We start from the raw sequence: 252,356 nt of genomic DNA on the forward strand, positions 1-252,356 counted from the left end.
CATTTTGAGCAAGTTGAAAAAACTGAAAAAAACGACATACTAACCCCTTAAGTTTTTTTTCAAAAATTGACGCCCTAAAATTTGGGCATTTTATGCCATTTCTGGATGCTCCTGGGGCCCCTGTTGAGTGTGTGTGAGGTTTCCCGTGTTTATTTTAACAGAAAAGTGCATTTTGAGCAAGTTGAAAAAACTGAAAAAAACGACATACTAACCCCTTACGTTTTTTTCAAAAATTGACGCCCTAAAATTTGGGCATTTTATGCCATTTTTGGATGCTCCTGGGGCCCCTGTTGAGTGTGTGTGAGGTTTCCCGTGTTTATTTTAACAGAAAAGTGCATTTTGAGCAAGTTGAAAAAACTGAAAAAAACGACATACTAACCCCTTACGTTTTTTTTCAAAAATTGACGCCCTAAAATTTGGGCATTTTATGCCATTTCTGGATGCTCCTGGGGCCCCTGTTGAGTGTGTGTGAGGTTTCCCGTGTTTATTTTAACAGAAAAGTGCATTTTGAGCAAGTTGAAAAAACTGAAAAAAACGACATACTAACCCCTTACGTTTTTTTTCAAAAATTGACGCCCTAAAATTTGGGCATTTTATGCCATTTCTGGATGCTCCTGGGGCCCCTGTTGAGTGTGTGTGAGGTTTCCCGTGTTTATTTTAACAGAAAAGTGCATTTTGAGCAAGTTGAAAAAACTGAAAAAAAGGACATACTAACCCCTTACGTTTTTTTCAAAAATTGACGCCCTAAAATTTGGGCATTTTATGCCATTTCTGGATGCTCCTGGGGCCCCTGTTGAGTGTGTGTGAGGTTGCCCGTGTTTATTTTAACAGAAAAGTGCATTTTGAGCAAGTTGAAAAAACTGAAAAATTTTGACATTTTATGCCATTTTTGGATGCTCCTGGGGCCCCTGTTGAGTGTGTGTGAGGTTTCCCGTGTTTATTTTAACAGAAAAGTGCATTTTGAGCAAGTTGAAAAAACTGAAAAAAAAAAACGACATACTAACCCCTTACGTTTTTTTTCAAAAATTGACGCCCTAAAATTTGGGCATTTTATGCCATTTCTGGATGCTCCTGGGGCCCCTGTTGAGTGTGTGTGAGGTTTCCCGTGTTTATTTTAACAGAAAAGTGCATTTTGAGCAAGTTGAAAAAACTGAAAAAAACGACATACTAACCCCTTACGTTTTTTTTCAAAAATTGACGCCCTAAAATTTGGGCATTTTATGCCATTTCTGGATGCTCCTGGGGACCCTGTTGAGTGTGTGTGAGGTTTCCCGTGTTTATTTTAACAGAAAAGTGCATTTTGAGCAAGTTGAAAAAACTGAAAAAAAACGACATACTAACCCCTTACGTTTTTTTTCAAAAATTGACGCCCTAAAATTTGGGCATTTTATGCCATTTCTGGATGCTCCTGGGGCCCCTGTTGAGTGTGTGTGAGGTTTCCCGTGTTTATTTTAACAGAAAAGTGCATTTTGAGCAAGTTGAAAAAACTGAAAAAAACGACATACTAAACCCTTATGTTTTTTTTCAAAAATTGCCGCCCTAAAATTTGGGCATTTTATGCCATTTCTGGATGCTCCTGGGGCCCCTGTTGAGTGTGTGTGAGGTTTCCCGTGTTTATTTTAACAGAAAAGTGCATTTTGAGCAAGTTGAAAAAACTGAAAAAAAACGACATACTAACCCCTTACGTTTTTTTTCAAAAATTGACGCCCTAAAATTTGGGCATTTTATGCCATTTCTGGATGCTCCTGGGGCCCCTGTTGAGTGTGTGTGAGGTTTCCCGTGTTTATTTTAACAGAAAAGTGCATTTTGAGCAAGTTGAAAAAACTGAAAAAAACGACATACTAACCCCTTACGTTTTTTTTCAAAAATTGACGCCCTAAAATTTGGGCATTTTATGCCATTTCTGGATGCTCCTGGGGCCCCTGTTGAGTGTGTGTGAGGTTTCCCGTTGTTTATTTTAACAGAAAAGTGCATTTTGAGCAAGTTGAAAAAACGGAAATAAACGACATACTAACCCCTTACGTTTTTTTTCAAAAATTGACGCCCTAAAATTTGGGCATTTTATGCCATTTCTGGATGCTCCTGGGGCCCCTGTTGAGTGTGTGTGAGGTTTCCCGTGTTTATTTTAACAGAAAAGTGCATTTTGAGCAAGTTGAAAAAACTGAAAAAAACGACATACTAACCCCTTACGTTTTTTTTCAAAAATTGACGCCCTAAAATTTGGGCATTTTATGCCGTTTCTGGATGCTCCTGGGGCCCCTGTTGAGTGTGTGTGAGGTTTCCCGTGTTTATTTTAACAGAAAAGTGCATTTTGAGAAAGTTGAAAAAACTGAAAAAAACGACATACTAACCCCTTACGTTTTTTTTCAAAAATTGACGCCCTAAAATTTGGGCATTTTATGCCATTTCTGGATGCTCCTGGGGCCCCTGTTGAGTGTGTGTGAGGTTTCCCGTGTTTATTTTAACAGAAAAGTGCATTTTGAGCAAGTTGAAAAAACTGAAAAAAACGACATACTAACCCCTTACGTTTTTTTTCAAAAATTGACGCCCTAAAATTTGGGCATTTTATGCCTTTTTTGGATGCTTCTGGGGCCCCTGTTGAGTGTGTGTGAGGTTTCCCGTGTTTATTTTAACAGAAAAGTGCATTTTGAGCAAGTTGAAAAAACTGAAAAAAACGACATACTAACCCCTTACGTTTTTTTTCAAAAATTGACGCCCTAAAATTTGGGCATTTTATGCCATTTTTGGATGCTCCTGGGGCCCCTGTTGAGTGTGTGTGAGGTTTCCCGTGTTTATTTTAACAGAAAAGTGCATTTTGAGCAAGTTGAAAAAACTGAAAAAAACGACATACTAACCCCTTACGTTTTTTTTCAAAAATTGACGCCCTAAAATTTGGGCATTTTATGCCTTTTTTGGATGCTTCTGGGGCCCCTGTTGAGTGTGTGTGAGGTTTCCCGTGTTTATTTTAACAGAAAAGTGCATTTTGAGCAAGTTGAAAAAACTGAAAAAAACGACATACTAACCCCTTACGTTTTTTTTCAAAAATTGACGCCCTAAAATTTGGGCATTTTATGCCATTTCTGGATGCTCCTGGGGCCCCTGTTGAGTGTGTGTGAGGTTTCCCGTGTTTATTTTAACAGAAAAGTGCATTTTGAGCAAGTTGAAAAAACTGAAAAAAACGACATACTAACCCCTTACGTTTTTTTTCAAAAATTGACGCCCTAAAATTTGGGCATTTTATGCCATTTCTGGATGCTCCTGGGGCCCCTGTTGAGTGTGTGTGAGGTTTCCCGTGTTTATTTTAACAGAAAAGTGCATTTTGAGCAAGTAGAAAAAACTGAAAAAAACGACATACTAACCCCTTACGTTTTTTTTCAAAAATTGACGCCCTAAAATTTGGGCATTTTATGCCATTTCTGGATGCTCCTGGGGCCCCTGTTGAGTGTGTGTGAGGTTTCCCGTGTTTATTTTAACAGAAAAGTGCATTTTGAGCAAGTTGAAAAAACGGAAAAAAACGACATACTAACCCCTTACGTTTTTTTTCAAAAATTGACGCCCTAAAATTTGGGCATTTTATGCCATTTCTGGATGCTCCTGGGGCCCCTGTTGAGTGTGTGTGAGGTTTCCCGTGTTTATTTTAACAGAAAAGTGCATTTTGAGCAAGTTGAAAAAACTGAAAAAAACGACATACTAACCCCTTACGTTTTTTTTCAAAAATTGACGCCCTAAAATTTGGGCATTTTATGCCATTTCTGGATGCTCCTGGGGCCCCTGTTGAGTGTGTGTGAGGTTTCCCGTGTTTATTTTAACAGAAAAGTGCATTTTGAGCAAGTTGAAAAAACTGAAAAAAACGACATACTAACCCCTTACGTTTTTTTTCAAAAATTGACGCCCTAAAATATGGGCATTTTATGCCATTTTTGGATGCTCCTGGGGCCCCTGTTGAGTGTGTGTGAGGTTTCCCGTGTTTATTTTAACAGAAAAGTGCATTTTGAGCAAGTTGAAAAAACTGAAAAAAACGACATACTAACCCCTTACGTTTTTTTTTCAAAAATTGACGCATTTTATGCCATTTCTGGATGCTCCTGGGGCCCCTGTTGAGTGTGTGTGAGGTTTCCCGTGTTTATTTTAACAGAAAAGTGCATTTTGAGCAAGTTGAAAAAACAGAAAAAAACGACATACTAACCCCTTACGTTTTTTTTCAAAAATTGACGCCCTAATATTTGGGCATTGTATGCCATTTTTGGATGCTCCTGGTGCCCCTGTTGAGTGTGTGAGGTTTCCCGTGTTTATTTTAACATAAAAGTGCATTTTGAGCAAGTTGAAAAAACTGAAAAAAACGACATACTAACCCCTTACGTTTTTTTTCAAAAATTGACGCCCTAAAATTTGGGCATTTTATGCCATTTCTGGATGCTCCTGGGGCCCCTGTTGAGTGTGTGTGAGGTTTCCCGTGTTTATTTTAACAGAAAAGTGCATTTTGAGCAAGTTGAAAAAACTGAAAAAAACGACATACTAACCCCTTACGTTTTTTTTCAAAAATTGACGCCGTAAAATTTGGGCATTTTATGCCATTTCTGGATGCTCCTGGGGCCCCTGTTGAGTGTGTGTGAGGTTTCCGGTGTTTATTTTAACAGAAAAGTGCATTTTGAGCAAGTTGAAAGAACTGAAAAAAACGACATACTAACCCCTTACGTTTTTTTTCAAAAATTGACGCCCTAAAATATGGGCATTTTATGCCATTTTTGGATGCTCCTGGGGCCCCTGTTGAGTGTGTGTGAGGTTTCCCGTGTTTATTTTAACAGAAAAGTGCATTTTGAGCAAGTTGAAAAAACTGAAAAAAACGACATACTAACCCCTTACGTTTTTTTTCAAAAATTGACGCATTTTATGCCATTTCTGGATGCTCCTGGGGCCCCTGTTGAGTGTGTGTGAGGTTTCCCGTGTTTATTTTAACAGAAAAGTGCATTTTGAGCAAGTTGAAAAAACTGAAAAAACGACATACTAACCCCTTACGTATTTTTTTTCAAAAATTGACGCCCTAATATTTGGGCATTTTATGCCATTTCTGGATGCTCCTGGGGCCCCTGTTGAGTGTGTGTGAGGTTTCCCGTGTTTATTTTAACAGAAAAGTGCATTTTGAGCAAGTTGAAAAAACTGAAAAAAACGACATACTAACCCCTTACGTTTTTTTTCAAAAATTGACGCCCTAAAATTTGGGCATTTTATGCCATTTCTGGATGCTCCTGGGGCCCCTGTTGAGTGTGTGTGAGGTTTCCCATGTTTATTTTAACAGAAAAGTGCATTTTGAGCAAGTTGAAAAAACTGAAAAAAACGACATACTAACCCCTTACGTTTTTTTTCAAAAATTGACGCCCTAAAATTTGGGCATTTTATGCCATTTCTGGATGCTCCTGGGGCCCCTGTTGAGTGTGTGTGAGGTTTCCCGTGTTTATTTTAACAGAAAAGTGCATTTTGAGCAAGTTGAAAAAACTGAAAAAAACGACATACTAACCCCTTACGTTTTTTTCAAAAATTGACGCCCTAAAATTTGGGCATTTTATGCCATTTTTGGATGCTCCTGGGGCCCCTGTTGAGTGTGTGTGAGGTTTCCCGTGTTTATTTTAACAGAAAAGTGCATTTTGAGCAAGTTGAAAAAACTGAAAAAAACGACATACTAACCCCTTACGTTTTTTTTCAAAAATTGACGCCCTAAAATTTGGGCATTTTATGCCATTTCTGGATGCTCCTGGGGCCCCTGTTGAGTGTGTGTGAGGTTTCCCGTGTTTATTTTAACAGAAAAGTGCATTTTGAGCAAGTTGAAAAAACTGAAAAAAACGACATACTAACCCCTTACGTTTTTTTTCAAAAATTGACGCCCTAAAATTTGGGCATTTTATGGCATTTCTGGATGCTCCTGGGGCCCCTGTTGAGTGTGTGTGAGGTTTTCCGTGTTTATTTTAACAGAAAAGTGCATTTTGAGCAAGTTGAAAAAACTGAAAAAAAACGACATACTAACCCCTTACGTTTTTTTTCAAAAATTGACGCCCTAAAATTTGGGCATTTTATGCCATTTCTGGATGCTCCTGGGGCCCCTGTTGAGTGTGTGTGAGGTTTCCCGTGTTTATTTTAACAGAAAAGTGCATTTTGAGCAAGTTGAAAAACCTGAAAAAAACGACATACTAACCCCTTACGTTTTTTTTCAAAAATTGACGCCCTAAAATTTGGGCATTTTATGCCATTTCTGGATGCTCCTGGGGCCCCTGTTGAGTGTGTGTGAGGTTTCCCGTGTTTATTTTAACAGAAAAGTGCATTTTGAGAAAGTTGAAAAAACGGAAAAAAACGACATACTAACCCCTTACGTTTTTTTTCAAAAATTGACGCCCTAAAATTTGGGCATTTTATGCCATTTCTGGATGCTCCTGGGGCCCCTGTTGAGTGTGTGTGAGGTTTCCCGTTTTTATTTTAACAGAAAAGTGCATTTTGAGCAAGTTGAAAAAACTGAAAAAAACGACATACTAACCCCTTACGTTTTTTTTCAAAAATTGACGCCCTAAAATTTGGGCATTTTATGCCATTTCTGGATGCTCCTGGGGCCCCTGTTGAGTGTGTGTGAGGTTTCCCGTGTTTATTTTAACAGAAAAGTGCATTTTGAGCAAGTTGAAAAAACTGAAAAAAACGACATACTAACCCCTTACGTTTTTTTTCAAAAATTGACGCCCTAAAATTTGGGCATTTTATGCCATTTCTGGATGCTCCTGGGGCCCCTGTTGAGTGTGTGTGAGGTTTCCCGTGTTTATTTTAACAGAAAAGTGCATTTTGAGCAAGTTGAAAAAACTGAAAAAAACGACATACTAACCCCTTACGTATTTTTTTTCAAAAATTGACGCCCTAATATTTGGGCATTTTATGCCATTTCTGGATGCTCCTGGGGCCCCTGTTGAGTGTGTGTGAGGTTTCCCGTGTTTATTTTAACAGAAAAGTGCATTTTGAGCAAGTTGAAAAAACTGAAAAAAACGACATACTAACCCCTTACGTTTTTTTTCAAAAATTGACGCCCTAAAATTTGGGCATTTTATGCCATTTCTGGATGCTCCTGGGGCCCCTGTTGAGTGTGTGTGAGGTTTCCCGTGTTTATTTTAACAGAAAAGTGCATTTTGAGCAAGTTGAAAAAACTGAAAAATTTTGACATTTTATGCCATTTTTGGATGCTCCTGGGGCCCCTGTTGAGTGTGTGTGAGGTTTCCCGTGTTTATTTTAACAGAAAAGTGCATTTTGAGCAAGTTGAAAAAACTGAAAAATTTTGACATTTTATGCCATTTTTGGATGCTCCTGGGGCCCTTGTTGAGTGTGTGTGAGGTTTCCCGTGTTTATTTTAACAGAAAAGTGCATTTTGAGCAAGTTGAAAAAACTGAAAAATTTTGACATTTTATGCCATTTTTGGATGCTCCTGGTGCCCCTGTTGAGTGTGTGTGAGGTTTCCCGTGTTTATTTTAACAGAAAAGTGCATTTTGAGCAAGTTGAAAAAACTGAAAAATTTTGACATTTTATGCCATTTTTGGATGCTACTGGGGCCCCTGTTGAGTGTGTGTGAGGTTTCCCGTGTTTATTTTAACAGAAAAGTGCATTTTGAGCAAGTTGAAAAAACTGAAAAATTTTGACATTTTTTGCCATTTTTGGATGCTCCTGGTGCCCCTGTTGAGTGTGTGTGAGGTTTCCCGTGTTTATTTTAACAGAAAAGTGCATTTTGAGCAAGTTGAAAAAACTGAAAAATTTTGACATTTTATGCCATTTTTGGATGCTCGTGGTGCCCCTGTTGAGTGTGTCTGAGGTTTCCCGTGATTATTTTAACAGAAAAGTGCATTTTGAGCAAGTTGAAAAAACTGAAAAATTTTGACATTTTATGCCATTTTTGGATGCTACTGGGGCCCCTGTTGAGTGTGTGTGAGGTTTCCCGTGTTTATTTTAACAGAAAAGTGTATTTTGAGCAAGTTGAAAAAACTGAAAAAAAAACCGACATACTAACCCCTTACGTTTTTTTTCAAAAATTGACGCCCTAAAATTTGGGCATTTTATGCCATTTCTGGATGCTCCTGGGGCCCCTGTTGAGTGTGTGTGAGGTTTCCCGTGTTTATTTTAACAGAAAAGTGCATTTTGAGCAAGTTGAAAAAACTGAAAAATTTTGACATTTTATGCCATTTTTGGATGCTCCTGGGGCCCCTGTTGAGTGTGTGTGAGGTTTCCCGTGTTTATTTTAACAGAAAAGTGCATTTTGAGCAAGTTGAAAAAACTGAAAAATTTTGACATTTTATGCCATTTTTGGATGCTCCTGGTGCCCCTGTTGAGTGTGTGTGAGGTTTCCCGTGTTTATTTTAACAGAAAAGTGCATTTTGAGCAAGTTGAAAAAACTGAAAAATTTTGACATTGTATGCCATTTTTGGATGCTCCTGGGGCCCCTGTTGAGTGTGTGTGAGGTTTCCCGTGTTTATTTTAGCAGAAAAGTGCATTTTGACCAAGTTGAAAAAACTGAAAAAAACGACATACTAACCCCTTAGGTTTTTTTTCAAAAATTGACGCCCTAAAATTTGGGCATTTTATGCCATTTCTGGATGCTCCTGGGGCCCCTGTTGAGTGGTTGTGAGGTTTCCCGTGTTCATTTTAACAGAAAAGTGCATTTTGAGCAAGTTGAAAAAACTGAAAAAAAACGACATACTAACCCCTTACTTTTTTTGTCAAAAATCACCAAATTCAAAATCTGGCATTTTATGCCAATTTTGGATGCTTCTGGGTCCCCTGTTGAGTGTGTGTGAGGTTTCCACTTTTATTTTTGACAGAAAAGTGCTTTAAAAGCAAGTTGGAAAAATGAAAAAAACGACATACTAACCCCTTACGTTTTTTGTCAAAAATCACCAAATTCGAAATCTGACATTTTGTGCCATTTTTGGATGCTTCTGGGTCCCCTGTTGAGTGTGTGTGAGGTTTCCACTTTTATTTTTGACAGAAAAGTGCTTTAAAAGCAAGTACAAAAAAATGAAAAAAAAAACGACATACTAACCCCTTACGTTTTTTGTGAAAAATCACCAAATTCAAAATCTGGCATTTTATGCCATTTTTGGATGCTTCTGGGTCCCCTGTTGAGTGTGTGTGAGGTTTCCACTTTTATTTTTGACAGCAAAGTGCTTTAAAAGCAAGTTGGAAAAATGAAAAAAACGACATACTAACCCCTTACGTTTTTTGTCAAAAATCACCAAATTCAAAATCTGACATTTTGTGCCATTTTTGGATGCTTCTGGGTCCCCTGTTGAGTGTGTGTGAGGTTTCCACTTTTATTTTTGACAGAAAAGTGCTTTAAAAGCAAGTACAAAAAAATGAAAAAAAACGACATACTAACCCCTTACGTTTTTTGTGAAAAATCACCAAATTCAAAATCTGGCATTTTATGCCATTTTTGGATGCTTCTGGGTCCCCTGTTGAGTGTGTGTGAGGTTTCCACTTTTATTTTTGACAGCAAAGTGCTTTAAAAGCAAGTTGGAAAAATGAAAAAAACGACATACTAACCCCTTACGTTTTTTGTCAAAAATCACCAAATTCAAAATCTGGCATTTTATGCCATTTTTGGATGCTTCTGTGTCCCCAGTTGAGTGTGTGTGAGGTTTCCACTTTTATTTTTGACAGAAAAGTGCTTTAAAAGCAAGTTGAAAATAATGAAAAAAACGACATACTAACCCCTTACGTTTTTTGTCAAAAATCACCAAATTCAAAATCTGGCATTTTATGCCATTTTTGGATGCTTCTGTGTCCCCTGTTGAGTGTGTGTGAGGTTTCCACTTTTATTTTTGACAGAAAAGTGCTTTAAAAGCAAGTTAGAAAAATGAAAAAAACAACATACTAACCCCTTACGTTTTTTGTCAAAAATCACCAAATTCAAAATCTGGCATTTTATGCCATTTTTGGATGCTTCTGGGTCCCCTGTTGAGTGTGTGTGAGGTTTCCACTTTTATTTTTGACAGAAAAGTGCTTTAAAAGCAAGTTGGAAAAATGAAAAAAACGACATATTAACCCCTTACGTTTTATGTGAAAAATCACCAAATTCAAAATCTGGCATTTTATGCCATTTTTGGATGCTTCTGGGTCCCCTGTTGAGTGTGTGTGAGGTTTCCACTTTTATTTTTGACAGAAAAGTGCTTTGAAAGCAAGTACAAAAAAATGAAAAAAACGACATACTAACCCCTTACGTTTTATGTGAAAAATCACCAAATTCAAAATCTGGCATTTTATGCCATTTTTTGATGCTTCTGGGTCCCCTGTTGAGTGTGTGTGAGGTTTCCACTTTTATTTTTGACAGAAAAGTGCTTTAAAAGCAAGTACAACAAATGAAAAAAACGACATACTAACCCCTTACGTTTTTTGTCAAAAATCACCAAATTCAAAATCTGGCATTTTATGCCATTTTTGGATGCTTCTGGGTCTCCTGCTGAGTGTGTGTGAGGTTTCCACTTTTATTTTTGACAGAAAAGTGCTTTAAAAGCAAGTACAAAAAAATGAAAAAAACGACATACTAACCCCTGACGTTTTTTGTCAAAAATCACCAAATTCAAAATCTGGCATTTTATGCCTTTTTTGGATGCTTCTGGGTCCCCTGTTGAGTGTGTGTGAGGTTTCCACTTTTATTTTTGACAGAAAAGTGCTTTAAAAGCAAGTTGAAAAAAATGAAAAAAAAAACGACATACTAACCCCTAACGTTTTTTGTCAAAAATCACCAAATTCAAAATCTGGCATTTTATGCCATTTTTTGATGCTTCTGGGTCCCCTGTTGAGTGTGTGTGAGGTTTCCACTTTTATTTTTCACAGAAAAGTGCTTTAAAAGCAAGTTGGAAAAATGAAAAAAACGACATACTAACCCCTTACGTTTTTTGTCAAAAATCACCAAATTCAAAATCTGGCATTTTATGCCATTTTTGGATGCTTCTGGGTCCCCTGTTGAGTGTGTGTGAGGTTTCCACTTGTATTTTTGACAGAAAAGTGCTTTGAAAGCAAGTACAAAAAAATGAAAAAAACGACATACTAACCCCTTACGTTTTATGTGAAAAATCACCAAATTCAAAATCTGGCATTTTATGCCATTTTTGGATGCTTCTGGGTCCCCTGTTGAGTGTGTGTGAGGTTGCCACTTTTATTTTTGACAGAAAAGTGCTTTAAAAGCAAGTACAAAAAAAGAGAAAGAAACGACATATTAAACCTTTACGTTTTTTGTCAAAAATCACCAAATTCAAAATCTGGCATTTTATGCCATTTTTTGATGCTTCTGTGTCCCCTGTTGAGTGTGTGTGAGGTTTCCACTTTTATTTTTGACAGAGAAGTGCTTTAAAAGCAAGTTAGAAAAATGAAAAAAACGACATACTAACCCCTTACGTTTTTTGTCAAAAATCACCAAATTCAAAATCTGGCATTTTATGCCATTTTTGGATGCTTCTGGGTCCCCTGTTGAGTGTGTGTGAGGTTTCCGCTTTTATTTTTGACAGAAAAGTGCTTTAAAAGCAAGTTGAAAAAACTGAAAAAAAGGACATATTAACCCTTTACGTTTTTTGTCAAAAATCACCAAATTCAAAATCTGGCATTTTATGCCATTTTTGGATGCTTCTGGGTCCCCTGTTGAGTGTGTGTGAGGTTTCCACTTTTATTTTTACAGAAAAGTGCTTTAAAAGCAAGTTGAAAATAATGAAAAAAACGACATACTAACCCCTTACGTTTTATGTGAAAAATCACCAAATTCAAAATCTGGCATTTTATGCCATTTTTGGATGCTTCTGGGTCCCCTGTTGAGTGTGTGTGAGGTTTCCACTTTTATTTTTGACAGAAAAGTGCTTTAAAAGCAAGTTGGAAAAATGAAAAAAAAAAACCCGACATACTAACCCCTTACGTTTTTTGTGAAAAATCACCAAATTCAAAATCTGGCATTTTGTGCCATTTTTGGATGCTTCTGGGTCCCCTGTTGAGTGTGTGTGAGGTTTCCACTTTTATTTTTGACAGAAAAGTGCTTGAAAAGAGAGTTGGAAAAATGAAAAAAACGACATACTAACCCCTTACGTTTTTTGTCAAAAATCACCAAATTCAAAATCTGGCATTTTATGCCATTTTTGGATGCTTCTGGGTCCCCTGTTGAGTGTGTGTGAGGTTTCCACTTTTATTTTTGACACTTAGAGGTACTTACGTTTTTTGTCAAAAATCACCGACCACAAACACTGGCATTTTATGCCGTTCTTGGGTGCTTCTGGGCCTCTGATGAGTGTGTGTGAGGTTTCCACTTTTATTTTTGACAGAAAAGTGCATTAAAGCAAGTTGAAAATTTTTTAAAAAACAACATATGTTTTTTGTCAAAAATCACCAAATTCAAACATTGGCATTTTATGCCCTTTTTGGGTGCTTCTGGGGCCCCTGATGAGTGTGTGTGAGGTTTCCACTTTTATTTTTGACAGAAAAGTGCATTAAAAGCAAGTTGAAAAAACAGTGCTGAACATTCATAAGGAGAAACACTTGTTGCCGGGGAAGATCCACTTGTTCTGACCTGATCTGCTTGGTTTTCCCCCATTTCCGACGAGGAAGGAGACAGGGAGCCGGGGAGGTGGCTGTAGACTTGTCGATGTGTTCTTCCCTTTTTAAGGCGGTCTGCATGTTTGTCGTGCTGCGGTTGTCTGTGCCTCTCCACACTCAGCCATCTCTGTATGGAGTTCGCATGTTCTCCCCGTGCATGCGTGGGTTTTCTCCGGGTACTCCGGTTTCCTCCCACATTCCAAAAACATGCTAGGTTAATTGACGACTCCATATTGTCCATAGGTATGAATGTGAGTGTGAATGGTTGTTTGTCTATATGTGCCCTGTCATTGGTTGGCCACCAGTCCAGGGTGTACCCCGCCTCTCCCCCAATGACAGCTGGGATAGGCTCCAGCAACCCTCGCCACACTCATGAGGATAAACGGTAGAAAATGAATGAATGAATGTATGTGCCTCACGGCTTCGGTCCGTATTCAACACAAGACTCAAATGATGGTGCATTCAAAGCGCCTGGGGAACAGCATATGTTGCGAGGTTTAACATTCATAAAACGGCGCTTGCATCGGATTTTACCGATACCCACAAACGCATCGAGATCAATCTATATTTCACCCGTCAATTGCATCCATACCCAGTGAATGAGCCGATGCACTTGCATTGCGCACATGCGCATCAATGCATCGATTAATCACGATTATTTTTCCACACCCTTAGTACAAATGTGTGTGTGTGTGTGTACGTGTGTGTGCTTGGTGGCACTTACTGCATGGCTCATCGCTGCTGCCATTCACTTTCATGTAACAGCATCACTGCAAAAAATATCATAGATAGTACATCATTAAAAAAATCAAATTAAACATAGGCTGAATTTTGTTTTGCATTTTTATGACCTTTTCTGTTAAAAACCTGACTTTTTTCATTTAAAATACATACAACAAATATATCCTCTCATGAATATTTTTTCCATTATAATTAAAATTTTTATTTTAAATAGTTTTTAAAAATTTTTCTAATATTTTTTTAAAAATGTGATTAAATTTTTTTTTTTTCATAAAATATACATTTTTGGTCGGGAAAAAAAACTTTTTCTGCATTCTTCATTTTTGTGTCATAGTTTTTGTAAAATATGTATTCTGGTAATACTATTACTTTTCTTTCATGATTCAAATTGAATAAATATTGTTTTCTTATGTGTGGCCATAACACTCCAACAGAAGTTACATATTTGCCTCACATGACATTTACGGCTGCATTTAAACGTCATAGTCATATTAAGTATAATATCTAAAAAACTGATCTCCACAGACACAAAAAACATCTGTGTTGTTTGTGTTACTTATCTTATTGCATGAAATGTAGTGTATATGGTAATGGTTTGGTTTAATCCTTGCTGACCCAAAGTGCCACTAACTACCCTGACCTGCGCACCCCCCCCCCCCTTAATGGCCCCCCCAAAAGCCCTTAAAGCTAGACTCCTTGTCACCATGGTGATTGGTAGACTAAACAGCCAGCAATATTCACCAGAAGCACATCCCATTGGATGATGACAAACATGAAGAACATCCAAAAGCAAAATTCAGGACTTCACCTCCACCCCATGGGGCGGGCCCCCCCTTCAGCCCTTTGCCACTTTGGGTGCGCCAACACGCACATTGGCTGAAGACGATATTCTTCACATTCTTCAGGACGTAAACAAAACGGGTCAGAGAGATGCATCACCCCCCCGCCCTCCGCCACCCGCCCAGCAGATTCAGAAGGATGGGAATGTTTACACGGTCCTGTCGCCCTTTGGGGCCTCATCCATACACGAGACAAACGTTCTCCGTGTTCGGCATCTCAAGTCAAGAGAACTGATGGAGCTTCCGATAAAACTGCCCCTTTAACTGTTCATCTTAGTGTGTACTTTTTTTACCACTAGTTAAATTTGAATAAAAAAACTATTTGGATTATTTGGGAGTTACCAGAATTCAAACTTTTAGAGACATTTTAGCAATTTCATCTTTTAGCATTTTAAGCTAACAGTGTATTAGCGTTATTGTTGACCAATGTTGGGCAGCTTACTTTGAAAATATAATATACAATGTTGCAATTGTAATATTACTATGAATTTTAATATTTATGCATTACTTTTGCTTAAGAGACAACTCTTGGATTCTAAAGTACAACATTTTACTTTAATACACAAATGATGCTAATCTTAACAGCCATACTTTTTCCACTTTGAACTTTTTCACAAAAATTGATATGATTTTGTTTATCCCTTAGATGCATAAGTGGGTCAAAAATGACCCGGTCAGGTTGTTTTCTTGAAATATCTTTGTAATGAACATTTTTTATCATTTCATATTCCAGGTATTCCACAAAAAACAAGTTTTTGATATCATGCCATTCACATTTTTAACATACCTTTTGTACATTTTTAAGAAATTTTTGTTTTTGTGTTAATACCCCAAACTTCCATAAGTGGGTCAAAAATTACCCGGTCAGGTTGTTTTCTTGAATTATCTTTGTAATTAAAAATTGTTATCATTTCATATTCCAGGTATTCCTCTAAAAACATATTTTTGCCATTCACATTTTTAACTTACCTTTATGCAACACACAATGGATCCTCACATTTTCTATTGTTGTACGGGGTCATTTTCTTTTTCAAAGATGGAAAAAAAGTGAAAAATTAAGATGTTTCTAACATGAAATCATTCTTGTGTGGTGCTAAATATAATACTAAATATCATACAAGTGATTATTCCTAACCAAAATGGCAAAATTGGCATAAAAACACATTGATTCTAGTATAACAGAAGGGTTAATATAACAGAAACCCAAGTCAAAGTGAGAGGAGTAATATATGTAATATAATATATATTTTTTTTTAACTTCCTGACGTTATCACTGGTAAATGAACGCAGCTTTTGAGGGCGCCAGTTTGATCCGACTTTATTTAAACACAACATGGACACATTGTTGAAGGAATTAGGCAAACAGGAAGTTGCAAAATTTCCAGAACTTGGAGCCAAATGACATTTTTTTATTATTATTCTTATGATAACGGTTAAACAAATGCTTGTCAAGGAGAGGAAGTCCATTAAAAGAAGCACCACTTGTTTCTGTTTATTTCTTTTCCTCTCTTGTTTGGCAAAGATCGACGCGCTCATTTTCGTTTTCTTCCTTCTGCTCCTTTCTAAAACATGGGACACCCGAATGATTTATCAGAATTTAGTAGTAAAGGGCTGGTATGTTGCCAGAGGGGGACTCTCTGTGGCCCCCCTCGCTGGCCATTAGGGCTCCCCCCATGGAGAGCAGTAAGATAAGGATGGAATAGAAAATGTAGAGGAAAGAAGAGAAAGACTACGCTATCTTTCTTTCTTTTTTGGGGGCTCCTTTGAGCTTGATTAGCCGGCAAGCTTTAAGAGGCTTGTTATCAAGCACAGAGACGATGGAAGTTCATCGGCCGCACAACTTGACTGATGGCGTCTTTTTTGTGTGTGTGTGTAGGAAATGGCGTATATCTTTTTGACTGATGTAGAGTCACGTTAGAATGCGGTCAGAACATTCGCATCGGCGGACCACAGGGACTCCAACATGTCTGTCGGCTGCTTCTCGTGACTTATTCTCATGTCCACTAATGTGGCGCATGCACACCGACATTTTGGAACCCCAAAATTCCCAAAGAATTTTTGTCACAGGAGGTGGAGGCACCCGCAAACATTAGCTTTAGCCGTTAGCTCACATTCAAAATGGCCTCCCTCAAATTTGCAATTTCCGTAAACATCCTTTAGCTTAAATGTTAATGAACAACTCCAAAATGATCAATAACATATTGTTTGATTACCCAAATTATCTCGTTTTAAAACAAGAAATAAGGATTAGCTTCAATGCTACACGCACACTGAAAATTTCACAAATAAACACTGTTTTTGCAATATGCAAAGTAAATTATAGAAGAAAAATTCCATATTTATTTTGTCTCAACAAGTCATTAAAAATCAGGACCAATTGTCAACAACAATAACATTCTCCTCCTACCAAAAGCTAAGACAGGTTTAACTTAATGAATTCACAAACAAGGATCTAATTAAATAAGGCTGTCAACGGTACAATTTGGAAAGCTGCACATTAGTATGCGGAACACACATCCGTATCAAAACAAAGTAAAAGTAAAAAAGTCTGAAACACTGGACTAAAAGAATGAGTGAAATAATAAACTAGGCTCAGTCAGCACGTCTCAATGATCATTTGCGTTGGTTGTGTGAGCGATTCGTCCCGAGGTGTTACGTTTTTTACAGTTTTTGCAATATGTATATTAACAATCGGAACTCGGAAATCGGAACAATAGAAACTTAATCTAAGACCACTGACATACATGCATGACATCACCTCATGTGCGCGATATCATTTTCATTATTTCACTAAAACGATACCACTAGGGGAATATCGGTTGTCCGATATCATCAGCCATTCAAAGGAATTACCTCAAAATCAAAATTTTGGGAATACCCACCATAAAAAGTATGAAATACACAATTGGATGAAAGCATAAACATTACCTTACATTAAAACTGTGAACCGTCCCTCAGAATCGCAATTTATATGAAGCGATAGCAGGTGAAATTTTTTAACAGTGGCAAAACATGTTTTCCTAATCTCTTCCAAGAAGTCAAAGTCATCACATCCTTAAATTATAGCATTGTTGCATCATAGTGTTGGTAAAAGGTCACAACAAGGTCACCTGTAGAGGATGTAAAGCTCACCTCATCACTCTCGCTCATCTTTTTTCCCACGACTTTACTGCCTCTTGCTCTCTAACGCACTTGTCATCTCTCCGTCGCCAATCACCTCCTCCAGCGCTCGTCTCATTCGACTCCAGATATGTTTCCTACATCCAGTTGGGACAAAAATAAGGAAAATGCCACCTTTACCTCGCTTTATCGCTGGAAATGTGTATATTGAGCCTAGTTGTTTTTCATCGGTTATGAATTGTCGTAGCACTAAACCACAGTTTTTCAGTTATGTGCTACAAAGATTTGAAAGTTAAGGGTTAAACTGCCGAGCAATGTGATACAGAAGCATTATTATTTTCATTATTTTAAATGTATGTTGCATTAAAAATCTGATACATATTATTAAGTTTTTTATTTTAAATGATTGTATTCAATTGTTATGTTATTATATTTATCTAAAAATAGTTTGTATTTTTGAGTGAAATTTGCCTGTATAAATATAAATATTTAAAAAATGAATAAATTAATGAATAAAGTGGTGTCTTGGTTTTTGTACACTCATCTGATTTGTTTTTCGACATAAATTATTTCCAAAAATATGTCTTGGTTTTCCAGACACTGCCTTGGTTATCATACGGTCAAAAATTGCGGCTAACAAATTCGTCAGTTTACACTATTACACTATTTTTGTTACAGTATTTGTATTACATACATAATATTGGGATTAGTTTTGATAATTTGACTGCAAAGGGTCAAAGTTGCAAGGACAAATACAAGTGCTGAACAGCCCAAGTGTGTGGTGTGGTCTTACCCGTTCGCTGCCAAGGCTTCCTTTGCTTGGGGTAGGACCAAAGCCGTCTAAAAAAAAACCTGACCTGCAACAAGTCAGTCAACTTTACCAAATTTACCGGTAAACATTCTAATTACTCATACTTCCAATTCAAGATGGCCATCCTTCATAATCTCAGAAAAAGTTCACTCGTGGCATTCATGCCACTTTACTGGCGAGCAATGAGTTTAGCAGTTGAAATGTACACATACACATGTAGCGGCCGTGGCCGGTGAAATGGAAAAGGATTACCGCAAAGTTGCTTTCTGTAGGTATTGATATCAAAAAGAGGGTTGTGAGCATGCCGATTGTTGACCAGCCACAGCAGGAGCCGCTGATTACCTGCACCTGCTGGCCCTTTCGTGCTGCCTTGCAGCACAGACAGCGAATCAAGAGTGGACCTCACGTCAGCTGACCCTGCTTGTTAGGGTGGTGGCATGACATGGGTTACACACACATACGCACACACACTTTTCGAGATCGCTAAAGTCACTCCTGAGATCTGTCTGTCATGTCTTCCACTCCTCAAAACACACATTAGTTGTCAGATTGTAATCGCATCACTTGTACCAATATGGCTGAAAACGGTGCATAGTTGTTCTTCCACAAAGACTGTAATCTTTATTAGTATATAATTAGTTTATAATCTTCATTAATCCGATTACTGTAATAGTCGGTCCAGCTCGCAAGCTAAAGCCGATTTGAAAACATGTTGAGTTTTAACCTTTTCTTATAGAGGTGGACCTCAGGGCGCCTTTCTAAGTCCACTACTGTTGTCCACTTGTTGTTCGCATTTAGAGCTAATTTTGTTCGCAACTGTTTGCTGTACAAGAAGTACAAAAGTTTGGGTTCTGGTAAATTGCAAACATTTAAATCTAAACAAGATAAAATAGCTGAAATGAACAATTAACAAGATATATTTATATAGATCAATTATATACTGTACATATAGATCAATTGGCTTATGTAAAGTTGTATGTACTCCAATCAGATATACTGTATGCTTCATAAGAATAAAAGTAAAATAAACATCCAACATAAAAAAAATATTTCAAATATTTTTTAATTTATAAACTGATAATACGTCATCCAATCGGAGAGTTTTGACCTTCGTCCAGCTGTTTTACAGTAAAAGATTATTATTGGCCATTAACCAAGAGGAGTTGGATCAAAACAGTGAGTTGCAGCAGGACACGCCTCATAAGTAGCCGATGATCCCTTTCGGGTGCTGTCTCCTGCCGCTGTCCTTGTAAAAGCAGTTTGAAACCCTAATTCTCATTTGAAACCTTATTTTGAAAACCTAACCCGAGGCGATGTCGTCAAGTCCTCCAGGGTGTTTTTCGCAGAGCGCAGAGACATTTTTCTTCTCGCCTTCACCTTGCGCGCAAAAGTAAATGTTTAAGCGAGCTGCGATAAACAGTCCTAAATCACCAGTCGTGAGCTCGCACCTTATGGGGAAGCAGAGGAATTCTGGGAAATAAAAGTTGTTCCTTAAAGCGTGACTTTTCAAATCATATTGTTTGACAATCTTTGAAGTCACGATAATGGATCTCACCAGATTGTACAGGTGAACCTAATGAAGTGGATTGTGGAGTGTCCACAATTTTCAATCAAACTCCATGTGTGGGAAACGGTATCTTGTCAGAAGCATAATGAAAACAAATTCTTTGACAAGGGGATCCAAACAGAGAGTGTGCTTATTATTCATCAAAAACTTCCCTCCTCTTGTCTTCTGGAAAGGCAAACAAATCATTAATGCAATGACTTCCCAGCAGCCTCTGTAACCTCATTGAGGTCTTATTTTGTTTCCACTAACAAGTCAGCTAATGATCATTTTTTAAATAACCAAGATGCTGTTTAATGATTCTATAATTACATGACAGAGTAGAGTAAGGTTTAGGGGTGAGGGTACCGTTTGAGTTGGGTTAAGGTTGGCGTTAGTGTCAGGGTATGAGAGTGGGGTAGGCTTAGGATTGGAGTTAGGGTTAGTGGGGAAAGGTTTGACTTAGTGTTCGGAGTTTCACTTAGAGTTTGGATTTTAGTTAGGTTTTAGTACTTAATGTTTGACTTAAATTGGGGATTTGGGTTAGGGTGTGATTTAGGGCTTGGGTTTGATTTAGGGCGAGGATCTAAGGGCATGTCCACATGGGAACGTTTTCATGGGAATGTTTTATCATTTCAACCTTTCATCAACACGGCAATCTTCAGTCTCCAGTGAAGTCTCAAGTGTAGACGTGGAAGTCTCAAGTCGGGGACAAGACAGGTTGAGTCAAAGGCTTTTAAGTCGTAATCACTGTTTCGTGTTTTCTAATTTTAACAATGTAATGCATTTTGAATTGATTTTAGGGATGTCCGATGCATCCATGAGACTGATTCAATTGCTGAAAATTACAAAATAACAATGTCGTTTGTTGAATCCTTTGAATGGGGAGACATTGTACTCAACACATTCACTGAAAATCTCTGGTTGTTTAATTCATTCATTCGGGCGAGAGGCGGGGTACACCCTGGACTGGTCGCCAGCCAATCACAGGGCACATATAGACAAACAACCATTCACACTCACATTCATACCTATGGACAATTTGGAGTCGCTAATTAACCTAGCATGTTTTTGGAATGTGGGAGGAAACCGGAGTACCCGGAGAAAACCCACGCATGCACGGGGAGAACATGCAAACTCCACACAGAGATGACCGAGGGTGGGATTGAACTCGGTCGGGTCTCCTAGCTGTGAGGTCTGCGCGCTAACCACTCATCCGCCGTGCAGCACTCTAGTAGTTTCAAGTCATTAATATCAAAGTCCAAGTCAAACCTGAGTCATTGGAATAAAAGTCCAAGTTGAGTTAAAATTCTTTGATGATATTGTCAGGTCGAGTCCAAAATCATCAAAATTTTGACTCATGTCGCATGACTACAGTCCACACCTTTGGCGTTCAAGTTAGGGGTAACGGTTGTAATAAAATATAACAATAAAGTGTACCAGGTTTAAACAGACTGATATTCAAAAATGTCTCAAACCCATAGGTGTTTTTTCCCCATTAAAATCTCATATTCACCCGAAGGACAGGCTGCTTGGTATGGAAGGTGGAGTTTCTTCCGGCCAGCATTCTAATGGTAGTGATAACAGAATGATAACGGTCATTTAATGCACTGATAGCAGCAGCGGGTGATGAAAAAAGCATCCTCCACTAAGGCTGGAAGTAGAACACAACATAACAAAACTCTCAAGCAGCAGTTCAGTCGACTTCATCAAGAAGCCGAGCATAAAAAAATATTAGTATTATATTATGTATAATATTTTATGTGTAATAGTAATGTCATTTGCAAAGTCAGCAAACCTGACAAAAACTCAGTTTGGCTTTTTCTTGAGCTTTTTGGGGTGCTTTCCCACAACTACAATAGGAGAACTGGTGAACATGCTAAAGAGTAAAAATAACACAATAGAGACCATAGTACACTGTGAGAACTCAGTGTTCAAAATATATACATACATATACAAAACATACCAAAATACCAACATCCAGAACTCAGTTGGTATTTTGATTGATGGAATACTTTTCAACAAAATACATCCAGTAGGATCTTGCAGTTCTGCAGTGGTTCTTGCAGAACTAAAAAAAAAAATGGGAGTGACTTGGCACTAAATGGTAAAGCACTACCTGGGTTTCCTAACATGGCTGTTCAGTACAACATAGCTACGTCTGCAATATTGAAATACCGAAATAAAGAGACAACATCAACGTTCACATCACATTGGGATCAACAAGAAGGGCTAACTTCTTTTTACACTTGCATGACAGTTAAGGCGGTTCATATGTGGCTTAAAACATTGACTGTGCGGTTAATAAAGGTTTGTTGCTGGAACAGATTATTTATAGTTCTGGGGGAAAAAAATTGCAACATTCTAATTGCGCACAAATTGATTTATTCAACTTTCAAGTTTCCAGTGTTTAAATTCATGCCTCTTTGATTTCATTCCTTTTTGTTTTGTTTTGCAAAATCCAACTAAAAAAATCAAAATTAAAGTCCCATGTGGCAACAAGTGAACTAATGCGCACTTTCATTTTATTTGGCAGTGTTATTAAACCCCCCCTCCCCACGGCCCCACTCCCAACCCTGGCAGTCAGCAGTATCTCTTAGCTCCTAGGAAGCTGCCGGGCTTGGCTGGAGCCAGAGTTCTGCCCCATCCATCATCCTTATCAAGGGAGGGTGGGGGGAGCTGGGGGTCTGGCTGGATGGATGGATGGAGAGGATGAAAAAACGGGGGAAAGTTTGAGAATCGGACTAAGAAAGAGGGTGGAAAATTGCAACAAAAAAAAAAAACAGGATGGATAAACTCCCAAATAAATGTCATGATGTTGGGATGGAAATGTACGATATGGTAGAGGAGGGCGCGGTAGGATTCACAGGGGTGAGGTCAAGCAGTGATAAGCTCTGATACAAACAATAACAACAGGCTCTGAGCAGCCACATCAAAGACCCCCATTTAGATTTGGACTTCAGGTGGGGAGGGTCTAAGTCTGAGTCCAGACCAGTTTGGAACATCTTTTACAACACTTTCAAATAAACAAAACACTGCAGCTTCACAAGACAAGGGAGGAATGTCCCAAGTATTCATGGCTGCTGCTGCTGCTCTTGATGATAATATACGAAGACTTGATGGTCCATCTTGGTTTATGTTTGGAAGCTGCTCAGATGTCCCAGGGAATGTTCATGGGCACTTTCACTTATCACAACATATCAACATAATGCTGTGTCTTTTATTTAAATGAAGCTTTAATTGCCAGAAGGTGCTAATGAGGGCACAGCTTGTCATTATTGTATAGAAATGACAATATTTCATAAATATAAACCTTGTGAACTTTTTAATACTGTATTTTAAGGAAATGTGTTCACAGTCCAAACAATGAAATGATATAGCATAAGATAAAATAATGTAGAAATAAAAAAACAAACATATAAACAACAAAAACATTTATAATACAGAAATAGAATCAATAATATTAGTCGGGAATCATTTATACAATTTATTGGGCGGGTTTGGGGTAACCAACAATACTCAATTTCAATTATACAGTCATCCCTCATGACAGGTTGTCATGTGACTTTTCACACTGCATGGAGCTTGGCTACTGAGCCAACATGCTATAGCTGAGATCTACCGGAAAAAACGTTCTCCTCGCAATTCGTGTGGAAGTGGTAAGTTTGTGGCTTCTTACTCTGCCCTTCCATGCTCCGTTTGTAACAGTTTCTTAAGTTTAGCATAAATAAACTGGAGAGGACAACTAGTTACCTTGGTAGCTTGCTATGCTAGTGTCACCAGTCTCTTATGTCTAAGGAACATACCTTAGCCTGCCAAATGTGACGTAAACAAATAGTGTAAAGTAAGTGTAAAAGTGACAAATGGGGTGTTATTTCATGTCTACAGGCCTCTAATAATGTTAAAACCGGTATTTAGAAAGTCATAAACAGGTTTTCTATGCTCCAAATATGAAAATATTTTGTTTATTAATATTGAATCCTACTTTGAAACCTCCGAGCCTTACCACAACACTGCCAGAAACGTAGCAAAACGTTGTTTTTAATTGTACTTTTTACATATCTGTTATGACGTCATTCCTACAAATAATAATTGATTGTTTTGATCTTACAGAAAACCGCTATTCACACTACAAGAAACTTTGACGCACATTAAAACTGCTCCCGATAACACAACTCTCAAGCAGCTGATTTAGTGTGCCTTGGCAACAACAGACACTTGTCTTCTGACTACAACCCTGCAAATGATTTTGTCTGAGGGTAAAAGCTAATCTAAGATAAATCTTGATTAATCAACCTGTTTATTCACTTTAATATGTGTTTCCTGTGGTTGACAAGCGACCACTTTGAGGAACAAAACCCTCGGGCAAAGCAGACATCATCATGGCCAGACTCCATATTGATGATCATAAAAGACACATAAAAAAAAGTCAAATGCGATGCATCCATCAAGCTGGAGATGAATGAGCCTAAAACGTAATAACAGCGGCCCTCTAATGGCGTGTAGTTGTATTAGGGCTCACTGTGCAGCACTGTGATAACATTACAGGAAAGCTTCCTTTTGTGTGATGGCCGTCTGCTCTACACCACCATAACTGATCTTGGCGGGACACGCACGGCTCACAATAAGTCAAATTTGACAGGGAGATGTTTGTTAGAAAATATATATTTTAATGTTACTGCATGTAAGCAGCCGGGAAAGAACGGAAGAGAGGACTCAGGTATTGATGGTAAGCACTAAAATAAAGTAAAATAATAACTGAAAACCAAATTTGTAGAACTATGTTTAATTTATTACAATTTATTACTATAATATTAAAACAATACGTAGACTTGCACCAAAATGTGATGGGAGAAATACTGATTAAAAAAATAAAGTTTACATTTTCAAGAAAAATATACATGACATAAAAACAATGATTTATTTTGAGTTAGATAAATATGTGAGCTTGCACCAAAATGTAAAGATTAGGATTTAAAAATATGTAATGAACCTTATTGTAAACATATTTTTCATACGTAAATATATTTGTAAAAATATATACAAAAAGATATCAAATTATTTCTAAAAATATTTTAGTATGTACAGTATATATTTAAATAAGTGTAATAAAAATATATTTTTTTTAATGACAAGAAAATGAAAGTAAATAAAACTCTAGATACGTTATATATACACTCCTGATCAAAACATTAGACTGTTGGATCTTAATAAGGTTTTAAAAAGAACTAAAAAAAAAACGCATGCAATTTATTGCAAACAACCACTAACTGAAATAGGCTGTTCATCAGCAGATCAAAAGCTTAAGCCCACAGACTTTAAAAGCCAAAATCTTGAGGATTCAATGTCATTTTCTGCGTAGGTTGGATGCTGTAAAACAATCATTTGAAACTTCTTATTTAGGGTTATTGAACAATAAAGTCAAGTGATAGGCCCAGACAAATGTCACCAGATTGCATCGGGCAATATCTGCCAGAGGATGGTTTTAGGAACAGAAAACATCTTCAAAGGCTTTGTCTAATTTAACACCATAAAATTAGCCGTTCGGACTTTGCAGCAGAACACCAAAATGGGACATTGAAAGGTGGACGTTGGAGGGACAATGGAACAATGGAGCTTCCGTTTGTACAGGGGCGCCAAATTGTTGATGGACTCTCTTATGTGTATTAATGGCAATGCTGCAGTAAGAATTTTTTTCAAAGAAATGCATCATAATGTTATAATAATACTGTAATGCTCTAATACTTTAACTTATCAAGACACTAGCAATGTCGTCTATTATTCATTTAACTTCTTTACCGTATATTGTTTAGACGTCCCAACTATTCTGCACATATCCTGCGTAAGAACCGTAAGTGTGACTTGTCACCTCTTCCATTGTCCAATGACACAAAAACAAATAGCCGTTTGGCCGATTTGGACTCGTACAGTAATTGGAAGCGTCTGGCCTCGCATGTCGGTCGGTGCGTGGCCTCGCTATAGCTCCTGTCTGCACAGAGATGTACAGATTCCAACCTGAATGCACACTTAAAGTAGAGGCGCGGTATATATCACCACCCCCGCGTTGCAGGTTTGCTTTTACACTGATCTATTGGCTGTGAGAGAGCGTGGGAGAAGGGAGGAGATGTTTGTCTGACGAGACAAACTACGACTTCTGGCAAAGAAATAGTGTTAGTGTACTAAGATCAAGTTGCTGTTAACCATATTTTATCACTGAAATCAGGCACTAGTAGGTACTACTACCAGTACCTGGTCAGCCGGGGGTTCCAAGCGTGGTTTTGATTGGTGAAACATTTTTGTTTGAGCTCTCGAGACTGTGGTATTATATAACGGAAATGCTTGGTCACAATGAGGGCTAGGACCCTGAGAGTTACATTATATGTTCAGTTCAGCATAGCTCGCCTTGCCTTGGTTTGGTGCTGGTCAGTGAAATCAGTCAAAAAGGTATATAGAGGAGAATCAAGAATGAGGGTTTCCTGTATTTACATCTTTGCAAATCATTTTATCCAAAAGGAGAATGGGGGCAGCAAGAAAATGGAACATAAGTCGGAACGAGAAAAGCCAATAAACAACAACAATGGAGGAGAACTTAACAGTCTCCTGGATGTACTTCCAGCTGATTAATTCGATCAAAGATGAGAATGAGGGCTGTGAGAAAATAAACCATTAGTCAGAAGGAGACATGCTGAGACACAACAGTAATGGAGGAGAATGAGAATGAGGTTCTCCTTTATGATACATTTTAAGGTCAGCAAGAAAACGGACCATCTGTCGGATTGAGGCATGCTAACATAACAATGGAGGGGACGAGGGTCTCCAGTATTCACTTTTTGGGAATCAATTTGATCCAGGAGGAGAATGAGGGCAGCAAGAAAATGGACACTAGCAAACAACAATAATGGAGGAGAACAATGCATTGATACATTTTAAGGTTAGCAAGAAAATGGACCATCTGTCGGAATGAGGCATGCTAACATAACAATGGAGGGGACGAGGGTCTCCAGTATTCACTTTTTGGCAATGAATTTGATCCAGAAGGAAAATGAGGGCAGCAAGAAAATGGACACTAGCAAACAATAATGGAGGAGAACAATACATTGATACATGATACATTATGATATATTTTAAGGTCAGCAAGAAAATGGACCATCTGTCGGAATGAGGCATGCTAACATAACAACGGAGGGGACGAGGGTCGATACGAGGGTCTCCCGTATTCACTTTTTGGCAATGAATTTGTTCCAGGAGGAGAATGAGGGCAGCAAGAAAATGGACACTAGCGAACAACAATAATGGAGGAGAACAACGGTTTCATGGAAACTGGACCACCAATCAAACATGAAGTGGAGCAACGGTCTCCTGTGTTTACTTTTTATTTAAGGAAGCAAGAAAAATGGAGCGCAGTAGCAAAATGGAGACTGTGAGTATAAGAGTTAAAAGGGCAAACTAACAATAGCATGTGTGTTTATAGTTTGTCATTTCTAGCCATCCTCGAGTGATCTTAGTGAGTTTGGTGTGGAAGAACTTGACAAAGAGCCTTACCCCTTAAGCCCCCATCAGCAAATTTCACATGAGTATCCCAATACCGGGAGTATTAGGCCTTGGCGGCGATCCCAAACATGAGACGTGGTAGTGGTGGTACCGGCGTGAGCTCGCTGATGTGACATGAGTGGAATGGACCATAAATCCCTGGCGGGGGTCGTCCAGAAAGAGAAGGAGAAGAAGAAGAGGAGGAGGAAGGAGCGAGCAATGAGTGGCTGCAGCGAGCGTCCAGATGTGGAGCGGTGCTGCTGAGGAGGGAGACAGATTTATGGCCTTCTCTTTAATGAGCTAACATCCTTTTCACTCATAAGAAGCCTTTTTTTGTTACAACTTTGTTTCTTCCACATGTAACAAAAAGCTACTCCTTGGCAATGTTTCCAAGGGAGGAAATCTGATGTAAAATTGGACTCCTTTTTTGTTGTTTTTTTTTTTTTCAAGGGGAGCAGCTGGTGCTGAAAAAGAGTTTCAGGCGGGAGAGGGAGGAGGAGAAAATAGCCGAATGGCAACATAAACAGCACAAAATGATCTACGATACCTTACTCGCTTAAGACAGCGCAGTGATTTGCAGTTTTAGTCGATGCAATTGGTGGGAAAAATGCTGAATAAAGGTTGCTGTTGGAAAGGAAGAGGTGGCTAAAATGCTATTTTTGTTCATGTTTAGCTTCCTACTAGCTAACTTTCTGTTTCTCGCAAATATGCTGGAAGGCGACCGGGTCGTACCAACTTTTTTTTGTGCTGTCCTCTAGCAAAAGTGGGGAAAAAATGTGAAGCGTTGTACTTTATGTAGTTTTTTTCCATTAGTTAGCAGGTACTGGTACAATTGTACTGGTTCAAGGGGAATAACGTAAAGACGATGACATTGTTACCAGTAGGGCTCGATATGATACAATTTGCGATACAATGTTCACAATTACGGAACCTTAGTTAATGTCCACTCCGGTTAACGTGTTTTTTGATTAACGTCGAAAATTTATGCCACAATTTTGCATGCATTCTATGGTTAGCCTACAATATTTTCGTGTTATTAATACACTGTGTGAGTACAACTGTGTTCATGGTTTTTTTTAATCACAAAACCTCCTTGGAGTAGACTTCAGACTTTAGGAAAAGATGGACAGGATTCTACTATTGTGTAATCCTGCCAGCTAGCATACCAAACAGGGATCAAAACAAGCCTAGCTGAGGTAATGATACATATTATATTTATCCACACTGCTAATCCAGATGGGTTATCCCTTTAAATCCTTCAGTATTAAAACAATCCGCTGGGCCCCGTCATATAAAAGCAACTTTTTTGAGCGGGGCGAAGCAGTGGGCGGCCATTTATGAGCTGTTAACATGAATGAAAGAAGGTTTTAAAAGCAGAGTAGGTAACAGAGGATTTGTGTCGAGGGCCACAAGCCACAGATTGTGCCGGATTCCCCCCTGAAGGGCGGCGGCAGTGGGGTCGCCCCCATTCCAACCACTACTTCGACAACCCTCCCACTCTACTTGTTAGAGGCCGCTTTTGCACCTCCAGGACCCTGTGAGGATGGGAAAATTTCATGAATGGGTACCAGGAGTAGGGGCGGTTGCAGCGGTTGGGGGTACCTTGAGGGGGTGCCTGAGAGCGACAGGAGTTGAAATTGAATTTCCGCAGCGGTGATGTAATCCGCCTGTCAGGGTCAAGCCCAAATGTTATTATCTTAATTTGGGCTTCATTTATCGCAGGTAAAGGGCAGCCTGATGACAAGGTTCCCACCTTATCCCAGCTGCTCCGAGCTGCCAGCTGATTTAGGACGGCTCCCCGCCTCGGTATGTAAACCATGTGCAGCAGGAATGCATAAGCAAAGCCGTAAAAATAGGATTGGGCCCGAGACGTGCAAGACAGATTATGCCGTAAAATAACGCACCCCATTCCCTGTCTCCGAGGTTATTTTGGGGAGGAGGGAGGGGGAGCGCTGCTTCTATTGGTTCTCACAAAGAGAGGGAAGCCCCGTGTTTTGGTTTGTTGATGTGATGTCAAGTAGCCCCCCCCTGCTAACCCCCCTTTTGGGGCAGGTGTGTGTTTAAAAACATGAGAATGGATTACACGCGTAGGAACAGTGCGATCCTCCTCACAAATAAACGATGATAATGTACGGCTCTCACGAGGGAGCTCCGTGTCAGCAGTCTCACGCTCGTGTTCATGCGAACTCACGCAACATTTCTCAAACAGCAGTGCAGGCGAAGACACCCCCCCCCCCCCCACACACACACACGCACACACTTACACTTTGCTTGTAATGTAATGTATGGGTTTTAATGCAGAGTGTATTTATATGAGCTTTGGCTAGCCTGAATACTGCATATGTAAATATAACAACATTTTTTTTTGTTAATACACTACCTTTTTTTGTTATTCGCTTTTCCGACTCTATATTATTTATTGTGCTTTCATATCTATTGATTTGATATTTGATTTCACATTATTATTAAATGTATTGTAAAAATACAATTAAAGGCTCTTTAATTGATTACCTCTACGTATGTCCCTGTATTGAAAATAATAAATCTTAATGTTTTTTTGTTGATTAATTTAAAAAGTTAATATTTTTATTTATTTGTTAATTTTAATGAATTAATTTTCTATTTACAATTTTTTTTTTTTTTACATATTTTAGATTACGCGATTTAGATTAGATTTCTATTCCTTAACACGATGTTACAACTCCCCAACAGGAAAATAAACCGTGGTATATCAAGTCCAGGTTGACATATGAGCAATCATGATGTGGTGGATGTGGTTTTTCGTCGTTATGTCATTTTATGAAAGCAAGGAAGTGGATTTGTTTCATTGTCAGTATAAAAAAAAAATACATATTTATTGCGGTTATAGAACTTGATGGTTTTGGTTGCATTAAATATGATTATCAGTCAAATGTAAAAAAGACCTTTGGTCTTATTCCAAGGTGATTGTGATGAAAAGAGATATTCAGGGTGGTGAAGGGGAGGGAGACTACTTGGCTAGACCCTTTAAAAGCTGGAGAGGGAAAAAGCCACATCCTCCCAAAATTTGTTAAAAATGAACAAACTAATCGCTGTTTGTAAGGAGTGAGACTCAACACGGAAAGAAAGCTGACAAAAACGTATTTTTGGCAGACAGAGTGAGGGAAACAAAGGACTGGACTGGATGTGGTGCAAACATGCCAGGAAACGGTGACTTAATCCTACGGCAAACAAAAAGATAAACCACAATATGTTTTTAAATGCTTCCATGGGGAAATATTTATATTTTACATTTGACGCTGACATGGGCGGTCCCATGTGGGCGACATAGACGGAGGATGTGTAGTAAACGACATCAAGTTGATGTTGTGATGATGTCATACGGAAATGATAGAAAATGATCAGAGTGTTCTTGGAATAATCGCATCAAGATGGAAAACATTGTTAGATGTAAGCCTTTAATCTCCTATTTTATCATTTCAAGCAGGGTTCACCAGTCTGAGGCTTGGGGATCAAAATGCGCAATTTCGTTATTGTCCCAGGGTAAGATTTAGCGGTTTTATGTACTTTTATTTGGACAGTTATTTTTCATTTTGACATAGTGTATTAACACACAGGGCCTAAAATCACCCCAAAAACGTTAAATCAGAGAAGGGAAAATTACATTTTTATCACTGTAAAATGTCTAACCATGACGTTGATCGCAAAGGTCCATCCATCCATCTATTGTCTATTCCGTTTATCCTCATTAGGGCTGCGGGGGGGTGCTGGAGCCTATCCTCGCTGACTTCGGTCGACAGGCCGTGTACACTGGTCGCCAGCCATCCATCCATTTTCTGTACCATGCCCTGGTACAGCTGTCATTGGGCGAGAGGCGGGGTAAACCAGAAAATTAAATGCACGTCATGTGACAGCATGCCGTCAGTTGTTCAAGGTCGATATGATAGCATGTATTATATAAGCATAATGTATACTATTTATATGCATAATTTAGCATCAAAAAATGTATTCAGTAAAAAAATATTTTTTTAATTTATTTCATGTATTTAAATGTTTTTATAAAAGTAAGTTGGCATCACATAAAAACTGAGTTCATACATAAAACTGTCTACACTGTATGTATAGTTTAATATGTAAAATGTGTAAGTAAAACATCAGAAAATATAAAATGTTTATTAAAATGCTGTTATTTAAGTTAAATTCATAAACTTAAAAAAACTATGTAAACATTTATAAAATGTAGTTGAATATGTATATGTACAATTAATAAAAAGTAATACATTTGCATTAATGCATTGATGAATGTGTATTTTATATGTACAAATGTATATTGATGAATACATTTTAAAATGTGCATCACACTGTATATGCAGTACGTAAAATGTATTTTGATATTTTGTGATGCAAAAAAAAAGAGCGAAAAGTAATGTATTTGTATGCAATCAATCTTCAAAACGGTATTCATATAATAATAACATTGGCGTTCACCTTGTAAATAATGCATTCACGTTAAGTGGAAACAATGTTCCATGAAAACAATGATGTCATTCACCTGCACGTCATTCCTCAAAGGAATGTCAGATTCCCTCACCTCCCAGCTTTTGGCCTCGGTTATTTCAAGTCAGAATAAAAGAGCCGGCTTGTAATTCACTCATCTTGGCGGCAGGAAGCACGACTCCTTCTCATGCAAATGAGGCAAAAACCAAATTACGGCTTGTCATGCTGTATAAAGTGACGCCCGACTGGACGCTCCACAGCGGTGTGTGTCCAGACGAGATGAAAGGACAAGATGATGGCGGTCGGGGAATAAATCCGAAATTATTTATGTATTGTTGCCGAGGTAGCGAGTTGGACGCACCTTGCAGAAAGATTTTATGACAAAAAGTCACATCTCACACATGCTGTTTTATTTTGGACGTGTACATGGCGTCTAATGCATGGCAGAGGTCATGTGTTAGAAGCCCTGCCATAAAAAAAAGGCCTGCAGGGCAAAGAGGGGAGGAAAGAGAAGAAAGAAGGTGGAGGAGGGCGGCAACAGAGGAGGCGTCTGTTTCTCCTCAGCGGCCGAAACTGCAAAGCGAAGCCGACACGCGAAAGCCGGGGGAATGAGAAAATGGCGCGGAGGGTAGCGGGCTCGCGCCTCGGGTCCCCGGCTCCCAGAAAAGACGCTGCAGCCAGCAGTGGTTTTTGGGTTGCTCGCATCAGCTGATCAGCTGGATCAGACATGCTTGGTTCGAGTGTAGCACCGTCTTCCAGGAAAATCAAGACCAAGAATGGTCTTTCCGTCATTCACGGTCGATTTTGGAGCTTTAAGATTAAGATTAAGATATGCCTTTATTCGTCCCTCAGTGGGGAACTTTGTAGGGGAAATTGGGTTCGGTTAGAGGCAACAAATCAACGTAATACTTTTCTAATTGAAAAAAAATGTACCATTCTATTGTACATGTTAAGTAAAGTCATAGCCACAAATCTTGTATTTGCTGCTTCATTTTTAATGTTGCAAATTCCATATGATCAGTATTTTGCATTGACAATATTGGCTTGGGCTTTCAAACATCTCCAGTGTATAATAACAACGATTAAAGTAAAATGACTGTAAATAAAATATCATAATGAAGACAACTCTTTTTCATGAACTGAGATGCTTTAAATAAGACTTATAATAATAATAATAAGACTAAATAAGACTTAATAGCCAAAATGCACGTCAAAAAAGTTTAAATGGTGTGTTCAACACAGTGAATAAATATGTATTTTTTAAATATATGATTTTATGGTGTAACTTAAATTTGACCAGGTTCCAAATCTTTTACAGTAGCTCCTTTTGCTAATACTAACAATCCATTTATTTCAGCGATATTCATCAGCATACCTGACGGCCTGAAACGATCATCAAGTCGTCCTGGTTGACAGGCTGTGATGTCATCTCTGTCGGAGGGGTCCCGGCAGAGGGGGGGAAAAACCGGGGAGTCCACTGGCACCAGCGGGGCTTAGCCCAGATTGACCCCCAGCCTCTCATCTCTCTTTTCCCACATGAAGAAGTGACCTGGGCAACCACAAACCACTCACAATCAGATTTATGTCTGCAGAATTACGCCCGGCTTTTGTACAGCCGACCAAATCTCAGGTGTAATTTAAAGGAGTCGCTCTTATCTTTACAAGTATTTTAACCTAGAAATCCACGCTAATTTATATCCAACATTATCAGTGTGGCGCACATGCTAGGCTAGGTTTCTTCCCATGATGAAAATTGTTGACTTTCCCTGTGAAATCATTTTTGATGGGAATAAGTGCAGAAAGGAGATCTGCATACTTTTTGTAATGATAAAAATGCATATCGTAGCCTACGCAACTGAGTTTAGTCATTGAGTATGTGATCCAAATATAAAATAGTTTTTTAATATAAAAAATGCTCCTACTAGAAGCTTTCAAATAATAAGTCAAGAGAACTATAATAATCATAACTTGCCTTAAACTATTTATTTGTAATGTATTGGCCTCTATCTATACAAATGTTTATATCTATTATATCTATCTATACAAAAGCTTTTACATTTAGGTTTTTTTTTTTTCAGAATGGAGTTAAAGATAACTCTTAACGCAAATCTGATGAAAATGAAAGTTACCAGAGAGATAATGCTCAACAATAACACGTTAATGGCAGCAACTCATTTATTAAATGACTTTAATAACCTCTCGACAACAGTCGCATGTTCCTGACGTCATCCATGCGCCCACTCTCCAGGCATGACCAATCAATTTACACCAAATTAAACTGTTACACTAGCATCATGGCCAGCCACAACTCTCGGTTATGACGGCATACGGAGGCACAATAACGTCCCCACACAGTTACGCAGACTCTGACACTATTTTAGAACGTTATTCTCACCTGAACATATCAACAGCAGCGCAATCCCAACACCATTTACGTATCTCCAACAAACACGTCTCTCCTCTGACACTTCCTCCTTGGAAGGAGAACTTGATGCATTCAGGGACACTACGATCACAGCAACCTTTAATATTATGTGTGTATGCGTGCTTTAAATTAACAGGAAGACAAATAAAAACGGTTAGTGGATATTCTCATCACTCATTAACGTAACTGCGTTTAAGTAGAAAAAGCAGAAAATACATCTAAATACATATACTTTCAAAACATGTGAATTCAGCTTGAAAGACGTGAGGTCTTTGAACGCAACCCCCTAGGGATAATAATAACGCAGTTGAGTGTGATTCAAATATGACGCTGCTAGTTAAAAGACTAGCGAGATACATACATTTTCAGACGTGTGGTATCTTTTAGCTTGATTTAAATTATTTTCAGTTCATTTGGTAGTGGTGTGCGATACCGCTACATTTAAATACAGGGCCAGTATCGCCGATATCGACACCGATATCGATACCGATAGCGATACCAATAGAGATACTTGATTAATTAATTATGAAATTAGCATCCTCTTTAATTACGTATTAATTTATTACAATTTATATATACATTTTTAACTATTCAACGGTTCAACAGTACAGTTTTCATCCGTATCTGCATCTCAGAACAAAAGACAAAAACAGCTAAGGTGTTACAAGACTGCTATACCCGCTAGTCCTGGGTTTCACACGCTGTAATGACATCCTGCGCCTGATATTAGCGTAAAGGTCATCAGCCAACAATGGGGTCTACAGCTACCAAGCATCCAATCAGCGCTCGTGTTTTCCGTGATAAGCATCCAATCTGAGTCGGAAAGCTTGTCACAGCATTCCATCCAGCCAACACCGGGCTTCTGCGACGAGGCTATTTATGGAAAACCTTTCAAGATAAAAGTGAAACTGGAACACAGACAGGCATTTGACGTTGTTGCCCTTAAAACAAATGTTAGCCATCTTTGATTTGAAGGTAATGAATTATCAAATATCTTAGGGTAGTTTTCAATTTTGATGTATATAAGTTATTACATAGTAAGTACAAGTGATAAAATTGGGACAGCCACTTATATAGAAGAAAAATATCAAGAAAAAGGTCTTTGCAGGGGCACAGGCTGGACTTACAGTAACAACTTATGGGCCCATAACTCGTTGACAATTTGGCTAACGATTATAAAACAAGCATATCTGTATTATGTGTATGTTAGCATGTGTTCCTTACTGCAATGCTAATAACTAATAATCTATGTAATCCAATCTAATAACATCTAACTATCTATGCTGCTACACACTATATACAGTATGTTCCCAGCCTAGCCGAAAATGGCAATAAAATTGATTCTGGTGTAATTAACCACAATTTTCTAAGAATAAACAACTACTGAAAGGAATAACAATGCTACACAGCCGAGAGCCTTCCATTACAACAAATGTCGACACTGTTTATCCCAGGGTGGCCACGGTGGCCAGACAAGCTCCTCAAACTGGTGTTTTGCTATACCCCAAAACAGCGTCCAGGTAGAACTAATGGCCGCCTGACTGCACATCTGTGACCCATTCGCCGCCTTAATGAGCGGGGCAAAGCGACATGTAGAAAGAGTATGAATGAACAAGCCAGGGACTTTAACTAGCTGCCTCCGCCATTAGGGGCCATTATGCTCGCAAGCACAATGACCTCAAGAGTGTTACTGCACGAGAGGCGTCTCACGGCTCCGGCATTTCTTCCTGATTGGATAAATAACATTGCGGAAAAGCAGCATCCGACTTCTAAACATCTGCACAGGCAATGACCTCTTTTTTTTTATCAATTGATGTAGAAGTCAGTAACACAGACCATATGTCATTATTTTATACGACATAAAAACTTTAATTTACTCCATACAATAGCTACAAAAAATATGACGATAAAACTGTAGACTATGAAAAAAGTTGCATAGTTTTAAATAGTGTTTTTGTATGCCTCTGCAAATTGCAACATGTTACTAAATACAAAGTGAAAAAGCTAAAAGTGTATCATCATGTAAGTAATTAATTGTACCAAAATTGCATCTTTTCATAGACAAAAAAATGTTTATTTATTCAAAAATGTAAATACTAAATGCTATGTATTTTGTCGGCTTGTGCGGACAGCCCACCTCCGTGAATGCCTATTGTTCCGATTTTGGATCAACATTTGCAATATAAATTGCCGTTTTAACCCATCAAATAGTTCCAGTTGCAAGAGCACTCCCTTTCTCTCTTTAATTACTAGGGATGTCCGATATTGGCTTTTTTTTTTTTTTTTACCGGAAACCGGTATGCTGATATTGTCCAACTCTCAATTTTCGATGCCGATATCAGCCAATACTGATACCGATATGTGTAACGTGACATATCTCCTGCGGTGGAATGAACATATCGGTTTTCATGATTGGGAAAAAATCTGATACTGATATCAGCCGATTATTGGACCAATTATCAGACATCCCGTCCGTGACGACGGAAGCTAACATGCTACTTATCGAGAGTTACAGATGCTCGCAGTGTTTATGCCATGTCTCGAGAGAGCTATAAAAGCAGGGGTGTCCAAATTGTGGCACAGGGGCCACATTATAGAAAGAAAATTAAACAAAAAGTACATTAATAAGACCAAAATGCACAATGTCAAAATCTTTGTGTAGGTATTTTTACAATTTGAAAAAATATATAAAAATTATGAAATAAATTTAATTGAATTTTATGTTTTTATTTATTATTATTTATTTAATTATATTCTTATTTATTTATGTCAAAATCCATCCATCGATTTTCTATGCCGCTTATCTTCACTAGGGTCAGGGGTATGTTGGAACCTATCCCAGCTGTCTTTCGGCGAGAGGCGGGGTACCGCCTGGACTGGTGTGTCAATATGTTGATTGCATTTTTTCCTGCTTAAACGATTGTAAGCCATCTTCCAGCAATACATCGCATACGGTTAACCGTCAGGTCAAGAAATAAAAGAAATACAAAGTGAGCATATAAATAATTACAGTTTTATAGTTTGTTTGTCTGAAAGGTCGCCGTCCACCTGACAACTGGAGCTCTTGCAGAGTGTCCAAGCCTTCTTCAGCGCTAAAAATGCTTTTAGGGACGTTAGGGGGTCCCTGAACCGTCTCCACCTGGAGGTTTTGTCAGGGTCAAGCCTTTATGCCGGTGTTTTGACTGTCAGCCTCTCCACAATCCTCAGGGGTCGTCTGACACAGAGCAGCCACCCTCTGTTAAATCTACTGCTGTGAAATCATTAGAGAGACCGACCCGCCGGTGGTCCACAGGCCGTGGGCATGGACGACGTGGACGTGTATGTGCTACAAAACTGTAGACTGTGGAGTACAGCTTGTCACTTTTATTGTAACTCAAACATTATACGTGTTTTTAGTGCGTGTTTATAACTTTCTACTTTAAACTTGTGTAAATATGTCCTTTCTTATTTATTTATCATTTGAAACATTAAATAAATCCTTACACAATGTATGCTTAGAGGCACAAATAATCCGACAAAGGCCACTGCATCGCACTCACAGCTTGTAAGTCTATGATACACTGATGAGTACTAAATTATTATACATTATTATTCAATTAGATTTTCTAACTGTAACCTTCAGGTGTTTTTTTCAGGTTGTTTTCAAGTTTTTTATTTTAGTATTTCACATGTTTTTACTCCAAACTTGTGATTAATTGTGAGCAAATTACAAAATGCAATAAAAATGTTACAGAATGTTATTATGGCTAATATACAACAACAAAGTAATAATTTATGCAACTTTAAAGACAAAAACTTCATATGTCATATAATGTGCATGTATTATGGATGGGCACATGTTTAAGTTATTAAGAATTATTGAGGCCAAATGGGGTTGCACTACTTGACTGCGACCAGCAGAGGCGCTGTTGATTCAGTTTCAATGACTTTGCTATTCAAAGACAAAATAAAAACAGCTAAGAGCCACATTAACAAAGAAGTCTAAACAACAACAATTAGTGTTTCCCATGATGTCTGCTGTATATTTTAAGTGAAATCTACCAAATCAGTTAAAAAAAAGTCATAAAATTAAACACCGAGTAGCGTTTTTACATGCTTGCTAATGATGACAAACAAACATAAAATGCTTTGAGGCAGCGGTTACGGAGCGCGTTGCATTTTATGTGTCTTTTTACATTCCTCCATCTCCTCACTGTCACCTTCCTGCAGTGCATTCCAGCCGTCCGTCTCTTATCTTTATTGGCTGCGGACGGGCAGAATTACAGCAGCCAGAGGACAGTTTCTTGGAGGATCAGAGAGACCAGAAGACGCAAAGCCCTTATCAATGGCCCAAAGAATGAAATATATATAACGGAGAGATGATCTGCTGGACGACATCGTTGATAGCGAGAGTGGCCTCGAAGGTGAGAGATAGCTGAGAGTGGAGTGGAGTGGCTGCAGTAAAACTAAATGGTCTGGTAAAGCCGCCAGATGAGTAACAGTCGAGCCTTTAAGTTTCTCTGGAGAGGAATCAATCTTGTGTGGCTGACAGTACGTTTGCTTAGAAACTTATCCAAAATGCAAAAAAGGTCCTAAAATATTGATCTGAGAATTGACTAAGATGTTGTATTTCATAATTATAACTTGACAATGTTTTGGCATATGACAGAAAGCTGTGGAAAAACTGCAGACAAAAATGTTATATTTTGCCTTAGTTGTGAGGTTTCAAGGGTCGGCAAAAAAACGAAAGAGCTAGCATTATTAAACCTGACTTGTGTGCATTCACGCACAGCATTAACATTTGTAAAAAAAAAAAGGTGAAAGGACGTATAGAAAACACATATCTGCCTGTGCAGCGTCAGAGAAAGTCATGCACGTAAGTCTCGATCTGCATCACACAGCATGTACCAGGACCGTCGACCAAAGTGGACGCCACACCCAAAGAAGACACATTATTCATGAAAGCATAAATAAACTTACACAGGCTAAAATACAAATAGCTGTTGTACTTGTATTGTATATTTCTTAGCTAGCCTTGAGTGTTAAGTTTCTGTGCGATGATTTTACTAGTTTGTCTACACAATGTGATGTAAACAAAGAATAATAGGAGTGTAAAAGTGACTATAGGGTGGCACAGCGGTCGAGTGGTTAGCGCGCAAACCTCACAGCTAGGAGACCAGGGTTCAATCCCACCCTCGGCCATTTCTGTGTGGAGTTTACATGTTCTCCCTGTGCATGCGTGGGTTTTCTCCAGGTACTCCGGTTTCCTCCCACATTCCAAAAACATGCTAGGTTAATTACCGACTCCAAATTGTCCATAGGTATGAATGTGAGTGGGAATGGTTGTTTGTCTATATGTGCCCTGTGATTGGCTGGCGGCCAGTCCAGGGGCCCAAAGACAGCTGGGATAGGCTCCAGCACCCCTTGCGACCCTCGTGAGGAAAAGCGGTAGAAAATGAATGAATGAATGAAAGTGACTATAGGGGTGTTATTTCATGTCTACAGGGCTCTAACTGTAAATGAGGTACAAATATATGAAGAAAAGCCAACCAATCACAGGTCTACGTTCTGCTTCTAGGTTGATGTGAAGTTTGTATTTTTTTTTGGAGGTGCACATCAAGCTAGCACCGGGATGTTAGCGCATAATTCAGTCCACACAAAATATAATAATTACATTTTGAAAAAGTACAATAACATTTGATTGATAAACTGTATGTTATTTTCAATATTTTTTAGCTTTTTTTTTGGTTTGCCGCGCTCCTAAATGTTTTATAGCTTTATGTCTGGTTGTTCCTGCGTAGCCTCTGACAACGGCGCCACCGATAATCTCGATGAACCCGTCCCACATCCCTTCAAGTTTGCGACATTTGTAAATGAAACGTTTTCCTCCCATCTGGTCCCGTGGACCTCCGAGGGAGCACCAGACCGCCGCCATGATGACATGACCCACTTTTCCCAGAACGAAGAGGTAGTAGCCGCCTCTGCCGCCATGTCTAATTGGACGTATTGAATTGAATTAGCCTTTTGCGTGGCATGGTGGCGACATACTGTAAGACTCCCTAACTCGCACGATAAACACTCGGGGCTTGAGCGCCTTTGAATCAAGGCCCCAAATATTTGTTTGGAAAGTGGAGGGTAAGCACTCTGAAAAAAAAAGGGGGGGGGGGGGGGGCAACGCCTATTGAAAAATGGACACAATGACACAAGCAATTATGATGGGAATTCATAACAGTGCCAAGATGGCTCCTCTTGGCCTGTTTTGGTGAGCGGAGTGGAGTGATGGGGGGGGGGGTGCACTCTTCTGGGGTTGGAAGTCTTTCAGCACCTCTACTGACCGATATCAAACCCAAAAGATCAAGAGTGGTCCTGGTTTAAGAATTTTTTTTGGTTGTTGTTGCTGGAGAAAGTGATGTAATGGGACAAAGACTAAAAAGATGGGAAGAGTTTTTCGAGTAAAGGGGGGAGGGTAGTGTTGTCGAGGGTATGACCAGTGTTGTATTTCATCTCTGCGTAGTGGACGTCTTAATCAACAGTGTCAGGTTTGCTTTCTGGACGGGCCTCATGGAGTTCCTCAGTGCTTTGACGAGGACGAGAACACGCTGTATAGCAACAAGGAGTCGGTCTTTCGCTCCAAAGAAAGCTTTAAAAACGTGTCGAATTTGACGGGGAAGTGTGTTAGCATTGGTGGGTAACCTGCAAATTTACCTCACGTGGTTGATTCTGCTGACGTTTTAACAGTCATAGCAACAAGTAGAACATGTCATGTGGAGCTACAAGGCTTCCACTAACTTCATTAGGAGGTGATTATGAGGGGAATTGTGGATATAAAGAAAGCCACCGGGGCAGATGGTGGAAAATAAAACACATTAAAGCACCACAGAGTGATTTATGTACTTTTCTGCAGGCTTATTTAATTTAGAAGCTGAAGTTCACATTTTGGATGCAATTTTCGACCCTGCATGCTGCCACGCATGCAGCTAAGAGAGGCTTACAGTAATTATAGCTGAGTTTATAATATTAAAAAAAAAGCAGCAAGGTGCTCATTATGAAGAACGGCTTTGGCCTTCACTGTGTTAAATTAATGGTGCATTAAAGTGAAAGCAGCACTCTGGGAGCTTGTTAGTACAGTGGAGTCAAACACAGCTGTGCGTTTTATGGAGGGGGCGCTTTTATCGGAATATTCACACTTTGAAAAAGAAAGAAAAAAAAGATTTTAATGAAGATTTAATTAAAAAAGTAGCAAAACTTGATTGTATATATTGAATATTTATACTCAATATTATTATTTTTATGTATTTGTTTTTAATTGTATGGCTTTATTGGAAAGTCTGGATTTTTAAGAAAATATATACTATTTTTAGAAGATATTTCAGAGTCTTTAAAACATTTGAACATTTTTGACATGTGTCCTGCATTATTTATTTTAAAAAAACGCGTCAGACATACAGTATAAAAATAAGTTCCTTAGTTGTTGCCCAAACTACAAATACATTATAAAAACAGTGACACATGATTATTTAAAGGATGAAAAAAAAAACGTGTCTGGGACGCGCCGATCCGCAGCAAAGTGGCGCATGTGTAAACACAGTAAAGCGTCTGCAGTTAAGGAGAGCTGCTTTTATGGAATATACATGTATAACCCCCGCTGGAGGTGATTTATGGTTGTATTTAGATAAGGCTCGGCCCCTAAATGGTTTCAAAATAGCGTCAAGGTCACGCAATGTAATGGGATAATGTTTTTTAGGTGGATGGAGATAAGATGGGGGGGCTGGAATTAATGCTTTATGTGCTGATAATGTTGCTGCTGGACGCATGGATTGTCTCTGTCGGTGAGTTTGTATACATAAAAATGCAACATAAGTTCATATTAATATGCAAGTGGACTTAAATAGCCTGACAATACATTATAATAACGTAACATATTGCATATGTAATGTATAACATACAGTATACCCTATATACGTAAACAATATAGCAAAACACAAAATGTGTGATATGATAGTATTTCAAAAGATACTTCTAAAAGGTCATTTTTTTAATATGAAAAAAATAGTCTGGTGTTATTGTTTTTTAATCAAAGGAAAACACGTCCATTTGATGATTGTAACTTGTAATTATTAATATTTCACATTAAAAATTGCTATTATTGCTATTTTGGTTATTGTGAGATTAATGACCCATTGGTTAATGGTTGGAATATTCTGAAAACTGAATGAATCTATTATGAATAAAATTTATTATTAGACATTACACGATGAACTATTGGTTGAAAAAGTTTGTAAATTAGATTTTCATCAATTAAAATGACTATTTTTGATGAAAATATCACAGTTAATTCCAACCTTGCCAATAAAAATAATGATGCTTTTTCTTTAGAGTTCAATAAGTTCGTTTAACCGTTGTCCAGTGCGTAAAACCAGTGCGTAAAAGCCAGAGTGGACATCCACACGCCTGGCCTTCGCCCAGCGTGCCGCAGCCTAGTCCCAATAAGCAACTCCTCCCATCCAAACACTCACTATCCTCCCTATTGGTTCCCTCCCCTCCAGGCGGACGCGCACATGATATAAACCTGGGGGTCTCGCACCTTCAACGGGGTCAAATTTCTCGGGCCAATTGCCGGGGGAATCAGCACCGAGGATCACCAAGAAAAACTGCAGCTCAAGTGGAGATTTTTGGATTAATGAAGTCCAGGTTTGAGGGTTTTAAAATCAGAGATGTAAAGGGCAAGTTGGATAAATACCTGACTTCTGCTGGGCGTCCGTCCTCCACCGAAGAGCGCTTTGCAGCGAGCCAGCGACACCGACGGAGAGCAGCAACAACATCAGCCGGGCCACCATGAACCTCATCGGGGGCTACCAGCACCACCACCACCTCATGCATGAACCTTTCCCCTTCGTGCAGCGCTGCCACCAGGACGCCCCTTACTTCCAGAGCTGGGTGCTCAACCACGGCGAGGTTCCACCGGACTTCCAGATCCAGGCTCCGTACCCGGCTGCGGAGCTAGCCCCCGCTGCTGCGCACGACGCACGCTTAGAGGGCCTCCAGGTCGGGATGGCGAAACGGCGAGCGTCGGGGCCCAAGAAGGAGCGCCGGAGGACGGAGAGCATCAACACGGCGTTCGCCGAACTGCGGGAGTGCATCCCGAACGTACCGGCAGACACCAAATTGTCCAAAATAAAAACTTTACGCTTGGCCACAAGTTACATCGCCTACCTGATGGACGTCCTGGCTAAGGACTCTGGGGAGACCGAAGGCTTTAAGGCCGAAATTAAGAAATTTGAAAACCGGGATCTGAAAAGGAAAAGGGAGATGGTAAGTTTAGAACACAATGTTGAGTCAATTAAACTCTTTAAATTAGCAGCTATTCAGTTGCGTTCACGTGTTAAAAACTGAAATAGAAAAATGTCTTTTTTATTATTAATTAATTTATTTTACCTTCAAAATCTGAATTTTAAATGCTATGCATTAATAATAACCTGTAACATTTGCTTAGTTTGTTACTTTTCATTTCATATTGTACATGTACAGTAATTATATATTATAATACACGGCAGTTAAACTATTAAAATGCATTTTAGGATTCATAAAACTATGCACTGATTACTTCCACTATAAAGAAAGGGATCATGCACATTATTTAGTGATTGTTCTACAATAATATAGTACATAAAATGTACTTTTTATCAACACTGATGGTAAGGTTACTCATTAAAATATTACAAATATGATGGTATGTTTTGTTGTATATATTTATAAAACTAGAACTAACTATTTGTGGTTGTGGTCTTCTCCACAGAATGAAGGCCCCCAGGACTCCTTTGCGACGGAGAAGAAGGTAAAGGGCAGGACCGGATGGCCACAGCAGGTTTGGGCTTTGGAGCTCAACCAGTGACACAAAACCTAAAAACAAACAAACCAAAAAAAAAAAATTACAGACGAACCAGATAAACCACTTGACTGTACCTGAACGCATCATCTGTTGGATCCCAATGACGAAAAAGGAGAGAATTGTTGGGGGAGGAAAAAAAGGACAAAATAATTATTTTCTCCTTTTGCTTTTTGTGTTTATTAAATTTATAATATTTATCCCTTCATTCTTGTCGTCTTGGTGTCGCAAACATTCAATGAAAAACTATCTAGACACTAAAGTTAAATTAATTCTATGAAATAAAGTGGCGTGTAAGTGCATTAATATGTGTTGTAAAATGAACAATTTAAATTATTCTTTTTTCCTAGATGCAGATTTAAAAAATGTTTTATTGCATTTTTGTTGATGCTGCATCGCATTTCACTGTATTTTATTTTATTTTTGCAATTTAATTTTAACGCTTTAGTGCATTTCTAATTTAGCTCCGACCGTTAAGGGATTTTTCGTTCCTATCGGAACACATTTTATTTCTCAATACGGCTTCATTGAGTTGACTGTTAAAAATTCATCAAAAAACGGAATTCACCATAAATAATAAACATTTTTACAAGACGTGTGATGCCATACTCAGGCAAAAAATAATAACCTAGGGGCTGAACCAATGTTAAGTATGTGTAATGTTTTCTTTGTGTTGTTGTTGACTGAATCTACCTCAGAGTTTATATGTCCCCTTGAATAGACACATGAGAATGTCCCACTTAACGCACAGCAGCTTTACACTCCAAAGGAAAAAAAAATAAAAATAAAAAACGAAAAAAAATGGAATTGAAATGGTTTATTATTGTGCCAAATGTGGATGGAAATGTACTAAGTGTGAAGTTATGATATAGAAGTCCGTTAATAAATGAATTATTTTATGACGCCAAGGTTGTGTTAATTGTGTTGTTGTTGTTAAATTGCATCTCCTAGCATTTCAGTAGTCAGTATTTGGTGGACAAAATACTGATATAACATTGCCGAATTATAGTCTGAGATTATGGGATATGAATTTCTTTGTGATTCACACAATTGATGTCGTTTTCTTTCAAAAATAAGATGCAAGTCAATGGGGTTCTTCATAGCATGCAGCTACTGGATTTGAAAGTGCTATGTATTTTAAATGAATATTAAGTTTTAGATGTATCGTTGCCAGGTAAATGTGCTGCCCTCTAGTGGCTAGTAGCTGTTAGTCCTGTGTACCGTTTTTAAAAACACGAGTTGAACAAAATCCAGGTTAATAATGTCTAAGGGAAATGACACCAGCAGTCATTTTGAATAGAGTCCATCTGACACTGCATTGTTGTAGCACCCTCTGCTGGACAAAGCAGGAGCTAACATTTGCCCATATGAACTATCCAGTGTTGTAAAGCTAGAGTAACAACAAAAGAGTACATTACAGGCTTGAAAAGTACATTTAAAAAGTACAGAGACAACATGTTTAGACTGTACATTTATTATTATTAATATTAGGAGCAATAAGCAGCCATATTTAAATATATGTCATTTCTAATACAACCGTTAGATCTACATGTGAATAAAAGATGGGTGTTATCTATTGCGACACTAAGAAACCTACGAGCCATAACTGAACAGAGGACAAAAAAAAAAAAAACACAATCAGCGAGGGGGTAAAGGGTGAATTTAAATATAAAACTATGCACAATAAGAGAAATGCCAAATACAACCCTTATATAAAGTGTGTACATACCATGCAGTCACCACCATCAAAACACACAAGTGAGGAGTTGTAACTTTCGACGTGTAGCTGAAATTTTAAATACTTACATGTGGGATGTCAAGATAAACGGGTGTCCTCTGCTAATCGCTGTTTAAAAAAAAACAAAACTTGTTAACTAAAGCAAAAGGGGGTGGGGGTTATTAAAGGAGAAATAAAATAAAAGCAGCTCCCAACCCTTGGGAAGAGTCTGTTGTGTAAAAGTAGGATGCTCATCATCAGACAAAGGACGCTGAAGATGGCAACTATATAGCTTAGTGGCGCCCTCTGTTGACATAAAATGTTCATTACAGGTTTCGGTTGATTTCCTGACATGGTGGCATTGTTTCAATGGATAGTCCTTTGATGAAAAAAACTCGAATCTGCGTTACAGACGTTTTTTAGCGTACGTGACGTACTTTTGGTATCTGGTCCTTGGGTGCTACATGTAGGTAGGTAAGACATTGATCTTGATCTGATCCACCAGACGTTCTTTGCGGGAGGTCTTCCATCAAAGGTTGAGAACCCTAAACGAGTTAACTCTTAAGGCAGCGCTTCTATCGAACAGTGTGATCAAGTCCTTGTGGCGACTGAGACAAAGAGTCCTGGTGCTCGGTCGCAAAGACAAGGATGTCCATGGATCATTTGTGACTATCTAGTGAAAGTCCTCCAAGGATACCAAATAGGTTTTGGTTTGCTTGGAGATGGTGGCTGATGAGGGCTGTGGGAGGTTGAAAACGTTAGCGCTTTTTTTTATTTAGTCCAGCGGTTTGCTGCTGTCCCCTTTCTGGTCCAAGCGGCTCTTGCTGCTCTTTACCATGTAAATAAAGTAGGTCAGCGTTTCCTTCTCGTTCACCGGAATATTCCTGAAGTGGCGACTCACGGTCTGCAGATAGAGGAGACAGGGAAGAATGTAAAACGGAAGCGCCGGTTGTCAAGCCTAGTTTAGCTCAAGACGCGGGTACACGGTCTTGTGGACACACATTTCAACTCATTCTATTGAAATAAATCACTTAGATGGGTGTTTGTTTAGTTTATTGGCTATTTGTAAGCTGCAATTTCAGAAGGTGTTTCGAAGATTTTCTCGACAGCGTGCAAGGAACCGCCCAAGCTGAGCAGACAAAGCTTAGCTTTAAATGAAAAAAAAAAAAGTGTTTTAAAGTAAACACTCTACGCTAGTAAGCACCCTGTGCTTCCTGAATGGGACAGGGACACTGGGACAGCTGTGACTGGTTGTCGGCTGTTGACTGCCACGTTATTAATGATGTGAGGGCCTCGTTAAGACGTAGAGAGTCTGGGGAAACGTTCAACTTGCGGGCCCCGGGTTTCATTCATCCACTGCTCACATCCGATGCCTCCGCCCCTATTCTACCACCACCCAAGGCCCACGTCGCATACAGGAGGTTTTCATGAGAATGTCTGGGGCCAGCTGTATAAGGTCCACCTGTCGATTTGGCAAATTAGTCTAACAATCTCTCAGTGAGCAATTACAGCCGAGTAGGAGCTGCAACACCGCGTATGTCAAAGTAAATGAGGACTGCAGGGCCGCAGTTGACAGTTGCGGAACACCTATAATGAGGTCAATGTCAACATGGCTGAAGGTCCGTTAATATCACGGTGGTGCAAAGATTCAAAAGTACCCCCCTCTTTTTTTGGTTCTTTCAACCACAAACATTTTATATCATTTATTAATTAGTGAAAAACCACAATATAGTGAGGGATGACTGTATTTGTAAAAACTGAAACTAAAGTAGCCTCAAAAGTCCAAACATAGACTTCAGCTTACTCAGCAGCTAAAGTTTTTGTTTTTGTGATGACAGGACATGTGTGATGATAACCATAGAACCAGAAACTGTACTTACTGCAAAACAGGAAAGCATCTGGCTAGCTAAATCTACTAGGTGACAATATACATTCTGGCTCTTTCTTCATTACATGTCTGTAAGGAACCTTCAAACATCTTAACTTCATACCATTTCAAGCCTCACATCAAACTGTAGACAAGTGATGACAAATGTGTGGTCCATAAAAAGTTCCCTTGATGGTTTCTGGACCATCGAGAAAGTAGAATTGAAATTCTTACTATCTCACTACATTTTATCAAGTTGTTGAAGCTGCACCCTTCAGTTGTCAACAAAGCAAAAGTGTAGTGATTGTGGAAGTGGTGCCCTCATTACCTCAGCCAGCTGGGCCTTGTTGAGGCCGGGCCTGGTCTGCAGCTTGTAGTGTCGCTTGTAGCGCCGCAACGTGTTCACCTGGAGCTGGAACAGGTCCACCTGGAGGCAGAGGAGGAGATTCGCTCTGTTAGTGCCCAACATTCTGTACCACTTCTTTGGACCGTTCTGTTGGTAGAACCACTCTCATACTACAGTGAATCCCTAGCCAACAAAGGGTGCTGAAAACTGGACGTCCAGTTTGTATATTTTGTTGCCGTGGAAACGTCGTCCAAGCTACCACATCAATCACTGGAAGGACACATTGTTTAAGCTACTAAGTTACAAAATTTGCATAGCTACCACAATCCTGCACATAAGGGTTTATTGTCCTGAATAGAAAAGTGGCTGAAAACAATATTAGATTTGTTACCTCTGGCACCTCTACGTCATGATCTGGGGACTCCCCGCCATCATCACTCGTCTTCCTCTTCCTTTTATTGCGCACACTCTGGATGAAGTTCTTGTGGAAGTCGCAGATGTACAAGTGACGCACCTACAAAAATAGAAAGGTATAAATCAGTTAAAGTGCAGTTCACACAGACATAACTAGCTTTTTAGCCATGCACACTTAAAAGCAGTAATTGAAGTTTAGTGGATCTAGTCAACAAGTAACAAGGTAGCAATTGTGGCTGAATGTGTATATATGTGCTCAAGCTAAACGCCTGCTGGAATGTTCCTTTAGCGATGTCCTCCTGCGACCTTTTGTGTGCATGTTATTCCTCCGACATGGCTTGCGTGATGAAGCATATGTGCTTAAAAGTTTGCAGGTCTGGAAAGCATCTGGTCTGCAGAGAGGTTCTCGGTTCAGTTTTTCCACGTGAACGCCGCAGTTTAGGAAAAGAAGCACAAATGTGACCCTGAACTGCAGAGCACATACGCGCACTTGACTCCCAAAACACTCCATGTTGTGTTCAGATCACATTACAAACCTTCACTCTGTATGTTTACAGCGGTGCTTGTCAAATAGCGGTGAGGTGTCGTAGGAGGCCGTGAGTAAACTTAATGTGGAAATTGTTTTAAGTTGTTGCAGATGGTCGGCCAAGTCATGAATCTATTTTGATAATCAGATGAATGTCTGCAGAATGCTGGTGCCAGCAACTCATACAGTGGTTTCTATGGGTAAATATATAACTATATGTAAGGTTCTTAACAGTATTTCAATTAAGCAGGGTGGGGGACGGACAAAAACTGAGACCACTGGTTAACAGTCCTTCTAAAAAGGGTTTCACATACCGAGGTCAATTTTTCATATCAAAACAATCCCTGGTAACACTGACCTACAACAAAAAAGGACTGGAAACATAATATGCATGCCTGACCTATGGTTGGCGATGTCTTTGTGTAGACTGCCAACAATTCACTTGACAATGTACTGGTGTCACAAAAGTACACATTCATGAAGAAAAATTGATCCAATCGGTTTCAGGGTTTTGGTGAAAAAGTGAACGCTAACATTTGAGGAGTTTTTTTTTTCTGTGATTGTCATAGTAAGGCCATGCAAAACACCCAGGGTGTTCCCTTTGGATTTTATGGAGCTGTGGTGGTAGGCTAACCCAACTAGTTTCAATTCATGCTCATTCAGAGAGGAGTTGAAGCCATTTCAACATACAGTTGTTGGGGGGGGGTGTCAATTTCCACAAGATTCCATGTTTTACACGCACTGTGTCCCTTACTACCCGACTCTCATTTCGTCTGTTGTCTGGCGGCAGCAAGCTATACTTATAAAAACACCGATAGCTAACCTCACCTTTGTTTTTGTTAAAGTAGTTTTAATAGTATCATAAGCCAGCACATTTAATGTATACTTTAATACCCATCAGCAGGACAGATTTCTACGTTTGTTCACAGGACTAGATTTCAATATATATTATTGAGCAATTACTTTCTCATGTATAAGTGTTAGTCTAAAACAGGCATCAAATTAAATTCACACAATGGCAAAATCTTCCCCCAAAACAAGCGTGTTGGTATTGCATCAACTGTAGTTGGTTATGTCACCGGTTTATTTTATAAAGTTTTGTTGCTGCCAAACTTATGATCTATAATTCAGTCCAGTAGTTGACAACGCAAATGAGCTAGTTTGTCAATCCACTTTAACTCCTAAAAAGAAAGAAAATAGACAAAGAGGGCGATACTTACGATAATGGTAATTATCAGTTATATAGTGAAAGTGAGAGGAAATGTGAATATTTACTTTGTAAGGCGATTTCGGTGTGTGCCTCTACATTTTCTGTTTGCACTCCTGAAATGTTCAGTTGGGGGCATTGTGCTCCTAGTAAAAAAAAGTTACTTTGTGTAAGAAATTCTGCCGGGTGTCCTGCTGCCAACTCCCCCAAACTTGAATGACGGTGGGTTGTCCCATGCGAGGGCTAATGCGGCTAACGCTAGCACAGCTCCTCAAACTCTTTCATTCGGTTAAGATTAGAGCTTAAATGTCGAAAAAAACACCACAAATAAAAATATTTATGGGACTATAAACACATATACATAGATATCAAAACGTAACACGACGCAAAAAGTTGTGACTCTTCACCGCATCCATGCTAGTTTAGCATTAGCTGTCAGCCGGAGAGTGAAGTAGCTAACACCCAGTTTCAAAGTGAGAAAGTTCGAGTATCAAAAAGTCACGTACGCTCTTATCGATGTCTAGCTTGAGCTTCTTCTGGGAAATGCTCTTCTGGATCCTCTTACTGAAGGAGGCGTTTCCAGCTGATCGGCCGCAGCGTTCGCCGTCCTCGATCAGGCAGCAGCTCTGGCCGTAAAACGGAGGGGCTGGCGGACCGTCATGGCTGTCCTCCTCGGTGCTGAAGCCATTCATCCTTGGGAGAGACTCCGCGAGGATTAGCCCAGGTAGTAAAAACAATCAGTTGACTTAATAAAAAAGACTTCTCCTTTGAATGTTTATAGACCTCTAGATGTTTAATCCTGACTTCTTCCAAACGTAGCCAATGTTAAAAACATGATTCTGCTGTTGCCCATTAGATTTGAAGGCTAGCTAACGTGTGCTAACTCCGGGTGCTCGCGAGCTAGCCTACACGCAAGGTGGATGCGCCAGAATACCAACAATCCCTTGTTGATGAACAGCTTTGTTGCATATGGCAGCGACGCCGAACGGCTCCGGACTAGAGGCAAAACTCCACAAAACAACTTTTGTCAAACAAATGTGGAGTTTCACAGATTAAATCCAAGCTTTCGCTGAAGCGTCCGTACAATGGCCGGTGCTTTGAGTGTCAGGGACGGAAGTTTCCCTCCTTGACTACGATTGGCCAGTTCTAAAATAAGACGGGGTTAGTGAGAGACTTCTGTTATTTGATTGGCTGTAAGAAACGCCGGTCTTTTAGTGGGGTTGCAGTGTTTTCCACAAAGATGTAAAAGATGTCGTCGTTGTTATATAGAGGGACATTTAATTGTACTATTCCAATTTATGTCCCTTTTCAGCAATTAGAGTCCTCCGCATATTCGCTAAATTTATACAGAGCATGCATATATGATCGTTAAAACATTAAACAGCCTGTTAATCAATGCAATGTTTACATTTTTAGCCATGCTAGTAATCACCTCGTCTTGATTTGTCTAATCCCCTATTAATCAAACACGCATTCTTGAAAATACAACTGAAGAAACGTTTAAAAATACTACCAGAACTACATGTATCCCATACACACATGCTTTGCTGTTGACATACGTCATGATGTAATTATATATTTCACCACACGGGGCGACAGAATCCAACACTTTGACTTGTGATACTCCATTTTGAATCAGCGAAAAAAAAAGAGTAATGTTAAAGGTAATTTAATGCTAGTTTTGCCAGTTGTCACAAATGAGACCCAAATAGCGAAACAGTAGCTTGATGATAAAGCGCAATGCTAGATTATTAAGGATTTTACATTATAATGCTCCAAATGAAAATTGATAGAACGCTCACAACAAACATCACTGAATGTCACGATGTAATGCTATCTTTGACCACACAGGGGTGCCACAATCCAACATTTTGACTAGTGATGCTACATTTTGGCCCACAAGTATGCATAAGGCGTCTTACAAGAGTTAATGATGCTCCTTTTGTTTGTTGTCATTTATCTGCTGTAACATTTGGGCTGTGAATGCAAACTCTCTGCCTCATCACGGTCTCATAATAGCTCACAACACAAATGAGGAGGATGAAAAGATGCAGAAGGAGGGTGCAAAGAGAGGACACCATAAAAAAGTACCATTGGAGAAAAGTAAATTGCATTATTTTCTTCTTGGTAATGTTCCTGGCTTCCAATAAAGTACTGTAATGGGTCTTTTAGGATATAAGACTGCAATAAAAATGATGTTGTGAAGAATGATAGAATGAATGGTAAAATGAAGGAGAAAATATAATTAAATTCAAATGAGATGCTAAGTTGACATGCTAAGATACAACAAGAGGGCACACTTAGTACAAAAAGTGTGTAGCTTGAACATTCAGGATTTTACTGATGCTGTTGGTATGCTAATATTGAGGAAGTATAGTAGAGAAAGTGTCCTGGTAGAATGTGAATAAAATTGTTAAGGAATATTCCCCATATCCAAATGATAATGTTCAAAATACTAACATACTAACAGTTGCCATGCTAACGTTGGTATGCTAATATTGAGGAAGTATTGTAGAGAAAGTGTCCTGGTAGAATGTGAATAAAATTGTTAAGGAACATTCCCCATATCCAAATTATAATGTTCAAAATGCTAACGTACTAACAGTTGGCATGCTAACATTGGTATGCTAATATTGAGGAAGTATTGTAGATAAAGTGTCCTGGTAGAATGTGAATAAAATTGTTAAGGAACATTCCCCATATCCACATGATAATGTTCAAAATGCTAACATACTAACAGTTACCATGCTAACAGGGGTATGCTAATATTGAAGAAGTATTGTAGAGAAAGTGTCCTGGTAGAATGTGAATAAAATTGTTAAGGAACATTCCCCATATCCAAATGATGATGTTCAAAATGCTAACATACTAACAGTTGCCATGCTAACATTGGTATGCTAATATTGAGGAAGTATTGTAGAGAAAGTGTCCTGGTAGAATGTGAATAAAATTGTTAAGGAACATTCCCCATATCCAAATGATAATGTTCAAAATGCTAACATACTAACAGTTGCCATGCTAACATATAGCGATAGCAAAGTGAGAAAATAAATCCCCCAAGTCCCTCAGTCACAATTTTACATTATATGTTGGTAGAAATAAGTAGGCTATATTAACAGCCTAATTTGACACATGCTAACAGTTGGCATGCTAACACATAGCAAAATACTGAACAGAAAGCGCCTACCCCGATGATCAAGGATTCGACATCTGTCGCCAGATAGTGTTTCCAATGACAAAAGATAAAATGCTAACATGCTAACGGTTGGCATGGCAATTTTCTGTGACATTTCTTCATGTACTACTGCAGCTAGCAAGTGTTCTCTGGGTTTGACCCAGTTTCTCTCTGAAAATTAAGTACTTAAATACTTTAACTTTTGAGTCCAAAAGTCTTTAAGAAAGTAGAATCATTTTACCCAGAGCCTTGAACCTCGCGGCTCGCTTCCTCGTAGATATTATAAACAGGAAAGGTTCATCTCGAGGTCTTCCAAAATCTTGTTTAGCCCGGTTGATGTCAGTGTGAAAGAGCAGGGATAATGGCCCACGCTTTGTGACTGTCATAGTGCCGAGCGGGGATAAATATTTAGAAAAGGTGGAATTTATTAACCAGTGACATTACACCCCGACTTCCTGCTTTCATATTAAATTTCTGCAGGATGTTGAAAATATACTTTTGGTAATGAATAGCCGTTTTTTATTTAAGAGCCCGTCTGAGCCCCCCCTCCGCCCCTCAAGTACACACAACCTGGGGACAGCAGGGTCATGCTTTGTACCAGGCAGCAGAATAAAAAAAAATATTCAGGGAGAAGCTCAGCAGAACACGATGTGTCTGCCTGAATGCTAAATTAGATTTTCTGGAGGTTAAATGATGAAAGTGTGGGAGTCAGTTGCGATAAAATACCCAGTTAGTCATTCAGGAGGCTAAAAAAAAAATAGCATTTTATCCCCACAGAGAGAAGAAAACGTATGAATCACACTTTTGCTGGAGCCCAAATGTGGAATATATAAAATGTTTTATCCATTATCTTCACAATGGCAATTTATGTAGCATTTTCACACACTTATTTGTTTGTACGTGGTTTATGGTAACAAAATGTTCCAATTATAAGAAGTAGTAGCAGTATTTGTAGTTGTGGTCTCAAATTAAAACAAATAAAAAATATATACATACAATTGTATATAAAAATATATACAAAAATGCACTGCTTGAACGCTGACCCCAGATACAGTAACATTAATAACATTTTGAAAACAAAACCTGTATTTTATCAACATCTAGTGGTCAAAGTAGAGCACTGCAAGACCTCAACTAAGTGTGTGAAAATAAAAAGATCACAAAGAGGCAGATGTGATGTAACACGATGAAGACGGATGGCGCTTCAGACGGTTGAAATCATTTAATACATGAAAGGTGTCTTTATTCTCTGTCTCCATCAGTCAGTCGGAAAGATAAAATAGGAATTGATTTGTCCATTCTGTGATAGCACTTAGTTATTGGTGATCAATGACCCGCTGTGAACACGAGGTTAAAGTCTCCACTCATGCTCATCATTTTTCAGCATGTTTAATGGAATGGAAGTAAAGTCTTCAAAGGTTTCTACTTGTCGATGTGGACAATGAAGAGAAATGCAGGATAAGGTTGTCGGCCCCTTTAAATACGTACCATCACCCTCTTTAAAAAAAAAAAAAAAAAATCGGTAACCTAACGGATAACCCGCAGACAAAAAGGAATCGTTAAAACATCAGTCCTTGTTAATGCGTTCACCCGAGTGAAATATCTACAGAGGCCAAAGATGGAGCTAATAAATCTGAAGACACAACATCTGGACGTTGGTCGCTGCAGTGTCAGGCATAGCAAATTTGTCCACTGTGTTCTTTCGGCCTTCTGATCGATTTCCTCCTTTGCAATAGCAAGGTGGTCCTCCACACCTCTCCACACTCCATGACCTGCTGCATCGGTCATGGAAGTAAGAGACGGCGTATGACCATGATAGAATGGTACCACTGTGTTGATTGGAACACTTTGACCCTCTGCAGTCCTGGTCAGGACTTCAAAAAAGAAATTAAAGGTCAACCCGGGCAACAAATTTGAGGGGGTGTGCAATTTTCTAAAAAAGTACAGCAATATTAAGAGAAAAAACAAAAAATACAATGTAGCAATAAGGTTCCAGAAAAAAAAAATGGATGTAAGATTCAGAAGAGTTGTAAAGGTCTAGGTTTAAGGGGGTGGCTGCCCAGGGTGCAAAATTTTGGGGATGGTGCATCATTTCGAAGGAAGAAAAAATAAATAGTGGTAGAAGTTGAAGTCATCATGGTCAGAACTGAAAAAAAAAATCACATTTCAGGGTTTTTTTCAAGTTTTTTTTTTAAGTTATAAGAACTAAAATTGTTAAGGAACATTCCCCATATCCAAATGATAATGTTCAAAATGCTAACATACTAACAGTTGCCATGCTAACATTGGTATGCTAATATTGAGGAAGTATTGTAGAGAAAGTGTCCTGGTAGAATGTGAATAAAATTGTTAAGGAACATTCCCTATATACAAATGATAATGTTCAAAATGCTAACATACTAACAGTTGCCATGCTAACATATAGCGATAGCAAAGTGAGAAAATAAATCCCCCAAGTTCCTCAGTCACAATTTTACATTATATGTTGGTAGAAATAAGTAGGCTATTTTAACAGCCTAATTTGACCATGCATGCTAACAGTTGGCATGCTAAAACAACTTAAAAATTTGGGGTGGCGCAAAATTAGGGGGAACAAATAGGAATTATTTCTAGAAGTCATGGTTTGAACTTAGATGAAATAAAAAAAAAAAAATTGTGGGGGGGCACCTTTTCAAAGAAAGTTATACAAATGTTCGGAGAAAACAGTTGTGGGCATAAAAGATCTCAATTTCAAAGTCGAAATAGACGTCAAAACACTGGACTGGGGGCCCCCAAGGGGCGCACTACAGGTCTACATGCCGACTCGGTGTGGGCATTTGCAACCCACGCTCGGCCAGTGCCACGTAATTTCATCCATTGGATAGCTTTAAAACCACATGGGGATTTGAGGAAACATCCCATGTTCAGTGGAGCATTTAGAATCCATATAGCATTAGCATAACTCCCTCTCAGAGGACACCTTGGATGGGGGCTAGTGGGCTGTCAGTCTCCCGCTCTCCTGACCTTGGCCATCACTTTTCCTCCCACGCTTCCTAACATTAGCACTCGGAATCCCTGTAAGCCCCCCCACCCCTCTCTCGCCTTTGACGTTCCTCGCCACCTACGAGCATTTAAATTTAAAAGGGACCCAAAGGAATCCAGACCTGGCTGAGCAGGTGCCCCGACCTGCCCAGTATATGACTCCTTTTTTTTATATATCCTGATAGCGTCTAATGAAACGTAGCACCTTTCTTCCTTCCCTGCCTTCGTTTCGAATTCCTTCATTTATTTCAATTTATTCCTGTCTCATTGTCTTTGTCTCTCTCTCTCGGGGGGGCATCTGTGGATGGTAATTATCTCTCTCAGGCCTGTCTATCTAACACACATACACACACACTCTGCTCCATCATTTTATCTCATCACAAGATGACAGTGGGTGAGTCGGCGCTACCCGTCAAGGTAGCTGACGTGACACGGTCAACACCCGCCTGTCAGAATACACGTCACTTAGCAACCAGATGGAGCGCCGTCTCCCCATCACCCCGTCCAACCCTATACCAGGTTTCCCGTCTCCTCAGTGGGGAGTTGGCTCTTCGCAGTGGACAAGTTTGCACCCTCAGGTCAGACATAGTTTTAGATTATGTGTGATTTTTTTTGGTCCACTATATCATCTTTGGTATTTTTCTCTTTTCAAATTTTAGGGTGGTTACCATTAAAGGGGACCTGGTATGCTTTTTCCACTTTTCTGACCTATAAATGTAGTTAGAATGTTGTATTCTCGTGTTAAACGATGCCGAAGTATCAGATAATAAGGTTTCGGGATTTAGAAGTGAGTCCTGAAAGAAGTTCAGGATGGCTCAAAACGCTCAGTTTCAAGAGGCGTAGTAAAACTGCTCCTTTGTGATGTCACAGAGAGGTGGAATTCCTTATATGGGCTTTGCTGTAAGCCACATAAGCTCTCTGTTTATGTTCCTAGCAATGGCTTGTGCGGTAAAGCCATATTTGTTTACGATTCCTAAAGACGACACCATCGCGGGAACCACGAAATCTAAGGAAAAGCAGCTGAATAGGTGCAGATTCTGGAAGAACTAGAAAGCTTTGTGTGCTGGTTATCGTGTATAGCTGCTCTGCAGGAGTCCACAAATGATAAGCATAATAGAGTAGGTCTCCTTTAATGTATCTGCGACGTCAATCAACTCCTTCACTCTAAAATCAGTATTTTTTCATAATCATCAGTTCCATCTTGGTTCATGGTCATGGTTAGCTAGTAGCACCTGTTGAGCTGCTATTTTGCAGCCGTGGTGGCCGATGTTGTTCCATGTGGTGATGTTATCAATCCATTTGTACTTGCTTCTTGGTTGACTTTTTTTCTCCTATTTTTCCTCCTAGGAGTTGATCATGAAAGAGTCTGTGTCTCATTGTGTGGCCAAAGAACATGTTTTTTCTTTCCGTAATATCCACCGACAGCTTTCTCTGTTGATTTGCCATTGTTAGTAATTCTTTGTTGGTTTTTCTTTTTTCTTCCAGGATACCTTTATTATTTTAGGTACACACCACATTTCAAAAGATTCCAATCTTTTTGCAATTGATTTAGTTATTGTTCAAGTTTCATATAAGTCATATAATAAAGCAGAGGTTATATAGCATTGAAGTATTCTATAGCTTGATGTTAGCACTGAGTACATATTATAATATTTTATAAAAATCAATCTGTGCTTCTGAAATACTGGAATTTTTGTAAAAAAAAATGGCAACAAACAATCATGAATTTACAGCCAATCAGCCGTCACCAATCTAATACTGCTCACATCCACTACAGAGCATATAGCCAACATTATATTTATGACCTGTCTAATATAATCAAACATATATGCCCAGTTTTACTGCATTAATTAATTAATCAATCAATTAATTAATTAATTCATTCATTCATTTTCTGCCGCTTTTCCTCACAAGGGTCGCAGAGGGTGCTGGAGCCCATCCCAGCTGTCCCCGGACGAGAAGCAGGGTACACCCTGGACTGGTCGGCAGCCAATCACAGGGCACATATAGACAAACAACCATTCACACTCACATTCATTCATTCATTTTCTACCACTTTTCCTCACGAGGGTCACGGAGGGTGCTGGAGCCCATCCCAGCTGTCCCCGGACGAGAGACGGGGTACACCCTATCACAGGGCACATATAGACAAACAACAATTCACACTCACATTCATACCTATGGACTATTTGGAGTCCCTAGCATGTTTTTGGAATGCACGGGGAGAACATGTAAACCTCACACAGAGATGGCCGAGGGTTGGATTGAACCCTGGTCTCCTAGCTGTGAGGTCTGCGTGTTAACCACTCGACCGCCGTGCAGCCCAGTTTTGCTGCAATAATCCTCAAAGATGTTTCATACCGTTGGAACTTTTACCTTAAAGTTGATAAATGCTTGTCTCACTTCTGGTTATTTTCCAAGAGCAACCAAACATGATGTGGTGCATCCTCTTTTAAAGGCACAACCTCGACCTCTCTGTCCTGACGAATTACAGAAATAAACTCCCATTCTTGTCAAACATTTCTGAAAAAGTGCCAAGCTGGAACCTAATCTGAATTAATAAAATTGTTCATGATTTACTTTTTAATAGAAGACTCTGGTGACTCAAGAAGCTGACCACTTCTGTCCCGCCTAGAGGACTTCTTAAAGGCACCGTTCTCCATTGTTTCTCAAGAACACTGGAAGCCGCTAATGAGCCAATACCTCATCAGAGACTAAATAAAATACAGTTGAGGAGAATTTAATTAGTTCCAAATGAGACAGCAAAACAAAGGTTGGCAAAATTAGATTACAGCTTTAAAAAAAAAACCTTCTATTTCCAATCTTCCCCTCAATAAAAACACTGCATTCCCCCTCACAGCATCTCTACTTTAGAATGAATCATGCATACAGTACATATCTCTTGGTGCAACGCCTTTTTTCAGAGTGGAAATAGCATTCGGAAAATTTATCTGAATTGGATTATCGGAGCGGGTACTATAAAAGTCGGAATTGTGTGTGACAAAAGATGTCTGCAGGGCTGCCCGTGCGGGAAAGTGAATAATTGTTTGTGACGCTGTCCTCATCATTTACATCTCACGTCATGTCTGTCTGCGCGTACCTATTTGTTGTTGTTGTTTTTTTTTTAACCTGAAATAGTATCATGACTGGAATTGTGATGAATAGTAAACAAAGAATGCAATTTACAATAAAACTTCACAAATTATATTTTTGCAGGCAAGAAAAATGAAAAGAAGGATTATTTGTTTGGGTATTTGTTGCTAGGCAAAATTCACTGGGAATAATCCTTTTTCCAGGTGCCAATTTACTGTATTAAAAGTAGCTCAATTAAAAAAATAAATATTGCCATACTGAATTATGTCATTAGTTCGGTTTAAGCCTGTATTCGCTACACCTGAAAATACACATTAGCAAGTGCAATCATGCAGAGATAAATGAATTTCCACCATATAGGATTCAATGTTAATCACTTCAATATTTTCGTAGTTATAGTATTGAAAATCTGTTTATGACTTTGTAAATACGTTGTTTATTTTTATTATAGCCACGTAGACATGTAATAACACGCCTCTAGTCACCTTTACACTCCTGTTATTCATTGTTTACATCAAATTGCACAAGTCTTATGCTGCAGGGACTCAAGACAGCCGCTAGCTAGCGAGCTAACAAGCTAACAAGCTAGCCGCACATCAATTCCTTCTAAACTTAAGAACCCCAAAACGGACCACTTCCATATAGAATGAGAAAATAACATTTTTTCCCACTCTGGAATGGAATGGCCTTTATTGTCATTATACAAGATGTACAACATGTCGGACATGCAATGGCTGGCTTCATGACTTCATGCAGTGTTAAGGTAATGTAATGTAAGGTAATTTCTCATCAATGTTTGGTGTCATTATTTCAACAAAGTAAATTTAGCTGTGATTTACAGTCAGATGAGATGCATATATCAAAATATAGAGAGTATATGTATAATTTAACTAATTTAACATGTGCTAATTTCCTATAATAGGGCAAAAAGAGATTAATAAGAAAGCCAATAAGCAGGCAAATACTAGCCTACTACTACTGCAAGTAGTATGATGATAGTAATAATAATAGACTAATTAATAATATAATAATGATTATTATATCATAAATCTGTCCAAAAGTGGGAAAGTTATATCCCGTTTTTTTTTCGTTTTTTTTTTTTGAATGTCTACTACATTCATTCATATCCTGTGCATCTCTAGGGGTGCTAAGCCTCCCCCCTGTACTCAGAAATAACTTATAATAAAAAAAACTTGAAATAAAAGTGACGCCCCTGCTTACACCTATAGAACTGGCTCATAATGGCTATATCTCTAATAGCTAAATGAAGGAATAGCTATAGCTCTTCATGATGCATTTTTTGGCTGATGCGACTCCGTGTCGGGAAAATATAATACATCAACACACAGGAGGGGTCGGAGTGGTAAAATCTGAGGGGAGTGCAAAATTCCAAATGATAGAAGCAGCGAAGGGATGAAGGTTTATAGCTGTAAAACAAAGAAACCATGCACAGGATGTTCCTGCGAGGCCCATTTGGAATCCTCTCAGTCTCCTGTTGGGCCGTGTGATTTAAAGGCAGCATGCATAGAAATGCCATTTAAAAAAAAAAAAAAAAGGGATGATGACAAACGGATCTTAGAAGGGCTCGCCTTGGTCTTATTCTCTCGCTCCACGGCGGTCGCTTTCACCCTGCGGGGATTTACAGTACTTCATCCAGCTGGTAGTGAGAGTAAATAGTTACCGAGGCAGCAATAAAATAAATTAGGGATCTGCTCGGGGCTTTTTGAAGCCTCACTGCGGAATAGCAGAGAGCAAAGCAGCATTAGATGTGCGGGCTGAAGGAAAAAAAGGACTAAAGCTGGAGGATGGAGGATGAGGAGGTTGGATTGTTTGCAGGGTGTTGGAGTACCAGACGCTCATCACGTTTCTGAGCACGCTCTGGCTAAGTCATGTTCATGTAGGAGAATCATGCCGGAGGGGGAATAATGTGTTGGCCTGTTGGCCTGTTGCAATACACAGGGGTCAACAAAGGTCGAAGAAGTAGAAGATACAGTCAGTTATTTCTGAACAACTCAATGTTCATTTGGGGAACTGTCACGCATAAATCAGTTTCACTCCCAATAGATCCAACACCAAGTTAATTTCGGGCCAGGAACGCCAATACCGATTTTTTTCAAAATCACTTGAATGAGTTTGCGATTTTTTTCCCATACATACAACAAGCTAACAATATTTAATACAGCATAAGATAATGTAACAATATCAACAAAGTAATACAATTATTTCCTTTTATTACGTGCAATTGGAATATACAAGATAGTAATGCTAGCAAAGCAGCCTGGGTAGACGGAATAAACACACTTTGCTTTACTTCTTCCTGCTCCTTTTCAGACATGTGTAGTAATGAGGTGTTGTGTATGTATGTGTGTATATATGTATATGTATATGTATATATGAATATGTGTATGTATGCTGCATATATATGTATATGTGTGTGTGTGTGTATTTAAGTATATAGTATATATAGTATATATATATAGTATATATAAATAGATATTGTAAGTGTATTGTATTTTAAGTGTATATGTGAGATACATATCATTGTACATTGTATCATTATATAACATTAATGTTATATATATGTTACATATAATGTTATATACATTAATGTAACATAGTATTCTAGTATTCTTAATAAATTAAGAAGAAAATACACAGTTAAAAAAGTATCCAAAGCAAAAGTGCAATTGTTGCATACTGTCCAGTTAAAAAATATACTTATTTGTGATGATATGTTTCCCAAATCAGCAATTTTTTGTAGTGTTAAAGTAGCAAATAAAACCTTGCACTCACTAAAATATGTGCCAGTGATAACAATTGTGATGTTTGGACACCACGTGCAAATCAGAAAGCGTTCAATAAGCTTCCCGACGGAGGCGGACACAAAAGGTAACGATTGTTTCCAGATTGTTTCCAAATAATTTTACAGGATGCTGTTACTGTTATAAAATAATCCTGTCCAGGATGAAATCGTACTTCATTATTCATTTTTTCATCATGATACTTCAATAATGTAACAATTCTATCCATTTCCATTTTACTTTTGGCTAACAATGTCAAAATATTCTGTGCATATTGTCATAAACATGAAGCACAAACGATTAGTGTATGCTTAATGTTCTGTTATTAACATTTAAGTCATTTTCAACTAATGAAGTAGTAGTAAATTTTTTTTAGAGGACCAACACTGTTCTGCTGTTTGATATCGAACATCCTTAAAACCACAATCTAAATATCCTGAGAACTCTGAATAATTGCGAGAAGAAGAAGAAGTAGGAGAGACGTTGCAGCCTTGGACATGATCCATCGTCCATCGTGGTTACCATTAAAGATTTTTCCACTTTTCTGACCTATAAATGTAGTTAGAATGTTGTATTCTCGTGTTAAACAATGCCAAAGTATCAGATAATAAGGTTTCAGCATTTGGAAGTGAGCCCTGAAAGAAGTTCAGGATGGGTCAAAACGCTCAGTTTCAAGAGGCGTGGTAAAACTGTTCCTTTGTGATGTCACAGAGAGGTGGACTTCCTTATATGGGCGTTGCTGTATGCCACATAAGCTCTCTGTTTATGTTGCTATAGCAATGGCTTGTGCTGGAAAGCCACATTTGTTTACGATTCCTAAAGACAACACCATCGCGAGCAGCTGAATAAACACGAGGCAAAAACGATTAGTGGATGCTTAATGTTCTGTTATTAACATTTAAGTCATTTTTGACAAATGAAGTAGTCGGGAAAAAAAAATTTAGATGACCAACGCTGTTCTGCTGTTTGATATCAAACATCCTAAAACCACAATCTAAATATCCTGAGAACTCTGAATAATTGCGAGAAGAAGAAGAAGTAGGAGAGACATTGCGGCCTTGGACACGATCCATCGTCCTCGCTCACATCCAGTCCAGATAACAAATAGCCCGTTGAATAATTCATCCGGCAGCACAAAAACATAAGCTAATATGCTTTTCTAAGTATGATGGATGGTGTGAGTGCTCCACGCCGCCGTGGATATTTAGTCTAAACGACTGGAACACGAGGCAGGAATGGGTTGTGACGCTGTGGCTGATGTGGGGAGGGAACGTTCCTGTTAGCTTAAACTGGATCGATAGTGACAAGTTTGATTTAAAAAACAAAAATCTAATTTGCTTCAAGAGCACAGACTTGAATGTTAGCATAAGTAGTTTTACTAGTTTTGGCATAGGCAGGACGCTAGTTGGAATAATAATGTGAGTTTTGAACACTTCACTAGTAATAGTGATAAGTAATAAACAGTGAATGGAATATATAAATAATACAAAACCATAAGATACACTTGTTTTACTGTTAGTCACTCCTTTGCATGGACGCTTGTTGCTAGGCGGAATTCGTGGGTCACAATATTGGTGCCGAGAGGTCAACTTCTCATGAAGTCGTAGACGTGCAGTTCACACATACTGTACCAGAAAATAAAAAAAATGTAATGTATATTTCATGCTGTGTCGGGCCTGCTTGTGCGCACGCCACTACCTCAGCCAAGCCGCCATGAAACATTAATGGCGCGTAGCGAGATACATTTGCATATCAAGCGACTCTCTGCGAGCTAAATTTGGTCGGAGGAATTACCTCGTCTGTTTTGCGAGCGCTTACGAGAGGCAAAGAATATGCCAGCAAATACAAAGTACACACACATACGTAACATGGTATGGCACTATGTACAGGTGTACTGCGCACATCCTCAAGGGGGCATATTTGCATTTTTATATGGTAGAGTTGCGTTTTTTTTTCGTATTAACCAGCTTTTTAATATGGAATTCATGTTTGTTTACGCAATTTCTATTGTATTTGCAAGATATACATTGTAATTAGTGATGTCCGATAATTATCGGCCAGATACTAGCATAAAAATGTAATATCAGTTAATATCGGTATCTGATTTTTTTTCCCCCGATCATGAAAACCGGTATACAACATATGTGTTCATTCCACCGCAGGAGATATGTCATGTTAATCATATCGGTATCGGCTGATATCGGTATCGGAAATTGAGAGTAGGACAATATTGGCAGATCGGTTTTTGGCAAAAAAAAAAAACAACAACATTTTATCATAATTGTTCCAGCACTTAAACCTCAGCCATGAATAACATTTAATATGAGAATAAAAATTCAATTTATTGCGCTTTTCAAGACACTGAGTGGTTAAAAAAAAATGCTGCCTGTTGAGAAGTCGCAAAGTCATAATTAAAAAAAAAGCGTTGAAATGATGATTAAATGTGATGTTTTGACATTACGTTCTAATTTAGGGCATGGTTACAAAATAGACTTGTTGAAAACTCCCAATACATATTTGATGTTTATGTTACGGTTTTGCCGTTATGGTCCGCCTATTTGGTCCACTGTAACTACAAAGACATTTATTTGTTCAGTTTCTACTGCTTATCCCGATGAGGGTCGTGGTGGGGGGAGCTGGAGCCTATCCCAACTGTCTTCGGACGAGAGGCGGGGTAGACCTTGGACTGGTGGCCAGCCAATCACAGGGCACATATAGACAAACAACCATTCACACTCACATTCATACCTATGGACAATTTGGAGTCGCTAATTAACCTAGCATGTTTTTGGAATGTGGGTGAAAACCCACGCATGCACAGGGAGAACATGCAAACTCCACACATTAGATGGTGGAATTGAACTCGGGTCTCCTAGCTGTGAGGCCTCTGTGCTAACCACTCGTCACCATGCCGGCATGTTTTTTGAAATTATTAAAATGCCTAAGGACATTTGGAATGAATACATGTTTTTATTGATTTCCATTACATCAGGAACGAGTATGTCGAGTGTAGATATGTGACTTTTGCAACCAAAATGTAGTAACGATTCCTACATGGGAGACCCACCACATTTTTATTTTTATTCATCATCCACGCTGGCTCCACCGATATCCCCATACATACCTTGCATGTGTGTGTGTGTGTGTGTTTGACTTGATGCCTTTCCACCTGAGAGGCTTGCGATGGATGGCTTTCACATTGCTGGGATGTAAATCTCTCATGTGTGAAATTGTCTGTGCTTAAAGAAGCTGTCTGCGTCCATGTCGTTATTGCTGACAGCCCTGCGGTGAATGCGACGCTTTTAAGTTTTTTTTTTATGTTTTTTTTTTTTTTTTTAACCACTGAAGCATCCCGGCGGAAATATACAGATAGCGTAATGTGACATTGTCAGTCAAAATACGTGTTAGCACTTTGTGGCGTCTTTTCTGTGAGGGAGGGGTCCATCAATTATTTAACAAGAATACTGTCACTAATAAGAACGGGATGTCCCCGATCAGTCATGATGTACCGATATGACCGTTCATATCTGATATGGCAATCATCCTGGCATTCCCCTACACAAAAAAAAAGTTTTGCATGTTTAACGGTCTTTGAACGCAACATTGTATGTGTGCTATTTTCTTCTATGCTGTTTCTTTGACTTCATATTTGGTCCCAAATACTGTGTTGGAATGCATAAGGTTAAGGTTTGATGACCTGATTTAGTGCTAGGGACGTGTGCATCCATTTTATTCTAGTCTCGCCGATCCCATCCCGTACTGATCAATCAATCAATCAATGTCGTGGGAGAATTTTATCCAACCTTTAAATCCTGAAGATCGGATCGGGACATCCCTGTTCACAACCTCAACCAAGTTCATGTTATTGCTAATCCATCCCTCATTACACCGTTTCAGGTACAATTTTTTTTTTTCTGGGCTGCACGGTGGACGAATGGTTAGCGCGCAGACCTCACAGCTAGGAGACCCGAGTTCAATCCCACCCTCGGCCATCTCTGTGTGGAGTTTGCATGTTCTATGTTTTATTTAGGTCTTAAATGTCTTATTTTCTCTTATTATGTCTACTGTGGGGCTGCACGGTGAACAAGTGGTTAGCACGCAGGCCTCACAGCTAGGAGACCCGAGTTTGATTCTCTCGGCCATCTCTGTGTGGAGTTTGCATGTTCTCCCCGTGCATGCGTCAGTTTTCTCCGGGTACTCCGGTTTCCTCCCACATTCCAAAAACATGCTAGGTTAATTGGCGACTCCAAATTGTCCATAGGTATGAATGTGAGTGTGAATGGTTGTTTGTCTAGTATATGTGTCCTGTGATTGGCTGGCCACCAGTCCAGGGTGTAGGGTCCAGGACAAGCGGTAGAAAATGAATGAATGAATGAATTTTTTTTCTAAGAAACACAACCCTTTGTGGTTTAAAATAACATCTCTGATTGGTTGACTGGTCCACAGCTCCTGTGTGGACATCAAATCCCATTCAGAATGGACAAGGTTCATAGGAAAGGGCTTTTGAAGACCGGGAACATTCCCTGGACGCCAAACACTATCCAAAATCAACAAGGTTCTTGTGCCATCAAATATCAGGTGATATTTCTTCCTGGTAACCTGGTGATAGGAATCATTAGCCATATTTTGCTGACTTTCTACGGGAAAATAGTCTGATTTTGTTGTCGAACTGCTGCAGAACTTGCTTTGAAACTTTCCAGAAGCAGCATGAAGATGGCGTTATGCTGTTATCGCCACCAGCTGCTTATTCAACTGCCTGACTGACATTTAACTCAATAATTAATAAGTCCTCCAGAAGCAGATGTTCTCCAGATGCTGCCTCCTTTGCCTCCCATATTGCTGTATTTACACTCACACGTCATAAACAACCTTCCATGTGTCACTGCGGCGCCATTTAGATGCTAACTGTTCCTGCTCCTTATAGCGCGTATTGACCTCGCCGAAATAGAAATTGCCCAAAGCGTCATCGACATTTTTCCATTACATTTGTGTCGTTCCAATGAAGCCTATTTTTGTTCTTATATGGATGACATTTCAAGTGAAAGGATAAAGCTGAGCGTTTCCAAATCACAGTACGAATCACCGCGGCAGTGCTCAACTTTGACAGTTTTATTACGGTAATTTTAAGAGAAAAAACATGTAATGTTCAGTTATTGTTCCGTGACATGCCTCTCAACCTGTCAGCTGTCATTGTTGGGGCGTTTGGGTTTTGTTGCAAGCGGACTGCAGGCACCTAAAACAAAATCATTAAAAATAATCCAAATATGAATAAATATATGAATAAATTTCTCCCTAAAACATGCTAGGTTAATTGGCGACGCCAAATTGTCTATCGGTATGAATGTGAGTGTGAATGGTTGTTTGTCTATACCAGGGGTCGGCAACCTTTACTATGAAAAGAGCCATTTCACCCACTTGCCCACTAAAGAAAAATAGCCTGGAGCCGCAAAACGTTGTATGTTTAAAACAACATTGGAGGGGAAAAAAAAGACGAGTTGGAGTACTCTTGCTAGTACTGGAGATAAACTTTTGTTTTTAAATGAGCTCTAATTTATTTTTTAGAATCGTCAAATAACTCATTAATAATAATTAATAACTCAAATAACTCAAAGTATTACTCATTTCCCTTTATGTTAACCTGTCAGAGAGAACTGGATAGCATCCTGTCTGCTCATTCAGTCACCAGTCAGAACTCAGTCAGGATGCATTCATGGTCTCACACAAAGTTGGATTTTTGTAAACTCATAACAAAGACGTGCATTTTCACCACACGGGTGCTAAAAAATATTCAAGCATTGCAAAGGGAGCCGCAACAAAGAGGCTGGAGAGCCACATGCGGCTCTGGAGCCGCGGGTTGCTGACCCCTGGTCTATACAGTATGTGTGAGTTCATAATATGTTTTATTTAGGTCTTAAATGTCTTATTTTCTCTTATTATGTCTACTGTGGGGGGCGGCACGGCGGTCGAGTGGTTAGCGCGCAGACCTCACAGCTAGGAGACCAGGGTTCAATTCCACCCTTGCATCTCCGTGCGTGGGTTTTCTCTGGGTACTCCGGTTTCCTCCCACATTCCAAAAACATGCTAGGTTAATTAGCGACTCCAAATTGTCCATAGGTATGAATGTGAGTGTGAATGGTTGTTTGTCTATATGTGCCCTGTGATTGGCTGGTGACCAGTCCAGGGTGTACCCCGCCTCTCGCCCGAAGACAGCTGGGATAGGCTCCAGCACCCCCGGGACCCTCGTGAGGAAAAAGCGGTAGAAAATGAATGAATGAATGTCTACTGTGGGGCTGCACGGTGAACAAGTGGTTAGCACACAGGCCTCACAGCTAGGAGACCCGACTTTGATTCCCTTGGCCATCTCTGTGTGTTCTCCTCGTGCATTTTCTCCGGGTACTCCGGTTTCCTCCCACATTCCAAAAACATGCTAGGTTAATTAGCGACTCCAAATTGTGAGTGTGAATGGTTGTTTGTCTATATGTGCCTTCTGATTGGCTGGCCACCAGTCCACGGTTTGAGGACCATTTTCGGACTTGGCCTTGCAGGGACACATTTGCTAAGGAGGACATTTCTGAGACATAAAATGCCTACAGGACATTCCGAGGTATCGATCTGATCCTGAGGTTAGGATGTAAGCTGACAAGTTTCCTGGGGAACACATTTGTAGTGACACCGAGGTCACTCAAGTTGATAAAATGTCACTGGAGTAGCCTGCCAAAGGGAATATCTGGCATCCTTTTTTACAGGCATCCGCCCGGATTGCCTCCATTCATACGTACGGTTGAATAATTACCGCTAACCTGCTTCTCCACGGGGGCCCGGACACTATAAACGGCTGCCTTATTGCACACTAATGGAAAGTCACGGCTGCGGTTGTGTCGCAGCATCAGACTTGGCCCACCGGGGACCTACTGGAGGGACAAACTGGGTCAAATCTTTCAGTTTTTTTCCTGCAGAAAGGTTGATTGTTCACATTAACACCTGCCTCTGTCGTTATGAAGGTGGTTAACAACTCTATTCAGTCGTTAGGAGCCCAGATTGAGGAAATATTCGCCATATATTACAAAAGTGTATGTTGCTTTTTTTTTTTCATTAATTACTCCCACCAAAAAATGAAACGTACAAAAGCCAAAACAATTTTTCCCACAAGAATTGTAGTTTTATATACAGAAAACAATGCATCGTAATTATAAATGACAAATAATATGGACATTCAAACATTCATACCATATTACCTTACATTACTTTACCTTAAAAGTGTATGATGTCATAAAGTCGGCCATGGCATGTGCAACAATAGAGTTATCCTCCAATTCTCAAGTTTCAAATAAATAAATTCGAGACTAGTTAGCTTGAAAGCCCACTAGCTAGCGGCCGTCTGGAGTCCCTGCAACATAAGAGTTGTAAACAATGAATATTAAGAATATAAGGATGACTATAGGGATGTTATTTCATGTCTACAGGGCTCTGCTTATGTTAAAAACATATTTAGAAAGTGATCAACTCTCACACTCTTCCTGAAAAGGGAGCAGCTGTACCATTACACTACCAGGAAGTGACTGGTTTTATTATGCTCACGGCAGTGATGTACTTCTGAGATCGTGGGGGGGGGCCTTAAGTACCCTGCCTCTCACCTGGGATATCTCAGCTGGGATAGGCTCCAGCATACCCAAGGAGTGAGGATAAGCGGCACAGAAGATGCTTCCAAAATGTTCCAGAGTTCAAAGGTTCTAAAGTTCTAAAGGTGATCCATACTAATATCCATCACTAATCTCTACATTAAGAGCCTTCAACATCTTCTAAGCTGGACCTCCACGTCTGAGTCACATTGCCGCCAGTCTGAGAGCCTTAGTTTGTTTACGGCTGTAAAGTAATCTCCTGGTCAGATGACAGCTCCCAGCACTGAAACACAGTGTCAACATATCAAAATGTATTATACCTTTTACATAAGCTGCATGTTTACACTAGTCAAGTATACAAACACAAATAGTTCCTCCACTTCCAAGATGGGAGCTCTTGTTTGAAGTGCACACAAGCGGACTCCTGCATCATCACAAGCAGGTGATGGAGATGCTTTGATGGAGTCCAGATGGGCTGCCCTTCCATGAGGTCATTCCGGGCGACCTGTGCTCCATCACTGCTTTTTCTGCCTCATTAGGAACCTTGGAGAGCTCCCGCACAGGCTGCTTGACAGCTGGCAGCCATTGCTCATCCAGTACCTATGACTATGCCTATAGCATGTTTACTGTCTTTTAACCACAAACTACTGTACATATCGTATATACAAAAAATGTAAATATTTAAAGTAAAATACTTTTTTTGGAGAATTACAAGTGTGGGGTCGAGTGGTTAGCGCGCAGACCTCACAGCTAGGAGACCAGGGTTCAATTCCACCCTCGGCCATCTCTGTGTGGAGTTTGCATGTTCTCCCCGTGGGTTTTCTCCGAGTACTCCGGTTTCCTCCCACATTCCAAAAACATGCTAGGTTAATTAGCGACTCCAAATTGTCCATAGGTATGAATGTGAGTGTGAATGGTTGTTTGTCTATATGTGCCCTGTGATTGGTTGGCCAACAGTCCAGGGTGTACCCCGCCTCTCGCCCGAAGACAGCTGGGATAGGCTCCAGCACCCCCGCGACCCTCGTGAGGAAGTGGGAAAAATTGAATGAATGAATGAATTATAAGTGTAAAAATACATTAACCAATTAATAGATGAAAAGATCGGCAGAAACGGTGATTTTGTGTGAAAAAGTCACAGAAAGTGACAAGAAAAGCCAAACACATACACACACACACTAACCAATATCATCCGTAATTTTAACATTGGCAAGACCGAGCATCGGTTTATTTGCGAGTGGAAAGCACGCAGGCCTCACAGCTAGGAGACCCGAGTTCAATTCCACCCTCACCATCTCTGTGTGAGGTTTGCATGCGTGAGTTTTCTCTGAGTTTCCTCCCACATTCCAAAAACATGCTAGGTTAATTAGCGACTCCAAATTGTCCATAGGTATGAATGTGAGTGTGAATGGTTGTTTGTCAATATGTGCCCTGTGATTGGCTGGGGACCAGTCCAGGGTGTACCCCGCCTCTCGGCACCTCACGCGATCCTCGTGAGGATAAGCGGTAGAAAATGAATGAATGAAAGGACTTAAACCCTTTCAATAGTAAACTAAAAAGTGTAAAAATGTCCTATTAACAAGTACAACACGAGTACTGGGACACAACAATACTTTCAGTTCCGCAGGATCAATGTTGCTTCCTTCCTCAGCTTCTGTGCGGCACCTTAGCGCTGCCCTACAAGGCGCCATGCTGGGCCTGGCAATAAAACATGTCAGCCTCTATTAGTTCAGCCGCGCCACCAGCGGAGGACACCTTCTTTCATGTGGACCACCCTCCTATTCAGCTAATCAATTCTCCCGTTCCTTCATCACGGCACCTTGTGACGCCTATTAACCCCGATGGATCGTCTTCGGAACGGATCCCCTGGCCGGGCGTGTCGGTATAGTATAGTATAGTATAGTATAGTATAGTATAGTATAGTATAGTATAATATAGTATAGTATAGTATAGTATAGTATAGTATAGTATAGTATAGTATAGTATAGTATAGTATAGTATAGTATAGTATAGTATAGTATAGTATAGTATAGGAATGACTCGGCCTCATTCAGAACGCGGAACATCACAAATGCCACATTAGCCTCACTGAGAAGTGTTTGCAAGGAAAGCTCTTATCAATATGTGACGGCCTTGGCGAAGGAATACGTTAGTCAGGCGGCAAATTTAGCTCTGCGGGAAAAATCCCTGGAAGGAGGAAGCGCAACATTAGCGCTGTGGAACATGGGCTAACATCTCATGCTAATTCACATTGCTGCCAGGGCTAAAAAAGGGAGAGCAGTGGTGCATGCATCGATGTAGCATCATATACAGTATACTCACAGTACATCAAATACATGCAATCACCACAGCTAATCTTGTTGGGCCGTGTGTAGTAAAAGAAGCTTGTTTTGCTATGTACAGCCTGAGGTTCTCTGGCTGATCAAATTATTACGTCCTTGCTGAAATAACTAGAAAATAACCTCAGCCAACCCCCCCCCCCCGAGTGCTGAGAAGCTTAGCGCTTGATTGGGCCTTCTTTCATTGTAGTTGTCGGAAATTATTTGGTTTTGTTGGTCAGTGCCCTCCATGTTTGTTTGTTGACGACACGCTCCAATGAAGCCGAATGGATCAACAGCCGGCACACCAATTTCTTTAAAAGGTCCCATATACTGCATTTCAGCAGTACTATATTTAGAGGAAAAACACATTTATACATATGTAAGCCGACCACATTATAAAATGGCATATTGTGGCACGAATGAGTCTGTGAGGACCAGGCAGCTCTTTATTTTAGAGGGGCCAATCATGAGCGATGAAAAAACACCATGCGAGCTTGACAACACAATGGAAGTTGCAGGAGGGAATTACTCAATAGGCTCAGACTGTAATCTTACAAAGAACGCTAAACTCACCACGCAGCGACTTAACACTGAAAAGGTCACTTGGAAATATACAAGTAACAATACAAGGTTAAAATACAAAAACAAAACAAAACACCCGAACAATTATTTTAACGTTTTTCCATAATGCATTTCATCAATGGCTGGATGGCGCTGCAATGCTGCCTCTGTCCACCAGAGGAGCCCAGAGGATTGCTCACATCATTACTAAAAGTTAAACACATGTCTATACTTGTATTGTATATTTCTTAGCTACCTTTGAGTGTTAAGTTCCTGTGTGATAACTTGAGTGTTCTTTGCAATACTGACTGTTATATTGACCTCTGGGTTGATGTTTTGGTATATGATGGCAATGTTTGATGCTATTTTTTCCTGCAGCTATACTTCTATTGTATATTTCTTAGCTACCTTTGAGTGTTAAGTTCCTGTGTGATGACTTGAGTGTTCTTTGTAAGACTGATTGTTATATCGACCTCTGGGTTGACAAAGTCGTCCTGAGTTTACTGATAGCTTGTAGTTGGTTCCAGCCCCCCCAAAAAAAGAGCTACCGTTTGCTCACGGAGTCGCGAGCGACACGTCACTTGTTGGTAGTTAAGAAGTAGAAAGGTCACAGTGAATGATCATTTTGGAAGTCTTTTGTAGCGTTTCCTTTGTGCCTGCTACACGCAGCTTGTGTGCCGTGTCATCTCAAACCACTGAACATCCTTCTAAAGAAATCCGATTAATATCCATTAAAGTTTTCCAAGGTCACTTCCCTTTGAGGCCGAGTCTGTTATGCTCTGCTTTTGTCATCTGGTCTTGTTTGGCTTTCTGCTCTCGTGTTGCTATCCGTATATTGTGGTTTCGGAGTTTTCTTATTCCGTGTACGTCTGACTTATACGACCCTGAGTGGGGGCACGGGGCGGCGCCAGGTGGCACACCTGCAGAGGATTGGTAATTAGGACTTCAGTTGCTGCATGAGGAGGACACAGATTGGTTTTCTCAGCATATGGCTAAAATGATTTTGGCTTGCATTCGAGCAGGGGTGGTTGCATGGGGGTGGGGGGTGGGGGGGGGGGGGGGGGGGGGTCAAATCCCAGCATTTCAACATTGCTCATCTATCCTCAGTGCTTTGTCCTTTGTGTGACACTTTGTGTTGGAGTTATTTTTTTTCCCCGTCTTCCCGCTGTCGTGTGGATTACAGTAAAGATATTTTTTTTTTCTTCACATCTCGGGTTTCAAACTACAGCTAGCGTAACAGAGACAGATCGAAGATGAACCAAAAGAAATGAAAGCGGTAGAAGCAGAGGTGGTAGATTGAAAAGCAGACCAGCGGCAGCTCGGGGCGTCTCACAGCAAGCACAACAATGATGAACTGCAGAAGCTGTTTGAACTCGTGACCTGCGATAATCGCTTTAGACGCATGACTGGATGACGCTTCTTCTTAACAGATCTCATATCAGCGTGCATATCGCTGGATGATCAGAAAATATATATCTCCAGGGCCCAGAACTTCAACGGTAACGATTCCCCACTGATGTTTTTTTTTTTTCATCCCACTTGTCTGCTTTGAAAGGCAACATTGTTATTAGCGCTGTTGCTGCTACATGCCATGCATCTGCTCTAATTGAGGCCTTGATCATCCCACATTGGATGACGCGCTCCGGGAAGACACAGCGCCAAAGACGAGGTCCAATTAGCATCACGGCTAAAACCTCAGAGAGTGCCAGGTGCTGCTTGGCAATCACATTGTAATGAAAATAAACTCTGAAGTTTTTCAGCTGGATGGGAGAATGCTTCCTGCTCGTTATTGTGCCGAATGGATGGAGCTGCCAATCATTCCTCTTGTTAGGAATGAGGGAGTGTTCAGTGTAGTTAAGATAAGTAGTTTTCCTCGATTTGCAGTTTTTAATCAGATTAATCAGTCTATAAAAAAATCATGATTAATCACCATTGCTGGAGCCTATCACAGCTGTCTTCGGGCGAGAGGCAGGGGGGTACACCCTGGACTGGTGGCCAGCCAATCACAGGGCACATATAGACAAACAACCATTCACACTCACATTCATACCTATGGACAATTTGGAGTCGCTAATTAACCTAGCATGTTTTTGGAATGGGGGAGGAAACCGGAGTACCCGGAGAAAACCCACGCATGCACAGGGAGAACATGCAAACTCCACACAGAGATGGCCGAGGGTGGGATTGAACTCAGGTCTCCTAGCTGTGAGGCCTGCATGCTAACCACTCGTCGCCGTGCAGACTCTGTCAAAACTTAAATTATTCATTCATTTTTTACCGCTTTACTGCAACTGTCTTCAGGCGAGAGGCGGGGTACACCCTGGACTGGTGGCCAGCCAATCACAGGGCACATATAGACAAACAACCATTCACACTCACATTCATACCTATGGACAATTTGGAGTCGCCAATTAACCTAGCATGTTTTTGGAATGTGGGAGGAAACCGGAGTCCACACATGTAAACTCCACACAGAGATGGCCGAGGGTGGAATTGAACTCAGGTCTCCTAGCTGTGAGGCCTGCGTGCTAACCACTCGACCGCCGTGCAGCCCCACACCACACTTTTAAACTGGGCCATCTTAGCCATTGCTATTTTTAAAAATAGAATACTGCCGACTTATACCGGTGTTGATGTTCGCAATTCAGAGTGTCTGTGAATGCACCTTGAATTGGTAGGAATCTGGTAGGAAGTGTTATTTCGAAAAATGAGTTGCAGATACATACAATATATGGTGTTGGAATTTAGCACTGCTGTGGATGTGTTAAGGTAGGGTAGGGAAGCTCCACTTAGCTTCGTCCGCCATCATAACAGAGAAGTACTCGTGTTAATTATAGGGCTGTTAGTTTTGACAGGCTCTATAAAAACCCTTCTAAGTTACAGTCGTTTCTTTGTTGACATCTTGTTTCTTCAAACATATTTTAGTAGTGTCGGACAGGCGCCAAAGGACACACAAACACACTTCGCCCGCTGAGAGTAAAGCACAGGAACACCGGCGTGCTTTAGATACGTGACCCAGTTGATGAAAGCACCTGGAGGGCGAGTGGTCCCTCAACGCATCGTAACATGTGGCAGGATGCTTGTCGAGCTGACTGCTTGTTCAAAGCGACACACTCATGTAAGAGATACCATCTCGTGTGACCTTGCAGTGTATGCCGTGTAAAACTCATTCCCTGACACCTTAAGAGCTGCACCGGACATAGAGTTGGCGGCCCAAGGCTTTTTTTTTTACTCGCTTGGTAACGCTAAAAATTGATGGATGTTTTTGTATGTGATGACAATGTTTGATGCAATTTTTTCCTGCAGCTATACTTGTATTGTATATTTCTTGGCTACCTTTGAGTGTTAAGTTCCTGTGTGATGACTTGAGTGTTCTTTGTAAGACTGACTGTTATATTGACCTCTGGGTTGATGTTTTGATAAATGATGGCAATGTTTGATGTTATTTTTTCCTGCAGCTATTCTTGTATTGTATATTTCTTGGCTACCTTTGAGTGTTAAGTTCCTGTGTGATGACTTGAGTGTTCTTTCTAAGACTGACAGTTATATTGACCTCTGGGTTGACAAAGTCGTCCTGAGTTCACTACGTGGGTGAATGTAGAAAAATTGATGGATGTTTTGGTATATGATGGCAAGGTTGGATGTTATTTTTTCCTGCAGCTATACTTGTATTGTATATTTCTTGGCTACCTTTGAGTGTTAAGTTCCTGTGTGATGAATTGAGTGTTCTTTCTAAGACTGACTGTTATATTGACCTCTGGGTTGATGTTTTGGTATATGATGACAATGTTTGATGCTATTTTTTTCCTGCAGCTATACTTGTATTGTATATTTCTTGGCTACCTTTGAGTGTTAAGTTCCTGTGTGATGACTTGAGTGTCCTTTGTAAGACTGACTGTTATATTGACCTCTGCGTTGACAAAGTCGTCCTGAGTTCACTGCGTGGGTGAATGTAGAAAAAATTATGGCTGTTTTGGTATATGATGGCAATGTTTGATGCTATTTTTTCCTGCAGCTATACTTGTATTGTATATTTCTTGGCTACCTTTGAGTGTTAAGTTCCTGTGTGATGACTTGAGTTTTCTTTGTAAGACTGACTGTTATATCGACCTCTGGGTTGATGTTTTGGTATATGATGACAATGTTTGATGCTATTTTTTCCTGCAGCTATACTTCTATTGTATATTTCTTGGCTACCTTTGAGTGTTAAGTTCCTGTGTGATGACTTGAGTGTTCTTTCTAAGACTGACAGTTATATTGACCTCTGGATTGACAAAGTACCCCTGAGTTCACTGCGTGGGTGAATGTAGAAAAATTGATGGATGTTTTGGTATATGATGGCAATGTTTGATGCTATTTTTTCCTGCAGCTGTCAGACTCCACAACCGTGCAATAACTGTGCAATAAATCTGTGGCTTAATCAAAATGTGCACAAATGTGCGCTTGTACTTTTGCTGCTGCTGATAAAATAAGGCATCTCTTATAAAAACTAATATTTAAAAACTAGTACGAGTTTGAGCTGACAAAAGTAATCGCTCACCTGTCCTTTTAATCCATCACCATGGCAACAAGCAGAGCGCTCCTCAGTACGAGCCTGTGTACCATCATAGCTGCTGTTTTCAGTAAAAAGTCTTTCATATAGCTTTAAGAAATAACAATGATTAAGCACTCAAGTAACCCGAGTCTCACCCTTACCAAAAAAAACTGCATTATTGCCTCCTTTGTCTCCCTAAAAATGCTGATCAACGTCCCCTCGCTGCAATACAATCCAGATGTGGCTCGTTATTTTTTTGTAGCAGAAGAAGAAAAACACAATTCCAACGTGTCTTCGGGCTGAATTATTTCAGCAACTTAAAAAGTTATAGCTGTTACTCTTCATCTCTTTATCGCCGCTGTCCTCCCGTCGTCAGATTTACGAGCACATTACAGTGGCGCTTAGGCTACCTATTAGCTGTAATTCATCACACCTTCGCAGCGAGTGGAAAAAAAAACGAGAGATGCTTTCTTGTATTCATTCGATGGTGCAGGTGTACTTCATGATAAGCGCCCAAAGCGCAGAATTGGGAATAATGAACATCTCTGTCCTGCACAGCAGCTTATCCATCAGTTTGGGAAGCAGCTGGCAGCAATGGCCACCCTAACAGACCTTTTTGACACCAGAGTTCTTAAATGATGGCGCCGCCTCAGCTGCCAGGATTAGACGTTCCATCACCGGAGAGGTCTGGTGATGAAAATAGACTTTTATTTTTGTGCTTTTCACACTGCAGGTCGTTTTTTTTCCACCTCTGGGAATGTTTATTGCTGTTTTGACTCCACACCAGCAGGAGGCAGCAAAAGAACCTACACTGAGTCACTATTGCCCCCAGAGGCGAAACGCAGCATTACAAGCACAAATTCTTATTAAATAGCACAAGGTTTTCCATTGTTTTACTTATTCTGACTTTGTGAACAATGGGCTGTTTTCTTCAAAAATAAAGATCCATAAGTAACCTTTGTGTTTTTAATGCATGGGTAACAAGGAATCTACTGGCGAGTCACGAGCCAACGGAAAAAAAAGACAAAATAAAGACATTAAAAGACAACAAAACCCCCCCAAAATACTTTGTAAAGCAATAATATGATCATACAACTGTAAAAATAAGTTAACTACCACAAATCTGATTTGCATTGTTGTTTCACTTCATGTTTTTTTTCACTTTTTGTGTGAAAAAAATCAATAAACGCTACTGAAAAACGTAAAAAGATCTGACATAGATGCTTTGATATTTAGCCAAGTTTGGTGCAACTTTAGAGACTTTAGTTTGACTTTATGTAGGGATGTCCCATATTGTTTTTTTTTTTTTTTTTTGCAGAAAACCGATATTGTATAACTCTCAATTTCTGACATGACATACTGTATCTACTGTGGTGGAATGAACACATATGTGTTGTATACAACATTTAAAAAATATTGGTTTTCATGATCAGGAAAAAAAAAATCGCATTTTTATGCTGATATCAGGGCGATAATTTTTATCGTTTTGCCTTGGTCAAAAGTCTGAAACATGCTGCAATAGAAGTGCTGTGATCATAAGAATTGTGTCAGACAGGATAAAAAAAAACATTTGAACAGACATTTAAAAATGTAACAAAATTAACCATTATGTCAGACATTTTCCACGGATAATGTTTGGTACCAGGCTGCCTCCGTTTTTCAACCATCTGTTAATTCTACAGCTCTGAAAGTTGACGACGAAACAGTGAGATGTGTGAATAATTAGCCATGTGTGATCAAACAAATCATTTGATTCCCGTGCTTAGAAGTGTTGATGTAAAGACAAAGGCCGAAATCATCGTTATTCTGATTTATCTCATAAGAGTGACGTTTCAATAATAAGGCAGCAACTTTGAAGTGTTTGTGAACTTCCTCGCAAGTTCACGTGGAGGCCTGCATCACGTGACTAGTATGAATAAAATATGGCGGTACCGATACAAAAGACAAAAAAAAAACACTATGTGTTGGCACTTGGGTAACCTCCTCAGTCCTCCCACGGTGTACCTCTGACTGTGACAAGTCTATCAATCAGACTTGAGACGTTCACCTTTTTCTTTTTTCTTTTTGTCTTTATCCCCCCGCTTTCCTGACAGATGGATCTAAGAGAGTATGGAGTATGGTGCTGAAAGCTCATTGCTTCACTGCATGGGAAATTGAACCCTTTATTGGGCCATGAATGGCTGAATGGCAACCCATTGTACAAACAAACACCCGAACCAGCCATACAACAAGACAATCTACGAACTATCCAACACATTTGTCAACAAATGTTCCAACCGGAAAGTAAATCCACCAACAAACTCATTCATTCATTTTCTACCGCTTATCCTCATGAGGGTTGCGGGTATGCTGGAGCCTATCCCAGTTGTCTTAGGTCCAGGTACACCCTGGACTGGTCGCCAGCCAGCCAATCACAGGGCACATATAGACAAACAACCATTCACACTCACATTCATACCTATGGACAATTTGGAGTCGCCAATTAACCTAGCATGTTTTTGGAATGTGGGAGGAAAGCAGAGTACCCGGAGAAAACCCATGATGGCCAGGGGTGGAATTGAACTCGGGAACTAACCAATCAACTCTCCATCTATCTTCGACCGCACAGATTTATCTATCCTAGCTACGTCGTCCAGCTCCTCTCACCAAATATTCATATAATGAAAATTAGCTTCAAGCTATCTCTGAGCAACATATTGTAAATAAAGACAACCAACCAATAAACGATCCAACCAACCAACGAACCAATTAACCAATAAATCTAATGAACCAAACTAGCAAATCAAATAAATAGAAACAAACCAATAAACTAAAAAAAACAACCAAACAACACACATCGGACGAACTGATTAAACTAACAAATGAACGAGCGAACCTACCTTACAACGACCTACCTTACAACACACAAACCAACCAAATTATGAATGAAAGACCAAAAAAAGCATCAAAACGAACAAACAAACCAACCGAGCAACATATTGTAAATAAAGACAACCAACCAATAAACGATCCAACCAACCAACTAACCAATTAACCAATAAATCTAATGAACCAAACCAGCCAATCAAAGAAATAAAAAAACAAATCAATGAACGAACCGCAGAACGGCGAACAAACCGTCCGTCCGAGGCTGCTGCTTCTTAATACGATTGCCGTCTTCCTGTATTATCCTGAGTCCAGCCAGCATGAGGTCATCAGTTTTTTCTCCTATGGCCCAATTAGATGAGACAGAACGCTAGCCTTCGTGTGAGCAAAAAAAAAAAAAAAAAAAAACAGACTGATATGATTGGAGTGTCTTTAGACAGCTAAGCGTTTGTAGTATTGATTGACGGCTAAACAAACAGCTTTCCGTGAACTCATCACTATAATTCAAACCAAAGTTCAACAGTGCGTTCCATGTCGGATAACTGAACTAGAAAATTAATGGTTGATTGAACAAAAATATGTTAGCATATGATAACAACTAAATAAATAAAAACTAAGATATGTAAAATCCTGACACATGCAAGCTTAAAATAAACTGGAGTGTTTGTAGTTTCTATGGTTACAAAGTTAACATAAGTGACTTGCTATCTGTGACGATCATGTATGCAAACATTGATCCCCGTCTGACCCCTGGTGACCTTTCGTGGGAGGACGTAAATGTCTCCCGGTGTCCGTCTGATAAAAGGTCGGGTGATTCATTTCCAGAAGCTTTCCCGCTCTGTGAAATACTGATGGCAAATAGATTTCTTGTGTCGTTTCCTGACTGATGAATGGGGCCCATTGTGATGCTGGGGACACCAGCAAATGAGGATGAGTCTCCAGCGATTTCGCATTGATTCCTCTTGTTCGGCCCCCGGGGGGGGCCGTGCGGAGACATGACAACAGCATTCATCATCGTCCCGGTTGGTTAAAACAGTAGTCGGGATAAAGTTTTAGCCGTTAGCGGGTGGACACCGCGGACTAAGGGGTGGATGTCTGCATGCGAACGAGGGATATGCCCGGCCTAGGCTAGAAACCAGCAACAGGAAGTAGTTTGTGTGTTACGCATATTCATTCATTCATTCATTTTCTACCGCTTTTTCCTCACGAGGGTCGCGGGGGGTCTTTGGGTGAGAGGCGGGGTACACCCTGGACTGGACATTCCAAAAACATGCTAGGTTAATTGGCGACTCCAAATTGTCCATAGGTATGAATGTGAGTGTGAATGGTTGTTTGTCTATATGTGCCCTGTGATTGGCTGGCGACCAGTCCAGGGTGTACCCCGCCTCTCGCCCGAAGACAGCTGGGATGGGCTCCAGCACCCCCGCGACCCTTGTGAGGAAAAAGCGGTAGAAAATGAATGAATGAATGAAGTTGACATGAAACTTTGATGAAAAAATCGGTCGGAATTTGATCAAAAGTGAAAAAAAAAGCACACAAAATATTTTTTTTCAGCTGAATCCGATCGAGTAAGATATCTTCGTTCAGCTAACCTGATGCTCCTGGACGAGGTTGCAGCTAACCTCGGAAAGTTCGCTCTTCGTTTTTTTTTTTTTTTCCGACAGACTTAATACCAGATGGAAAGAAAATGAGGGGATATTTGAGACATTTGGAATCCCTCTTTAAAAGCCATATCACTTCAGCCACTCGTATAGCGGCAACACCCAAAGCACTATCACCTCACACCTTTGGAAGAAGCAGCTTTTATTCGGCGAAGGAAGCGATTAGGGGATTTAACGCTTTGGAGGTAAAAAAGTGTGTTTGTGCGCCACTGGGGATTAAAGTCATAGCAAACTGGTAATAAGAACTGACAAGAGGGGGAAATTAGAAAGCTGCACGCCGCCAATTGCCACCGCCACCGCCACCGCCACGCCGTGCAATGCGCCGTTTCGCTAGTGTGCCGTCATCACCGTCTGCAAGGAATAAATTCGGAAAAAATACGAATATTTAAGTCAAATTAATGAGACTTGGGCTTGTGGACTTTCTTTGTTCGGAGGTATCATTTGCTAACATGATTACCTAATATGACCATACAATGGCGGTGAAAAAAAAAATACAATATTCATCTGTAACGGTTGAACTGAATATTGCCATTAAGCACGATCTTGAAAGTAATCAGTAAAGTTCAAATCAGAAAAATATTATTGATTACGATGTTTTGTTAACAAAAATCCGACAATGCTGAAGAATTTTTTTGCAGGAGGTCGTTACTCAGTATAACAGTCTGACTCACGGTCATCACTGTCATCTTGAAAAGAGTGCTAAAATCATCACACTGCAGCTTAACACTCAAAAGGTAGCAAATAAATATCGGATACTATTTTAACGGCGTTTCATTACGACCAGAGGAACCCAAAGGGAGGCTCATCTGGCTACTAAATTACCCAATTTTAATCTACATTTATTTAAAATAAAAAAAAAGCACATTCGTACGATTTTCATCCAAATATAAAAACCTTTTATTTAGTTCCTTTTTTTTTTTTTTTTTTTACAATTTTCAGCAAAAATATCATACAATTCCAGCTTCATTGTATACTTTGTTAAATATCTAAATAAACTTTTGCACTCGCAACGTCAGTAGAAAATGACAAAGATTTTTTTTCACTTCTGGCCGTACAAAAAAACAAAACGTACACTTGGCTACATGTGGATTGGTCACATGATGACACAAAAAATAAGGATTCATTCTTATTTTTCATAGCTTTGCTTTATCATTAAGGGGGAATTTAGTTAAAATAATTAGAAAGAAGAATGACATGTGTCGTCTAACCCTCTCTAGAATTAGCACCGGTTGAACAATATGCAACATGTTGTGGCTAATTTGGACTTAATAAGACCTCTTTTTGAGTTTCCACCAGGGATTTTTCCCTGGAAGTGATGAAAAGGGCCCAAAAGTGCATATTACGCTCCCAAATCCCCGCTACCCCCGTAAAACCCATTCACATTTAAGGATCACAAGAAGAACCACAGAACCAAAACAAAAAGAGAGAACAGCAAATACAAATAAAGAAAAAAAAATCCCTTTCCTATAAATATATTTTGGACTGAACAGGTAGGGAAGATAAATCAACGACAACATCCCTCGGAAAAGGTCAAAAGGCTGTGGTTTGTGATGAAGCAAACTACTTTTACTCACTCATTTCAGTCTTGGAGTTGAGTGGTGCCTTCAGGGTCCTTCGCAAAGTCACTAGAGGCATCTCCTGTGTTCTGGGTATTCTTCCAACACAAACACACATGTACACACATATCTAAAATGTTCAACAAGGCACTAAGACTTCATTCAAGTTTATCACAAGTGCATAAAAGTTGCCACAGGACGCCAACCGGCCCCCGGGGGGAGCTACATGGGCGGCATGTCTCGTTTTTTGATAATGAGCCCCTGCTTGCACTCTATGCTAAGAGTGATGTCAGTTTTGAGGGCACAGGCTAGCCTCACGCCAAATGGAGCTGGGGTTGGGACCGCCGCCCATTTTTCGAGCCCCCGCGTTTGTCCCCCCTTTCAGCAAACAGGGGAGCAGCAAAATATATTCTATATAAGTGGTGATAGCAGCTTGAAAAAGTACTTTTTCTGAAAAATGAAAGTAAAAAAAAATAGAAAAGCGGAGAGGAAAGTGACGGACAGCAGATTAGATCAAGTAGGGGGCAAAGGTCGGTGGGGGCGCATCAATCCACCTGGTAATTTTCAGAGTGGTTCTGCCTGGCTTCACCCAGGTGTCACAACCATTTTGGCTCAGCGACAAAGAACAGGCGACACCACCCGATCTCCCGTTACGCCACCCGCCCCCAAGCCACCGGAGGGGGTTGGTTGTCGGGGGTGGTGAGACATGAGAGGATTTGAGAGGTGGAAGACATGGAGATAAACTGGAGGTGTTCAAATAAGGAACTTGGCGGTGAAGAAAGGCTGCAAATAAGGCGAGAGGGGAAACAGTCAGGGAAATCGGAGTGAGGAATGTCGGGTACATTCAGGGAATAAATCCCATCCATCAAACTTCCCACTCGTGGGAACCAGACGAGGAAGCAGCTCAGTCGGCACCCTGGTGGTTGAAGCTCTCCAGCACGGTGCTGTTGGTTTTGTCGAAGAGCCACCGCTGGCTGGGGGAGGCGGGGTCACATGTGTTCATGAAGATGCGGCGCTCGCTAGCGTTGCTGTCGATGCAGCTGTTGCTAACGGGATGATACAAGCTCTTATCCTAGCGGATGGAAACAGGAAGAAAGGACAGGATGCGGTTATAGTGTAGTACAGTAATCCCTCATTTATCACTTTTAATTAGTTCAGTAATCCCTCATTTATCACTTTTAATCCAGTGATAAGTGAATTTCAGTGAAGTAGGATTCCTTATTTATTTTAGAAGTTAAACCAAAACCTTGATAGCAGGGGCCACATTGGGTTAAAGTATTTGGGGGTGTGGGGGTGTCTATATATCGGTGGCATACAAGTAGACCGACATACTTGCTCACGGTGCAACGAAAACAAAAACACAACACATCCATCACAATTTAACGCATCACATAAATCACATAAATCATAAATCACATAAATAACTGTTAAAAACAGTTATTTCAAAATGCCCGCAAGGCATGCTGGGTAGTCCAGCTGCTGCAGCAATTTGAATTATGAAAAATGAAACATCGGCGATCAAGAGTATGTTTAAGTCCTCCTTGTTTACTTATCTCACGACTTCTTCCACCGAATTGGCAATCTGACAAAATTGTGACAAACACCACAAAATGTTGAAGTACCACATGTTACCCAGCATGCCTTGCTGCGAGAATATATGGGTGTTTTGTTGGCATAGGTATTGCAGGTACATATTTGTTATCGTGTGTGCTGACGTTTTGTGTTGTTTGGAATCCTAACATATTGTTTCTGTTGCTGCTGTATTGTCCAAAATACTTTTTAATTTCTCATAAACGCGACACTTCCTGTCACTGTACAATGGACAAATATTGCTTACTTTCCGGTAGCGCCACAGCTGGTTGCCCTTCATGCCGTGACAGTCGTACAACGTGACGGGGCTGTTGTGGGAGATGGCGTCAAAGCAAACCTTCTTTGTGTGCATGGGGTCGCCCACGCGGATGTCCTCCCTCCAGCCGAACGTGAACACCTGCAAGTGTGTTTAACGTTATATCAGTTATATAGTTATATAGTTATATAGTTATATAGTTATATAGTTATATAGTTATATAGTTATATAGTTATATAGTTATATAGTTATATAGTTCTTATGAAATATTATGATTAAATTATTCTTCCATTTACAAGTAATTAAAAAGAGAGCGTCACAGTTCCTTTAATTAAATGACTGATTGGAGTAGATTTTTTTTGGAATGGGAAAAACAATATGAATATGTATCAAAATATATTGATATATGTGCCATTCTCTTAAATAAGGGGTGTTCAAGATGCAACCCGAGGACCATTTGCGGCCCGCAGATGTTTTGTTGGGCTGCAGCACATACTAAAAATATGATTTAACAAGAAAACAAAAGACAAAATATTGTGAGAATTTTTTTTTTTGAAGAATAATGTAATAGGATTGGGAAAAATTACGTAATTTTAGTAGCATAATGTTAAAGTGTATTACAGGAAAAAATATTTTGGGACTAAAGCCATAATTATGAGAAAAAAAATTAACTAGTAAAACAATTAATAATAATAATAAAAAACAACAGGAGAAAAAATACTGTAATTTTACCAGAATAAAGTAAAAAAAAAAATCTAAACGGAGAGAGGTAGCAATTTTATAAGAATAAAGTTGTAATGTTATGAGGAAAAATTCAATTTATTAGCATAGAGCTGAAATATAAAAAATATATATTTATTGTTTTAAGTCCTAATATTATTAAATATATATTTATTATATATATTTATTAAATATCTATTTATATATAAGATAATATTATTATTATATATATATTATTCATATAATATTAAAATAAAGTTGTACTTTTTGAAAAATAGGTTGACGGAAAATTCCCAAAATCCTATTTTGGGAATAAAATCAAAATATTATCACAACAAATTCATACTATTAAGAGAAGAATATTTATGAAGATTATTGAAGAATAAAGTTGAAATATTTGGGGAAAAAAAGAGCAGCAAAAATGTGGAAAAAAAGAGTGAAATCCACAGCAATAAAAGTCCATTTCACTTCTATCACAAAGCTGATATGCTTATTACTTCCTACAAAACATCAAAGTGGCCCTTGCATCCATTCATTCATCATGTCTCCCTCGCTGGAAAAAGTTGAGACACTTCTGTCTCAAAGCTTTCCCTGAGCGACCTTCTCCAATTTTTAAACAAACAAAAAAAAACACCAACAAAAAACACAACAAGGACGGCTGCCAGACGGCCCTCCTGTGATTTGCGGCCAATCCATTCCTCGGTGGCGCAATAACAAAAGATGACGACTGTGACATAGATTAAATAACAATGCATCTGCAGTTTAAAGCAATTAAAGTGTCAGAGCTGCCGGTTGCGGCGTTTGAGGAGTGGAGACAGAAAGTGACGTAAAATCCATTAGGGCTGTATTCTAAACTGGTGATAACACATCTCGGCCGTGACGTGCGGGCAACAAATACACTCCTTGAGGACTCTGTAAAGTTAATAAAGTGTGTGTTTAGCGCTAGGAACACAATTACCTGAGGGGTAATTTACTGCATCAACAACAGAACAATGGATCAACAATGCCTTTGGAACACACCTTGGGAAAGTCCACCACAATCACGAACAAAACACACATTATTGAAGCTATTTCACTTCTTTTCCTATTATTTCTCTCCTCATCTATTTAATAGTACATTTTTGAATTTTTCATTTTTTTGTATTTGTGGTGAATGAATCGCAACAAACAAAAAAATATTACACAACTTTTGGAACTTGGGTTGGTATGGCATGAAAATAATAAGAAAGTAAAAAGGTTACTGCCTACTGTAGAAATGTAAATAAATAACTAGTTACGTGTAATTAACAGGAATTCCTAACTTTCCCTGTTCTTACGTATAACAAATGAGGAATTTATTTGCGTACTCACCTGTCCGTTGCTCCACCTCACCTCCCCCCGTGCCTTGACGCAATTTTCCAGACGTACGGGATTGCCCGACACAAAATGTTTCGTCTCCATGCACATGCCGCTGCCCTCGTTCCGTATCTACCACACAAAACACGCATAGAAGTTATACATCAGGAAGTGGATCATTTCCTGTTCATTCAGCTTACTTACCTCCCCCCATGCAGCGGCGGGAGGCTCCACAGGTGGGTAGTGTTTGGGCAGATCCCAGGCCACCTCATTCATGAACCACTTGAAGCTCTTGCAGTTCAGGCTGCTCCTCAGCTCCTTCTGCGCCGTCATGTCACCTGCAGACAGGTGGCGGTACTCGGGGCGCCGCTGGTAGATGTATTCGGCGTACTCGTCCATCCATACCTCCGCCACTCGCTTCAGGTTCTGGAATCAGAAAAAAATGAGACTTTTTAGTTTTTGGTTGAGCGAAATTTGGGTGTCATCAAAAAATCGATGAAAGTGCTAACTTTGTTAGCCTGGGGAACCTCACTCCAATTTCCACCAGTTCATTTTCATTCATTCATTCATTTTCTACCGCTTTTTCCTCACGAGGGTGCTGGAGCCTATCCCAGCTGTCTTCGGGCGAGAGGCGGGGTACACCCTGGACCGGTCGCCAGCCAATCACAGGGCACATATAGACACATATAGCCATTCACACTCACATTCATACCTATGGACAATTTGGAGTCGGCAATTAACCGAGCATGTTTTTGGAATGTGGGAGGAAACCGGAGTCCACACATGTAAACTCCACACAGAGATGGCCGAGGGTGGAATTGAACTCAGGTCCCCTAGCTGTGAGGCCTGCGTGCTAACCACTCTACCGCCGTGCAGCCCCACACCACACTTTTATCCTGCACAGTTAAACTGGGCCATCTTAGCCATTGCTATTTTTTAAAATAGAATACTGCCGACTTCCAGTGGTGTTGATGTTCGCAATTCAGAGTGTCTGTGAATGCACCTTGAATTAGTATGGTAGGAAGTGTTATTTCGAAAAATGAGTTGCAGATACATACAATATATGGTGTAGGAATTTAGCACTGCTATTGAACGCTGGTCTCCTAGCTGTGAGGTCTGCGCGCTAACCACTAGACCACCGTGCCGCCCCCCCCAGTTCATTTTGTTATACTTAAACTTTTTTTCCCCAATTAGACACAAAAACTACACTTCAAATGTTTTGGTAACATTTGCTCTAAGTGAAAGGAATGGGGCAAAAAAATACTCGCAGGTGGATACACAAGCACCAAATGACTCCTACAGCAAACTTTTTTTTCAGTTCTGACAATTGCAAGCATCAAAGACCCACGCAAGAGCAATAGCAATAGTAAAGCATTCATCCAGTCAGGGTAGTCGAATCAAAATAAAGAAAGAAGAAAAGTCAGCCTTGGAGCCTGGGGATAGTGATGAGAACACAGGTTGAGTGAGTGAGTGAGCGAGTCTCGCATGGAAGAATACAAATCCTCTGGCCTTGGAAGGTACAGATGTGAAAAAGGGGTAAAAAAAAAAAAAAAACTCCCGTCATTCACACACACACTTCAGCATGGTTCACTGCCTGCAGCTCAACTGGCGGCGAAGTCTCCCCATTCAGCGCTGCCATCACTCTCCGTCACTGATTACATTCCAGAAGGTGGCAAGGTGGATCTCTTGACCCGCACAAACGCTGGATTATCTGTCTGGAGGGTCTTGGCTTCTATAACTACAGTATGTGCCGTGTGGAAGAACTTGGCCTGCTGCCTTTGATGACCTCTCAAATGATGGACACCAGTGGATGTGTCGACATTTTCAAGCAAAACAATGCATGTTGTTGTTGTCTTTTTAGGTTTTAGAGCTTGAATGTCAACAAGACAAGAACAGCGTTATGTTTGGCGTGGGAAGATTTTCAGCAAGAGACTCACCCTGGCCAAGCTGACCCCTCCGGGAACTTTGTAAGGGACGTACTTCCTGTAGATGTGTCCCACTCTGGAGCAGGGGATGTCCTCCATACGACCCCCACACATCCACACCTGCACGAAGAAACATACTTTTAAACATTAAATACTGGATATATAAATAATAAAAATAGAAATCATATTTTTATTTTGCTTGTTAATATTTATTTGATTTAAATTATTATAAATAATAATAATAATAATAATACATTTTATTTCAAAGCGCCTTTCAGGACACCCAAAGTCACGGGACAGAAGATATAAAAAACACCAATATAAAATACAAGATAAAAGAGAATATATATATATATATAATTTATTTATATATATATATAAAATTATCTTAAATAAATAATATATATAATATAAATAATATTATAAATAACATTCAGTTATATTAGAATAATGTACCATAATATTATAATAATAAAATATAATCAAAAATATATTAAATCGGCCGCACAACTAGGAGAACCGAGTTCGATTCCACCCTCGGCCATCTCTGTGTGGAGTTTGCATGTTTCCGGTTTCCTCCCACATTCCAAAAACATGCTAGGTTAATTAGCGACTCCAAATTGTCCATAGGTATGAATGTGAGTGTGAATGGTTGTTTGACTATATGTGCCCTGTGATTGGCTGGCGACCAGTCCAGGATGTACCCTGCCTCTCGCCCTAAGACAGCTGGGGTAGGCTCCAGCACCCTTGTGCCCCTTGTAAGGATAAGCGGTACAAAAATGAATGAATGAATGTTAATATTTCTTTTATTTAAATTATTATGAATAATATTATAAATAAAATTCAGTAATATTAGAATAATGTACCATAATATTATAATATAAAAAATATATATCACAGATAAAATTATTCAAACTTTTTTCTTCAAAATGTACAGAGATTTAAATGTAATTAATAACCTTTGAAAACGACACTATATACACGTCCTATATTTGGGTTCCTGTCCACATGTACACCATTCGCCATAAAGACATCCTGTAAGTTCATATAAACAGCCAGCAGAGAGTGGAGCAAATTTGACAACGGGGACATTCAATTTCTATTCCCAACAAACAAACGTCCAGCAGGGGACAAACAACATTTGCTTTTTTTTGCGCCGCAGCATCCGTCCCATCACATCAGACTCCCCAAGGGTGGCCTTTGTGCTTGATTAAGTGAGATGACACAAGCTCTGCTCTTTCAAAGCACAATTCAATTACTGTGACAGGACACTCAGCTCACAGAGGATGATGAGGGGGGGCGAGGAGGGGAGGGGCTTCTTAGCATGCTGACCAAGTGGCCGTTGCTTAAAGAATAATTCATGTTGAAAACACCAAACAAAAGCACAAATCTAATAAGTCGTTTTTGAGCATGATTGATGCGGAGTCTCCTGTGCAACTCGGTTTGTTTGGCTTTGACGTCAACGAGAGCCGAAACATTCATGGGGAATATCTTACAGTCACAATCTTGGGGGACCATGACTGGGTTTCTTTCTAGGGAGGTACCCATAAAATGCTTACATATGCTTTTAGATGGATAAGAAGGGTGGAGCCGCTGACAGATGTCAATAGAAATATATATTATTCATATTTATGTTGTTTGCTGCACAGTTAAGACAGTTAAGACTCCAGTATACAGTATTGGATTTTTCCTGTATTTTTTTAAATCTTCTCTCTAAAAACAAACTCCAGGCTGGTACTGGTGGATGGTGGTTCTATATTCATTTTGGGCTTTTAATTCGGTGTTGGGACGGCACGGCGGTCGAGTGGTTAGCGCGCAGACCTCACAGCTAGGAGACCAGGGTTCAATTCCACCCTCGGCCATCTCTGTGTGGAGTTTGCATGTTCTCCCCGTGCATGCGTGGGTTTTCTCCGGGTATTCCGGTTTCCTCCCACATTCCAAAAACATGCTAGGTTAATTGGCGACTCCAAATTGTCCATAGGTATGAATGTGAGTGTGAATGGTTGTTTGTCTATATGTGCCCTGTGATTGACTGGCGACCAGTCCAGGGTGTACCCCGCCTCTCGCCCAAAGACAGCTGTGATAGGCTCCAGCACCCCCACGACCCTCGTGGGGAAAAAGTGGTAGAAAATGAATGAAAGAATGAATGAATGAATTTGGTGTTGTTACTTTCTTAGTTTTACCAAATTTACCAAAGACTTTCGCCGACAGCGAGGCTCTTGCGTTTAAGAGACGGACTGTCAAGTGGTTGCTAGTCTTGTCTCTACAATCGATCTAAGGATTTATGGCTGATTCTTATCGATCCAGGATGCAGCTTCATCTCTCGTTTGTCAAACTGGATCTATAAACTCTGTTCATTTTTCCATTACATAATTTTATCCTTTATTTTTAAACCCCATCTCCACCCTAAACACATGTATATGTATGTCCCCGATGGGTGCAGGCAACCAATGCGGGGACTTAGGGGGCGACCTGTTTTGATGAGTATCACCTGTCGAAGGGCAATAACATTAATTTAACAGGTGTACAGATTTTAACATAATATGAAAAACATTTTTCTATACATAATTTCATTCAAACACAACACATAAACACATGTACAAATAGGCAACCATGCCAATGATTTAAAAAACAGTTTTATGACATTTTTTTTTTAAATATGTATAAAAAAATCAGTAAATCCTCAACATCTTTTATAGAAAGAGGAGGTTGGGAGGAAAAAAAACCCAAGCTGAAACTGAGCTGAGGGCGGAAATGGGATCTAATATGTCTGATGAAGTTCAAACGGACCGAAACGTTACCTAAATAAACTAATAATTTTATTTTTCCCCCATTAGAAAATAAATTCAACACACAAAGTGAACACACCATGAGTAATTGTCAATGTAACGTAACAGAACCGATCACCATTATTTCTTTACCTTGAAGGATATCTCATACTGTTCTCCTCCCCAGATCTCCAGACCCGTATCATACCCGCCAAGCTCCCAGAACCACTTCCTGTCTGTAGCGAACAGCCCTCCTGCCATCACCGGAGACCTGCAAGATGGTAAACATTTGCTGACACTCTTAAACCACTGTGCCACGGTCGTCTTAAGTGACAGGATGTCCGCCTAAAGCAAACAGCTTAAAATAACTGAAACTAGGAAGCGACTACATCCAACTTCTGGGACTACATTTGACTGATATTGTGGTTTATTGTGGTTTATTGTGGTTAATCGGTTCCAGACCCGACAGTGATAAGTGACTTTGTTATATTTTTCTTAGCAATTACAGCATACAAAACCTATTTATGACCTGCTAAATATTATTTTTTACATTATTAGAGCCCTCTCAACATGAACTAACAACCCTACAGTCACTTTTACACTCATATAACCCAATACGGTACTTTGTTATATATTTTCTTTTAGCAATTACAGCATACAAAACCTGTTTATGACCTGCTAAATATTTTTTTTACATTATTATAGCCCTCTCAACATGAACTAACACCCCTACAGTCACTTTTACACTCATATAACCCAATATGGTACCATAATAAGAATAAATAAGCCATTTAATAACATGGATAAGACTCATGCTTGTGTGTGCTGCTACAAATGTGTTCCCTCAGGGAGATGAGTGGAAGTGGTTTTCATGATCGGGATATGAACTGATATTTTTATGCTGAATGATCGCTAGTTGCAGTTTAGTTATTCACTTCCTGTATTCCATAAGATTTTTTAATACATAATACATTTATACGGTAATATGACAATATGGTGATGTAGCTATTAAGATTTTTTTCATCGTCTTCATAAATATAATAATCAGTTTAGTTATAATAATAAACAGAGATAAACATAACAAAATAAGTTCAAGACTCTTTTGTTAGGAAGTATTTTGTTTGAGGGATCATCGCCTCATGGGGCGCTAAGACAAAACAAAACACATCTATCAGGCTTTAACCGGAATCCTGTTTGTGAAGCACATCGTTTTAAAAATAGCTGAAATGAAACCATTACTACACTCAGCATGCGGTCACATTTGAGGAAAATTTTAAGCGATTAATTGGACGACATTCCTCACTGGGATAATAGTAGGTATCGTGGCCTCGTGGTACTGGAAGATAAGAAAAACGAAGGGATACATATAAAAAAAAAAGAAAAAGGAGCTGCATAATGGTCGGAATCAATCCTCATTTTTTGAATTAGTCTTCTCTTCTTGCCCGACGAGATGACCTTCATCAGTTCAAATCCAATTTGAGTCGCAAAGATTTTCATTTTCATTCTGATTGACATTGACGCTGTAGGAAAAAAAAAAAATCCATTCGTGTATATACATATACACACTGTATATGTATATACTGTATGTGTGTGTTTTATTTCTCATGTTACTGTCTCTACACTTCTTTCTCTATCATTTCCACCTTACAGCATTCACAGACTGAATCACAGAATGGGCCAATAAAACCAAATCTACTCTTAAACGCACAAAATTCCATCACTGTGAGAAAAAGGAATGTTCGATTGTGGCACAATCTCCCAAACCAGGGGTCTCAAACACGCGGCCCGCGGGCCAAGACACTACTTTGAGGCCCCCGCCTTTATATGAAAGTTTAATGTTAGTGCGGCCCGCGCAATTTTGATATGGATGCTGTATGGTATCATGTACCCAGAAAAAATTATTACGTTTGATTCATGTTCATGTTAAAGGTTAAATAACTGTTAATAGTTATCCTCCCTATCCGTGTGGAAGTGGTAAGTTTTTTGCTATTTAAGTTTAAAGGAAATAACTTGAAGGCTACCGTTTAGGTCGCTAGCTCTCTAGTTTGCGAGTTGGCATGTGTCTCAAGACCCTGCAGTTGCACAATATGTTGTAAATAAAAAGAGTATAAATGTGACTATAGTCGTGTTTTGTCATGTCTACAGGGCTCTAATAATGCTTTGTTCATTTGAATCTGAAAAAAATAATTTGTCTACCCACCAACTATATGTGGTTTCTTAATTTTTAATTATTTGCCGTTTTATTATTATTATTATATTTATTTATTACTGATTGATTGATTTTCTTTATTATTGATCTTATTTTGTGTAGAAAAATAAAAAGTAAGATATTTGAGAACAGTGGAATGTTTTATCAGAGCTTTTCTTGTAGAAAATCAGAACCAAAGCAATGTTTATTAATTTTTCTGTTTTTAATAAATGCGTTTTTTTTTGGAAAACGCAGCCTCGCCCAGACCCTAGCTCCAGTGGCCCCCAGGTAAATAAATTGAGTTTGAGACCCCTGTCCCAAACTAAACATGTCCAAACGGCCACCTGAAACAGATGACGTAAAAACTTAACAAGTCTTATGAAGCGTGAATGGGAAGCTTAGTTTAGCAGAGCATGCTAGTGCGGCTCAGGCTGTATGAGTGTGTTTACACCTTGTTGTGTTTTAATGCTTGTTAATGCAAACAAGTATTTTACCATGCCAAGTTCTGATTGAAATAAGAACATTCTTGCTCTTGATCTTCCGTTAATACCGAAGGACCGACCGGAAGTGTCAATAACATCAATAAATGAGCGCAACTCACTCAAAGGGCTCGCTGGGGTCGTCCTTCTTCAGCTCCTGGGGGATGGGGATGCGTTTGTAGTACATTTCCCAATCAAACGCGCCACGCATGGCGTCGCCCGCCTGCGTCTCGTATCCAAAGTTGTCGTGGTCGATGACATCGATCATCGGGCAGACGATAGTCTTTCTGTTCTGGGCGATTCGGTCTGAGAAGCAGAGTGTGCAAATTTCAGATTGAATACCACATACAACATATATTCTGGCTTTAGGAGTACTACCACACAGCCTGGACGTATAGAATGGAAAACAGTACAATCTGTCAAGTCGGAATTTACCGGATGTTGCTAAAAGTGTACAGAAATCCAGAGCCATGCCTTTTTCTTTGGCTTTATTGCTGCACTTCTAATATCACTCCAAAGTTGTACCTTATAAGTAGTAAAGTGGTAAACACACCTCTATAATGGCTGCTCAGTCCAATACAGATACGTCCACAATGATAATAACTGGAAAATTAGATGCCTTCATCAGGGGTCTCAAACCCATGGCTCCCTACTTGACAATGAATTTGACTCGACTTTATCACGAGGAGATATGGTCATATCACTTCGTACTTCGGTCGGTGATAAAAATAAAATAAAATAAAGGGCGGCACGGTGGTGTAGTGGTTAGCGCGCAGACCTCACAGCTAGGAGACCAGGGTTCAATTCCACCCTCGGCCATCTCTGTGTGGAGTTTGCATGTTCTCCCCGTGCATGCGTGGGTTTTTCCCAGGTACTCCGGTTTTCTCCCACATTCTAAAAACATGCTAGGTTAATTGGCGACTCCAAATTGTCCATAGGTATGAATGTGAGTGTGAATGGTTGTTTGTCTATATGTGCCCTGTGATTGGCTGGCCACCAGTCCAGGGTGAACCCCGCCTCTCGCCCGAAGACAGCCGGGATAGGCTTCAGCACCCCCCGCGACCCTCGTGAGGAAAAAGCGGTAGCAAATGAATGAATGAAAATAAAATAAAATAAAATAAAATAAAATAAAATAAAATAAAATAAAATAAAATAAAATAAAATAAAATAAAATAAAATAAAATAAAATAAAATAAAATAAAATATAGATAAAAAATAAAAAAAATAAAAATTAACAAATAAATAAATAAAAAAAAAAAAAACTTAAACTATATTAGGAAAGCAGGAAGTGAACAAATAGGATCAGTTGCTGATTGTAAAAGTACCAGATTTGCTTTGCTTCTTCCTACTCCTTTTGGACATGTGGAACTGTGAACTGATTATGTGATGCATTCAATTGTAATCTGATGCATGTTCAAATGAAATTAAAACATTACCATTATTGATGGCATTTTGAATGCAGAGATACTGTGATGACATCCTAAGGTCAACTCTTGCGCCATTCATCTGCGTTTTTGTTGCTTCTGCATTTGCAGCCAGCTTACTAGTAGCAGTACTACTGTTGAATAGTGTTGGTATATCAATGGTACAGTATTGAATGGAATTCAAGGACTTTTCATTTTGCTTCTAAATACACAGGGAACATCAATCAGAGCAGACTTACCGAGTAGCGGAGGCAGCCAGTTGACGTTAGCCTCACAGTGCGAGTCCAGAAAGGTGATGACCTCCCCCTTGGCGGCGGCAGCCCCCAGCAGTCGAGTCCTGATTAGACCCTCCCTCTTCTTGGTCCTGAGGATACGGACTTTGGGCAAACGGACCATGTACTCCTCCAGCGATGTTTTCAGGTGTTCTGTGCAGGGGGAGATCAACTAAAATATTCAAACCTACTACCGTCGAGTGAATTAGACCTTTAATAAAATCCTTACTACTCTGTTACAAAAAGATAAAAACGTCAACCATCGCTGTAAAACAAAGCATCTGGCAGCACCACCTGCTCCGGTGCAAATTATTCCCATTTGGCTTTCTATATCAGATCTCAAAACACTTTTGGGAAACTTTTTCCACAAACTTTTCACACAATCTGGGGGTCTGTACTTTTTTTTACTACAGTCATTATAAACTATACGACACTGACAAAAGGATGCATACATAAACAGTATTAACACTAGCCACGTTTACATGAGGAGTTTTTCTCTTTCCGAAAACAATGGTATCCATGGAAAGGAATATCCCAATGGCGTGTCTACATGCACCGCTATAATCAACCAGAATAGTCAATGTGGCATGCGCAGTAAAGCGTAAACACCAACATCACGTGATACCGACTTCCTCCAGTTTTTCTTTCACTTGTTGGAATAACTCCGTATTCCCAGTTTTTCCTTCGTCCGGTCTTGAAATTTAGTTTGAATCAAAAACAAACTTTCCTTAGCAGTCCAGTGCCGATTGCGCGCCTCCATTTTTTTAAATCGAAGAACGTCTGGATCTGCGTGTTATGTCATATCTCAGTGTTCGCTGAAAGAACGCACCCGGGAACAGGAAAAGATAAAGTTCAATCTTGCTAATTAAGCTCGACACATGTTTTATATAGATATATATTTTCTTTTTTTTAATAAAACTGGACTTGTGAATGGCGGATAGAAGGGTTTAGATTCTGTTCCACAGATGGCGCTAATGCACACGAAAGCTGCTTGCCAACCGCCAATAAACAACAGAAGAAGAAAAACACCACGAAGAAGAACGCAGTCTGACAACTTTCTGTTTGAGCGGGTACAAGATACCTCAATTGGACTGGGGAAAGGAATATTCCACCCCTGAATCCGATTATATATTCATTCGGATTGGCACTTTTCTTTCGGAATGAGGTGTGTACAAAGGTTACATTCTTTCCGTTTGAGAAAATAACCCGAATGGAATTGGAATATTTGGGTCTATGTATACTAATACATGTATACGATACTATGGGTCCATAAAACTGCAGCAACAGGTCCATATCCATTGAATGAGAGTAGTTGATCCCGTCTGTGATGCAATTCTAAAACCCTAAAAAAAACATTAGCAACAGGTCAGGAACAGGTCTATGTAACATGTCTATATACTGGAGCCCACAAACGCAATATTCTGTGTGCCTTGAAAAATCACTCAAAATGATAAAAAATGATGATGACCAACAGGGACAGCTTTTGAAAAATATCTGGGATTGAATGAGTTAATTGGCAAATTTACGGTAATGAACAGTCTGCTTTATCGGTATTTAAGGTATTCTGATAATGTGATCCTTGTGGCCCTGTGATTGGTTGGGGTGTACCCCACTTCTCGTCCAAAAACAGCCAGGGTAGTAGGCTCCAGCATATACTGCATAGAAAACAGATAGATGGAAATGCTTGTGGTCGGCCATTTTTTTTTTCTGTTGCCTTCCACAGAACTCAATCCCGCCTTATAAATCTCTCCGCTCTGTCACCATATCAACAGGTCATGTTTCATTCTCTGAATATTAGGTGCAATAACTGTCAATCCGAACAAGCAAACCACCCGTTGTTTTTTTTTTTTATCAGTAATTTAATAAAGGGATCTTTTATAAAGGGCGCCCCAACGAGCCACGTCGTGGTCCATCTCCGCTCATAAAAGCACTTAGAAAAGCCGAGGGTGGTGCGGAGAACAGGATGCAGGTATATTGCATTCTCTTGTTTTTTAGAGTGAAGGCAATTGTTAATAAAAAGGAATTTTTTTTGTATGTCTGTGGGTGAGAATAATGGAATTATATATTTTTATGTTCCATTCAACTATAAACATAGCATGGCCCAAAGTGATGAGATTTTTTTTTTTACTGTTCTGTGCATCATGAAAAAAAATCCTAAAAACTTCGGATGTTATTTGCAGAATGCCGACAGACAGACAGAGCCCTCATTAATAAAATATTACCTCAGTCAGTGTTCCTCCTTGATAGCAGTTCTTACAATCGCCCCGTTGTCACTAAGGTGCCCCCCCCCCCCACACACACAAACACACACACAACACATCTACTAATTGGATTCTGAATATCAGAGGACATGATGGAGGACAGGCAGCAGTCCTTTTTTCAAAAACCATAAAAGGATAAACTCCCGCTGCTAAAATGACAGGGAGTCTGGTTTCAACTCAGAAAGCTCATCGTTTCATTCCGTCGTCTTTGCTTTGTCTTTCCTGGTTTTGATGTCGTTTGGCAGCAGTTTGTCTCTCGGAGGAAAGCATCACTGATCCCAAGGGACGGCAGGACCCGCCAAAACCAACAAAAAACGTCAAACAAGATCTTCTAATCATTCACGACCGATACATCTCTCTCCGCTGTGATATTCTTCATGTGGGAAATTGTTAGTTAATATCTTTCCACCGGGTGGTTCAATTCCTTACGGTACACATTTGATTATGTTTATAATAAAGGGGTATCTGGGTTGTACCAAATTAAAGTCGTACTCTGTATGCTTGGAAGTAGAGAATGGCTCATCGAAAAATCATGACAACATAATTTTGTTTGTTTTGACGGTTATCACTCCGTTTCATAATGTCATTATTGTAATTATTGCATTTAACCACGATAAATGGGGGATGATTGTACACTTTGCCGATACCGATATCAGCCGATACCGATATGTGTAACATGAAATATGGTTGAATGACCACATATGTGTTGTATACAGCATTTTTTTAATATCGGTTTTCATGTTTCATCAAAAAATGATACCAATGTCGACCGATATCACATTTTTATGCTGATACCGATAATTATCGAACATCTCTAATAATAATATTGATAACTATAGTAACTTTGGTTGCAATAATCATTAAATGGATGCATGGTGGAAGAGTGGTTAGCGCAAAGGGCACACAGCAAGGAGACCCAAGTTCAATTCCACCCTCGGCCATCTCTGTGTGGAGTTTGCATGTTCTCCCCGTGCATGCGTGGGTTTTCTCCGGGTACTCTGGTTTCCTCCCACATTCCAAAAACATGCTAGGTTAATTAGCGACTCCAAATTGTCCATAGGTATGAATGTGAGTGTGAATGGTTGTTTGTCTATATGTGCCCTGTGATTGGCTGGCTGGCGACCAGTCCAGGGTGTACCTCACCTCTCGCCCAAAGACAGCTGGGATAGGCTCCAGCACCCCCGCGACCTTTGTGAGGAAAAGCGGTCGAAAATGAATGAATGAATAATAATAATAAGTGGTCGAGTGGTTAGTGCGCAGACCTCACAGCTAGGAGACCAGGGTTCAATTCCACCCTTGGCCATCTCTGTGTGGAATTTGCATGTTCTCCCCGTGCATGCGTGGGTTTTCTCCGGGTACTCCGGTTTCCTCCCACATTCCAAAAACATGCTAGGTTAATTGGCGACTCCAAATTGTCCATAGGTATGAATGTGAGTGTGAATGGTTGTTTGTCTATATGTGCCCTGTGATTGGTTGGCTGGTGACCAGTCCAGGGTGTACCCCGCCTCTCGCCTGAAGACAGCTGGGATAGGCTCCAGCATACCCATGACCCTTGTGAGGATAAGCGGTAGAAAATGAATGAGTGGAGGATTCCAAAAAACAATGACTGATCCAAACCATACCACAACAAATGAAACCAAAACTTCCTACTTTCATGGAAACAAAAGTCCTAAAATAAAAACAACAAGTCACAGGAGCGGACTGACAATTCTCAAAGTCACACACTTTATTGCAAAGATCCTATTTGGATTCCCGACCTGACAAAACCCCTAAATGTCTGAAATTGATGCCCTCGATTCCACCATCATCATAATGATGTCATTTGTTAGCCAATGTTCCAAACAAACAAGTCTGTCAGGAGAAAAGCAATGAGTGTTGATGATGCCACCCCTCAGAAAGAAAAGAGTAAGACTTCACCTTCATAACGCGGCCATAGGTCAGAACCATTAGCGACAACTCATTAGGAGATCGATTTTCGGCTAAACTTCGACATGCCTGGGCTGAATCCCGCATAACCTTCTTTCTCCCTGACAGGAAGAAAGGATGAAGCGTTTCAATCCACGTTCAGGGGACAGGGGAAAGGTTATGGCGGCTAATTATCTATGGTTAATTTAAGATGAATGAATTGGGAGACAGTTTGACTGGTTTACGGGACAGTCAACGACGCTGTAAATCACGCTAATTGAGAGTAGGGGCCGGCGTCTGGAAACACATTAGTCTTTATTAGAATGTGACGTGCAGGACATGGACACATGGGTCACCCATGAAGACTCTTTCAAGGGTGCTTTAACACTGATAGTTTGCATTCACTGGTCCGAATCACCACTCGCGTTGCCTTTTCTGACTTTGTGGATTAAGGTGGGGTTTATCATTAACTCCTTCACGACAGGACATTTTTTTAAAAAGACATCCCCTCAAATACTGGGCCCTTTTAGAGGATTTTGACAGATTTTTCAAGGCACAGAGAACATGTGTTCTACACATGGTACAATACACCACAAAGATTAGACAACTGTCTTTCATCAGAAAAAACCCTTTTCTGTTCTTTAGAAATCCGCAGTAGAACATAGGTAAGTTTTAGCAAAATATCAGTTCTCAACACAAAAACTGAGAAAAACAGCTTTTTGTGAAAAGCATAACTTTCACTTTGACACATATTTTGTCACGTATACTGTATTTTCTGGACTATAAGTAGCACAAGGCCAAAAATCCATAAATACCGTATTTTCTGGACTATAAGTCGCACTTTTTTTCATAGGACGGCTGTTCCTGCTTGGTTTTGTTTTGGTTAAGTAGTTTGTAAAATAAATTACCCGCAAAAAATGCGACTTATACTTCAGTGCGACTAATGTATGTTTTTTTATACCTAATTATGCATTTTCGGCCTTGTGCGACTCATACTCCAGAGCGACTTATAGTCCAGAAAATACGGTAATCAACTGAAAAAAGAATAGTTACCGTCAAAATACCGTATTTTCCGGACTATAAGTCGCACTTTTTTTCATAGGTTGGCTGTTCCTGCGACTTATACTCCAGAGCGACTTATGAATGAAAAAAGTGTTTATGTTACATAAACACTGGACACCTTTTCTGTTCATGTTTATTTTTTGTGTAGCTGAATAACCATTGTGTTAGCATATCGTACACCTATTCAGCCTGTTCTCTATTCTTTTATTGTTAGAACTTGCCTTCCAAGAGGACGTAATGTCTGTTTTGGTCAAGTAGTTTGTAAAATTAATTACCCATAAAAATGCGACTTATACTCCAGTGCGACTTATGTATGTTTTTTTCTACCTGATTATGCATTTTCGGCCTTGTGCGACTTATACTCAGGAGCGACTTATAGTCTAGAAAATACAGTGGGTAGAAAAAGTATACATAAGTCGCACTGGAGTATAAGTCGCAAATTTTGCGGGTAATTTTGTCCATAGGTATGAATGTGAGTGTGAATGGTTGTTTGTCTATATGTGCCCTGTGATTGGCTGGCCACCAGTCCAGGGTGTACCCCGCCTCTCGCCCAAAGACTGCTGGGATAGGCTCCAGCACCCCCTGCGACCCTCGTGAGGATAAGCGGTAGAAAATGAATGAATGAATGAACAACATAACAACATAATCTATTTTGTTTATCCAAGCAGTCTCCATTGGACTAACAATAGACGTGTCAATTAACTTCCAATTACAATGAGAGCCAATAAGACAGCCACGGCTTTTCTTTTCAACTCGCTGTGTTACTTCCCACAAGGCCTGGCGCACTACCAAAGAGAGAAGCTGCTAATTTATTCCCTCCAAAATATTCGGCTTCTCCTGTGAACTCAGTCACATATTTTTTTTTTCCTCTTTCTGGCTGCCAGGCTCCGAAGCTGCTTTTCTGCAACCGTCATTAAAAAAAAAAAAGAAAAAAGAAAAAAAAAAGGATGCCATGGGAGCGTCTGTGATGATATAAGCCAGTCTGGAGGGAATTTAAAGATCCCCCCCCCATCCGCCCCCTCCTCCTCCTCCTTTTCCTTTCACGCGAAATACACACAGCTTTAAGAGCGACCGAGGCAATGAAGAGAGATGTCGTACACATGCACTTTTACAGTCGTCGCGCAAAGTGATGAAAGCCGTATTTTGATGAAAGGAGAGGACAATTTCTCAGCCTTGAAGCACAGTCGCATGTTTACAGCAGGAGAATTCTGACTGAGGTCGTCTTATAAGGGTGAGGATACTCTGTTTGTTTTTAAAGCCTGCTTATCCGTATGTTGACATGTACGATTTCACCGAAGTCACAGACACGATTAGACAACGATAAGTATTTCTACTCCCAGCATCAGTTCAATTTCCCCAAGGTTGTAAAATTTGGACTACCATAAAATTCCGAACTATAAGCTGCTACTTTCAACCCTGCGGCTTATTCAGTGATGCGGCCAATTTATGTAATTTTTCTAATGGCCGCCAGGGGCTCTCGAGTAGAAAAGGTAAGCTATGCGTCGAGGAAAGACTGCAACTTCTTGTCTTGTGCTAGTCCTATTGTTATTGTTATTGATATTATTAGTATTACTGTTATTATATTATTATTATTATTACTGTTGTTATTATTATCATTATTATTATTATTATTAATGTTATTACTGTTATTATTATATTATTGTTATTGTTACACTCTAACTTCTTTGATCTGAAACTTTTTTAAAAAGTAAAAAGAGAAAAAAATGTCTTCTTATAGCCCCCAATAACACTGAAGAATTGAATTTTTAAATTTCTAAATGAGTATTTCAGTGAGTGCACTATAAAGGGTTATAAAGGGTTCTGTGGAAAAGTCCTCTGTGGATAATTGCCACATCTTCTGTTCTAGCATCTCTGTGTGAAAGAAGCTCTTTTCTTCCCTATTCCCATTAATTAAGGATGAGCATTTCTATTTCATATAAAAACAACTAATTAAAAATCTGAACAAACTGCCCGGCCACCAGATTGGACTGACATTTTGGATTACAGCTTGTTCAACTGGCAGGACCTTAACAGATGGCAACAGTCATGCTATTTGATCATGTCAAAGTACAGTGAAAATCAGTGCATACAGAAAAAAAAACCCCACTATCCAGTTCAAGCAGTAAAACAAATTGAAGTGGAAGTATTAGCCAAGGAAAAAAATCAAGTGACTTGAGAGGCAGACCAGTAGCAACACAGTCACTGTTAGTCACTGTTTACACGACCACTGCTGATGTTGTGTTCCCTCTAAATCACTGCCGCTGACTAATGCTGTAAAGAAAATATCCCTGCGGGCTGTGTTAGTCCTTGAGGGAGTCATTGCAGGCTGCCAAGCTCGGGACCAGTATGAGGAAGGTCTTAGGACTTGTTCTTGTCTCTTTTTGTTGGAGAGCAAGGATGGTGAAATAAATAGAAAAGGGGAAAACAGTTGAAGTCAAAAGGGTTTGTGATTGAATATGGCCTATTATTAGTAAAACATGCATACTAAAGTCATTTTAATCTTTATTTTTATTTTTTATTTATATATATATATACTTTTTTTTAATATATAATATTTAATATATATTTCATATATATATTATTATATATTATTCCTTAATTCATTCATTTTCTACCGCTTTTCCTCACGAGAGTCACGGCTGTCTTCGGGCGAGAGGCGGAGTACACCCTGGACTGGTCGCCAGCCAATCACAGGGCACATACAGACAACAAACCATTCACACTCACATTCATACCTATGGACAATTTGGAGTCGCCAATTAACCTAGCATGTTTTTTTTAGAATGTGGGAGGAAACCGGAGTACCCGGAGAAAACCCACACATGCACGGGGAGAACATGCAAACTCCACACAGAGATGGCCGAGGGTGGAATCGAACCCTGGTCTCCTAGCTGCCACACAATTCCCCTTAGGAACACAATTATAGTAACACACATTAGAGTGTTATTCGTGTCGTAAAATGGTTTATTGACTCATATTATGTCTACTATATCGGGTAATACGAGTGTAAATGGTGACTACTAGTTGGAGACCCCTGACTTACTGTGTATAAACTCAAAGAGCCTGCCCGAGGAGGAGCACTCATTGTCGCACACACTTTGTCAGAAGAGCTTGGAGCTCAGAGGCCGGCTGTGACGGCGCTGCATTTACCACCTCCATCCGATATTAATGCACCGCCGAGAGTGGGCTGCTTTTGGCTTTAGCGACAGCGGATATTTCACGTTCACGTTCATGTTTGAAATGCCGTTGACAGATAAAAATATTTTTCTCTTGCTCCAATAACTTCTACCTGAGCTTGCATCGTAAACAGAGAAGCAGAGCTTGGGGAAAAAACAAGAGTGTATCGCGCCTACAGCGATGCCCATAAAGAAGCCCGGTCCTCTGTGACATCACAAAGTAACAGTTTAGGCAACACCCTCTGAAACGGAATGTTTTGAGCTATCCCAAACTTCTTACAGGGCTCACTTCCAAATGCGCAAACCTCATTATCTGAAACTTTGGCATCCCTTAACATGAGAATACAACATTATAACTACATTTATAGGTCAGAAAAGTGGAAAAGTCAACCATCATTTCCACAAAGTTTTTGTAATTCAGATGGCCATCATGCATAACGTCACACACAGCGTCAGCTCTTATGAGATCTAACTGCGTAGATCCGCTATACGTCCAAAATGCTCCCCCATGTCCTTTTTATGCGCTTAGATGAGATGAATAAATCTTTCTTGAGTTATATTTAATCTGAATCACTTCTGTTAAATGATTCAATGGCTAACAAGAGTGGGAAAAGGCGAATTAGGATGTATCCACACAGGGATATAAAAAGGAAGCTCAGGGATATAAAAGCTCAGTTTTATTGCCAACTTAACTTATTGTGGCAGTTATTGCCTCAGCAAAGCAGACACGGTCGACTGAAGCGTGTGTCGTTAATATTAAAACAACAATCATAATCCAGTATCGAGCTTATTTTCCCATCTTTCCTGACTGATTCGTTCAGCATGCTCCAGGGGAAGACCATTAAAACATAATATACTAAATGCCACAAGGCGAAACGCCGCCCACTTGGCCTTTTCTTTTCTCCTTGCTCATTTTATTCTCTGTTGCTTAATAGTTAAACTTGCATTTGTAATTGTTTTGCTGTTAAAATGGCCCCCATTAAGCTGGCAGTGACTTCCACAATTACGAATACGAGTCCTTGGGGAACAGATCCTGTTCTTAATTTAAGCTTCAATTAAATAGAAACAATAATAACGATTGCAAGGATGTGTTAGGTTATTGCGTTTGTCCTCAAAAACACCCGGCGAATTGGAGAATGAAATTTAACCAAGAAAAGACTTAAAGTTGGGCTGCACGGTGGTTGAGTGTTTAGCACACATGCCTCACAGCTAGGAGACCGGACTTCAATTCCACCCTCGGCTATCTCTGTGGACTCTGGTTTGCTCCCACGTTAATTAGCAAATTGTCCATAGGTATGAATGTTAGTGTGAATGGTTGTTTGTCTATATGTGCCCTGTGATTGGCTGGCTGGCCACCAGTCCAGGGTGTACCCCGCCTCTCGCCTGAAGACATCTGGGATAGACTCCAGCTCCCTCCGCGACCCTTGTGAGGATAAGCGTTAGAAAATGAATGGACGAAAGACTTAAAGTTTAGCCAGAAAGACGATAACTTTTAATTTTTAATCCCCAGACAAGCAAGCATTTATTAAAAGGCAGCTATCCAAATATGGCTTTCATCTTCCATCTTTCCTCTTAACAGGTGCTAATGAAGCGTCCCCAGAGAGCAGTTCTCAATTTCCAAAATATACTTCAATTATGAAGGAGACCAAGGAAAAAAAATCAACAATTGCCAAAAAAAAAAAAAAATGCTTTGCTTGGTGTCCGTCTCTTTCTATCCTGAGGCCATGGAAACATGATGACACCAAAACAGCCTCATAAAACTAAAACTAGGACATGGAAAAGAGCATTAAGTCATTTTTTTTGTATGCAATGGAATTTGTAATATTATCCTTTGACATGTACGATAATTATCGGCCTAATATCAGCATAAAAATCTATATTTAAACCAATATTTTTTAAATTTTATTATTATTATTTTTTTATGTGTATGTATGGTTTATTCATTCATAAAACGCACACCGATCAATGAACTTCCTTCAACCTTTCCAGCATTTCGGATTTTTTTTTGTATGCAATGGAATTTGTAATATCATCCTTTGACATGTACGATAATTATTGGCCCAATATCAGCATAAAAAAATCTATATTTAAACCAATATTTTGTATTTTTTTATTATTATTATTTTTTTGTATATGAATGGTTTTTTGTGTATGTATGGTTTATTCATTCATAAAACGCACACCGATCAATGAACTTCCTTCAACCTTTCCAGCACTGCCTATTTGTTTTTTTATGAGTGTTTTCTTTTTAAATTTAGGACAGCTGCAATATCAAATGCCAGAATTTGATGATTTTACCTGCTGTAAAAATTCATAGTAACGTTCAAGTGTGCGAGTGTATAGCTTTATTATTATTAAGTTAGGATGGGAACAGTCTAGAGCAGGGTTGGGCAAACTACGGCCCGGGGGCCACATGCGGCCCACCATGCGTTTGAACCCGGCCCGCTAGCTGCTTTCTAAGTATTTCAACTTTTAACATACAAAGTGGCAACATGACTTGCAAGTCAGATGTCTTATTTAGTAAAAAAAAAAATGTAACATTAAATTACATAGTTTCATGTGGTCTAATGTTTTTTTTTTTTTTTTTTTTTTTAAACCAATATTGTGTGCATACCACCACAGGAGATATGTCATGTTACATGTATCGGTATCGGCCAATATCGGTACCGGAAATTAAGAGTTAAGACAATATCAACATATCAGTTTTTGGCCAAAAAAAGCCAATATCGGACATCCCTCATAATGATACCATGTGACACATTTAATATTGATCAGAACTGGTTAAAACAGACAGAACCATGCGACACATTACAGTATAGAAGTGGAAAGTAGATAGAATGTGTGTTATTTTGGAGAGTATAAGACAAGAAAATACTGGAAGAATGTCAATTACGGTTGAGTCATGACACTCGAAATATTCAGATATTATGTTGGCTTGTCATCAAAGTGGAGACTGCAGACCGTTAGCGTTTATTTTTGTAATTTCTAGTAACCTAACCCAAAGTAACTGTTGCAATGGCGAATGTGCTCGAACAGTGAGCACCAAGCAGGGTTTCGACTCAGGACTCTATAGACTATACATTTCTATACACGCTACCAAAGCAAACGTGATTGGATTGTCTCTGGTCAGCTTTTTCCACACTGGGACCGCTCAAGTCCTTTCATCAACACTCCTGAACAGGTTTTCTACATCCCGTCCCTGCTGCTCCGACATGTAAGATGACAGATGCCGTGACAAGGAATGCGCTGAGAGGACTAGCACATTAGCCCGAGCTAACCTTGAAAGGATCTGGGAGGGGGGTGTTTGGGAAGCTGAAGCCAAGGTTCCCCCTGCAGGGAGAGCGAGGCGTGGATAGGCTCCCTGTACGGGCTGAAGGAAATTCAATTACAGCCTAATGAAGAGTGAACTGACCTCCTCTTTGCTCTCCCAGGGTGGAGCTTGTCATACCTGGGCGAGGTGGCTTATAGCGGGTCTGACTGGTTTTTCATGCCGAATTCCACTCATTCCTTCAACAAACAGTTTTTCCATTTCTGTCATACGTGCACACTTCCCACAATGTACATCCAGTTAGGATGGGTGTATTAGTAACTTCATGACACCTAAACTAAACTCAATTCTGCTAGAGTCAGCAACTTACGTGCATAGAAAAAATACCATTCAGTGTATTCAAACTAATGTTCCTCTATGCAGGTAGAACTTACACAGTAGTACTTGGGGAGATTTAAAAAAAACAAAACATCTCCTTAGCTTTCAAGAGGACCTACATTCATGCCTACACTCCAAATGGTTCTAGGACAGCTTGACCTTACCATACCTTACCTTGAGTGTGACTTTTTTAGGTGTCAAAAATAATCTTTTTTATGATGGCTGTTGTTTGTTGAATGCCAGGGTGAATAATAATAATAATAATAATAATAATAGGCGGCACAGCGGTCGAGTGGTTAGCGCGCAGACCTCACAGCTAGGACACCAGGGTTCAATTCCACCCTCGGCCATCTCTGTGTGGAGTTTGCATGTTCTCCCCGTGCATGTGTGGGTTTTCTCAGGGTACTCCGGTTTCCTCCCACATTCCAAAAACATGCTAGGTTAATTGGCAACTCCAAATTGTCCATAGGTATGAATGTGAGTGTGAATGGTTGTTTGTCTATATGTGCCCTGTGATTGGCTGGTGACCAGTCCAGGGTGTACCCCGCCTCTCGCCCAAAGACAGCTGGGATAGGCTCCAGCACCCCCGCGACCCTCGTGAGGAAAAGCGGTAGAAAATGAATGAATGAATGAACAACATAACAACATAATCTATTTTGTTTATCCAAGCAGTCTCCATTGGACTAACAATAGACGTGTCAATTAACTTCCAATTACAATGAGAGCCAATAAGACAGCCACGGCTTTTCTTTTCAACTCGCTGTGTTACTTCCCACAAGGCCTGGCGCATTACCAAAGAGAGAAGCTGCTAATTTATTATTTATTTAATAATAATAATATAATAATAATAATACAATAATAAAATAATATAACAATAATAATAATAATATAATAATAATAACAGTAATAATAATAATATAATAATATTATAATAACAATATAATAATAATATAATAACAATATAATAATAATAATATAATAACAATAACAATATCATGGGAAAAACTGATTATGTCTCACAGCTGGCCTGGGAACGCCTTGGTGTCCTCCCAGTGGAGCTGGAGGAGGTGGCCGGGGACCGGGAAGTCTGGGCTTCCCTTACTAAGACTGCTGCCCCCCGCGACCCCGACCCGGATAAGCGGAGGAAAATGGATGGATGGATGGATCATGGGAAAAAAAAAGTACACTTTTTCCCTGATTGATTACTACAACTTCAAAAGCTTCAAGTAAAGTTGAAGCAGTGAGCGGAGGCGAGAGATTAGCCGTGAGAGCTGCAACATGGCAGCCAGCGGTCGCAGTAATAACTTGACTCTTGATGGATCAGGAGCTCAGATTTAGGAGCTTTGGCCGCGTCAGCCCAGGAAAAGATAGACCGACTACGACACAGCCGACGCATATGATGACCTAAATGGGACAAGGTAGAAGACGATGGACAGACACCGACTAAAAAGGGACTGTGAGGATTATTTTCAACAATAAATAAATCAGTTTTTTGTTATCATATAGAAAAATGAATTATTGTAACATTATGACATGTATTCGTAATATTTGTACCAGTGGGGGGAGGCGGGGCCAGCTGGCGAGTGCATACACAAAGTATGTTTTCGTGACAGGCCTACTTGTGACAGTACCATGTTTTTTCATAAAACAATGACTCTTTTCTTGTGGCATTTTGATTTTTTTTCTTGTTATATTATGACATATAAAGGTTTGATTATTTGATTTCCTCGACAAACAGTATGACTTAGTATAGAGTCGTCTCTTAGTACAACAGTTGTTTTTGTCTCATCACAACAATAAATATTGTAAAATTATTTCTTTTTCCATAACACCATGACTTTCATGCTTTTACTCTCCATTTCTTTGTTTTAAAATATTAGGAACATACCGTGAAGTTGTAAAATGTTTCTTGTCATATTACAACATATATTTACTATATGTTTTACAACATATATTTACCTCCTTAAATATATATATATATTTTTTTTGTGGCTCGCCCGCCACAATTTTTCTCCAACGTTAGCAACAAGGGATGGGAGGACCAAATAGATGTGTCTCTCCTGTGTCCGCTTTCATGGTTTAAAAAAAAAGGAAACAAAAAAAAACACTTTTTTTGGAGTAAAAAAAACAAAAAAAATTTTTTTAAGGTTTTTTTTTTTGTGGCTCGCCCGCCACAATTTTTCTCCAATGTTAGCAGCAAGGAATGGGAGGACCTGCTAGCTAATACAAATAGATGTGTCTCTCCTGTGTCCGCTTTCATGGTTTAAAAAAAAGGAAACAAAAAAAAAACCCTTTTTTTGGAGTAAAAAAAACAAAAAAAAATTTTTAAGGTTTTTTTTTTTGTGGCTCGCCCGCCACAATTTTTCTCCAACGTTAGCAACAAGGGATGGGAGGACCTGCTAGCTAATACAAATAGATGTGTCTCTCCTGTGTCCGCTTTCATGGTTAAAAAAAAAGGAAACAAAAAAAAAAACTTTTTTTGGAGTAAAAAAAAAACAAAAAAATTTTTTCAAGGTTTTTTTTTTCTTGTGGCTCGCCCGCCACAATTTTCCTCCAACGTTATAGCAACAAGGGATGGGAGGACCTGCTAGCTAATACAAACATAGATGGGTCTCTCCTGTTTTTTTTTTGTTTTTTCTTGAGACAGAGGACTCTTTTGACCCTTCTCCGACATAAAATCTTACGTTTTTTGTCTTAGTATAATTTTTTTTGCCCTGCGCTAGTCCATCACAGCCTGGTGACATTACAACAAATCTTTTCTGTGATGTTAAAAAAAAACAAAGTCCCCAATTTTCTCGTAACATTGTGACATTACTTTTCTAATATTCTACGTCTAAAACTCCATAATAAATGACGTCGCACATTGACTGTGAGCTCTTTGACAGAACCGTGGTTGGTACTGATAACATTAATAGGGATCCAGTTGAGCTAGAGTTAATACACAATTCCTTCCAGGTCTTTCCAGGTGACAGAAAGAGAGTTTCGGGTGTTTGCATGTTCTTGTGTGAGTCAGTGTTCTGCTCGGCTGAGTCGCTTGTGCAAAGCAAGAAAGCGAGCGTAGGCGAGAGCGACTGAGGAAGGTAGCGGGAGGGCGGAGAGTGAAGAGAGGGCAAGCTGATATCTATTGAAAACACATTCATATTCCAGTATAAACATTGCAAGATATGATTCCAAGTTGTTGTGGGTGGAAACAGAAGCAGATTTCATTCCGATGGCTTCTGGTAGTGCATTCGCAGGAAACAGACGTACCTTTGTCGCTGAAGTCGTCCACCAGGATGACCTCGGCGATGAGCTGCGGAGGAGAACGGTTGAGGACGCTGTGGACCGTCCTCAGCAGAGACGACCAGCCCTCGTTATGGAACGGGATGATGATGCTGGTGTTGGGTAGTTTCTCAGCATACAGCTTTTGTTTACAGCTACAGAAAGAAATAAAAATAGTTACCACGTGCTGCCTTAAAAATATTCTTGGATGTGTAAATTGCACAGTAATGGAACAAAATTGGAAAACTGTTTTTTTACAGGTAGTGCAAAAGACGTTTCAGCCTTGGACATCATTGATAAAGTTGGTTAAATGTAAGTTACATTGACAAATATCACATAATTACAGTAAAATCATCTTGGGGCAGGGGGGCAAAAAACAAAACAAATTCTGCTTCCCACATTGAGGTCAGGAAGTAGTGGCAAAGCGCTGAAGGCTGAACGGTGACAAAACCAGGGCAAGTCCGCTACTCTTTGCAGGACAAATAGCGCTGCTTAAATGTTTATTTTCAGCACTGTGTCCTTTAATGAGTCAGCTTTTTTTCTTACAACAAAACTTCCTGTACTGTCGCACTCACAGATGAGGACTTTGATGGGAAGTGATAATAAACCCTGTCAGGAAGAAATACGTTTCCCGGCAAAGTACAGTATGTGATGTGACGTATACAAAATGGGAGTGATCGACCACAAAAGAATAAAAGATTATACTCCAAATATACTCCGTTTAAAGGGTAAAGCTTCCCCTCTAAGTCGGGAATTAAGAGGACCCCTCTCCACTTTGCTCCCTCAATCTGTTGATGAACTAATAAATTAGTTTTGTGGTTGACTCAGGGCCTATTATTACTCAAAAATATATTGAAAGACAAGACATAAGTAGTATTGTGGTCACTAGATGTCAGTTATATTACAATAATGAGACATTATCTTGTGTTACATTACTGTCACTTTCAAAAATGTTTCCTCCCATTCCATGTGGAAGTGGTATGTTTTAGGTTTCACAACCCTTCTTAAGTTTAGAATAAATGAACGTCACAGGAAATTCACTTATCGCGGTTGGTTCTGGAAGCAATTTAGCAAGATAAATGAGGGATTCGAGAGTTTGAAAATCATAAGATGTTTGCCAACTGCACAACCATTCATTCATTCATTTTCTACCGCTTATTCTCACGAGGGTCACGGGGGTGCTGGAGCCTATCCCAGTTGTCTTCGGGGGCGAGAGGTGGGGTACACCCTGGACTGGTCGCCAGCCAATCACAGGGCACATATCGACAAACAACCATTCACACTCACATTCATACCTATGGACAATTTGGAATCGGAAATTAACCTAGCATGTTTTTGGAATGTGGGAGGAAACCGGAGTACCCGGAGAAAACCCACGCATGCACGGGGAGAACATGCAAACTCCCTCCAGATACCCGAGGGTGGAATTGAACTCGGGTCTCAACCGCCGACTGCACAATCAACTCAAGAAAAAGCAGTAAAACACACAAAAAAATGCAAATACAAAATTCCAACAAATTGACAACAAATTGCCTACAAACTATGGTCAAAATACGAACAATTATAGAAAATATTAAGAATATGGTGATGGTATTGACAATTTATTATGATTATGGTCGGTATAATCTGTGAATTTCTATGCGAAAACTTCACCATCTTTTGGAAAACCACACTCCATTCAGTATAACTCATCTATCAACATACTTTTTAAAGTATACTTCTTATTTTAAACTTAATTCCTAGTTGCGACTAATGAAAAAAGATTCTCCCGATTCACGGGAGGAAGTCTCAGATGTGTCCCAGTACATTCCTAAAAACATCTCTGCGCCAGTGTGCTGCTTTTTCAACCTTGCCGAAGACGAGCTGGGAGATTCTTTTTTTGATGGAGTGCCAATCTTTGAGATAACCTGCTTGCTGCAGTCTTGGCTGCGGTTTAAACCTGCAGTCCTCTGTGGCCTACATCCATTCACAAGTAACTGCTCATGTTGACTCTGGAGGATTTATTGTGTTGTAGAAAAATTGCCATTTTGTCCGAGGGTTATTGGGTACAAACTGGGAACATTTGAAAGCGAATGTTTTTCTTTTTTTTGGCTGTATGTTGTTGCACGGTCCGTAAAACCTGTTCATGTGACACTGCATTGACATGACTCACCTAGTCACCTATTTTGTCGATAGAAGCCCCAAAACAAACACGTATACTGATGATAACATATAACTATTGCAGTATACTGACGTATTTTGATGATTTGATAACCAATTAGCTAAAAATGTCATCCAATACTTCTCTACAAGAGAGGAGAAATATGATCTCAGGGAAGAACTACATTTGAAACACTAGGACTACATGGTGGTCGAGTGGTTAGCGTGCAGACCTCACAGCTAGGAGACCAGGGTTCAATTCCACCCTCAGCCATCTCTGTGTGGAATTTGCATGTTCTCCCCGTGCATGCGTGGGTTTTCTCCGAGTATTCCGGTTTCCTCCCACATTCCAAAAAAAACCAAAACATGCTAGGTTAATTAGCGACTCCAAATTGTCCATAGGTATGAATGTGAGTGTGAATGGTTGTTTGTCTATATGTGCCCTGTGATTGGCTGGCGACCAGTCCTGGGTGTACCCCGCCTCTCACCCAAAGACAGCTGGGATAGGCTCCAGCATCCCCCGAGACCCTCGTGAGGAAAAAGTGGTAGAAAATGAATGAATGAATGAAAATGAAAATGAAATAAAATAAAATAATAAATTGATAAAAAATAAAAAAATAAAAATTAACAAATAAATTAAAAAAAACAAAAAAACAAAAAAACTTAAACTCTATTTGGAAAGCAGGAAGTGAACAAATGTAACAGTTACTGATTGTAAAAGTACCAGACGGAGGGGTAAGATTTAATAAGCTTTGCTTCTTCCTACTCCTTTTGGACATGTGGGAACTGTGAACTGATTATGTGATGCATTCAATTGTAATCTGATGCATGTTCAAATGAAATTAAACCATTACCATTAAAAACACTACCGAAACTTATTTTCAAGGCACATTGATACACATACTTATGCTAGTTCCGTCAACAACAGCAGCATAGATACAGCGACAACACTCCCGATGTCTGTTGGCTGTGTCTTCCAGCACAAGATGTGTGCTGTTGAGTTTTTAGTGACATTTAGAGCTAGGTATCGACTCTTCCGTATTTGAATGATGCTGTAGGGCTCGCCATTTGACGACCATGAACAAAATCTAACAACTCAGATTCAACTATGAAGACACCCCTACTGGTGTTCCAACATTAATGTGACCCTGCCTCCACTCTTTAATGTTACATTGTTATAAGTCATTAAGACTCACTTCGGATGCCGTATGTCAGGGATGGAGCGAGTCAGCGAGATCCTGTCGCTCACGTAAATGTTGAAGCCATTCTCCCTGTAGGCCTGGTCCACACGGTCGGCGTCCGTGAGCGGGAACGGTTTCCCCTGCTCACCGTTACCTGAATCAAACGGTTTGCAGTCACTCAACATACAGTAAGAAGCTGCAGGATTCCAATTCAATGTTTAAATTACATTAGATGAGCAAACATATATGGGTCTATATGGGTCATGGCTGACTAGGGACTGACCGGATCTGGAGGCATCCTTTTTGATTGTTTCATAGTCGTGCCAGTCTTTCCTTGAAACGCCATCTCGTCCAAGTTGATTGTCTTTCCGTAGTCGATTCAAACCCTGGAAAGAAAAAAAAGATAACATTTTTTCATATAATTTTGGCCGACATTTGCATGCGATCAAAATACAACTTATGCAAAAAAATGGATTCTGATTCATTCATTTTCTGAAAGAATCCATGTCGTTTCGAATTTCATGAAAAATAATACACCCTAATCCCACATTTGTGTGGAAAACACGTATTTTAATGGCGAAAAATGTTGTTTTGAGTGCAAGGTTGAACCATTAAACACCATCCATCCAGAAACCTGAGATAAACTAAATTTTTTTCAGAAGTACAACTTCTGTAACAGGCTTTTCTTTCCTGACAATATCTGTGACAGTGAAGAGATTTCTCCCAAGCAGGAGCCTCTCGCTGCTCCACCGAGAGCTTCCCCACAGAAAGTGTACTCTTCTATTTTACGCTCGGCGACCTAGTGAGATGAATATCAATTGCTGCGACACACAAATCAGCGGAGGCCTTGTATACGGTACATAGGAGCGCACATCATGAGAAGAAGATGCCGTTCAACATGCAAAAAGAAAAGGCAGGGACGGCAGCTTTTTTTTTTTTTTTTTGTTTATCTACTTAGCCATTCCACATGCTAAGTGACATTCATATGAATTCAAATCATTACAGGATCATAGCACAATGCAGAAATAATTAGTTCAACGGGGATGGGGCAATTAACCCGGTGCTTTAAATACAAATGGCACGACTAACATGCCATGAATTGGCATGCATTATTAATCTGTCTCCTGGTTCACGGTAATATGACACCGAATAACAAAACTGTGTGTGTTGTCACGCGTGTGAATGTGTGCGCTACAATAGTAATTGTCAGTTAGACAATTATCAATTAAATATTTTTTTTACATTACATGACGTTACATTGTAAAAATATTTATCATGCTGCCATATATCTTTGGATTGGGCATAATTAACATTAACATTTGATAAAAAAACATTATACATAAATGTTCCCTTGTTACACTGCAGTGTACCTTTGTGCGACGTTGCTTTTTTAAAATAACATATGGATGTACACTGTGTTCTGCGTCCTTGTGGTGTATTAGATCTTAATATCGCTGTTGTATGCGTCTGTGTGCAGCTCCACTTCGTCTCAGTGTTTACATGCCTGTACGAGTACGAGCTACATATAGATAGAGCCACAACAGTCCTTATTGGCGAACGGAAAAAACACCTATTGTGTTCTGTGTCCAGATTGGTTGTAGACCATTGTCAATCAATCACCTTTGTGCCGCTAGCAACCTAGCTATCTGTGAGATGCATGCTAACCGCCAATATACAATAGAAGAAAAAGAACAAGCATGAGCTAACCAGCTAAATTAATCTACTTTTCAAAGAGTAGAACCAGGAGGAAGATGACAGCAGGAGCAATACATTTTAACAAGGATACAAAAATGCTACAGCCGAACGGCACCAGGACGAGGCACTCAGGAGGGAATACGCGTGAGTCGCTTAATAATTTCTTGTAGATCGATCATTAAAATGCTAACAAAAACATGTCTAACAATGTGATAAACATTATGGTAATGGTTTTATTTCATTTGAACATGCATCAGATTACAATTGAATGCATCACATAATCAGTTCACAGTTCCACATGTCCAAAAGGAGTAGGAAGAAGCAAAGCTTATTAAATCCTACCCTTCCATCTGGTACTTTTATAATCAGTAACTGTTACATTTGTTCACTTCCTGCTTTCCTAATATAATTTCAGTTTTAGGAAAGCAGGAAGTGAACAGAAGGCCATTGATGACAAAAAGCCAAGTGTCAATCTGTTACATTTGTTCACTTCCTGCTTTCCTAATATAATTTAAGTTTTAGGAAAGCAGGAAGTGAACATATCACTGGCGCACTACAGTAACAGACACATTTGAAAACCATTTCCAGGAAGTTAGCAACCAACAAAAGGCCCAACAGTTGTTGTAATGAAGCGCTTCTCTCTGCACCCATCAAGGTCTGGGTGAATCTGACACAGAAAAGCCTGAATTGCGACTCAATGTCAAGTAGTGTGTGTGTGTGTGTGTGAGGCAGATGAGCGTGCAGGCCATTATTCACCATCCTCTCACATGCCCCCGACACTACGGCGAAGAAACCAAGCATCCTGGTCCTGTTTTACCTCGTCTCCACTCTGTCAAGGATGGATGCTTTCTGTGAGTCACACGAGGACCAGACAAGCAAAAAGAGTCCATCTGTGAAAATTTATACTAAAAAAGACGCTAGAATGTGCTGCCCCATTTTCCCCTGATTAAAATTTCAGCGCACGTCGCCCGTGATGTTCCTCTGGGGCTTTTGTAGCCGCTCGACAAGACCTTGAAACACACGGCAAGGAGAAGAAAGTTTTTTAGGTAATGTGCACACGTGTTTGGACAGAGCGTGGGTGGGCGCTCAGAGGCAAAGGACGTAATCGAGACGGACAGTAAAAGAGGATGAGTCGGAAAAATTCTGAATCATGTTGAAGAACAGATGGGGGGATATGGTCGCGCTCGGAAAAGCCTTAAAATCACAGCATGCGCTGCTTTCATAACGAAGAAGGAAGTTTTTCCTATTTTAAACTTAGACTTGGAAAACAGAAACTTGGAGTGGGAATCACGGATAACTCACAATACTGTATTAATGCATAATTTGACAAATGAACAATATTATTATTTTTTAGCAATAAAAAAAATCTATAAGGGAATATGGAGGAAAAAACAATATAACAGAGGAGAAAAACTTCTTTCTAAAAAAAAAAAGGAGCTTTTCTTTTGAAGATTTTAAATGTTTTTAAAAGTTAATAGCACACTTTAATACAGCTTTATTTCCAGGAAACTATTTCATGGCTACATATACGTATGATAAAACCAACACAAACAGTAAATACACAGGCCAAGTAATAAAAAAAAAAAAATAAATTAGCAGTCATTTATGTATGTTGTTCCGTTAAAAAAAATATTTTTTTAATTTCAAAATAAATTTCAAAAAATGTTTTATAAAAAAAAACATGACAATATGTAGTAGACTCATACTACTACATGGCAATATACTTCTAATTTCTTCTTAATTTATTTCAGACATGCATACTATGTTACATTATTCTTTCTCACATATACACTTATAATACAATACACTTACAATATCTATTTATATATAAATATACATACATGCACACACACAACACCTCATTACTACACATGTCTGAAAAGGAGCAGGAAGAAGCAAAGCTTATTAAATCCTACCCCTTCTCCACGCCATAGCAGTTACCAATTCATTTCCACTACATCACCTGTGTATGTAACCGGCCCCGCCTCCACCCACTGTATGACTCACTCCGTTCATGCCATTGTTCTAAGTACTGAAGACAATGCACAGAGTGGAAAAAAGACACTTAATGCACATGCCAATATAATGAGGCTGGCAAAATTATAAAGTTCATTTTCATGTATTCTGTAATTAATGACTGCGAATGGCTGGCGACCAGCTGGGATAGGTAAGTAAATTGTAAGTGTTGCCACAACATAATGAACAAACATGCCATATTGCAATGATTTCAAAGAAAGGTTCCATTAAAGCCCTGGTAAATACGCCAAAACAATGTTACTTTTCCAATACTTCATATTTGTACAGAATATTGTGATCCCAGGCTAGTACACCACAGAAATGCCGTGTTTCCATATCAGCCAGCTCATCAGATTGTTCATTCACAGCCCCGTGATCCACCACTGATGAGGCAGAAGAAAACAAAGTGTCTTATTACATCCTGCCGTCTCGCCTTCCTCGACTCTTCTAATCACCATCATCAAGACCTCCACGCTGCCATCAAATCGCTCTACTCAAAGCCCTTCTACGCTCTATTAATATTCAAGGAGCGGCACAAAGCGCCCAGTAGGACATTAGAGGGACATGACACACTCGGGCTGCCTGCACACGCGCCGTCTTGTACGCGACAAGCAAAAATCAGACCTAGAAATTTTGAGTAGAAAGAGAGGAAAGACGCCAACTGAGCAGCGATGCAGCGGTTTCATTCACCTGGCAGCGTGACCCTTCCTCATTAAATTTAATGCAGCCTTTTAGTGTGGCCATTTAACTGATGACAAAAGGCCAAGTGTCAATCAGTGTTTGCACAGGGATTGGCACAACTGTTTGTGTGCATCCCAATCAGGTGAAATGTGACCGAAGTCGAAGATGGAATGGTAGATTTCCGTAGACTAGTCCAATGAGGAAGACATTTAGGGGTGTGAGTACATGGTTGGACTGGTTTTAGCATCTTTAACCCTTAGATGCATAAGTGGGTCAAAAATGACCCGGTCAGGCTGTTTTCTTGAAATATCTTCATAATTAAAAATTGTTATCATTTCATATTACAGGTATTCCTCAAAAAACATGTTTTTGATATCATGCCATTCAAATTTTTAACTCACCTTTTATACATTTTAGGAAATTTTTGTTTTTGTGTGACTACCCCAACCTTCCATAAGTGGGTCAAAAATGACCCGGTCAGGGTGTTTTCTTGAAATATCTTTGTCATTAAAATTTTTTAGCATTTCATATTCCAGGTATTCCTCAAAAAACATGTTTTTGATATCATGCCATTCACATTTTTAACTTACCTTTTATACATTTTAGGACATTTTTGTTTTTGTGTTACTACCCCAACCTTCCATAAGTGGGTAAAAAATGACCCGGTCAGGTTGTTTTCTTGAAATATCTTCGGAATTAAAAATTGTTATCATTTCATATTCCAGGTATTCCTCAAAAAGCATGTTTTTGATATCATGCCATTAAGAAATTTAAATGACCTTTTATACATTTTAGGAAATATTTGTTTTTGTGTTACTACCCCAACCTTCCAAAAGTGGGTCAAAAATGACCCGGTCAGGTTGTTTTCTTGAAATATCTTCGTAATTAAAAATTGTTAAAATTTCAAATTCCAGGTATTCCTTAAAAAATATGTTTTTGATATCATGCCATTCAAATTTTTAACTTACCTTTTATACACTTTAGGACATTTTTGGTTTTGTGTTACTACCCCAACCTTCCATAAGTGGGTCAAAAATGACCCGCATGCATTTTCTATGGAATCCAATAGGAACCACTGATTCTTATCAACTTTGGCTGTCAGGAATAAATTAACTGTAGACCATAGTCAAGTATGCTATAGCATTATTCCTAACCAAAATGGCAAAAATGGCTTAAAAACACATTGATTCTAATATGGGTCATTTTTGACCCACTTATAAAAGAGTGTAGGGTCCAGTCTAAGGGTTAATGTGTGCGCCCCAGCGTCAACTATGACATGATTCAGCAAAAAAGATACATTTACATTTCTGGTATTAACCTAAACACACTTAGAGATAGAGATACCGACAACATTTGTATTGGGATAACGTAACCACAGTCAAAATCGGTGAATGGTCATCTAGTTTCCTCCCGGTGACCTCTGTGGAAGGATTTGAGGATTAGGAAAAGCTTCTCCGAAACGATGGCTGCCTCGAACCTCATTTCTATGCTGCTGTGGTGGCCGGGTAATCCGCCCGACAGCAGATTATGTTTGCTATTCATTCGGGCAGGGTAGGATTGGTGCCGCCCCCACAGCCACCACCGCCACCACCGCCAACACCACCGCCGCCAGAGGTTTCAGACCAGGCGTCTCAAACACGCGGCCCGCAGGCCAAATGTGGCCCGCAGGCCAAATGTGGCCCGCAGGACACTAGTTTGAGGCCCCCGCCTTGATATGAAAGTTTAATGTTAGTGCGGCCCGCGCAAGTTTGATATGGATGCTGTATGGTATCATGTACCCAGAAAAAAATATTACGTTTGATTAATGTTCATGTTAAAGGTTAAATAACTGTTAATAGTTATCCTCCCTATTCGTGTGGAAGTGGTAAGTTTTTGGCTTTCTTAAGTTTAAAGGAAATAACTTGGAGGCTCCCTTTTGGTTGCTAGCTGTCTAGTTTGCGAGTTAGCATGTGTCTCAAGACCCTGCAGTTGCGCAATATGTTGTAAATAAAAAGAGTATAAATGTGACTATAGTCGTGCTTTGTCATGTCTACAGGGCTCTAATAATGCTTTGTTCATTTTAATCTGAAAAAAATAATTTGTCTACCCACCAACTATATGTGGTTTCTTAATTTTTAATTATTTACCGTTTTATTATTATTATATTTATTTATTAATGATTGATTGATTTTCTTTATTCTTGATCTTATTTTGTGTAGAAAAATAAAAATTAAGATATTTGAGAACAGTGGAATGTTTTATCAGAGCTTTTCTTGTAGAAAATCGGAACCAAAGCAAAGTTTATTCATTTTTCTGTTTTTAATAAATGCGATTTTTTGTTTTTTTTTTGAAAACCTGATGCGGCCCAGCCTCGCTCAGACCCTAGCTCCAGTGGCCCCCAGGTAAATTGAGTTTGAGACCCCTGCCTTAGACCATCAACAGATGTTGAAAGGGTACATTATTCAATGATACAACAGCACCACACCAAAGAAACACTCATTCATTCATTCATTCAATATACTGTATTTATCATAACATTCCAAATTCCACTATTTGTTGTACAAGGCATGGTCAGGTTCTCTCGAAAAGTCTTCAGACTAGACGTTCATATTTCAAGGTTGGCTGCTCTGGAAATACCACTGTCTTCCATGAATGAATGATCACCTGGTGAAAAAGAGAAACGCATTTGTTTCTTTCTGCACGATAAAAATTCATATTCTCGCCTGCATTCATACAGCCTCATACATTCATTATGAGAACATTTTTGCCCTGAGCCTACAGCCTTGTAAATTTCTAAAATTAAACACTGAAACTTGGTGGGGAGAAAGCAGATGATGCGTAGTACAGTGGAATTTGTCAAAAAAAAAATTAGCAACGGATAGACTGGAACAGTTCAAGAAATCTAGTTCCGACATCGCAAACTGTAAAAGAGGTCAACCGTGTCAAGGTCGTTACGTCACCTCTCTCTCTTTGCCAGACCTCCTGCTGAGCACCGACAGACGCTTCAGGTGAGCAAAGGAAGCCCTCTTGTTCCAACGCAAACCCACGGAGATGCAATTATCTATTGTTCCTCTTCCAGATCGGGCTGTTCCTTGTCCTCCATCCTTTTTCTCCCTTCCTCAAACACTTCACAGACAAGTCCATTTGCTCTCCTTGTCTTGCCTCATCACACAGAAAACAAAGCTACCGACCTGCTTTGTCTAAAAATAGGCCGCCACGGCAGGAAACATTCACCCCTGAAAGGATGAAGTCTAGTCGTTGACCATGAAGTCGAGTAAGTTGACAGATGGCCAAACTTCCCTGAAGTTGTTGTTTCATGAACTAAAACGAAGGTAAACCACGCCTGCTATTACATTCATCGTACTTGTGAATCGCTGCACACAAAAAAAGGCTGAAAATGAGTCAACGCATGCACTTGCGCTCTTTTCTCACAGATACACAACAGGGTAGCGCACCAGATTTTGACCCCCGTAAATCAGATTGACTTGCTCAAGTAAAGGCACCGTTGGAACCTACCAACTAGCAGTCATTGAATATTTGTCTAAGGCAGGGGTCTCAAATTCAATTTACCTGGGGGCCACTGGAGCTAGGGTCTGGGCGAGGCTGGGCCGCATCAGGTTTTCCAAAAAAAAAAAACCAAAAGAACAAATTTATTAAAAACAGAAAAATGAATAAACTTTGCTTTGGTTAAGATTTTCTACAAGAAAAGCTCTGATAAAACATTCCACTGTTCTGAAATGTTCTCACTTTTTATTTTTCTACACAAAATAAGATCAACAATAAAGAAAATCAATCAGTAATAAATAAATATAATAATAATAAAATGGCAAATAATAAAAACTTAAGAAACCACATATAGTTGGTGGGTAGACAAATTATTTTTTTCAGATTAAAATTAACAAAGAATTATTAGAGCCCTGTAGACATGACAAAACACGACTATAGTCACATTTATTCTCTTTTTATTTACAACATGCAACTGCAGGGTCTTGAGACACATGCTAACTCGCAAACTAGAGCGCTAGCGACCTAAACGGTAGCCTCCAAGTTATTTCCTTTAAACTTAAATAGCCAAAAACTTACCACTTCCACACGGATAGGGAGGATAACTATTAACAGTTATTTAACCTTTAACATGAACATTAATCAAACGTAATAATTTTTTCTGGGTACATGATACCATAGAGCATCCATATCAAACTTGCGCGGGCAGCACTAACGTTAAACTTTCATATCAAGGCGGGGGCCTCAAACTAGTGTACCACATTTGGCCCGCGGGCCGCGTGTTTGAGACCCCTGCTATAGAAGGATCATTTACAACTACAGTATTCCAATAGGATGCCATAGTGCAAGTGTAAAGCAAATGAGTACTGAATAAATGATAAGTCAAATGAGTAGGAGCACAGAGAAAACAAACAACATACAATCTGAGGTGAAGGCCAAAGGGAAAAAAAAAAACCTTCATGAATAAAACATCCAAACGAGTTGAGAAAACAACTTCTGGCATTGACTGCAATGCGAGTTTCCCTTTTCTTTATGAGAGAAACACTTCTAGAAAAAGCCAGTTGGGGAGTTTTGTCAGTGGATCTATTCCAAAGCTCCCACCGACACCCCCTGGGATTCCACTTGCACGGCTCTTTTGCTGTACACGTCGAGGTTGGCCAAGCAGAGATTGAGGCATCCTCCAAGACCTCCCTGGAAGCACACCCCTGCAGGGCTGCCTCACAGCCTCTCATCTCCCGACACAAGTCATTATCTACAGCTCCACTGTGACCAGATATGCTGGACAAAGGCCATGACAGATGGCTACTTTCCTCGCTTTCTGCCGGTAGAAAATGTGTACTTCATTCTAGTGAAAAGGGCTGTTTGCAGACTTTTATGTTGCTCCCCTTGTAGTGTGTAAAAACAGTGAGGAAAACAGTGAGTCAGTATATACCTGAACAGCCATCAATGCCAATGACAAGCCAGGGATTCAGCCTTGACACAAACAAAGCTTAATCATGCTGTACTCTGTGGGTACACAAATACGTGCAGTGTATATTTGAGCTGAATATAAGAAGACCCTAAATATAATATTCCCCCTCTTTTTCAAGATCCTTTTTATATATTGGAATAGTTCAGATTTTTTTGACATGAAGTTGTATAACAACTCCACTTCATCCCATGAGCTGAATTCTGGTCGGTTTTTTGGTGTTTAATAAAGTAGGATCGGCTCGTTGGTGGGGTCACTTAACTAAAGTGACTCAAACAATATGCGTAAGTAGGGGTGTGTATTGGCAATAATCTGGCAATACAATACGTAGCACGTATTACGTATCACGATATTAGGCTCACGATACAATGTATCACAATACTGTTAACAAGGCGATATGTTTTTTTTGTTTTTCTAGTATTTAAAGATTATTTCCTGGAAAAAAAATGAATTACACCAGCAATATACACTTACTAAACACATTTTTATTCCATTAGAACAGTATGTTATGCTGTAACACAAACTCTCCCCTGTATAAACTTAAAGTGTAGCATTTGAATAAATAAACCTTAAACATCCAGATTTAAACTTACAAAAAAAAAACATAAAAAAAATAATAATTATGTCTCAAGATCCTGCTCAAATGTTCACATTCAATTCGCTGTGAAAAAATGCAGAGTATACAGTTATCTTGCAGAGACTTATACACCATCAGAACAGTATTTTTGTGGAACAAAGTGACTAACATCAGTAAAAAGTCATTTTAGGATGCTTGAAATAACCATTATTTAACAAAATAGTGATATCAATTTGAAAAACAATACCTGCAATATCACAGTACTACTTTTAGTAGTAGTATACAAAAGAACCTTGGCATTGCTTGCAAGCGGCAGGTCCTCATGGTGTCTCGCTAAGTGGACTCGCAGATTTGCACATTTTACAAACGGCATGGGTTTTGTCAATTTCTGCACACCCGACTTTGTGTAGAAATCCAAAATGTGTCCACACTTCAGCCTTGTACGCCGCAGGGGCCGCTCTTATGTGCTTGCATTCCGCCATGTTGTGTTTATGTGTGAGGACGTTTCACTCGTGAATCTCAACGTTCTTGCCTAATTGACTACATAAGTGCTGCCACCTAACGATCGGAGGTTTAAATTAAAATCAGAAATGAACTTTTGCCGTGTCTGCACTTGAATAAATACCATGTACAGTCTATGATAAATGCCTAAAAATATCCATATCATACTTAATATACTTAATACTTTAATATCGATACAGTATCATGGAACGAAGTATCACGATATATCGCCGAAACGATATTTTCTTACACCCCTATGCGTAAGCATGCATAAGTATAATTATTCTCTGTGGGAGCAAAGATCCACACATGCAGGGGCACCTCCACAAGCCCGGGGTGTGAGCATTAGCACTGCGGTGAAAGGCGAGGTGTGCAAGTGTGCAGAAGAACTCCACAAGCACGCAGCCCAGCCTTTGACTAATGGGAGTCATGACTCATGACAGTGTTAAGAAGACAGAGCCTGGAGACACTATTCCATCATTTCACTTTACCGTCCAGATGAAATACGTAAACCAGGGTTGTCCAAAGTGCGGCCGGTCGGTGGTTTTGATTATGAGCCCGTGGTACAGTGTAGAAACAAAATGATAATTCATGGCAAATTAATCTTAACATCAATGGACACAGATCATATGAAGGATGTCGTTCTCTGAAATTCTGGTAAACAAAGATATTTTGGACAATAAGATAAGACCGTATTGGGAATTGTGGAACTCTGGTCCACCATCAGTAACCACTAGCTTTTGGACAGGCACTCTTCTGGGAATGGCTGGTCTTCCTAGATGGGCAGTGGAATGAACCATTCATTCATTCATTCATTCATTTTCTACCGCTTTTCCTCACGAGGGTCGCGGGGGTGCTGGAGCCTATCCCAGCTGTCTTCAGGTGAGAGGCGGGGTACACCTTGGACTGGTGGCCAGCCAATCACAGGGCACATATAGACAAACAACCATTCACACTCACATTCATACCTACCTAGAAAACCAACGCATGCACGGGTAGAACATGCAAACTCCACACAGAGATGGCCGAGGGTGGGATTTTAAAGGTTGGATAAAATCAGCTTCCTCCACGAGGTTGATTGATTGATTGATTGATCAGTGTGGGATGGGATCGGCGAGACTAGAATAAAATGGATGGACACGTCCCTAGCACTAAATCAGGTCATCAAACCTTAACCTTATGCATTCCAACACAGTATTTGGGACCAAATATGAAGTCAAAGACCCGAGTTCAATTCCACCAGTCCAGGTCGCCAGCCAATCACAGGGCACATATAGACAAACAACCATTCACACTCACATTCATACCTATGGACAATTTAGAGTCACCAATTAACCCAAAATGTTTTTGGAATGTAATGGTAATGGTTTTATTTCATTTGAACATGCATCAGATTACAATTGAATGCATCACATAATCAGTTCACAGTTCCACGTGTCCAAAAGGAGTAGGAAGAAGCAAAGCTTATTAAATCCTACCCCTCCATCTGGTACTTTTACAATCAGTAACTGTTACATTTGTTCACTTCCTGCTTTCCGAATATGGGGAGGAAACCGGAGTACCCGGAGAAAACCCACGCATGCACGGTGAGAACAGGGTGGAGGGTGGAATTGAACTTGCAGCTGGAATGTACCAACTGCTGAAAAAAAACACTATTGGTAAGTATAACAATCTAAGTGATTATCCGCATATATTCCCTTACATCTGTTCAGACGCTGTAATCCTGTCCTGTAGGATTCTGCTTTGTGCACCAACAACACTGGCAGCATTCAGAAAGCCAAACTACTTGGCTGGTCACCTTTTCTGTCATTGCATGATAACCCAACATCATCCTTATAATGTCTTTCCGCCATTCTTTCCCCTGGCTTCTTCTCTGTAGCAGGACATTATCCCTTCGTATTGCTACTGGCTTTGGTGGGGGGATAGGGGACAGAGGACAGATGTGGCTTACATAATGATCTGCAACTCAGTTGTCTCAGTGGCCCTAATCCCGCTAGCGTCAGTCCATGAAACCGGGGGGGGGGGGGGGCAGATGCACTGCTTCCAACCATTGGCCAGAGGAACAAAAATCAGTGGAACGCAACTGTTCAGCAGCTCCCCTGGATTTTTTTTCACAACAACCAGGCCATGAGATGATAACTAAGAATTCTGCTTATGATGTAAACAAAAAGGAGGTATACAAAAACTGGAACATCTTGGTCCCTACCTCATATCTCGGGGCCGTATGACTCATCACTGATAATGTTCACCTCTGATGAACCCCACAATCACACATGATCAAGATAAAAATAACGAGGCACAACAACAGTAGAAAAGAATTCCTGAAGATAGATGATGTGACCTACCTAGCTTTACATTTCTTTAGTGAAGTACACCAGTGTATTGCGATAGGTTGACTATAATAATAAAATATATATATATATAAATACACACATATAGACAAACAACCATTCACACTCACATTCATACCTATGGAAAATTTGGAGTCGCCAATTAACCTAGCATGTTTTTGGAATGTGGGAGGAAACCGGAGTACCCGGAGAAAACCCACGCACGCACGGAGAGAACATGCAAACTCCACACAGAGATGGCCGAGGGTGGAATTGAACCCTGGTCTCCTAGCTGTGAGGTCTGTGCGCTAACCACTCAACCACCGTGCCGCCCTGATTTGATTTTTATTAAATATTTTTAGTTGCTAACAAACTTCTATTCCACACTTCAGCCCAGTAGTTGACAGTAATGCCCAGTTTATGAAGGCGACACCGCATGCTTCCCTGTAGGAAACGCTGCTTAAACTCTCATGCTTTCCAGCATTTCCACTCAGGATTTTAAGTCAGCAAGATAAATGTGCATACAAACAAAAGGTGAAAAGAACCTAAGAGCTCATTTGCAGATTGCTCATTACTGTGTGCAGAGACGATATTGAACTGGATGGCACCCACACTGTTCCCCACCATTTCCGCAGCTCCTATCATTTTATTTACCTTCACCTCGCCCACAGAGCCTCTGCTTCCTGCATCATTTTACATCTCAAATGAACGGCAGAGAAAAAAAAATGTGCGGGAGGAAAAGCGTGTTTGTGTGTCCGTGTGTAATGATCAAAGCCTCCTAAGTACCAACAGTGACATCCACTGCTGTTCTTGTGAGCAGCTCACAGTAAAAGCAAGGAGGGCCACGGTCTAGCAGAGCAAGAAATGCAGTAATTTTCTGTCAGAGACAGTGCGTCAATCTTCAAATAGCTGTTCAGCGGTGCTAGACCACGGTCCAGGCTGCTGGGGAAAAAAAGTTTGAGATTAAAAAAACTACACCGGCTCGCCTCGGTTTAAAGAGATGTGAACTAAAAAGGAACACCTATGTTGTGTCACACAACACAGGGGGACAGAAGATTAATAGCATGGGGGGGAACAATTCCGCAAGCTGGTTTGAAGAAGGATTAAGGGAAGGTGCATCAGGGCAATAAAATGACACTGCAGGACGGCTGCATTAAAAAGTATGGTACCAATATAGCCGCGTTTCCACCAAATAATACCGTTGAGTTTGCCAGGGTACAGTTACGCTCAGGTAAACAGGTAAGCCTCATCAAGCCTGCATTTCCACTGTGTGTGTTTTAACAAAATATTCTACAACAAACCAGCTTCAGGCCACAGATTGACCCAGGGTCACACTTTGGACACCACTGCTGCTACGGCTTACCAAAAGGATGGTATTGCAGCTGGAACTAATCAATACATCACAAGTGATTTATATTGCAAATGTAGATCCAAAATTGGAGAAGAAGGTGTTAGCGACAGTGGGCTGTCTGCTCTCTAAACAAGTCATATACAGAAAGGAAATAATGTTCTACAAGCCGGCACATTGCAGCTTTTAAGTTCACGGTCACCGCAGCTGATGATTTTTTTGGGGGGGTAGCTGATGAACAACCCAATTACCTTGACTGTAGTGCAATAATAATAATAGTAATAATAATAATAATAATAATAATAATAATAAATAATAGTTTTATTATATATATTTGTATTGTTATTATTTGTATTATATATTATTATTATTTTTATAATAATAATGAGAAATAATATTTTTTATTATATATATTTGTATTATATATTATTTTTTATTATTAGTAATAATAATTATTATTATTTATTATTTTTAATAATAATAAATTATTGTTTATTCAAAATTATTTAAATTATTTGTGCAATTTACTGCTTACGCTGTACATTGTTGTTCATATTTGATGTCATCTATTTATCTATCTATAATGTAAAGGGGAAAAAAATCAAAAGAATGCACTGAATTTAAAACAGTCAGGGAGACTCTTGGAAACTGCTGAGTTTAACTTTTGAAAGGTTTCAAGATCACAAATTATGAATTTGAACTTGGAATGGTTTAATCTTTGACTAACAAACCACAAAGTTTCCTGCACATCTGGTAGTTTTAAGGATTTGGATGGTAAACAAAAAAATGTAAGAACCTGCATTTTTTTTGTATTTTTGACAAGTGATAACAAATAATCGCTCAACTGACATTGGAATTACGTGGAATGCTGAGTATTCGCGGGGCAACTAAAGGCAGAGGCGTGTCGTACTGCTAACACCAAAGGTGCTGATAATTCAGTGCTCCTTTAAACACAGCACGGGTGATGATTATATGGTTGTATCTTCACAACAGATGTTTTGGGACCATTAACAATCACGGGTCTGTTGGTCCGTGTGCGTGGATGAAAGCTGCATAAAAAATGTAAAAGATTTCCAAGGTGTGTGTGTGTGTGTGGGGGGGGGGGGGGGGGGGGGCAGCTCTTTGAACATTAGCTGGCGAATCATAGCACATAGAATCAAAAATGTAATTGTTACAATCCTCACTCGGCCTGAAAGCGGACCTGCTCAAGTAGAAAAAAGAAAATTATTATTACTCTTAGAGAGGCTAAGCACTGTGAGGCACTCAGCGGGCCTCAAATTAGTGTCCGGGGATTAGCTTAATCATGTGAACATTAAAAAAAAAAAAAAAAATCATCTCCATAACACTTGCAGCTGTAATTAAAAGACGGACTTCTCACTGCGTAACGACAGGCTGCCTTGCTGCACCTGTCCCTCGTTTGGTGCCCGGCGTTGATCTGGGCCCAGCAGAACCCTGACAGGCATACAGAGAAGCTTCTGCAGGAGAGCCGTCTGAGCCGCAGCCAGCAAGCCAGTCAACGTCCGCCTTGTGCTTGGGAAGGAAACGCTCTCCAACAAGGTCAGTCGGTGAACAAATACCTCTTTTTACCTGCTTGTGCTTGTCTTTCCCTCCTGAGAGCGTTTTTTTTTTTAAATTCTGCACATCCTTAGACGTGGTCTCTCAGCTCAGACTAATAAAGAGCACAGAGTTAAGTCTGCGGCAAGCGACTCCACTTGTTTTTGCAAATGACTTTCAGCCCTTCCATCTCCCATGTTACTGAAGGCTTAACACAGTCAGTCAAGATGCAATCTCCTCCTCTGGTCCTGGACCTGTGGACCTGACTCCACAAGGGCCCCGTATGTACATACACCCCTCATAACAACCAGTATATATAACCAGTGCAATACAGTGCAATACAATAGAAATGGATATACTTTATACTACAGTAGTTAGTGTAGATTTGCTATCAATACAGCCATTATTCTCTAAATTGCCGTCGTGTTTGGTGTGACGAGTGAGCGAGCGAGGCATCGGGGAGGTCCCGAACGATCTTTTACACAAAGATCCTGTGTAAACAGCCCCATTAGAGGAACAAATTCATCATTTATCCACCTGTGTGTCCTTTGCCCAGATGCAACAATACGAGATCCATAGATACCTAATTGCCTGTGCTTTCACACAGAAACCTGGCATCCATCAATCAGATAATTAAATGCTGCCAGCGCTAGCGTCTGGTATGATTTATAAAATACTTGGTGCATGGCGACAGGGGCGGGAAAAAAGTGAATGTCAAGGGTCATACTTGTGTTACTGTTAGAACTGATACTACCTCTGAAGCCTGAAAATTGCCTGGTCAACTTGGCTCCATCCATTCCGGGTTGGTTCTGTTCAAAAAGAACAGCAACACGGAGCTTTTACAGATTGTTTGAAAGCATATTTACTTTGTAGATTCTTGCATTACGGGTCCCATAGTGTGTTGGAATGGAATATTTTCCCTCTGCTTTAAAGAAGACATGTTCAAGGCTTGTGGATAGCGGAAACATGACGCACAATCACAAAGCCATCTTGGCTGATACAAACACGTTCTTGTAGCTAACCTCCACACACACACACACACACACACATACACACAGTTTCTAGATATGTCACCCTTCTAATCTCTGTCTAAGGGGCCATTAGCTGTCCAAAATGAGCCTGACTGGATTCAGTTTAAATTCTATCTCGAAAAAACACCCATTTTACCGGAACAGGGTTCCTCTTCAAACACCCATTCGACATTGTCCTCTCATATCTACTCCTGTTTGAATTAAATTGTAAACTGTCCTTGAGACTCCTAGACTCATTTCAGAGCTTTTAGAACAAAAGGGGGGTGAGTCGCATTTTTTAATGCTATGTTTTTAGCAAATGCGATAAAAAAAAAGTTTTATGTTCATCAAGGACTAGGTTAAAAAGCCATAGCATTTCAGTATGGGGAATCAAACTATGGAATGGATTGAGTAAGGACCTCAAACAATGCACAACGATGAGCCAGTTCAAGAAACAATACAAGCAGTTGATGTTTGCTAAATACAAGGATGAAGAGTCTTGAACCAGTCATGATGTGCTATATATATATATATATATATATATCACTATATTGACACTTACTATGGTACCCATTATGTCATTGGATGGTCATATCACCTCGTACTTCGGTACGAGGTACATTATTAAAAAAAAAAATATTATGGAAAGCAGGAAGTGAACAAATGTAACAGTTACTGATTGTAAAAGTACCAGATGGAGGTGTAGGATTTAATAAGCTTTGCTTCCCATTATGTCATTGTATGGTCATATCACCTCGTATTTCGGTATGTGACAAAAAATAATATATATATATATATATATATATATATATATATATATATATATAATATTTTTTAAAATAAAATAAAGTTTAAAACAATTATAAAATAATACAAAAAAACTAAATTATATTAGGAAAGCAGGAAGTGAACAAATGTAACAGTTACTGATTGTAAAAGTACCAAATGGAGGGGTAGGATTTAATAAGCTTTGCTTCTTCCTACTCCTTTTGGACATGTGGAACTGTGAACTGATTATGTGATGCATTCAATTGTAATCTGATGCATGTTCAAATGAAATAAAACCATTACCATAACAACCATAGGCTCCAGCACATCCCGCGACCTTAGTGAGGATAAGCGGTATAGAAAATGGACGGAAACATTGTCAAAAAAAAAAAAACCTTGACTCTACAGACCAGCCATAACAACTAAAAGAAAAGATCACATCAGATTGTTCAGATCAAGTTAGTGTTTTTAGGCTCCAAGTAGCCCCTAAATAAAACTCCTTCATCTGCATAATGGTGATTAGAGTTTCTCTTGCAAATCCATTTATTCAGTTAATTAATTCGTTTTGTTTTAATTGGTATTGGCTGAGCATGTGAAACTGATATTTTGAAGAAAAAAAAAAAAAAACCCTGAAAGGTCACTCCACAATGTTGATTTATTGTCATGTGTTGTTGTCGTAGAAACAACCAGATGCTGAAGTCTGCAAATAGCTGCGGCTAGATATTTTTAGACGAAAGGTGCTTTTGATTAGCGGCTGGAATTTAATTAAGTGGTGCGTTTTCTTTATCTAAAATGAGGAGCACTGCAGATAAGAGTGCACCAAAGCAAGCACAGACAGTACAATGCATCACAAGCAATTATTTTTCATACAGTACCTTCTAAAAAAAAAAAAAAAAAAAAGTATTACCCTCTGGTTGTATGTTTTCCGTCTCCGAAATAAACACTCAGTACTCACGCATTACATTCACAACATGACAAAACGTCTGCAGTGTAAAAACCAACTCTCATAATCCGAGCTTAATAGTTTAAATCCTTCTCCAAATGTTTCTCTAATTGCTCTTCACCTCGCAGGATTAAAAAGGAGCTGATGTGATGTCTTTAATTGCAAGCGCTTGCCCAACATTGTCTGCTGTCGTACAGTATGTGGTTGCTTGTTTCTGGTAACCTTTTTTTTTATGCCTGCTGTTTGGCGAGGGTAGCTAATATCAGTCAGATAAAAAATATATCTGACTTTCATTCAGCGAAAAAATACACCTCTGATTTGCTGTTGAAAATTCCACATCTCTCACATGATGTCAACAGTACAGGAAGAAGTTTTCAGTCTCACATGTTATCAGAATAGGAAAAACTGAAGGTCAAACTCTCCTGTTGGAAAGCCGAGAAAGAACTGGGCCTGACAGACTACTGCATAAAGGGCACTGTGATCTGACGTATTTGGTTCAGACTGTTTTTTTTTTTACAGGGTGGGCCCAGTCTTAAATAAATCCATGTCCTCTTTAAATCATCAAAGTTCAAGACAAGTCAAGTTAAATAAGGAAGAATATTGTGAGACTGTAAGAGGATCCTTGGATCAGTGGACGATACCGTACCGGCTTGGATCTACTCTACTCAAGTCGGATTGTGACAGTCATACATTGAATGCATCACGGGGAACAACATATGCAAACTGTTGGCCACAGTAAGGAGACCCATTTCATTTAAGGGGAGGATGAGGTTAGTCGGAAAACAAGAGTGCTGCAGCCAAGTCGAGACTGTGGAGTATTAATACAATGTCCAGCGTATGAAAGATTTTGCTACCTTTTGCTATTATGCAACTTCATGGAACACAGACCAGGGCCTTATGATTTCTGAGTAACGGAATCACGGACTCAATGAGAACGGAATCTACTGGAATCTCACGGAAATTGACATAATATAAATAAAGTGGTTAGCGTGCTGGCCTCACAGCTAGTTCAATTCCACCATCGGCCAACTCTGTGTAGAGTTTGCATGTTCTCCCCGTGCTTGTGTGGGCTTTCTCCGGGTACTCCGGTTTCCTCCCACATTCCAAAAACATGCTAGGTTAATTGGCGACTCCAAATTGTCCATAGGTATGAATGTGAGTGTGAATGGTTGTTTGTCTATATGAGATTGGCTGGCGACCAGTCCAGGATGTACCCCACCTTTCACCCGAAGACACCTGGTATAGGCTCCAGCTCGTTGATGCTGATGTTATACAGGTTCTGAGTGAAATAAGAGCCGTCAAGAGATGTTCTAGACATACTTCCGTAATAAAATATAGCACTGGGGATAAAGTAATATCAAAATGTCCAGACTTAAGACATAACATGGGACCCCGGATGACAAAGTCCCTGAAATAGTACCTTGTAGTATTTTATTTCGGCACCAATAGTCAATCAAACCATGGAGTAAGCTTGATGCATAAATAGAAACATGAATAAAGCTACAAAGCTCTGTTTCTGGTTTGTTCAGCAGGACAAACACCCCCCCCGTTTACATAGTTTTAGGCCTGAGGGAACCTGGAAGGGTCAAACCTATCAGCTTAGCATTGAGCCTGTGGGGTAGGAATCCATCACCGGAAAAACACAAGCAAAAGCACTGGCTCACCAAGGGGATTGATTCACTTTGCTCCTGACAACACAGCAAAGAAGATACAGCTAACAGCTTCAGAAGTGAAAAATTTAAGGGACATATAGCTCGTCCAAACAGATTGTTTACCTCAACTAAGCTCATTAAGAAGACCAGACTGTCCACGAGTGACCTTCCACTGGCTTGAATATATAACCGAATATATACGGTATTTCTATGTATAGGTATGGTTGAGTCAGAGATGGTGCCACACACACAAGGTCCTGCAGTGATGAATGTGCTGTAATGCGGCCAAACAGTGTGTGGCTCATAAATGTAGCCTCCAGTGTACCGCGGCTCGTATGATTCTCATTTGTGTGTCTGACAGGGCTGTGAATCTTTGCCAACTTCCCTTTCAAGAGCACACTATATCTTACCGAGACTCCTGCAAGTCCTGATCGCATGCTGGAAAACCCACCAGAAAGCTGACGGATGGAAATAAATAGTTTATATAGGCTTCTGCTAATGCATGCATCAAGTCCTTCGATAAATGGGGTCAAAAACTCTTGCATAAGACAAAGTATTGATCAAAATAGACGTCCCTTCAAAGCATGTCTTGGTCTACATTACTGTGACCTTTGCCTACATTGGCATCTACAAGACTTGTGCAATACATAAGTAGCATTATGCAGGATACTTAAATTTAATATTTTAACTATTGCAGTAGGCGGCACGGCGGTTGAGTGGTTAGCGTGCAGACCTCACAGCTAGGAGACCAGGGTTCAATTCCACCCTCGGCTATCTCTGTGTGGAGTTTGGATGTTCTCCCCGTGCGTGCGTGGGTTTTCTCTGGGTACTCCGGTTTCCTCCCACATTCCAAAAACATGCTAGGTTAATTGGCGACTCCAAATTGTCCATAGGTATGAATGTGAGTGTGAATGGTTGTTTGTCTATATGTGCCCTGTGATTGGCTGGCGACCAGTCCAGGGTGTATGAATGAATGAACTATTGCAGTATACTGTATATCATTTATAGATTGTTTAGCATCACTTTAGTTGGACGCGAACTGCATTCCATTGGTTTTTGCAACTGTACTCTGCACAGCAACAATCAATTTTAAGCCAATTTAATACGGTGGAGCCTTGAGACAATAACCTGAAATGAAAGCAGCAACTTCATATTAGATTTGGACGCATAAACAAATGGATTAAATGTCTCTATCGGACAGATGAAAAGCGAGCGGTCGAACAAAGCGAGTCACAGCTTATATAAGTGTTTGTAAATGTTTGTTCCCAACACACTTTATCTCCCAATCACCAATTTATTAAACCGCTGCAGAGCTTGACAGCTGTTATCATGCTGTTTGCTAATATGTAACAGGCTTTCTGCAGCATTAATCCCATTCATTACAACATTTGTCGGGCGAGATATCAAATCCAGACTTGAGCAGAGATAAGTAAACTCCTGAGGGCGTTTGCGCGCAATAAGAAAAGACGGATCGTTGCAAACAGCTCAAGACAGCCAATTAGCTTTACCCTCGATTAAAAGTAAGATATTTAGAGGCTTGTGCATTCGAATAAGAGCTAATCAACACAGTTATTGGTCTGATGAGCGCTACAAATGGAACTCAGTCAAATCCAACATTCCAGTCAGGGAACTGGACACACACCAGCGGCGCCCAAAAGAAACACACACACACACATGCATACACACCATTCATCAAAGCTTCTATTCAGCAGATTTGGGCCCATTTGAATAAAAGGAGCTGCTATTGTAGGCTAACCACAGTGTGAGGGGACATTGAATTAGCACTTAAACCAACATATTTCAATGTTTAGATACAAGATATTTTATTTATACTGACAAAACTGGCAAAACTACACAGGGTAGTGTTGTGTTTTACACAAATCAACATGGTGACTTTTGGTCTAATCCTTGTAGGCCAGGGGTCTCAAACACGTGGCACACTAGTTTGAGGCCCCCGCCTTGATATGAAAGTTTAATGTTAGTGTGGCCCGCGCAAGTTTGATATGAATGCTGTATGGTATCATGTACCCAGAAAAAATTATTACGTTTGATTAATGTTCATGTTAACGGTTAAATAACTGTTAATAGTTATCCTCCCTATCCATGTGGAAGTGGTAAGTTTTTGGCTATTTAAGTTTAAAGGAAATAACTTGAAGGCTACCGTTTAGGTCGCTAGCTCTCTAGTTTGCGAGTTAGCATGTGTCTCAAGACCCTGCAGTTGCGCAATATGTTGTAAATAAAAAAAAAAAAAAGAGTATAAATGTGACTATAGTCGTGTTTTGTCATGTCGACAGGGCTCTAATAATGCTTTGTTCATTTTAATCTGAAAAAAATAATTTGTCTACCCACCAACTATATGTGGTTTCTTAAGTTTTTATTATTTTTATTATATTTATTACTGATTGATTGATTCTTTATTCTTGATTAGTTTATTTATTTTTCATCTTATTTTGTGTAGAAAAATAAAAAGTAAGATATTTCAGAACAGTGGAATGTTTTATCAGAGCTTTTCTTGTAGAAAATTGGAGCCAAAGCGAAGTTTTTAAATTTTTTTTGTTTTTAATAAATGCGTTAAATGCGACCCAGTCTCACCCAGACCCGAGCTCCAGTGGCCCCCAAGTAAATTGAGTTTGAGACCCCTGTTGTAGGCTAACTAAGTAGCTAAAGCCCAGTCTGTATTAATGCATTATGTAGACCCTTTACCAAAAAAGCGAGCATTTTACTGCCTGCTGAGTCTCAAAGTTCAGCCGTCTGGAAGAGAAAATGATCCGCGATCAGCTGGCGGAGCACACAACACGTCCCAAGCTGTGGAAGAAATGTTGCCGGATGACCTGCCATTATCAAAGGCAAGTGGAAGTGGCCTTTCAACTGGGGTCTGCTGCTCAGTTAGCATTGCGGCTAACCGACCCTGTCGTCACCTCCTCTACCTCGTTGGCACAGATGGTGGCCCCCGCTGCTCAGCTTTCTGACCCCCACTTCCGGGAAAACCACCTGACTCATGCACCAACCTGCCCAGCCACAGAATAAAGATGCCACTGTTGCTGTGTTGAATCACTTTTCTAAAAAAGTTGTGTTCCTCCACCCTCCGCCCCACCAAAATTGGAATGATGAGTCCAGCATATTGATATTAATCGTATTTTTATCTTTATTTTTGATTCTATTTCTTCCTATTCCTTAACCCTGCACAAGCTATATTGTCTCATTTTGTTGATTTGCTTGATTTTTACATATTTTCTTTTTTTTTTTCCAAAGAAATTCTTCTCACCAGGCTTGTAGGTGTCAACATTTAAAATATAAGGTGTGAATGACTTATCGGTAAAAGAAGTTCTGCTTTTTCCTACTCCATTTTGGACATGATGAATGTGATGTTCCACGTAATGTTGATTCAGAAATTAAATTTCTACCTCGTTGTACTCGTCTGCACATAAAACAACACAAAACAACATAAGACATACAGTCTTTGTCTAATATACGCAATATTAGACAAAGACTGTATGTCTTATGTTGTTTTATGGAGTACATGCATTTAATATTGAAAGATCTCCTGCCATTTGGTGAAGTAAACATTATAGGATAAGGCAACTTCAATGACAGTAAGTACAAAATAATACTGAAGGGGACTTGTAAGCTACAAGTCTTAGACAATAGGATAAAGTTTCCTTCCTACTTGAGGGGCTGTGGGTCCAATTCCTCATTTTAACTCCACTGTTTAGTCAAGTTGGGTCGCTATGACAACAAGCCCCCATTGTATAGGGTCTCCTCAAAAAAAGAGGGCAGTTTGGGTTGAGTATCAAAGAAGTAATGCTAACATCGGGTGCCGTTGCTGCTGTGCCTTGTGACAGTGAACGCACCACCACCACTACTACTACTGCTCTGACAACTTCCTGAAGTCAGTGTTATTGTAACTTTACTTGCTCCGTGTTAGCTTACGTGGACACATCCTAGTCGCCGTGGCCGCTCACCAACCACTCTAACACGGATCAAAATAAGGCCCCACATCGCCAACCACAAACACAAGCCGAAATGTGGACTTCCCGACAAGAACCCGAACACTAAAAACGACCCCGGGAAAAGAGAACCTGTCGCTCAAGACACGAAGCAGCGTACGTACATGTCACCCCGACGCCGCCATGGCTCACCTGGATCTGCGGTACTCCAACCGGTCCGTCCATCGTGTCCGGCGGGTTGTCGAACACCCGGTCCCGGTACAAAGACCACAACCCCACGTTGGGGAGGAAGAGCAGAGCCGCTATGAGGAGCCCGGCGAACTGCAACAGCCTTTTCTCTTTCCGCCTCATCTCTCCGGGAAGGAAACGGCGAGCCCACGCTTTTCTGTTATATCCGGAATGGAGGTAACTTTCAGCCTGACAGCAGCGGGACGGAAGAACCCCCGGAGCTGCGTGACGCCGAATGGAGCGAGCTCTTTGCCGCTAGAGGGCGAGGACACAGCGGCATGGAGGGAGGGGATTTGATTTTTTTTTAAATCATCACGTTAATCATTACAAATTGTTTTCAGATACATGTTTTTAAATCTACCATGTATTTATTTATGTATTTATTTTTATTAACTGTAAAACGTTAGTTTACACGCAAACTACTTTTCCAGGAAAAGTTCCAATACTTTGTTGTAAAAGTATGACCACCTCTTGATGAAATTGAGAATATAACCCCAGATCTTGTTTAATGCAAAAAAAAAACAGAAATGAAGTATAAATTTGACATTAAAAATTTTAAGCTTGAGGTGTCACATTTACGACTTCTGAGCAGTTTTAAACGTACGAGTGGATTTTTCTACTGTTCGATTCCAGTCCTGTAGGTGGTGGTAGTTAAAACGATAAAATACTGTATAACCATATTATCATTATATAATACTGTAATAATGAATGTGAGTGTGAATGGTTGTTTGTCTATATGTGCCCTGTGATTGGCTGGCAACCAGTCCAGGGTGAACCCCGCCTCTCGCCCGAAGACAGCTGGGATAGGCTCCAGCACCCTCCGCGACCCTCGTGAGGAAAAGCGGTAGAAAATGAATGAATGGATACTGTAATAAAAAAAAATTGTGATAATATGCATTGTTTTTTTGTTTTTTCTTATATATACTGCACATATAGAGCACCCAGTTATTTATTGAAACTCAAAGTCATTCAAATCCAGTTCTTAGCTTGAAATTGGACAAAGAGGTTAAAAAAAAGCAATGTTACCCAAAACAGAAAAATCACATGTATTTCAAAATTATACAAAAAGTCCTGTTTCAGGTACCACAAAATGTGTCAAAATATAAAACTGTTCTGCAGAAATGGAGATTGATCAAGTATTGGCAAATGGCGCAACTAATTCCTACAGGTGCTCCAACTTCTGGAGTACTTACTACCTCCTCTGTGTGTGTCTGTGTGTTCGGAACACATTGTGGTACTATACCCTTGTGAACACCAGTGCAACAGCATTGTACTGGAGAAATATATATATGTGTATATGTACAGTACACCTGTAAACAACATCCTGAGTTCTTATTGTGCATCCTTGAAGAAGAAAAAAAAGAGTGTTGAAAAGAAATTGGATGTGATACCTGCTTGTTGCATCAGTATTACACTTGTTGAACCACCTCTGCAGCAGTACGGATGGAAAAAGTGCTTGGGAAAAAAAAAAAAAAAGCAGTCAACAGATAGCAAAAGAGAGGAAAGATACTTTTTGTTTTCAGAAAATAATAAGAGCTTGCAAGGACAAGTGGAGAAAAAAAAATCCATGACAGCTAGTTGCCATTGATTATGTCACAGTGTGTTTGAAATAAAAGGAACAGGAAATCAATAGCAAGCAGTTTTGAAATGTTCCATTACAATTGTAACAGGCATCTATTTCATTTAGATTCCGTGTCTGCTTTGACTCTCTTATTCGTTTTATTCTGCTTGCTTACTATTATTACTTGTGTTCCCCGCCCATGTTTCCTGTGTTTTATTTTTCTCGGAGAGACCTTTGGCCATCGATATGAAATGAGTTGTGCAGGGAGCCTACAATCAAGAGGAGAGATTGCAGACAGGAATGCAATGTTCTCAAGCTTCAGTTCACAGAAAAATACGACTACGCTCTGGATGGGATGTATAAGGTCTTTCTATTGTCACTTTTTTTTATGTAAGATTGATGAAACTATCAAGTGCATATTACATCAGGGAACACTGTCAATTGTGCTTTAAATATTATAGTAGTTCATTGTTCCTATGCTTGTTCAACACATCTGAATCACTAAAAGGTCCCATATTAGAATATTATGCCCCAATTTTTAAATAAGTTCCACAGCGTTCCACAATAGTGCATTGGAAGCAGACGTAACAGGAATGTTTTGCAACACTAGCACAGTTATGTGAACTACAATGGATTGGGTATCATGCCGTTAATGACAATCCGTAACTTCAAACATGACCGTTCGAATGCCACACAAGTGAGGAACCTGTCAAGGTATAACTGTTAGAACATCATTAAAAAGTAAAAGTAGTAAGAGAAATAACAGTGAATCAATTAATCCTTCATTTTCCCCCCAAATGTCAATCAAGGAAATGGAGTCAAACGCCCCACCCTACTAGTTGTTATTTATCTGTGATTCATTGCACTAATCCTTTCCCTCGCTGTTCCTGATTAGGATGACTCACGCTCTGTCGCCCGACCTGCCGTCTAGCAGCCTGAGTTGTGACAATTCAATCTGTCCCGTGTCTTCCATGGCATGAATTATGGATGACCCCCCCCCCCCCCCTTCCCCTAGAAACGCCTGAATGAGGTGGGGATTTACGTTGATGGAGCAGCTCTTCACTTTATAACCTAGCCACATGGCTCAAGTCGTGGATTCTCCACCCCTAAATGAAGCATCAAGGTAATTTGCAGGGCGTTTCGACCAGTGGTGGGCCCTTAGGGCCAGTCAGGCCTTCTCTGCTGGCCTACCAGAAGTACTGACCTACATGCACAACTTCTATTCTACATTTGTTTCATCCAATTGTACAGCATGTGCTTTATTTTTTTCTGTCACTTCCTGTCTGCCTGCCACTCAGCTCCACTTGGGAAGACTTATACTATCACCCAAGTATGAGTCTTATTTATGTCTTTAATGGTTTGTTTACTCTTATGTTTACTATATTGGATAATACTAGTGTAAAGCTGACCATAGGGGTGTTAGTTAATATGCAGAGGGCTCTAATAATGATTTTAAGAATGATAAATCATGCCGTTAACGACAATCCGCAACTTCAAACGTGACCGTTCGGATGCCAGACGAGTGAGGAACCTGTCAAGCTATAACTGTTAGAACATCATTAAAAAGTAAAAGCAGTAAGAGAAATAACAGTGAATCAATTAATCCTTCATTTTATACTATTATTAATCCTTCGTAGTATTATATTGGATAATACTAGTGTAAAGCTAACCATAGGAGTGTTAGTTAATATGCAGAGGGCTCTACTAATGATTTTAAGAATGATAAATCATGCCGGTAACGACAATCCGCAACTTCAAACGTGACCGTTCGAATGCCAGACGAGTGAGGAACCTGTCAAGCTATAACTGTTAGAACATCATTAAAAAGGACTCTTATGTTTACTATATTGGATAATACTAGTGTAAAGCTGACCATAGGGGTGTTAGTTAATATGCAGAGGGCTCTACTAATGATTTTAAGAATGATAAAGATATGCCTCTCCCTCTGTAATGCATTCGTATATTGCATTTCTGTATATTATTCATGGTTTGTATAATTGTCACGTATAAGTAGGTTAAGTAGGTTAAGTCCCCACTTTGGTCCGAGGTCTGCCACAGGACCTCTTCACGGCTGGGCATGCCCAGAACATCTTATCAGAGAGGTGTCCAGGAGGCATCCGGACTATATGAAGAACAATAAAACACACTTTTCATTGGAAATAACATCCAACAAAAAGCCAAATGCATGGTCCGCCACTGGTTTATGTTTTGTCACATGAATGTGGATTTCGAACCCTGGCTTCCATGTACAGTATGTACAATGAGATTTGGGATTGTGTGTAATCATTTTTAATCTGTGCAATGTCATTCATTGGTTTTAAACATACGGAGATTACTTTTTGAATGTTTAAAAATAAACACATTGTACTGCTACTTTTGCTCTACACTGTCAAAGGTGCCACTGGTGGCTTTGAAGGACGTTGCTGCTGCTCTGTGTTGTGTTTTATATATACGTATATGTTTTGTGCTGCATAGCTTCTGTCATGGAGGCAATTCAACAAGGACAATAGGCAGACACACTGGATTATTTCAACAATGACAGAGTCGCATTAGAAGGAGTGTTGTGTTTGAATAGCTTGATCGATGAATTGAACTAGTTTTCACAGCGTGATAGGAGTTTTGTAGTTTTGCCCACGTGCTGTATCTTCTTGACATTTTTGTTTGTGCCTCCGACCCAAATCACGTTATCGATGCCTCTGATTGGCCAAAATTGCGTTACAATCCGCGCCTGCGGCACCGCCATTACTACCTGACGGCCTGTGAATGTGTTTTCATGTGGACAGAGATTGCTTTAAAAACACCACCGTGTGGATGGAGATATTTTTTTTTTGGGTCACAGATGTGATTGACGGCTTTTTGCGCAAGAAGCCATTAGCTGCATCCATTCCATTGAAAGCCATTGAGCGCCTTGTGATAAACAATTAGCAAGCATCAGTCCACTTCAGCAGACAATGCAGCGGCGGTGCAGCGGCGGGTCAGGTAAATAAAACCTATTGATTGGAGGAGCGATGTTTTTGTGTATAATCTGGTTGAGTGCAATTACCAAACATTTCCAGAGCGTAGCACGGGGTGATGATGCCATTAAGAGGAATCGAAACACAAACAAAAAAAAAATCCTTTTAACACATTAGGCTGTCGTTACACTTATGGTTCAGTATTCCGGTTTGAACTACAAATAAAAACAAAGACATTTGGTCGCGTTTTGGTGTCGTTTGCTTAGCATTCACACTTTTTGTCAAGGGAATAAAAGCTAGCTAAGTAAGGACTTGTTACACCCGCAAACGTATTAACTGCCCACAAACGTAATACAAATCTGCAGCTTTGAATGTAATAATCCCGCAAATGTAATAAATTTCCCACAAACGTAATAAAATTTGCAGACTGCAAACGTAATACTGAATTTCCTGCAAATTTGCAGGAAATTATTACATATGTGGGAAAGTGAAAAAAATGTAAATGTAATAACTTCCCACAAATGTAATATGAGACAAAATAATGGAATTGGAATTACATTGGAATGTAATAACTATTACATTTGCAGGAAATTATTACATATGTGGGAAAGTGAAAAAATGTAAATGTAATAACTTCCCACAAATGTAATATGAGACAAAATAATGATCTTTGTGGTTGTTGTTGTTGTTTATTCTTCCTTCTTTTAATGAGGGAGAAGGTGTAGATGTCATTTTGAGGATTTTAACAAGATAATTCTTTTTTTTGTGGAAAAAATATGGATCTTAAAACTCACAAGAAAAATATCAAAATATCATTTGGGCTCGTTTCAAGTAGGGCTGTTTTTGCAGTGCTGTGCTCCACCACTGTCATTTCCTGTAGTTCAGCCAATCCCGTGCCATGTCACATTGTCTGCCCTTGCCACAGGGGATGGGGGGGTGACTACGCTCAGTTTAATAATGACACATCCGACATTAAGGGATACTGCATTTTTGCAAGAGATTCAGTCATTCTCATGAAATTGCAATGGAAGTTGATTAAATTCCTGACCTTGATGCCATGTTGCATGTGACTTTTACAGTCCTCGACATCTGCTCACAATCTCATCACACTACCTCCGGCTGTTCCTGAAGGCTTGTTCTTGGTTAAGACCCTCCTTATATACAGTATGTGTGTGTATGTGTGTGTGTCTACCAGATGCTACACCCATGCAATGTTCACCTGCCCATTAAGCCTCCGTGATCCTATAAACACCAATGCACTTTAAACGCCAATCTGACTAATGGAAGTTGTGCTCAGCATGAAAGACTGAACATGTGCTGCGGTTCGATACTCGACCCAGAAGGAACAGCGACACAGCTTTCTTTAAAACCGATCAATGTTTACAGTATCTCACAGGAGTGAGTACACCCCTCCCATTTCAGGAAGCATTTCCATGACAGGGCAGATAATTGTGGTGGCAATGTTATAGTCTAGGGCTGCATGAGTGCTGCCAACGCTTGGGGAGCTGTGGTTTGGTTGAAACATGAATTTCAACATGTATTGTACATTATTAAGCAGAACATGATCCTTACCCAAAACACCTTCCTCTGAAGGTTCAGGTGATGGAGTAGTGCTCTACACCAAAAGCAACAATTTACATAAAAATGTAATATGACACCATAAGGGCTACATCACCACAGCCCAGGATGTCACCACGGCAACCTTGCCAGGGAACATCTGTTTTTGACCTGAGGTCAATTGGTCCTCGTAAACTACTACTTCAACACTGGAGATTGAACCTCCTCACTAGGGATAAAAAAAAAAAAACAGCATTTTATCCATAACCATCATCCCTCGGTAAAGAAAATAACATTGGAAGGCTTTCCAGTGTGCTACTGTATGCATATTTTTGATGGAATCCATCACACAGCAGAGGTAAAAATCTATACGATGGGAAATGAGGATGGATGAGCAAGGAGTGAGAGAGATACAGCAGCGCTAATCGACCCTGGCAGGGATCTATCGATCACCATGGCAACTTGGGTGACGGAGAGATAAGGACCCATCACTCCTGGTCTCTCACCTACCTCCTTTTTGCCCAACTTCCTTCTTGATGACGGCAAAGACAATCTGTCACATGTTAAGTGTCGCTTCAGGCCAACTTAATATAACCAACTTAAAAGTCACATACCTATAGTACGATTCACACCAAGTGGACCAATAACGGAGCTTGTAAATGACAAAGAACTCCCTCGTTTATTGCGGTTCATAAGTGAATTTCTGAAAAGTAGGATTCCTAATTTAGAAATTGAATATTTTTGTACTCAGAGCATATAAATCTGTTTACTAACTTTGAAATACAGTTTTCAAAATGATTAAAGCCCTCTAGACATGAAATAGCACCCCTATAGTCACCTTTAAATTCGGATTACTCAATATAGTCGATATAATGTTACTATAAATATGTGTGTGTCGCTATAAATATGTTCCCTAGGGGAGCAGAGTGGGTGACGGACAGGAAGTTATATCTAGGGTTTCATCTTACTTTGGCCTAAGTTTTTCATTTTCTACCGCTTATCCTCACAAGGGTAGTGAGAATGCTGGAGCCTATCCCAGCTGTCTTCAGGCGAGAGGCGGTGCACACCCTGGACTGGTGGCCAGCCAATCACAGGGCACATATAGACAAACAACCATTCACACTCACATTCATACCTATGGACAATTTGGAGTCGCCAATTAACCTAGCATGTTTTTGGAATGTGTACCCGGAGAAAACCCACGCATGCACAGGGATGCATGCAAACTCCACACAGAGATGGCCGAGGGTGGGATTGAACACGGGTCTCCTAGCTGTGAGGTATGCACGCTAACCACTCGACCACCGTGCAGCCGGAGCCTATGTTTGTATGTATGTATGCTTGTTGTTCAAACCTGCAATAAAAGGCTGTTTGGTGATTGTGTGTCTCACCAAACATTACAATAACTTCACTAACACCTAGTGACTACTTTAGATAACAAGGTCGAAGTCTTTGAATGCATCTTCTGAATGTTTTATATTGGGAATTTAGTACATTTTTATTCTTGCTCACTTTATGTTGCGGCATCTTCCAGTACTGTCGCACAAAAATAAGTATTTTTTTGTTGAAGTCAAAGATACATTTCTTATTTAATTTGCTTTCAAACCGATGAATATTGTTGAAAGAGTTTAACGTCCAATATGGATCATAGCAGAAAGCTGATAAAATCCGTCTTGTAATGTTTTATGTGTTCTGCTAACGGTTGATGTATAATCCCGCTAAGAGCAACTGATATTGGATTGAGCTCATACTGTATTTTTTTGCCCCCATAAGCATATTTCAAGGCCGATAAGAGAAGAAGCAGGGGAGCATAAACATATAAACACTCACATATTAATGTGGCGGTTCAGATTGAGGAAAAGGGAGGAAGTGCATGAAAGGAATCATGCATTAATCATTTGGCCGCCTTGCCGAGCGAAAGCACACACAACCAGATCAAAAGCAACGTTTAGACGTCTTAAATCTTCCAAAGGTTTCCTCATTGTCTTAAGGGTACGGGACCATTCGTATTTGATTCTGCATTTGGATAAACTCTTAATAGACACTGACTTTGAAACCTATTTGATCCATTTATCATAGGATAACCATATGATACAAATGGAGGTCCGTTTATAGGGTGTTGAAGCTCGAATTATTGTATTTATGTTTAAACCAATGGCTGCATTAAGTGTGTTGAATATGTGACAAATTCACAGTAAAACGCTTCCGGCCGTCCTAGATGAGTCTGGATTTTTTGTGCTGAAGGTTGAGGTTCTGCTTAAATCATCAGACTGTGTAAACAGCCGCCTGGGAGCCATTCATTATGCACAGCAACGCACGCTGCTTTTACAAAACTTCACACTTTTTAGGCTGTTCGTCCTCATTCTAGCCTCGGTCTAATGGGAGCTTCTGTCATTATCTTTTTGTCCTGGCATAATTCGGAGGCTTGTTTTTGTCCAGTATGTGACCTATTTTAGCGTCTTGATTGTGATTCCTGAATCAGAGCTGTCCTTATCTGAGGTGACGTAGGTGACAGTTGTGTCCCAAATGGATATACAGTACAGGACGCCGCGTTGTTGTTCAATTGCAATAAGAGCTAAGTCAGAGTAAGAAATAATACAAATATTATACGTTTAATATGGTATTTTTAAAAAAATATTTGTTCACTATGGGTGTAGATATGCATGAATATAAGGCACTGACTGTCGGATTTAGATGACATCAGTCATCGGTAAATCCCATTTGTCTGTTTATTTTGCCATAACGTTGTTAGATATCAGATTCATGTCCGATTTTTATCCTTATTTTGACAAAGCCCGATTGAAAAATCCTACGATATCCGATTCAGAATATTATTTTTTATAATGGTGTCGCTTCAATGTTGAAAAACACAACCCTGTAGTGACAGATTTTGCCAGATTGTCACCAAAATAAAAGTAAAAGAGTCTTGAACTACTGTGATTGGCTGGCGACCAGTCCAGGGTGTACCCCGCCTCTCGCCCGAAGACAGCTGGGATAGGCTCCAGCACCCCCCCCCAACCCTTGTGAGGAAAAGCGGTAGAAAATGAATGAATGAATGAATGAATGAATGAGTCTTGAACTAGTCATGATGTGCTATACATATCACGACATTGACAGTTACTATGGTACCCATTATGTCATTGTATGGTCATATCACCTCGTACTTTGGTACATGACAAAAATAAAATATAATAAAAATAAATTAAATTTAAATTTAAATTAAAAATAATAATAAATAAATGAATAATAAATAAATATTGTATACTGTTTGTATGTACTGTTTTATGTCTATTTTTATTGTACATTGTTTATTGTATTTTTTTATGTGTATTTTAACTCTGTGTTTTGCCTTTTGTGACTTCTGTCTGAGAAAGGTGCTATATAAATAAAACTTACTTACTTACTTACTTACTAACTATAAACTACATTAGGAAAGCAGAAAGTGAACAAATGTACTTCGGTATGTGACAAAAATAAAATATAATAAAAATAAATAAAAAATGATAATAAATAAATAAACTATAAACTACATTAGGAAAGCAGGAAGTGAACAAATGTAACAGTTACTGATTGTAAAAGTACCAGACGGAGGGGTAGGATTTAATAAGCTTTGCTTCTTCCTACTCCTTTTGGACATGTGGAACTGTGAACTGATTATGGGATGCATTCAATTGTAATCTGATGCATGTTCAAATGAAATAAAACCATTACCATTACCGTTACAATTACCAAAATCTTACCGTTTTTTACTGCTTTTTTACTGTTTTTAGTTCTGTGTACGCCTCGCCTGGTCGAATACTTCTGCACGCATGGTACTGTACGTCATCGTACCACCAAGCTAGCTTGAAAGACTGCATTGCACCCTCCACACCAGCAGGTGACACACTTCTCATTTCCAGCTGCCATTGGCTGCTACATCTTCTCTTTGTTACGTGTAAATGTAAACTCGGCTGCCCTTTGTTTTTCTCTTTGTCCAACAAATAGCAGAACTGTGTCCTCTAACAACTGTTTACACTTCCCAAAATACGCTCACGCTCTATCTCCCGCTCACATACTGTTCGCCCTTCTCGGCGTCCATTGTGTTTGATTCCCATTGTGCGTGTCGACGAGAGATTAAAAACGAGCATTGCGACAGTGAAAGCGGGAGAAGACGCCGGCAACAATAAGCGCTGCTGGCATGAGATGATAATGAGGGATAATGGACCTCTCCGCATTCACAAACTGCCTGCTGGGCTCAGGCTTGACAAAAGCAAAAAAAAAAAGCATGATGGGAAACAATGAATCCTTAATGACGGCTAATGAGCGTCCCTCTCGTGGACAAGAGCTTTGCGGTGGGTGAGGGTTCATAAAAAGTCCCATGCGACTAAGGTCTAGTTTTCAGGCACACACGCAAGCTAAATAAGGCAGCGCTTTAAGGTGGAAGGATGCTGAATAATGCATCCCTTTTAATATTTAACTACAACAACATGTCACATTAAATGCAACAACATGCCAAAGCAAAAGTCAAAGATGGATATTGATCGTGCAAGATCGACATGCGCTCTATGACTTCTCCGATGGGATCCAATACAGTATGAGGTGTATCACAATTTTTAGGCAAATCCTAAAAAAAAAAAACATTTGTCTCAATATTCTTCCACTCTAGTACTGTAGGTGACAGTAAAGCACATTACAAAGTAATTTAGAAAGGCACGGAATCATTGGGTCAAAAGCTACTAAGCTACTAACACACATCGCAAGTTTAAATATTACATGTGGAGTACCCCAGGGGTCAATACTATGACCAAAACTGTTTAAGTTTATCAATGACATCTGTAAAGTTATGAAAGACTTAAAGTTAGTGTTAGTGCACTAAAAACATTTTAAAGTGGTTTTTAACATGACACCTGTGTGCCATGGCCCCGGAGTACCCCAGGGGTAAATACTGCGACCAAAACAGTTTAAGTTTATCATTGACATCTGTAAAGTTATGAAAGACTTAAAGTTAGTATTAGTGCACTAAAACATTTTTAAGTTGTTTTTAACATGACACCTGTGTGCCATGGCCCCGGAGTACCCCAGGGGTCAATACTGCGACCAAAACTGTTTAAGTTTATCAATGACATCTGTAAAGTTGTGAAAGACTTAAAGTTAGTATTAGTGCACTAAAAACATTTTAAAGTTGTTTTTAACATGACACCTGTGTGCCATGGCCCCAATGCAAGTAGACTCCAATGTCAAAAAGTCAAAGTAAACTCCTAAATCCTTCATCGGCTTATGGGTGTCTCTACAGAACTGTAATTCCGTCATAAGCAAGCATCCATGGGTTGGTTCTTCTGTGTGTTGGTTGTGTAACCTGCCTATTTTCTTTTTATTAGGTGTTGCCAGCTGCCACCTCAGCTCTACGCCATATGGAGTCGAATCAAGGCTTCTCCCGGTCGGAGAGATTAGAGAATAAATGAAAAACATCCTCAAAGGCTGTGACTACACATTTAATCGAAGGAATAGAGGAAAGCAGACTGGAATGAAAGACAGGTCAAAAGGACATTTAATTTCTCATATATTCTAAGTCTGAATTCATGGTTTAAGCATGATCTCCCTCTATCTAAAGAATATTTAATTACATCAATATATCATGCATATGTAGTATTACCAATGCATAGAATATGTCAGTGGACATCCAATTGTTCTTCTCTTCACAGATGCCATGTCTGCTTGTCAGGCCGTGTGTGCTGTGGTAAAGATGTCTATCATGACACAACGTTGTCAACAAAGCAGTGATGTGAGGTGAGGTTCATGGTTGGTCATGGTTTTACTTTTCCAAAGGTTCTCAATACTTCTTTGTTCCATTTAGAATTTTTTTATGAACTGAATAACATTTGTGGTCTTGCTTTTTATTTGTAAATGAACCACGTGCGTCCTATCCTTGTCCAGGAAAAGTTCTGATACTTTGTAAAAGTCTGATCACCTACTGGTGAGCTTGATTCCGCAGAGCATAAGAATATCTTCAATGAATTTGACTTGTCATTAGAATACGGCAAAATACTGCAACTATTACATGTTATAATCAGTGTACAATTTTTTAAAGAGGTCTTCATAGTGGAAATAGGTGTATCCCAATGACAGCATTGTAAGGTAGCTGAAATTAACTTGTTTTCTTGTTTATAATGCACAGACAAGGGAAATAAATATATATTTATATATACTTGTGCATGTTTTTAATTGAATAGCAATGACTCATAAATGTAAATTCGACTTAATATGGTGAAAATAGCCAACCAAAAATAAGTTTTTGTTATAGCTAGCCAATGGCAATAATTTTGGAGTCGGTTTAAGTGTAATTCTGCAACAATTAGTCCAGTGCATTCTGTATGCCCACCACGCAGTGTGGTTAGCAACAATGATAAAAAGAAATGGAAACCGTTTATGGGTTTTGCAACAATAAAAATGTCCTCAAATTGGACTGCCCTTTAAATGACTTACGATAAACCATGAAAACAGCATTCGCACGTTCAAATTGGAACATTCGGCTTGGACCAAAGTCCAAAGTTTGGATGAAAACACGTCAAGAGTGTCAGTAAACACATTAAATTTCTCCTTCAAGTTGGTGTTAAAGTGCTGTTGATGCTGCACTAAAACACTTTCCCAAAAGAACTGATTGACAAGACAGTTAAAAACATAGTAACGGCTGACTTTCTACCACGTTTCACTTGTCATCTACAAGGGTGGACAAACTTTTTTTTTATCTCCTCTAAGATTCAATTTGTTGTTCTGTCTCCACTTCAGCTCTTCCTCATTGTTGGACTCAAAGTGATGACAATAACACCCTGTAGTGGACTTTAAAAGCAGAAAGTTTCCCTTAACGTTGACATGCTAACACATCTGGCGATGCATTTGCAGATAGAAAATCTCCACCTGTTATCACTTGTTATTTCCAAGTGATTTTCACCACCTCGGCAGGTGGACGGTAGATTACACAGATTAAGACTGGAGTAGTTGCAGCCGAGGCTTCGGAGATAATTGAAGTGGTCCGCCGTGGTCGGCCGTTAAGCATCAAGTGAGTGCTACACCGCCTGCCGTGAAATTGCATCCATTTTTCCGCATCAATATCTAACACAAATGTGACTGGGACAACGGCTGGAAGTCTGGAAAATACATTTTCAAATCAATCCCTATCCTTTGGTGCAAGAAAACCTCTTTGGTTCTGGTATACCCCGCTAGGTGGGGATCGAGTTTGAAGGCTCATTTGCTAAAATATTCCACCAATGGGAGCTGGAAATGGCTACCTTGAAATATATAGTACATGCATGGCGCCAAACACCTTACGAGTCAGAGCTTTTCTTCCTGTCACTCACACACACTAATGTGTTGACCGAAGTGCTGCACAGGCCACAAAATGACAATAAAAGCACTAAAAAATAATAAATAAATAAATAAATACACTACAATAACACACAAATAATGTATACACAATAATAATAATCAATATGCTTGTTATTCTTTGAATGCCAGTTTTCAAGTGACTCACTAATAAACATTGTTGCCAAGTTACAAAAGTTATGCTAATTTTAAGACCTTGAAAGAAAGGGCACGTCTTATATTTGGGTCAATACGGTAGCCGAAGGCATCCTTTTTATAGCACGCTCAACTGCTCAATTGTTCATATCATTATTAATATCAATATCAACAGAAACAGCAGCTCAATTTTTTAACTTGTATCCACTTTCATTCTATTTATGACAATAACACAACAAATCTAATGTGTGAAATTAGGCCAATTTTTGCTAATATGGTAATGTTCTGAACCGAGCAATATTATTTTTACTTGTTTTGTTGGTTAAACAAGGTTGAGACGGATTATTTAAATGTCCATCAAACGGGTCGCTTCGCCGCACATTCCTTAAGTAATCCCAGGCAGTGACATCTATTCGTTTTATGAACAGCTGCATGCAGATGGCCCGGAGGCCGCCTTGGTTCGATGGAGGAAGCGTTCATTATCGTCTCATTTGCTCGACTCCTCCGCCTGCAATCTGCCCGTTCGCTCGTCTTTGATTATGCCTCGTCGCCGCTCGCTGTCCGTCAGGAGATGAATACTAATGAGCCTTACAGCGGCCAGGAGGGTCCATTAGTGGATGACCCCGACCGTACGGATGGAGCTTATTATATTATTATTATTATTTTAAGCGATTACCGCTCATTCATCAAGGGATGTTCTTTTGTGAAAACACTATAAAACATACAATGAATATTGGGGCCAGCTACACATTTTTTAAATATGATTTAACAAGTGAACTAAAACAAGAAGAGCAGTAATTTTACAAGAATAAAGTCAAAATATCAAGAGGAAAAAGTCCTAGTAATATACTGATGAAAAATAATGCCAAAAGCAACTATATTGTAGAAAAGGGTAGTATTGAAGTGGCAAAGCATGCATTATGGATCATATCCCACCAGGAGGAAGGCGAGTAAGAACGTGGGGTGGGTCGTCCGGCAGTCAGCTGCAGCAGAGGTGAATGCAAATGAGGGCGAGCCGCCAGCTCCATCTGATTAAAAAGTACAAGAAGTAGTAGTGGTAGTAGTGAACGCAGCACAGTGGCCTTATCAGCCAAAACACACAGAAACTAAAAGACACGTGATATGGAAAAGAGATTAGTTTTGGGGCTATTTTTGGGAACGCGGGCGAGCGATAAAAGATCTAATTATTGATAAGTGCTGCTAGTTCGAGGAAGATGGGAGAAGAATGTAAACTTCTAAGACATGAGGGTTGTCAAACTTGTCCATCAGGCAGTCACATGCTTTCATTGTGTGTTCTCGCCTCTAGGATAGCAAGGAACTAAATTCCCTCTGTTCCAGAGGGAAGCCTTTTTAAACCACAGCGGTGATTTGCTGAAAATTTGTTTAGATCAATCTTTAAATTAGATGTTATTTTTACAGTGGGTGCAAGAACAAACTCAAATAAAATATTACTTCATTACAAAAATTAACAAATATATTTATATTTTCACTTTAGTAACCTTTTTCTAAATTAAAATAATACATAATTATATGCAAAATAAGAACATATAAGCACAAAACCAATGTATTTCCTTATATTAAAGCCATTCATTCATAAAGCACTGATGGGGTTCCCCATGGCTCAACACTGGATCCCTGTTATTTTTTATCTTTGACATGCTAATCACAACCAACGCCACCACACTCGTGATGTGTGTGTACAAGTTACCAAATACCATTTCTTGTTGCACTAACTGGACACTTTATTAGGTACATTTTGACTTGGAAACCTAATGGAAAACATTTTCATCAATCTGCTGAGATGTGAAATATTATCTGGTGATATCTGCCTCTTGGCGCTCTAAGTCATGAGCGTTAGCAAGCCTCATTTGGACCGTTTCCGACTATCTCTGTGCTACTTTATCGATATTGTTTTGCGGCGGGGAGGTGGGAAGTGGGGGCAACTTAGCTAAAGCAAATTTCAAACTGCAGGGCACAGCAAAAAAAAAAAAGTCATTTATTCGCCATGCAGGTTGCAAAAGCTGAGAGGCAACAGCCATTTGAACAGAATGCACTTTGATGGGATGGAACCACAATGCCTCATTAGCTTTAAAAGGGTGGAGTCATTAAACTGCAGGGGGAACAGCACATATTTGCATTGGGTTTGCACATTCCAGCAAGACGAGTGGACTCTGTGCTACGATTAGCATGCACACAGTTACCTCTATTTTTAGATTGGTTATATCAATTTAGGTGAAACCTGCAAACTTTTCAATTTTATGGGAATGCATCCGAGTGTAACCTCGGTTAATGTCAAAACTGTACCTAAAAGTCAACCACAGTCTGTATATATTTGGTGCAAGAAAACCTCTTTGGTTCTGTTACCCCGCTAGGTGGGGATCGAGTTTGAAGGCTCGTTTGCTAGAATATTGGAAATGGCTACCTCGAAATATATACTACATGTATGGTGCCAAACACCTTACGAGTCAGAGCTTTTCTTCCTGTCACTCACACACACTAAGGTGTTGACCAAAGTGCTGCACAGGCCACAAAATGACAATAAAAGCACTAAAAAGCAATAAATAAATAAATACACTTCAATAACACACAAAATTAATGTATACACAATAATAATAATCAATATGCTTGTTATTCTTTGAATGCCAGTTTTCAAGTGACTCACTAATAAACATTGTTGCCAAGTTACAAAAGTTATGCTAATTTTAAGACCTTGAAAGAAAGGGCACGTCTTATATTTGGGTCATTTGGCTACTATTAGCATGCATACAGTTATATCTATTTTTAGATTAGTTATGTATATCAATTTAGGTGAAACCTGCAAACTTTTCAATTTTATGGGATTGCACCCGAGTGTAACCTCGGTTAATGTCAAAACTGTACCTAAAAGTCAACCACAGTTTGTATATATTTTCCTGTTAGCATACAATATAGCACACATCCAGATGTGTTATTAATACATCTGTGTGAATCCAAGTGTGTCCTTAAACTATTTTTTTTTTAAATCACAAAATATTCCTGTTAGCAGCATGAAATCAGGAACCAGAAGTCAGCCCTGTCGCCCGTCTATGATGTCATAAGCGGATTACTCCGCTCTAAACATTACTATTTGACTTTGCTGTGTACCTATGAGATCCTATTCCCGAGAGGCATTGCCGTTCTTCATGGACGGTGTCAAGGATTCTCACCAGGTGTCCTTATGCATCACTTGAGCCTGTGATCTCTTGGTGTTGACCTCCAGCCAGCGTACATCCACGACCTCCCCCCTCTCTAAAAGGTCACTTCTATTATCTTTTTTCTACCTTATTTCATCATGTCACTATTCCAAGTTGGAGGTCATCATGCCACAGGAGGGCCAAAATGAGGCGGGAAGACAAAGTTCAGCGCTGTCTCCCCCGCTGGAGACTCCTGCTGGGGACGCCTGGACCCCCCTCGGCGTGCTGCTACCTCCATAATAGATGTCCTCTAAATGGCAACAGGAAGTAGCGGGCCAACCTTTTTACCTCCGGAGAGACAGAAGCAAGATGACTTATTGTCTTCCCATTCTCTGCCTGCAAAGGATGATTATGGATAGACAGAAAGTGCTGGCATATTTTCATGATTGATGACCCGGCTGAGGTGGGTGACGTCCCGGCTGCTATTGTGCTCGCTAATTAAATGACAAATTGTGACCCGGGAAATAGCTGAAGAGGGGGCAAACTTTTCTCATTGGATGATCTGGAGCTTCACACATTACATTTTTTTTTTCATTTAACAGCAAGTTGAGGCAATTTAACCTCATGCTCTCATGCATTTATTCCGCAAATCATTCATAAGCCCATTGTGCTGGCTGCATGGGTGTCCAAATGCAGCCTGGGAGCCATTTGCATCCAGGTGCATGTCGTTTAATGGCCCGCAGCATATTATACAGATAAATGTAGAACATTAGGAAGCAGGACAAACTATGGAAGTTGTGATATTATGAGGGGGAAAATAGTCAAGGAAAATTTTAATTGTATTGATTAAATTAAATGAAATAAAAAAATATATATATATAATATATATTTAAATAAATATATATATATATATATATAAGTTATATATATAAGTATATATAAGTTATATATATAAGTTAACTTCCCCACCCACACCAGAGGACACATCCTGGATCTTGTCTGCACTACTGGTATCAATATTCACAACCTCACTAGCCATAACCTGCACATATCAGACCATCTGGCCATCACATTTGATTTACACACATCTCCTAGTGTCTCAAAAATCAAACGTCAAATAACCTTCAGGAATCTCAAATCCATCAACCCTCATGCCCTTACCTCACTTCTAACCACAAAATTTGCTATCTCCCCTCCCCCGCTGTCTGAGGACCCCTCTGAACTTGTCTCCTACTACAACAATACCCTTTCCTCCTGTCTTGATGAACTGGCCCCTAAAAAAACCAAACTGGTCTCCTTCTCCCACACTGCCCCCTGGTACACCCCTCAGCTCCATAATATGAAGACCCGTAAACGCCAGCTTGAGAGACTGTACAAGAAATCTGGCCTAACTGTTCATCTTCAAGCTTACACAGATTTTCTACAGCAATATAAAGATGCCTTAAACACTGCCCGCTCACGATACTACTCCAATCTGATTATATCTAGTTCCAACAATCCTAAATCCCTCTTTTCAACAATCAACACACTGCTAAAGCCAAATGACAACTCCTCCTCATCCTTCACCACCACCAAATGCAACAACTTCTTAACCTACTTCCAGTCCAAAATTACCAAAATATACAGCTCCCTAAACCCCCCCTCGACTCACTCGCTTCCTCCTGACCCTCCACTATCTGGCTCCACCCAACGACTCTCCAAATTTACACCTATCTCACCCGTGCAACTCACTAAAATACTAACCGGTATGAAGACTCCAACATGCTCCCTGGATCCTATCCCTTCTTCATTCATCAAACCCTGCCTCCACATCATCTCCCCGCTGATCACAAGTATCATTAACTCCTCCCTTATCACTGGATCCGTCCCACAGTCTCTCAAGCTGGCGGCAATCACCCCCACACTCAAAAAGTCTGGTCTCGATCCCAATAACCTCTCCAATTTCCGTCCCATATCCAACCTCCCCTTTCTGTCCAAAATCCTTGAACGTGTCATAGCTGCTCAACTTCAATCTCACCTCAACTCCAACAGCCTGTTTGAATCCTTCCAGTCCGGTTTCCGTCCCAAACACAGCACTGAAACAGCTCTTCTTAAAATCACCAATGATCTTCTTCTCTCCTCCGATTTCGGCCATCTTACCATCCTCATCCTCCTAGACCTCACCGCAGCCTTTGACACCATTAGCCACTCTATCCTCCTGTCCCGCCTCAAAACCAGCCTCAATATCACCGATTCTGCTCTGTCTTGGCTCCAATCATACCTCACCAACCGTCAACAGTTTGTGCACATAAATAGCTGCTCCTCCTCCATAGCCCCTTTACCTCAAGGTGTTCCCCAAGGTTCGGTGCTTGGTCCTCTTCTCTTCATCCTCTACATCCTTCCACTTGGCAATATCATCCGTCGACATGGCCTCAATTTCCACAGCTACGCTGATGATATTCAACTATACATTTCTACCACCTCCATCAACTCCAACATCTACTCCACCCTCACCAACTGCTTAGCTGATATCAAAACTTGGATGGAACAAAATTTTCTCAAACTTAATAGTGACAAAACAGATATTATCATCATCGGTCCCAAAAACACCACGGCGCCCACCCATAATTTCCATCTTCAATTTGACAGCGCCACCCTCACTCCATCCCCGCTCATCCGCAACCTTGGTATCCTCCTAGACCCCACCCTTTCATTTGAACCCCACATCAAACAGTTAACCCGGACTGCATTCTTTCATCTTAAGAACATAGCCCGACTCCGTCCATCACTTACATTCTCTGCCGCTGAATCCCTAATCCATGCATTCATCACCTCCAGAATCGACTACTGCAACAGCATTCTCTACGGTACACCATCCAAAACCCTCAACAAACTACAATATATTCAGAACTCCGCTGCCCGCCTCCTCACCTCCACCCGCTCCCGTGAACACATTACCCCTGTCCTCCAAAACCTCCACTGGCTTCCCGTCCCCCAACGCATTCACTTCAAAATTCTTCTCATCACCTACAAAGCCCTCCACGATCTGACCCCCCCATATCTCACAGACCTCCTCCATCCACATAATCCCCCGCGTCCCCTTCGCTCCTCAGACTCCAACCTCCTGGCACTCCCCTGTAAGACCAAGCTCCGAACCTGGGGAGACAGAGCCTTCTCCATCGCTGCCCCCACTCTCTGGAACTCTTTGCCCCATTCACTCCGTGCTTGCCCTGACCTTCCCACCTTCAAAAAACAACTCAAAACCCACCTCTTTAAATCTGTTTTTAATGTCTAACCTTCTATATCTGACTGCTGTGCCCCGCCCCCGCTTTTTTTAACTGTGTACTAACCAATGAATGTTGTATTTTGGTGTGTCTTTTATTCTGTTTACTTGCTCTATTCAACTTCATTCTTTTGTAAAGTGTCTTTGAGTATCTTGAAAAGCGCTATACAAATAAAATGTATTATTATTATTATTATTATTATATATATACATAATATATAATTTATAATATATATAATATAATTTATATATAATTTTATTTAATTTAAATTAAATTTATATATATATATATATATATATTTAAATAAATATATATATAATTATATTTATAAAAATATAAAATATATAATTTAGTTTAATTTAATTTAATATATATTAAATATATATTAATTTAATTAATTTAATTTATGAATTAACAATTAAATCAACTTAAAAGGCACCTGTTATGCTTTTTCCACTTTTCTGACCTATAAATGTAGTTAGAATGTTGTATTCTCGTGTTAAACGATGCCAAAGTTTCAGATAATGAGGTTTGGGAAAAAGTTTGGGATGGCTCAAAACGCTCGGTTTCAAAGGGCGTTGCACAACTGGGCTTTTGTGATGTCACAGAGGAGCGGATGTCCTTATATGGGTGTGGCTGTAAGCCCTGCCCCAAGCTTCGCTTCTGTGATTACATTGCTAGCAATGGCTCGTTTCTGTGTGCGGAAGGAAAAGCCACATTTGTTTACGATTCCTAAAAGACACCACAAGTTGGAGATCCTGATTCGTGAATTTTAATCTGTCATTGGTACGTTGAATGGTTGTTTGTCTATATGTGCCCTGTGATTTGCTGGCCACCAGTCAAGGGTGTGGACTTATCCTAATTATAATTATAATTCTATTCCAAAAAGTAATATGACAAAATGTAATATCATACCTAATAATCATTTATTTTTCTATTTATTGCATTATTGACTTAGATATCCACCTTTTCCTTAAAATGAGAAAAATTATTTATTATATCACCACAAATGTTTTTTGTAAACACTAATATTTGGGTTATTTTGTGACACAAAAAGGCCAAAATATGATGCAGTGCAGTCCTACACCACACACACCATAATAAAGATGTCATATAAATGTGTTTTTTTAAGGTTAAACACAGCCGGTGTGCCGCTTTATTGGACAAATCCATCACGGTGATGAAGGAGGTCAAACGCATGGAGCCTTCCGACGCATTGGGTCCAGAGCACTTTATTAGCGTCACCTGCCCGTCCCCATGTCCTCGGGCGTGCTCCTACATCAAATCTATCTGCCTTAATGGCACAGTGTGCATCCACTGCATATTTGCTAGACGGGCTCGTAACGTACAGGAGTGGCACGGCGTGGCGACCCTGAGCTCATGCTAATATGTTGGACACGTGTTTCCCTGCAGAGCTTATTCCAAATGACAGAATCCATCATGCAGGATGCAAAAGATGCATTGCACCATTTTGCCCTCTGAAATTACAGCTTGCAAGTGGAAAGGTGGTGTGCAATATGGGCCATTTTCTTGTCAAAACGTGCAAGATGCATTAACCTGGTGCAGAATACCTGAGGGAGTACACATTAGGTTCACTGTTTAGTGACATTTAGTTGACTGTAAAACTAGACTAAGACTAAAATAACGTGGATGACTTAAGTATGACTAAATCTAAAATACATTTTTTTTTATTACAAAGTACTTCCATGATTATTTTTCACTCTCTTTCCATAATTTACGAGTTTATTCTCAGGGTATTTGTGATTTGTAGTAGTTTTAGAATCGTACCCGAGTACCAGAAATAGCAGCATGACTTTTTAATCCTAGAATTATATCTTATTTTCTGTAAAATGGCATCCCTTTTATGGTACAGCTTATTTTCTGTCTATGTAGTGAACTGTGCATCGTTTTTCGCTCAAATCTACCCACTGCACACCTTGACACTTACTTACTACTTCGCAATACTGATGTTGTGTATGTGTGAAAAAAAAGAGATCTGACCTTCTCCGTGTTTTAGTGCCTGAAAGGATTTCCTTCTCCACCCCCCCCCGCCCGCACCCAACATCTCGGCCGAGGCTTCACAGTCTACCGGCGGACAAACGGCACTAAAGCGTTCCATCACAGCAGGTTAACTTTAGTCTCTGGTTGCCGTGACAGCCGCTTGTCGTATAATACACATCTCTGCCTTGAACCACACGGTGGCTTTAAGGTCTTGCAGGCAACCACAGAAAAAAGTTGAGCAAAAATGTCCAAAACAGGTGTAATTACAGTATGTTTGACTAAATGCTGGCAAAAGAAGCGGATGAAGACTGGCTTGGCTTGTTTTGTTTTGTATATACAAGCTGTACTTCAATTTAGTACTGATTTCATTGGTTTTAACTCAAAACTTGCAAAAATGTGCTGCAAAATGAGGAAAAATTGTTGTCCAAAGAAGCGCATGAAGTCTGGCTTGCTGTCCAAAGAAGTGGATGAAGGCTGGCTTGGCTTGTTTTGGTCTCTATGTGCAAAGCTGTACTTCATTTTAGTATTAATTTTATTGATTTTAACTCAAAACTTGCAAAAATGTGCTGCAAAATGAGGAAAAATTGTTGTCCAAAGAAGCGGATGAAAGCTGGCACTGGTTGTTTTTGTTTTGTATGCGTAAGCTGTACTTCATTTTTGTATTGATTTTGTTCATTTTAACTCAAAATGGTCAAAATCTGCTGGAAAATGAGGACAGAATTCTGGCCAAAGAAGAGAACAAAGGCTCGCTTGGCTTGTTTTGTTCTGTGCTTAGCTTGTTTTGTTTTGTATATGCAAGCCGTACTTCATTTTAGTATTAATTTTGTTGGTTTTAACTCAAAACTTGCAAAAATGTGCTGCAAAATGAGGAAAAATTGTTGTCCAAAGAAGCGGATAAAAGCTGGCTTGGCTTGTTTTGTTCTGTATGTGCAAGCCGTACTTCATTTTAGTATTAATTTTGTGCATTTTAACTCAAAATTTGCAAAATCTGCTGGAAAATGACAACAGAATGCTGGCCAAAGAAGCGGACAAAGGCTGGCTTGGCTTGTTTTGTTCTGTATATGCAAGCTGTACTTCATTTTAGTATTGATTTTGTTGGTTTTAACTCAAAACTTGCAAAAACGTGCTGGAAAATGAGGAAAAATTGTTGTCCAAAGAAGTGGATGAAAGCTGGCTTGGCTTGTTTTGTTCTGTAAATGCAAGCTGTACTTCATTTTAGTGTTGATTTTGTTAATTTTAACTTGAAATGTGCAAAAATATGTGGGAAAATGTAGACAAAAGCTGATCAAAAGACTGTCAAAGACTGGTTTCCGGTGATCGCTGGTGCTGGAACGATGGCGCTGAGCTAAAAGCAATGAGCATCAATAGAAGTGCTTGGTGATTCCACTTGGGTTGATCTGACAAATGTTTATGTAAAGTTAATCAAATGTGGAATTACTACAGCTTCTGTTTGGACACCAACATTTAACTCCAGTAAAAAAAAAAAAAAAAAAAATACTCACTGACGCTGTGAATGCTGAGGCAGCAATGCGTGTCCCCTTTAAGGTGTGCACCGAATTTGTTTTGTCGAGCCCAGCGAGCTGTGAGAGAAATTTCAAGTCAATCCAATTCATGGGGGTCAAACGTTGGGGTTTAATAACAGCACCAGTGTATTTGTCAACTGCATGTATACAGAAAGTCTCTAGAGTTTTCAAGGTCTTATATTGGGGTTTTATAGTTACCTTTCATCTGGGTACATTCATTCACACATTGTATCCTCCTGAGTGCTGCTTTGTTAATTAAAACTTCTCATTTTATCCACGCATCATTAACTCAAACTTCATTATTCATAAGTGCCGGAGACACTCTCACTGCAACATCCCAAAAAAAGCATTTTACCCATCTTTCTCAAATCGAGTGATGCGATTCGCTGTGTAATTTCCACGACGAGCATCTCGCTGCAGCAAAATGAATAGTGATGTGTTATCCGGGAGGCAATAGAGCCGCCGTCCCCAGGAGGGCCGCTGGCTTCAGGCCAAGCGGCAGTATCCATTAGTTTTCATTTAATGGGATCCGACTAATTCATGCGCTTTAAAAGGGAAATGGCAGTCAAACAGGACCTTATAAGTGCACAGGAGATGCGGCTGTGTGCTATTAGAACACTCAAAGCCCATCCAAGCCACAAATAAAACATTGTTGTGTTTTTAAAAAAACACATGACATGTTGGGTCATTTCTAAACCCCTATGGACAATCTGGTGTCAATTCCGTCTCACCACTGCTTTCAAACTGGACTTTTATTATACTGTATTTGTAAATACTAGGTTTCCCTACAGTGTATTAAAAGTCCAGAATCTAGCCTTAAAATTCCAGCAGTCATATTTGAAGAAAGAAAAACTAAACGAGGAGGTTTGTGTCTATATATACTCTGTCCCCCAAAGATTGCCTTATTCCACGAGTCCGGTTGCCTCAAGTCAACCAATTAGCAGTCATTTTACAAGAATAAAGTCAAAATATGAAGAGATGTAATCTATCATAAAAAAAGTCAAGAAGTATGATGAGGAAAAATAATGTCATTTTAGTAGCATAAAGTTGACTTAAAAAAAAAAAATTAAGCTCAGACAATTATGAAAAACAAAACAATAAATAAAGTTGTAGTTTTTGGAAGACGATTAAATAGTTGGAAAATTTAGGGGATAAAAAACAGCATAAATGAGTAAAAAAACAATAAAGGCAAAATATAGAATAAAAAGTTGTATTCTAGGGTGGAATAGACTCGCAGTATTAAGAGGAACATTTTCATTTTAGTAGCATAAAGTTGAAATAATAAAGAAAAGTTTTTATTTTATTATTTATTATTTTTTTTATTTATTATTTTTTTTATTTTATTTATAAGTTATATTATTGTAGGAAAGTTTTTTTTTTTTAATGATGGGGGGAAACGTTTACATAATGAGAATCAAGTCAAAAATAAAGAAAAAGTCATATTCCAATCGTAAAAAAGGTTGGAATTTTAGGGTGGAATTTTATGAGAATAAATTCCCAGTATTAACGGGAAAATTTTCATTTTAGTAGCATAAAGTTGAAATAATAAAGAAAAGTTATTATTTTTAAAGTTATATTATTGTAAGAAAGTTTTTTTTAATGATGGGGGAAAAACGTTTACATTATGGGAATCAAGTCAAAATATTAAGAAAAAATAATATCCCCCATAGCAAAAAAGGTTGGAATTTTACAACAATATCATGAATTATTATGAAGAAAAATTAACAAAGCAGCTCAAAGCAGAGAGCATTATTTCTATAAGACCAATACTATTTGACTGAAGAGGCTGCATAATCAACATTACATTGGTTCTTGTTTAAGGAAAATTGTAAGAAAATGCGAGTAATAAATTATTGGTTGTTGTGGTTTTTCTGTCAGAAACTTCATACTTCTTGAGGTCAAGTGAAACGATCTTTTCCTTAGCAGCAGCAGCCGCAGCCATCTGGCTCACCAAGCAGTCCACAGGCCATTGTCTGGACCGGGACCATGACTCAGCAGGAAGGAGGCCAGCAAAGGTCAACTGAGCTCCAGGCAAGGTCACCTGCAGGACCAAACGAGGCAAAATGGCTTTTCACACATAGCTGACTTTTGGTGCCCATGCTGGAAAAACACTTTCTCCTCACTAGATCCACACATACACACACACACCTGCGAACAGATGGTTAAGCAATCTCCCAAAGCTTCTGTCGATTCCATCTGTGGATTAATCTCATCTTTTCCCAAAAGGTGAAGATATTGATTCTGGCTGCGTGTGACTGATACTTATCTGGCTTTGCAAGCACATCATCTGTCTGTCATGCAGCAAGACCAACCAAGACCATCCTGCACCACCTTGACAACTTTACTACACGCCTTTTGGAACTTCCATGAAAGCTTGTTTTAGCACTTATACGATGCAAATGCAAAATAGAGTGGCGCTTTGGTTAAAGTCATTAAGGTCAGACACAAACCAAAACAGACTCTAACCAAAGAAAATAGAAAATAATGTAAATTCAATGTCCCACCATCATATTTCTATCAGCAACTCTCCACAACCCCACAACACATCACCCAATCACGTGCAAGTATCGCAAAAGTTTGTCATGACCCAAGATGGCGGTGTGATGGCTAACCAAATAGGCGAACGCAAACCAAGGCAAAATTTTAGCAAGTATTTAGGATTCAGGATTTCAGTTCATACAATCAACCAATCACAGTAGAGAAAAATTCCGACATTATTGTAGGCCCTGAGAGGCATATCAGCCCTATTACTAACAGGGTGTGTGTCATGGGCCAGCACTCCTGATTCTGAAGGCCCTGGGCACATTATATTAACATGGCAACATATAGAAGCTACAATCTTCATTCATTTTCTACCGCTTATCCTCATGAGGGTGCTGGAGCCTATCCCAGCTGTCTTCGGGCGAGAGGCGGGGTACACCCTGGACTGGTTGCCAGCCAATCACAGGGCACATTAATGTTATGTTAATGTTAACGTTAATGTTTGAATGTTGCTTCTTCCAGTTTTCTTACTGTCTAGTCTAATGGGATTTAAAATATTTTCCCTGTTCCGTGATGTGTTTGAGGACAAGATTAGGGTTCAAGGTCACGTTGTATTAACACCATTATTAGCACCTCCCAGAGTGTCGAGTTTTAGCAATGAATTTGCAAAGTCATTGTAGTGTTAAGTTGCTGTGTGGTGAGTTTATTTATTCATTCATTCATTTATTTTCGTGGGGTTGCGGGGGTGCTGGAGCTTATCTCAGTCGTTTTCGGGCGAAAGGCGGGGTACACCCTGGACTGGTCGCCAGCCAATCACAGGGCACATATAGACAAACAACCATTCACACTCACATTCATACCTATGGACAATTTGGAGTCGCTAATTAAACTAGCATGTTTTTGGAATGTGGGAGGAAACCGGAATCACAGTGAGAATATGCAAACTCCACACAGAGTTGGCATTGGAATCGAACCCCGGTCTCCTACTAGCTGTGAGGTCTGCACGCTAACAACTCGACCGCCGTGCAGTCCTATAAGGTACAATCTGATTGGCTAATTTCATGGAACAAATACTGGAATATTGGCGGCACGGCGGTCGAGTGGTTAGCGCGCACACCTCACAGCTAGGAGACCAGGGTTCAATTCCACCCTCGGCCATCTCTGTGTGGAGTTTGCATGTTCTCCCCGTGCATGCGTGGGTTTTCTCCGGGTACTCCGGTTTCCTCCCACATTCCAAAAACATGCTAGGTTAATTAGCGACTCCAAATTGTCCATAGGTATGAATGTGAGTGTGAATGGTTGTTTGTCTATATGTGCCCTGTGATTGGCTGGCGACCAGTCCAGCACCCCCCTCGACCCTCATGAGGAAAAAGCGGTAGAAAATGAATGAATGAATTAAATACTGGAATATGTTGTAAATGTTGATGGGCACTTCTGATAGTGGTTAGGCCAGCAGAGAAGGCTTTGCTGGCCCGGACCATAAACACAAATATGCACCGATTTGGCAGGATCCCTGTGCAAAAAAGCTGTGTGCTGCTTGAAAGCAATCACTGAGATTGGAGTCAACAGGAAAAATGACAACGCACTGGCACCAGTCTTCCGACATGATCCCGTCTTCTGCAGATGCCATCCCACCTAATGTCACACTTGAAGTGCCTCTTACAGATTTGGGGGAAAAAAAACAACTGTATCTTTGTCCCTTTCCTGAGTGACAATCCGTTGGATGCAACCCAATGCGGCAGAGTTTCACAATATGTCCCGGCCCTCCTGGGAAATTTCCAGTTCACTCGCCACCCTCCCTCGACTCGCCTGGTGTGAAATAGGTCTACAAAGCTCGCAGGAGGAAGAAAATTGCCCGCTGTGGTGGTGACAGACACTCGCTGTGAATGCCGTTATCGACTTGATAGGACCCCTGTGATTATTGTGAAGTGGAATCCCCCCCCTCCATCCGACCCTCTTCTTTCGTTTATCGCGCGATGCACCTTCTGCCATTAGGTCCGACAGCAGCTTCCAGCAGGGGTCCCGTGTCAGGCCCGTGGGGGTGATTAGTGACGAATGGCCGCGTTCCAATTTTCGCGAGCCGTCAGACAGAACAGCCACGCTAATGTCGAATTAGCAGCGACTACAACTACTACCCGGGATTGATCTGCATGTACGCGGCGGCCACCGAGCATTGTTTAATTGTCTCTAAAGGCACAAATGGAGCTTGAAATGGTCAAATAAAAAGTCATTAGCAAGTCATTCATTTTAAAAGTTTGAAGGAAATTGTATTTACTTAATTACAGAAAAGGGCAGGGAACTGTTTTACTATCTGGGGGATATTTCAGTCCTTTGAAGGGCTTCACAAAATAGTACACTTTTTATTATACAGTATATTATGGGCATTTAGGTTGGAGGTTCAATGTGTTTAGGATTTTTACAACAGTTCTTTGGGCCGGATCAAATGCTCCTGCGTGCCACATATAGCTCACGGGCCGCAGGTTGTGTATCGATTATAATTTTGGATCAGACATTGTTCAAAATGAATAGGGCTCCTGCGCTAGCTTTTGTGAATATTCATTAAAAAATGAGTCAAAATGGTCTTGGACAGTGTTACCTTGGTTAACATCCGTCCATTTTTGGTTATAGAACATTGATATTTAGATTGATATATTTAAAAAAATTTTGGAAAATTCTGGTTGCTGTAGAATTATGTGTTTGTGTTAGTTTTCCCCCCTAATTGAAATAGGTTAAATTCTCAGTTGTACATTCATTTGTCATCCATCCATCCATTTTCTATTCCTCTTACGCTGGAGTCTCATTCATTTTCTTATTTATTATATTTCCATCATTTTCTGCATTTAAAACTAGAATTATTGTCTATGAAATGTGTTTTTTCTTAACGTTTTTCAGTGTCTGGAATGGATTCATTGGATTTACATTATTTTCTATGGGAAAATTTTTTTTGGTTAGAGTCTGTTTTGGTTTGAGCCAGGTTGTGTTATTTTACTAGTAACTTTAATGCTAGAAAATAAGATAAAATAAAATAATGGTATAATAAAATAATAGTAGAAAATAAGCAATCACCTTTTACAAGTTGGAGTTTTTACATTGCACAAAAGAAAACAACAAAAGTTTATCAGGTCTTCTTCACGTTTTTTTCCTGAGCTCTTTATCGGTGATCAATACTATGGCTTACGAGGGGGAGGTGGCGAAAGGGTGGGAGATTCCCATTTTTTCCCCCCTCATGAAAAATGGCATCCATGCATCACACTGACAGAATGCTGATAATCCATGGCAGCCATTCACCCTGCCTGTGTGTCATTGCGCCGCCTTTCACATGTTTTCTTCCGTCTATTGACTCTCTGCTTGTGTTGACTTGCATCTCTCTCTCTCTCTCTCTCTCTCTCTCTCTCGCTCGCTCTCCGCTAATGCTTGGAATAATAATCCGCACCCGCGTTGTGATGTTTATTTGGAGGATCAACAGAGGGATGTGTTCTGATGAACTCTTGTTCCCTGTCGTTCTGGTAAATTCATTAGCAAACTGCAAACAAAGCCGGGGCAAGACAACAGATGCTCTCCTCGGTTATTTTCAGAGGGGACGACAGCATACTCATCACTTTTTTTCTCCTGTTCCACGTACGATAACCACAGGAATATAAAAATGACAGATTATCATTGTCAAATTTTATATACATCTTACCTATTCGTTTTATTTCACATGAACAGCAATTGAACTTAACCCAAAGTGCTGCACGATAAGGTCAACTCGTCCTGCTGATGCAGCCAAGATTCACTATACATTATTTATTTGCATATTTTTTTCCATAATGTGAACGGGGTGGAACATGTGCCCGTACTGCACACTCACAGTTCATTAATGTCATTTTATTATTCATGGCAAGAAGTAGGGGGTGAGGAGTGTGTTGGGGGGTGGGGGATGCGGGTGGGGGGGTTACAGCAGGAAGTCAAGCTGTGTTTGACCTTCATACAAACGCTTTATTACCTGAAGCCAAAAGCTGCAGGCTTATATACAAGGCTTTTGACTCCAGGAAAGGTAGCTAAAAATACAGAATTCATCAGTCATGTCCGAAAGGGGGCTGGACATACGATATGCTAAGCATGCTAACATATCCATTCCAATATAGTTATTATTAGTTTTTACCACCACGGATAGATGCCCACATACTATATAATGTAGGATGAAAAACTAGTTATTTAACATCGTCCATGTATACTTGGATCAAATTTGGTGTTGATTTCACCTTTGAACCCTACATCTTAAATAGCTCCACTAGTGTACCAACTCAAGCAGCCTTGAATATAAAGTGGAAAATAATCCCTAAGAGCTTGAAGAGGAGTTGACACAAATCCTGTATGGACCCTGTCCAAAAAAAAAACTGTCATTCTTAAAAGGACTGTACTTGTCCAAAAGTTCTCAGACAGGCTTCCTTTTATTGTTTTTTTTTTTACAAAAGTGTATTTTTTCTCTATTTCTTTTATCCTTTGGATATTTACTTACAAAAAATTTTCTTCTGTTTTTTTAGTTTTTTTTATTCCTTGTCAAAAGATTGAAGCGTGTGCTTGACTGAAAGCGTTAAAAACACACAAACGGGGATTGTTAGTGTGTGTGTGTGTGTGTGTTGAGAAACAAACATTGACAGACACTATGGGGAAGAAGATGTGTTAAATATTTCACAAACTCCTAGAAAGTCGTCTTATCTTCACCCCCCCACTGGACTCTTTGTACATTCATTCATTCATTTTCTACCGCTTATCATCACAAGGGTCACGGCGGGTGCTGGAGCCTATCCCAGCAGGAGTCGCCAATTAAACTAGCATGTTTTTGGAATGTGGGAGGAAACCAGAGTACCCGGAGAAAACATGCACGGGGAGAACATGCAAACTCCACACAGAGATGGCCAAGGGTGGAATCGAACTCGGGTTTCCTAGATGTGATGCCTGCGTGCTAATCACTCAATCTGCCGTGCATATTTAAAAACTCTAAAATCATATTTCAATGGTACACTTAGTGGAGATAAAAAAATAATAATCTGTGATTAATTAAGAGTTAACTATGGACATGATTGGGATTAATCATGATTAAATATCTTAATCAATTGTCAGCCTTCTTGTTTGCTAACTTCCTAACAACCTTTAAGACACTTTGACAGGTTACTGGTGTGTGTGTGTGTGTGAGTGACAAGAAGAAAAGCTCTGACTCACTAAGGGAGAAGGCATTTTTTCTAGGGGTAAAAAAAACACACTCTTCCACCGTGCAGCCCTGACTCTTTCTACATACACAACTAAAACGACTTGAACAATGCCGCGTTATCCAGTCGCCAGATATGACCTTTAACCTCAGCAGTCGATAATACTGAAATGTAATCACGCTTTCCGTGTTGTTGTTGTGTACGCATCTGACCTTTGACTCCGGCATTCCCAAGATAGCTTTGATGAAACAACATCCAAAATCAATAAAGTTCTCGTGTTGCCGTCATGTTTTAAGAATATTTTAAGAATCAGCTTTGACAAAGTTTGGGGTAATTCATGGCTGGTAGTGGGACAGATATTGATGTGACCTTTGACCTCGGATATTTTAGGTCACATGGTGTTAAAAGTCATTGGTTGTGTTGGTACCAAGTTGGAGGACGAATCGGAAGCCTTTAAAGTCATTTTCAGAGGCTGAGAACCAATCAGAATGATCATATCTGATAAAAGGCTTGTTGTCATGCGGTTCTTCTCTGAGAGTTGCATCACCAGATGAAGGAGAAAGAACTTCACCCTTCGGTATTGTCTTATCATTTAATATGGTCGACTGGTGTTGTACAGCCAAGCGGAGCGTTGATACACCCACCGGGGGATCTTGTAGAGAACCCACTTCCTGTGGTCGTGTTCTACCCTGGAGCGAGCCGCGTCCTCCACCCAACCGTCAGATATCTGCGCCCGAGGATTGGTGGGAGGGGGAGAGAGAGGGGGGCGGCGGAAAAAGAACAGAGAGAGGGAAGCGCCGTCCGTGTATGCAGTGTACGGCGTGTGGCGTAAGTGATGCGTGTCGATGCCTGCGGTGTGAACGTGCGAGTTGCAGAAATAGTCAGAATGCCGGGAAGCAATGGAAATATAGAAGCACAAGGAACGGAGTAGAGAAACATCCTTTTTCAGGGATGCCAACCAACCTCATTTCCCGGGAAATCTGAGCAACTACCGCCATTACGGACATGTATTGCAAATATGAAGTCTTCTTGACATTCATTCACTTTTTACCGCTTATCCTCACAACAGTCACGGAGGTGCTGGAGCCTATCCCAGCTGTCTTCAGGCGGGAAGTGGGGTACACCCTGGACTGGTCGCCAGCCAATCACAGGGCACATATAGACAAACAACCATTCACACTCACATTCATACCTATGGACAATTTGGAGTCGCTAATTAACCTAGCATGTTTTTGGAATGTGGGAGGAAACCGGAGTAAACCGGAGAAAACCCACTTATTAGAGATAACTTTTTTTAAATCTGTGATTAATTGTGATTAATTAAGAGTTAACTATGGACATGATGGTAGGAAATCAGAGTACCCGGAGAAAACCCACGCATGCACGGGGAGAACATGCAAACTCCACACAGAGACGGCAGAGGGTGGAATTGAACTCGGGTCTCCTCGCTGTGAGGCCTGCGTGCTAACCACTCATTTGCCGTGCAGCCTAGGTGTATTTCAAAAAAGGTACACTTATTAGAGATAACTTTTTTAAAAATCTGTGATTAATTGTGATTAATTAAGAGTTAACTATGGACATGATGGGAGGAAATCAGAGTACTCAGAGAAAACCCACGCATGCACGGGGAGAACATCAAACTCCACACAGAGATGGCCGAGGGTGGAATTGAACTCGGGTCTAGCTGTAAGGGTTGCATGCTAACCACTCGCTCGCCGTGCAGCCCTCGTGTATCTCAAAACTTAAAAATCATATTTCAAAAAGGTACACTTAGTAGAGAGAACTTTTTTTTTTAAATCTGTGATTAATTAAGAGTTAACTATGGACATGATGGGAGGAAAACGGAGTACCCGGAGAAAACTCACGCATGCACGGGGAGAACATGCAAACTCCACACAGAGATGGCCGAGGGTGGAATTGAACTCTGGTCTAGCTGTGAGGCTTGCGTGCTAACCACTCGTTCGCCGTGCAGCCTAGGTGTATTTCAAAACTTAAAAATCATATTTCAAAAGGTACTTAGTAGAGATAACTTTTTTTAAAATCTGTGATTAATTGTGATTAATTAAGAGTTAACTATGGACATGATGGGAGGAAATCGGAGTACCCGGAGACTTTTTAGACATATTTTGAGAAAATCATTTGAGGATTGGGGAAAAGGAAGCTGAATAGCGGAGCAGGGCGTTTGGACTCAAACCATACCGCCACTGATTGGTGCTTTTGTTTATCAAGACCCACCTTACCCACTGTTCACCCTCTCAAAGTTTCACGGCAGCGAGAGTACAATGAGCACCAAAGGAAAGAAATAACAAAGAGGCTTTTAACAGGATTAGAACAAAGGAGGGTTAGAACAAACGGCGAATGCGTGTTCGGGGGGAGGAAGGAGACATACGGGAAAAAAGCGATAATGGGGTTACCTGCTCCGAGTCGAATGAACAGAGGTGTCCCTTGATATGGAAATGTGCGGGATGAATGTTTGATGGCTGCCAAGGCGCCAACGTGCTGCAAGGGCCAACAAAGCATGAAATATACATGACAACTTCAGGCATTGTGTTGGCAGCCAAAAGTGTGTGGAGTCACTCACAACAACACAAACACACAAACACACCCGCAGTTTTGGAAACTTAAACATTGAAGAAGAAGGGATGGATGATGCCATTGGAGTCTGACTGAGGTTTTTTTTTTTTTTGTGCTGGTATTTTTTTTAACCTCCGCCAAGATGGTAATATTTTTGCCGGCGTTTATCTGTTTGTGTTCAAAATAACTCGAAAATATGAATGGATTTGGATGAAATTTTCAGGAATTTTTTGGGGGGTTGATCCGGATCAAACTCTTTTTTTTTTTTTTTTCAAGATTTTTAACTCCACAAAAAATGGTCACTTTTCCAACAGGGTCTACAAAACATCAAAGACCGATCCATCCATCCATTTTCTATACTGCAGATAACGGAATAATTCAATTGTATGTATCTATGCTACTGGTTGCTACTGGTTGGTACTTTGGTTCCAAGGGCATTCCTGTTTAAGTACCAACGACAAAACGGCAAAAGAAATGATTACAAAATGACAGAAATACAATTATTGCAATGTTTTCTACAGGGTCAGGCAAAATGATCTGACACATTTATAAGTTAAATAAAAGTAAATTAAAGTAAAGAAAAAAAAAGTATTTTTATTTTTTGACGAGGTCGGACAGTTGATATTTGAAGTTGGTAACCCATAACAAGATGGTGTTTCGATCTGGTACGGGATCATATCTACGGAACGCTTGTTGTGTTGCAGTTATAGATTCGTTTGTTTTGATATCCACAATGAAAGCGTTATGCTCACCAGTCCAATTCATGGCAGAAACTAAAAAACAAACCAAAAACAATCGCATTATAAAGAAACAAAGCAAAATGGCATTATATGGAAAAAAAATGGCATTGTACCGGATTTTCCAGACTATAAGTCGCTCTGGAGTATAATTCGCACAAGGCCAAAAATGCATAATTAGGTAGAAAAAAAACCATACATAAGTCACACTGGAGTATAAGTCGCATTTTTTGCGGGTAATTTATTGTACAAACTAAATTCTAACAATAAAATAATAGAGAATAGGTATAGGTAAGATATGCTAAAACAATAGTTACAGCTACACAAAAAATAAACAAACAGAAAAGGTGTCCAGTGGTTATGTAACATAGTTTTTTCATTTATTTTATTATTATTTTTTTTCATTTATAAGTGGCTCTGGAGTATAAGTCGCAGGAACAACTAACCTATGAAAAAAAGTGCGACTTAAAATACGACTTAAAATACGGTATTTACTATACTTTACTTTATTTGCCTTTTATTTAACCTACAAATGTATCAGATCATTTTGCCTGACGCTGTACCTGTCACACGTTTTTGTGTACACTTGTTGTCAGGCAGATTTCATAGGACTATCGTAACTGCCCTACAGGCTAATGAAAAACAGTTAAAACAGGAATCAGCAGTAGAAGGGACATAAAAAAAAATGTTGGGCACGAATGTCTTGTAATTGACTGAAAAAGCACAACAGCCCCCCCGCTGACCAATGAGCTCAATGCCCGCCCTTGTATCTCCTCCACTGTCTCCTCTTGGCTGTGGAGTTCCGCTCTTTGTGTGTTCATCCTTGTCACTTCCTGATTTATGTTTTACGTTATCCTTACAATGTGTGTTTGCAGTCTCGGCTGCTCGTTGAGCGCTCAGTCCGCGTCCCCGTAAAAACCATCGAGCGTGACACTTCATCAACCCTCCCCACCATGCCACCCACCCACCCCCTGGCTCCTTGTCGTTTGATTTGGCCTTTCTAAGATGCCACCGCAGTCTGTTATCATATCCATCAGGCTCGCCTCTTAATCTCTTCTCTCATCTTAATTACATTGCCGCCTCGACAATCCGACTTTTCCTCGCACCGCAAACAATGCGTCCTTCCCCCCGCCCAGCCGAGGCGGCTTCCTTCGAGCGCCACGCTCGAGCTCACGTTGTGATACAACACGCCGTTCAAGTTGGACAACAAACTGGATTACACCAAAACACTTTGAAACTTGCTCTTAACTTGTCATAGCCTGTTTTTGCTGAAAACTGCGTATTATTTGTACATTTCCAACTATTTATAGTTAAACAGCTGTAACAAAATATTACATATTTTACATATTTTCGTTGCGTAGCCAAAAACTTACCACTTCCACACGGATAGGGAGGATAACTATTAACAGTTATTTAACCTTTAACATGAACATTAATCAAACGTAATAATTTTTTCTGGGTACATGATACCATACAGCATCCATATCAAACTTGCGCGGGCCACACTAACATTAAACTTTCATATCAAGGCGGGGGCCTCAAAGTAGTGTCCTGTGTCCACATTTGGCCTGCGGGCCGCATGTTTGAGACCCCTGGTTTAGCCGTTTCAGTCTCTCTTCTTGCCCACTGGGCTTCTAAAAGCTGCAGCTTATACTCAGTATATTCAGGCTCAAAAAGATCAACTTCGAGATCCTCATTTGTCTTAAAGTTTGAGGTGGCGGCGGCTTTCGCAAAGTTTGACATAGCAAACACAGAATGTGCTCTTTTGGAAAAACTGCCAGTCCGTGTTGGTTGTATAGAAAGCACAGAAAAAGGGAAAGATGTGTGTTCTTGTTTTACATAAGGACTGCATCCACTTTATCACATTTCAGCTATTTTGTGGAAATATTGAGTTTGTGTATTTGGCTCAAAGCCTTCATAATACATCTCTGCATTCCTCGCTAACCCAACGGTGGCTTATTGACCGTTTGCCCCCCCCCCCTCACAGTTAAACCCGTAGGCCTCTTAGTTGCGTGGTTTCATAATAGGAAGAATATTTGTTTATTAGAAATTTCATTCACTGGTGCCATTTATGTGATTTGAAAAGGACAATGAGGTTGTGTTGCGTTTGAACGCTTTTTTTTTGTCAGTGAATTCCACTTTTACTCCCTGTGGGTCCCCAACCCCCCCACATTACCCATAATGATAAAGCGTAGTCTCTTTGTCTCTGACTGAATGACATTAAAGTGAATATATTAACTTGATTAGCATTTATCAAGCTAGCTATGTCATGTTTATTTTTATGGATTCCAGCCGTGTTTCCAGATGAATATGAAGCTCTTTAAATCCCTACGGCTTTCACTTCTTCTGCAGTCTGTCTGAATTCTTATCTCATGGACTTTATCTTCTTTGCTCAAGAAGAAACTGAACCAGTCCCGGTGTCCAATTCCCACATCCAGTACGCCGCTCCCCCTTTGAATCAAGCTCATTAGCCGGGATGTGAAGCAGGCCGGAACTCGCCCAACGACCGCCGAGGAAACGGGGTAAAACTTTTTGCGCGTTCAAATGAAGTTGAAAGAAAGTGGAAAGGAAGTTAGTTCGTAATCAAAACAGGCTCATTAGCTGCACATCTCACATGCAGCTAATGAGGAGCTTGCTTTGCTGTAACTTCCTGTCAAGTACATTTACTGACAAGTATTTCTAGAGAGTATTTCGACGTATTTGAACAAAAACCAGGACACTCGACCCAGCAAGAAGATCTTCATTCAAACGTAGATGGACCAGTAAATTGAGAGCTTTGCCTTTGGGCTCAGCTTCCGTTTCACTACAATGAACCGACAGAGTGATCCATCTGTTGATCTTGCGTTCTAGCTGTCCCTCACTTGTGAACAAGACTCTGAAGTACTTGGTACTCCACCCTATTTTAAGGCGTGTTATCATTACAATGCATTTAAAATATGCCCCCCCCCTGTTAGGATAGAAAATATTATCTATAACCAAAGATTATGCCGTAAATAACATCTCTTTGATCATTTGATCACCATCCAATCACAGGGCACATATAGACAAACAACCATTCACACTCACATTCATACCTATGGACAATTTGGAGTCGCTAATTAACCTAGCATGTTTTTGGAATGTAGGAGGAAACCGGAATACCCGGAGAAAACCCACGCATGCACGGGGAGAAAATGCAAACTCCACACAGAGATGGCCGAGGGTGGAATTGAACTCGGGTCTCCTAGCTGTGAGACCTGCACACTAACCACTCCTTTGCCGTGCAGACTGATGCAAAAATGACAAAAAAATCTGAAATTAAATAATGATAGAAATAATGGCTTTTCTGTATTGGGAAAAAAACAGTCTAAGAAAATAACAGCTCTCTTTTTAAGTCTTTTCAAGTCAACTCAGTTAGTGTCAATCTGCTCTGGATGCTTCGACTATGAAACACAATTGGACTCAACACAGTAGTACCACAACATGATGCACGCCCTATTGTATGTTAACTGAAAAATGCATACAAACCAAGGCCAAATTTTACCATATATTTTTTATGTTAACTGAAAAAGATACTAACTGGGGCATAGTTTGTTAACCAAGGTTCAGCTGTAACAAAAAAAAATGAAATTATATTGGCTATATTAGCAATCTGTTCTGGATGCTTCAACTCTGAAACACAATTGGACTCAACACAGTAATACCACAACAAGATGCACGCCATATTGTATGTTAAGTGAAAAATGCATACAAACCAAGGCAAAATTTTACCATATATTTTTTTTACGTTGACTGAAAAAGATGCTAACTGGGGCATAGTTTGTTAACCAAGGTTACACTGTAACAAAAAAAATGCAATGATATTGGCTATATTAGCAAATCCAGTTTGAAGAAAAACAGCTCTTTCAAACCTTTCACTGGAGTGATGTGACTAATAGAAACATCACAAAGAAGAGTTCCTAGTACCACTCAATTTAACGGCCCAGTGAAAAACAATGAAAAGCAGGGCAGTTTCATCACTTTCAAAAACACAAAATAAGTCCTGGGAAAAAAAGGATGTTTGGTCACCCTAGTGTTATAAAATCTCTTATGACGCTAGTCAATGTTTTCACTGCATTCCTTCTGAGAAAAGAAGCAATATTGTGTTTCTTCCCCCCATTTATCTGTGTAGTAAGGCAGAAAACGAATTAACCCAGCAGCACCAATATGCAGCAGTGCTGGTGTGACTGCATCCTGCAGTGCCAAACCACATAATTCCGGGAGGACATTAAGTCAGCGGGGTGAGGATGAAAGACATTTGTCTTTTGGCTGGATTGATGATTCATTCTTTGGCTCAACAACATTTTTATTGTTGGGGGGGGGGGGGGGAAGCAGCACAAACTAGAAGCAATGTGTTTGATTGTATACAAAAAATAATGCCCTGATTAGTAAACTATACCATAAAAATTGCCAGTATATGGCAAGGTTGTGTTGTTGGACCTACAAAAAGTAGTTTACTAAAATGAAACAACAAACTCGAAAAGTGGGTACAGGATCATGAAAAAGTAGAAGAAAGGAACAGTGACAGAATGCAAAGAATACTAGAAACTAGGACAAAGGGTGAAGCCACACTACATTAAAAAGAGAGTAAAAGTACTAACAAACAAAGGGCAAAAAAAGTCAGTAACAAAAACAGCAGGTAGGCTAAACAACGACCTATGTCACTTAATTCATACTCCAAAGGTGTATATACAAATATGTCCCAATATGACTGCCAATATGATAACTGCGGCGCTGCAATGACGTCAGCTTCCCTCTTTTTGCTTTGGGCTCTGTGTCCTTTGACTCCCACTGGTGGACAGAACCAACATTGCAGCCATTTTCTATGCTTTTGATGCCAATGAAATGGTTTTCTCAACCGCATGTTTCATTTTATATTTGAGGTGTAACGTTTGTTGTCATTACACAAATTGTCTTGTCCTAAAAATACTATTTATGTGTGGTCATTTCATGAACATAAACACAAGCTGCTGGTGTTCATGCTAGTTTGTGCAATTTGCTCCCGACCACAATTACAATATTGGTTCTGTTCCGATTGTCATGCAAGTTATATTGTATGTTAACTGGAAAATGCATGCAAACCAAGGCAAAATTTTACTATGTATTTTTTTTATGTTAACTGAAATAGATGCTAACTGGGGCATATGTTAACCAAGATTCCACTGTAATAATGTTAAGTCATTGTTGAGTATTTTTTACTTTGGATTTCACTGTTCCACATGCTACTGAAACTCCTGACTGTCAAATATAATACAAAAATTGTCAACATATACTTTGTTCTTCCTTGTTACCAAAAACTTCAGTCACACAAGCCACCAAAGAACAGCACAACGAGTCCTTAAAATTCACTCCGTCCACTCTATACTTACTTGCTTTGGTTTCTAACAAAAAATGTGATAATTGCGGATTGTTTCCTTTGCAGACAGGTGCTATTTTATCGCACCAATTATCCGTCATCATTCACATGTTTCATTGGCACGTTGCAACTGCTTCTTTGGTTTACTCAAACAATAACCAACAATGGAGGACACGTCTACAAATATAGCACAGAGAGTCATTACTGCCTGCTGACTCGGTGTGCTTTTATATATTGTCAGCCCACAGCAAATTAGACACTTAGCGCTAAATTGACCAGCCACTCTCCAATACACAAGGACACACTGTCAGGGTTCTAATTGTGTAAACACAATGACAACAACACATCGACATTCAGTATGCCGTTGTGATTACGAGCCTTGTCGCATTTACCGGTCAGTCTGCGGTCAATGTGTCTTTAAAATCCTTCATCTGACTTTCAAGTCACTTCTACACGTGAATTCCAAGTTTGAGTGATCTTCATGACAAATGACCAAAGTCCATTTGCTAATAAAAATGTGGCTAGAGTGTTACTTTCTGATGTTGCTGATAAATGCTTGCTTGATCTCGAACTTTTTTGAGGGACAAAGCATTTTTTTTTTAATTAATCCACATTTTACACCAAGTGCCACCTCAAAAATAATTTGCTGAGTAATTTTCCCTCAGGGCTGCACGGTGTTCGAGTGGTTAGCACGCAGACCTCACAGCTAGGAGACCAGGGTTCAATTCCAACCTCGGCCATCTTTGTGTGGAGTTTGCATGTTCTCCCCGTGCATGCGTGGGTTTTCTCCGGTTTCCTCCCACACTCCAAAAACATGCTAAGTTCATTAGCAAATTGTCCATAGGTATGAATGTTAGAGTGTGAATGGTTGTTTGTCTATATGTGCCCTGTGATTGGCTGGCGAGCAGTCCAGGGTGTACCCCGCCTCTCGCCTGAAGACAGCTGAGATAGGCTCCAGCACCGCCGCGACCCTCATGAGGAAAAGCGGTAGAAAATGAATGAATGAATAATTTTCCCTCGCTACATCACTCCCTCACTCAACGCAGGTTTTAAAAATGTATTAATTAATTAATGGTCGCTGTATTGTGGTTTATTATACCCTATTATTAGTCAAACAGTGTTGGAAAACAAGTTGTAAGTGGTATTCTGGTACCCCGCACCTCGCCCGAAGACAGCTGGGGTAGGCTCCAGCAGACCCCCAATGAGGATAAGCGGCATACAAATTGGATGGATGGAGTATATGATTAGTGAGTAGTTTGTGCTTCCTAATGAGGATTAAGCAGTCTCGAAAATGGACGGTTTATGCTTGGGGGTGGCACCCTGAAAAGAAGACTTAATACTTGACCTTTACAGCTTTCGCCACTGGAAACGTCTTATGGAATATATTAGTGTAGATTGTAGCATGGAGGACAAAATCCATCAGTCTGGTGGTCTTGTGTCAAAGGAGACATAAAGATGCCTCACGGACGGCAAAAACGTGCATGGGATGTCTGTCAGGTGGCGGCTAATGATGAGGGTTAGTTAGGGTGACCGGGGTGGGTGGTGGGGGGCAAGACTAAGGGGGAGGTGGGTGGAATAGGGTGAGACTTGTCTGGTGTCTGGATGGTTAATGATGAGCGCAGTGAAGGACAGAGGGGAAAACAGGAAATAACGGTCAGGCAGATTCAATCATATCGTTGGTTTGGTTTTTAGTGTGACACTTTGTTTGAGACTTTTGGACCAATGGTAAAACGGGTGGTCATCACTGATTTTAACAAGGTTGAGGCTGAATTTTGTGCAATCGAGAAAAAACGTCAAATCTGACCGACTTTTTATAGGCTAGTACATAGGATAGTCTCTGGACTAGATGGACTAAATGTAAATAATGCTAACAGCAAACTGTGCGTGACTCTATGTGTGCCTAAAAGCCAAATAAATAACATTTCTTGTCAATAGGAAAACTGTCTCAGTCACCAGACGGGATAATAAACTAATTCTAATTTTCTATTGAATAATTAATTCATCACACAATAACTGAAAATGAATACTATAATTTTGCCGGACTCAATATATTGCCATGCGTCTGCTTTGCTCATCTCAATTTTGTGATGAATAATTTATTCATCACACAATAACTGAAAATTAATACTATAATTTTGCCGGCTTCAATATATTTCCATTTGTCTGCTTTGCTCATCTCCTGCCTCCAAACTGGCAGGAAAAGAGGCAAGAATGGCGTGAGCCCTTTTGTCAGTCATACTGTCTTGTTGTCTCAGTGGGTGGAGACGGGGCCAGCAGCATACACACAGGGTGCAGAAAAGTGGAACAGTAGAAATGTATAAAATGCTATATATTTTCTGTTTACTTTTCTTAAAAGTAAATTAAAATCCCATCTCCTCTTGTTCTTGCAGACCCAATATCCTGTATCGATGATTTAGGCGTGATACCGGACTTGAATCCTATTCAGTAACAGGACGGATGATGATAATCCGGTTTGAAATGGGTATAACCAAATGCTAATCCTAAAAACACTGAACAAAATTGCTCGGTGTGCAGAAAAAGTCTTCTTTGGTCTTTGTCAGGAGTTTTCAAAGTGTGGCCCACAGGGGATATCATACAGGTGGGGGTCTCTCAGACGCTCCAAAAACTGATTTTCTGGAGGATATTTTATGATGTTTTGTGCTCTCCAAAGTGATTAACTGAAGATCAATAATAATTTTGCTCTTAATTATTCAACTTAGCTTTGCAGTTGTGAACAAGAAAATGTTTTTCCTCACACTTTGACAATCTGCCGGTTTATATGGCCATGCTACAAAATCGGTTATGTAATTTTTGCATAATCCCCCAAACTACCAAGCCAACTCTTGTGGAAACGATGATATTTTTCCCACTTCCAATCCCAGAAGCCCTGTGCGCTTTTCACCGAGATGCCGGTGTCACCTCGGCATTAATTACCGCCAGACGAGCGTTGAGCATCATTACCACTTGCTTCAACTTCTCTGCCGCTGGTGTTTTTTCCCCCCTCGAAACCATTGCCTTCTGTGTTTCTCAATGTGTGTTTACACTGAGCCCAGGGGTACAAGGTGATATTTATGCATGCATGCCTTGCCATTTCATATTTGCCGTAACGTACGGAGACGACAAGTACATTAGCCTATAATTAGCGCTGAAATTATGAATGGCAGCCTGCTTTTTTTTTGTAATGACTCCAGAAATGCTAAGTTTTCTTAGCTATATAAACTGTATCCTCTTCAATCAGGCTTCATTTCTAAGTCATCTCATGACTCGGCTGAATTCACGGTTCCATTTATCACAGCAAGTCTTCCACGTCTTCCTGAAGCAGCAAAACAGCCCCAGACCGTCACACTACCACCACCGCATTTTACTGTTGATATGAAGTTAATTTTCTAAATTGTGGTGGTGACTTTTACACCAAATGCAATGAGACGCACGCCTTCCAAAAAGTTTAACGTTTGTCTTGTCAGACAAACGGTCTTAAGGATCATGAAGATGGTCGCGGGGGTGCTGGAGCCTATCCCAGCTGTCTTCGGGCGAGAGGCGGGGTACACCCTGGACTGGTCGCCAGCCAATCACAGGGCACATATAGACAAACAACCATTTGGAGTGGCCAATTAACCTAGCATATTTTTGGAATGTGGGAGGAAACCGGAGTACCCAGAGAAAACCCACGCATGCACGGGGAGAACATGCAAATTCCACACAGATATGGCCGAGGGTGGAATTGAACCCTGGTCTCCTAGCTGTCAGGTCTGCGCACTAACCACTAGCTCGCCGTGCCGCCCCGGCAAAATTACTTCATGTTAATGTTATTTTTGCTCAGCAGTGTTCATGCAGGCTGTTTTTGCCCTATGTCTTTCTTATGTTACAATGGCCTTAATCGAGGCAAGTGAGTTCTTTGGATTAAGGTCGTTTTGGTTGGTCGGTCACTCCTGGGAAGGTTCACCACTGTTCGATGTTTTTGCCAGGTGTGGGTAATGACTGGAGTCCCAAAGCTTTTTCCAGACTTTTGCAGTTATGTCACTAACTAATATTTACTTTTTTTGATGATTTGAAACATTTAAAGCATGACAAACATGCAAAAAAATAAGAAATCAGGAAGGGGGCAAACACTTTTTCACACCACTGTGTATTATTATATTTTAATGGTTTACCCCGCCCCCCTCCGAGGACTCGAAGGCCCATTAAATGGTGTGCTAATGAAATGAGAAGAGAGCGTGAGAGAGAGAGAGAGAAGGTTTTCACTTAGAGTTCAGCCTTTGTAGGATTGCACCATAGCACCATTAGGCTTGTGCTCTTGTTCAATTACAACGCAATTAGTTGCTTGGTTAAATGTAAGGGAAAGCACAACAAGTGACATGTTTAATTGCATAATGAAGGACTACTACGACCTGTTAACATACACAAGTTTACTGTAATTTCTAGTGTGTGAGTCGCTAATATTTTCTCACGCTTTGAATGCTGCGGCTAGTACAGGGTTGCGGCTAATTTAAGGCTAAAACAACAGTTGAGTGCAACTTCAGGAAGTAGTGAAGTGGAGGCTAATATCACGGTTGGAAGTCTTGTTTTGATCTGGGAAAGTATAGAACAGTTGAAGCGTAGAACAAGAGCAACAAAAAAAAGGGAGAGAGGCTGACAAAGTGTGTGATGAAGGAATTTTGAGGCTGTTCAATTCTGAAGAGTTCCCAGGTGGAACTAGTCATTTACATGCATAAAAAAGGATCTATTTCAGGGGTCTCAAACTCAATTTACTTGGGGGCCACTGGAGCTCGGGTCTGGGTGGACCTGGGCCGCATCAGGTTTTCCAAAAAAAAAAAAAAAAAAAACATTTATTAAAAACAAAAAAAATCTTAAAACTTCGCTTTGGTTCCAATTTTCTACAATAAAAGCTCTGATAAAACATTCCACTGTTCTCAAATATCTCACTTTTTATTTTTCCTACACAAAATAAGATGAAAAATAAATAAATCAAGAATAAAGAAAATCAATCAGTAATAATATAATAATAATAATAAAACGACAAATAATAAAAACTTAAGAAACCACATATAGTTGGTGGGTAGACAAATTATTTTTTTCAGATTAAAATGAACAAAGCATTATTAGAGCCCTGTAGACATGACAAAACACGACTATAGTCACATTTATACTTTTTTTATTTACAACATATTGCGCAACTGCAGGGTCTTGAGAAAAAAAACTAGAGAGCTAGCGACCTAAACAGGAGCCTTCAAGTTATTTCCTTTCAACTTAAATAGCCAAAAACTTACCACTTCCACATGGATAGGGAGGATAACTATTAACAGTTATTTAACCTTTAACATGAACATTAATCAAACGTAATAATTTTTTCTGGGGCCACATTTGGCCCGCAGACCGTGTGTTTGAGACCCCTGATCTATTTGAAAGATTTTTTTAAAAACTTTATCAGTGTGACAACTTTCTATGATGGTATTTGAGTCTATTGGAAGTGCATTGTCCAGAATCTAGCCTTGTCGCTGGAACCTAGACAGTATAAAAGTGCTTTTACTCAGCCCTAAAGGGAACACAATGTTCTGTGTGTTTGAAGCTTTGATGATGATAAGTCGTTTGTCCGCGCCTGTTTTCCGAAAGACCGTGTCCAAGAAGCGCTATTGTGTGCTTTATCCACTTTTACCATTTACACAGTAACTGCGGTCGGTCAACGTACTATGATGCCGTATATCACTAACACGTACTGCGTTCTAGCCAGAGGCAGGTCAGAGGCGATATCACGTCGATGAGATAGGAGCTTTTTTCTTTTCACGGCGGCATGAAAACACAACTTTAATCTATTTCAGCACCTCTTCTCTCAAAAGTGGAGCAAGCGATGGAGATTTTTTTTTTTTTTTGCACGTTTGGTGCTCATAAACCGACTCTAGAGACACACACTACAGTTAGAACATCATTAGAAAAATCACTTTGGCTTAATAGGAGGTCAAAATCTAAACTCTCAAGTCTGTCAAAGGTCCAGAAAATGTTGTCATTAGAAAACACGTTTTCATTTAAAAAGGGAAAAAAAAAAAAAAACTTAATTTGCCAGCCAAGTCGACTGCAACTCCTGGGTCTCACATCAATGTCGAAATTTCCCCAGACTGTTATGATGCTGTGAATTCCATTAGCAATAAAAAGGAGAACAATGTGGGATTCAATGCCGTATAACAGCACAGTTAAAATGCAAATGCCTACAAAATGCGAAACAATCAAAGTTATAGTTGTACGCTCCATGTGTGGACATTTTATATCTATTGACAAAACAATCTGTAAAAAGTGGAAATGAAAATGCTGGACAATCATGAAATGAGATTAGCTTTCCAATAAAGTAGATACGTCACTGTTTTTGAATGACTCTTTCCAAGGAGGTTGCAAATTTGTGGCGGTCCGCCAAGACTGCCACAGATAAATTTGTTCACGGTGCAACAAAATAATACAATACATCCACAACAAATTAAAGCATCGCATAAATGAACTACTGCTAAGTGCTAAACATAACACGTAACTTAGACTGTTATTCACAAGTGTTCGCAAGGCATGCTGGGTAGTCCAGTGGCGGAAACAATATGAAACACATATGTCAACATCACGACTTGTTCACTTGCCTGATGACCTTGTTTGCATATTTTGCAATCAAGTAAAAAAAAGTGCCATGTGTTGGTACAGCAGCATCAGTTACCCAGCATGCCTTGCGGCAGGAATTTTTTATTTTATTATTTTTTCAGGAATTTATTTGCATGCAGTAGATAGGTTATATTGTGCATTAAGTCACTAAAAAAACGCATCATTTATTGACTTGACGGGTCTTTTAGATACGCAATGACGTCTGCAGCTTTAAAATCGGTGTCATCAAATAAAACGGCCATAACACCCCATATTTACATATGGTAACCTTTACATTTTTCTCATGAAATAAAATGTTAGAAGCATATAAAGGAAACCATAGCACGCCACAGAATAAATCCATGCAATTGTAGTGTCGTTAAATATTAATTACAGATACATTTTTTAGAAGACGATGTCGATGCAAGGGAAGGTAGCATGAACAGCTTCATGTTCTTTACACTTTTTTAAAAAATATATATCAATTCCTGAGAAGAAAAGCTTGTGCGTTTTGAAAACATATGAGATAAGGCAGACTGGAGGAGGGCGATATATACGTACATGTATTGCCCTCCAGAGTTATTGGTACCCTTGGCGAAGACGAGCCAAATCGCTGTAAAAGTAATGAGCTTATCTTTACCAAGGCTACCAATAATGCTGGAGGGCGACGTAAAAGAAAAAAAAAACAAAAAAAAAAAACACCGCCGTCGTGGATATTATTCATTTGTTAGGCGGATCTTTTTTTTTTAAGTCTTTCATGAGAAGCCGCATGGTTCTCGCTATTTTAGATACCGAGGATCTCCGTTGAAATGTCAACTTTTAGGCCACGGGAATGCGGCGAGCTGAATAAATATAAATGGAATGAAAGAGGCGAGGGAGCAGGAGGGGAACAAGGCATAAAAAGGCTGTTTTATGGAAGGTTTGTTGTTGATGCTTTGAGACGATGCGTAGCCTTGGGGAGGCGTTCACACTGATGACCCGATACTTTCTTTTGGAGTTCTAGTAGCGTGCCGCGAAAGGTGGCGAGGGTCTTTGGTGGGAGGAAATTAAATCAGAAAGTATGAAAAGGATGTGAAGTTAATATTTATACGCTTCGGGTATTAGCGTGCCTCCAATGGACGGTAACACGCTAGTGTACAGTTACATGCTAGCGTTCATTGAACGTTTTGTCTTCCCGACAACTACTGGAACTGCAGCAAAATTTGGTAAACACTTTTCAGGAACTGACAAGAACATTTCTGCGAAATTCAGATGAAAAAAAAAAAAAAACATGGCTGCCCCGCCCTTACCTATGTTTTAAGTGTGTATAAAAGAATGAATGTTGTATTTTAACGCATCTTTTACACTTGTTTTTATTCAACTCAATTTTTCTGTAAAGTGTCTGAGTATTTTGAAAAGCGCTATACAAATAAAATGTATTATTATTATTATGAAGCAATGGCACGGGCGAGACTTGGCAACGAATTGGCAATAAGTCATTGACTATTTGCGTAATGATTATAAAATTTTGAGGGTATTTTTCCATTACATTTATGATAGCATGCCTTCCAAATAATTTTTACCAAATTTTGGTCAAAATTTTGACAAAAAAATTTTATGGTGGGCGGCATGGCGGTCGAGTGGTTCGCGCGCAGACCTCACAGCTAGGAGACGAGGGTTCAATTCCACCCTCGGCCATCTCTGTGTGGAGTTTTCATGTTCTCCTCGTGCATGCGTGGGTTTTCTCCGGGTACTCCGGTTTCCTCCCACATTCCAAAAACATGCTAGGTTAATTGGCGACTCCAAATTATCCATAGGTATGAATGTGAATGGTTGTTTGTCTATATGTGCCCTGTGATTGGCTGGCCACCAGTCCAGGGTGTACCCCGCCTCTCGCCAGAAGACAGCTGGAATAGGCTCCAGCACCCCCGTGACCCTCGTGAGGAAAAGCGGTAGAAAATGAATGAATTTTATGGTGCCCACCAGTAGGGGGCACCATAAATTGGTTTTGGGAAAAAAATGGTTTTGGGAGGTTTTGACATCATTTTAACGCCATATAATCAACATCAAAACTAATTTGAATGGACGACATTCAAGTTCTTTGGTGACAAAGTCAAGGAAAAACCAAAACCAACCAAGCAAACACTTCCGGTGAAAAAAAAAAAAAACCCAAACGAGAATTTCCAGTGAAAAAAAAAATCCTTTCAAGATGTTCTACCATTGAGGGATTGAATCTTTCCCAATGTTAATATAAGCCAGCCAATGCCAGCAAAGCCTATTTAGGCCAGAAATGATAAAATCCTATGAGGCTCTCCTTGGGAACCTTCTGGAATTACTGATATGTTTTGGGACCGTTTTTTTATTTTTTTTTCCAAATGGAACCATCCGACACACACTTTCTAAACCACCCTGGAGCCGAGAGAAGACACAACCCCCGCAGGTACACGCAGACACACATACTAGTACTATATGAGGTATTAGATTTCATACAGTACTCCTTTTTAAGTGTTTTATTAAAACACCTCGGGAAATGGAAATGCGAAACAGGAAATTAGGCGTCATGCAGGGTGGGTCAGAGCCACACTTTTATGATGAACACCCCCACCCCCCACCCCCCACCCCAGCACCTCTTAAATCCCAGTGATAATATTGTCCCCGTGATTTATTATGCGAGAAGTGTCGGCCCCGACTCCATAGTTCAAAGTGATTAAGCTCTCGGTGAGGAAATGCTAATATTCTCATTTGCATGACGAAACGCAATCTTGTGGATTCTTGTAAATCTGTCTTATATTTACTTGATAAATACATTTACTGCTCATCAATATTTCCATTTATGAGTGGATTAAAGAAATGTGCTCAAGGGTGCAGATTTACATCAAATTATGATATTAAGATGTTTGATTAAGTAGAAAGTACTGTAATAAACCAAATATAAGACGTTTTCCCCTAGAAAAACATTTATACATGCAAAACAACCAGGTGTTGCCAAATGACTTCTCCCTAAGTTATTCAGAGCTTTTCTTCTTGTCACTCACACACCAGTAACTTGTCAAAGTGTCTTAAAGGTTGTTAGGAAGTTAGCAAACAAGAAGGCTGACAATGGATTAAGATATTTAATGATGATTAATCCCATCATGTCCATAGTTAACTCTTAATTAATCACAATTAATCACAGATTAAAAAAAAAATTTTTATCTCTACTAAGTGTACCTTTGAAATATGATTTTTAAGTTTTTAAATACACCTAAGCTGCGAGTGGTTAGCACACAGGCCTCACAGCTTGGAGACCCGAGTTCAATTCCACTCTCTGAGTGGAGTTTGCATGTTCTCCCCGTGCATGCGTGGGTTTTCTCCGGGTACTCCGGTGTCCTCCCACATTCCAAAAACATGCTAGGTTAATTAGCGACTCCAAATTGTCCATAGGTATGAATGTGAGTGTGAATGGTTGTTTGTCTATATGTGCCCTGTGATTGGCTGGCCACCAGTCCAGGGTGTACCCCGCCTCTCTCGCCCGAAGACAGCTGGGATGGGCTCCAGCACCCCCCCCCCCCCCATGACCTTCGTGAGGATAAGCGGTAGAAAATGAATGAATGAATGAATGAATAAATAAATACACCTATCAACATAATATTGAAATGTTTGTTATGAAAACAAACCCAATGTACAAAAACTAGACTTCGGTAAGATCAACTGTCCATCAATCAAATATCCTTCTCTGAAAACAACATGTAATGGTGACTCAGTGCTCAAGAACTGTCAGTAGTAGAAGTAGGATGGCGCCCATATACTTATAGCTTATACACGACGTCCAAACACTCTTTTACAGAGACATAAACACATACAAACACTCTTTTACACACACTTTATCACACTTTTCTCAGTCTGGCGACGTCAATGATGTGGAAGTATGATACATGCAAGTTTTATTGTGTCCTCTTTGACAAAAAAACAGCAATTCATGCAGAAACACAAATAAATAATAATAATAATAATAATAATAAATTCCCTTGCAAACCTTACTGGCGCTGTTTGTGTTCACTCACTTCCGCCTTAATCCCCCCACATAGCCCTCCAAATGGTTGGACTATGACTGTAACACAAATTTTAGCTAGCTTCTAAAAAAAAAAACACTGGCTAGTTGGGACACTCAGCAGTGTATAAATGACAATAAACAATACCTGCAGTGCTCCAGCACATTCTCAAGGTTCTTCAGTTTCTCCATCAATTGGGATTTGAGACTGCAAACTGTGACAATTCCTCTTAAAGCGACAGTAGATACAAACAAATACGTTCGGTCTTGCCGAAAGAGCCATCTATCTTCCAAGGCTTACCATTCAAAATAGCTTGTAGCTCAACATTAACTGCAAAACACCTCTGTGTTTTCTCAAATGTACCAAATGTACGGTATGGGCTGAGGTTCAAACAGGCAAAGACCCGCACCCACTTTTGGGTCGTGAGCCACCGGTTGAGAACCACTGACATAAATGCATCCATTTTATACAAAGACCAATCATTTATCCACCTGCAGCAATAAGCTGAAGCGTTCTCCACACAATACAAACATGATTAGCTCCCACGTCAGAGGAGGCAATTAGCGATTGAAATCTGCTTAATGTTAATCTCCGCGTGGTGAAAATGTCTTTATGAAAATGTCAGGAGGGATTGTGTTGGTTTGTTTAATTAACCAGTGAGCACTGGATTCAATTTAAATATCACGGAAGAAAAAAAACAACAACAAAGCAGTGCAGGGTGGTTATAGATATAATTAAATCAACAGAAATACGTAGAGTAAGTGTTGTGATGGCTCCTCCCACCGGTTATTAATGATAACTGCCATTTTGTATGACAGCAATGAGAAAAAAACGACTCGAAAAGTCAGGAAAGTTGCAGTAATACAGTGATGGCAATGTAGGCAATGGATAATTAACCAATTATCCAATAATACAAAGTCGATAAATTCACTTTTCTGCATGGAGGCAATGAAAGTAGTCAGCTAAGAAGAAGAAAAAAAAAGATGATTAAAAGGTTGGAAGACAATTTAACTCCCTTAGATTAGATGTAATATATCATTATAATCAAATTGAGTATAAAATAAGTGGAAAAAGAAAAAGTGATTCAATTAGATGATAATAATATATCATTACAATCAAATATAATATTAAAAATGATGTTAAAAGTCACAAAGGGCCTTGGAATGCATGTCAAGTGCTTTTAAGAGGGTCCTGTAATTAGTTAAGGACCATTGCTGTGAATTCAGAATGACTCGGTGTTTGATTTCCATGTCCTTATATTGCCATTTATTTATTATTTTTTCAAAGAGTGAGCGTCTTAATGTGAGCGTTCATAATAAATCGGTACCTTGTATGTGACAACAAGGCAACGATGGCGCGTCCACACACTAATGATCACATACAGCACACCGTCATGAAGCAGCGTTATGAATATTCACGGATGATAAAGACAATAGTCGAACAATATCCACGGCATCTTTCATGTGCTTACGTTTGATTTTGAAGGCTCATTAAAAGTCGGTTTTCTTACAGTGGGGCAGGGCCGTCCGGTCGCTGGCGATTGTTAGTTTGCTTGTTAGTTGACTTGAAGGCTAACAAGCAATTTATTGTGTGTGTCACGTCGGGCTTCTGACACCCTTGGCTAACCCAAGACTGAGATAACAAGACTCTGGAGGAGGGGGGACGGACGGACGGACAGGACGGACGGGAAGAAAGAGAAACCCTTCAAGAGACCACAACCATCACGCTTTAGGGATCTTAAAGTCGGCACTGGTTTTGGTCGTCATTAATTAATACTGTGCATAAAGAAAAGAAGAAGTCGCGATACGATTGATTGATTGATGGACTGGTAGTCACGTCGCTGGCAGCGCGTCAAAGCCAAAGTGACAGTTGACATCCTAAGACACTCTTTGGAGAAGTCAATGAATGATGAAAATGACACTCTTGAACATGTTAAAGGACCTAGAAAGTGATAACATCATAAACAGCATGTTGAGAATCAACACCCCAGAGTGTGGAAGGAATCTGTGGAAGAAAAATATTTTGCGTAAGGGTCCCCCCATCCCCAACACTTTGGTGAAAAACAACACCTTGGAAAAGTGGCATTTTCTGCCATTTTTAGGTCAGATGAGCCTGTGGGAGGTGAGGAAGTTAGATAATAAGGGACACCCAAACCACCAGCACCATCTTTAGTTTTGGGACTACCACTAGTCTAACCACTAGACCGCCGCGCAGCCCCCCGTCTTTCATCAGAAAAAAAAAAAGGTTTAGTAATCAGCAAAATAACTAAGTTTCAGGAAAATATTCGTTCCTGACTAAAAAAAATTGAGAAAAATACATTACAATACAAATACATTTCAAGCATTAGAGCCCTCTAAATTTGAAATTTGAAACACCCCCATAGTCACTTTACCAAAGACCATTCACACTCACATTCATACCTATGGACAATTTGGAGTCGCTAATTAACCTAGCATGTTTTTGGAATGTGGGAGGAAACCGGAGTACCCGGAGAAAACCCACGCATGCACGGGGAGAACATGCAAACTCCACACAGAGATGGCCGAGGGTGGAATTTAACCCTGGTCTCCTAGCTGTGAGGTCTGTGCGCTAACCACTCGTCCGCCGTGCCGCCCTGAAAAAAAACCAATGCACCAGAAAAGTGGCATTTTCTGCCATTTTTAGGTCAGATGAGCCTCTGGGAGGTGATGAATTGAGATAATAAGGGACACCCAAACCACCAGCGCCATCTTTAGTTTTGGGACTACCTGTTGTTGGAAAAAAAAAACAATGCCCCAGAAAAGTGGCATTTTCTGCCATTTTTAGGTCCTGCTGGGACCCCCAATGAGGGTTTTGGGAAGCAATTTATGCTGTTTGGGGGTCAGAGGATTTATTGGTCAGTCTGAGTCTGCCAACTTTGTGACTGGCTTTAAAGTGGAATAGAAGAAATAGGAAGTGACTCCCCCCCCCCCGACCCCCCACCACCCCTGGAGCCATAAGATGAACTTCTCATCTCTTCTTTTGACTTTGTGCTGAGGCAGAAACTTCCTTTTTTCCCTAAGACGTTTCCTGAGGCTATCAGATGGGTGTAAACATCAGCTGATTAATTATACCCGGCGAAATACACCCCCCCCCCCCAAAAAAAAAAGAAATGCTAATATATACCTGTGTGTGTGTATATATATATATATATATATATATATATATATATATATATATATATATATATATATTTTTTTTTTTTTTTTTTTTTTTTTTTTTTTTTGAAGATGTGGATGATATAGATTTGTCTCCTTGACTCGACTGTGCTGTGGTACCTGCGCTTGTCTTTACACATATAAATATTTCACATCCAATAGGAAAGCGGCAGAAGATGAGCTGCCATCTTTTATTCATCAAAGCCAGAAGTTGGAGATGCAACATTGCTATGGTCCTTACTTAGGCCCGCAGGGCTCCATGCTCCAAATGCATCTTTCATATGTATATACAGTATACTACATCTACGTATGTACCATGCATGTACCCACATTACATGCTCACTGTTATATCATTAGATATAAAGATTAACTCACACAGATACTATAACTATAAATAAGACTGCAAACTATAATAATAATAATAATCACTAGCATAAACATAAAGGAATCCGGAAGAAAAATGTCAGGCATTTAGAAGACACATTCAAAGACGCTGTAGTTTTATACAAAGGTCAGGTGTAATCAGTAATCTTACTGTAATGTTCAGTGAGACACACAAGCACCAGACTCACAAAAGGCATAACAATCCCTAATAAAAACATAGGCTGCTGTTGTGGACACCCACACCAGGCTAAAACTCGACTCTGAACCCCTGATGTCACTTCCTGTCCACCTATGATTTTATACACTAATATGCTAATATAATTAAAAAAAAATAAATTTTGTAATTTTTTGTCCTGTACCAAAGTACAAGGTGATATGACCATACAATGACATTTGGAAGTTACTTGAAGGTGAAGCGACCACAGTATAAATTTTAAAAAATGCACCACTTGAAGTCAAACAGAACCACAAAGGCAAACGGTCCCTGAACTAAACAGCTTTCCATTCCTAAGCTTTCTAAATGAAATGTCATCTTGTACTGTACACAGTATTAACCTCAACATGGCTAACAACCCTCATTCAGCTAAATGTTGGCTTTGAAAATGATATAAATCCGAAAATGTCAGGTGGAAATGAGCTAGCGTGTGTTGTTTTGTACTAAGCGGTACCCTCTTAGCAGCCTTGAGGCCAAACAAAGAACAAACTCAGACTTTAACCTCTTTTTTTTTTTTTTTTTTTCCTGGAAACACTACAACGTGTGTGTTTTTTCTCCTTTGGCAAGGCGAGGGTGACAGCGAGGTTAATGCTATCCAAATAAAAGAAGCTGTTGAATATGTATGGAGGCGCTTTTCTGCCTGCGCCTGTCAAGCCTCCTCATTAACGGGAGAAGACTCGCTTAGAAAGCGTCCGGCAGGGGGCCGCCATGAGCTCACGTACGGCACCTAAACTTTCTGCAAGTTGAAGCCGACATTTAACGACAAAGTTTGGTGCTGATGTGGGCGGAAGTGCAGCTAGCTTTTAGTCATCCTCTGTCAGCAGTTTGTATGGCGGGGGCGGGGTGGGGGGGGGGGTGTTCAAGGAAGAATGACATAAATATCACAGCTTCTCACTCAAACAAGTTGGCGGAGTAAAAAAAAAAGTTTTCTCCAACTTCCTTAGACTGTTGTCACTGCCAAGGCGGGGAGTCTTTTGGAGATGCTGTTAAAGCAGAAGACATTTTGCTTTCAATAAAAGAGAGATGCATTTGGCTTTTGGGTCCTTTATGTGCTTTTTGGTTTTTAGGCAGGCAGGAATAACTGCTCTTGCAGGCCGTGTATGAGCCACAGGTTACCCGCCCCGGTTAAAAGGCTTAAAAACACCTAAAACCCGTTTTTACAGTTGCCTACTACCGCTAATGGATCATTGTATTTTAACTAGGCATGTCCGATAATTATTCATTCATTCATTTTCTACCGCTTATCCTCACGAGGGTTGTGGGGGGTGCTGGAGCCTATCCCAGCTGTCTTCGGGTGAGAGGTGGGGTACACCCTGCACTGGTCGCCAGCCAATCACAGGGCACATATAGACAAACAACCATTCACACTCACATTCATACCTATGGACAATTTGGAGTCGGCAATGAACCTAGCATGTTTTTGGAATGTGGGAGGAAACCGGAGTACCCGGAGAAAAACCACGCATGCACGGGGAGAACATGCAAACTCCACACAGAGATGGCCGAGGGTGGAATTGAACTCGGGTCTCCTAGCTGTGAGGTCTGTGTGCTAACCACTCGACCGCTGTGCAGCCGAGTAATAAAATTTATTTTATATTTAAAAAATAGAAAAAAAATATGTAAACTAATATAAATCAAAATACATCTAAATTAATATTTTAAGTAATTTTTAAAATTATTATATATGTAATGTCAGTGTTTTTTTTTTACATTTATTTTTTTGGCAATATTCATTAATTCATTCATTCATTTTCTACCGCTTATCCTCACAAGGGTCGCGGGGGTGGGGGGTGGGGGGTGCTGGAGCCTGCAACATGCAAACTCTAAACAGAGATGTCCAAACAGAGAATCAAACCCAGGTTGTCCCGACCTCCATGCTAACCATGCTAAATTTTCTCCTTAAATTGCGACTTTTTTCTCTTAATATTTTCACTTTATAATAGTAAAATTACTCCTGATTTTTGCAGTTGTTTTTTCTTGTTAAATTATATTTTTACGATGTTTACAAAATTTACAAACACACATTTTTTTCTTTAATTATTCATCTTTATGCAACCAATTTTTCCTCTTATTATATATTTTTGTCTTTAATATACCTCATAACATTACAAGTTTATTGTATTTGCTATTTTTGTTAAAATACCACTTTTTTTCTCTTTGTATTTTGACTTTATTCTCAAAGAATTACAGAGTCCACACAGATATGGCCGAGGGTGGAATTGAACTCGGGTATTCAAGCTGCGAGGTCTATGTGCTAACCATTGTGTAGCCAAAATAATTATGTAAATAAGATTAATATTAGTCATAATTCTTCCCCAAAATATTACACTGGTACAAGTTTTTTTTTTTTGTAGAGTTTCAAAAAAAAATGTTGAAATATTCCCAGGACAAAGTCAATAAAGAAAAGATCATTAAGAGGTGACAGATAATTGTTTAAAAAAGTGCATGAGACCTTTTTCTCATAATATTTTCACTTTATGATAGTAAAATTACTCCTGATTTTTGCTGCTGTTTTTTCTTGTTAAATTATATTTTTACGATGTTCCCAAAATTTACACACATTTTTTTTTCTTTAATAATTCATCTTTATGCTACCAATATTGGTTTAAAAAAGTTCATCACTATGAAGTGCTAGTTAATGCTAACATGGACAAACTGTGACCCTGTTGTGAATATCCAGTATCCTGTAACTCCTGCAGGTTCCTGGTCCCGTTTGGTAGCAAAGGCGCTATCATCCTTTGGTCGACTCATGTCAACATGTTTTCCTGCAAATAAATCCCCCTGTGGCTGAAGAGCATCTGTTTGCATGGATAAGATAGGAACGGGGTGCGGCCTCGCTTTAGGAATCTCTTGTCATTGGGCTCATTGGAAAAGACAGCCGCGGGAGGAACAGTGGCGGCCCCCGAGAGGCCCCGCGGCAAAAACCTGCAGTGGCCGAGATAGGACATGACAGCTGCACAAATGGCTGTTGATTTGGGGGTTCAGTTTTTTCCATATTTTGTTTTTTTTTCCTCATATGGTGTCGCTGCAAAAGAAACCTGACAGCAAACACACGCGCATGTAAACACAGAGGACACACTGTCAACTGTCTTTGCTGTTTGCCATCTTTTTTTTTCCCCCCTCGCAGAGGCACAGCTGTGGCGCATTGCAAACAATGCCAGGATTTTAACTTCTTCCTTACTGGCCTGTTTGGACGCTAACAAAGGAACACAATAGGAAGTCAACTATCAAGTACCCATCCGCGATATATCCTCAATATATTGCCATATGGATGTGCGCCTTTTTCCCTCGTTTCCCGCTTCCAAAAAGGCACAAAGAGGAGTCACTTTTTGCATTGATTTCAGCAGCTTAGCATGAATGGAATTGCCTTGCAAGAGGAGACGGGGCTGCTAGCATACAGAGCAAAAAATTGTAATAAGGAGCAATGCAAGGTGACGTAGTAGAAATTAAATTACAATGCAATATATTGTCAGACCAGGGTTCAATTCCACCCTCCACCATCTCTGTGTGGAGTTTGCATGTTCTCCCTGTGCATGCGTGGGTTTTCTCCGGGTACTCCGGTTTCCTCCCACATTCCAAAAACATGCTAGGTTAATTAGCGACTCCAAATTGTCCATAGGTATGAATGTGAGTGTGAATGGTTGTTTGTCTATATGTGCCCTGTGATTGGCTGGCGACTTGGACTGGTGGAATTGAACTCGGGTCTCCTAGCTGTGAGGCCAGCGTGCTAACCACTTGTCCATAAATAATTATGTAAACAAGGTTAATATTAAAGTCGGAATTTTTAACAAAAATATTACACTGGCACAAGAATAAAGTCGTTTTTGCCCGAAGACAGCTGGGATAGGCTCCAGCACCCACTGCGACCCTTGTGAGGATAAGCGGTAGAAAATGAATGAACATAATTATTTTTATTTTTCTCTTAAAGGGGACCTATTATGCTCATTTTTCATCCCTTTGTATTAAGTTGTGGATCCAATAGAGCAGCTACACACAATAACCAGCATGGAAAGCTTTCTAGGATCTTCTAGGATCTGCACCTATTCAGCTGTATTTCTTTTGATTTCATGGTTCCCCGAAAACGGTTGGTTTTAATGTATTCCACCCACGGAGCGCCTCCAGACACGCCCACCCTGTTGTGGGTGGTCACACTCATAATATTAGGTCACCTTTAACTTTTTTAAATTTTAAATTTTAAATTTTGTATTTTTTTTCTCAAGGATACACAATTTATTTCCTAAAATTGCAACATTTTCCTTTGCAAGAAGTTTTATATAAGATATTCGCATTATTTCAATGTTTCATTATAGCCATAATACGATCTTCGACAAAATTTTACATACTGGATAATCACAATTGAGGCTCAGATTAGCCTGGATTCTTTTACCGAGTGTCATTGTGGTTGTTTTATTGATGTCGTCGTTCAACTCCTCCTGTGTAACAAAGCTTTATAGGACAGAGGAGTGAAATATTCACAAGACGAAGCTTCAGTGCCTTCCTGTTTTCTGGAGAAGAGTCTCAGCGGGAGGACGAGCTTGATATAAGGATGTAGTATAATACATTTGGCAGGTATGTTTTCTCTTGGTACTTTCTGTTTTTGCATTTTCTAATTCCGGACGTTGTTGGAAAACGATCACCATGGGGAAAACAATAGAGAGGAGGAGCGCTTCTTTTTCATGTAGACTGAGGTAAGGAAGAAGTTAATCCCAAATGAGTTAACTCTCTTACCTACTACAAGATGTGTAACAGTAAGATTATAAAAAAACGTATTATATGCTGATCCCTGCATCATAGCCCATCCAGGTTTCACAGGTTGTCATGGCAGCAGTAACGAGGAACAGCACCAATACAAACATCTTTCACCAGGCGTCATTTCCAAAGAAACGTCCATGTCTACCGATCAGTATACCCACAGTCAAAACATCCCATGGATTCGTACGCTCAATTACAGGCCACATAACACAATATGTATTTATTGACCGGCGACAGCTCAATATTGCAGTACTTGCAACAAGATGATGATGAACTACACTTCATCATATCGGATTGTGCTTTCAAGTCTGAAAGTCCTTCTGTTTGATTCGCCATTTTCAGCAATATTTCTTTATTTGGGTTTATTCCCCTCATATCGACATGAGTGGGCTGAGGAATTGAGAGATTCGCAACCTTTACAGTCACACTTTGTTGAACTGTGTTTTACTAACATTAAAAGGGGGATTATTATCTATTATCTATTTTTTGTTGTAAATGGTAATGGTTTAATTTCATTTGAACATGCATCAGATTACAATTGAATGCATCACATAATCAGTTCACAGTTCCACATCTCCAAAAGGAGTAGGAAGAAGCAAAGCTTATTAAATCCTACCCCTCCATGTGGTACTTTTACAATCACTAACTGTTACATTTGTTCACTTCCTGCTTTACTAATATAGTTTAATATAGTTTTTTTTAAAATAATTTTTTTAAATGTATTTTTTTAATATATTTTTTTTATTTTGTAATTTTTTGTCCCGTACCGAAGTACGAGGTGATATGACCATAAAAAAAATGCACCACTTGAAGTCATACAGAACCACAAAGACAAACGGTCCCTGAACTAAATAGGTTTCCATTCCTAAGCTTTATAATGTTACATTTGTTGACTTCCTGCTTTCATAATATAGTTTTTTGGGGAGGTTTATTTGTTTTGTTTTTTTATTTTTTGTCAAAATTGCTGTTGATTTTTGCTGTTGTTTTTTTTTCTTTAAAAATTATATTTTTACAATGTGGCATGTAATAACTTAATATTTAAAGTTTTTTCTTTAATAATTCATCTTTATGCAACCAATTTTTCCGCTTAATATTATATTTTTTGTCTTTAATATACCTCATAACATTACAAGTTTATTGTAATTGCTAATTTTGTTAGAATACCACTTTTTTTCCTCTTTATATTTTGACTTTATTCTCACAAAATTAATGTAATGGTAATGGTCACTTACCAAAGTACCAGGTGATATGACCATCCAATGACATAATGGGTACCATAATAACTGTCAATAGTGATATATATATATATATATATATATATATATATATATAGAGCACATCATGACTGGTTCAAGACTCTTCATCCTTGTATTTAGCAAACATCAACTGCTTGTATTGTTTCTTGATGTAGTAATAATACCAGTCATAAGTTTTAAACGGTGTGGGAAAGAAATATAGAATAAGAACTTACCACTTCCGCATTGAAGAGGAGGCTAACTTTTCTGTACTCTATCATGTCGGACATGCGGTGGCTGAATAAAGAGATTTAGCTATCGCTAAATGTTTGGGTCACACACACACCACGCTTAGACATAGCGAGCAGAAAAGCCAGATTATTGTAACACTTTGTAATATTTCAAATAAAAAGCTAAGTGTCGGCCATTGTTAGCAAAGATATATCGCTCACAGTTCACCTCTAATAGCCTTGCCGGGCTGATGGAGGTTAACAGAAGTGAATGTCTGGCAGCTGGCAGCCAAATGGATCTAGAGCATGTCCAATGTGCCCCCAGCTAATAGAACAAGCTCGCTGAATTCCCCAGACTACGGAATTTGCATAAGCGAAAGTGGCTTAGCAATTCAATGCTGCCATGCCCACTCAAAGTCAAAGAAAAAGCACAAAGACTCCAATTCTTGATGAATTCACTGATGACTCACCATAGTGTTTACATATTACGAAAATGAGTAGTATGGAAATAAATGTGTTGGTGTTTCATGTGCTGCCCCTAAGGCAATTTTATGAATATATAAGTTAAAGGGTTTAAATAAGCAATGTTAAGGGTGTATATTTTGCTAGAAGTGATTAAAAGTTGTTTAGGTAAGTAATTCATGGTTTATAGAAATTTGTATTAAAAATTTTTATCGCCGGGGTCCACTTCCGGTTTTCGGAGATGCACTTCCGGTTCACTTCCGGATGTCGCGGGGGAGGAGATCGCTAATTGAGACTGCACGGGAACGTTGTGGATGCCACCCACGTTGAGTTATCACGCAGGAATGCTGTGAGTTTGACTGTATTGTGATTTATTTTGATATATTTGGATATTCGTTTTTGTGATTGATTGGGCTTGGGACATTTGATAATGTAGCAGCCGCTAAGATGTTGAGATGCACCTAAGGATTGTGAATGATGGGTAAAATTCCTAAAAAAGTGCACTTCCCCTTTAAGGGAACGCCTGCTTTAGTGACCGGTTGTAAAGTAAAAATGTTTATTTCTAATAGTTAGACTTAAACTCTTAACTTAACGGCACCAATACTGTGAAAAACAACAAACAAAACAATGAAAATTATGACAAAAAAAATATTTGACTCACTTTTTGAAGATAACTCATGAAACTTCCAGAGGGATAAGACGTCTTACGTTGGGAGACTTTTGACGGACATCCAATCAGACGAACTTCCGAGGTCCCAAGGAAAGCGGTTACTATAATGTGTAACGTTCACTTTCCATTGTTGTCATAATTAAATATTCCAGTCAGAGCGAGGGAACATCTTCAGGGCTGGAGAACTCTTCAAGAACTTTTTTTTTTCCTTTTTCTTTCCAAGGTACCTTCCCAAACTCTCCAAGGATGCAAGTGAAACTCAGTTCAGAGTTTGCTTTCTTGGGATTTCTTCGTGTTTCTTTTATTAAATAGTTTTTTTTTTTGGGGGGGGGGGGAACAAAGTGACAGAGAACGGCAAAGGAATTTAATCTTGCTGCCGTAATCTGGACGGACAGAAGTTTACATGGACTCATCCTGGTGCGCCAAGAACTCCTTTTATGCTGCCAGAGAGACACCATCAGCTGCAGTCAATCATGATCACTAACGAGACGTTAAGCAACCCGACTGGGAAAATGGAGAACTTGTTGTTATCTCCCCCATCATTTATTATTTATGTTGCAGCTTCTTTGGAGCAAATGTGGCAACATGATCATCCGCTAACGTGTGTTTAGCGGTTATTCCATAGGTTGACGCAGGAGCTAATCACATAATAACATGTTTTATAGTTGGGCTGGGATGAAAAACAACTGGAATTTCCCACTGTACTTAAACATGCATGGAATGGAACATGGAAAGTAAGAGATATTCATTCATTCATTTTCTACTGTGGATGCACGGCGGTCAAGTGGTTAGTGCGCAGCCCTCACAGCTAGGAGAGCAGGGTTCAATTCCACCCTCGGCCATCTCTGTGTGGAGTTTGCATGTTCTCCCGGTACTCTGGTTTCCTCCCACATTCCAAAAACATGCTAGGTTAGTGGTAGAAAATGCATTTTCTGACCGCCGTGCAGCCCAGAAATATTTTTCATATTTAAAAAATTTAATACAAATATGTAAACTAATAAAAATCAAAATACATCTAAATTCATATTTTAAATAATTTAAAAAATTATTATATATAAAATGTCAGTGTTTTTTGTACATTTATTTTTTGGCAATATTCATTAATTCATTCATTCATTTTTACCGCTTATCCTCACAAGGGTGAGGGGTGCTGGAGCCTATCCCAGCTGTCTTTCGGCGAGAGGTGGGTACACCCTGAACTGGTCGCCAGCCAATCACAGGGCACATATAGACAAACAACCATTCACACTCACATTCATACCTATGGACAATTTGGAGTCTACTTAACCTAGCATGTTTTTGGAATGTGGGAAGAAAAAAAAACTCCACACAGAGATGGCCGAGGGTGGAATTGAACTAAGGTCTCCTAGGTGTGAGGCCTGCACACTAACCATTCAACCACCATGCAGCCATAATATGATTTGACCTTGTGATGTATAGAATATAATAGAATTGAATATACTATGTAAACATACACACACTACAACAGGGAACCGGGTGTGAAGCTGATCGGCTCAAGTGAATAAAAAGGCTTAATCAGGAATTAATGAAGACTAATGAGCAACATGGCTTATCCATGAAATGTAACATGACACTTACAATCAAGCATTACATCGCCTTTTACATCCGTTTGGCTGCAGCGGATGAAATGTAAGGTTCAGGGGCTAAAAGAACCTGTGGTTGTTTTCAGTGATTTAAATTCAAAGTACTTCACTGCCACTTTGTACCTTTGCCCTTGCAGATTGCTGTGGCTCAAGCGTGGATTATTCTTCTGCGTCGTCATTACGTTTGTCTCCTCCAATGTTTACCACTGAGGTGAAAAAAAAAAAAATCAAAGTTATCACGACCAAATGAGAGTAATTAAAAGGGAGAGGGGGAGTTTTACTGCCATTTTTATTGCAAATGTTGATCCAAAATAAAACACCGCCCTCTGAACAAGTCATACACCCACAGGAAATACTGTAATGTCCTACACGTTGACCAATCACAGCCTTGATGGACCACATTTATGGAGCTTGAGGTTGATTTTATTGGAGACACAAGGTCACGTGATGCAACTTCCACATGACCGTGGAGCAGCAAAGCATACGCGTATTCAGGGTCAAAATATGACAAAAAAAAATGGGCCAAAATTAGAACTGCATTGTTGTAGAATTACAGCATTCGGTCCCTGTGTGTATTTATACTTTATTCTCCTATATTTATATCCCCCTTTAGGTATTTAGACTAAATTCTCATTAAATTGACAAAGGTTGTTTAACTTCTAATATTACTACTCGATTCTTATAAAATTAGGATTTTTATTTAAATTATAGCAATTAAATTAACTAATTAAATAAACCAAAAAAAGATGGTTGTGACAATAAATGCAGCCAAAAATGCATTAAATAAAAATAAAAAATTGCTGTTGTGCTAAATAAATACACTCCTCTAAAAGAAGAGTATTATTATGAAGTAAATAAATTATTTAAAAAATAATAATGAAAAAAAGATGGTTATGACAAAAGTCACTCAAAGGTATAAAATAAAAAAAATAATAAAACTAATTTTTAAAAACCCTCCAAGACAGTAAGTGCATGAAAATGTTGTTGTTGTTTTTTTTACAACCTCTGTTTTTAAGATGTCTTCAGTGATGCGTTCAATTTCCTTGTCGTCTCCCCATAATCCATCACTGAACACAACGAGCCTTCTGTTTTTCTTCCAAAAATAAGAAACACAACAGTTATGATAGTAATTATAATAGACAAAGGGTTACACCACAAATGCATTTGTCCATATGTTCATTTCCTCATAAGCATCTTGTGTTGGTGAAGTGTGAAAGTGTCAGAGGAGATGTGTGTATATGTGTGTGTGTGTGTGACAGGAAGATTACCATCTTACAATAACCGCTGCCCGGCCCACTTTGTCATCTTTATCGCCCGGCGTCGCCTAAACACACACGCTGTCATTCACTGTCTGCACTGAGTGTCTAAATCTGGCCGTCCATCTGTAAATGTGGAAAGTGTGCAGCAAGGAGACAGACTGTTTGTCGGTGGCTAATTAGCAGTAATGATTCATGAAGCAAAGAAGCAGATGTCTTCTAAAGAGATGCCAGAAAAAAAAAAACACACACACACATCGACTGCAACAATTAGATGAGGACTTCTGGATCCATGGGACAAAAAGTAACAAGCAGATGAGACATTAATAAATACTCATGCAACGAATAATAACAGAATAATGTACACTAACCGGAAAATGTATGGACATGTTCGGCGAAAAACATGCTAACTGAGGTTCCATTGTATATTATTACAAAAAACAAAACAAGTTGTTGTTACTAGGGACACTTTTGTGGCGTAGAACATTAGTTTAGTATTGGACTCATTTCACTGCCGCACACAACTTTCTGTGAGAGAGCAGAACAGAGCCGCCGTGCAGCCCAGTAATAAAATTATTTTTCATATTTAAAAAATTGAATAAAAATATGTAAACTAATAAAAATCAAAATATGTCTAAATTAATATTGTATGTAATTTTTAAAATTATTATATATATAATGTCAGTATTTTTTGTACATTTAATTTTTGGCAATATTCATTAATTCATTCATTTATTTTCTACCGCTTATCCTCATGAGGGTCGCGGAGGTGAAAATGGAGCCTATCCCAGCTGTCTTCGGGCGAGAGGCGGGGTACACCCTGGACTGGTGGCCAGCCAATCACAGGGCACATATAGACAAACAACCATTCACACTCACATTCATACCTATGGACAATTTGGAGTCGCCAATTAACCTAGCATGTTTTTTGGAATGTGGGAAGAAACCCGGAGAAAACCCAACGCATGCACGGGGAGAACATGCAAACTCCACACAGAGATGGCCGAGGGTGGAATTGAACCCTGGTCTCCTAGCTGTGAGGTCTGCACGTTAACCACTAAACCGCCGTGCCGCCCGGTAGGTAAGTTTTCTTGGTCAAATTTCGATCGGTATCCACTACCATATTATTCCCTGTTCGGGTTTGGCAGCCATTATGGTGAGCAGAATCCAGAAACTCGGCACACTGCTATTAATTCCTCCAATAGACGGTGGGTGGTGGAACTACGGGGCCGTGGACACCCCTAGTCACTCTCCGGCCACCCCACTTGCTATCTAGACAATTCAGGTACCTACTTATGGCCACCCCTATGGAAAAAAAAAGTGGTCAAATCCATAGTTTGAAGAGTCAAAAAGATGAGTGGACAAATCTGTTACATCTAATAGTAAAAAGCAGGTACACGCAGCCTATATAAGAATATCTTTATTGGGTATAAAAGATAATACGTACATTTTCTTAGAAAAGAGTCCGCAGTATAGCACACGTTTTGCTCCATGCATCACGTCGAGGGCGTAGCCAAGAGTCCGAAGGCAACAACTGAATGCAAAACACAGGAAGTCCCACACGTATCCATAAAAATCCAAGAGTCTGCTTGTGTTTTCCACGATTTAAAAAAAAAAGAGAGAGCAGGTTTTCAGAGTCTATAAAAATGTTCCACATTTTCAGGTCTGTTTCCCCCGGGGGACCCTTTGGGGGGCTGCCTGTTGGCTCCCACCCCCCTCCACCAACACCTGGGAACAGACAGTGCTGTTAATTTCCCCTTTGAAGCCAGACTGTTTCACCGCATGGAGCAGTGGTGTAGCGAGGGATGCTGCGAGTGTCCCCGTTGGAGGAAAAACTGTCAACTGTTGGAGGAAGCGGCACTCGAACTTTCGACGATGGTCTCGAAGAATGAAAAGGTGTACATCTTCAATTCCTATTAATAACTAATAACAAGACTTGTATAAATAATGTCGTTTCACCAAGTACCGAATTATTTTGCTAAAAAAAAACTCATATTTGAGAGTACCAGAAACCCAACATGCTGTCCAGAAGTAACTAGAGAGATAAAACCGAAAATAAAATAACAAGGGCAATTTCCGATGTAAAAGCCGCTACTTTTTTCTTAATCTTTGAACCTTGCGGCTAATTTATGCGTACATTCTCTTTGGCAGGAGCCAATCACAAGCTATAAGTGAAATCATAGGATGGTCATTACTCAAAATAACAGTCTAAACTCAATGTGTCTTCTTACAATGATACCTAAATTCATCACACGGTAACTTAACACCCAAAACTTAGCTAAGTAATACACAAACATGTACAAATACGAGTTCAAAATAAAAAAAATTACCCCCATTACGAATACTGCTTGTACTCCAATGAAATACTTTGCTCAGATGAAATGCATTGTGGGAAAACGTTAAAATGTTATTTTTCCCCCATTATAAACTCATATAGGTATATGTTTGTATATTTATTAGGTATACTGTTTAAGTGTTAAGTTGCTGTGTGATGAGTTTTGTGCTATAAAGTACACTTTACAGGTTTAAAAAATGTCATTACCGCGAACATTTTTTTGCTACGTTTGAGTCCCGGCAAAGAACCGCATTTCTACATCTGGTTTTGAGCTAGCATAGGCCAGCAAACTTAAATCCTGCTACTTCTCTTAGTTTATTTATGTACACAAGAAACATACCTGCTTCCTGATCACAAACTCCTGTCGTGTGATTGGACTCTGGATGTCGGCCGCTCACTCGCCAACGCTCTAGATGACTGTTTGTCAAACAGCTCGTTATTCAGCCCTCGTTCTCATCTGGACAAACATGAGGCACGATTAGAAGGTGGCTCACGTTTTTTTGTTTTGTTTTTTAAATACCGGACTCACTGTGCTGTGATGGCGGCAGCGTCAGTCGGTGCCCAGGTTGAACTGCTTCAGCACGGTGGCGTTGGTTCTCTCGAAGAGCCACTGTTGGCTCAGTGAAGACGAGTCGCACGTGTTCATGAAGACGCGGCGTTCACTCGGGCTGCTGTCGATACAGCTGTTGCTCACCGGGTGGTACAGACTCTTATCCTATTAAAAAAAAAACATGTTAGACTCTCTGAGAACCCAACCAACCAGATGGAAGTTTTGCCAAGATTCACCTTCCGGTAGCGCCACAGCTGGTTGCCTTTCATGCCGTGACAGTCGTACAAGGTGACAAGGCTGTTGTGGGAGATGGCGTCAAAGCAAACCTTCCTGGTGTGCATGGGGTCGCCCACGCGGATGTCCTCCCTCCAGCCGAGTGTTAACACCTACGGTAGACGGCAACACATACATTGGTGAGCATGAATCAGAACTTTGCGGAGGCAGTTTGAGGGTGGATGGAAAAAAAAAATAGAAGTTCAGTACATTTCTGGCAGCTCTCAGCACCTCGTTGTTGGGTAACCACCAACCTAAAGTTGGTGTCACACAATAAAAACGCCACAGGAGTAGTTTATACTCCAGGAATCCCTTAATTATAATTAACAATAATAACATCCGCAAGGGGCTGCACGGCAGATGAGTGGTTATCGCGCGCACCTCACAGCTAGGAGACCCGAGTTCAATTCCACCCTCGGCCATGTTCTCCCCGTGCATGCGTGGGTTTTCTCCGGGTATTCCGGTTTCCTCCCACATTCCAAAAACATGCTAGGTTAATTAGCGACTCCAAATTGTCCATAAGTATGAATGTGAGTGTGAATGGTTGTTTGTCTATATGTGCTCTGTGATTGGCTGGCGACCAGTCCAGGGTGTACCCCGCCTCTCGCCCGAAGACAGCTGGGATAGGCTCCAACACCTCCGCGACCCTCGTGAGGATAAGCGGTAGAAAATAAATGAATGAATTAATGAATATTGCCAAAAAATAAATGTACAAAAAACACTGACATTATATATATAATAATTTTTAAAATCACTTAAAATATTAATTTAGATGTATTTTGATTTTTATTAGTTTACATATTTTAATTCAATTTTTTTAAATATGAAAAATAATTTTATTACTGGGCTGCACGGCGGTCGAGTGGTTAGCACGCAGACCTCACAGCTAAGAGACCAGAGTTCAATTCCACCCTCGGCCGTCTCTGTGTGGAGTTTGCATGTTCTCCCCATGCATGTATGGATTTTCTCCGGGTACTCTGGTTTCCTCCGACATTCCAAAAACATGCTAGGTTAATTGGTGACTCCAAATGAATGAATGAATGAATGAATATTGCCAAAAAATAAATGTACAAAAAACACTGACATAATATATATATATAATAATTTTTAAAATTACTTAAAATATTAATTTATATGTATTTTGATTTCTATTAGTTTACATATTTTTATTACATTTTTTGAAAATAATTAAAAATAATTTTATTACTTATTACAGTTACAATCTGTTGTAAAGCTACAAGCTACAATGGCTGGCGACCAGTCCAGGGTGTACCCCACCTCTCGTCCAAAGACAGCTGGGATAGGCTCCAGCACCCCCCACGACCCTCGTGAGGATAAGCGGTAGAAAATGAATGAACATTCGCAAGGCGGGCTCGCTCAATGCTATTCTGCACTGAAATTGCAATGCGGTCCAGATTTGGCCCCCGGGGCCTGAGTTGGACACATATGCTTTTGACTACATCTAAGATGTTCCACCTCACCTGCCCGTGACTCCAGGCCACCTCCCCGCGGCTTTTCGCACAGCTCTCCAAGCGAACGGGGCTGCCTGATACAAAGTGCTTCACCTCCATGCACATACCGCTGCCAACGTTCCGGATCTGGGGAAAAAAAAACGGACCGAAGATTATTGTTTCATAAAGATAAAAAGATGTTAACCTGTAGAGTTAATTAAGGTTTTACAACCACCCTGGGACAAATTCCCTTTACATTATTTTATGATATCCACGGAATGAAGAGGGAGAGGATTTACTTCTCCCCAGGCGGCGGCTGGCGGTTCCACAGGCGGGTAGTGCTTGGGCAGATCCCAGGCCACCTCGGACATAAACCACTTGAAGCTCTTGCAGTTGAGGCGGCTCCTCAGCTCCTTCTGTGCCATCATGTCGCCCGCTGATAGGTGGCGGTACTCGGGCCGGCGTTGGTACACATATTCGGCGTACTCGTCCATCCATACCTCGGCCACACGCTTCAGATTCTGGGTTAGATTGGTGGGACAGGAATGAAAGCGTTGGATACGAGATGTCAGAATTAGCATCAATCAAAGGCAGCACGCAGTGAACTGTGCACAGTGTGAAGGATTACCTTTGCCAAACTGATCCCCCCGGGGACCTTGTAGGGGACGTACTTCCTGTAGATGTGTCCCACCCTGGAGCAGGGGATGTCCTCCATTCGACCCCCACACATCCACAACTGCAGAAGGAGAAAGAGACAGACTTTATTGTCTTTAGAACCTTCACTAAGGTTATGTAGCTACTGTTGGTTTTCATTCATTCTTTTTCTACCGCTTATCCTTATGCTGGAGCCTATCCCAGCTGTCTTCCAATCACAGGGCACATATAGACAAACAACCATTCACACTCACATTCATACCTATGGACAATTTGGAGTCGCCAATTAACCTAGCATGTTTTTGGAATGTGGGAGGAAACCGGAGTACCCGGAAAAAAAACCCACGCATGCACGGGGAGAACATGCAAACTCCACACAAAGATAGTGGAATTGAACTCAGGTCTCCTAACTATGAGGCCTGTGTTCTAACCACTCAACCGCCATGCAGCCTACATATGACTTCATTCATGCATTCATTTTCTACCGCTTATCCTCACGAGGGTCGCGGGGGTGCTGGAGCCTATCCCAGCTGTCTTCGGGCGAGAAGTGGGGTACACCCTGGACTGGTGGCCAGCCAATCACAGGGCACATATAGACAAACAACCATTCACACTCACATTCATACCTATGGACAATTTGGAGTCGCCAATTAACCTAGCATGTTTTTGGAATGTGGGAGGAAACTGGAGTACCCGGAAAAAAACCCACACATGCACGGGGAGAACATGCAAACTCCACACAAAGATAGTGGAATTGAACTCGGGTCTCCTAGCTGTGAGGCCTGCGCTCTAACCACTCAACCGCCGTGCAGCCTACATTTGACTTGTCTTTCCATATTTTTGATGAATAATAGGCCATAGTCCCGAGTGGTTAGCGTGCAGGTCTCACAGCTAGGACACCGCAGTTCAATCCCACCCTCGGCAATCTCTGTGTGGAGTTTGCTGTGGGGTTTATACCCGGCTTCCTGCCACATTCAACTCTTAGCATGTTTTTGGAATGTGGGAGATGACCGAGATGACTGAGGGTGGAATTGAACTCGGGTCTCCTAGCTGTGAGGCCTGTGTGCTAACCATGTTAATGCTGTGGAATTATGGTAATGGTTTTATTTCATTTGAACGTGCATCAGACTGCAATTGAATGCATCACATAAGCAGTTCACAGTTTAATTATTCGTGTTATTAGAGTGGTTGAGTTTTCATACACGGATGTGCTACACCCATATCGATAAAAACCTGATAGATAGATATACCTCAAACCAAATAGATAGACTTCCTGTTTGTTTCGTAATGTCGTATTGATCAGTGAAACAAAGTTCCCGAGTGTGCGATTGAGGGATGTTTGAGTGTTGAAAAGTGACAGTATATAAGATTTAACCACAAGACGTTTGATTGCGTTAGTGCTGCACGATCAACGTCGTCTCTACAACTTGTTGCAGTCAAACACGACAGCCGTACGGCAGCGCCCCGCATCTCCGCTCAGCCGCAGAAATTGACTGCACACGCATGAATAAAACATACCACTGCTGTAACACAAACTCCGGCATCAAAAACCGGACTTGCTTTCCGTCTGTAGGTGTGACTCTAAATAAAACATAGACTCGCTGTAAAGACTATTCGGGATCCAATCACACCACGGATTATTTGAATAATAACGTTCCGGGCTGGCATCGCTTTCGACTCGGCTGCCTCCCACGCAGACAACGAATTGATTGTTATTTTAAATCGATGCCTGGTGTGACATCGTTATATATCTTCTTCAGCGCTCAACTATGTCGTGAACTATTCAGACTGTTTCATGCTGTTGCCATAACGACCAGCATATTGGAACATTTACCATCCCGTCCTTAATTAGCTGGGATTGGAAGCAAAATGAATCATTTTACACCATAAACTGGATATGATATTATCTCGCTGTGTGAGACGGAAACATTACCAGTTCCCACACCGGTGTGTCACCAGATAAAACCGACCAATGATAGCGAATCTGTCTTGCGGAAGTTTTTTTTAGGGTTTGTAGGGCTTAGCATGAGAGCCCGCTAATCTTCTCACCTCAGGAGACCAGCTGTGAAAGCTGTATCAGGTAATGGGGATCTTAATAAAATAGGAATGCAAATTGAATATCAGAAGGCTAAGTAGGCTTAAGAGGCGACATGAGCTAATGGCTAAAATGTAAGCGATGGATAATATTTGCCAAAATAGAAACGCAGGCTAATGATAAGAGCTGGGACTCACGTGTCCTGACAGTCTTTGTGGGTGTGAGGATGGTCCTGTGCAGAGACGACAGTTGAGTTTACTGATGTTGATTTTGGTGTAGAAAATCTACAGGCTGACAAGGGACACCCCATGGTTATATTGGCACATTTCAACATGCCCGAAAAGCAGAGTTCATTTAATTCTACTTATTATATATTTTTTTATTATAAGAAATTATATATTATTATTATTATTTATTATATATTATTATTATCATCACTATTATTATTATTTATTATAATATAATAATAATAAAATGATATTATATATATTATGTATTATTATTATATTATATTAATTATTAATATAACATATTATTTATATTATATATTATATAATTATTATTATATTATATTATTATTTTTTATGATATTATAAAAAAATCACTTTCATATGTTGTAATATTATGAAAAACAAACAAAACAAAATTATTATTTTTTAGGCCCCGGAAAAAGTTATAATATAATTATATTCTAATTTAATTATTTGAATATTATATTTATATTATTATATTTATAATATTATATTATTATTATTATATTACCCCTTCAACCCTCGTGAGGAAAAAGCGGTAGAAAATGAATGAATGAATGAATATTATTATTATATTATATTAATTATTAGTATAACATATTATATAATATATATTATATGTTATATATTATATAATTATTATTATACTATATTATTATTTTTATAATATTATAAAAAAATCACTTTCATATGTTGTAATATTATGAAAAACAAACAAAACAAAATTATTATTTTTTAGGCCGGGAAAAAGTTATAATATAATTATATTCTAATTTAATTATTAGAATATTATATTTATATTATTATATTTATAATATTATATTATTATTATTATTATATTACCCCCACAACCCTCGTGAGGAAAAGCGGTAGAAAATGAATGAATGAATTATTATGTTATTGGAATGAAGTCATTTTAGTGGCATTTTAGTGGCATAGAGTTGAAATATGAAACAAAAACCAGTTGTTTTGGAAGATTAAGTGGGTCATGAGCTTTGGGTAGTGACCGAAAAAACAAGCTTGCTGGTACAAACAGCCAAAATGAGGATGGCTGGGCTCTTCCATAGACAGAAGGTGAGAAGCACTATCATCCGGGAGAAACCCGGAATAAAACCGTTGCTCCTCCACATTGAGAGGAAGCACATTGAGGTGGCTCTGGCATCTGGTAAGGATGCCTTCCGGACGCCTCCTTGGGGAGGTGTTTCGGGCACATAGGAGCGGAGGAAGACCCCAGGACACATTGGAGAGACTGTGACTCTCAAGTGGCCTGAGAGAGGGAAGTCTAGGCAGGTAGAAGATGGCGGCACGGTTGGGTAGAAGTGATAAATGAAAAAAAACTTTCACCTATATCACAAAGCTGAGATACAGTTTTGAGGAAAAGTTTCTAAACCTCTGAGATAGATCATCATCACCTTAAAGGAGATCTCGTACTGCTCTCCTCCCCAGATTTCGAGACCCGTGTCATATCCTCCCAGCTCCCAGAACCACTTCCTATCTACTGCAAACAGCCCTCCCGCCATCACTGGAGACCTGGAAGAAAAATACACAATACAAGCAATTATCCAGGGTTGGTGCTAGAATAAAAAGCTTGAAGACTACAAGTTCTTTTTTTCAACCAAAAAAAAAAAAGTAGTTGAGTGTAGAGTGTAGTATTTATGCGAGGGGGGGAACTGTTTCTCTGCACATATGACGACACTTTGAAGAGTGCAGCAACCAATTAACCCTAGGCGGCTTTTGTGCGTGGCGACGACGCTCGGCGCCAGACCTCGTTAGCTTGCCTGTTTTCTCGCTCGTTGCACCTGAGACGCTCAAATGAGTGCGGCAGGTGTGCTACTTTCCTTCAAAGTTTGACAGTTGGCTGTTCACTCCAACCCGCAGAATGAGCCTACATTTCTAGACACACACACACACACACACACGAGCAAAACACCCTTTACTGCAACGTGTTCACACAAATAGGTAGCGCACGTTGCCGTGGTTACAGACATTTCATCAGGATGAAGCAGCCAGCCAGCCAGCAGGTACTTGGCTCTCGCCAAAGCCGTCTCTGAGGAAGATCAATTAAAGACAAACGGGGGGCAGCCGTGGAAGGCATGCGGCGACACGCTCGCTGCAATTATAGACGAGCAGGGTCCGCGTCTTTGCCGCTCGAGGGGCTCAACTTACCATCGCACATCCTCGCTTAGGGGATCCCCCACCGCACGCTAGCGTTTGTAAAAACGGCTATAAAGAACCAAGTCGTGCTATTACGAGTGATGTTTTGACGATGCTGCAATGTCACCCATGATGCACTTGGGTACACCCCTCCTTATTTTATTTTATTTTATTTTATTTTATTTTATTTTATTTTATTTTATTTTATTTTATTTTATTTTATTTTATTTTATTTTATTTTATTTTATTTTATTTTATTTTATTTTATTTTATTTTATTTTATTTTATTTTATTTTATTTTATTTTATTTTATTTTATTTTATTTTATTTTATTTTATTTTATTTTATTTTATTTTCATTCATTCATTTTCTACCGCTTTTCCTCAAGAGGATCACGGGTATGCTGGAGTCTATCCCAGCTGTTTATTTTATTTTATTTTATTTTGTATTATTATATTATTTTATAAGAAAAAATCATTTTCAAATGTTGTAATATTATGGAAAACAAACAAAACTAAATTTTATTTTTTTTAACTTATGCCGGGAAAAAGTTATAATATAATTTTATTATATAATATTATATTTATATTATGATATTACCTTATTATTATTATTATATTATTGGAATGAAGTCATTTTAGAGTTGAAATATGAAACAAAAAACTGTTGTTTTGGAAGATTAGCATCGCACATCCTCGCTTAGGGGCTCCCCCACGGCACGCATGGTCAGTAAAAACGGTTATAAAAACCAAGTCGTGTTATTACGGGTGATGTTTTGAAGATGCTGCAATGTCACCCATCATGCACTTGGGTACACCCCTCCAACCTGGAGGCGACAACATATTTACCCGTGTGTCAGTACGACAGAAAAAGTGAGGTTTTTATCACAGTGACCTTGTCTTGTTGGCGCCCAGCGTCCGATGTTTTTGCACCAGGCGACAACGGTGACTAAGCTGTCAAACTGTCTGCTTTTCAACTGAGTATAATAATAAAAATAAAAAAAACTAAAAAGTGCACATGTGGATGTTGAAAGGCATCGGAAAGAAAGGTTATCTTCAACGTTTTGTGGATTCAATTTAATACGCATCTTGTGCCGTCACTCACTCGAAGGGCTCGCTGGGGTCGTCCCGCTGCAGCTGGCTGGGGATGGGGATGCGCTTGTAGTACATTTCCCAGTCGAAGGCCCCGCGCATGGCGTCACCCGCTTGTGTGTCGTAGCCAAAGTTGTCGTGGTCGATCACGTCGATCATCGGGCACACCACCGTCTTCCTGTTCTGGGAAATTCGGTCTAAGGAATATATATATATATATATTTAAGTTATATTACAATAATACTGTGTCCGATGAGTCCTAAATTACTTTCACCAACCCAATATGTGATGCTCTATAATGACAATAACTGCCAATAATGACCCCCGGTCAAATAATGTGTCCATTTACATGCTGCGGCTGTAGGTAGTCCCCCGGTGTAGTTTTCCTCTGCATGCACTTTAAAATGGTGGCACTGTTGTTGGTGTGAAGCCCATGCATGCTACACTCGCTGTCCTGTTATTTGCCATGAACTCATCAGCACTATTAATGCTCCCTATTCCTCCCCCTTCTGTCATTCTATCCTCATTAAAATATGAAATCCTATAAATGTTTGGGTGGTTTTAGTTAAAGCAGACACTGTTTTTTTCATCTGTGTGATTTTGACAAAGATCAGATCACATTTGATTTTGTGGTTTTATGCAGAAATGTGAGAAATTCCAAAAGGTTCAGATACTTTTTCATATCACTGTATGTCATTTTCACTTTTCTGAAATAAGATTTTTCTCCAATTATTAATAAACACACCGCCTATTGCTGGGTGTCATGTAACGTCACGTCATTTTTTCAGAGCAAAAATGCCCGCCATGTGTCATTCTTGCATGTGGAAATCATTCAAATGTGTATTCCAGGAAAACGCAAATGCTAAGCTAGTAGAGCGTAACGGGGACAAAAGTTCAGGAAACAACCAAAAACGATCAAAAAGATCTTTCTCTGTGTTCTCTCCAAGTACGGATACGCTCAATTTTACAGTGAGCGACAGACAACAAGCACAATTTCTACTAAAATTAAATTGAAAACATTGTTGGAACTCGAAAATGTGAAATGCAGAAATAATTGAAGAGTGGCGGAGTCTGGGGCTTTCAAGCAGCCCGGAAAAATACTGCGTGAAATTCATGTGAAACGTGGCTATGGATGTCAGAGTTTTTGCCTAACAGTGCAGCGAAATGATGAAGGATACATGAAAGAATGTAGCTATGCAGACAAATTGACAATAGAAGCATTACTTTCATTGTTTGATGCTCAAGATAGGCTTCGATCAGATTCATTCATTCATTCATTTTCTACTGCTTATCCTCACGAGGGCTGCGGGGGATGCTGGAGCCTATCCCAGCTGCCTTCAGGCGAGAGGCGGGGTACACCCTGTACTGGTGGCCAGCCAATCACAGGGCACATATAGACAAACAACCATTCACACTCACATTCATACCTATGGACAATTTGGAGTCGCTAATTAACCTAGCATGTTTTTGGAATGTGGGAGGAAACCGGAGTACCCGGAAAAAAAAAACACGCATGCAAACTCCACACAAAGATAGTGGAATTGAACTCGGGTCTCCTAGCTTTGAGGCCTGCGTTCTAACCACTCGTCCGCCGTGCAGCCTACATATGACTTGTCTTTCCATATTTTTGATGAATAATAGGCCATAGTCCCGAGTGGTTAGCGTGCAGGCCTCACAGCTAGGACACCGCAGTTCAATCCCACCCTTGGCCATCTCTGTGTGGAGTTTGCCGTGGGGTTTATACCCGGCTTCCTGCCACATTCAACTCCTAGCATGTTTTTGGAATGTGGGAGGACCGAGATGACCGAGGGTGGAATTGAACTCGGGTCTCCTAGCTGTGAGGCCTGTGTGCTAACCACGTTAATGCTGTGGAATTATGGTAATGGTAATGGTTTTATTTAATTTGAACATGCATCAGATTACAATTGAATGCATCACATATAGACAAACAACCATTCACACTAACATTCATATTTGGAATCGCCAATTAACCTAGCATGTTTTTGGAATGTGGGAGGAGTCCCTGGAGAAAACCCACGCATGCACAGGAAGAACATGCAAACTCCACACAGGGATGCCCAAGATAGGAATTGAACTCAGGTCTCCTAGCTGTGAGGCATGCGTGCTAACCACTTTAACACCGTGCGGCCCTTCAATCATCTTGTTTTCACGCGAACTGCCTCAAGGTCATGTGGTTGAAACTCGGCAATAATGAGCGCATTCATGCAACCACAAAAGGTCTGTCACGGGTCAAGGAAGAAAGCGTATTTATGAATTTGATTATTTCTTATTATGTCAAAATCTCAAATCTTTCGAGTGCTCATTTCCACCATCAAGAGGACTCAACCACAGAATATGATTGTTCAGTTTAAAAACCACGCTTAATGCTTTTGCCCGACTGCCCGGTCCCCCTTGCGGGACTAATAAAGGCGAATCTCTGTTGTGTCACGGTCTGTTACTAACCGAGTAGCGGAGGCAGCCAGTTGACGTTGGCCTCACAGTGCGAGTCCAGAAAGGTAATGACCTCCCCTTTGGCGGCGGCGGCCCCCAGCAGCCGAGTCCTGATGAGACCCTCCCTCTTCTTGGTCCTCAGGATGCGAACTTTGGGCATATGGCCCATGTACTCCTCCAGGGCCGCTTTCAGGTGCTCTGGGGGAAAATACGGTGTCGTGAGAGGTTAAGTTTGGAGCTATGATGCCATCCCATCTTGATTGTTTTTACACATTTTATAGCCTTCATGCTATAAAAGGTGACATTTTGTGAAGGACAGAAGGGCTTGGAAGGGGTCAAGTTGTAAGAAAAAGGCGACCCGTCCTCCTTGCTATAAATCAACACATAAAAAGTGACACTTCCCAATCAACTAAGGCAAATTAATTCTCTTGTGAAACGAGACCCCGGTCAAAGAGAGGGTTTGAGGTGAACGGGAAAAAGACGAGAGCGTTTAATTATGATCGGTTAATTTTCCCCTGAATAAATTGGAATAAGGCTCAAACTGTTTACCGAACACAAGAAGGCAATTAATCACATTAATGAGCGTACGTGGACGTCGGCAAACACATTAGTCTTTATTACGATGCAAGGCGGAGGTGGTGACGCGGCCATTTCGCAAGTCGGAATTTCGCAGGAAATGAATTAGTCGCTGACTTGTGGACGTGGTCTTTTTTTTTTTTTTCTTCCCGAATAAGAGAGATGAGCATAGACATCCAGCTTGGAAAAGTCGAATCGGAGGATTCATCTGCAGGTTGCTGGCGTTTCCACCAAATGACAAAAAATATACAATGTATAGCTCTGTTGCAGCTGAATCTATGCAGCGACCATTAAAAACAATGACAGATGCCGCATATAGACAAATAAGGAGACCCCATGGGGTTGTATATATTTGTTTGTGGAAGCTTACGCTTCTATTCCTTGAATCTCTGCACACAATGTACGTGTCAAATACAGGAAAAAGAACAACTATGGTATCAGTAATTGTTGGAAAAATGGCGAGGGAGTAGGCTTAAGTAAGCTTTGCTTCATCCTACACCTTTTGGGACATGTTGAATTGTGTAAGTTGCCTTACCTTATCATCTTCACAAGTTTAGGAGTAAAATAGAGTGTTTTGTAGCAACATGTAAGGCGTTGGTGAAGAAAAAAAAAAAAAAACCCTGCAAACCACCCAGTAAAAACTATGTCATGTTCTGGAAGCAAATCATTTAGGCAGGTGAAATCATGATGCAGTGGAACCCTCGTTTTTGTCAGTAATCCGTTCCAAAAACCGAAGCAAAGAAGTAATGTTAATCTAATTAATCCGTTCCAGACACCCAATAATATTACAAAACTTCTCATCGTCTGTGTCTTTTAGTTCTTTCTTTTTATTTTAATTGGTTTAAATTTTTATACTTTAATTGATTTGCTTCTTGTTTTTAATATTTGAATATCTATTTTACGATTTTATTTCTTATTTGATCTTTTAGTTTTGGATTAAATTCAATTCGTACCTTTATTTATTGTATTTTATACATATATACACATATATATTTGTATTGTATTTAATTTTTTTGGATTGGAACAACAGCAGCATAGACACAGTGACAACACTTAACGACAACATCCCACTCCATAGGATGGCTGTGTCTTCCAGCACAAGACATGTGCTCCAGTCCTCGGGTAAAAAAAATGCTGTTTTGTAGCTAAATTGAGAGCTATCTGTGAGATAAATATAGTTTTTCATGTTAGCTGCTACAATAAGTCAACAAGTCAGTTATGTAAATGGAACATCCATCCATCCAGATGGGGCTATGCTGGAGCCTAGTAAATGGAACGCTGTTGCTGTTTTTATGTGTGGGCTTTAGCATTAAAAATAGGCATTTCCCATAATGTCTGTTGTTAGCTAGCTCATATTAATTCATTTTCTCGCGCTAGAATCCACAGAAAAGGGAAAGAAATATGTGAATGATGGGCAAAATTCCACAAAAAGTGCAGTTCCCCTTTAAATTCGATATGTTTCTCAACTTTTTGATCACAAATTCTGGCGCTCACAACTTTCTTTGGCCCCATGGTGGGTTATTAGCCATTACAAAAACGTCATAAAAACAAGCACAGAGACTGAGTCACCCAAAAGTGACGCACAATGCATAAAAACAAAAAGCGGGGTAACATTTTTGAAAATAGTCTTTGAAAACTGAATCATACAAAAAAGTAGGGCACGTAAAAACTGAGATTTCACTGCATATGCAAATGAGGAGTAACAGCTCATGATCTAAAGACCACCGCATCATACAGAGGAATGATTTTACTCCATTACTTCCATCCCATTGGGAGAAATCAATAAGTCGTCTCTGCAGCGCAATCAGGAGGAAGCACTTTGAAATGAAGTCTGTCACTGCTTTACGCCTCCTTGATTGTCATCGTGATATCGAACCCTCACAAGTGACAAGCGTGAGGATGTGGAGACAATAGCGAGCTAGCATCGCTGTGCAAAACTGAACTACCCGCTTTTTTTTTTTTTTTGTACAGTGTTGTTCTTCACACGGGATGATTATGTTGAGGAGATAACGTGAATCTGAAGAAGTGAATCTGCCTCCGAAATGAAGCCGAGCAAGGATGTTGTAACTTAATACTGGGGTCAATGGAAACGCCATCAGGCTCCGGTGCACAGTTGTTTACCATGTCGTCACGCACGCACCTCGCCCCCCTGCACAAAGACATTAGAATCGATCGGCGCCCGCTGATGGCTCTCCAAAATGGCATCACTCAATTAGCTCTCTTTTGTCCTCCGCCTCACATCTCTCCCTCCCCGTTGTCCCTCCTTCCCATCACACTTCACCGAGCGCCATTACCTCATTATCTCAGCCACACTCTTGATGAATACACATGCACAACTTTCTTCTTGTGTTTTTTGTGTGTCGCTGCAGCTGTTGTTGCTCCCCCCCCCCCCCCACAACACCCCCCACCACTTCCTAACAATGGTCTCCTGTCGCCGCCAGCTCTTTACAGTCCAAGTGGGGCTCGACAGGGGAGCATCTAACCTGTACGCTTTGAAAGCTGTTAAATCGTGATTGGTAATTTTACACACACACACAATAGGAATGGTGTGTTTTATATGGAGATAAATCCAACCGAATCTAAATATCAGGGAACCCCTAGTATGCACGCATGCTTGTACTCGTCAGTGAAAAACAATGGTGGAACACAGTTCTGTGGCTTACTTATTGATCCAGATGATCACCTCAATTTGAATGGGTTCTCATTTACGTCTGACATTTTTCTTCAAGTCCACAGAACTATCTCTGACCAAATATTTACCGTTTGCTGTGAAAAAGATCATAAAAGCAAATAAAGTTATTTCCCAAATATAAAACTATAATATACAGTATATAAAATAATAAAAACTGCTCCCCCAAAATCCTGTACAATAACCATGCAATAAACCGTGCAATAACCATGCAATAAACCATGCAATAACCATGCAATAAACAAGTGCAATGACCGTGAAATACTGTAAACTGACTTGGTCAACATGTATATTGTGTATACTATCGTGTACTTTTGCTGCTGTAAATCTGAAATTTCCGCTTGTGGGATTAATAAAGGCATGTCTTATTTATCTTATAGTTGCGCATTTAAATACGACTGCATGTAAGACAAAAACTAACTATGCTCACATCGACATTTTTGCATGTCTTCCAACGGTCGAGGCCTGGCAGGCGTCTGACAAATCCACACATCCCGGCACTCAGACTCAATCAGCGTCATCCTCCTCTTGTGAGTGACGTGCAGCAAAACAGACAAAGTAGTCCACAACATCGCAAAAAACATGCAAGTCAACATGATGCTGAGATCTCTTTGACAAATGGACAACAATACGACATCCATTTTTACGTGTTCCTCCTGACTTAAGGTGGATATTTTATTCGGGTTTGCGAACAGGCCAGGCCACTCCTGGCAGACGTGAAGCATCGCAGCCCCTTTGCTCAAGTGAGCCCGTCGGGGGGAGGCGAAGGTGGAGGAAGCAATTGGGCCATCAATCTGCCCGTGGCAGGCCTCCATCATGGAGTAGCTCATGTGTGCAGCGTGCCACAGCTGAATAAATAAACACTCTCGCCACTGGCAGTGATGAACGACGCTTCACATGAGGAAATGACTGAAGTGTGTGCCCAAAAACAACCCTGAAAACTGCAGCACCAGAGATCATTGATGAGTGGTGAGTTGAAAATTGTAAACCGGGGCACTCATCGATATGACATTTGACCATCTTCAGTCAGTGAAGATTTTTTAAAAAAGGTAAAAAAAAAACAGCACGTAAGGAAGGAAGATTGAGCCACCCTTCAAAGTCCATAGAAGATCATGTCAACTAACCAATGAAATGGACGACAACACAAGTGAGTACCAAGGTAATTGTGTCTTACCTACGGTCAAGCATGGTGGCGGTAGGGAATACATGAGTGCTGCCAGCACTGGGGAGCTGTGGTTCATTCCAATTTTGCATTAAATCAATCTGTTACTGACAACCAATTACAGTGACGGCAATACATGATGGTGCCATTGTCATGGTCTGGGGCTGCATGAGTGCTGCCAGCACTGGGGAGCTGTGGTTCATTCCAATTTTGCATTAAATCAATCTGTTACTGACAACCAATTACAGTGACGGCAATACATGATGGTGCTATTGTCATGGTCTGGGGCTGCATGAGTGCTGCCAGCACTGGGGAGCTGTGGTTCGTTCCAATTTTGCATTAAATCAATCTGTTACTGACAACCAATTACAGTGACGGTTAATACATGATGGTGCTATTGTCATGGTCTGGGGCTGCATGAGTGCTACCAGCACTAGGGAGCTGTGGTTCATTCCAATTTTGCATTAAATCAATCTGTTACTGACAACCAATTACAGTGACGGCAATACATGATGGTGCTATTGTCATGGTCTGGGGCTGCATGAGTGCTACCAGCACTAGGGAGCTGTGGTTCATTCCAATTTAGCATTAAATCAATCTGTTACTGACAACCAATTACAGTGACGGCAATATATGATGGTGCTATTGTCATGGTCTGGGGCTGCATGAGTGCTACCAGCACTAGGGAGCTGTGGTTCATTCCAATTTAGCATTAAATCAATCTGTTACTGACAACCAATTACAGTGACAGCAATACATGATGGGGCTATTGTCATGGTCTGGGGCTGCATGAGTGCTAGCAGCAATGGGGAGCTGTGGTTCATTCCAATTTTGCATTAAATAAATCTGTTACTGACAACCAATTACAGTGACGGCAATACATGATGGTGCTATTGTCATGGTCTGGGGCTGCATGAGTGCTGCCAGCAATGGGGAGCTGTGGTTCATTCCAATTTTGCATTAAATCAACCTGTTGCTGACAACCAATTACAGTGACGGCAATACATGATGGTGCTATTGTCATGGTCTGGGGCTGCATGAGTGCTGCCAGCACTGGGGAGCTGTGGTTCATTCCAATTTTGCATTAAATCAATCTGTTACTGAGAACCAATTACAGTGATGGCAATACATGATGGTGCTATTGTCATGGTCTGGGGCTGCATGAGTGCTACCAGCACTGGGGCGATGCGTGAAACATAAATTTCAACATGTACTGTAACATTATGTAGTAGAAACTCAGTGCAAAACTCATGTGGAAAAGGGAAGGGGATTCCTGTTGCAGTATAATAGCTCCTTAGGGCCATCAGCACTCATGCAGCCCCAGACAATGACACCAATCACCACCAGGGAAGAAACATTACTTTGTTTTGAGTAGACGTAATGAAGTGGTTGCTGGGCTGTACTCACTTTCGTGCCACAATGTACACTGTGCGGTGTTTCATCTACTCGCCAACTCAATTAAAACAGCAGCCGCTAAGCAATGGGATGCTGGGACGTTACCGTGGCAACCAGGGTGCTGCCGTTCCTGGTATCACTGGGCGTATAGCAGCTGACTAATTTGTACCATTTCTGCCAGTTTCTAACCAGACACCAAGACAATGGAGTATTTTTTTTATAGGATGATGATTCATATCTGTGTTGTGAAATAATGTGGATCAGATCAGGAAAAAGTCGGTCACCAGAAAACGAAAAAAACGCCCTCCTTATACATTCTCTCACATTGTTTCTATTAGTCAAAAGAATGTGCGGCGAAGCAGCAAACCGCATACTCCATAATGAAACACTTGTTCTCCATCCTCTGCCTATGTATTACAGGAGCATTGATCTGCATGGCAGTCCACACTGAAAACACTATCATACCATCTTCTCTCCTCCTCTCTTCCTACGACTTCCCTCCATCATGCAGTCGCTTATCCGGAGACCACCATCGATTGGAGCTCAAGCTCTGCTCGGGTGTCTGAGGCTTAATTACAGCCGGAATGAGTTCTAATCAAAAGGGCAGCAGCCATCGCAGCAGACAGCCCGCCTTGCAACGTCTGAGCATCGAACGGCAAAACCATTATTCTTAGTGTCGAGACGCCAATATGAATCACATTTCAATGAAAAGTAATGCATCGTGCTTTGAAACATCTCAAATCTAACAGCGCTGAAGTCAAAGTTTGACCAACATTTTAGTAAATAATAGCTTTGTTTGTATTGTGGTGCCACCATAAAAAGGTTAAAAATGTGATCATGGCCATAGAACAGGAAATAGAACTTATTTTGACACTCTATTGTGGCTGTTAAGTACAATACAGCGACAGTAAAAACAGTGAAAACAGTTTGGGGGACAATGGGAAGTCCAATAATCATCTCTATGAGGTTTATATATTTAATATATATATATATATATATATATATATATATATATATATATATATATATATATATATATATATATATATATATATATATATATATATATTTAAATATATATATATATATATATATATATATATATATATATATATAATTATATTTGCTTTGTTTTATAATGGCTTACTTATTGATCCAGATGATCACCCCAATTTGAATGGGTTCTCATTTACGTCTGACATTTTTCTTCAAGTCCACGGAACTATCTCTGACCTAATATTTACCGTTTGCTGTGAAAAAGATCATAAAAGCAGAAAAAAATAGTACCCCTACAGTTATTTCCCAAATATAAAACTATAATATACAGTATATAATATAATAAAAACTCCCCAAAAATCCTACAATAACCATGCAATAAACAAGTGCAATGACCGTGAAATACTGTAAACTGAAAACAGTTTGGGGGACCATGGGAAGACCAATAATTATCTCTATGAAGTTTATATATTTAAATATATATATATTTATATAGAATTATATTTTTATATAATATATATATATATATATATACACACATATATATATATATATATATATATATATATATATATATATATATATATATATATACATATATATATATATAATTATAGTTTATATATGTAACATATATATAATTATTATTATATAGAATTCTTTAGAAATTAAGCTTGTATTGATTTTGAATATTGTAATTTTTTTGCACATGTGAGCATACAGTACAGTACAACCAGAAAACAGCAAGCAAAGCACGCCTGATCGCCTGGTGCAGCCTCCAATGTACAGTCGCAGGCATCCCTCTCGACGGGAGGGTTTAATTTTAGCTTATGATGCACGTTAAAGGAAGTCTGAGGCAGCGGAACATCTCATTACCATGGAGACGAGAAGTACACACATCCATCAAACGGGAGGTTGTGACAGAAATGATTAATCAACACGGGACTAACCCTGAGACCGTAGCTTAGATGTCTGCAGATGATACGAACATGGTGGTGGTGGTGGTGGTGAACGGGTACCTTTATCGCTGAAGTCGTCTACCAGGATGACTTCGGCAATGAGCTGCGGAGGAGAACGGTTGAGGACGCTGTGGACCGTCCTCAGTAGAGATGACCAGCCTTCGTTATGGAACGGGATGATGATGCTGGTGTTGGGTAGTTTCTCGGCGTACAGCTTCTGTTTACAGCTAGACGAACAGATAAAAGAAAATGGCACGATAGTTAGCCAGATGATTGCGTTGGATATGTTGGAGTGTGACAGCTGACATCAGACACCAATTTGCCATCATGGTGGAAAATGACTTCAGCTCTGACAGTGAGTGAGGGATAAAAACCACTGACAATTTTATGGTACCGTGCTATTATTCTAGACATTCTATACGGTATGTTGCAAGAGCCTGTTGTTTTTTTTGGATCGCTTTATTGGATGGGAAAAATACATTGTTATCATTCTTCCTCCTTCTTAAAACTGCACCAAACATGAGCTCTTCCATTGTGCAGTTGCATTTGATATGAAAGAAAACAGATAAATACATCATTGGTAGCGAGTGAGTTAATTTAGTTTTTAGTCATGAGTGATGAGGCGGAAATCACTGAAATAATTTTGGTGTTTCAGTGTATTCCCTACCACCACCATATTTTCCAGACGGTAGAGCACCCCTGTGAAAAAATGTGAAAAAAAAGATGGTCGCACTAGTCTATGATTTTAGTACATGGAACTATTTTTCAAGATATGCGTTTTCCAAGGCTGCACGGCGGTCGAGTGGTTAGTGCACAGACCTCACAGCTAGGGGACCCACGTTCAATTTCACCCTCGCCCATCTCTGTGTGGAGTTTGCATGTTCTCCCCGTGCATGCGTGGGTTTTCTCCGGTTTCCTCCCACATTCCAAAAACATGCTAGGTTAATTAGCGACTCCAAATTGTCCATAGGTATGAATGTGAGTGTGAATGGTTGTTTGTCTTTACATGCTCTGTGATTGGCTGGCGACCAGTCCAGGGTGTACCCCGCCTCTTGCCTGAAAACAACTGGGATAGGCTCCAGCACCCCCGCGCGACCCTCGTGAGGATAAGCGGTAGAAAATGAATGAATTAATGAATGAATATTGCCAAAAAATAAATAAACAAAAACCACTGACATTATATATATAATAATTTTTAAAATTATTTAAAATATTAATTTAGATGTATTTTGATTTGTATTAGTTTACATATTTTTATTCCATTTTTTAAATATGAAAAAGAATTTTATTACTGGGCTGCACAGCGGTCGAGTGAAAATGAATGAATGAATGCTTTTTCCTAAACAGTATGTAATACGGCTAGTTAAAGAATAGCCTACCAGCTGTCCTCATCATACTCCTGGGAACGGAAACCACTAAAGTTGGCTTCTTCACAATCGGAACTGAACAACACCACAACTGACAGAATCTCTCCCTTTTTCGTTGTCGCTCCTGGCAACCGCCACCTCGAGGTAAATCAGGCCTGTGATGTCCCGCCGCCGACAGAGAACCTCCCAGCACTGCTGTCAAATCCACCAGCAGACCCGGGTAAAAGCTGCTATATCGATGCACCTCTCTGCGGGTTCTCCATGATGCAGGAAGCGCAGAATGACTCCTCCGAAGCACACTTCATTCATTCATTCATTTTCTACCGCTTTTCCTCACGAGGGTCGCGGGGGTTGCTGGAGCCTATCCCAGCTGTCTTCGGGCGAGAGGCAGGGTACACCCTGGACTGGTTGCCAGCCAATCACAGGGCACATATAGACAAACAACCATTCACACTCACATTCATACCTATGGACAATTTGGAGTCGCCAATTAACCTAGCATGTTTTTGGAATGTGGGAGGAAACCGGAGTACCCGGAAGAAAACCCACGCATGCACGGGGAGAACATGCAAACTCCACACAGAGATGGCTGAGGGTGGAATTGAACCCTCGTCTCCGAGCTGTGAGGTCTGTGCGCTAACCACTAGACCACCGTGCCGCCCGAAGCACACTTATACACCAGAATTTAAAGTCATTATCATTTATATTTGGCAGCCTAATTGTAACGGATTCACCATCCAACATCAGCAACACCCACACTTCACCACTAGTTGACAAAATATCCCAAAAATGCCGACTTTTACAGGCTGTGGTGTGGTAAAGCTGGTATGACACATTTAAAAAAACACCAAATCAGCCCCGATTATCTTTATGTGTGGAACGGCCTTCAGTTAAATGAATCAGTTCTATTTGTTGTCAAGGTGGAATGGCCAAGTGGGTCAAACACAGCAGCAGCAGATGTCGACCTTCAGACACGCCTCATCGGGCCGTGACGTGCTCCTGCAACAGCTGTAAAGTCATTATTTGCGGCGATTATATACAGCTGTTCCACAGCCACCCCCATTGAGGAGTTACAGCCCTCATCTTGTACACGACGAGGGGGAGCTAATCATGTGATGAGAGTCATTGTTGTCCATTCATATATGAATGCCAGGCTGGGTGAGTGGGGGTTGGGGGGGGGCATGATGTGATAGACAGGTGGCCTGCTGGTGAATCCAGACTAGCGCCACAGGGGGGAAAAAGTGTTTACACTCAGTATGTGTACGCTTCAATTAAACCACGGCGGCGTGCAGGAATCTAATGTGTCACTCGCAGAGACAATATGCCAATCAAGTAGAGGTGACGCCTGGGGGAAGGAGTGGGCGGGCGGGGGGTGGGGGGGGGGGCGAGCAGGTTGGAGACAGGTGTGTGACAATATCTGGTAATTTATGCAGAGCACCAGTAGAGTGAGACCAGGGGTGCATAAGGTCAAGGTATATAACAGTCCATCAAGGATGCATTGAAAGCGGCTTTTCAGGAAAAGGTGAAGAGTCAAGGGAGGATTGTTGTCATGGAAAAGAACAAACGGAGATTGAAAGCTTGTCAAAATGTTATTTCTAGGACGGTCATGGAGCATACCAGAGGGTGCAGATTCTTCGAAAGCAAAGAAAGTAATAGTTTTACATCAGGTGCAAAGTTAATAAATGTTAGGGATATCTGATGCTGATATCAGCATAAAAATGCCATATCAGTATCTGATTTTTTTTCCTGATCATCTTATTCTTCTTTCGGTTTTTCCCTTAAGGGGTCGCCACAGCAAATTAATCCCCTCTACCCAACCTTGTCTTCCGCATCTGTCTCTCTTTCACAAACTACTTCCTTTACTACATCCACTTTGGTCTTCCTCTACACTTCCTACCTGGCAGCTCTAAACGCAGCATCCTTCTACCAATATATTCACTATCTCTCCTCTGGACATGTAATGGTTTTATTTCATTTGAACATGCATCAGATTACAATTGAATGCATCACATAATCAGTTCACCATTAGGAAAAGAGTAGGAAGAAGCAAAGCTTATTAAATCCTACCCCTCCATCTAGTACTTTTACAATCAGTAACATTTACATTTGTTCACTTCCTGCTTTCCATAATACAGTTTAAGGTTTGTTTGTTTTTTAATTTAAAAAGTTTGTAATTGGGGCGGCACGGCGGACGAGTGGTTAGCACGCAGACCTCACAGCTCGGAGACCAGGGTTCAATTCCACCCTTGAGTTTGCATGTTCTCCCCGTGCATGCGTGGGTTTTCTCCGGGTACTCCGGTTTCCTCCCACATTCCAAAAACATGCTAGGTTAATTGGCGACTCCAAATTGTCCATAGGTATGAATGTGAGTGTGAATGGTTGTTTGTCTATATGTGCCCTGCGACACTTTTTTTCAGAGGTTGGCTGTTCCTGCGACTTATAAATGAAAAAAGTGTGAATAACCATTGTGTTAGCATATCTTACTCTATTGTTTTATTGTTAGAACTTGCCTTCCAGGAGGATGTAATATCTGTTTTGGTCAAGTAGTTTGTAAAATAAATTACCCGCAAAAAATGTGACTTATACTCCAGTGCAACTTATGTATGTTTTTTATACCTAATTATGCATTTTTAGCCTTGTGCAACAATGTAAATGTATTGATGTACAGTAAATATATTGATGCCAGAAAATACAGTTATGTAATTATGGTTGAGAAATATGAAAATAGTTCTCGATGATGCCGTACCACTGTAATAAACATCAACTTACTTTGCGTGGCGTATGTCCGGCAGCGAGCGGTTGAGCGAGATGCGGTCACTAACGTAGATGTTGAAGCCGTTCTCCCTGTAAGCCAGGTCCACCCGATGGGCATCGGACATCAGAAACGGTTTACCCTGTTCGCCGTTACCTGTGGAAAAACAGCAAGAGTTTTCCATTAGCCACTCATCACTGATCTACAGTCGGAGCAGTTCATCAAATTACAATCGCGGGTCGTTTTGTTCTATTAAGCAGAAACTATCTGACTGCATTCCTATGGAAAGCAAGCCCTTGTTTTAATAGCTCATTGCAGAGAACTAATCCTAATTTAGTTTTGCTCCGCATGGATGGATCACATTGCTTTCAGGGCTAATCAAAGGTCGAAGAAATCTTTCGTTTTTTTGTTATTGCTACCATCCTTTCCAGGTTTCTCAACCTCATACATAAATATATGAAACCAAGAGTGGTTTTTTACACTCGCAACATTCTCATTTGAACAAGTTCTATTTAATGCAAATCAATGGGATTGAGATACCAGCTCACTGGGCAGCTAAGTATCTCTTATTAACAAATCAAAGACTGCTCAGTACAGAATAAAAAGGGCAAAAGGTGGTGTTACCCGATAAGATGAGAAGCAGAATCGACGCTCGCAGTGGATTAACTGGTTTTAATTACAGTATGAACTCTTATTGGTGATGGTGCTCCGACTCATACCATGTGTTCTCATGATACTGTAGTATTTCTTCTATTTCTACTTCCAGCAATACCCATAAAACACCACTAGGTGACATTTACAGTCATTTACAGCGTTTAAAATTATTAGAGCCCTCTGGACTTGACATAACATCCCTATATTCACATTTAGACTTGTATTACCCAATATAGTATATACCCAATAAAAGTAAATAAGCCATTTAAGACACAAATGGAAACAGGAGTTCAGAAAATTCAGAGAAATTCTGCCATAAAAATTTAATTACTAAGTAAATAAAGTCAAGTTCGGGCTGCACGGCGGTCGTGTGGTTAGCGTGCAGACCTCAATCCCACCCTCGGCCATCTCTGTGTGGAGTTTGCATGTTCTCCCCATGCATGCGTGGGTTTTTTTCCGGGTACTCCGGTTTCCTCCCACATTCCAAAAACATGCTAGGTTAAGTAGCGACTCCAAATTTTCCATAGGTATGAATGTGAGTGTGAATGGTTGTCTATATGTGCCCTGTGATTGGCTGGCCACCAGTCCAGGGTGTACCCCGCCTCTCGCCTGAAGACAGCTGGGATAGGCTCCGGCATACCCATGACCCTAGTGAGGATAAGCGGCATAAAAAATGGATGGATGTACAATAGAATCTTGAAAATGAAAAAATACACTACTACTATTTTAGGCTGCACGGTGGTAAGGTGGTTAGCACGCAGGCCTCACAGCAGGCCCTCGGTCATCTCTGTGTGAAGTTTGCATGCGTGGGTTTTCTCCGGGTACTCCGGTTTCCTCCCACATTCCAAAAACATGCTAGGTTAATTGGCGACTCCAAATTGTCCATAGGTATGAATGTGAGTGTGAATGGTTGTTTGTCTATATGTGCCCTGTGATTGGCTGGCTGGCGACCAGTCCAGGGTGTACCCCGCCTCTTGCCTGAAAGACAGCTGGGATAGGCTCCAGCACCCCCCCCCCCACGACCCTCGTGAGGATAAGCGGTCGAAAATGAACGAATGAATGAATAAAGTCAAGTTCCTCACCGACACGGGCTGCGTCCTTCCTTATCGCGTCGTAGTCATGCCAGTCCGTCCTTCGAACGCCATCTTGCCCCACCTGAGTGACCTTCCTCATCTGGTTCAGCCCCTGCGGGGGAGAAGCATTGACACAGTCGACGTTTTAGGTTTAATTAAATGTCGAGTGGGGGGGGTGGCACACGTCAATCGATGCGGGCCCTTCGGCCTCTGTCTCCTCATCAGCTAATTGTCGACATCGATGCAGTCGGTTACGACTGATTTGTTTGCCGAAGTCACTCGGCTGTCGATGATTAAGACAGTGTCACTTTTTTTAAAAGTTGTTTAACTTTGCTGAGGTGTGTTTAAAGACCCGGCGCGTAGGCAGAGGAAAAATATATCATATTTGCCTGAGAAACAGATGCGGAACATAGTGGAGGGGTGAAACTGGCACACACTGTTTGTCACACACACACACACACAGGGCACACACATCCAAAAATCCACGCCAAAAAAAAAAAAAAAAATGCCAAAGTCACTTGGTGCTAATGTGCAGGAAATGAAGGCGGACACATTAATCTGGGACATCCGTTTTGAGGAAGCCTTTTCATTTGACTGCAACTGACTTCAATTCAATTTAGATTTCTCTCCCATTCAGCATCACACCAGGGCACAAGCGGCTACAACTAATCCTCAGCGAATAACCTTTTTTAAGCCGATGGACTGTCAAACAAACTTTATGTTGCATTGTGTAGTATAGCCAACGGTTATAAAAGTATTCATTCTTTTTTTTGTAATGTATTGAGATTTGCTATGATATTCTGTGTTACAGGATATTTAACAGGTATTATAGTCCCTAGTTCATATTTTCCTTTGAAAAGCAACACCATCTCCTGCAGCGTTTACCCGAAACAGGCAAGGAAATGGCTTTGGCTCTAGATAGATAGATAGATAGATAGACTCCCTTTATTGTCATTGCACAAAAACACAGTAGTGAAATTGCCAACGAAATGTCGTTGCCTGGCTCCCATATAATAACAGACACAAAAGAAGATAAGTAATAATAAATAATAATAATAATAATAATAATGTGGAGAATAAATAGATATAATAGACACCAAATATGAACAACATAATGTAAAGTGCAGCGTGAACAGTAAATTGCCCAAATAATTTAAATAATTAAATAAATAATAATAATGTAAGTAAGGTAGAGGGGCTTATTTGGCATTCAGCAGTCTGATGGCCAGGGGGAAGTAGCTGTCTCTGAACCTGGTCGTCCTACAGCGGATGCTGCAGAACCTTCTCCCCGATGCCAGGCGAGAGAACAGTCCATGCTGGGGGTGTGTGGGGTCAGAGCAGATCCGATGGGCTCTAGATACACACCGGCTGTTTGCTATGTCCTTAATGGGGGGGAGTTGGGTCCCGATGATCTTCTCCGCTGTCCTCACCACTCTCTGCAGTAACGTCCAGTCCGAGGCCTTGCAGCTCCCAGACCAGACGGAGATGCAGTTGGTCAGCAGGCTCTCGATGGTCCCTCTGTAGAAGGTGGTAAGGATAGGAGGGGAGAGGGAGGCTCTTTTCATCCGCCGCAGGAAGTGCAGTCGCTGCTGTGCCTTCCTCGCCAGAGCGGAGGTGTGGAGTGACCAGCCGAGGTTGTCTGTGATATGCACCCCCAAGTACTTGGTTGTGTTCACAACTTCTACGGCTGTGTCGTTGATGCTGAGTGGAGTGTGGCTGGGTCTGGATCTCCTGAAGTCGACGATGATCTCCTTTGTTTTGTCAACATTCAGGATCAGGTTGTTCGCCTTGCACCAATCCACAAGGTGTCGCACTTCCTCCCTGTAAGCCAGTTCGTTGTTGTCCTGAATGAGGCCCACAACTGTTGTGTCGTCCGCGTACTTCAGGATATGGTTGCTGCTGTACTTGGGGCGACAGTCATGGGTCATTAGGGTAAACAACAGGGGGCTCAGAACACATCCCTGGGGTGAGCCGGTGTTCAGGGAGATGACACTGGATGTGTTGTCGCCCACTCTGACATACTGGGTTCTATCTGTGAGGAAGTCAAGCAGCCAGTTGCACAGGGAGGTCTTGAGGCCCAGTGGCTCCAACTTGCGTACCAGGTCCTGGGGGATGATCGTGTTGAATGCTGAGCTGAAGTCCAGGAACAGCATCCGTACATGGGTGTTTTTCTTCTCCAGGTGCTCCAGGCTCAGGTGGAGAGCAGTGGAGATGGCGTCTTCAGTGGAGCGGTTTGGCTGGTACGCGAATTGGAAAGGGTCGAGTGATGGGGGGAGTATGGAGGTGATATGGTCTTTAACCACCCTCTCGAAACATTTCATAATGGTTGATGTGAGTGCAACGGGCCGAAAGTCGTTCAGACATGTAATGGATGGTTTCTTGGGCACTGGAATTATTGTGGCGGACTTGAAACACGGGGGGACTACAGCTTGGGCCAGTGAGGTGTTGAAGATGTCTGTGAGCACGTGGGCCAGCTGGTCTGCACATTCCTTGATCACCCGTCCTGGAATGGCGTCTGGGCCTGCAGCTTTCCGCACGTTGACCTTCCTCAGGACTCTCCACACAGCAGCAGTATCAAACTTGACTGCCTGTTCATCGGGGTGGGGGGTAGCCTTCCTCGCAGGGTTATTGTTCAGAGCCTCAAACCTTCCGAAGAAGTTATTTAGCTCATTGAGGAAGCTGATGTCGTTCTGGCAGGGTGCAGGTCTGGCTATGGTCTATGGTTCCTACCTTCAATTTTTTTTTTCTCTTCCTTTTAATCAAAAAAACAATCATTCAGAATGATGAGGCAGCTGTCCTATTTGGCAGCTGGAAGAAGCGTATGATGAAAATTCCAAGGTCTGTCTTCATTTCAACCGAAAAGCACATGAGAGAGCAGCTTTTATCAAAGCGCCGCATCTTTTCTTTTCAGTCTCACGCTTTCGCTCCTGCTGCGACCTTGCTAAATAAAGTGCACAAGGGTCGCCAGACCCTCACTCGGCCTCTTTGGCACTTGAAAAAAAAAGATACAATACAGCCAGCACGGCGGGAAGGAATAAGTTCTACACCACTCAGCGCCTTGTGGAACACATCAACAGCCTCCTCTTAAAGGAAGAAAATAAATACAATGTTTATTTTTTTTTACCAGAAGGAGGCTTCACGGTGTTACAATCAAACGTCCATCAGCATTCGAGTGAAGACAAGATGGGATCATGCTGTAAAAGCTCACGTCGGAGGGTTTTTATCAGCTCTGTTTGAAAGCATGAAAGCAAAAATGATCATTTATGCTTCATAACTCAAGGTGCTGGAGCCTATACCAGCTGTCTTCATGCGAGAGGCGGGGTACACCCTGGACTGGTCGCCAGCCAATCACAGGGCACATATAGACAAACAACCATTCACACTCACATTCATACCTATGGACAATTTGGAGTCACCGATTAACCTAGCATGTTTTTGGAATGTGGGAGGAAACCGGAGTACCCGGAGAAAACCCACGCATGCACGGGGAGAACATGCAAACTCCACACAGAGATAGTCAAAACAGAGAATCGAACCCAGAGTTCCCCAACCTCCATGCTAACCATGCTAAATTTTCTCCTTAAATTGCAACCTTTTTCTCTTAATATTTTCACTTTATGATTGTTGCTGATTTTTGCTGTTGTTGTTTTTTTTCTTTTCATTTTATATTTTTACAATGTGGCATGTAATATCTTAATATTTCAACTTGAAAAAAACATTTTTTTTCTTTAATATTTCAACTTTATGCTCCTGAAACAACATTATTTTTCCTCATAACATTACAAGTTTATTGTAGTCAGATTGCGGCTGATTTTGTTAGAATACCACTTTTTTTCTTTTTATATTTTGACTTTATTCTCATAGAATTAAAGCAGATTTTTTTTCATTTCTACTTGATATTTTTGGTTTAATTTTCCAACTATTTCAACTTTCTTCTTGCATTTTCTTGTGATGTTATGTCCATATTTTGATATAATTTTTTCCCACCCTAATCTTCCAAAAATTACAACATTTGTTTTGCTTGTTTGTCATAATATTTTTTTTTTATATTTCAACTTTATGCTGCTGATTTTGTTAGAATACCACTTTTTTTCTTTTAATATTTTGACTTTATTCTCACAGAATTAAAGCAGATTTTTTGTTTATTTCTACTTAATGTTTTTGGTTTAATTTTCCAACTATTTCAACTTTCTTCTTGCATTTTCTTGTGACGTTATTTCCATATTTTGATATAAATTTTTTTCCCACCCTAATCTTCCAAAAAATACAACATTTTTTTTGCTTGTTTGTCATAATATATTTTTTAATATTTCAACTTTATGCTACCGAAATGACATTTGTTTTTCCTCTTAATATTATGATTTTATTCTTGTAAAATTATGACTTTTTTCTCCATAAATTACAAACTTTTCCTCTTCATATTTTCACTTAATTATTGTAAAATTACTCCTGATTTTTTTGTATATTTATAACAAGCTACATGTAATCCAGGTGACTGTCATAACTTCATCAAAATTAAACAAAAAAGGCACCATTTGTGGCCTGTAACGGGAGCTCTGAGATATTGCGAGGAGTTCGGTCACCAGGCACATCGAGAGAGAGGTGAATACCGTTTTTGGCTCTTATCGAGATCCGGAGTAGTGTTCTAAACCTACGAAATTTGAATTAAATCCGACTAATATTGCAAAAATAAATGTTAGATGACGAGAAACCCAATAATACATCAAAGTTTAATAAGATAGCATACAAACTAATCCAGGAAACCTACTGTTCTACTGCACCGCCCTTGTTCCCATTTGATTCCATAAAAAAAAAAAAAACAAATTTGTGTCACATCAAAGACTTCCTGTACTGCTGGGCCCCCCGAAGCATCGACGCCGCTCTGTCTACTCTCCCTCACATCTGTTGTGATGAACAAAGAGGCGGAGCAAACAAAGCCATTTGTTCGGGATGGAACAAAATCCCCCCACTGTAAGCCTGATAAGCCCAGGAGGAGGCGGAATCATACACCAGCGTTTCAATACTTCCTCGTTTTTCAGCCTCTCTGACCACCTACTGAGAGATAGCAGTCGCTCTTTTGTTCCGCTCCCCCACCCCGCCGCCAACATCACTACACTTCCTCATCTTGCTGCTAGATCCATGATGACCCCCAGAGATGCAATTACCTCGCCCACCTCACACCTCTGATGCCTCACCTTCGGCCACTTCTCTCTCTCACACACACACACACACACACGAATCAATCAATGCTGAAAACTTCATCCTATTACAACATCATATTTTCTGAAATACAGCCATGAGATATGTATGTGTTCTCTGCTTGTTAATAAAGCCAATGACACTGGTCACTAAGTGTCAGGAACGTTACAGCGATTAGGGAATAGCCACCACAGGAAGTACAGTCAATGTGTGTGGCACTTTATATTTTAGACGACATATTTTCTATTATTAAGTCTACTATATTAGGTCATATGAGTGATAAGGTGACTATTCATTCATTCATTCATTTTCTACCGCTTTTCCTCACGAGGGTCGCAGGGGTGCTGGAGCCTATCCCAGCTGTCTTCGGGCTAGAGGCAGGGTACACCCTGTACACTACACACACTACACCCTATGGACAATTTTGGAGTCCCCAATTAACCTAGCATGTTTTTGGAATGTGGGAGGAAACCGGAGTACCCGGAGAAAACCCACGCATGCACGGGGAGAACATGCAAACTCCACACAGAGATGGCCGAGGGTGGGATTGAACCCTGGTCTCCTAGCTGTGAGGTCTGTGCGCTAACCACTCGACCGCCGTGCCACCGATAAGGTGACTATATGGGTGTTATTTCATGTCTGAATATAGAAACATAAACAGGTTTTCTATGCTGTAACTATGAAAATATTTGATTTATAGGTAAGGGATCGGGGCTGCACAACAGTGGTGGTTATTGCGCAGGAGACCCGAGTTCAAGTCCACCCTCGGCCATCTCTGTGTGGAGTTTGCATGTTCTCCCCGTGCATTCGTGGGTTTTCTCCGGGTACTCCGGTTTCCTCCCACATTCCAAAAACATGCTAGGTTAATTAGCGACTCCAAATTGTCCATAGGTATGAATGTGAGTGTGAATGGTTGTTTGTCTATATGTGCCCTGTGATTGGCTGTACCCCGCCTCTCGCCCGAAGACAGCTGGGATAGGCTCCAGCATACCCACGACCCTAGTGAGGATAAGCGGCATAAAAAATGGATGGATGTACAATAGAATTTTGAAAATGCAATACACTACTACTATTTTAGGCTGCACGGTGATCAAGTGATTAGCACGCAGGCCTCACAGCTAGGAGACCCGAGTTCAATTCTGCCCTCTGCCATCTCTGTGTGAAGTTTGCATGCGTGGGTTTTCTTCGGGTACACTGGTTTCCTCCCACATTCAAAAAACATGCTAGGTTAATTGGCGACTCCAAATTGTCCATAGGTATGAATGTGAGTGTGAATGGTTGTTTGTCTATATGTGCCCTGTGATTGGCTGGCCACCAGTCCAGGGTGTACCCTACTGCCTCTCGCACGAAGACAGCTAGTATAGGCTCCAGCACCCCCCGCGACCCTCGTGAGGATAAGCGGTAGAAAATGAATGAATGAATGAATGAAAGGTAAGGGATCCTACATCAAGGAAATTCACCGATCACAGTTGGGTCTGGAACCAATTATAAAGTGATAAACGAGGGATTACTGTATATGTGGATGTAGATGGTGTAGCTAGATTCACTGTTTAACTCTAAATTATGTTCATTTTATTGTAAAATATCAATGTAATGCTTTGGTGACGATGTGAGCTTCGCGGAAACTGAGTTTTACAAAATACTGAAAATTGTACAAAACAATAAAATACAATAATCAACAGTGATACAGTATTGTAATTTTTATCGTGCTTTATGATTTATGAACTGTGACAGACAAATTAGACGAAAGAAAGGAACAAGACGTGCGTCTACGCTTTACGTTGGTCTGATCCCAGCAGGCTGGTAAGGCTTCAGTGGAGTAGCTTAAAAAAAAAAAAATCAATATACTAATCCCATTCAGCCTTTTCCCACATAAGTCTTGTTAGAGACGTTTGTAGCGTACATTTTCTTCTCCTTGTTGGTTTCTGTCTGCTTCGCTCGGAGATGTCACTGCGCGGGAACGGAAGAAAAAAAAAAACAGCCGAGTGAGATCAGAGGGGATTAAATACGACGAGACGCAGATACGCAAGATGAAATGTAGTGGAACGACATTCATATACTTTGTCGTCAGGGAGGGGGGGGTGGTGGAGGTTCCTTCAGTAGTGTCCTCGTTTATATGAATTTGGATGGATTTTTTTTCTCCAAAAATAGTATTAAAGTCTCCGCAGCACAATAAAAATGATAATAAGAGTACTCTTATTATTATTATAATAAGAGTACGGGGCGTCACTGCCCCGCCCTTTGGATACTCTACATCAGGGGTCTCAAACTCAATTTACATGGGGGCCACTGGAGCTCGGGTCTGGGCGAGGCTGGGCCGCATCAGGTTTTCCAAAAAAAAAAACAAACGCATTTATTAAAAACAGAAAAATGAATAAACTTTGCTTTGGTTCCGATTTTCTACAAGAAAAGCTCTGATAAAACATTCCACTGTTCTCAAATATCTTACTTTTTATTTTTCGACACATAATAAGATCAAGAATAAAGAAAATCAATCAATCAGTAATAAATAAATATAATAATAATAAAACGGCAAATAATAAAAACTTAAGAAACCACATATAGTTGGTGGGTAGACAAATTATTTTTTTCAGATTAAAATTAACAAAGCATTATTAGAGCCCTGTAGACATGACAAAACACGACTAAGGTCACATTTATGCAACTGCAGGGACTTGAGACACATGCTAACTCGCAAACTAGAGAGCTAGCGACCTAAACGGTAGCCTTCAAGTTATTTCCTTTAAACTTAAATAGCCAAAAACTTACCACTTCCACACGGATAGGGAGGATAACTATTAACAGTTATTTAACCTTTAACATGAACATTAATCAAACGTAATAATTTTTTCTGGGTACATGATACCATACAGCATCCATATCAAACTTGCGCGGGCCGCACAAACATTAAACTTTCATATCAAGGCGGGGGCCTCAAACTAGTGTCCTGTGGGCCACATTTGGCCCGCGGGCCGCGTGTTTGAGACCTCTGCTCTACATGGATTAACTTGCACCTCAAAGACTTTAGAAATAATTTATCCAAAAATACACCTACAGAGGAACTCTAAACTCAAACGTCCCTAAAGTTGTACAATTATGTATACAAGTGATGGAATGAGGGAAGGATGGAAGGGCGTCTGCGGTGATGCGGACTCTACATCGGTGCATTGTGGTGAAGAGACAACTGAGTCAAAAGGCAAAGCTCTCAATTTTTCAGGTCGATGCAACTTCCTACACTACACGACATGAGATTTGGATAGGAAAAATCGTGGGTACAAACACCCGGAATGTGTTTCCTCCATAAGGTGGTTGGGATCTCGCTTGGGAGATAAACTGAGAAGCACTGTCATCTGGAAGAAACCAGATGAAGTGGCTTGGGCATCTGATCCGGATGCCTCCCTTGGAAAGGTGTCCAAGGCATGATAGGTGACCTCAGGGTAGACCCAGAACCCGTTGGAAGTCTCGCAACTGGCTTGGGAATGCCTTTGGATCGGGGTAGTAGCATACTGGGGCGCTAAGTTTCCAATCTTATCTTATATCCCACCTCTTCTGCTCCGAGCCACGGCCAACGTAACACACACGCACACACGCATGAGTTATGTTTGCTGTCAGTTCATGATGGGGATTTGGCAGAGTTTAGCTACTAACAAATTGCAACATTCAATATGTTCATTTGAACCAAATGCATTGATGAAACAAGATACATCTCATTATACATACTGCAAACTCCCTGTCAAGCTAAGCGGGAAGACAAATAGTCACAGAAGAAAGTAAAATCTATGAGGATTATACTTTAAAAACTTTCTCCATTGCTCATTGTGCCAAATCCTTTTTTTTAAAAGCCCATATTTAATTTAACTTAATTTAAAAAACACAAAATGGAGCTCATTTGTGAATAGCAGAGCCATTGATAAATGGATCAATTCTGCTGTGATGGCATATCAAGTAATTAGTTCCATTATACAAAAAAATCACAAGGGATGTAAGAAGCAATCTATGGATGGATGGAAAATAAATGTTCTTTTCTCTGGAAGTTAATGAAATTGGTGCCACCACACGTCTCAACTGATTTTTCTCTCTCTCTCTCTCATAAAATTGGATCTCGTCTGTTAAAAAGGTTATTAGGGACAGATTCCTGCACATATTTGCTCCATTTTTGCCACTCTAAGGGTTGAGGGTAGGAGGTCTTATCTATAATTAAGCCATGAATATGAACATGCATTGTATGTGATTAAACAATAGGTTGGTGAGCGTGCAAATATATACGCTAACGGTCAATAACTACACTAATAAACTACCAAGTTGTAGGAGATGTAGTAAATGACAAATATCTTTATTATTGCACCATGCTCACAGCTTTTTCTAATATTTTCACTCTTGTGTGGGTAATGAAAATATTTGGATAATCTACAACCATATTAGTTAAAATGTTGTTTGCCAATAAGAAAAAAGGAGCATTGTTACGTTTAGAAAGTAATGGATGACATTAAAGTGTACCTAATAATGTGGCTGCTGAGTTTGGTGTCTAAAACATGTTCTATTGTCGAGTATGGGCGCTCTCCATGGTGCTGAATAGCTACTACATGTTTAAAAACGTGCTGGGAAAACTATTACAAGACGATAGTAAACAACCGGAGCATGCCCCCCCACCTGGATCTGCTGCATGCCCCACGGTCCGTCCACCGTGGCAGGCGTGCTGTCGAAGACTCGGTACCGGTACAAAGACCACAACCCCACGTTAGGCAGGAAAAGCAGAGCCGCGATGAGAACCCCGGCGAACTGCAAAAGCCTTTTCTCCTTCCGCCTCATCGCTCCCGGAGAAAACGAAAGTAAGAAATAAGCTCCGTTTACTGTTGCTGCTCTCTCTCTCTCTCTCTCTCCTCCACCTCGGAGAACAACTTTCACTCTGACAGCCGAAGACTGACTGGAGCGCTTTCAAAGTACAGTAATCGGAAACACACGACACTTCCGGTCGTGTCTTTCACAACAAGAGTACGCGCTTCCTGTTTGGCTTAAAAACAGGGAAACGGGCGTTTTAAAATAAAAACCGTATATTTAAATTAAAGTGTCCATTTCAGTAATTCATTCTTGAAAATATTTCCGTTTATGGATGTAATATTTAGTATTTTGCATGGGTAGTAATCAGGTTTAGAGCATACTTTATGAAGCTGCCGTTAGAAGCAGCTCTCATATACAGTATTTACTTCATTAATTCAATATTTATTTAATAAAGACAAGATAAAAGCAGTGAGCTGTAGTATTATTATTTTTGTTATTACAGCGTCCCCTCGTTTATTGCAGGGATAAGTAGTATAATATATAGTATAATAGTATAATATATATAGTAATAGAAGTATAATATATGTTTTAAGGCTGCATAACCCATCACCATACACTTTATACACTTTTCTCAGACAGGCATCAACATTTCTTGTTTAAACACTCGAAAAGTTTCAGGTTTCAACAAATTATGACGTGAATCACACAAATTTCACTCCACTGACCGTGCCTTTCCGCTGTACTGTAGCGTTTTTGTATCCTCGTTAAAACATATTGCTGTAGTACTGAAGTGAAGGTCATTTATATATTAGCTGCGTAACTTCTACATTCCCTCAGCATGTCAAGAAGGCCAACATTTTTGTGTGAAGGTTAGGATTCTCCTAACGCTTCAAGGACAGTGTGGGTTTTGTCAGGGAGAAACTTACAAACATACAAAGACTGCAAGCTAGCAAACTAGTCGGGCAGCACGAAGAAGATACAATGGTTTAGAGCCAATCAGGACGCAGAGGACAATGGGAGAGGGAATAGAGAGACACTCAACTTCCCACAGCGACTTCACAGTTAAATCAAAGAAGCTGTCAACTTTCAGTGGTAAGTACAACATATGTACTGTGGGAATCTTATGTGGGCCCACTGAGTTAAAAAAAAAAAAAAACATACCACATGTCAAGGTGCAAGCAAGCACAGCCGGTCAATCAATCAGTCATTTTGCATCAAGTCAATAACGGCAGGCTTCCCTCTGCTTCTAATGCTCTGTGAATTACCATGATTTCTTTCCAAAGCCTATAACACGAGCCAGAAGAGTCATAAATCCCACAGCCCATTCAGAGATTCATCCATAATTCATGTCAGGAGACACTGAAGCGATTGAATTGTCACAACCCGGGCCGGGAGAGAACCCAATAAGCTTTTTCCTTCTGGGTGTCCAGAAAGCTGGGATGAGAAGCCGGACCAGAGCGACTATGAGGACACACCAAGACTGCATTCTAGTTGAACCATGTGTGTGCGTATGATTGCTTTGGGATTTGATGGGAACTATGGATGAGGATTTGGGTGTCAGTGGTCGTGTGGAAGACACAAATGGTGTGTCACTTCAGACAATGACCGAGTGTGGAGGGTGGCTCGAGAGGGGTCAGAGGTCAATTTTATGTATTAATTATTTAAAGCATACAGCTTCACTTTTGTCTCAGGATATCTATTATAATGATCACAAATGTCACATTTAACATATTAAATGTATCATTTATCACATTTATCTACTCAACTGCAGAGAGTACTAGACCAGCGGTTCCCAAACTTTCCGGTCAAGTACCCTTTCAGACATCTGACTGGAAGTCACCTACCCGTACTCCCGCATCATATTTTTTCTTCTTTCAATGTACTGGTCCCAGAAATGACTGCGATCAAATATTTTTTGCCATATCCAATTATGAGGTTTTTAACATTATTAGAGCCTCGTAGACATGAAATAACACCCCTATAGTCACCTTTACACTCCTATTATTCATATTTACACCACATTGCGCAACTCTTATGCCGCATGGGGCTCATAGCAAGTTAGTACAGTTAGCCGGGAATTTATGAAATTTACCACTTCCACACCTAATGGGAGGAGAACCTTTTCTTTTTTATTTTGTGTATTTTGTACTGCTAAACTGATTCTGTTTTCTTGCTGCTGTGCAATGCAAATTTCCCCACTGAGGGACGAATAAAGGCATATTTTATCTTATCTTATCTCACTCGATCATTTTGGACATGCCATGGCTGACTTTATGACTTCATGCAGTGTTATGGTAAAGTAACGTAAGGTAATGTCTCAATGTTTTGTGGGACCAGAATCCTACATAATCACTAAGCCAATAAAGACACAGTGGAAAAAAATGGGGGTGTTAAGAGTGGAAGCTAGTACGATTTGAGGAAATCTGGTAACAGTTCAACTTCCATTGGTATTTCATAGAGTAATCATACAATGTACAGTGCATGCATTATGTGCCAACAAGTTTTACAACAGCCTGTGTAACGGATTGAACCATAAACCAGAGTCCAATACAAATATGGCAGCTTGACGCATACTGCAGCTGCAGGGGAAACAACTGTATGAGCATTACTGCTGCCGCAGATGAAGCCAATAAATGGCGCCAATTAAATGTTCACCTCACTGCCGTTCAAGCCAGTGACCAGCTCAACTTCCTGGAAGTGGATTCTACCGTCGCGTTCCAATGCAGTAAATTGGGACCTTGGTAGCCACTAGTGTAAAAGGCACTCATTATAATTATTATCGTCGTCAGTATGAGTAGTATTTGCCAAAATGCTCAAGGAATGAACCAAAAAGGCCATTTCTGATAGAAGTGAATTGAATATTTGCATAAAACAGCCTAAATGACATCATTAGTCAACACATTTGGAACAAAAGTGCATCTTTTACAGCTTATATGGACTCCAACGAAACACCCAGGGTGATTCCGCTTCCATTCAGTCGGTGATAAAGCAGCCAGACGAACGCTCCGTGGAGAATTTATGCGTGAAAGTGCCCTTTTGTAATGCCGCCAAAGGTCGACGAGTGGTAATTCACAAAAAGGAATTACACTTTCACATGGCAAATCGGCCATGACTGGGGTGCTGAGTGGAAGAAGACACTTTTTGTATGCTTCCACGGCCATGCAGCGGTTGCTATTTAATCACTACATTTTTTTCCCAAGGTGCAATTTGCAGCAATTTATCATGTGGTTGAACACAGGAGAGTTTAGACTGTGTACAATGACGGTGAGCAGCAGTGAGACCCAACTAAGTTGCCATACGAGCCATTTGCTAGCAAGTAAACAGAGGAGCAGAGCTTAGGAGAGGGCAGAGAGCTTATGTGGCTAACAGGCACGCCCATATAAGAAAATCCGCTCCTCTGTGACATCACAACGGGGGCAGTTTTGCCACGCCTGTTGAGACAGAACATTTTGAGCCATCCCAAACCTTTTTCAGGGCTGCACAAACCTCATTATCCAAAACTTTGGCATCATTTAATATATACAACATTCTAACTACAATTGGTCCCCTTTTACTTCATGAAATGTAAAGATTACAACATTACACAGGCCTACTGACCAGAATACTACATATGACTTTCATTCATTCATTTTCAACCACTTATCCTCATGAGGGTGGTGGGAGTGCTGGAGCCTATCGCAGTTGTCTTCGGGCGAGAGGTGGGGTACACCCTGGACTGGTGGCCAGCCAATCACAGGGCACATATAGACAAACAACCATTCACACTCACATTCATACCTATGGACAATTTGGAGTCGCTAATTAACCTAGCATGTTTTTGGAATGTGGGAGGAAACCGGAGTACCCGGAGAAAACCCACGCATGCACGGGGAGAACATGCAAACTCCGAGGGTGGGATTGAACTCAGATCTCCTAGCTGTGAGGCCTGCGTTTTAACCATTCCCATGCAGTCCACATATGACTTTTCATTCATTCATTCATTTTCTACCGCTTTTTCCTCACGAGGGTCGCGGGGAGTGCTGGAGCCTATCCCAGCTGTTTTTGGGCAAGAGGCGGGGTACACCCTGGACTGGTGGCCAGCCAATCACAGGGCACATATAGACAAACAACCATTCACACGCACATTCATACCTATGGACAATTTGGAGTCGCCGAGTGGAATTGAACTCTGGTCTCCTAGCTGTGAGGTCTGCGCGCTAACCACTAGACCGCCGTGCCGCCCCTACATACGACTTGTCTTTCCAAATTTTTTTTGATGAATAATAGGCCATAGTCCAGAGTGGTTAGCACGTAGGCCTCACAGCTAGGAGACCGCAGTTCAATTCCACCCTCGGCCATCTCTGTGTGGAGTTTGCATGTTCTCCCCGTGCATGCGTGGGTTTTCTCCGGGTACTCCGTCTTCCTCCCACATTTGACTCCAAATTGTCCATAGGTATGAATGTGAGTGTGAATGGTTGTTTGTCTCTATGTGCCCTGTGATTGGCTGGTGGGCCTCTCGCTTGAAGACAGCTGGGATAGCCTCCAGCATTCCTGTGACCCTAAAAAATGAATAGGCCATAGTCAACCAAGAAATTTTTGAAAAACAGCAATCAAGCAAGGGAGCGATGCTCAATCTAGCACAGACTTACAGCCACTTTTTAACCTGACAGAGCCCAATTTCCCCATGAAAGCATTATTTCTCGACTCCAGTAAGATGATTTAGTGCGCCTTACACCTTCACCGTCTTTCAACGGATCTTCTCATGTCCTTTTTTTTTTTTTATCATTTTGACGGAGGCTTATCTGCATGGAAGCACATTAGGCAGAGATATGAGCCACTCAGGCGCAGGGAAGATACGGTCAAAATTAATTCATGAATGAGAGATTTTTTTTCTTCCTCCCCACTCCATCTTCCTCTTTATACATTCATTTCCCCCGTGGTTTTTCTTTGCCCGTGAAAGCTGAGCAAAGCGATCGTTTCCATATTGATTGACGGGGGAGGACGATCCCCGGTCTCGGAGGCTTTCAAGTGCAATAGCGGAATACGCCCGGAATGATGGTTGTACATATATGCATTTCATTTTAGCCACATAATACCTACTGCATGCATTTAGCCGGCCACGATATTCGTACATGCAAATGTAATACCGTCTCATGTAAATACATCGGACGTGAGATACTCGCTTCATCCCTCCGGTGACATTTTGAAAGAAGTGATTGTTTTTCCGAATGCATACATTATTGTAATGCATGGTTTCATCGTTAGATCTAATAAAAATAAAGAAAAATCAGTGATCTCATTGCTTCTCGTCACATGAAGGATAGCATCCCCCTTCCTGGAAAATATACACATAATTACATCCAGAGTGTGTGCAAAATATAAAATGGAGGCCGACAAAGAAAGTGACTGAGGGAAGGGCGAGAGATGAAGAGTTCCACGCTGTGCCGCGTTCAGTCGGATGGAGTTAGCAAAGCGCAACTCTACTTGTAACAGCAGCACCCTCTTCAGTATAAAAACAAAAATAGGGGTGAAAATAAGGCTTTGATGGAGGGTGAGAGTGACAGAGCTACAAGAGAGATTTGGAACTCACTGTGCATGAAATCATGTTTGGGGATCTTTTTGTGGGCAAATATGCTGACGTTTGTGGACGTTAAATGTTAACTCAAGGGAAAAAAAAAACATCTTGACTCAAGTTCGAATGGTTAAAATGGTACAAAAAAAAATGGCACAGTCCTATTGTCTTGTGTTGTCATCCATGAACCAGGAAGTTAGAATGCTAACAAACAAGATTTCTTCCTGAATTAGGAAGTAACCTGCAAGCTAACAGATGTACAAATGAAAAAAAGTACACTGTGAAATAGTGTTTTTTTTCACACTTTCAGTTCGAGTCATGAGGTAACTGCTCCTCTTGCTTCAGAATAATATGAATAATAAAAAAAACGGTACAGCCATGTTGCTTATGATGTCATCCATAATCCAGGAAGAAGTCCTGGTTAGCTAACAAATGGACAAACAAACAAAAACAACTGGAAGGGTGTCACAAATGGAATATTTTGGTAGTTACAGCATAATAAAACCTGTTTAGGACGTTTTAAATACGTTTTTTAAACTCTATTAGAGCCCTATTGTCATTGCTTGGTATACATTGTGCAACTTTTATGGCGCTATTCTAAACTCAAGAAGCCAAATAATTACCACTTCCACATGGAATGGGAGAATAACTTTTTTTCACTCCATCATGTCAGTGAGGAATGTAATGTAAGGTATGTTTTGTGTCATTACTGCCACCTAGTGACCAGAATACTATATACCACTTGTATTTTCTTGGTATTTTTTTTTTTGACGAATAAAAACAGCAATCATAATTTAATTTCTGAAAAACTGTGATATTGCAAGTCAGTATACAAATGACAAAGTTAACAATAATACAGCATGTTGACATACAAAACAAGTTTTATAAATATGATATGACCCCTTTGCGTCTCAAATGTTATGTTGAAAAAAAAAAAATTCGACAGGAACTGCATTCTTCCGCAGTGCTGTGGCTAGCATTTCTGTTTAAATCCCGCCCCGAATGCAGTCATTGGGTGTGTCAACATGTCAGTCATTACACAGACATGTTTCATCCATACCATTATGGGAAGAAATATCAACATCCTCTGATAGTAGTTATTATACACTCTAAGACAAATAACCCTGTGTTGAACCCCAACATGAGCAGCAGCATAAATAAAGCAAACCTGTCATTATGCATTATTGAAGATTAAACACAAAATTGAATGTTCTGCTTGTTCTCACATGTAAGCCTCGGAGTAAAAAAAAAAAAAAAAAAAACAACTACAAAGAATCTAGGAGCTTCTTTATCGCGTCTTTTATCTCATCCGCAAAGCTTCTCAGAGTATTAGCATATTGATGTGTTTTATTGCTTCAATTTCCATGTAGGAAATATTGGAAATGTCCCCCTCGCAAAAAAACAAAACAAAAAACAGCAACCTCTGCATCTTGGATCAAAATCTAATCCGAGTGATTATTTTGAAGCCCGACGACACAATGGCATTATTTATCCAATAAATAGACAGCGGAGACACAGTGTCCATAAAACATGGAAAATAACGTTTTGTGTAAGATGGCGTGAAATATACATTCACATCTATTTCTTTCTGATCTCTGCAGCAGGGCCAAGGTCATTGGGAATGTGTTATTAAACTAATGGAGTTTTTACTGTAGTAATTGGGTTTGCTGAGTATCTCTAAATGTTTTCTGGGGATTTATATTTATCTCCAAACTGCAAATGGGGAGTGATTGTGAAATTAAGGTCACCCCGTGGGTCTATAAAAATGGGCCATGAATTTGCTAGAAATGAAACAGGAATCTGCTTGACGACTTGCATTTAAATGTGATTGTTTTTGACAGAAATGGCCTAATTATAAGACTTTTGCTGTCATTAGGAGACCAATCCAGGGTGTACCCCGCCTCTCGCCCGAAGTCAGCTGGGATAGGCTCCAGCATACACCGTCAGCCCGAATGAGGATAAGCGGCATAGAAAATAGATGGATGGATATTTTCATAATTAGACCATAAAAAACATGTTCAGAACCTTCAAAATGTGTTTTTTAAACATTATTAGAGCCCTCTAGACATTAAATAACATCCCTATAGCCACCTTTACATCTATATTACCCAATATAGTGGACATAATAAGTATAAGTAAGCCATTTAAGACATACGACTCATGCTCGTGTGTGTTGGTATGAATGGTATCTATGGGTTTTATTCAACATGATTGTGCTTGCAACTCTGCAATCCAGGCCTGATCAAATCTTGCATTTGTGTGACTTACCGAACATTACAGGAGCACTACTGATACCTAGTGACCAGTGTAAAGTACTACATATCATCGCAATGGTTTTGAATGCGTTTCCTGAATGCCTTTTTTTTGTTCATTTGGCTATTTTTAGCATTGGTAGGCAAACATAAATACATCTCTTATGCTAGGTGTTATCATGCTCATGTTAGCATGCTAACATTATCAATGTGGCACTTTAGCACCATAATGCTAAGCTTTAGCATGCTAACATTAGCGGAGGTCTGCGCTGTTTTTGACTATAAATGTATAGGGGTGCTGGAGCCTATCCCAGCCGTCTTCGGGCGAGAGGCGGGGTACACCCTGGACTGGTCGCCAGCCAATCACAGGGCACATATAGACAAACAACCATTCACACTCACATTCATACCTATGGACAATTTGGAGTCGCTAATTAACATAGCATGTTTTTGCACGGGGAGAACATGCAAACTCCACATGCCCGAGGGTGGAATTGAACCTGCGTTTTCTAGCTGTGAAGTCTGCGCGCTAACCACAGACCGCCGTGCAGCCTTCATAATATATGACAAATGATTTTTTTTTTAAAGAATTTGTTATATATAATGAGTTGTAATAAACCCCCCCAGCTGTAATTATACTGCTTACTGCCAAATCCACCAGTTAGTCAGGCAGGGGCGAACAAAGCACACAAAGAAAAGTGCAGACTGAAACACCCAGCAGTACATTTCTTTTGCATAACTCAGTTAAATGATCCTTTTTACATGACAGCCAACATCGGCCAGGAAATGGCATCCACTTAAAAGGCCAGCGCTGTAGCGACACTGAAAAAGATATGCCCGTTCTATTACGGCACATGCACGTGCATCGCGCCCATACATCTTGCCATGATGGTCCAATTAAAGTAATGCTCTCTGGCAAAGTGAGCAGGCCCCTAGCTAGCAACGCTGAAGAATGAAACAATAAAACAGGGATAATGTCTAGTGCAGAAAAACAAATCTTTAACTTGGCTCTCAACCGCCCGACGCTCAGCCAACAACTTTTTACTGCCGCAGCCAGAAGGCCAATGACAACATACAGTAAAACGGCTTGTAACATGTGGAGCATCGAATTGTGGTGGTTGTGGTTTTTACTAAAAACATTAAGTCGAATAAGCTTAATCGGAAGCTTATTCGACTTATTATCGGAACGTAGCTTGCAGTCAAAGCCAAAGAGATGCTAGCATTAGCTGATTTAATTGAGAATAATACAGTATTAAAAAGAGGTTGTATAATTGTATAATAAGTGTGCAAACAAAGGAAAAGTGTTCAAGAACAGGTAGTTTATGTGCAGCTGGCTGCACTGTGAATGTATATAAATGCCACAGAGACAAGGAGCTGAGAGGGTATGGCAGCCAGCTGTATCCATGGCAACAAGAGTCAACATATTCCCTCTTCACCACGGCACTAATGACCCAGCTATACCACTTTATATCTGCTGGGAAAAAAAATGCGGGAGGCCATTCTGCCGGGAGAAATGACTGCTGAGTGTTCATACAGCTCGATTCTGTGTTTGAAAAAAAAAATGATTTTGAAGCGAAAGGATGCAACATTTCAAGCGTGTGAAGATCTTTGTGGACCCGTAAAGACCCGGGTGTCTAAGCATTTCAGACATTCCAGCTGGAAAATAAACCCGGACCAGCACAAGCGGTATAAGGGAAGGGGATGCTAGAGTACATCACTTGAAAAAAAAAACATAGCTAATGGCTGGATATAACCTGGTACAATGACGCATTCCTTATATACTTCACATTTTCTACATATATTAAACATTCAAAAGATGGTTTCACTCATTGGGATAAGCCGTTAAGAGCATAGAAAACCTGTTTATGACTTTCCAAATATGTTTTTTTAGCATTATCAGAGCCCTGCAAACATGAAACAACACTCCTATAGTCACCTTTACTTTACACTTGTATTACCCAATAAAGTAGACATAATACAAAATAAGTCATGTTAGACTAAATAAGATCACATGTTAGATTTGACAGCGTACTTCCTGGTGGTTATTTCATCCAACTCTACTATAAACGATCCACTTCAATGGCGTTATTAAGAAGCAGAAAGAACGTATTCAAACAGGAGCTGCTGTCGGGCCACTCTCTACCTAACTTGCCAATAGGACTTGCTAGTCAAGTTTAGCCGGCTGACGTCACTTCCCAGGCCCCGCTTGTTTAAATGCTATGCAGTGTCGCGAGAGACGACTGTATTGACTTTTTGACTAAGGACATTTATATTTATTTATATCGATTACCTTTGCCGTTTGCCTCACAGCTAGCAAACCCGGGTTCAATTTCACCCTCGGCCATCCATAGATTTGACAGCGTACTTCCTGGTGGCTATTTCATCCAACTCTACTATAAACGATCCACTTCAATGGCGTTATTAAGAAGCAGAAAGAACGCATTCAAACAGGAGCTGCTGTCGGGCCACTCTCTACCTAACTTGCCAATAGGACTTGCTAGTCAAGTCTAGCCGGCTGACGTCACTTCCCAGGCCCCGCTTATTTATCTCTGTGTGGAGTTTGCATGCGTGGCTTTTCTCCGGGTACTCCAGTTTCCTCCCACATTCCAAAAACATGCTAGGTTAATTAGCAACTCCAAATTGTCCATAGGTATGAATGTGAGTGTGAATGGTTGTTTGTCTATATGTGCCCTGTGATTGGCTGGCGACCAGTCCAGGGTGTACCCCACCTCTCGCCTCCCGAAGACAGCTTGGATAGGCTCCAGCACCCCCGCGACCCTCGTGAGGATAAGCGGTAGAAAATTAATGAATGAATGAATGAACCTTTGCCGTTCATCACATGTAAAATATGTATCTGTGTTATCTTTTCATCATATTTTTTTTGCATAATATTCCAAGCTAGCTAAACACCCCAATGGGTGTCATCGTTTTGTCACATGTCTCTAAATAAACAACCTCTGTGAATCCTTTGGAAGACTTGTTGCAATTTTATAATCATCAAACAAATAGTCAATTACTTACAAGCAATTAGTTGCTAAGTCCCACCCCCGCAAAAGATATTTTGCTTCATATCGGCCATGTTTTTCACCCCATTTTGGTCAAACTTTACAGAAAATGTGCTTCTAATGCTTCTAATGCAGCACGACTCCTACTTGCTCTCGGTCGCTGACCTCTCCACTTGTTTGCGGCCTGATGCTCGTGATCCGTCACCGTGCTCCCAGAGTCCCTCCAGCTTCCAATTATCAGTCATTTATTCTCTAATCTCTCCATCCAGACGCAGCCTTGGTCCTGGTCCATATGGCCGAGGGCTGGGGAAGCAGCTGGCCCTGTACCCACCCAAACCAGCCAGGTTACACACACACACACAGGACATACAGAACACACACATACAACAGAGGACAGTTCAGGACATACCTGGGAACCTTACTACGACCCACCTGGAGAACTGCACCTACTCCAAATGATGTTGTAGTGTAGAGGTTTGCGGTACTAAGACAGGGGTCTCAAACACGCGGCCCGCGGGCCAAATGTGGCCCGCAGGACACTAGTTTGAGGCCCCCGCCTTGATATGAAAGCTTAATGTTAGTGCGGCCCACGCAAGTTTGATATGGATGCTGTATGGTATCATGTACCCAGAAAAATTTTTTACGTTTGATTAATGTTCATGTTAAAGGTTAAATAACTGTTAATAGTTATCCTCCCTATCCGTGTGGAAGTGGTAAGTTTTTGGCTTTTTAAGTTTAAAGGAAATAACTTGAAGGCTACCGTTTAGGTCGCTAGCTCTCTAGTTTGCGAGTTAGCATGTGTCTCAAGACCCTGCAGTTGCGCAATATGTTGTAAATAAAAAGAGTATAAATGTGACTATAGTCGTGTTTTGTCATGTCTACAGGGCTCTAATAATGCTTTGTTCATTTTAATCTGAAAAAAATAATTTGTCTACCCACCAACTATATGTGGTTTCTTAAGTTTTTATTATTTGCCGTTTTATTATTATTATTATATTTATTTATTACTGATTGATTGATTTTCTTTATTCTTGATTTGTTTATTTATTTTTCATCTTATGTTGTGTAGAAAAATAAAAAGTAAGATATTTGAGAACAGTGGAATGTTTTATCAGAGCTTTTCTTGTAGAAAATTGGAACCAAAGCAAAGTTTTTAAAAAAATTTTGTTTTTAATAAATGTTTTTTTTTGTTTTTTTTTTAAAACCTGATGCAGACCCGAGCT

The 252,356-nt window shown here is 40.0% G+C and overlaps 4 protein-coding genes and 1 long non-coding RNA gene across 12 annotated transcripts; 1 reads left to right on the plus strand and 4 right to left on the minus strand.

The window, feature by feature from the left end:
* Window positions 1-29,601: 29,601 nt before the first annotated feature.
* On the minus strand, window positions 29,602-34,153 carry LOC131138733 (uncharacterized). Its single transcript, XR_009132129.1, has 3 exons — window positions 34,047-34,153; window positions 33,027-33,200; window positions 29,602-31,011 (listed from the first exon to the last, which is right to left on the minus strand). It is a non-coding gene; the product is annotated as an uncharacterized LOC131138733 (long non-coding RNA).
* Window positions 34,154-42,659: 8,506 nt separating this feature from the next.
* On the plus strand, window positions 42,660-44,278 carry LOC131138462 (heart- and neural crest derivatives-expressed protein 1-like). Its single transcript, XM_058087389.1, has 2 exons — window positions 42,660-43,367; window positions 43,852-44,278. Exons 1-2 carry the CDS (start codon window positions 42,891-42,893, stop codon window positions 43,945-43,947), a joined length of 573 nt encoding a protein of 190 aa, XP_057943372.1. The 5' UTR covers window positions 42,660-42,890; the 3' UTR covers window positions 43,948-44,278.
* A 1,512-nt stretch (window positions 44,279-45,790) lies between these two features.
* Window positions 45,791-51,135, minus strand: sap30l (sap30-like). Its single transcript, XM_058087119.1, has 4 exons — window positions 50,525-51,135; window positions 48,263-48,385; window positions 47,854-47,952; window positions 45,791-46,562 (listed from the first exon to the last, which is right to left on the minus strand). Exons 1-4 carry the CDS (start codon window positions 50,708-50,710, stop codon window positions 46,434-46,436), a joined length of 537 nt encoding a protein of 178 aa, XP_057943102.1. The 5' UTR covers window positions 50,711-51,135; the 3' UTR covers window positions 45,791-46,433.
* A 30,339-nt stretch (window positions 51,136-81,474) lies between these two features.
* On the minus strand, window positions 81,475-200,992 carry LOC131137988 (polypeptide N-acetylgalactosaminyltransferase 10). 4 transcript variants are annotated; one of them, XM_058086507.1, is made up of 14 exons: window positions 200,611-200,992; window positions 164,468-164,557; window positions 162,496-162,573; window positions 115,094-115,196; window positions 114,826-114,964; window positions 111,479-111,645; window positions 96,147-96,332; window positions 94,606-94,789; window positions 91,970-92,087; window positions 89,061-89,168; window positions 87,328-87,549; window positions 87,139-87,255; window positions 85,060-85,209; window positions 81,475-84,294 (listed from the first exon to the last, which is right to left on the minus strand). In XM_058086507.1, the coding sequence occupies exons 1-14, from the start codon at window positions 200,626-200,628 to the stop codon at window positions 84,127-84,129; spliced, it is 1,848 nt and encodes a 615-aa protein (XP_057942490.1). In that variant the 5' UTR covers window positions 200,629-200,992; the 3' UTR covers window positions 81,475-84,126. The 4 variants fall into 4 exon arrangements, with proteins under 4 accessions (XP_057942490.1, XP_057942493.1, XP_057942494.1 ...); XM_058086508.1 differs by lacking the exons at window positions 162,496-162,573; window positions 164,468-164,557 and adding exons at window positions 138,976-139,266; window positions 140,403-140,466 and having other exon boundaries at window positions 81,478-84,294; window positions 200,611-200,976; XM_058086510.1 differs by lacking the exon at window positions 164,468-164,557 and having other exon boundaries at window positions 81,476-84,294; window positions 200,611-200,978.
* A 3,452-nt stretch (window positions 200,993-204,444) lies between these two features.
* LOC131138211 (polypeptide N-acetylgalactosaminyltransferase 10-like) lies at window positions 204,445-240,449 on the minus strand. 5 transcript variants are annotated; one of them, XR_009132072.1, is made up of 16 exons: window positions 240,197-240,344; window positions 237,450-237,496; window positions 230,357-230,459; window positions 228,638-228,776; window positions 224,562-224,728; window positions 216,737-216,922; window positions 214,287-214,470; window positions 212,441-212,558; window positions 210,975-211,061; window positions 208,717-208,824; window positions 208,388-208,609; window positions 208,119-208,235; window positions 206,601-206,750; window positions 206,344-206,529; window positions 206,155-206,271; window positions 204,450-205,207 (listed from the first exon to the last, which is right to left on the minus strand). XR_009132072.1 is itself a non-coding variant. In XM_058086941.1 (14 exons), the coding sequence occupies exons 1-13, from the start codon at window positions 240,353-240,355 to the stop codon at window positions 206,365-206,367; spliced, it is 1,905 nt and encodes a 634-aa protein (XP_057942924.1). In that variant the 5' UTR covers window positions 240,356-240,449; the 3' UTR covers window positions 204,445-206,271; window positions 206,344-206,364. The 5 variants fall into 5 exon arrangements, 1 of the variants encoding a protein (XP_057942924.1); XR_009132070.1 differs by lacking the exon at window positions 237,450-237,496 and having other exon boundaries at window positions 204,451-205,207; window positions 240,197-240,449; XM_058086941.1 differs by lacking the exon at window positions 237,450-237,496 and having other exon boundaries at window positions 204,445-206,271; window positions 240,197-240,449.
* Window positions 240,450-252,356: the final 11,907 nt, after the last annotated feature.

This window comes from Doryrhamphus excisus, chromosome 11 (genome assembly GCF_030265055.1).
Source record: "Doryrhamphus excisus isolate RoL2022-K1 chromosome 11, RoL_Dexc_1.0, whole genome shotgun sequence".
Taxonomy (NCBI): Eukaryota; Metazoa; Chordata; class Actinopteri; order Syngnathiformes; family Syngnathidae; genus Doryrhamphus; species Doryrhamphus excisus.

Excerpts from the sequence above, each read along its gene's own strand:
- LOC131137988 (XM_058086507.1), bottom strand. Across the intron at positions 114,965-115,093 it reads AAAGGATGCCTCCAGATCCG|GTAACGGTGAGCAGGGGAAA; the intron begins GTCAGTCCCTAG and ends CGTTTGATTCAG. Across the intron at positions 89,169-91,969 it reads AGTATGAGATATCCTTCAAG|GTGTGGATGTGTGGGGGTCG; the intron begins GTAAAGAAATAA and ends TTCTTCGTGCAG.
- sap30l (XM_058087119.1), bottom strand. The coding sequence starts at position 50,710 with ATGAATGGCTTCAGCACCGAGGAGGACAGCCATGACGGTCCGCCAGCC. Across the intron at positions 48,386-50,524 it reads AGCTAGACATCGATAAGAGC|GTGCGTCACTTGTACATCTG; the intron begins GTACGTGACTTT and ends CTATTTTTGTAG. Across the intron at positions 47,953-48,262 it reads ATGACGTAGAGGTGCCAGAG|GTGGACCTGTTCCAGCTCCA; the intron begins GTAACAAATCTA and ends CTCTGCCTCCAG.
- LOC131138211 (XM_058086941.1), bottom strand. The coding sequence starts at position 240,355 with ATGAGGCGGAAGGAGAAAAGGCTTTTGCAGTTCGCCGGGGTTCTCATC. Across the intron at positions 216,923-224,561 it reads AGACGACTTCAGCGATAAAG|AGCACCTGAAAGCGGCCCTG; the intron begins GTACCCGTTCAC and ends ATTTTCCCCCAG. Across the intron at positions 206,751-208,118 it reads TGGCCTGGAGTCACGGGCAG|GTGTTAACACTCGGCTGGAG; the intron begins GTGAGGTGGAAC and ends CGTCTACCGTAG.
- LOC131138462 (XM_058087389.1), top strand. The coding sequence starts at position 42,891 with ATGAACCTCATCGGGGGCTACCAGCACCACCACCACCTCATGCATGAA. Across the intron at positions 43,368-43,851 it reads TGAAAAGGAAAAGGGAGATG|AATGAAGGCCCCCAGGACTC; the intron begins GTAAGTTTAGAA and ends TCTTCTCCACAG.